A 226,815-nucleotide genomic window follows, 5' to 3' on the forward strand; every position below is an offset into this window, starting at 1 on the left:
GCTCTGAGAACCACTCATGTTGGCTTCGGAACTGAGGGGTAGAGTGGGGTGGCAGCCCTTCCCATAAACTTCTGGAAATTACTGAGAATCTTAATGTTTCAATTTCCCAGTCCAGGAAAAAAAAACAACATAATTTCTCCTACTCTTCTTCTATTTCATAATCAATTTCCTAATTGAGATATACCTATTTTTAATAGCTTTTATCACAAAACATTATCCACAGCTTTTTGAAACGTCCAAATATTGTTCCCTAGCATCTAAGCTCCCTCAAAGTCCTCTAATAAATTATTCAGATAGAATGCTTCCTGACCAAATCCAAGGATTCCTTCCACAGAACCTCTGAAATGCAGCCAATGTGACTAAATTTCTAGTACATACAGTGACTCGGTAGTAGTTCTTTTATAGGAAGGAAGCTTGTGTAAAACAAAGTGAGATTTTAGTCTAAATGGAGCTTATTCATTGTCATTATCCAAAGCTTCCCAAATTATTTCCCATATTAATATTTTCACAGAAGCATTTCCAGAACCTTCCTGCATCTTAAGTTTCAGGTCACATTTGACTGGGATTAGAAAAGCACCATTCCCCGCAGAGCTCTGCTCCAAGCCTGGGGTAATGTCTACCAAGCCATGTCTCGCATGGCTACTGCTCGCGGCACCCCACCCCTCCACCGCAACCTCCCTTGGCTCACCATAGCATCTCCCCTCAGCCACCAGCACTCACTCATCTACTATCAACACAGCAGCCAGGGGAGCCTCTAAAATCACTGAGCTGAATTATACTCATCCTTTGCTCAAAACTCTCCAATGGCTCCCTCTTTCATCCAGAGAAAAGCCAAAGTCTGCAATGGCCTACAGTGTCCTACAGACATTTCTTCCTAGCTCCTTCACCTTCACACCCTATGACATGACCTGTTGCTCACTCCACTCTGGTCTCTCTGACTGCTCTTCATTCAAAGCTCCTGGGACACTGCTTCCCTAGGACCTTTGCCCTGGCTGTTCTCTCTGCCAGGAATGCAGACACTCTTAGGGCTCACCCTACATCTCCCCATGACTGTCACCATCTCAGTGGAATCTCCCCTGCCCACTATTTATAACAGTGGTACGTACCACTCTTGCCCTGAAATCCCAAAGCCCCCGACACTGCTCTATTTTTTATAACACTCATTTACTGATTTATTGTATTTGCTGATTGTTTGTCTCCTCACACTAGAATATAAAGTCAGTGAGAAAAGGGCTTTTTCTTCCGTGTTTTGGTGTTTGGTTCTGGTGCCTGGAACCATGCCTGGCACCGCATAAGCACTCAGTAAATATTCATTGAATGAATGTGATGCATAGTAAGTGGATTCGTAATTGCCAGCAAGAGTTTTCTGTGTTCAGGTCTCATCCAGAAAGAAAAATTTAAGACCACAGTAAGAGTGGCTAGGCAGGCTAAGGGGTTGTTTTCCAAAACTAAGCACCAATAGTGCATAGCAGGGTCCTCATCCATGACCCTGGTAGATCTCGAGAACTACCTCCCATTCCTCCTTTCAACCATTCATTCATTTCTCATGCATGCATTTTCAGAAGTCTTGGAATAAAAAAGACTTTTAAGTATTACACACTTTACTGTTGATATTTACTCACACACAACTTGAAAAAATAAAACACATTAACTTCCTTTTGTGCTAGGGACCATGCTGGGTGCTACAGAGGGCTTTTTGAAGATGAGAAGATCTGGTTCTGGTGCTCAGGGAAAACCCAGCCTGGGTGCACGGAAGACCGGAAAGTGATTACATCTGACGAGGAGTGAGCAAAGGGCCATCTTCCCAGAGAAGGAACATTCAGTCTCAGTTCTTGAGCATGAGAAGGAGCTCGGCAAGTGGAATATGAGAGGAGAAAATTTCAGAGGAAAGAGAAAGCATTAAGGCCTTAGAGGCATAAAGAGGCAGAAATCTATGTTGAAGTTTTCTTAGCCACCTGTCTATGTTTTTTTCAATGGAAATAAATGACTTTCAAAAACTCTAAAGAAAAGAACAAACATAAGGAATATTATAGTTACTTTTATTCTTTGGAAGCTTGATTTGTACAATATGTATTTCATTCCAGAGATATAAAAAAAATAAATAGGATATTAGAGGTATTTTCCCTTTGGTTGACCATGGAGAAACTTAGTCCCATTTTTTCCTACTATTCCCTTCCTCTACATTAGTTCTCAATTTTGGTAGGTTCTAGATTCTTCTGAGAATCAACAAAAGTTGTAGACAGTCTCTCAGAAAATTGTACATATGTACTATCGGTCAGAGTTCCAAGCAAAGAACAGAATCCACTCAGGAATTATAGTTGTTATCTCTACACCCAACACAGCATGAGAAGACGTAGTAGAAGGAGAGGAGGAGGCGAAAAAGAACAGAAAATCAGTGGATAGGAAGCAAGTACACATGTGAACGTATTCATGGGTTCCAGGCTCAAAACTTCCCCATGGAAATAGAACCCATAAAACATCAAGCCAAGCACAAGAGAGAAGATGGGTAGTACTGTGCACTGAAAGCCAAAGAAAAAACAGAATGTGCCTATTTTCTCATTTAATCTTTCCAATTTACAGGCCACCCTGCAAAGGCTGTATCGTAAAACCAGCAGGAGACTTCAAGTTTAGAGGATACAGTCGTGTGACTTGATCTTCAATTTCCTCATCTGCAAAATGGGTATAAAATCAAAATCCTATCCTAGTATTGCTGTGAAAATCAGAATAGATAGCATATGTGGAAAAATCCATATGCTCTCAGTGCTTATAAATGATGGCTATTATTATTATTATTATTATTATGTCTGATTCAATATAGAGATCAGCCTTAAGGATTGATAGTTAACTTCTATGACTTCCTTAAAAGGAAAAGCTCTTACCTACTGAAGTGCTCTAATCAATTAATAATAAACTGTGCCGAATGAAATCAGCTGCTTCAATATAAGCTCCCTAAATACCATCTGATTGATCAAGTAGCAGTTCCACTAAAAAAGATCCATCAAACCCAGGTGAGTCAGCACTGTTATTATCATATCGAACAGGTATATAGGGAATGCCAGATGGGCCAGAAATATCACTCAAAGGAAACAAGCATGGAAGCTCACATTCAGCTTTCCTACTAGAAATGCACCGTAAACTCGAGAGATCCCACCAGAACTCACATCCTCCCTTCTGCCCAAATGTCCCCCTTGCCTCTTTGTGTTGTCACCACTCCCAGTGTCATGTCCACCTCGTTGGTTTCCACCTCTACTTCCTCTCCTCCAGCGCACAGGCTCAGCAAGTAGCAAATGCTATTACTTCAACTCCTGGTTCTGTCCTCTCAATCCAGCGACACTGTTTCTGTCTCGACCACATTCATCTCTTGGAGAAATGATGCCAGCATCTTCCCTGATGCGAGTTCTTTATATTGGGAGCAGGCACATTAGATTCAGCTTTTTAGCTTGTTGCTCAAATCTGCTATGACCACACCAGTGTTTATACTCAGCAGTTACGGAGAGGAGTGTGCTGCAAATCTCCCACCATGATGCTGGATTTGTCACTCTTGCCTTGTAATTATGTCAGTTTTCGCTGTCGAAATATAAGCTGCATTATTAGGTGATTTACAACTTGAGAGTTGTTAAATTCTTGTATTTTCCTCCTGAATTGTTCCTTTCGTCAAAATGTAATAATCCTCTTTAGCCTTAACAATGCTTTTTGCCGTAAGCCCATGTTGCTTGCTATTAATATAGTTAAACTAGCTTTCTTCTGGTGAGTATTTAGCTAGTACATGTCTCTGTATCCTTTAATTTCTATTGTTGTGTCCTTATAGTGATATATGTGCCTTGTAAATTATATACAGCTAGCTCGATGTTTTATTTTTGCCTTTTGGCTGTAAAGGATTTTTTTAAGATCTGTTTATTTTAGAGAGAGAGTGAGCGAGTGAGTGGGGAGGAGCAGTGGGGAGAGAGAGAGAGAGAGAAAGAGAGGATCCAGCAGACTCCCCAGTCAGCTGAGCCTGATGTGGGGGCTCGATCTCATAACCCTGAGATCATGACCTGAGCTGAAACCAAGAGTTGGAAGCTCATCTGACTGCACCACCCAGGTGCCTCTGCTCACCATTCTCTCTTTCACTCTTCACTCCTTCCTTCTCGGTTCCACTTCCTTCTTCCTGTAGTAAATTTATGCCGATGTGTTTTTTTTTTAAGATTTTATTTATTTATTCATGAGAGACAGAGACAGAGAGAGAGAGAGGCAGAGACACAAGCAGAGGGAGAAGCAGGCTCCATGCACCGGGAGCCCGTCGTGGGATTAGATCCCGGGTCTCCAGGATCACGCCCTGGGCTGAAGGCGGCACTAAACCGCTGAGCCACCCAGGCTGCCCTATGCCAATGTTTTTAATCTAGAGTTTTATGGGTGGTGAACTACTCAGTCTTTCTTTGCCTGTGAATGTCTTTATTTTTCTCTGCCCCTTGAGTATAGTTATCTGGGTACAGAGTTGTTGCTAACTACTATTTTCCCTCAGCACTTTGACAATACTGTTCCATTATATCCTAGTATCTGTTTCTGTTGCTGGTAAGTTCTGTCAGTTTAACAGTTCCTCTTTTGCAGATGAGCTACAGTTTTCTTCTGGTTGCTTTTAAGATATGTTAGCCATTTGTGTTTTGAAATTTCATCAGGATGTGTTTTGGGGTGGATTTATTTTATGTATTTATTCAGCCCAGTGCACACACTGAATTTCCTTATCTGAAGATACATGTCTTTTAGTCAATTTTTCCAAAGCTTCAGTCTCAAATCTTCAAATATCTCCTTCCCCCATGTTTCTCTTCTTTCACTCTGGAACTTCTACTAGAAATACACTGCACCATCCAATTCTGTCCTCCACACTTCTCAACTTCCTTTTCACATAATGCCACCTCTTACTCTTTCTGTGTGCACTTGATCATTTCCTTAGATCAAACTTCTAGTTCACTAATTCTCTCTTCATCTGATCCCTACCTTTCTTTAGCTCTACTGGACTTTATCTTACCTGCTGAGATTTTTATTTTGATAACTATATTCTTTCATTCCAAGAAATTCTATTTGGTTCTTTGTCAGATATTTCTGGACCATTTTGATAGTATTGTTCTCATTCTGATCATGTGTTTTATGCCTTTAATTTTGGCATAGCTGCCATTGGGTACTCCATGATGGGCATGGAGTCTAAGCCCACTGCTTGTCTTTTTTGTTCACTCATCAGGACATACTGTTTTCTAACAGGTGTGAGTCCTAGTTCCATGCCATAATTTTGTCCTTAACTAAATTCAGTTTCCTAATCTGTAAAATGAGATAAAACACCTGTCCCACAATAGTCCTGCAAGGAGCATATGAGATAATATGTATAAAGCTCTATGCTCCAAAAACACAACTTTTGTTACTAGCACCCAGCTCTAGATTTCCCCCACTACCTATCACATGGTCTGCTCGGTAAATGTTTGATGTAAAAAAAAAAAAAAAATGTAGATTAAAAAAACTTTAGAACTTAAAAACAAAAATGTAGATGAGAAAAACTGAAAACTAAGTCAGTTGTGGTAAATTTTACTCCAAGTGCTAGTTCTTTCTGGGCTATAAATGCCTAACTTATAAATATCTCAAGCATCCATCCATTCATTCATTCTCTATACAAGAACAGCCACCGCTCTAAAGATGAGACAAATAGCAATGAATGATACAAAGTTCCTGCTCTTACACGGTTTGCATTCCAGTGAGGAGGAACTGACAATACATAGATCATCTACCAAACAAAGAAGGAAATAAGGAAGAGAGAGGGAGGAAGAGAGGAAATAGATTATGATTAAGGCTTAGTCAGAGAATCAAACTAAATTGATGCATTTTGGAAAGTGGTTAAGACTTTAGATTGAATGGACATATTCTACACTGCCACTGAGCTGAGGTTTGAAGGATAGGAGGAAACTGTTATTCAAAGATATAAATAAGACAAATAGGACAATGGATACAAAGGTTTTTAGGGAGCAAATCTGTTCCTTCAGAAAGCGCAGAAGCTGGTGTGTCTAGAATTTAGTCCGATTAGGGGGTGGATAAGGTCGGGGTCATATCTTGTGGCCAGGGTAAGGAGTCTGGGGTTGATACTACTGGTACTGGGAAGCCCCGGGAGAGTTTTGAGCAAGAAAATGTCCTCATCTGATTTCCATTTCTAAAATATCACACCGGCTGATCAATGTTTGAAATGGGAAACTGTTTAAGGAGATGCACTTGCATACTCTCTGCCTGATGCCCAACCTGCCTAAAACTGCTGTTGCTGCCAGCAGCACTGACCACAGTAGCATCCCTGTGTCTACGTGAAAAGCTCTGGTCTCATACCGCCATCTGGTGGCCATCCTAGGGACTGTCTGAGCCTATGGCCTCTGAAGGTACCCTCATCTTCCCAGAAAACCCCCCAGTCTTCTAGCTTCTCAGTCTCTAATCAAATTCTTTCCAGTCCCACTTTTAATAGCATCCGTTATTCAATTTGGTCCTTTTTTGTTTTTACAAATAAAATATCAATAATATCTCATTATTTTTCATTGTAAGTAAAACCAAGTCTGAACCAGATTAAGAGATTAGGTTATGATCTTATTAGTGAAATTTATTATTAATTGTAATTGGGTTCACGGAAAATGTGAGCATCAAGTTACCCTTCACCTTACAAACAACTAACAAACACCTCTAGAACATGACCATGGGGTAAATATGATCATTTGTGATGTTACCTTACTCAAGAGATTGGAAGTCAGCCTCCCGTATATATTTTTAGTTCAGAATGTGGTCCTAGATGTGTAATCATAACATCTGGAACAGCTGGTATGTGCTGAAAGAAGTTCACCATCTTTTTTCTTTCCTTAAGAAAGTAGCAATTTGAAAGATGAGGCTTTGTTTCAAATGGGAAAGCTATTTATAACTGGCAGTTGGCAATTGTTGAAGCTTGCTTTATATATATATATATATATATATATATATATATATATATATATATGAAACAAACTGCCTTTTTCAGCAGTATAATGGTCAAATCTGAAAACTCTCAACTTTTTCTTGGCTAATACAAAGCAGCTTTTCTTATATTAATTTAAATATGACACGAAGGCCACCAATCCCCTTTGAGAGGATTTTCCACTTGCAATAATGTAGCTAATTGCAGTGATATGAAACCTACTTCACTACACTGATATTTTCTTATCCATCAAATTGAAAGATCTTAAAAGCAATGCTTACTCGCTCAACTTTATTCCGGGAAACTTTGACACATTATAGCAAGTCTGTTAAACATTCATTTCTCTGGGCAGAAAGATCTCCTGCTGCTTTTCTAGGTGGAGTTGAAGCCTTGAATTTTTACCCCAGACATAATTAGATTGACTCTTACTTTGGGGATACTTTCGGGTCCTTCCACATCAAAGTCAGTTCTGGATAAGAAGTTGCAAAATTCCTCTTTCTGGGAAAATTAATTAAAGTGTGATTTCAGTAGCTGTTAGTGTACTATAATGAGACAGGCCTGTTGAAAACCTCTGTGCTCTCAGTAATGATCTTCTTTCCCCCAGCCCGGCCTTATTGCCGTATTATCCCAAAGTACCTCCTCTCCTGGGCATAGTCTATACGAAATGAGTTAGGGGTCTTAGCCCTCTTCTTAGCAGAGACTTGTCGCAGAATCTTTCACCACCATCGGCAGCAATTAGCACTAATTGGTACCCTGAGCAGCAGTCGAATGGAAAGGTCAGTGATGGAGTGAGCAAGCAGAACGAATTACCCTTTCGCCTCTGGAATTGAACTTATTGGTTCTGTGTGGAGCTGCTCAGTTCCTGCTACCTTTCCGGGCCTAGGAGGTGGATTAAGGAGGAATTTATTCTCCAAGGTCGTCAAACCAGAGTATTGGGGAAGGTCAGTTCACTGAGTGGGCAAAATAAAGCTGCTGAGTTATGACCACTGAACAGCCATAAATAGGTCTCCCCTCTCCACCCCATATTACTTCACCCCTTCCTATCTCTCCCTCTTGCTTTCAGTTTCTTCCTATAATATTATAAATCCAATCAAAGCAAGTGCTCTGTCAGCATTTTCCTCGCCCTCGCCACAGAGCCACGCTGTTTATGCTCATTACTGTGCACCCAGGTCGCTGGGTGGCTGGGAAGAGATGCCGTCATTTGTCGTAGCCTTGCTTTTCAGTATATTCATCCTACCTACTTCATGAGAGATGAGGGGGATGAGGTGAAAATAAGTAAAACAAGGCCAGGGCAAAACTTTCTGTCTAAAGAATATTAATTCTACTAAGTGCCTTTGTGTTTGTCATTCGAGTCTCTTTACCACAGCTACGTTAAGTCAGCAGTTTGAGAAACCCTTGAGAGCACTGTCAGGGAACAATTAATAATCTTTTCCTCTGCTACAAGAGGCCACCATATGACTTGGCATCACTTACAAGACAACAGAAGGCAAAGGAATGTTGGCATTTTGCCACCTTGTAAAACTGGCTCCTCCCGTTCGCTTAGCTCAGATGCCAGTGCTATTCTGAAGGCTGAGCAGACAGGAATATAAGGAAAGGAGTGAGCATTTGATTAAGAAAATCACAACAAGTAAACTTGAATATCAGCATATAAGTCAGTGCCCTTCTGTCTTCCTAAGAATGAATCTGAAATTCAATGAAAACTATGCACTTTCCACTTTTACATTACCTAGAAAATACTTATCTGAATTTTTAAGCGTTCACTTGGATAAAAGAACCAAGCAATGGTTGACCTAGAAATAATTCGTCCCTGCACAGATGCCTGAGCCCATACGTTAGCCAAACCCAAGAGGAACCTATCAGGATCATTTATAACTAGATCAGTATGTCAACCAGCCCTACCCTCAACTCAGTCAAGTTTGCTGGAATTGAAAGAGTAGTCCAAAAATGAAACTGCCAGAAGAAACATGCAAGGAGACAAATTTGTTCCACTTAGCCTTCTTTTCCCTTCCTAGAAACAATCCAAAATGAAGTTAATGAGGTACCTGGTCTAGACATCTTTCTATTCTTAAAGGCTTACAAAACAGCAGACAATAGAAGTGTCCAATACTGTTTGTGCTATGAAAGAGTGGGTATGTAACTGGATGGTCACTTGAAAATCTAGTAGAGGAGTAAATTTTACAGCAACTCCTTGACTTCGTTCCATTTGGCCAAACTGATGCTCTTGGCCAAAGTCCAGAATTAAAGTGCCTGGAGCAAAATGAAAAGTGTGTAACACTAGCTACAGAGGTGACATGCTCTCATTTATTCAATCAACAAACATTTGTTAGCACTTATGGTGTGGCAGACCCTGAGCTAGGCACTTGAGCACAAAGATGAAAAGCAGCAGCTCTGCCTTCCTTTTGCATTCAGTCCAGTTGAGAGAGTAGAGATGGAAATAGTGACAAAGCAGGTGGCGTAGCTATCCTTGGCTGCACCACCAGTTAGAGAGAAAGGGCTGCCAGCTCTGAGGAGTTGATACAGGAGGGATATTTGAGCTGGGCCTTTAGAGAGGGAGCAGGAAATCAAGATGGGAAAGAGAACAGTGTTCTGGGCCAAGAGCAGGCAGACGAGCAAGGAACAGACTGAGAGAGATCACGGTGACCCTAAGAAGAGCAAGTAGCTGGGTGGGTGTCAGGTCCCTGAGGGAAAAGGAACAAGGCAGAGAAGGAAGGAGGCAGAAGAGGAGGAAGAAGGAAAGGAATATGGTAGAGCTAAGAGAGCGTGCATTGGAAAGTCTGGCCGGGGCCTGTGCGCTACCTAGAAACAAGTCTGCACTGACCATAAGCAGCAGGTGCGCGAAAGAGCGAGGTAGGGAAGAGACCCGATCGTATCAGCTGGGGGACAATTCACCCAGTTTGATCAGTGTTCCTTTTGTGTCCATTCATTTCCTCCGTGTCCTTCTGGATGCTCTGAATAAATAAATGTTTGCAGAGAGATACTGTAGAGATACTCTCTACTGCAGAGAGATTTATTTATTGAGAGAGAGAGAGAGAGAGAGCACGTGCATGAGCCTGAGCAGGAGTGAGGGGGAAGATGGAGAGAGAGAGATAATCCTAAAGCCAACTCTCTGCTGAGCATGGAGCCTGACGCAGGGCTCTATCTCATGACCCTGAGATCATGACCTGAGCCAAAATCAAGGGTCAGATACTCATCTACTGAGCTGGCCAGGCGCCCCTGTAGTAAGATTCTGTTTTTTAAAAACAACACAGTGGAGGAAATTATTCGCAATAGAAGCAAAATAAAGTCAGAGAGAATACTGGCTATTTTTAAGGCAATATTTAGGAGGTAAAATCGATAAGCCTTGATGATTAAATGCCCCATGAGTGAAGAGAGAAAATGGAGTAGAAGAGAACCCTAAGGTTTCTAGAAGGATAATGGGGTGGTTGAAGAAATGCTTACCAGAAGAAGACCAGAACCTCTGTTTTTAACTCCAAAAAAGAGGCACTTGGCCCTCAAAATAATCACAAAATTTCCATCACTATGTTGAACTACATGTTTAAAGGCATGAGCAAATGGCATGTTTCCTATCAGTGCCAGAAAACAGCAAAAAAAAAAAAAAACTTTTAACCCAGATGAGCCTCATACAGATCAAGGGAAGTATTATCTTGAAATATAGTTTAGGAAAGGTATAGTTTGTGCTTTCTGTACCTACGGTTTATAAGAAAGCAAATGCGACATTTGAAGTTAAGGACAAAAACGTGTTTCCGTGATAAGACCCCATGTTTGTTCACTCCTAACCTCCTTATTTTAAATGCAATCTCAATTTTATCTCATCTGAGAAGAGTGCATTAGTTTTCCTATTACAGCTGGAGCTCAGAAACCCAGGCAGCCGCCCAAGGCCCAGAAACAATGAACAAGGATGGAGAAGTGAACCACATTTGATGTGCATAGGAGACAGACTACAGAGGCAGCAGGTCTGGGCCCACAGTGCACTCCTCTGCACCCCCACCTTCGGGGATCCAAGCTTGTCCATTATTCATTTTGCCTTTGGCACCCAATACTCGGACCGATGGATGAACACAGCTATGCAAATAGTCCCCTCCTCATTGCAAAATGTACCTGAAAATCACATTTTCCCAAGCTGCCCCTCAGGCATTTTAAATACTCAAAACCAGGTAAATTTTTCAATTGCCTCTGAAGTTAACAAGTACTCCACTGTGCAGGAGTTTTACTCAACCCCCAAAGGAAAAAGTATTTTTTTTAAGTTATTAGCCACATAAGTAAGGTTTTGCACAATAAGTTATTTCGTTTTGTTTTTAATCTTTATCAAAATTACACAGTTTGGGAATGCCTGGGTGGCTCAGTGGTTGAGCATCTGTCTTTGGCTCTGAGCGTGATCCCTGAGTTCCGGAATTGAATCCCGCATCGGGTTTCCTGTATGGAACCTGCTTCTCCCTCTGCCTCTCTCTCTATGTCTCTCATGAATAAATAAATAAAATCTTAAAAGAAAAAAAAACTACATGTTTTTACGTTCTATTCCTACTCTTTCTTTTCTTCACAATCCCAGGAAGTTAAGGATAAAATGAGTGTTAACAATGTTCATGTTACAAATGTACACACAGGGAAGTCAGAAAACATTTTAATAAGGTTCCGAAAGTCATTATAATTCATCCATGCTGCTCTCATCCAAAATCATATATCCTTGTCCTGTTTTCTAAATATATAGCTTACTGAGGAATGCATAAGTGCGGGTAAATCCCTGTTTGCAAAGGAAATCTTTAGTTTTACTTTTGTTGACTTAAATTTGTAATTCAAATAAACCGAACTACTAAATTGTTTTACCTCTACTCACAGTGAAGAGCATAATCTTTCTGATCGTATGTCTTGGTAACACCTATCAGGACAATTGATCAAATACACTATTCATAATATACTCTGGCCTCCGCAAAGCTACGTTCTTCTTTTCTTTCCAATTTACTCTCTGAAATATACCAAAGATGATCTGAAATATGAGCGAATTTTAATCCCATATGAATTGTGCCTGGCATTTGTATTTTGCCTTCATTTTCACGAGGAGCTTTTCTGATGAACTCTCTTACAGAGACTTTGAAGAAAACAGAAACGACAGGTACCAAACTGAGCAGCCTGCAGAGAGCCACTCTAACAGAAGACCCTACATGCCGTCTTCCCAACTCAGTTCTGCCTGGACAGGATTTGTTAGTAGCAAACAATTTACTCTTTGTGAGCCCTGTATGAAACATTTTAAGGATCTAGCTCCCAAGACAACAAATTATCTGGCATCTAATCACGGCTACCTGGTTGTATTGCTGCTGGTCTATTAAAATTCCAAATCAGCTTATTACTGTCTTTACATATATCTTCAGTGAACAAAAACAAGAATCCTAACAGCACTGTCTCTTTAAGTCAATAGCAAAGCTGGAAACCATCAAAACAATAAGGCACAAAAACCTGGAGAATTCATTTTAAGTTGCTATCAAAGGAAGCAAAAACAAAAAATGTGGAGGTCATTAGAGCAACAACCTCTCTCCTAGTAAAAAAACAAAATGCCATGCTTGCAGAAACTGACCAAGACAAAGGAAGAAACTTATGTCTATTAAAGATTTTTCACCCAAGCAGCCATTTTCATTTGATCCTGAGCATTGTGAGAAAATCAAGTAGATTCGAAGCTTCACACCTGTATGTGCCTATTTCCATGAAAGACTTGAAATAGTTTAAAACAAGACGATGTGGTAAGATGATCTATCGAGACAAATCATTTCTCTAGAAAGAGCTGAGGTTAGAAAATAAAAGTTTTGGGACACCTGGGTGGCTCAGTGGTTGAGCATCTGCCTTTAGCTCAGGTTGTGATCCCCGGATCCTGGGATTGAGTCCCACATCAGGCTCCCCTCAGGGAGCCTGCTTCTCCTTCTGCCTATGTCTCTGCCTCTCTCTCTGTCTCTCTCATGAATAAATAAATAAAATCTTTAAAAAATAAAAGTTTCTCTCCAATGGCATCATGGGGACCTATGCTCTGCTTGGAAGCTATATTGTCAATAACAATATAGCTATGAGACGCATCTGCAGCAACTGACACAGACCACAGACTCCTCGGAGCCCTCCATGACTCCTGGGAGAGCCGGTCACTTCTGTGGCCCATCAAAAGAATCAGAAACCTCCCCCAGTTTTTCAAGATCAAGCAAGCCTCTGGAGTTCTTGAGTAATCCAGAGAGAAGAGCCATAATAAGGCTGATATTCTTCTACTAACCCTGGAGATTGGAAAGTAACAATTTGTTCTTAATCGTTTTTTTTTAAGTGAGAAGCATGACATTTTTTAACAACAATATTATGGTTCATATCTGTTCAATAGTAAAATAGAAACAGACCTAGAAAATTCAACTCAAATAAAAAGTTGACATGAACATGCCAACTCTAGTGGTCAACTGTCCTGGCCTCTATGCTGTTTTGAAATGATCGGTCTGTGTAGAATGGTAAGTAGGACTTGTTTTTAAATGGAAAGTTCCAGAGCAGATTTATGACTGACTTGGTTTTAAGTTTTGAGAAAATATTGAATGTGGCCTTCAAACTCCCTAAGTGTATCTACCTAGAGAGGATAAATGCCTCCTGTCAAATATAAAGATCATATCCCTTCCTGACCCTTCCATTAGGAGCCAAGTTCAGGCAGGTACTTGAAATTTCCCAGCTCCTCCACGATAGTGACCACTCCCTCTTACCTGTTACTCAACTCCTGCACAGGTTTGGGTAATGTCATCAGTAACCCAAAGGCAAACATTGGACTCTGATCTTGCAGAGCAAGTGATTCTTTGAGTTTATAGAGGGTAGGAATTTCCACAGGAAATCCCACGTAGCTTACTCCCCTGGGTGGACCCAGGACCAGTGCATTCCAGGACTGTTATTTCCTACAGACCAACCTCAGATTCCTAGAAGCAACAGCTCTCGATCCATCCCATATCTGTGAATGACAGCCACTGCCTGTATTCCATTGGTAAAATATGAAGTATGTCTGGAAAAATGCTCTCTGTCTTGGCTAGGCCACCTCTGTGGCACTGCTTCAAGTTTTGGGGACCACAATTTAAAAGAGGTGTTGAGTGACTAGAATATGCCCAAGGGATATAATCAAAATTCCCAAAGTAATGTCCAATGACAAATGATTGAAAAAGGACTAGAGATGTTTAGCCTGATAAAGACAGACTGTTTTATACTCTTGTCATTACAATTTTGTAATAAAAGGTTTGTTTTTGTGTAGGAAAGTCTTATATATATCTTTTTGGTTGGATATAAGAGGCAAGCAGATTTCAGCTCCATATAAGGAAGTACTCTCTTATAATTAGAAATATACTGCCTTGTCAGAGATTGGGGTTCCCTCCCTGAAAAAATTTCCATTCACCATCTGTTAGCAATACTTTAGAAGACTATTTTGCACTAAATAAGAGGTCAGACTCCTAACCTCCAAGGTAGCTTGAAATTCCAGGTTTCTAATCATTTATAAACTTGGTTAGTTCATAATATACTTACAAAAATACTTTTTTGCATGAGAATTCTGAAGCATTTCTGGAACCAATAGTTTATTCTAAAGCAGCTCAATAAGCCAGAAACACTTGATTTGATGCCAGTAGGTATGATTCCCATTACCTTACCGATGGGGTAGTAGATAAAACTATGAAAGCATAGGCTTCAATATTTGACTTAAGTTCCAATCCCTGCTCACCATTTGTAGATTATTGTGACCTAAGCAAGTATCTTAAGCTCACTAAACTTTAATTTCCTCATCTGTAAAATAGGATAATACTATTTAGCTACAAGATTGTTGTAAGGATTAAATGGGATAATGAATATAAAAAGCTTAGCAAAGTCCCTGGCTCAAGGAAACTCAATATAGGGCAGCTGTTATTATTAGATAACTCAAATGCCCCATACCCCTATGCCTGAGCATTGCAGTGTTTGAAGACTTTCTACATGCATCCTAGACATCCACATATAGAAGAAGGTGGATGGGGGAGGGAAAGGACAAAAACTTTTGTATTAGCCATGTATAAATAAATACATCTTAACATACATGTCTTTTTTTACTTTGAGATAACTATGAATTCACAGTCAGCTGTAAGAAATAATCCAGAAATAATAAGAAATAATCTCACGTGCTCTTTACACATTACATGCCCTTTTATGTAATGCTTTTTGTTTTATAAAATTAGGCATTGTGTCAGGTTTTGTCTCCTTCCAACTTACTGACGCAGAGTAGAAATAATAAATGTTGCTGAAAGCACGGAGAACCTGGGAGAACTCCCACCCTTGGGACCAGTGCAGTCACTCTTGATTTTTCCCTTTAGCTTGACACACTTCACTCCCTGCTGTGGATTCCTTTCTACGTAATACCTGTCCACAGCTTTGTAAAAAGCAGAACCCCTGTTCTGGGAGATTGAACTTGGGATCTTAGAAAATGGTGGTGTTGTGGCTCATTGAGCAAAGGATGTAGTTTGTGTTTAACATGGCAATATTCCAATTTATATTGATTAGATCAATTAATATTCCAGTGCTGAGGTGAGGTAGTATGTTTTCATTTGTCCAAAAACAATTAATTAATCTATATTGCCTGAGCTCCAGGGGAAATGTATCTTAGGATATGTCTGGGGTTGCTTTCAATACAGTTGGAGGCTTTCATGTGTAAAATTCTGTATTTATCAATTACAGGCAATGAGAAAACTTGAAATTCATAAGAGATTTAGTAACTCAAAAGCCATGAAGAGTACAGTAAGAGCCAAGGAGGGACAATCTGGGCATAATTAGGCAATACACCAAACCAAAAGTTCCCCAAATGGCCAATCAACAGAATCTCATGGGAAGCTTTCAAAAATATATAGATTTCTACACCAAAATGAACCCATCCCAACCCCTGAGGGTTCTTATCCAGGGAGCTGAGGCAAGGCCAGGGAAACATTTCTCTAAAAACTTCACAGGGATTCTGGCAGCCAAGGTTGAGCACTACCATTCTGAGCAGGCATATTTCAAGATGGTGAGTGTGTGCTCATATTAGGAAAGAGAAAATACACTTCTTTCCACCTCCAACTCCAGAATTTTCTGATTGCATTCACTTTAAAATTATTTTTTTTTACAACGTAGGTGATGAATTTGTTTTTCAAGTTACTTCTTGGACATTATCTAGTTGGAAGTATTAATATGCCAATTTTGTGGAAGAGTAGAACTCTAATTGATCACTAATTTGATAAAAGAAAAAATACTGTAACTTACTGCCAGAATTAACTCACTTGCAGTAAAAAATCTGACCAATGCCAACATCTACCTTACCCAGCAGGTGGTGATAGAAGATTTGTGACCAAAGGGGTGCCAGGTGCACTTCTACAATGAGGAGATCAAGAGCCCTTCTTGGCTGAGCTGCCTGCACCCTGCCCACTGACAAACTCCTTAGCACCACCACAGATTCTGCCCCAAGTGCTATCACTATTTGTGAATACTGGAACATTCCCTATAAAGACAATATAAGGATTGGGGTCAAATCTCTGGTATGGGAGCATCAACACATTGTTTAATTAAAAGCCCATCTGAGTACGGAGCTATTACATGCTGTAGCAATAAAATTAAATAGTGTCACTATCTGTTCTTTAATAGCTTACAAGCATTTTATATTCAGAGTTCCCAAGCTAGAATTTCAAGGAATATCCCTTTAGTCTTTGGCTGTGAAATAATCTCTGTGCTATTTTTCCCGTTCTCTTTATTTCAGTCTATTTATAACTATGCTTAAATGTTACTCAAAATGGACATAAATGGTGCATACGCATAGAAGAACATTAAGTGCAAGCAAAAAAGCTTAGTCTGTAGGTTGCAATGTTGAATAGAGGTGTCCTTCCAACAACTTAGAAAGGATGGAGCCTACAGGGATTTACCTAGGGTTCAAGAAAGGTTTCATGGGGAAGAGAACAGCACTCATCCCAGGAAGAAGGTGCATTCTAAGATATGAATCATCAGATACAGAAGATGAATTGAATAGAGGATCCACAGAACAATCTGATGGAGGCATCTCCTTTATATGTCAAAAGACCTTAGTCTCACATGAACGCCAAATGTTGGAGTGTATGTATACAAATGTGCTTCTTAAAGTGGGGTCCCGGACCAGGAGCATCAGCATCACCTGGAAACCTGTTTGAAATGCAGGTCATCAGGGGGTGCCTGCGTGGCTCAGGCGGTTAAGTATCCAATTCATGATTTCAGCTTAGATCATGATCCTAGGATCATGAGATCCAGCCCTGCATCAGGCTCCTCACTCAGTGGAGAGTCTGCTTGAGATTCTCTCCCTTGACCCCCCTTCCCCCACACTCTCTCTTTCTCAAATCAGAAAGAAAAGAAAGAAAAAGAAAGAAAGAAAGAAAGAAAGAAAGAAAGAAAGAAAGAAAGAAAGAAAGAAAGAAAGAAAGGCATCAGACCCCATTCCAGATCCACTGAATCAGAAACTCTAAGCCCAGATAGTTGTGTTTGATAAGCTCACCAGCTGAGTCTGATGCATGCTCAAGTTTGAGAATCAGTATGTTACAAGAAGTCAAAATCTGGCAAGTCTGGCCAGAGATTTTCTCTCCTCAAGTAGCAAGAATCGAAACCTGTCTTCCAACTACAGCGCAGTCTCTTTCAGCTACCCATCCCCATTACTCTTCTCCACTCTCTCCCCGCTCTCCCCTCACGCCAGTACACAAATGTGCACATGCAAACGCAGCCAGGTGAACACCTGTACAGCATTCAAAGACCTGGAAACCAGCCCTCACTTTCTTTTTCTCAGAGTTTATTTTGTAACTGCACAGTGCTGAGGCAAAGGGTGGAATTTAAACAATCCATAATTAAGGAGGATGGCACCACATATTTATCACATTACACTGTTGTGTATTTACCCCTTGCCGCTCTTGATGCATTTGCATATAATCTTTCATAATTCAATTCACTTGTTTAAATCATTTCTTTTATTTTCACTTCTTTATTTGGAAAGGAACGCTCATTTTGCAGAGTACTGGGGCCTCCCAGTGGCAATCTTAGGTAATTTCAGACTCATTTTTTTATTGTGGAAGCTTTGGAGGAATGGTCTCCAAATCCTTAGCTTTTCACCTACTTGTTAGAAGAATAAAATGGAATCAACGCAAGCTATTTATCTGAGGTAGATTATATTGGCAGCCAAGCTGAAACGTCCTCAGATGTTGGACTCGGTTTCTTGCACCTCTCAGACTCCTTGTTCAGCTACTTGCTTGGTAGAGGTGTCAGTCAGTAGGTGTCAGTTAGTACTGGCCAATGCAAACACGTGAACCAGGAGTACATCCAACAGAAGGCTATTAGAGACAAAAGTATGCTGTGACTCCTCTTCCTCACTAACCTTGAGGTTTGCTCCCTAGAGTTTCCATTCCTACCATCCTGCCTTTGAAGCCATGACTGCCCAGGGAAGCCATCTCCCACCAGAAGTTTTAGCTACATCGTTTTCCCTCCTCTGACTCTGGAACATTCTGTAGCTACATTGTCTCACATCACTCTTCAGTGGCAATCAGCACCGTCCTCTGAGCTTCACGCTCACATGACTGCCTCTGGGAGTGTAACCTCCTCTGGCATCATGGAAGCACACGCTGAACCACATCGGCTTATGTCCTGCCACCTGTTGAGGCCCCCAGCCAGGGTTTGAGGCTTAGTCAGCAATGTCAACCTCCCAGAGATGAGGTGCCTGTCATCGGAGGAAGCTCGGGCCATTTCCACTGAGACAAGCACTTTGCCTTGGAGATGCTGGTGAACTTCCAGTCTCCTTGTCAGAACTCCCTTTGCCCCCTATTTGGCTTCAAAAGGCTACAACTGCCTGAGTCAAGATTGCCCTCACCTTGAAAGATTGCTGAGAGGCGGTTTCTGGTAACTGGTGTGCTCACGTCACCCCAGGGCTTACCTCTGTGCTGATGCAGTGAGCGTCACCACCTAGTAACAGGCCTGTAAACACCAGCATCATGGACAGACAGATCGGATGATGTTTTAAAGTTCAGCCCCACCCCCTTGGCCTTTTCTGCTGAGAGGTCACCCGAGGGCATCCTACACTTGCCTTCATTCTGCCTATGCCATCTTTGAAGAACAGCTTTTGCTTCCACCTTCACGCCACCTTTTATACAAGAGGGTCTTTTTTTGACACCCACACTGGCTGTTTGAAGATCACTATGTATCTTTCATTCGTGTAATATTTGTTCAGTTTCCTTGCAAAGAAAAAATTAAGCATATGCTGGGTATATACATACATTTATAAAGTCATACGCTTCTTGATATATTGTGAAAGGGGTTCATCTCGCTACTGTTCCACTGAAGCTAATTTGTGTTCAGGAGGCAAATAAAGACAATATTCAGCAGATTGGATTGCTCTAAATTAGCTAGAATAAAATTCAAATCATGATTTTCTTGCAGTGCTCAGAGTGGAAAAGGGGTGCGAAGCAGCACCCTGAAAAGAGCACAAGCTTTGGTGCCACAGAGACACAGCTACAACCTCAGAGAAGCTGCTCACCCACACTGAGACTCAGTTTCTTCATATGTAAATTGGACTAATACCTCTAGAGTATTAAAGATATTCAGTGAGATGCCATATGTAAAATATCTAAAACAGAGCCAAAAACTGTGAGTATTCTATAAATGGAGTTATTTCAGTGAGGGGCAAGAGAAGCTACAATTTTTCCAGGGAGTATTTCAAAGAGGCATTGTTGACTGTCTTTAAAGCTTCCCACATGATGCTGCTTCTGCCCACAATGTGTCCCCTCTTCCTTCTCTCCATCTCCTTTGTCCAGCATTCAGCAATCTTCTCTGGGAAGCCCTCACTGACTCTCTGGTTGTGGATTAGGTTCCCTCTAATCAGGATGGTCGGGTCCCGGCTCCGGCCCCCAGGAGATGCACTGATTTCTCCGTCTGCCCATTCACACCTAACCTTAGGTCTCCAGGAGGAATGGCCCATCTACCTTAATCACCGTGTGTCTACAGCCCCCTTGTGGCACATTATGGGTTTCCAAAAAATACTGAATTGATAAATGAATGAATGACAGCCATCAGATAGCTTCCTGGAGAAGAATAAAATCCAAAAAAAGTAAAAGTAGTTGCATTAGCTATTTTGACTTCTTATAATTGCCTTTAAGCCTCTATGTATTCTTTCAAAAATATAGAATCTGTTCCCAACAGCAATAGCACCTCTCCACTCTAAGAATGCTGTACATTTTATTCTATATATTTATTATAATAATAGTATAATTAGGGGCAACTGGGTGGCTCAATCAGTTAAGCATCTGACTCTTGGTTTCAGCTCAGGTCATGGTCTCATGGGTTCTGGGCTCGAGCCCCTCATCGGGCTACACATTCAGTAGGCAGTCTGCTTGAGATTCTCTCTCTGCTCTTCCCATTTGCACATTCACTCTCTCTAAAATAAATCTTTAAAAATTAATAATAATTTATAATTATTATGACTAATTACAATTATATTATAATTATTCCTCATTTCCCCTTTTTCATACATGCTTATGAAATGTGTTTATCATGTTTGACATCTAATTCTTAAATTGACTATAAATCACAGAGATCCTAAGGAAGGAGGAAATCATTGGTTAGAAAATTGTTAATAATTTACTAGAAGCAAAGTGTACTTTTACCTCTGAATACCAGGTGGGTAGAAAGCATTACTCATGTTTTTTTAATCTAAGAATTTCTTACATTTTTATGGCTTGTTCTTTGGGCTTATTTATAATGGTTTGTGACAAAGAGACAACCTTTGCTATCATGATTTATACTCTTCCAACAAAGGAAACACAGAAAGAGATAAGAAACCCAAATTAAATCATGGCACCAGATAAGAAAACTCAAATTAAAACATGACACTAAAAAAAAATAAAAATAAAAAATAAAAAATAAATCCAGTGAAGGTAAGGGGCTGACTCATAGTTTTATAAAATAAACATGAGTATAGATAGACTGTGGACAATGAAAACATGAAAATTTTCAAACCCTAAACTACAAAATCTAGCATTTATCAAATAAGTGATTTTCAGAAACCTTATGTCCTGTATTTATGGTGGCATTATGAAGTAACATCTGGCTATTAAAACATTTTTAAGGGACTATTTTGATTTTATTTGGCTATGCTTTTGTTTGGAAAACCAAACAATATTTTTTGGTATGGTAAAGTATTAGTGGTTGGCAGCAGATACCCCATATTCCTCTGTTTTTCTATTAATGCCATTTATCACAAAATTGACCTGGACACCTGTTTTCATTTTTCATGATGCTTTTAAATTCCTTGGTGTTCAAGTGCCAATTCTAAAATTTGATTGGATTTCAGGGCAAGACAACTGCTTTAGAATCAAGGAAACTGGGAGAATTGAGAGGAAAAAATCCCGCCTCTAAGCTGTTCCAATAAAAGCACTGTTCCTAACAAAGGCCAAAGGTTAGTTGGGTAGAATTGACAGCCAGTGGTATAGGCTCAGCAATATAAGTACTACACAGCTATACACACTGAGTGTCCAGCCTTGGCACACTTTACAAAGGAATTAATGGGACGACAGAACTAAGCAATGCTAACTAAAGCCACTGAGGACACAAGTGCCCCCATTAATACTGCTACATAAGAATACAGAACATTGTCTTTGATTCTGTACAGAACTTAGAAGTAGAGCAGACATTGAAATTAGGCTTGCACATAAATATTCTAGGCTTAATTTCACATCACAACTCAAATATACCAAAACCTGGATGTGGAAATCATTTGTGAATTATTTCCAGGCTTCATAAAGAAGACCTCAGGAATTAGATCCACACACAAACATGCTCACAAGTATCTACGGTTTTTAAATTTTGCTTTGCCCAATCCCCACATTTTGTGAAATTATTTATCTGTTCCAACTTTGTTTCTTATTATTGCCTTATAATTTGGTGGAGAAAGAAATGCACATATTTGACAATTTTTTCTCCTCTACATGCAGACCTCATTGAAAACTGAATTAAAATGGAGTCGAAAAAGGAAGCACAGTATATTTTCATCTAAGCTTATCAATAAGCTTCCTTATCTGTTCTACCTAATGCTGACTTTCAATCTTTTATTTCTAGAACCCAAGTTTCCCAGTTTGCTTTCAAAATTAGTACATATAAATCTTTTCATGTATGAAAATCCTACCCAGTGGACATACTTCCAAAGGATATTCAGAAATGATTTATCTGCCATATACCAATGGCACTGTGTAAAACAAGTGGGAGATAGTCTCTGTCTCTAGAGACCAGGCATTTACAGAGGACACCATGCTCCTGGAACTCAGGGATTCAAAAAATAAAAGAACATTCTGTTACATTTTCTTTCACAACAATGAATTTATACTATTGGCTCCAAATCCTTTAAGAAGTTACCTGAAACCCTCTTGCCCTGTTGGTGGGAATGTGAAATGGCACAGCCACTCTAGAAAACTGTGTGGAGGTTCCTCAAAGAGTTAAAAATAGAGCTACCCTACGACCCAGCAATTGCACTGCTGGGGATTTACCCCAAAGATACAGATGCAGTGAAAAGCCGAGATACCTGCACCCCAGTGTTTATAGCAGCAATGTCCACAATAGCAAAACTGGAAGGAGCCTTGGTGTCCATCGACAGATGAATGGATAAAGAAGATGTGGTCTATATATACAATAGAATATTACTCAGCCATTAGAAACAACAAATACCCACCATTTTCTTCGAGTGGATGGAACTGAAGGGTATTATGCTGAGTGAAGTAAGTCGATTGGAGAGTGAGACAATGGTCTCACTCACATGGAGAATATAAAAAATAGTGAAAGGAATTATAGGGGAAAGGAGAGAAAATGAGTGAGAAAAATCAGAGAGGGAAACAAAGCATGAGAGACTCCTAACTCTGGCAAAGGAACAAAGGGTAGTGGGAGGGGAGGTGGCCGAGAGGATGGAGGATGATTGTGTGATGGGCACTGAGGGAGGCACTTGACAGCATGAGCATTGAGTGTTATATTATATGTTGGCAAATCGAACTCCAGTGGAAAAAAATATACAAAAAAAAAAGGAAGCTACCCAATGTCACAATTCTTTACCCAAAAAAAGAAATATAAATATGGAATAAAAACCAATTTTTGAAAAATTTTGGTTGACAAATATTGGCACAAATGAAATAGGATATATTAGTAAACTCTAAGATAGAAGTTTTCATGCAGTATTTAGTTTCCTAAAGGTAACTGATACAGTCTGGGGCATGACGACTTTTATGGTTACTTGTGTGTCACGTGTACACTTACGGGGCAGAGTCTCACCAGCAAGCTGGTATGTCTACTGTGAAGCAAAAACTTCTACTAAAGCCTTGACAATCAGTGTTTATTCTATTAGAAATCTGGAAAGTTACTGAAAGAATTGAACCAGGTTCTCAGTAGCAGTTTAACTTGTCAAAAAAAGAACACAGACACACACAAACACAGCAGACACAACGTACACAGAGAAAAGCGAAGTAAAGGCAAAACTCACAGTAAACTCCCTTGGACTGAAGTTAACAAATCAACTAGCTATAAAATAAACTTTTAGGATAGAAAAAGCCTACTTAAATTACATCTTTTGAGATTAAATTATTATGAAATTGAATCTAGACAAGTGTGGAGAACCTACAGCAAAAAGATAAAAGTAGACAACACACAGTGTGTGGGTGTGGGTGTTAAAATTTGCAAGTGAATGCTATAAACAGAATAAAACAATGGTTATAGAACGTTGTGTTTGACAGATTGACACTTAGAGAAAGAGGAACCATATGGCTGGTTTGGTCCCAACACAGTCTTTGAAAAGAAGGACACTTTATGTATTCTACCTAAAAATAGCTTAGTAGTAATATTCAAACATTTAGCATAGGAGCCATTGTATTTACTTGTTACCCCTAGATTCCTGTTGCCACACCTAAAACACTGCTAGAAGCCCCTGAGTCAGCTGTGAGGAAATTTAGAACTCTACTGACCAGTTCAAAACCCTTTGTGGTAGTAAATTCAGATCTTTCCAAAGTCAACAGATAACTTGTTGGTAAGGGACAGAACCTCAAAGAAATCTCATATATACCTATGTCTGACCTTAATGCTGGCCAGCCCTAGGGCTCCATTCTTGTCTTATTGTGTCTTCTTGCTCCCTGAATGAGCTTTACAAACCATCTCTAAACTAATGACTCTAACTTGACATCCAGTAGCTAGGATCAAAAACTTTAGAGTCAGCCTTGACTCCTCAACATGGTGGGAAGGTCTGTTGGCTCTAGCTTCCAAACATGTCTAGAAACAACCACTTCTCATCATCTCTAGCACTCATTCCCTACAGCAGGCTGCCCTCCTTGCCCACCTGGATGGCTGCCACAACCTCCTAACTGGTCCTTTTGCCCCTTCATAGTATTCTCAAAATAGCAGCCAGAGTGGTCCTCACATGAAGTGATACTGTTTCAGTCTACTCCAAATCATCCAGTGATTCTCCCCTTCACTAGAGAAAAAGCCAGTACTTCCAATGGCCTTAGAGGCAGTGGTACTCTCTGTGATGTGCTGCCCAGATCCCCCTCAGAAAAAACTTATTACCTGGCTGCTGCAAAATGGCCCTCAGCTGTGAGCATATTCAGGGATGGCCTCAGGTGAAGAGTCACCTCCTGCAAGGTCACAGGGTAACTTGCATCCAGTGACTGCATGACATGAGGTCATCAAGGCCCAGAAGGCTTGCCCCAACACAGGACCACTCAGAAAGGCCACTTGGGGTTCAGAGCTGCTGGTGGTTGGACCCACACTGCAGCTCGTCCTCTGTCTCTGTCCCTGTCCCTCTCCTTCCCACAGGTCTCAATACCAATGGTACTCCCTGATAAATGACTGGCAAACCAAACTCCACCTCAGAGTCTGCTTCTGAAGAAGCCAGACTGCAATGAAGATCAGACATGACCTGGCCCCTTGTGACCTCCCTGACTAACCAGTGTCCCCTGCTTGCCCTGCTCCAAAGCACACTGGCCTTCGCTGTTTCTGCTAGAAGATTGGCATGCCTCTGGGGCATAGCTGCCCCTTTTGTTTGGAACAGACTTCCCTAGATATATGCATTGCTTCTTCCCTCATCTCCTTCCTGCTCTGCTTCAATGTCACCTTCCAAATGCACCTGCTTTGACAACTCAGATAAGGCCAGAAAAAAAGAGGGAAAATATAAGGAAGGGCAATTCTCACTTCTTCTAATGTATTTGCTTACCTTTCTGGGTAACGATCCCACTTTGAAGAGATGACTTCACTCATTTACAAAAGAGCTTGAGAACTGCTGCTTTAAATACATAAAGCAGTGCAGGGGTAAGAACACAGGCCCCAATCGCAGACAAGCCCTCTGCAGCCATGTGCCTGGGGCAAGTGACCACTCTTTCAGCCCAAGCAATGCTGGTTGTGAAGTAGGGATAATGATATTCCCTAGACTTCTGAGAAAGATTGTAAGGATCACATGACTTTATGTAGTAACCGGCTATGAAAAGCCAAAGAGATCATGTAATTGCTGGAGTCTGTGGGAGACAGCCCTATGGGCTGCACAGCCAAAAACCCACTAGGAGAACATCTGCAACCTCCTTACACATCAGGACCCTAGGAAGTCATTTTACAAGCTCTGCTGGGCCCTGAGTGGCTGAGAAGTTCCAGCAAAGCACAGGGCTGGGCTTAGGAGAATAAGCACCACGCCGAGGGCACTGTGACAACGTAAGGAACACTGCAAGAGTAGCCACCCACCAATGGAGTGTGAACCACTGGGACACAATCCTTGTTTTTTGCCCTCCTTGCCCTGACTCTAATTACTTCACTCTTTGTTCTAATCTCTAAGGCCCATGTTAGGAAAACCCATAGGATTTCAAATATCTAGGTCTATACATGTGTATCACAAAAGCTTTAAATTTTAAAACCAGTCCTAAGTCTGGTTATTTGAGATTAGAGACCTAAATCTTTCCATGTGTATTTTCAACCCAAAGTTTTTATACTTTCTGTTCCTGTGATAAAACATAACTGTACTTGGCTTAAAAATAAAACAAGAAGTCCTCCCAAATTTCAGCTGTGTTTGTTTGCTTCCATTCATTTTTCATTTACTAGAGTGAAATGTCCTTGCCCATAACCTCAAATCCACAAACGTGATTGATTTCAGAGGTTGCACTTGAGGCCTGCCAGGCAGAGACAACAGACCACCTATAAACTGGCACTAATGAAAACCACAAAATATAATCTCACATTTACCATTACATTATGCATCTGCCTTTTCAGATTTACTTGCAGATCCCAATATACACCATGTATTTATTCCTGAAGGGAGACTCAGATGAGCTTATGTTTAAAACAGTAAGAATGTTCATTTTATACATATTATTAAAAGTTATCCTATAGTTATACATTAAAAATAGTAGTACCATTTATTAAAATGATAATGATAATAATAAACAGTTCTATAGAGGGATGAGGAAAGTAGACCTTGTCCTAACCAATGACCACAGAGTATGGCTGGGCCAGCCCTCCCGACCCAGGTACTCTATCTGGGAAACTCCCTGTTGGGTGTGAGGCAAGTTTATGAGGGTGGGGGGGTAGGGAGGGGGTCCCCTTGGGAAAGTCAGTGTTACATCAGATAGTCCATGGTCTTCTTTAAAGGAACACTCTGCTAGAAACTACCTTTGCTTTCGAAGTGCTCCTCTGAAGGTATCATGCACTCCTCCGACTTTTCTTCATAGCTTTATACAACTTAATATTCAGGCTAGGGAAACTAGAAATCTCCTCCAGGTCAAACAACTCTTTAAATCTATCTACAAAATTATTTTCTTTCTCCAACCTGAATTTCATGACCCAGAGAATGACAGTAGTTTCTTTGCACAGATGGTCAAAGGTAATGAGGAGTTCTTCCAGGAAAGGGTGAGCGTAGACAACATCAGCTGCCAGGATGTAGTCAAAATTGTTAGAAGACCTGGGGAAGTTCTCATCTAAAGCCACGCCCCAGGAGAGTTCTTTAACCTGAGGCAAATGCTTACATTTCATTTTGGTGTTTCGAGAAATATTATATCGCAGGTTTCCAAGTAATTCAGGTAAATCTGTGGCAATCACATGAGCACCTATGAAGCAAAGAACAGTAGGAAAAGTAACTCCAGGGATAAGGTAAAGCAATCAGGTTTCAAACCAACATGCATTTGCAATTCTGCATAATAGCTAACCCCAAGGAAAAGACTGGTCGGTCGGTACACACAGGAAGGCAATCCCTTCAAAACAGATGCTAAGGCAGCTTTACACCTCCCTTAAAAAAAATTTATATTCCTGTGTCACCTTTGCACTCCCTTACAATTTTCTGTTCTCCTGCGATTTTTTTGTTACTATTGTCCCTATGGTTCTTTGCTATTTATCTATGACATGCTAGGAGACAAATAAGCTAGAGAAAGAGAAAAATTAAAACACTTGGAATCTTTACTGGAACAATCAGAAGTTACTGTTGAAAAAAGCACTGGTTCTTCACCCAAACAATTCTGAGCCCAAGTCACGTGAGGCCAAATGGGTGTATACTGCATCAGGGATCCTGCTGTTGAACAAGAGGGGCTCGGGTGTGGAAAGAGGCTTATCAATGGAATTATGTTGGAAGTATCATGACATCCATGTTTATGCCCAAGTTTTTTAGCTTGACCCCCTCACAAGTATGAATCTTCCCATCAAAAGATGTTTAAAACCTAGCCACAACATGTGCATAGTATTCCTACAGCCAAAGACCAAAGACCACAGATGCAGGACTTAGAATATTCAGATGAAGATGTGCACAATCTCCGAGTTAAAAGTGAGTAGTGAAAAAAAAAAAAGAAAAGAAACTAGAAGAAGCAAAATTGTAGAAACCAACACCAACAGCCAATAAAATTTGGCTCTGTGAGCTGTAGCAGAGCCTGAAAATGTGTCAATAAATCTAGGCTTGATCAACTCCACATCATTGGACAAGAACAGACTGGGGTAAGAAATAGGAAAGCAAAACTGTGAGAGAAGTCTAGTGCAGCTCAGACCACTTAAGAACCCACTCCTTAGTCACCATGACAAGTTTCTCTAGCCATCAACTATATTTTGTGGGAGATATTAAAGTGAGGGCAATATGTGTATCATCGGTAGAATCACAGAAATATGTTGTCACATTCTAGTGTAAGTGGGTCTATCATTTTCTTTTTAATAATAGATTTATTTTTTATTGGTGTTCAATTTGCCAACATACAGAATAACACCCAGTGCTCATCCCATCAAGTGCCCCCCTCAGTGCCTGTCACCCATTCACCCCCACCCCCCACCCTACTCCCCTTCCACCACCCCTAGTTCGTTTCCCAGAGTTAGGAGTCTTCATGTTCTGTCTCCCTTTCATTTTCAACAAATCTTTTTAAAATACCAAGATATGGAAGATCCCCCACCCACTCCATCCACAGTGAATGTAAACTATCTGACCATTAAGATCTTTGGGTGGAGAGGTAAATACCACTAGTCATAGAATGTTAACTAAACAAAGCTTCCATCTTTGATTATTTGTGTCAAGTTATATAAGCAGCCTTAAAGGATCAATTCTTTTTAATGAAACAAATGACTTCCCAAAAACACAAAAGTGTTCTTGATCAGGAAGCCTTTAAGTATAAACCCAGTGGTGCCACTGACTACCCATATTAAATGGAATGGTGACTTTAGAAAGCCATATCAGGAAGGAACAATATAAAAAAAAAATAGGGGAGGATTTCAAGGATCCTGTATTTCCCCAGTGTTAAAATTAGGGGAGGATTTCAAGGGTCCTGTATTTCCCCAGTGTTGAGAAAGTTGTAAATTGCTAAATCTTGAATTCCTCTCAAGATTTTAGAGTGGCAGGTGTGCACTTCTAAAGACCAGGGAAATCAAGACAGATTTGGGGAGCACACATCAGAGAAGCCAGCTAAATTAAGGCAATGAAGTAGGTAACAACAACAACAAAGAGACTGAAGCGAAGCAGGCTTAGGCATTTGTAGAGACTGTCACACATGTCATGAGAAAAGAAAATGCTGGTGAGACAAGAAGAGAGTCCCCAAAGAATGAAGATGAACTGAGAAAAGAAATTCAAGCATCAATGCCTAAAATTAGAAGCAGATGAGATTGATAATATTCCTTCTCTCTCCCAACAGGTGCTTATTCATGAAAGCATAGGACTTTAAAACCTACAAGGAATGTACAGCTACCTGGGAACAAACGTCTCAATCAAGACCAGCAGAGTCAGCAGCAGTAGACTCTGCCTGGACCTTGTGTCCCACAAGCCTCCTCTGGCAGCCTAGAGGCCTGAGCACACCTCCCATTAGAATACACTTGTGACTTGCTGCTCCATGAGCTGAATTAATAGAACTTCACAGGAAATTCTGAAACACACCAGAAAGGTGACTTTAAAATTGGTCGTGTTTCTCGGTGAAGCCCATTCAATTAGGCCTAGGTCAGAGTAAAATGAATACTAAAAGCAGCTAATGACATCTGATCATTAAATTCTTTGATCCCATTCAATCAAAAATACCTACTTACCAAGTAAACTTGCCACGATGGAGACTAGTCCTGTTCCAGCTCCAATTTCAATCACGTTTTTATCAACCATATTATAGTGCTTTACATTTGTTTCCAGAAAATAGCAAAGAACAAGGGCCTATGAAAGTTTTAAAAAAGAAAAAAATAGTGCTTGGCAAGTAATAACAGAAAGTAAAATTAAAGTCTATTAGATAAATATACAATATATACTAATGCTATGACGTGTACACGTGAATATATGTGTGCAAATGTACAGATCACCACAGAAAATTATCAACAGAAGTACATCTGCCACTATTGGTGGATATCCTCCACTTTTGGAGGATGTCAACATTTAGACTACAAAAAGTCCTTGGGGATTGCTGGGGAGATAAGAAAACTGAAACTATGGAATTCAGTTGCTTACGTTTGATTATCTTTAAAGAAAGCAACTTCTAATAATAATAGTCATTTCAAAGAAGTGTGTGGGATTGGGGCAGACAGTGGAGGAAAGGGGGTGGTCTACACCCTTTATGGAAAACTGGGAAAGGATTGGTGACCTTGTAGAACATTCTGCATGTTGAGACTGACAGATTTCATTATGATTATTTAACTCAAATGGAGCCAGTTGAATGGGAAATAAAAATGTTGGCTAAACTCCCATGGTCACAAAACACTGCAGATGTAAACAGCACTCTATTAACCCTATAAGTCAAAAATAGATTTAATTGGTGGAAGCATTTTCCCAATTTCATGATTTCTATGTTTTAGTGTTGTTTGAGGTCACAAAATAGAACTGGGGAATCTTTTTTTTCCTTCCAAATAATACAAAATAAGGAACAAAACTGGCAAGAAAATCATTGAGATATAGCAAATTTTGTGTGAAATTATACCGATGGCCAAACAACAGCACCATAACAATCCATGCCTTCAGTAATCCGAATCTCCTGACCAACAAAGTGAAATCCCTCCCAGGAGGTGGTTGTTATTAACCTTGGAACAAAACATCTTGCCATGATCTCTGCAACCACTTTCTTGTTGTCATCATCTGTCTTCTCTGAAAGGAAAAGAAAAAGTCAACAGTTGTGATTGTGTTAGTAAAAACCAAGAAAAAGAACCTGATGGAAATGTAGCATTTCTACTTATTCTAAGCTACTTTTGAATATTCACTTACTTTAAGTGCAGTGTAATAGTAAGTAACTATTTTAAAATAACTGATGCTAGAAGCCAGCAGTTCATACATCCACCAAAGTGAAAATCACCATTATTCGTTTCTGCAAAGTCACATGAAACAAATAATAATTGATATACTTTTTAAAAAGCAGTATGTTTCAAGGACTACCAATCTATTCATCTAGAACAAGAGAAAGATTGGTGATGGAACATAAGATCTTGACTATTCACATAGGCTACACAGTGTAACTAGCTACATCAAGAATATATAGTAGTATATCCTTTATGATCCGCCTTTACCCAGGCAAAAAATATTTAATACCATCCAACAATATACCCCTGTGATATTTTATTATTACTTATTTTTATGCCATCACTTTGGGGCAACTCATGGCATCTTAACATCTGCAACATACATAAGCAATTCACCAATTACTGAGCACATATTTAACATGCTAGACCATGATATGATATATGATATATGATATATATATATGATATATATGATATATGATATTTCATGTAATTTATTTTTATTTCAGATAATTTTTACAAATAATTTAGTCATTCTTATTTGTGATTTTACAGATAACAAAACTAAGATTCAGGGAGCCTTATTAACTTGCCCAAGCTCACACAACTTGTAAATGAAGGAGCCAAAATGTGGGTTGGTTTTTTTTTTTTTTTTTTTTATTGTTCCAAATCCTCCCTCTCTACTCCTAAAAAGCTAGAATATAATTTTTAAAAACTAGTTGTCTCTAAAAATTTACAAACTAGTTATGGAGCAAGATACACATCTTTCTCCAAGTCTGTTTCCTCCTTTGTAAAATGTGAAAGATAAAAGAACCTCCATCTGGGAGATTAAATAAGATGCTATATGTAAAGTGCTTATCACCTTGGCTACTATTATCATTATTACAACTGTTATTACATCTTAGTCATGAAACTAAATTATATAACAAGATCACCATAGAAATAAAAATACTGGATTGTGAGGTACAATTGAAAATTCCATACTTACTCATAGAAGCAGAGAGTAGAATGGTGGTTGCCAGGGACAGGGTGGGGGAAATGGGGAGATACAGTGGTCTTTTACACAAGATGAATAAGTTCTAGAAGTCCAATGCATAGCATGGTGGCAACAGTTAATAATAATGTAGACCTGAGGATGCCTGGATGGCTCAGTGGTTGAACGCCTGCCTTTGGCTCAGGGTGGGATCCTGGGATCCTGGGATTAAGTCCTGTATCAGGCTCCCCAAAGGGAGCCCACTTCTCCCTCTCCCTATGTCTCTGCCTCTGTGTGTCTCATGAATAAATAAATAAAATCTTTAAAAATAATAATAACGTAGATCTGAAATTTGCTAAGAGAGTAGATCTTAAATGTTCTCATCACACACAAAAGAAAACAGCAACTATGTGAAGTGATGGGTATGTTAATTAACTTGACTGCCATGTTCATTTCTATACATCTATCCATATATATATATCAAAACATAATTCACACATATTAAATATACATAATTCCTATTTGTTGATTATGCCTCAATAAAGCTGGGGAACAAAAGAAAATTCTAGCACTAAATAAGGAAGGAAGAATGCACTGGTGAAGGTCACTAAGAGATGGCTTCACAAAGGAAATGTGTCTTAAATTTAGCCTTTGACCTATGACTTGCACTAACAGAGAAGCTATTTATTTCTTATTCCAATCCTTAAAACCCATTGACTTTTCAAGTCTTGTTTCTGTTCTCTGAGTCTGACTAGAATCCTACTGGCTAGTTCTCCCACCTCAGCAGGCCTAGTTCTCTTCAACCTAGTTCTTAATTGTAAAAGAGGAAGTCAAGAAGGGAAGAGGACAGAAAGGGAGGGGGGAGAGAGGAGGGGAGAGGGGGAAGAAGGGAGGAACATACAGACAGATCTACATACAACATTGGAGTCTTGCCTGATGGGAGTGCACCATAACCTGATGGGGGTGATTAATTCACACCTCAGTCCTGAGATCCAAAAATTAGCAAGTAAATATGTAACAAATACAAGTATTTCCAAGAAATTTGGGGGCAGTACAAAAATTTTTCAACCTAGTCTTCATAGAAGACAAGCTCCTCCTAGAGAATTTATTTCCCAAATCTCAAAAGTTAAAACCTTTCAAAATTTCCAACAATGCAATTATTCAAAATTTTAAAACAGATAGACCACTTAAAAAATGTCATATAGGGATCCCTGGGTGGCGCAGCGGTTTGGCGCCTGCCTTTGGCCTGGGGCGCGATCCTGGAGACCCGGGATCGAATCCCGCATCGGGCTCCCTGCATGGAGCCTGCTTCTCCCTCTGCCTGTGTCTCTGCCTCTCTGTCTCTCTCTGTGTGACTATCATGAATAAACAAAATCTTAAAAAAAATAATAATAATAAATTTTAAAAAAATGTCATATAATCCTCTAGAATGTCATGATGGAAAACACTTTAGATACCTTCCAGTTTAATCTTGCACCTCATGTTTGATGTAAACTACATATCCAGCTTGTTCAGCTTCCTTAAATATTCCAATGAGAGTAAATGTGCTACTTCATGAGATACATTTAGAAAATGTGATTATTATTGGGGTGCTTGGGTGGCTCAGTAGGTTACACATCTGTCTTTGGCTAGGTCATGATCCCAGGGTTCTGGGATCAAGCCATGCAGCAGGCTCCCCGCTCAGTAGGGAGCCTACTTCTCCCTCTCCCTCTACTGCTCCCCCCCCTCAGTAGGGAGCCTACTTCTCCCTCTCCCTCTACTGCTCCCCACTGCTGTCTCTCTCAAATAAATAAAATCTTTAAGAGAAAAAAAGAAAATAGGATTATTGAAAATTATTCTCAATACTAAGCCAAAATCTAACACCACCAATTTTGTTGTCTATTAACTCCTAAAAGTAAGCTCCAAGATAAGCAAACTTTTATTTTTAAAACATGTTCCAAAATTTTAGTGAAGGGGGAAAATATGCACATATATATAGATAGATATAGATATAGAGATATAGATATAGATATATATAGATATATATCTCCATTGCCAGTCTAAAAAATTCTGGACTACAGAGTACATAAAAGCCTCAAGAGACTTTCAAACTTCTCCACTGCATTGAGGCAAGAATAAGTAGAAGTGACAGTGTTGAGTCCCTAAGTCCTAAGAGATGTTATTTCCAACTCTGCCCTATGAGCTCCGATAACATCATTCCCTAATATTCGGGGAGCAGAATGACTAGACAGAGGTAGATCAAGTTTAACATCATTGAAAACTTCCCTCAGAGGCCACGGTCCCAGGAGGGACTTCCTATCAACATGACTTCCTGCCCTAAATTCTGCAATCCTTTAATAGAGTCCTTCTAAGGACCCACACAGAACCCGGTATTCCCAAAAAAACTCCAACTTAACTGCATGCCACAGGAAGGGCCCAGTCTACATCCACTCTACCACCAGCACAAATATTGACCCTTGACAGAGAGATACAGGAACACAAAACTGATTTTCTTCAGCAAGAGTCACCTCTTCTAATCCATTTCACCGTACTTCTTCAACTATGGCATGCACTGACGTGAAAGAAGAGCTCTAAGAACCAAATAATATTGGTACTATGTTTCACTGGAACTTGAACTTTCATGATCTTCACAGGCTTTGCTAAGATGAGGTGGGGGAGGGGCACAGCATTTGCTGTGGCAGTTCTTGAGGGAAAAGCAGGAAACAGTAATTGCTTCCTTGACCTTTTTGCGAATGTGTCCTCTTGGGCCTCCTTGCATACTCTCTGTAAGTGGAGCACTTTTTGACAAGTCACCCAGGGTATCAGGGATTAATAGATGTTAGAGTACACTAAATCCCAGGAGCATCTCCTAAAGTTCCAATCTTTGATATAAAAACTTTGCCACTGAATATTTATTGCTACAGTCTGACTTTGCAGTTTCTTTTAAAGGTTAATGGACCAGATTAGTGCTGTTGTCCTCACAACAACAGTGAAATAACAAATGATTTCTTTTTTTTATACTGTCTTTCCAAATAAACAAAACCGGCCATTTTTTAGAATGGCCACATATTTATCTTTAGAAGGAAGTGAGATTGAAAACCATACACATGAATATATTATTAAAATCAAAAATTACTTACACCTCCCGATAAAAAGGATCTTCAAAGAGATTTAATGAAACAACAATCATCACTATTAATTGCATATATACTTAAAAGAGCACAACTCTATCAATCCATATGTGGTCATTCAAAATTAATCATATACTAAGATGACTTTGTATCATACAGAAAATATTATCACGTTGAATAAAATTTAACTGATAAGGTTTTATATTAATATTCTCGCTTGCATTTAAATACTATATAAACACTACAGACAGTCCTTAAGATATCAGTCTCATAAAAAATTAGTATAATCTATAACAGGAAACCAAAATGTACCAAAGTTGGCTGCTTAAAATAATTTGTCTAGATGTAATATTTAGGATTTTAAAAGCAAATACACACATGCAGTTATTTCTACCTTCAAACTTTGCTGTTTTTCAGCATTAACTTTGATTTAAAGATTTTGGGCTACAATTAATTTTAGCAGTAGTTATTTAAAAACTTTAAACAGTCATTTATTTAAATCAAAAAACATGTTTAATATTAAGTTTTAGCAAATCACTACATGATGAAATTCTCTAAACTAAAATATAGTAGAAAGAGCTACATATACATCCTCACATGGGCCTTGTAATAAAGAGAAATCTAGCCCCAAATATAACAGTCAAAGAATATTTTCCTTAAAATGCATGCTTAGTTATTTGTTGAATATGGGATTGAAATCTTGAGAAGATTAATGAATGAGTAGATATTCTCTGGCTTTTAGTTAAGATTTCAAGAGCAATTTCCTCCAAAAATTAATATCATTATCATACAATGGAATTCTAATCTACATTTTTGAAGAATATTTTTTTCCACAAATATTCTCTCCTTGTTATCTAGCATTTAGGCCCTGAGGCAAGTAACTAAAACCAAGTAATGTTACACACAATGTTGAATCTTGACTTCCCTATATGAAAAGCAGAAAACCGAATACCTGTACCTGTAGATAAAAGCTATCTACTATAAAGTATTATTTTATTAATGAGTTTAATGTTAAAATATAAATATCAAAACAAACTGTAAATAAAACATCAAGACGATATTATAATTATATTGCTATTTTGGGCCTATCTATTTTAATGCTCTTTGATACAAATAAGACTTAACACCATTTTCCTGCTATTAAATCTTTGCTGATCATGAATAAAATCTACCAGGTGCTCTTGTTCTCCTGAGAATTAAAGGAGTTTCAAGTATGAAGTGAAAATTAGCAGGATTCTGCTACATTATGGTGTTTCTTTTCTTGAGAGGAAAATCTAACAGTGAATTCACTTCAGAGGTTGGATTGCAGCAAGCCTTCAAAAACAGAAGCTCTGTCTATATTCTTCTCTTTTATACGTTTAAGGTCAATAACAACAATAATAAATGGAAGGGTCAGATCACAGAAATACACCAAAAAAAAAAATGTCTTTAATAGCTATGACAGGTGAATTTAACCTTCCACTTGAGGGCTGTCATGAAAACCTGTCAGCAAAATTTAAAATAAAATCTTCTCTACTAAATGAAAGAGACTTGTCATTCAGCTGAATCTTCCATTCAAAGCTGAATGTCATGTGCTTCTTAGAAATAGCTAGAGATTTGAAAAAAAGAAAGATGTTAAAAATATTTGCCGATTAGTAAATGGTCACAGGCTAACCTGAAAGAATTCTGAACGCGTCTGCAATGTCAAGGTCCTGGGCCTGATGTTAAAATGAATTCCTGAGATGAGTTCACAAACATTTTTTGTCTGGAGGTCTGCTTAGTTTCAAGAATACACAGAAGCTGTCACTTTGATCAAGTGGATCAAGTGGATCAAGTGATGCTACATTTACAGAAGAAAGACAATGCACCTTTTACCGGGCTGCTCAGGATGCAAGTGGGAAAGAAAAAAAGAACCAAAATTAGTTGTACTCAAAGTCTGCTGCTGGGACTATTGTGAACACATGTGAATGAAGGAAGCACAATAAAAGAAGTATTTCTAAAGTGCTTTGGGAAGTACCAGTGGTTGGTGAATCGGGAGAAGCATTCTCAAGGGGGAGACATTTGAGTATTTGGAGGGAAAAAGAAGGGGAGCAGGCTGACAAGGGGGAAGCGAGGTCAAGAGGAGACAGGCCGGGGGCAGTCAGAAGACCCCTGGAGCTGGTGTACAAGGTACGTGTTGGGGTGTTATAGAAAATAAGCCTAAGGAGGCAGGTTGGGATTGCACTCGCAGGAACAAATAGAACAAATGTTGACCTTTGTTCTCGAAGGTGAGGCACTGGGAGCAGGAACTGACATGAGCAAATTTGTCATTGAAGCACTCACCTCTGGCAGCAGCAGCTGAAAACTACATTAGAAGCTCATTAAACCATTATAATAATCCAGGCAAAAGATGCCAGAACTAAACTAAGGCAGGAGTACTGGCTCTAGGAGCTAAGCAGGAAACCTTGAGCCTTTGAAGTGGTGGTGGACCTCCCCTGGAGGGCAACAATTGACACGCAAACTTGACACTCAGACTTGTGTTCTGAAGACATTTGAGGCAGACTGATAAATTGATTTTATCAATTATTAGTGATTTTCATTCAATATGTAAGGAATGTATTAGTCTTAGTTAGCAGATAGTTGCTCCTATCACTTTTTAAACACATAACGTGTGTTGATGAACAATTCTCATATTAGTAATTATATGTGCTGTGGTACTCCAACTACTACATTAAAATTACTGCCTCAGACAGACTATAGTTTGATAATGTCCCTTAAACAGCAAAAGAATTACTCAGATAAACCTTCTTCTTCATAATCCAACTCTAAAGATTTTTTTTTTAAGATTTTATTTATTTATTTATGAGAACAGAGAGAGAGAGAGAGAGGCACAGGCACAGGCAGAGGGAGAAGCAGGCTCCATGCAGGGAGCCCGACACAGGATTCGATCCTGGGTTTCCAGGATCACGCCCTGGGCTGAAGGCGGCGCTAAACCATTGAGCCACCCGGGCTGCCCCAACTCTAAAGATTTATAAAGGTGTTCATAAAAGGTTTTCACCTGATATCCCTAAATAACACACTATACTGAGTTCTGAGTAGAGTGAGCTGACTGGAGACCAGAAACACAAGATCATTACCAATGAGCAAACAGCAAGTCCAGCCAACAGGCCTCAGTTATTGCTAATTCATTCATTCACTCACTCATTTTATCGAGTACCTGACGGAGCGCTATAAACTTAAAGATAGAGCAACATGTAAGTGTAATAGAGATTTAACTAGTTAACTCAAAAACAGAAAGAAAAAGCTCCACATGTTGGAGAGCTCAGAAAAGAATGACCTGCGCCCTGACAATGATGAGTCTGGGAGTCAAATGAGAGAGGACAAGACACATCATGCAGAGAAAACAGCATGTACAAAAGCCCACGGGCAAAAAGACTCCTGACCAATTTTCCAGTTTGGGAAACTCTGAGAACTAAAATGTAGGATGAGTGGGGGTTGTAACATGCGACAAAATACTTAGGCCATGCTAAAAAGTCTTAATTTTGTCCTATTGGAAATAATGAAGCACCAAAGAATTTTAGGTTGAAAGCAATTGTGATGGGTATGAATTTTTGAAAAGATCATGCAGCTCTAGAGAAAGACAATAGGATAAAGAAAGAGCTGGCCTAGAGTGGGGGCAGCCAGGTAAGTAGAAGGCACTTACCAGAGTCACAAGAAGAAATGATAAAGACCTGAACCAAGGCAACTGGTGCTGCCAGAGGGCTAGTGGAGTCAGGAAACATGTTTTGGTAAAACTGATGGGATGTAATGATGAACAGTACAAGGAGGAGGAACTAGGATGATTCTAGATTTCTGAGCAGCCACAGAAATGAAATTGGTATAAACTGAGATAGAAAACATAGGTTGGGCTGGGATGTAAATCTGCAAAGGGAAACTATTTTCTTAATGTGTATTACTCTGTGGTATGACACACTGGCCACAGAGTGTGCTGTTCAGATTAAGGGATGCCACTTGGAGCACTGCTGCCCGCCAGCTCCAGTTCTGCCCCTTTGGCTCCTCAGATGCCATGCCTTCCCCTGGGGCTGCTGGCTAGTCACCTCCCTCCTGTTCCACAGACAACACACATCTAGTGGGCCACTGGCTCCCTCTCCTCTCACCTCTCACCTATGTCAGACCTGCACCTCCCGGTCTGATGGCTCTCCCCACCCACTTCCATTCTTCTTTCTTTATTGTCCACAAACATTTCCCCCAGTGAATCTCCTACACATTTAATCCCATGTTAGCATCTGCTTCTGGAAGGCTCTGACCTGACACAAGGTGGTAAGAAGGACATCGAGTAAGTGGTTAGAGGGGTAGATTTGGGAGTCATGCACAGAAATTACTGAGCCTTGGCTTAGGATAAATCTGCTCCAAGGCCACAGACCCTGTGGAGCTATTTTATAATGCACTGTTATGTGGGCTAAGCAGCTAGAGAGTAGCTATTGGCAATAGGTAGGCAATACAAGGTATTTGGAATAGTTAATATGAATAAGGTTTTAGAGAGCTGAGACCCTTCATGTAGCTTTAGAAACCAGAGAGAGAGGAGGACTATTGGTACATACCACAGTCCTAACTTTAATCTGTGTAAAACTTAGTGACATCCTATAATCTTGGACCTTCAGGCCAGCGCTGAAATAGAAGAACTGGGCTATAGGTTTGTTCCATCTTTTCCAAGCACAAGATACGAAGTATAAAAGTTGGGACAGGAAAGTCGCTATCCTGCAGCACTAAAGAACTGAGTGTTCCTCTGGTTAGTAGAAGTCTTTCCAACAAAATGCCATCTGACTCTGCCCCAACAGCACACACTTAATCTGCCTGCAAACATATTTTTAAAGCTTTAATTGGCTATACAGATGACTATGGGGTGTGTTTTCTCATGATATAAAATATTTTAATACTTGTTCTGTCTCAACCTTACCCTGAAGTTCTCCCATTTCCTTTGTAATTTGCCAAATTATTATATTCAGAGTTGAAACCAAGCATTGTTACTAATGATAATGATGATGATGAAATTTTATTCATAAACTGCACAGAAATTGCATCTTCATTCAAATCGTCTAAATAACTGGATTCTCTAATTGATTGTGACTTTAAATATTTAGGTTTGCAAAAATCACTACAGTAAAACCATTGTGTTTAAGTCATGTAGGCTGCCAAGACTGGGCATACTCCCAGCTCTCTTGGCCTAAAGATATGCTCACCTAGGTAGAGGCCACCTGGTATGCCTAAAAAAAGGAAAAAAATAAAAATAAAAAAATAAAAAAATAAAAAATAAATAAATAAACCAGGACTACATTTCTTAGAAAACATCTGTGTGTAGATAAAGGAGAGAGAAGAATAAAGAAGCCAAGATAATTAAATTTATACAACAAATGTTCTACCAAAACATAGTACCTGCTGTTCAGGTCTACATCTAGAGTGTCTGTCTGCACTTTTTAATCTCAAGACAATGGGGATAGTTACATTACATAATCCATGCAAAGTCACTCTTGATACTTAAAATGATGCCAAAATGAGAGATCAATTTCAAATAACTACAATTATAGCAGAATTCAAACTTAAATTCTCCTTATACTGAAAGGTCAAATCATATTATGTATTTGTCTCCAATTAGTATATCAGAGGAACCATAAACACAAGCTAGAAATGTTTTTATAGTCTAAAATCATCTTTCAGGCAGGCATTCATAAAAACTTGTAGCCTTACACAAAACTATTTTTTATCTCTCTTCCTATCTAAAAAGAAATACCTTAGAAATCACAATTATGTGACTGGAAAAAAATTTATTCTTTTTCACACACATACACACACAAAACATCTAAGTACTCAGCAAGTTTGTATATTTAATTTGTCTGTCAAAACTATTTCTAACATATCATCAGGACCACACATATAGCAGTAGACGTTACGCATTATTATAGATATTTTCAGGTTAGCAAACACAAGCCGAGATACAATATGCAATTGAAAAGTCCTCGCTGTCTTTAAGACATTAGGGAACACTGAGGAGGTAAGCACTTGTATTCTAGTTAGTTGTTTCTCTTCTTAGAATCAGTCAAATTATATAAAGAAACAAAATAATGTACCTTTTTGAGTTCCTGGATCCATTAAGCGATGAACTAATGGATGGCTGTATATTGATGTTTTCTTGATCATTTCTTGAAAACTAGGCAAATAATACATTAAAATATCAAATAGTAATAATTCAAATGTGTTAAGCGCTTTTATATTTACCTAATGAAGCTTAAGTAACATCAAATATATCACAGAAAATTCTATTAAAATTTCGTATACTAATAAACTTTGATTTAAGATAGACCCCCCCCCCCAAGAAAAACACAATCTATGCAGTACAAATCAAAATTTGGACACAGGCTTCAGAGTCAGAAATTTTAGAAGCCCCTGGAAGAAAAAAAAGACATCCCTCACTAGAGACTCCCTCAGCTATCACAAAGAAAGGCGTCATCTTTATATGTACTAGTCAGGTATCAATCTTCACATTTAAGACGTGATTTAAACACTGGGAGAAAATGAAATTTCATTCAGTGTAGTGAAAACCACAGTATAAATAGATGCAAAGTTCACTTGTTTCTATCAGTACATCATTAGTAAGTACCCAACATCTAAAAGCCCAACCATTTTACGGTCTTTGAGTAGCTTTTACTTTAAAGAACCATACCATCTCACAAATATATTTAAAATTAAAGTATTTTGTGCCTCTCAAATAGAGCACACCAAGTGAATAAGCTTACACAAGCTGTTATTCCAACTTTGGGAAAAGACATTTTGATGTTTGACATCTCAGTTTCGGTTCATATTATAAATAATCACCATACTACCGTGAATTTATATAGTACTCCTTTCTTCCAAGGATCCCAGAACACTTTTCACAGCCACCACATTTTTCTTTGCAGTATGTCTCGATAAGTTAGAAGACAAATTATTTTCCCCTGCAGCTTACAAATGAAGAAAGCACACAGTTAAATAATGTCCCTGAGGTCACCGGCTAAACAACAGCAAAAGTGGTCACGCGTTTTGCTCCCAACTTAGTTCCTCCTCCATCCCCCGCCCCCCCCTCCAAAAAAAACCCACCACGGTCTTTATTACACATGTCTGCCTGAAGATCAATGTTTATTAAATGTTAGGTCCAGACATATTCTAAATGGGTTGGCTAAGTTTCTAGAAGTTTAAAAAGTATCATCCACAACTTTGTTTTTCTGGAGAGACCTCTGAGGGTGCTGGAAAGGCTAGCCCCAAAGCATGCATTCAGTTTAGTACTGTACACACTGGCAGTGAGTGTTTGCAGGAAGGATTAGGATCCTGACAGCTGCGGCAGAGATTAGGCTGGAATGCCTGTAAATAAGGGGGCTGAAGAGTAGGGATAGTCCACGTGACTGTCTTATGAAGAGAGCTAGAGCCAGGAAGTGAATATAAACCACTCCTACAAGTGAGTGAAGACTGTTTGAACAAAGTGATCCATTTTTTTAACTTTGATGTGAAGAGCTATTTAGGACTCCACAGCTATGACGTTCAGTGAGGCGGAGGCAGCATACGTTTTATGTTACCTGTCTGGGTGTGAACATCATTTTTAGAATCAGACAACCACAGCAAGATGTTAGAGGATGTGTCCAGTAGTGCTCTGGGCACAGGCATCGGATTACAATTCCTTCCTCCTAGGACTGAAGAGAAAGGCTGAGTGTCTGTTACCTGTACACCTGCACATGCATGGCTGCCTCTCAGAGTATGTATAAATTTTCCTGGACACTGAAAATATCCTTAATAAGAAATTTTTACAGGTAACAAAATCAAGCAATAGTGTGAAGTTAAATAAACTTAGAGGAGCGTCGGTACAACTTCTAAAAAATACTTTCTAAAACATAGTTGACTTGAAGTCACATTAATATACTGGACAGGACTAGTAGTCTGGGAGCCTAATTTTAATGAGTACTGTCAATAATTTGCTTGTGATTTCAGGCATTTACTCAATGTGTTTCTTGGCTTCCTCACCTATAACACAGGGAGGTAAAAGGTACTTAATATATATTTGCAGGAGGAATATAGTAGGTAAAAAAAAAAAAAACATTCTGCAAACTGCAAAATCTTAAACAATGAAAATTATTATTCATACTTAATTCTGGGCAGAGGACATTCTCTTTTTGGCTTTCTTTTAAACAAGAATAAGGAACCACTTAGTGAATAAAAATTACCTTTTTCAAGGAGCTATTTAGAAGATCATGAAACCTCAGTGCTAGATTTCTTAGGCCAAATCCCTAAATCGAACATTTAAACTGGCATAGTGATAATGATTATTTCAGTTCCACTGAACTGTTTGAAAAGTACATAGAGACCTCTGCCTCCGCCTCTAAGTTGCTTATAGCACACATCTGCATCTGAGAACTAGAAAAGCAGATTACACACACACACTCTACAGGTGAGGAGAGAGCTGCCAAGGCAGCTGAGAATTCCGTTTTTGCTGATTATTTGTAATAAAGAGACTGAGAAGCCAAAAGGAAGACAAGGCAGGATGCCAGAAGAACTTCAGGTGATCACACAGAAGTGGGGAAACAAAGAACAGTGTTTGGAGCTGGCAAGGCAGCCAGGAACTGGGAGCCCAAGATCCCAGAAAGCACATAGAAATAAACCCCACACTCAGCACTAATTCTTCACTCAAGGCATTTGCTCAACAAGATGTTAGGGTAAGAGGCTAATTTTCCAAGCAAAGAGTAGCTGAACACAGATCAAAGATCACAATAAGAAACACCCCAGCTGTCAGTTGGTAACCCCTGGAAAACTACTTTTTTAGTAATGGGGAGAAACTAGAAGATGGAATCTCACAAACACAGCAAAACAGCCTTGAATCCACCCGGTCAGATCTTCCCTGTGCTGCCAGCCAGAATACCTTCTGGAATCCTCTGCAGAGAAAGATCCACATCATCTATAATTTTTTATACACAACGTCCAGCATTCACTCAAAGTTTACTAATCATACCAAGAAACAGACAACAGAAAGAAACCTACAGGTAACCCAGGTATTGGAGTTGTTTAATACAGACTTTAAAGTAACCACGATGATGATATTCAAAGAATAGATGACAAGAATTACACCAAAGAACAAGAATCTATAAAAATGTCAAAAGAACAGAACTGAAAATATAATACACAAAATAAAAAAACTCAATAGATGAGTTTAACAGCAAATGTAGAGAAAGTTGAAGAAAGGATTAGTAGTAAGCTGAAAATAATTTTATAGAAAAAGTATATGATGGTTATCCTACAACATACCTGTATATACCAACTCACTTTGAATAGTAATAAATTTGTTTTGCTGCTGAGGGTTTTAAACAGGCAACCTATTTCAGAGGTAAACTATCACTCTAAATTTCAAATTAGGAGATTTGGGGCGAAAAAAAGATTTGGGTTCAGGTTACACTTTCCTACTAGATGGTTGAATTTGGTAAAGGCAGTATCTCCAAGCTTGTTTCTTCACTTGCAAAAGGATATCTCTTGGTCAGAAGGTTAAGAGAAAAAAAAGAATATAAAATGTCCTATAAATAGCATATTTACAACATAAGCTGTATATCCATTATTCCTCTTCCTGGTAGAGATTACATTTCTGAGTATTTCTAGTATATTCTGAAGAATTTGCTCAGTTCAGCTCAACAGTGGAGGACAAAGGACATTCTGCTTGCCAGGGCTTTGGTTCTTTCCTCTTCCACAGGTCGAAATGCAGATATAGCAGGCACCTAGACCATTCAAACAAGACAACAACCTAGGGATGACTGAACCTGGGACCCTGAATGACCTGATGGTGGACAGCTGCCTCACCAGCTCAGACTAGCCAGCCTGTTGAGTAGGAGATAAATAATGGTCCAGCTTATGTATGCCACTATATATGAACCCTCTTTGCTATAGCAGCTTAGCCTTCACCCCAACTACTATAGTACAAAACAAATGTAAATTATCTATTAAAGACAACAAAATTAAACAAAAGTACTACCTACAAACATATATGCAGAAAACTCTTCTCAAGTAGCTTTGAGAAATGAGAATAATATGAAAAAGGTAATGTCTCCCTACCTCATCCCCCCAAATAAGTGTTCTGCTTCAAATACCTCCAGAGAAAAGAAGCATTAAAAAAAGATCTGAATTTATTTACATGGATGTCCTTGTCAACTCTAGAAAAAGCTGCTAGAGAAGGCTGATCAGAAGCAGAGGAGATATTTCAAATTAGGAAAGAACCAATGATAAGCAAGGAAAAGTACAGCTATAGACCAAGTATCTGAGAAGTTGGGCTAAAAACTCAATATAAATGAAAGTCTTAAAAAAAAGCATCCAAGGGGTCTGGGTGGCTCAGTGGATTAAGTGTCTGCTTTCGGCTCAGGTCATGACCCAGAGTCTTGGGATCAAGTCCCGCATAGGACTCCCTGCTCAGTGGGGAGTGTGCTTCTCCTTCTGCCATGCCCCCTGCTTGTGCTCTCTCTCTCTGTCAAGTAAATAAATGAAATCTTTTTAAAAAGAGAAAAAAAAAATTAAAAAAAGAAAAAAAAAAGCATCCAGCAGTCAGTAAGAGGTTGTTGAAAGGTATCTGTACTTAGTATTTATTGGGGTGAAGACTTTTAATTATTTGAAAGTGGAGGGAAGAAAATCAGTCAAGATGGAAAACATCAAAGATTTGAGGAAAGACAGACTTGGGGAGATGGTACCTCCGAAGGCCACAGAACCGAAGCTCAAGGTAATTGGCAATACTCTCCTCAGACTGATGTAACTGTAGGCAATCAGAACTTTGGGAGTCGCTGTGGGGTAAGCAGCGGCCAGAGCAATAATAAACTAACCTAGGCTAAGCCACTCAGAAGGACCATTTCTGTCAATAATGACCATCCTCCGAAAGCCTCTCCTAACAGTGGCCCACCTACACCAGTCCAGCCATGGCCCTGAGCCTCCACAGCCATTCAGGCAGAAGTCAGCTCAACACAACCCAAGTATTTTAAAAGGCAAATATTCTGGAACAGAGATTCCTGTATTTGGTTAATACTCAAGGGGGGTATCATGTACCCCATTTAGGTTCCCTAATTATCTCACTATAACTACAGCAAACATACTCTTCAAAGTGTGTTGCAGCAGTGAGGTTCCCTCCTGCTATTCTTTTAAGTGGACCCCCAGGAAAAATGGGACGCAGCAGGGGGCAGGACTTCATGTAGTTGTGGGAAACGGTCACTGTTATGGAATAAGAAATAAGGGTGTATTTCTTCTCGTCTGGGTCAGAAAGCCAGAGGGAATGCAGATTGACAGTGACTACTGATAATAGAAACACTTCCTTTTTGTTAATGCTGTCAGAAAGCATCAGATGTTGTAGGATAATAGAAACATGAGCAAAGACTGACTACAAGGAAATATTCAATGACATGTAAATGCTAGTAAGATGTAACATGTCGGAAAAATAAATGTCCAGTTTTGCATCCATATTTTTAAAAACCACACAATACAAAAAGTGTGCAAATACTTTTAATTGTATTATTTCCTCACAACAAATTCATTACAAAATGTTAGTTGTACCTGATGATGGGGAACACATGGACTTAAATTAGCTTTTTCTCTTTTTTCCTCTTATACCTCTCAGTTTCCCCTTTCTCTTCCCAAACACAGATCTGGCAGTCACCAGCACTGGCACTGGCCCCCCACCATCATCGTCACTGGAGCTGCTGGTGGTTGCACCTTGGTCCCTGGCAGGAGCAGGCGTCACTGCACTCTGCAAACCTGGGTGGCTGGCAGGTGACTCCAGGGCTGCTCCCCTGCAGTGCATGTTCACTGAAGACCCACACTCCGTGTCCTCGCCTGAAGAGGTCCCAGATGATGGCGAGAGGCAGGCCCCCACAAAAAACCCACCACATCTTCTCTCTTGCTTGGAATCTGAAAGCCTCTTTTTTTTCGGGCTTGATGACTCTTTCCATTTATTTACGATGCTTCTCTTCTGGGTTTTTCCTTTTGCCTTATCAGGGAACTCAAAATCATTCTCCATGGCAACAGACACTGCTTCTATTTCGCTGGCTGCTGCTTCTCGCTCTTTTCTCAGCATACATGTCACAGCTCTGTTAAGTCTCTGGCTCCTAATACCCTTAGCATCTTGTCTCTCCTGTTGAGCTAATCTAAAGAAAGAATCAATTCGGAGCTGCGTCTAAAAATGAAATGAAATAATAATAAAAAAAAAAAAATCAGGCGAGTCAGTCAACTTTCTGAAGCAAACCAAAGAGCTTCACCCTGGTCACTAGCTTTGGAGGACTCTTTCAGAGAATGTGAATTCCTTACCTCTCAAAAGCCAAATCTCTCCCACAGGATTTACGGCAGCAAAATTTTATTTTCTAGATCACACTTGAAGCAATATTGCATTACCTCTATCTGAGCCCTCTGTCCACAGCTAACTAAGTAGCCCCTTCCCAGGTACTCAAAGACAGTCGTGTGTTTTTCAGTAGCCAAAGATGCCATCTTCTTTTGGAATAGCACAGCCTCAGGAGTCTGTTTCTAAATTCCACTCTTCCCTTCTCTTAAAAACATCGTCATCATGCAGTATGTTGAGGAGGCAACCACATAGTAGTACATACTGGGGACCATGGGAAATGGTCATGCCCTTTGTTTAGGAATCCAATTTTAGGAAGACATTATTAAAATAATAGTTACATGTGGGAGAAGTTTTATGCCTAATGTTGATCACAGCATTATTTATGAAAACCTGATAATCAAGGGTCCACTAAGTGAACTGAACCAATAAGTGAAATTTCTTTGAGGCAATGTCATCTGGTCATTTGAAATGACAAAAACCATGCAATATACAGAAAAAAAGTCTTTGGTTAATAAGTATGGGGGGGGTTAGAAATATCAAATTGTATTTATGTATGATAACAAATATATGTGAGAAGCGAGGGGTGGGGAATAAAAGAAAATAAACCTAAATGTTAATATTTGTGTGAGAAAAAATAAATAATGGATCATTTCAATTCACTTTTTTTCATTTTCTAATTTTGGGGAAATAAATTTATATTAACTTCTTTTTTTATATATATATTAACTTCTATAATGTAAAGGAAGAAACATATTCCAACAAAATTTATCTGAAATTAAGGAGTAGTTAGTCACAAAGCCAATAAGCTTTCCTTGCCTTTGGCATAAATGTCTGCATTATAGAAAGTCATCAATTAAGCAACAAGAGACTTTCTTCAGAAGGCCGTCTTTTTTCAGAAAGGCTGTCCAGGGCAGCCTGGGTGGTCAGAGATTTAGCGCTGCCTTCAGTCTAGGGCATGATCCTGGAGACCCAGGATCGAGTCCCACATCAGGCTCCCTGCATGAAGCCTGCTTCTCCCTCTACCTATGTCTCTGCCTCTCTCTCTCTCTCTTTGTGTGTGTGTCTCTCATGAGTAAATAAATAAAATCTTAAAAAAAAAAAAAAAAGAAAAGGCCGTCCAGCTCAGTTTTTTCAAAATTAAACAAACCTAATGACAATAGGTTTAAATATAGGTATCCTATAGAATATGGTCTCATTTCTACTAAGTGGTTAACCTGTACATATATTTTGGAGGCTGTTCCTGGGGCAGGAACAGTTTTTCTGCATGGGTAGAAACATACAGATAAAGCAAGACATGATTACCTACCCACCCACAGAACTGAGGGCCATACAAAGGCCTCATCTCTCCCCAAAAAATCTCTCCTGCCAATGTGCCACAATGATGATGATTCATGTATAGAACAAGAACATTCGTACTTGGATAGAATTTAATGATCAGGACTGCTTTGGACTAAATACTTCCTAGACTTTTTTTGAAATGCAAATAGCTCTGAAAAAGTAAAATAGTCAACTGTAAACACCTCAGTGAGCAATCCATTATTAGTCTGGTTTTTTCAAAGTCAAAACGAACACTCACAGACCCCAAAGTCCAGCCGTAAGAGTGAAATTGAGAAATGAAGATAAGGTGCAGTTTCCCCTTTTTCTGTTTTCCTCCATTCCCTTATCTAAAGTGTAAAAATTTTTAAATGTATGTTATGAGCCCTAAAATAAAAGAGTAACCAACCGGTCTTTAAGAGCTGACACTGACAGCTTTTCTACATTCACTCCTTACCCTGAACTTGGGGAAAGAGCTGCCATGATTACCTGCTGGGCGTTCAGTTGCTTCAATACTGGAAACAGAGACTCATCTGTCTTCGTCCTGTTCCAGCCAAAATAACGCTGACAAAATATGCAGGCAGTTAAGGCTTCTTCATGTTTTTAAAGATATTTAAACAAGTGATAAATAAAACGTTGCAAAGAACTCACCCATAATTTCATTCCCTGTATCTCTAAAGATTTTCATATTTATAAAGAATAAAGTAGTAAGAGAACAGAATGACAAAACAATTACTGCAACATAATCACATGGCCCTGTCTCCTGTTCAGTGTCCTCTAAGATAAAACATATCCAACTCTCATTTTAGGATATAGAGGCTCATTACTAGGAAAAAAGGTTAACCTAAAACAAAAACAGGTTTACAGATATCATACATATTTCTTTGATAGTTAGGCTAATACTACAGCAAACATTTAATTATCTATCCAAATAGTTATCTAAATATGCAGAAAGGAACATATAAATAAGAATAAAGAACAAAACTAATACTCTTTTCTATTCTTTCAGGATGAATAATTATATGGTTGTATCTATGAATGCTCATCACTACCTATTTCAAATAAAATCCTCTTTAGGGATCCCTGGGTGGCGCAGCGGTTTGGCACCTGCCTTTGGTCCAGGGCGCAATCCTGGAGACCCGGGATCGAATCCCACGTTGGGCTCCCGGTGCATGGAGCCTGTTTCTCCCTCTGCCTGTGTCTCTGCCTCTCTCTCTCTCTGTGTGTGACTATCATAAATAAAAATAAAAATTTAAAAAAAAAAAAGATCCTCTTTAAAGGAATTATTTATAATAGCTAAAACAGGGATCCCTGGGTGGCGCAGTGGTTTAGCGCCTGCCTTTGGACCAGGGTGTGATCCTGGAGACCCAGGATCGAATCCCACGTCAGGCTCCTGGCATGGAGCCTGCTTCTCCCTCTGCCTATGTCTCTGCCTCTCTCTCTCTCTCTGTGTGACTATCATAAAAAAAAAAAAAAAAAAAATAGCTAAAACATGGAAGCAACCCAAGTATCCATCAACAGATGAACAGATAAGCAAAATATAGCATATCCACACAATGGAATATTATTCAGCCTTAAAGAGGAAGGACATTCTGACCTATACTTTGGCAGGGACGAGCCTTGAGGACTTAGTGCTCAGTGAAATAAGCCAGATACAAAAGGACCAATACTGAATGATTCCACTCATAGGAGGCACTCACTAGTCAAAACCATGGAGACAGGAGGTAGACTTGTGGTTGCTAGGGGCCAAGGGGAGGGAAAGGGATAGGAGGGGGAGTTGTTAATGGATCTCAAGCTTCAACTCTTTTCAGATGAAAAGAACGGGGATGGATTTGGTGACTAGTGATTGTTGCACAACAATGTGAATGTATTTAATGCCACCGAATGGTATGCTTAAAATGTTAAGATGACAAATTCTGTTACTTTACCACCCCCAAAAAACAACCTATGGGGAAAGAAAAAGGAACATCTTAGATAAACAGAGTATGAAGAAAAAGCTGATCCAAGTTGATGTTCCCTACGACTCAAAAGAAAACACATATTTGGCTCAGTACTCCTTTATGTTTTAAGGAGTAAAAGGATACTCTCTAATTTTGTCCAGATCTGGTTTCCCCCACAGAAACGATCCCCTGGAATCATCCACCACAGGTTTGAGGTAAGCATCCGCAACAGCTGGATTGGGAAAGCCAGGTGTGAGCTGCAGCTTGCGTAATTTTTTTTTCACTTTGGTATCATAAGGGTTAGGTCTTATCTTCTTATTTTTTTGAGCTTCATGCCACCACTCTCTATAAGGGAAAGGAGAGAAGGCTTCATGATGTATAGTGGATGCACCACAGATAAAGGTAAATGTAAACTCAAGTGCCAGAACAAATCCTATGACCCACAGAGTAACCAGAGCAAACACAGACTACAAGCTCACTCTGCCCCTGGCACTGTGTCAGCTGTTGTACATGCCCGATCATCACCTGAGCACAGTCCCACCACCATCCTTACCTCACAAAGGACGAAACTGACCACAAGCAGAAGTCACTACCTGCTCAAGATTCCACGGCTGGGACTAATGCAGTCAGACCCTGAGAATCACCCTCCAGATCTCACAACTTCTCCGGGGCTCTTCCTCAGCAGGAAAATGAAGTAATATATCTGTATCATTTACCTCAAATCAACTACAATAGACCCAAGAATATTTAACAGTATGTAAAAATACCAAGAACGTGTTACATCTTAAAAAGGCAGAACACGACTCTACATCAGGTATAACCTCAATTTTGGAGAAAATGCATATATGTGAAGAAAAAAAATTAAACAAGGCAATTTAAAATAATAAAAGCAATGATCGCTATTATTTCACTGTATCAGGCAATGTTTTAAGCAAGGATACAGCTGTTCGTTTTCTTCTTTGTATTTTATTCCTTTTTCAGTTTTCCCATTGTGAGCATAAATTACTCTGGCAAGTTAAAGACAGCTAGCCACACATTCTTTGATTCTCCTCCCAATCCAGAAGTGGCATCCATGTCCCCTTCCCTTGAGCCAGATGAGCTCTATGACCGAGGAAGTGACACTGTGCCAGGTCTTCCGAGACTGTCGTCCATATCCTGACCCTTGGAATATCTACCTCAGAAGCAGCTGACATGGTCTGAGGAAGCTCCAGCTGGTGAAGAGGTCCAGATGGAGGGGGTCTGAGGCCCCGGCCCACTGTTTTGGCTGAGTTCCTGGCTGACAGTCAGCATCATTGGCCAGAAACATGGCTCTATCACCAGTGGATCCTCTAGCCCCACTGAGCCAACCCCCAACACACACAGAATCTGGCAAGACCTGCCCCTGCAGCCTCACCAAACTGCAGGTTCATGGCAAAATCAATGACCATTGCTGTTTGAAGCCACTGAGGTTTAAAGTATTTTATAATGCCACAGAGATAACCAGAAAAATGTACACAATTAGGAAGAATAAATGGCATAAAGTTAAAAACAAAGAAAACCCTCACCAATCTACGCATTCAATGAAACGTTACAAAAAACAAAACCCTCTATCTCATGTTCCACTGCTTCACATACTTACTGGTATTAGAAAACGGACTCAGAGCTGTTCTCAGCCAGTCTCACTTCAACGCAGGAGTGCCACCTAGCAGTACAAAAGTCTAACTGCAGTCTTCACTGCAGGATCAAAAGGCAAAAAGTAAGATCTATCCTCTTCACCTTTACAATACTGTTTCCAAAAGTGCGCTAAGAGAATACCTATAGTTCTTGCCTACTCTCTTTAGAATTTTCATCTTTGAGATAAGTTAGTAATCACGATTGTTCGCTACGTGGGTCAGCACAACATGTGGAGCACTCATGACACGGAAGAAATCCCCTCCTTAAAGCAGGAGTGCCCAGCACTACCATCAAGATGAAAGATAGCCTCTGTGAATCAGCAGAGCTGTGGGGGGACACAAAACAGGGGGTGGAAAAAATAAAAAATAAAAAATAAAAAATAAAAATAAATAAATAAATAAAATAAATAAAGGGGGTGGGAGTGACTGTGATAAGAGAGAAGGATTTGTGCCCTGGCCAGCAATCTCTGGGCATTTGTACCTAGTGCTTTCAGATCCCATTTTCCCCCCGGACAACCCAAAATGTTCCGTGAAAGCGCCCCTAATTTAAATGTTGGTAGCTAATTCAGAATGAAGGCTCCATAGAAGAGCACAGCATGTGGACCTTAACCAAACACAGCTGGGCTGAATACAGTGGGCAGGCCCCGAATAGCTCCACCAGAAGGGGTGACAAGCTGGGGTCTGCTCAGCAGAAGGAAAAGCAGAAAAGAAAGCAAGGCGACATTCTCAATCTTTCTGCTCTTCCACCTCTTCCTGCTCTCTAACTCTGCATCTACCTTAAATGTTCCTGAGCCAGGTCCAGCTCAACTGCTCCTCTCTGCCACTGACCAGCCAGACAACCAGAGCAGAAATGGCTAAAGCGGACTCTAAAAACGTAAACCACTCAACTAACAACAAATGAGCAAAAACTGTTGAAAGAAAAGAAATATGGCATAAGCAGGCATTTACTATACCAGAAGTTCAAATTTTCAACAAATAAAAAAATTTAGGACATCAGATTGAAAAGCTAAACATCATTTTTACTTATCCTGAAATAATCCATTAAGAACCGAAAGATATGTCTATGAAGACACTCAAATCATGTTTGTTTAGACTTTAAAAAGATAGGAACAATAGGCATATGATTAATCAATCATGATCTATCAAAAGACTACAATGGAGTCATTAAAAACTTTATTCATCTATACATTGTTGATAGTATGCCTGTTCTATCACCAAATGAGTTACAGGTAACATAAAAGTATATGGTATCATCCCATTCCTATAAAAAGAAACAATACACACTTGTATGAGTACACATGTATACATAGGTTTGTATATATATAATGTGTGAGTATACATGCATAGAAAAGTCTAAAATTATATAAACCAAAGTGTTAACTGTAACCATCTTTTAAATTCATATTTCATAATTTTTCTATTATTTGTATAATAGAGTTATTTGTAGTTTTTCAAGTTATTTCTGTACCATGACCTACGACCTATCTCATAATTTACTTCCAGTATATTTTCTCCTTAATAAAATGAAAATCATGACAAGACAGAGAGAGAAAGCATACATTGGTACATGTGCTATGGCTGGAGAACAGCAAACATTAAAACCACTTCTGCATTTAAGTTTTAATTCCAATCACTGATTCTTTAGAACACCTGAGAATTTTTCAGACAGAGAAGATACAATTGGAAGAACTCCAAAGAATCATTAAATCAGCTATCACCAAATAGTACCTTATGACAAGCTGGTGGTTAGAAAATGCCATTACAACTTCTAGAATAGACTAAAACCCACGGAACTGTGAAATTTAAGGTATATGGCTTACTTTCCAATGTTGGAAATGCCATCAAGGACCAACCTTAAGAAAGAACTCTTTCACAGACATCCTCCTAAACACCACCATCCCAGAACCTCCATAATTTTAAAGTGTAGCCCAAGGGTGGCACAACAGTAGGTTCTGGTAGAATGCAGCACCACCACTGAACACAGTGGGGTACACAGAGCAAGCAACAGGACAACAGGGCTCGGGGTAAAGTTCTTAGTACTACTGTATTTCCATGCCCCCTCTGGCCCCCTCTTTCAGGACACTTGACACATGGAGGTACAGGGATGTGTTTGCTTCTGTCTCCCCAACAGTGTGGAGCTCCTTGAGAGCGCAGCCTATAGCTTAGTCAACTTTCCTACCCGAGCCTAGCGAGTGTCTGACACATAGCAGCTACTCAATAAGTATGTGAATGAATGAAATAGGGATTTCTACTTGCCTGTGAAATCCCTCAGGCCTGGCTATGTAACCTTAAACCAAGATAAGCCTTGTGTCTCTTTAAAAATCATCTCTGCTTTCACTTAAGTCTAGAAAAGGGAAAACAAATTTGGTAACCCAATCAGTTCCAGTGATTTGTGGCAGTTCATGATGTAAATAATAGTTCTATTTGTTAAATTGGATATTTTTTTAGAGATTTATTTATTTGAGAGAAAGCGAGAGAGAGTGCAAGAGAATGCACGTGTGTGTGCAGGGAGGGGAGAAGCAAAGGGAGAAAAGAATCTCAAGCAAACTCCATGCCAAGCACAGAACACGGAGCCCAATGTGGGCTTGATCCCACAATCTGGAAACCATGCCTAAGCTAAAACCAAGAGTCGGACACTTAACCAACTGCGCCATTCAGGTGCTCTAAATTGGATATTTACATAAACATTTGAATTAAAGAAATTAAGAAAGAACTTACGAGAATTTTAGGAGAGGTTCCAGGCCATGTCCAGGGAATTCATTCAGAATTTCCATGGCTGTAACACAACCAACAGTTGGTATTCCTTCTGTATAATCACTTCCAAGCAAATAGGCCAAATTTATTAATTTGTTCCGGTCTAATCCTATAAAAGTAAAAATCATTTAATATCTTTATAATTTTTATTACAACACACCAAACAAGATTCTGCCTCTGGGCCTCTGCAGTCTCTAGGCCCTTTTTCCAACATGCTCATCCCTAAGGTATGTACAACACTACCTCTTTTTAGGCCCTAGCCCAAAAAGTTACCTATTAATAAAGCCTTTCCTGACCACAACTCTATATACAATAGCACATGCACTTCCTGTGACTGTAGGTCACCCTATTGTCTTCTACAGCTTTATTTTTCTACATGGTAATTATGTCAAATTATGACTTATGTTTATTTTCTGTTTCTCCTCCTAGCCTTGTATTCTCCACTGTTTCCCCCACTGCCATGAACAAGAGCTGGCATACAGGAATTACTTGATATATATTTGTTAGATGAATGGGAAAGTGAAGAATCACTGCCAGAAGCACCAGCACGGGGTCATGAAGTTAATGACTCCAGCAGGAGTGACTCCACCTGCCTCCCCTCTCTACCACGTCTGGTTTACTTCAGAGATCTCCGGGAACCAGTCAAAATCTAAACCGGTCAGGTAGTTGAAACTGCAGAAAATGCCTAAACATGACTAGGGTTTTAATTTATTTTTTTTTTAAGATTTATTTATTTATTTATTCATGATAGACATATATATACAGAGAGAGAGAGGCAGAGACACAGGAGGAGGGAGAAGAAGGCTCCATGCTGGGAGCCCAACGTGGGACTCGATCCCGGGACTCGAGGATCGTGCCCTGGGCCAAAGGCAGATGCTAAACCGCTGAGCCACCCAGGGATCCCCGGGTTTTAATTTCTTAATTCTAATTTAAAAATCCTATTCCTCTATAGAAGCAAATGATCACTTATATGGAAACTTGTGTAGACCTACCTTTTCTAATTAATAACATCAAATTAGTTCCTTGGAAAGGAAAAAATTCATAATACAATTTCTAAAGGTAAATCTCAAAAAATAATCATACTCTGAAGTCTTACCAAGTTGGTTGTGAAAGTCCACGTACTGGTAATATTCTACAAACTTGTTTTTATTAAAAAAGTTTTTATAGACATGCCGTGCTCCAAACAGCCAAATATCACTATCATCAGTGATTGTCCCAGAAGTTTGATCAGTCAGGTCCAGGATGGCACACTGAGCCTCTGCTTCCATGGGAGCCTCGATGTAGGGAATGCCAAAGAGGCGAAGAAGTTCCTAGAGAGTCAGAGACATGCCATGACCCCTGTGAAATGCAGGACCTGGCCTTGACCAGAGATGGGAGCAGTGCATACACATTTTATTTAAGGCATTCCCTCGGGGAATTCAATTAAGTGACAAGAGCAGTAGGTATTGCTAAAGGAGACCCAGTAGGTATTGCTAAAGGTATTGTACACCCACCTGGCTTTCTAGGAACATCTGCCCCGTCACAGTAGCAGCCGTTCTTTCTTGCTGCTGCTGTTGCGCTTTCAATGAATGCTGCTGTGCTAACAGGTCGTTCTCCAGAGTCTCCAGTTCCTCCTACAAAATAATTTCATCTGTAGATAATTATATTAATGATCCAATTAAGCTCATTTGTTACAAAAAGCCTGCATTTCATCTGACTAAATTACCAAGCAAGCTTTCCCACTTGGATTTCTGAGGAAGTCTGTGATATCTTTAGAGTTTCCTCACTAACTCACACAGATGTGGAGACCATCTCCAGACAGCAACCTACTCGAAAGAGGAGCCATCAGCAAGAACACAATGCATGCAAACAGAAATTGCATGAAGAGAAACTGGAGGGGGCGCCAGGCTGGCTTATTCAGTACAGCACACAACTCTTGATCTCAGGGCTGTGGCTTTAAGCCCCACATTGGATGTAGAGATTACTGAAAAATAAATCTTCAAAAAAAAAAAAAAGGAAGAAAACTATGGTATACATATATACAATGAAAATACTATTCAGCCATTAAAAAAAATGAAATCTAGCCTTTTGTGACAACATGGATGGACCTCAAGGGCATTGTGCTAATAAAAAAAAAGTCAGAGAAAGACAAATACCATATGATCACTCCTATAGGTAGAATCTAAAAAAAACCTTTTAATTAAAAATTTTAAGAAGTTTGTCGATACAAAGCATAAACTGGTGGTTGCTGGAGAGGGGGAGATGATGGATAAATTGTTAAGTTTTGGGTTTAAACAAATTGAATTTAAAAAACACAGAGTGAGGGGCATCTGGGTGGCTCAGTCAGTTAAAAGTCTGCCTTCAGCTCAGGTCGTGATCCTGGGGTCCTGGAATCAAGCCTCATCTGGGGCTCCCTGCTCAGCCAGGGGCCTGCTTCTCCCTCTCCCTCTGCCCCTCCCCTTGCTCAATCTCAATCTCTCTCTCTCTCTCTCTCTCTCTCTCAAATAAATAAAATCTTAAACAAAAAAGAAAAAAAGAAAAACAGAGTGAGATACCACTTCCCACCCACTAGGGCGACTGTAATCAAAAGGACAGATGTTAGTAAGTAGAATGTGGAAAAAATGGAACCCTCATACACGGTTAGTGGAAATGGTGCAGACTTTGGAAAACAGTTTGACAGGTCCTCAAAAAGGTTAACATAGCTACCCTGTGACCCAGCAGTTCTATTCCTAAGTGTACACCAAAGAGAAATAAAAACCTAGGTCCCCACAAAAACTTGTACATGAACGTTAAAAGCAGCATTATTCATAATAGCCAAAAAGTATCAACAGCCCAAATGTCCATCAAATGATGAATAAAATGTGGTACACATCCGTACAATGGAATACCATTTGGCAATAAAAAGAAATAATTACTCACACATGCTATAACATGGATAGGCCTCGAAAACATTCTGCTAAGTGAAAGGAGCCAGAAACAAAAGGCCACAAGCTATAGGATCCCATTTATATGTCAAGAAAGGACAAGTCCATAAAGTAGATGAGCGGTCCCAGATGGAGAAGGGACAGGAAGGGACTGCTAATGGGTACAGGGCTTCTTTTTGGGGTGGTGAAAATGTTCTAAAATTGTGATGATTGTATAATTCTGTGAATTATACTAAAAGCTACAAACTATGAGAAATAAAATGTCAATTATTATAACCTCAAAAATATGAAATACTTGGAGATAAATCTGAAAAAAGGATATGCAAGATCTGTACACTGAAAACTGCAAAACATTGCTGAAAAAAATTTAAAAGACCTGAATAAATCAAGATATATCCTATGTTCACAGATCAGAAAATAGTGTTGCTAAGATGTTAATTCTCTCCATATTGATCAGTATATTCAATGCAATTTCATTCAAACTGTAGGCATTTTTCACACATATTGAGAAGCTAATTCTAAAATTCATTTGGAAATGCACAAACAACTTTGAAAAAAACAAAGTTGGAAGACAGATTCGCATTGCCTCATTTCAGAGTTACTGTAAAACGACAATTTGTGATGTGTTTTGAGTTAATTTTGTTATATCATACGAGACACCAAAGTTGGTTTTTTTCTAGCACTCTCCTTTCTCCATCCAACTGCCTCTGTAGCATTGCTGAAAATTTGTTCTCCATATAAGCGTGGATCCAGTTCTGTACTTTCTAATATGGTGTATTGATCTATTTGTCTCTTTGCCAAGAGCAAACTGTTCATTACCATTGTTTGGTTCTGTTGTAGAACTCTATTTTGTTCTACTGATCTATGTATCTATCCCTTGGCCAATATCATACTCTCCTGATTACTGTGGCTTTATGGTAAATCTTGATATCAGGTAGTGTGTAAGTCCTCCAAATTTTTTTTTTTCAAAATTGTTTTGATTATTCTAGTTTCTTTGCTTTTCCATGTAAACTTTAGAATCAGCTTGTTAACATCCATCACTGGGTTTTTACTAGAATTCCATTAATCTATGGATCAGCTTCAGAAGAAATATCTTAATAATACTGGGTCTTCCCATCCAAAACCACATCTATTTAGGTTTTCCCTGATTTCTATTATCAGTGTAGTTTTGAAATACAGATCTCTCACATATGTTGAAAGCTTTATATGTATTTTATGTTTTTAGGTATTACAAGCTGATTCTAAAATGTGGTCCTTGCTGTGGACTGAATTGTGTTCCCTCAAAATTCATATGTTAAAGCCCTAAGCCCAAATATGATTGCATCTGGAGATAGTTCATTAGGAGATAATTAAGGTTCAAAGAAGTCGTAAGAGTGGGGCCCTAATCTGATAGGACTGTAGCCTTATAAAAGAAAGATATCTCCTTCCCTCCCTTCCTACCCTCTCCCCTTCCCCCAACCCCCTCCCCCTACCACATGAGGATGTGGCAAGAAGGCATCCATCTGCAAGCCAGAGAGCTCTCACTAGGAACCAAATTAGCCTGTGCCTTGATCTTAGATTTCCCAATCCCTAGAACTATGAAAAAATAGTTACTTAAGAAGAAAAAAGCATGCAAATAGCTAATAAACGTTGATCCAGTAACTTCTTAAAGTTCAAAAGCAATTTAACTTGGCTCTTTCTTAGCAGTAAGTGAAAACTCAATGTCATATTATTACCAAATTAATATCTTGCCATTCATTGAGTGAATTGTCTGCATCTTTTCCAGCTTCTTCATGTGGCTCACTATCCAAAGCCTCACTTCCAGAGTTCTGTTTTAGGAGGCCCTCAGAGTCGTCCATGGCGTCTTCCTTCTCAGCTCCTATCAGTTCTTCACTTTGTCCAGAAGGAGATTTGGAAGCTTCGTGTAACTCTGCTGGAACTTCATAATTACTAGTTATACTCTGTACTTCGATGAAACTTCCTATACCAAAACAAAAAGGTCCCTTTATTTACAGGTAAAACTTAAAATTATCCTGAGATCATCAAAAGCATTCCCAATGTATAGTGAAAAATGTTTTACCCTGAAAAGACTTGGATTTACTAGAAAACATGTAAGGGTAGCATATTACTATTAAATAAATTTAATAACAAATGCCTGTAACTTCAAAATAAGCCTTTTCCATTAGATAAACACACTGCTTTTAAAATGAGGAAAAGATTTGCATATAAGCTTTATACAAATATGCTAAGTTAACTAATATTGTTTCAGAGTTCAAAAAGGAGAGGTATCAGAGGATGTAAACAATCATGTAGGTTGTTAAATATGTTGTCATGCTATTTCACTATGAACACAGCAAAGAATAAAGCTGCGACTTAGTGGAAAGAATCCCAAATAAGTACTCAGGAGAAACAGCCCTTCTCTTCCACCTTCCTTCCCTCTTCTCTTCTCTTGTGTCTTCTCCTTAAGGAAAAATGATTCCCTTCTTTTTCTTCAGGTGGAGGAGGCTGGATTTCAGGATGCAAACAGGACAGAGTGGACTGGAGATCCCAGAATGGGGGTTGGGGCCAAGGAGACATCAATGGGACCAGGAGTTGGATACAAATCAAGAGGGAATAAGTAATAAGTCAATATATTAAGGATAACAGAGTAAGGTTTCTCACTGTTAGAAAGAGAAACTGTAACAAAACTGGAGGCTAAAATGAAATCAGATGTTGGACTGGACTGCAGGTATCACTATGAACTTATAAATTTTTATATATGAAAATATGTATTTATTTGTAGAGAAATACAGATGGGTGTGTGTGCATGTTTGCATATGTATACCTAAATATACTTCCCTGCTCTGCCCTGAAAGGGCCTGAAGCAATGACACCCCAGTAACAGTGAATACACTCAGGATCCAGATCTTGGTTTCTAAACATCATGCTCTATTATAGGGAACTATGGTTCTCTGGTGAATTGGCTGAATCTAGGGACAGGGCAGGGCGAGTATAGGATAAATCTGTAATATCTTGATCAGAAAGTTAAAAAAAAAACCCTCAAAATATGCGGGGGAATTGTCCAAACTCACAGAAGCCAGCCTGAAGGGGGCCCCTACTGGCCAAAGCCAGGACAATTCCAACAATAAAGTATGATAGCATCATAAATCACTGAATAAAGTAGGAATTCTTGAGTCCACACTGATATAAAAACACAGTAAGTGAGGAAGAGGGGAAGATCTTCCTTATAAAAGGATGCAAAATGAAAAATACGTACAGAACGATGGAACTAGGAAACTGCCATTTGGCAACTATCGTAGTAATCATTTATTTAGGCAAAAGTTATCAATAAATGCTAAAATAAGTGGGCAAAGCCTTTTTCAGGAACAGCGTATTTACATAGCCTCAAAAATTCCTTTCCATTAGAGGCACCTGAGTGGCTCAGTAGTTGAGCATCTGCCTTCAGCTCAGGTCATGATCCCAGGGTCCTGGGATCAAATCCCACACTGGGCTCCCTGCGAGGAGCCTGCTTCTCCCTCTGCCTATGTCTCTGCCTCTGTCTCTGTATCACTCATGAAAAATAAATAAAACCTTTTTTAAAAATTCCTTTCCATAAAATACTAATTACAAAGAGGAAACAGTAACTTTAGAATGGGGAAGCTCAGCAGATACCAGGAAAAAAGTTAGCTTGTGTGTGTACAGTCAATTCTTGTAATTCACAGCAGTATGTTCTATATAGTCACTGTGAATAATGAATCCAGAATATGTCACTGTTCACAGAGTAAATATATTTATAATCACAAATCCTAAATCTTGGTAAACTCTATAATTTCTTTATCTTACAAAAGAGAAAATGAGGTTTTGGAGTGTAGAAACTTGCCTGAGGCTGACCCACTAACAGGTGCCAGAACTGGGATTCAAACCCCATCCAACTAGCTCACGCCAGAGCTCCTCGGTCTGCACTGCACTGCTCTCTCCCATGTTTACCTTCTGGTCACCTCTGTGAGACAGCTGAAACACTGACACCTTGTGCAACTGCAGCTGGGAGTGGTATGGCAATTCAAATTTCTAGACACTTTACTCAGGTCCATGAATGACCACAAAGATACTACTGCTGTGTATTGATTCTGGGGTTACAAATCAATGTTAATAAGTAGGCAATTTTGCAAATAAGAAATCTGTGAATGAGGATCGACCATATAGAAGTCTGTACAGATATAAATATATAGTAAGCATGTATATGTGTATAAATATATATAAAAAGACAGGGATAGAATAAAGCAAACATGGTAAAGTGCTAGTCATTCAGGTACTGGATGAAGGAACCAGAAAGTTTTGTAACATTCTTTTAAATGTATGAAGTTTAATTATTTCAGGGGCACCCGGGTGACTCGGTTAAGTATCTGTCTTTGGCTCAGGTCATGATCCTGGGGTCATGAGACTTAGCCCCACATCAGGGTTTTTCCCTCTCCCTTTGCTCCTCCCCCTGCTTATACTCTTTCTCATACAAATAAATAAAATCTTTAAAAGAAAATTTTGTAATTATTTCAAAACATAAAGTTAAAAGACTCACTTTTACCTTTTCCAACTAGGCTACTCCCTCCTTTAAAAAAAAAAAAAAAGAATCAGCTGTGTGTCCTTGGGAAAGCCGTTTCACCTTTCTGAGCTCCTAGTTCATTATCTGAACAAAGTGGTAACTAGTGGTAACAGACTAAACCACAGAATCTCTCTGTGGCTCCTGTAGAAGTGAAACCTACAGTTCAGTATCTCTGAAGCGCAAATGTACTTACCATCAGATTCACTTTCTTCAGAGTCCATTTCCATTGGCTCCATGGACTTAGGAACTGAAATTAAGTCCTGGTCTGCAGATTCCACTGTCTCATGTTCTTGGATGGTTTTCAGGCAATTCTCAGGCTCTTTACCATTAAAGGATACTGCATCTTCTAAGTTACTCATCGCCTCCAAAGGGACACTTTGTGTATTACTCGTTTCTTGCAAATGGAGAGTGCCAATTATTTCAGAATCACAATTTTTTTCACATTCTGTTTCATCATCACTTGAAAGAACAGAGGAATCATATTTGCTGCCCGATGGACAAAGCTCTTGTAGCTCAGGCTCTTTGGTGTATGTTTCATTCCTTGACACAGAACTTGAACTCATCCCAGGAGTTGGTTTCAGTTCTCTCCCACTCTGGAGTCCAGGTGCATCACTGGGCATCACCATTGTGCTTTCTGAAGGAACTGGGTCTTCTCTACCCTTAACAGTAAACTCATCGCTTTTCTGAAAGGCCTCACTCACCAAATGCATAAGTGACATTTCTTCTTTTAGAACACTTCCTGGACAGAAGACAGGATGTGACAAATGAGCTGGGTCTGCCAGCCTCTTGCCAGTGTCAGAGCTGGTTTCATGTGCAGAATTCATAAGGGGTAGATGGGGTCCTGTTGGCAAGAGCATTCCCTCTCCATCTCCCTCTTTAAGATCTTCAACAGTTTCTTCACAGCAACTGTTCTCAAGCAACTTTTTCACTCCTGACCCTCCTGTCTGCACATCATTTCCGGCATGTGCTTCCATGTCTTCATCATCGTCAAGAACTTTCTGAATAGCTAATACAGTAAGTGGTGACACAGGTGCATTCTTCGCATCAGATCGCTTTTGCTTCTCACTCTCCCACTCCTCTTCCGAGTCGCTTCCCAGCATGGCAGCCTGCATTGCCAGGGAAGTTCTTGGAGAAGGAGGGGTAGCAGCAGGTTCTTTCTCTGGCTTCAGTTCCTCACATGGAGATGACTTCACGTCAAAAGACCTGCTGTGCATTTCACTGGAAGAAGGCAGAGGCTTTGAATCCTCTGCAACTTTCTTAGATTGAATACCTTAAAAAAAATTAAAACTTTTCATTATGTAGTTTTACAGTGAGATAATATACTCCTAGTAAGATCAATAAAAGAATACTGGTTCCCATAAATGAAGTAATAAATTTTCATTTAAATAGCACTAAAAGAGGGACGCCTGGGTGGCTCAGTAGTTGAGCATCTGTCTTCAGCTCAGGGCATGATCCCAGGGTTCTAGGATCGAGTTCTGCATTGGACACCCTGCGGGGAACCTGCTTCTCCCTCTGCCTATGTCTCTGCCTCTCTGCATGAATAAATTAAAAATAAATAAATAGCAATAAGAGATAGGGTAATTGGGTGACAGGCATTAAGGAGGGCACGTGATGTGATGACCACTGGGTATTATACTATATGGTGGCAAACTGAATTTAAATTAAATTAAATTAAATTAAATTAAATTAAAAAACAGCACTAATAGTTAATTTGCTTTTTAATTTTAAAGTGGTTTGTACAGGGCCACTGAGTAATGTACAGAATTGTTGAATCATGATATTGTACACCTGAAACTAATATACACTATATGTGAATTATAGTGGGAGTAAATAAATAAATAAATTTTAAATACATAATAAAAAGAGTAGGTTAGTACAATAGTAGGTAATCCATTAAGGGCTACATATATTTATTATTACACAAGTATGGTGGTAGTTCCTAGAATTCAGAGACACAACATATTTTTGGTTTTTAACCATCAGGTAAATGATGCTACCCAATACCTCTTATCAAGATGTAATGCGACGTGTCTTCAGAGACCACTCTCCTTGACTCCACCTCCTTCAAAAAGCCCCCTTCATCTTCATATTGCCTTTGGATTTGTCCTGACTGTTGCTGATTCATTTCCTTTTGGACATTTTCTATGTGTTGATTTAGATAGTTTTTTTTAAGCAAGCCTTTGAGCTGATACTGTGAAAAGTCATTAGACTCCTAAAATAAAAATAAATAAAATTTTTTTTTGTATTAAAAACAGATATTATTCCATTTCCTTTCTTTTCCCCACCAGGAAACAAAGAGTAATTGATTTTTTCCACTGATGACATTTTCATATTTTTTTAAAAGATTTTATTTACTTATTTATTCATGAGAGACACAGAGAAAGAGAGAGAGAGGCAGAGACATAGGCAGAGGGAGAAGCAGGCTCCATGCAGGGAGCCCAATGTGGGACTCGATCCCAGGACTTCAGGATCACGCCGTGAGCCGAAGGCAGACGCTTAACCACTGAGCCACCCAGGCGTCTCATACATTTTCATATTTTAAAAGTAAAATCTGAATACTAGGAAAAAATTATAACTACCTTATTAAAAAATAATCTTTAAAACAAAAAGATTCAGGCAAAAGAAAAGAAATCATGGATACTGTTTATGATTTAATCATTTACTCAAAAAGTATTTATTGAGCACATAATGCATGCCAAGCACCATGACATTTTGATTACGGCTTAATAAATAGACAACCTTCTGGAATGCAGCTAAATATCCAAGTAAACTGGGGCCCCTGGGTGGCTCAGTCAGTTGAGCATCTAACTTTTGGTTTTGGCTCAGGTCATGATCTCATGAGATATGACATTTAGACAGGCTCTGTGCTTAGGGTTGGGGGGGGGGGGAGTCTGTTTGAGGATTATCTCCCTCTGCCCCCCTTTATTCATGCCCTCTTGTGTAGGTTCTATCTCTAATAAATAATTTATGATAATAAATAACATTATAAAGCATTTTCTGGAAGGCATTTTCTAGGAGGTTTTATACATATAATCCCATTTTATTTTCAGCCACCCCATGAGACCTGTGTCATTATCTCATCTACAAATGAAAAAGCGGAGACAAAACAAGTAGCCTCCCTAGAGTCATAGGATACTAAGGGGTAGATGTGAGATCAAAAACAGGTTGTCAACCCTACACTGCTTCTATTGCTATTATGTTAATACTTACTATTATTACTATTCTCAATAATGCATTTGCCCAATGTACAGATACAAAGGTCCAACCTGGATGACTCAGACCCTCCCTTCCCTATCAGAATTACAGATGTCATGGGCTGCTGAGCAACACTACCCCTCTACTCTACCATCTACTGATCCAGGCTCTGGATAACAAAATAACAATAGAACAAAAGGGAACAAATCATTAGGGACCATCTCCCTTCTTCCCATGCCTTACCACTGTTGTTTATATAACCCAAATTCTATTTTCTCAAAGGCCAGCCAGAGATCCTTTCACACTCAAGAAATAAAATGCTGATAAACAGACTAAGCCCGGATTTTTCTCCTAGAAATGAAAATAAATTTACTTCTGTCCTTTCCATATCATTTCTCCACACCTTAGTATTTTCCTGTGCTCACATTATTCATGGAAAAACAAAGGACTGATAGGGAAAGAAATAGGACCTGTCTGCCTTTTTCATATTTTTGGTATCAATTTAAGAGGTGTTCAAAAAGTTACGGAAAATAAACCACTACATCCATTCATTAGGAACTATGCTGCTGCCAAATGTATATTCTATCCTACAGTGAGTTAAACAATGATGTGAGAAATAATAGGTGGTAGCAGCAGAAAAGAAAACAAAACTCATTCACCCACTAAAAGCAGTAGTAATTAATGGTGTAGCTTGAGCAGGAGATAAGCTTGACCCCAACTCCACACACCACCTGCTCCAGGTTTCTGTGGCTGTGGAGCCATCAGCAGATGCTCCAAGTTGAAGAATTTACTACTGAATTCCCTATTATCATTGTCTAGAAAGAGGAAGAAGGAAGATGAAGGTCCAATTGCATTTCTAGGCCTGCAGCCAAAGAAGAGACACCTGGAATTTCAAGTTAGAACATACTTTTCCATTGTCATTCAGTTCTATATTACTATTAGTATTCTAGGGTTAAAATAAGTTATGAACTAACCTAAGAATTGAACCACCAAGCCTATGCTGAGCACTTAGTATGTGATAGATACTGACCTGGGTGCTGAAAATATAGAAGTGAGAAAAACAGGCACATTTGGATGCTAAAAACTATAGAGACATTACAGGGTGTTATGAGAACACAGAGCAGGAGAAAGACCTGCTGCTTTTATTTTATTTTTTTATAGACTTATTCATTTTAGAGAGAGCATGCACAAGCAAGGGGAGAGTGAGAGACAAAGAATCTCAGGAAGACCCATGCTAAGTGTGGAGCCGAATGCAGGGCTCAATCCCCCTGACCCTGAGATCATAACTAGAGCTGAAATCAAGAGTCAGAAGCTTAACCAGCTGAGTCACCCAGGTGTCCGTGGTCTTAAGTAGAGAGTCAAAAGACTTCTTTGAAGAAATATGTATAAGTCCAAACTTACAAATTATATAATGGATCAAATATATATTACAAATATTTTTGTGAATCTCTGAGACACAAATGCTGTTTACTGAACATAGATGTTATATAAGTAATGCTTATCAATTTGCTTTTCCTAATCAAAAATTTTGCTGAAGTTCTTAATTCTAAGCATTATGTTGTTGTGTATTTCACCTCTGGCATTGCTTCAAATAAGGTTCTTCTTCGCTTGGTAAATTCTTTCATATCAGTCAAGATTTCATGCTTTATTTCAAGAGGCAGGCTGCTAAAGTCTTCAGACTCAATATCTATGGCATGAGGATTATGAAAGAACTCTTCCTGTAAAGAGTAAAATGTAACTATGAAATTTACATTTCATTCACTTAATTCTATTTATCCTGATATTTATTGCACCTACTGTAGACATAGTTCTACGAAATCTACAACAGACTAAACACAGTTGTACATAACCTGCAACAAGTATCAGAGAATAGGTAGATTAGGGAATATATCCATTCACTCACTCAATTCACTAAGAAGAAAAAAATACTTACCAGACACTCCTTTTTTTTTTTTTTTTTAAATTTTTTATTTATTTATTTTTTTTATGATAGGCACACAGTGAGAGAGAGAGGCAGAGACACAGGCAGAGGGAGAAGCAGGCTCCAGGCACCGGGAGCCCGATGTGGGATTCGATCCCGGGTCTCCAGGATCGCGCCCTGGGCCAAAGGCAGGCGCTAAACCACTGCGCCACCCAGGGATCCTCTGGTTTCTCTTCAGATCGCATAAATCTTTCGCCCTTTTACCAGACACTCCTAATGTGCCAGGCACTGTTCTAGGTGCTAGGGTACTGGGCAGATCATGCCAGATAAGGTCCCTACTCTTAGGCATGGAGAAAGACATTTGATAACCAAACAAATAAATAAATGAACAAGAAAATAAAGCAGGTTAATCTGATACGAGAGTAGATTAGGAGAAGAGGAAGAGAGACAACATTTGTTAAAGAAGACCTCATTAAAAAATGACATGTGAGCAGGGACTTGAAAGACACCAACAAGACTGATCAATGACATCCCAGGCCGCAGGAATAGCAAGTACAAGGGCAGTAAGGCAGGGATTCAAAAGGCAGGCCTTTTGGATTTGAACAATATCTGTAACTCCCTTAATTAGATTAGCTTTGTTTTGTTCTTAACCTATAATCAAAAATGAAATGATAAGTGAGAAATTCAGACATCAAAAAGTAAAAAACTTTTCTAAATTTTAAATAATTACCAAAAATAATTTAAAACTCTTCATTCGTAAAGAAAATAAAATAATACAATTTGCTGTCTTATATGTAGGTATGTTGTATAGGTGTACGTGCAAGTCAGCCGGCACTTAGGCCAGTCAAGCTCAGAACACCCCGTGCTTTCCCCACACTAAGGGAGCACCTTTCTGTTCCCATCAGCCCTCCGAGGTAGGCATCGTTAGTATTTTTGTTTTACAAAAAAAAAAAAAGAAAGAAAAAAGAGAAGAGAAGAGAAGAGAAGAGAAGAGAAGAGAAGAGAAGAGAAGAGAAGAGAAAAGGAAAAAAAGAAAAGGGAAATAAAGCCTTGGAGAAGTTAAATTGTCTAAGAACACATAGCTAGGCACAGAACAGTCCGTACCTAAATGCACGTCTTTTTAATCACAATGTTCATGGTCTTCACCACGACTGCTGTCATTTGCTGTATTAATAATGCAGAAGTTGAGGCTTGTACCTCAAAAGTCTTATTACAGTACATTAATTTGTAAAAATGTCATTCATTAAAATATTTGAGGTGATGGTTTTAAAACATGACCACAGATTCTCGGACACTCTTTCATCTAATTCCTCTCCCCTTAAATAGGGGCTGGCCTCACTGACCAACTTCTCCCAGACAGAATGCACACAGGAGGGAGGCAGCACTACATCCGAAGCTGGCTAGGAAAGGCCGCAGCACTCTGCCAGCCACTTGTTCTTGGGATGCTTGCCTTTGGAACAAAGTGCCATGCTGTGAATGAGCCCAGGCCACACGGAGAAGCCACAGGCAGGTGTTTGGATGGGCAGCCAGCATCAACTGCCAGACACGTGAGTAAGGAAGCCCTGGAGGGGACTTCAGCCCCAGCTATGGACTGCCTGCATTTACACGGGATTACGTGCGGAGAGGACTGCCTTGCTGAGCTAAACAGCACCCGGAACGGCGAGAGGAGGGTGACAAACAACCGTTTTCGTGCCACCAAGCAACGGATACCTAGAACATAGGCACAGACATACATTCACATATATATGCATGCATGTATACCTAACATGTACACACACCCAAATACACACAGATACTCAACCATAAGGAGTGGGGTGGGAGAATGGGCTGATACATACCAAAATGTTACCTGAAGTCATTTATGGGTAGTACGTTTTCTCTATTTTTACACAAGTAGGTATTACTATGTATACTTATTGTTTGTTTAGTTGTTGGTTGTAAAAGAAAGATGGCTTATTTTGGATATCCATGTATGCATAATGGCAAATGCCATATAAATAGGCAAAACGTGTATGGGTGCCTGTGTATTTGTACAGACAAACACATGCATATACACATACACATATACACACACACAATAAAGAAGGCATCTATTTTTTTTTTTACCAGGAACTTCCATAAATTCATACTACCTCATTATTCATTTTCGTGTCATTCACTTCAAATAACAGAATATATTCTGAATTCAAAAATTACATTAAGTACCTGTAATGCTTGTTTTTGACTCATTCTTTCTTGCCATTCTCTTTCATCTTCTTCTTCTGAACTGAAAGTCAAGCATACATTTATCGTATCTATGATTTAATGATAACTTATAAAAATATTTCCTGAGCAAGGGGCCACTAGTTGTAGGAGCTACAATGGTACCTAAGATGGCATGATACGTGCTGTCATTGTTCCCACAGCCAGTCAGGAGGGGACACATGCCAGAGAGCAACCACAATACGATCTAACGATGTCCATCACAAAGGAGGAGCAGGTTGCTAAAGTTGCAATAAGGGGAATTATCTCACTCCAAAGTGGATTGGCGGGGTGGGGTGGGGGGGTCCTAAAGTTTTCTGGAATCTCTGGCAATTGCACTGCTTGGACTTAGCCACAAATAAGAAAGGTACAGTTGTAGAGTCTGGGGAACATTCATGGAGACAAGTGTTCCATGCAGCAACACTACATCCTATAAACATCTGGAAACAAGGGAAAGAAAGCCTGCCTGGAGATGATAGAGAGGACCTGGTGAGGTTGGAGAAGCATATGATTAAGAGGATGAAGTTTTATCCTAAAGAAATGAGAAGCTGGGAAGCATTTCAAGCTCTGAAATGAAATTATCAGGTTTGGGTTTTAAGAGCTTCTACACCACAAAGCAGAGATTGAACTTGGTGGGTAGGGGTTCCAGCAAAAAGGGAAGATCAAAGACAGAGAAAGAAGTGAGGAGGAGCATACTTCTTGAGCGGCCAACAAGAGAATTCTGGTCTGTTTGGTTAGTTTCTCACTCTAAGTTAATATATAAACATTCTGATATTCTTTGAGTTTGCTTAATGTGAGCTTGTTCTATACAGCCTGATCATCTATAGAACTCTAGAGAACTCTAGATAAACAGAACTGGCCTGATTCGAAAGCTACCTGGTGTCTCCAGAGCCCCTGAGAAAGGAATGCAGGCAGGTGAGGGCAGAGACACACTTCCTGGCCCCCCTCCTGCACTTCAGCCACAGAAGCCACTGATAGTGAACAGGGACCCAGAGGGACAGTCCACAGAGGAGCCTGAGAAAGTGGCCAGAGAGGTGCCCAGATAGCAGGACAACACAAATGCCACGTCACGTGCAGCTGAAAAGTACAGTAAGCTGACACCTGCGAAGTACCTACTAGATTTAGCAAGGATGTTGTGTGTCATCTTGTAGCGTGGTGGTGACAGAAAGATGACTCGAGCTGAGAAACAGGCAGAGACGACAAGTGTAAGCAAAGGATAGGAAAAATGGAAATCCACACCTTCATAAATTACACAGGAACAGTGCTAACACAGGGTCTGCAGAATGAAGAGACAAACCAACACAAACTACCAAACCACAAGGACAAGTTAGTAACTAAAAATCTTAGTCTTTGAAAAACATTCTAAAAGGTGTTGAGAATGCATTTTCAGATGCATTAATTCCTACATGTCTTATCATGTAGATAAAAACATAAATATAGACAATTACTAGTTTTAAACAGTTAAACATTTACCTATTTTTCTCTTCCTTCTGTAAAGGTGGCAAAACATAGATGTCATCTTCTCTTCGAACTTGAGTAAGACTGGGGAGTGCTTCGTCTCTGAAAAGCACACACAGACTTAAGCAGAGGTGACAGGAAATAGGATGTTGAGTCAGTAAGATGCCCCAACTGAGGACATAGGCACTGAGGAGGGGGTGAGAGGGGGGAAAACACAGGGCTGTAGCAGGTTCACCCTGCAGCCCTGGCTGCTGCTGTTAAAGCAAGCATGCCCTCAGGAGAATGGAAAACTCACTGGAGCTCTGGCTCCAGGCACCTCAGCCAGGGCCTCATCTGCAGGCACAGAGATGCATCTAATCAAAGTATAAAGTGCCCACAACCACTACCACAGCTTTCCATTCTCATATCAGAGCTGATCTTCACCGAACAGAGAATTTTCACAACTTCCAGTTACTGAGTCCAATGGATAGCCCACTTATTCCTCTGATTTCACTCTCTGTGATCTGCAAGTTAAAATCAGGGAAAGGGAACCACAGGAATCCAACACAAAAACTAAAAGCTCTTAATCTTCAAAAGTAATGTAATTTGCTTCTTGCCTTTTGCTTTTTAAGGCAGTTTTGATAGCCTGTCTTTTCAAAAATGTTTTCAAAAGCTTCTCTGTCGTTTTTCTGGAGTCGGTGGCTGCCAAATCCTTTCTATGCCTTCTCTTAGCCTGTGAAAACAAAGGACACAAGACTGTTTCAGGGAGTTAGTATATTAAAAACATTTCTGTGACTTTTCTCCATAGGATTTAGTTTGTCTGAGTTTTCAGATTATGACTGCTTTAGTATTTCCTCCCAACCGTTACATCAGTGGGTATGTTCCTGCTACGCAAAAGACAGACGTCTCCATCTCCCTACGACTAAACGGACTGGCTAGGATATAGTGTTTGGGAAAGTATTACTTTCAGTTTCTTTTAAATAGCCTTTAACATCCCCCAGAAGCCTAAAACTTATTAGTATATAATTAAGCAAATGTCTCTCAAAAGGGGTTATTAACATATTCTTTAAAATTGCCAAAACCAATCTGATACTGATCTTTATAAAAATACATTACTTGGGGCTCCCGGTGGCTCAGCCAGTTAAGCTTCCAACTCCTAACTTCATGACTCCAGTCATGATCTCTGGGTCATGGGAATGAGCTCTGTGTCAGAACCATGCTCAGCAGGGAGTATGCTTGAGATTCTCTCTCCCTCTGCCTCTGCCCCTCCCCCTGCTCTTCCTCTCGCTTTCTCTCAAAGAAAATAAAAATCAAAATTAAAAAGTACATTACTAACATGCCATTCTGTCCCTCAACATTCAAGATTATATCATAAGAAATCCTAAAATGTACAGAAGAATCTTGTAAGAAATGTCCATGCAGGAAAAAATGGAATACTCTCCATGCTTATGATGGAATATAAGAAGGAAATACCAAAACATTATTTTCCTTTCTTTCTTTTTTTTAATTAAAATATAACAGACATAGAACACTGTGGAAAGTTTAAGATATACAATGTGTTGATTTGGTACACTTATATATTACAAAATGATTACTATAGTAGTGTTAGCTAAAACCTTTATCATGGGGCTGGGGAATTAGGGAGATGTTTACTAGTAGATAAATTCTGGAGTTCTTTTTTCCTGTCTAATCCTTCCAAGGAGTTCCTGATACAATGTGCCTTGGATAATTTAAAACTGTAACATGCAAGTCTAGATAGACCTTTTATTGGGGGAACAAATGTCTCCAAACATTTACTGATCCTTACTCTTATCCTACATCCTCACTAAATTAGACAATGTCTGTCTGGTGTGATTATGAAGTGATGAACTGGCATTTTCAACGCATAAAAAGTCCTATGTTCAAATGGGTGCTGTCATGGGCAGTGGGGGGCAAGGCGGGGGTTACACAATTACTCCAAAGCTCACAACTTTGTTCCAATATTGTTTCAAACTACTTTCAGAATGAAGAAACTCAGTGTCATTCTTTTACATCCTGGTCAACTTCCTTCCTCAATAATCCACATTAGTCACACCTGGCACCACATAAAATCCAATTAGTCTTTAAACACTGAGGACCCACGCTCTCAAATTCATGGAGGCATCTCCCCAACAGACTATCATACTCAGCAGCACAACTGAAACACACGTAGAACACCTAAGATATTCTAAAAGGAAAACTCTCAAATGTAAGGATTTAGTCATTCTATTAAAAGCTGAATTTCATCACTACACCCAGGATATAGTCTCACAAATAATCGTTTAAAAAAAAATGTTGATGTGTTCAAGATAAATTTTTTTTAAAAGTTGAAATTAAGTTGGATATATGTCAAAATAAGTCTTGGCATCCAAAATTCTACAGAGAAAACTAAAGTTCTATGTTTCTCTAAGAATGCAGAAAGAAAAAAAATGATTCTTACCAAAGTCTGTTTCTTCAATAGTGGAGCATCCCCATCAAATACAAAAATAGGACGAATTCGAAAAAATAAGAGTTTGCAGAGCCGATGAAACAAAGTGAGAAGATGAGCATTTCCTATTGAGTTCCCATGGCAATCCCGGACCCCTCTTAGTGCCTGGTTTAACCAAATGCTAATATCTGGAAAAATTGTTAATGGAAAGTATTTTGGAATTTCTTCCCTCATCCCCACAACTTCAAGTTCTAGTAACTGATATCATCTAGACCCTGAAACTAAGCCCCATCAGTTCATGAGAAATTGAAAAATGTTGAGCCCTAATAGAATCTACCTAAAATCAGTTTATTTGAACTCTCATTACTACTATTCACAGACTGTATGTAAAACCGTACATCAATATATGTGTGATTTAAAAAAAATCTAATTGTAAACAGTTGCTTCTTCAAAAAAACTAATAATCTCTACAGAATTTTAGTAAATTAAGCACAACTCTTCTGGGGAACAATTTGACAATATTAGCAAAAAATGTAAAAACTGGCATTTCTATTTTACTACTTCTATTTCCAGGCACTTTATTCTCAGAAAATCATCATATAGTCACAATTAAAGTTACTTCTAAGAATGCTTACAGTGATGAAAATATGAAAAACAATGGAAAAGTTTTCCAACAGGTCTTTACTTAAACTGAACTATGATATACGGATTTGCTGGAATATCAAACAGCCCTCAAAACTGGAAGCTATGGCAGCATGTATAGTGATAAGAAAGACTAAATATTAAAGGACATGAAACAGCTTACAGGACTATGGAATGCATAATTACGTTTTATAATATACATGGTATGTTAAATATGAAAAACTAGAAGTTCAGATGCCAAAATATGAACAATAGTTAGCTCTTTTGCAATTTTAAGTAATTTATGTTTTCCTGGATTTAACTTTTGTAAAAAATGCTTCTTACTAAATTATTTCCTATTTGTCCATCAGATGGACAGGGTGATGTTGGTTTTCCTGCTCTCCATCTCTCTACCCACTCCTCTAACTTGCTGCTCAGGCATGACTTCAGCAGAGCTCTCCTGAGCCCCCAGCCCTTCCTCCTGCTGCACTGGCTCCCCAGGCTACCTTAGCACCTCCACACCACACCCTCTCTATCCAGTAGGCTGCCCCAGGACTCTGTCCTGACTCCTAGACTAGATGGCCTAGTTGACATCTCTACCTGGTGCCTTGCATACATTCCCAACTTGACATAATCAAAACTAAACTCCACATCTATTTTTTTCTTTTATTCCTATTTATTTACCTACTTAAATTCAAGGTAATTACCATATACTGCATTATCAGTTTCAGGGGTGGAATTTAGTGATTCATCAGTTGCATACAATACCCAGTGCTCATTACACCACATGCCCTCCTTAATGCCCATCGCCCAGTTATCCCATCCCCCCTGCCCACCTCCCCTCCAGGGACCCTCGGTTTGCTTCCTAGAGTTACGAGTGTCTCTCTTATGGTTTGCCTCCTTCTCCACATCTTTTCCACCAGGCTGCTTATGCCCCCATTGCAGAGAATGTCACCCCCATTCACCAGAGCCAGAATGCTGTCATCCCCAACGCTCCCCTCATCCAAACACTACCAGCTTCTATCAATTCCATCTTTTAATCTATCTTGAAGAGAGATTTTTCCTGCCTCCGGGGTCTTCTCACATGCTCCTTCCTCTCTTAGCTTAGTTACCTCTGATTCACAGGTCTCAGTCTAATGGTCACTTCCTCAGCCCAGATAAAGACCTCCACTTATAGGCTCCTATTCAAAAATATATTACTTATTACATGACAGAAATCCCATTGGGGATACAGCCCTGAACGAAACAAAGGGTTTGCCCTCGTGGAGTTTACAATCTAATGGAGGGAAAAACCAGTGAGATCCATGTCTTGTTTAGCTAGACCACACTTCTGTGCAAGGCTCTCCCTTTCCGAGAGCATATAGGAGGCAACAAATACTTGATATTAAGTGAGCTGAATAGTATTTAAATAGATGTACATTACCTAATTTATAACCATAAAACAAATTAGACCCATCAACAATTAACTCAATAAACACTGTGTAACAAAGTAACTAGTGGAAAGCAAGCTATTATTCTACTCATTCCAATATTTGAGTGCTACTATGTGCTAGCATAGTGGCCCAAATTCTTGGGATAGAATAGCAAACAATAGCCCTGAACAGGGTGCCTGTGTGGCTCAATCAGTTAGGTGTCTGCCTTCGGCTCAGGTCATGATCCCAGGGTCCTTGGATCGAGCCCCATGTCAGGCTCCCTGCTCAGTGGAAAGTCTGCTTCTCCCTCTCCCTCTGCTTTTCCCCCCTCCTCATGTTCTTTCTCTCTTCAATAATAAAATCTTAAAAAAAAAAAAAAAAAAAAGAGCCCTGAAAGTAACAGATAGGGTGTCTGAATCCAAGCTTGTACTCTAATGGGGAAGATGAACAATTAAAAAGGAAAAAAATAAAGTAACAGAAAAATTATAGATATAATACATATAGATATATTATATAATATAAAAAAGTAAATAGAGCAGAGTAAAAGGACATGAGCGGGGGTCAATGACTAATTAGGGAAGGCCTATGTGAAGAATTAGCAGAGAGCTGAATGAACAGGAGCAGCGAACGTTAATGTCCTAGAAGAGAAGCACGATTCCATCAAAGGACAATATGGCAAGAACATAGCCCCAGGAACAAGAGAGTTGATGAGGGTGTACAGCCCCTGGGCCATGACTTAAAGATCACCCTAGCGACAAGTGGGCAATAAACTAGAAGGAAACTAGTTTTAAAACTAGTTATAATAGGCCTAGTAAAGTGACAATGAGAAGTAGCAGGTTAAAGATTTACCTTGGAAGTAGGATTTGGTGATGACTTTGTACTGTACTGGATAAGTATTTCTGCTTGCTACACTGCTGTACAGGATTAAGTTTCCACTTAAACCATTACTTTAAATGCTATAATCAATGAGAAAATCTATTTTCAGATCAGTGGCTCTCAACTCTGCTACCCTTTCAAACTCGATATAAAGCTTTTAAGACAGAGATTACTAGCATTCATATGCTTAAAATTCAAAATCTAGACTTTTTTTAATTAATCATACGTAGTCTCAAAGTTGAAAGTTCCATCTTAAAATTATTTTTTAAAATATATGTAAAATTAGGCATTCTGAAAATATATGAATAAGACTTCAGCCCAGGGCCTGATCCTGGAGACCCCAGATCAAGTCCCATGTCAGGCTCCCTGCATGGAGCCTGTTTCTTCCTCTGCCTGTGTCTTGGTCTCTCTCTCTCTCTCTCTCTCTGTCTCTCGCTCTCTGTGTGTGTGTCTCCCATGAATAAATAAATAAAATCTTAAAAAAAAAAAAAAAGACTTGTCTAATTTCAGTAAGTCTATAAAAAAAAAAAAAAAAGGAACAGCTGGAAAAAAATTAAATCCACAGCAAAGCCAGAAACATTTTATAGATAAGACCCAAAGGACCAATAACATTCTGAAATGAAAGGTAAATTACTTTAGTTCTATTGGTAGGTGACTTACAATTTAATACCAATTAGTGTGCATAGCTTAAAGAGAGTGTAATATTTTGCTAAGAGACGTAAATGCATTTTACAAATGCATTTTGTATGCTAATATTCATAAGAAACTAAAGTTAAACTGTTAATTGTTATTGGACACATTTAGATTGGATAAATAAACAAGACTCACTTATAGATGGTTTTAAAAAATGTATTTTAGGGATCCCTGGGTGGCGCAGCGGTTCGGTGCCTGCCTTTGGCCCAGGCTGTGATCCTGGAGTCCCGGGATCGAGTCCCACGTCGGGCTCCCGGTGCATGGAGCCTGCTTCTCCCTCTGCCTATGTCTCTGCCTCTCTCTCTCTCTCTCTCTATCATAAATAAATAAAAATTTTTAAAAAATGTATTTTAAGGATCCACGAGTAACTTATGAACCTAGTACGTCGTAGATAATTTCTTAACAAAAAAGACCAAAAAATGAAATATAGGTCAGATATTTTAATTCAAATTCCCATGAAAATGAAACAAAGCAAAATCAATTATAAAACAGCAATCAAATATTCTTTTACATATATTTTTATACACATACGTATATAAATGAGATTGTAATTATAAGTGAAAGATCTTTGACAGTCCTCTTTAAATGATTTGTTCTTTCAGAAAAACTTAATAACCTCATGAAAATCATTTCATGTCCCAAAAGAGCTCCTGGGTCATCTAAAAATAATCTAAATTCTAAATTAAATGATTTGGGATCCCTGGGTGGCTCAGCGGTTTGGCGCCTGCCTTTGGCCCAGGGCGCGATCCTGGAGACCCGGGATCGAATCCCACATCGGGCTCCAGGTGCATGGAGCCTGCTTCTCCCTCTGCCTATGTCTCTGCCTCTCTCTCTCTCTCTCTCTCTGTGTGACTATCATAAATAAAAAATTTTTAAAAAATTAATTAATTAATTAAATGATTTACCTTCCTTACTTTGGACAACTTCCTAAAAAATTAGAATGCTGAACTTCATGTGTCATCTTAAAGATTTTATAAATTGTTAATTCTTCATAGGGGCTGCAACATAAAATGCCTAAGTCTTTGCTGAAGTTTGAAGGGTTCCTGTCACTGAAAACTGCGCTTTCCTCCAGGTACCGGTCTATGATGAAAATCTTTAGGAAGCAGTGATTTGAAGAACCACTAGAGGGCAACAATAGCACATGTGCTTAAAAACAACCACCAGCACCTTTCCCTTTCCCCTACGCATGGTATCCTGCATAAAAACTTTTCAGCAAGCCACAACTTGTTACAGACATAGTTCAAGATTATTCACACTGCTGAAAATATAATCATCATCTTAACTTTAATTTGAAAATTTTCAGTGTTCCACTATGAGTTGTCTCCAGGCTAAATAATGGTTCCTCTATGTGGCTCCTTTCGCAGAATTCTTACCCATTCTTAAACTGCATTTACCACCGACAAGAATTATTTACATGATTCTCTCCTCCACCTCCCTTATGAACTCCTAGGCTCATAAGTTCCCATGTAAAGAACTGGTGTAAGGTGCCACCAGCTTCCAGAACAGAACAGCCATTCAAAAAAAAAAGGAGGACGGAAAGGAGGAGAACGCTTAACAAATAAAAAAGACCAAACTTTCATGAGTATTCATATTTTGATAAAGAAGACAAACATTTGGGAAGGCGTTGGGAGATGGGGTAACTAGGTGCTGGGCATTAGGGAGGGCACATGATGAGATGAGCACTGGGCATTATACTATATGTTGGCAAACTGAATTTAATTTTTTTTTTTTATGATAGTCACAGAGAGAGAGAGAGAGAGAGAGAGGCAGAGACACAGGCAGAGGGAGAAGCAGGCTCCATGCACCGGGAGCCCGATGTGGGATTCGATCCCGGGTCTCCAGGATCGCGCCCTGGGCCAAAGGCAGGCGCCAAACCTCTGCGCCACCCAGGGATCCCTGAATTTAATTTTTTAAAAATAATAAAAAAAGAAAAGGAATACAGGATCACAATTAAAAAAAAAAAAAATTAAAACGTTTAATTCCAAAGACACCAAACCAGACAGATACACAAACGACAGTCCTTTAAAGTCCATCATAGAGACTAGGAGGAGAAAACAAAACAACCAACCGACCCCTGTTTCTCTTTTGAAGTCTTCCCAGTGTTGTACAACATCGCTTTCCTATTCCAAAACCCATAATTAAAAAAAAAAAATAGTAAAAGTTACTTTTTAGAAAAAAAAAAAAAAAGGTCCAACCCCTGTCCCCGCCACCCTTCTTCTAACAAGCCTAAGTGGAGCAGAAGTCGGGACAGCAAGTACGACTCCCGGTGGGGAAGTCCGCTGCAGGCTGATCTCCCAGCAGGGATCCTCCTTCTAAGCCTTACAATGTTCACTAAGCTCCTGTCCCTTACGCAACCCCTTTATGACTCACACCGACCCTGTGTGTGGATACCACCATCACTGCCACCTCCCAGACGACACACACACACCCTACGGGACAAAACCCGAGGTCGGCCAATCCTGGGTGGCCTGACCCCAAAGCAGGGAAGGGCAGACCCTCGGGGAGAGAAAAGGTCATCAAGGAGGTTCTCCTGCACCCCCCGAGTGCGCCTGGCATCCTGCCCGCCCCGCCCCGCCCCGCCCCGCGCCGCGCCGCGCCCAGTGGGGAGCCCACAGCGAGGAACTCCTGGCGAGAATCCCGCACCCGAGAACACGTCAAGGATACCCACGGCGAGGATCTTCCCTTCCAGGGTCTCCGGGCTGACCTGCCGCCCGGAGCACTCCAGCAGCTTCCAGAGCCCGTGGACCCCCATGAGGCTGCGGCGACGGGCGGCGCGGCAGGGGCGCAGTCGCCCTTCAATTCCAAGCCTCGCGCCCGGGGAAGACGGACGGTAACGCGGCCGCAGCGGTACTTCCGGGTGGCGACACTGCCTCACGGGAGAAAGGCGGGGCCAGAGAAGGGCCGGCGTCGGCAAGAGCAAGTCCTCCTCTCGCCCAAGGTTTGCCCCAAACCTACGCACTCTAAACGGAGGAGCGGCGGGGGCGCCGTCGGCGAGACGAACCGCCAGGAGGGGTTCCCCCACACAGCCTGTCTTCTGGAGTCAGTGCGTAAACTGACGCAAAACGGGAGCGCCCGCTTCCGTCTAATGCAGGCTCCAGACGGAAGTCCCGCCTCCTGGCTCACGTATATTGGCTGCGCCTCTCCAACCCCGGAAGCGGGGCGGGTTCCGTCGCTGTGTTTGTGTCCTGCTGTTCCCGAACCGCCTCCACGCGGGCATGGTCGCCGCTAACCGTTACCGCGATGCGGAGCATCTCCTCGCTGACGTGACAGCTCTCCACGTGGCTTTTGCGGATCACTTTCTCCCCGCCCGCCGCCAGGTGTGCAAACCCTTAATACCGACTGTTGTTTTACAGGAGAGGCGACCACAGAAAGGGGGATGCTTGGCTGAGGTTTTTAAACGAACACGTGTTTTGTCCGACACCCTGTGGTAGCTAGATAATAATAGGGCATCGTTTTTGTTTTTTTTTTAACTTAACCACCTTTTAAAAGCCTTAGCCCTTGAAATATAGTTTGCTTTTTCTCCGGTGTCTAAATGTAGGATTCCATGTTCCGTAGGTCAGAAGTGACGAGCAGAAGAAGGACTCGATCGCGAGAGGAGTTGCTGGAAAGGCGGTTGCAGGCCCAGAGTCCGATCCCGACCACGCCGCGTCCTAGCGTTCGGCCTTGTTGAGGGCTTGGCGTTTCCTCTGCAGATGGGGCGGAAGATCCATCTTACGGACTGTGTTAGGTAGGAATACAGGTGATGTAAGAAGACTGCTTACCACTACCATTCAATAAATGATAGCTCATCATACATATTGGTTCTGACTTGTATAGAAACGAGGTTGAAGCTCAATGGAAAGGTTGATTTAGGGCAGCCCGGGTGGCGTCAGCCTCCGACTCAGGTCATGATCCCGAGATCCTGGGATCGAGTCCCGCATAGGGCTGGCTGCCCGCAGGGAGCCTGCTTCTCCCTCTAGGTCTCTGCCTCTCTGTGTCTCTCACGAATAAATAAAATCTTTTTTAAAAATTACTTTTTAGGAAAACCATTGCACAATTTTGGGGGGGTTTTGTGGTTTTTTTTTTTTTTCTTTTTTTTTTTTTTTTTTTTTTGGTCTTTACTCCCATTTGTGGAGTCATTCCCAGGAATGGTTACTAGTTGTATTTTACAGAGGTTAATATAATTGCCTGTTCAATGTTTGTCGTCCCCCTCCCCTCCACAGGAGGCTATAGACTTACTGAAGCCAAGAGCTGTTTTGTTGACTGTTAGGACCCCACATACACTCCATACACTTAGCAGGTGTTCCATAAATATTGCCTGAAGGACTTATTTCAGCCTCTAAAGCTGTGGGGCGTATCTTGCATCCTCCTGAAAGAGAATGTCCTCACAAGTCAGTCAGCCCGTGGTCCAAATCCTGCCCAAGCCACATCATAACCCTGTTGGTGGGCTCAGCTCTCTGTTCACCTCCAAAATTTATATGGCAATCCCCTAAACCCCAACACCTCAGAACGTGACTGTACTTGGAGATTGGCCTTTGAAGGGTGATTAAGTTAAAATGAGGCTGTGAGGGTGAACCTAACCCATTCTGACTGGTGCCCTTATGAGAGGGAATTTGGGCACACAGACACCAAGGATGTGCACACTGAGGACAAAGCCTGTGAGGACACAAGACAAGGAGAAAGGCTCAGGTAAAACCAAACCTGTCAACCCTTGATCTCAAACTTGCAGCCTCCAGAACTGCAAAAAATACATTTCTGCTGGTTAAGCACTGCAGTCTGTGGTATGTTATGGCAGCACTAGTAAACGGAGACACCCGATGATCCTAAGCAAGTTTCTTCACCAGTGAGGGTCTGGGGGGGAAATAGTGGTGCCACCTATTTCTTAGGGTCCTGAGATCGGTGATTTTTATATGAAACACCTAGTGGGTAATAGTGATCAAATTAGTTCACTGAGTGAATGATCGAGGGAGAAAAATGCTATGAGTAAAACCGATATGCAAACTGTGATGAATCCCAGAGCAAGTTGTCTGGGACAAGGCAAGTTTGGACGTGTTTTGGCTACTGCACCAGCCTGGCCTAATGATGGGGTGTAGCACTGGGGATAGGAACAATTTCAGAATTTCATCTAAAACATTTTTTATGTCTACAAGCTGGGTAAAAACAAATAGCAACATAGGCATCTGAATATTACATGTGCTTTTAAAACCAGAGCAACATTGCTTGAATACAAAATATTCTTTTGAGGGAACAGTCACTAAGGGGTGTGTATTTGACTTACTTAAGGAGTTCTCAAGATTCTGAGCAGTAATACACACTTTTGGAGTAATAATAGCAAGCACTGTCTGCAAAGCACTCTTCTAAACACTGTACATGCATTCACTTATTCTTCAGAACAATTTATAAAATAGATGCTATTATCCCCAACCAATGCAGAAATAAGCACAGAAACATTAATCTTAACTTGCGCGTAGTGATGCAAAGCTAGTGAGCATGGAGCCAGTATTTGAAACTTCAGTGCTTCTATGGAGATTCCTAAAAAGCACTGACCAAGAAATCAAATGTGACAGGAATGTTACTCATCTTGAAAGACAAGTGCACAATGACTTGCGCATAGTTTTTGGGGAATTAGTCTCTATAAACCTCAATGTGCTCTTAATAACTGCTGAACTTATATATCAAGTTATTAAGTAATCCTATATATCAAGACTTTTATAAAAATTGTTTATGGCCAATAGGTAATTCATATAAACTCATCCTCTTTCTTAGGTGTCCCTGTATTCTTAATGTTGCATTGGTCTCCTTTCCTCTTGGTATTCACTATCTATCTCTTCTCTGAAATGTGTCATTGAACTCAAACTGCTGATATTCAACCATGTTTGACCTACAAAAGTGACAACTTCGTTTAGGTCAAGCCCATATTACTAAATGTTCTATTTCCTATTTTGACGTCTTACAGGAATCTAAAACTATAGTCATAATTTATATCGTTCCACTGATTATAAAAGTCTAATACAAGAAAGTTTCTTCTAACACACTACTTAGGCACAATTGTCACAAACTTCCAACAGAATTCGAAGGGCACTCCCCACCTAAAACAAAGGTTCAAAGCATTCACACTGTTAAAAGTAGAAAACAAAACTTTATTTGATGAAAACTTCTTAAAAGTTTCAGTGTGAAGTAACAAAATCAACAACCTACAAATCTCCTCATTCCTTTGCATTTCACGCAAAATATTCTCTTCAGAAAAATGACCCTTTCGTAATATATATCCCTGTCTGTAGGCTAGGCATGTCTGAGTGGATAAATGGATATAAAATTCAAAAGAGAAGAAAATGAAAATATCCTAAAAATAAAAATCTGAACCCTCTTCCTTGAGGTGTATTGCAGTATGGTTACCAACACATTCAGCACCTTGTAATAATCAAGTTACTGATGTGAGTCATGGAACAGCCCCTGAAATGAAAGAACAAGTCACAGGTTGGCAGCAGAATAAAAATTGACATCAACTAGAGAGGAGCTCAAATACATGAAATCCACACTTTCTGAACTATTTAACACTCACTTCAAACAGCTAATTGCACAGGTTTAAAAAAGAAGCAGCTCAGAGTTGGGAATATGGATATTTGCCCTCTGAGTGACATAGCATTCCTAATGCCTCTTTAATGCTGTTCACAATATAGACTCCACACTGAGGGACCAATCAAATATCAGAAGATTTCATTTCACAGATTACCTTGGATGTAGAAACTTTGGATCCCACTCGTTCTTTTATTGTATCCCAAAACAAGGTTCATTGTACACAGAAATCTTTCAAGACCTGAAGATCTTGCCAATATTGGATAGTAAGATACCAAGTCAAAAAAGTCAAGAATATCCTGAATCAATGCACCAATAGAAAAGATGAGTTTCTTGAGTCTTCTCTTTTGCCTCTTTATTGAGGATCCTGAGAAAGCCAGGAAACAAATGAGGCAGGCAAGATACTGCTTACAAGAAAAAGAATTCTAGAGTCCCTAAATAATTTTAAATGAGCTTTAACCATCAGAGAAAACTAGAAATCAACAACCCTAATTTTGTTTAAAAAGGTAGATGGTGCCTTACATTTTGAGTTTAGCAATAAAACTATCTGCAAAAAATGCCTGGTGATTAAGTCATAAGAAATAATTTCATGCTTAAGTATTGCAATTCATGATGTTATTAAGTGAATTTGTGTTTGATTTGTTTATATGCAATTTATTGGATTTTGTGAAATTATCCATAATGTTTTCATACCTTAACTTTAAAAGGACAGTAATCTGTGCTCATCTGCTTATTTCTCTGAAATCACCCATCATAATCATACACAAGCTTATTTACTGGAGAACTACAAGGTTATGTTTTGTACCACAAGATCTGTTCTATTTAGTGTAGGCTTAATAAAATCTTCTACTGTCTTAATGCAGTCTTGTGTAGAACCAGTTGTGTGTTTAACACAAGATGTTCGGTACCCAACGTGGTCAGTCATTCCCATCATAATCACTGTAACCCTGGTAGCCACTGTTCCTTCTCTCATGGATACTGGACATCTTTTTCCATGCTGAGTCCTGATGGAAACTAGCACTAAAAGACCGGCCCAGACGCCCATGCTGCTTCTTGGATATATTATCTTCACTCTCAGATTTAGCAATTCCCTGGGCATGTGTTGGAGGTTGTGATTCTCGTCTAATGGTTCCAAATGGAAAGTTCCAAAGGCCAAATCTTTGCCAATTAAGTCTCTGGAATGCGATGATGCAATGCAAATTTCCCCCAACCTGAGAAGAAAAGAAGCTGGGTTAAGAAAATAAAAGGAATTATGCTAATTATGTGGGTTCCTATGAATTCCCTTATTTTTCCCCTTTTACCTGCCTCAAAACAGACATCATCAGATCACCTTATCCTGCATCTTTCTAGACTAGCTGCCTTTACAAAAATATAACAATGCCCACAGGAACCAAAACACTCCCCCACCCCACCCCCGGCACTGTACGCCTCCCCACAAGTCACACATACTGTAACCTCCCCATTTGCCTAATCCAAACTCCCAAGGTCTGTGGCAACTGGGTGGTCAATCATCAAGTGGCCAACTCTTGATCTGTGAGATCAAGCCCTACCATCCAGCTCTGCACTCAGTACAGTTTACTTGGGATTCTCTCTCTCTCTCTCTGTCTCTCCCCCTCTGCCCCTCACCCACTCTCTCACACTTGTTTGGTTCACTCTCTCTCAAATAAATAAAATCATCAAACACCAAAATCATTCCTCTTCCTATCTCCTATACATTCTCAGTGTTAGTAGGATCATATCAGTGGGAGGTCAACACAATCCACAGAATCTACCATTCCCTGAGAACCTCTCCCAGCTGCCTTCTTTAAACATGGCTCTGCTTTATGGCCACAGTTCATTTGCCTCAGGAATGAACACCTGACCCAAGCTGGGCCAAAGCTCTGAAACTGGGCCAGACACAGGCCAGTCTCATCTGAAAGGGAGATATAAGTTGAAGTTCCTGATCTTCAGGAAACAATCTGGCAGACAAGACCAACATACAACTCCCAAAAGAATCAAACAGATTAGCAACTTGGCCCCTGCTAACATTCTTTGAGGTGATACCTATCCCTTACAAATCCAGGCTATCGTCTTTCCCTTTTCATTCTAAAGATAGCCCTATGTCCTGAAAGTAATTTTCACTTCTCTATCTAAGATACTCTGAACTGGATTTCTATTATTTACAACCTAAAGAGTGCTGAGTCAAAGACTGCATTTGGGCTGGTTGGGAAATATCTTCAAATCCTATTGTGTTCTTACCTTCTTTGTTTTTCGATACTGCAGCCCCCTCTCCAAGTGTCGGATATCTAGATACTCTGGGTTTTGAGTGTTGAGATCAGTAACAATATCTGCCCACCTATAGTGGAAAAGGAAGGATAAAGAACACTTTTCTTTAAGTATAAGATACCATTGTCATGGAATTTTTTTAATATTTTATTTATTTATGTGAGAGAGCACATAAGAGAACGGAGAAGCAGAAGAAGAGGGACTGTGCTGAGTGCAGAGCCCAATGCAAGGCTCGATTTCATGACCCCAAGACTACAATCTAAGCTGAAATCAAGAGTTGGACTCTCAGACACCCTTGTAGCCCCCCCAGACACCCTTGTAATGGAACTGTTCACATGAGCACCTTGCTACAATATTACCATGAAAGTAATTTTCTTATATCAAGATTGTTCCACCTACTAAGCTTTAATTCTTTTTTTTTTAAGATTTATTTATTTATTCATGAGAGACACAGCCAGAGAGAGTGGCAGAGACCCAGGCAGAGTGAGAAGCTGGCTCCTCGCAGGGAGCCCAATGCGGGACTCGATACTGAATCCCAGGATCATGACCCAAGCCGAAGGAAGGCGCCCAACCGCTGAGCCACCCAGGCATCCCTAATTCTTTTTTTTATGACAAGTCAGTTTAACCAGCTATTGCCAAGATTCTCAGTTTTAAAATGCTTACTTTCACAATGAAATACATACATATCAACCTGTTACATGAAATCTTGCAGGCTAGAATAGAAACAGTCCATATTTCCCTTTTAAGTAAAGTCGTTTTCAAAACATTTAAACATTATATGAGGGTGCCTGAGTGTCTCGGTCCATTGGATGTTGACTCTTGGTTTCAGCTCAGCTCATGATCTCCTGGTTGGGAGATGGAGCCCCACCTCCCGTTCCAGCTCCACATTCAGCTCAGTGGGAAATCTGCTTCCCATCTCCCATCTCCCTCTACCCCTCCCTCCCACTCATGCACACTTTCTCTCTCTCTCAAATGAATAAATAAATCTTTAAAAAAAAAGTTAATGTCCATTTATTCACAGACAACATGATTGATTATATATAAAATACAAAGTAATTACAAATTACTCTGTATTATAAAACTATTACTGGAATTAATAAGTGAGTTTGATAAAGATGCAGTATTCAAGGCCTATATAGATAAATTGTATTTTTGTACACTACCAGGAAATAATTAGGAAAGGAAATGTTTTAATATTTAAAAACATTTTAAAGGAAGTATATACTTCCAGTTATAAGACAAATAAGTAGGGATATAATGTACAATATGGGGACTGTGGGAAACACTACTATATGATATATAAGGAAGTCAGTGAGAGAGTAGATCCTAAGAGTTCCCATCACAAGGAGGACTTTTTGTTAACTAAATCTACTGTGGTCATCATTTTACAATATATGTAAATCAAACCATCATGCTGTATACCATCAACTTATATAGTGATATGTGCTAGTTATTTCTCAATAAAACTAGAAAATAGATACTTTTTTAAAATACTTTTTAAAAAAAAATCAATCTGTAATACCATTAAAACACTTAGGAATCTGTATAGCATGGTGACTATAGTTAATAATACTGTATTATATACTTGAAATTTGCTAAGAGAGTAGATCTTAAGTGGTCTCACCACACACACAGAAAAGGTAACTATGTGAGCTAAGGGATATGTTAATTAACACTGATGGTAGTAATCATTTCACAAAATATATATCAAACCAGCACATTGCATACTTCAAATATATACAGTTGTATTTGTACATTATACCTCAATAAGCCTGGGGAAATAAAATTAAGTAAAAAAAAAAAAAAGAACAACATCAAATATTGGTGAAGATATGAAGAACAACTGGACTTTCCATACATTGCTGGTTCGGGAGCAGCTGAGTGGCTCAGTGGTTGAGCATCTGCCTTTGGCTCAGGTCATGATCTCAGGGTCCTGGGATTGAGTCTTGCATCAGGCTGCCTGCAGGGAGCCTGTTTCTCCCTCTGCGTATGTCTCTGCCTTTCTCTCTGTGTCTCTCATGAATAAATAAATAAAATCTTTTTAAAAAAATTGCTGGTGGGAGTGTAAAATGGTACAACCCCACTGGAGTACGTTCTCCCAGTTTCTTAAATACACATCTATAATCAGCAATTCCATTCCTAAATATCTATCCAAGAGAAACAAAACATAAAAACATGTCCTCAAAAAACCTGTACAAGAAAATGTGGCATATCCATACAGCAGAAAAGTATTTGGCCATATAAGCAGATGAAGTTCTAGTCCATGTTACACCATAGATGAACATTGAAAACATTATTCTAAGTGAAAAATGACAGATACAAAGGCCACAAATTTTATGATTCCATTTTTATAAAATGTCCATTTTAGGCAAATGCACAGAGATAGAAAGTAGATCGGCATTGCCAGGGGCTGGGGGAGGGGACTGGGAAGTGATTGCTAACGGATATGGGGTTTCTCTTGGGAGTGATGAAAATGTCCTGGAATTAGGTAATGGTGACTAATGCTCAACTCTGAATACACTAAAATCCATTGAATTGTACATTTTTAAAGAGTGCACTTTTATGATATGTGAATTTTATTTCAAAGAAGTTGTTACTTAAAAAAGTTTTAAAGACATGAACATTAATGTTCCTAACAGCTTTACCCAGAGTACACCAAACTCCAGACAATCCAAATGGTCATCAAACAGGAAAATGGATAACAAATTGTGGTATACTTATAATACTTAATATCACTCAGCAATAAGAAAAGAAGCATGACATGCATGATACTGGGGATAAATTTCACAGGATCACTTAACTGATAGAAGCCAGACAAGAAAGAATATTGTAGGACTCCATATACATGAATTTCAAGAACATGCAAAGCAATTCCACAGTGTTAGAACAGAGGTTGTCTATGGAGACTGACAGGAAAAGAAAATGAGGGTACTTTCAATGCAATGAAAAATGAAAATCTTCCATATCTTGATTTGGGTGGTGGTTACACAGGTGTATTCATTTACCAAAATCCACCTAATTATGTAATTAAGATCTGTGCATTTCATTATATATAAATCTTACCTAAATTAAAGAGAAAAAGAGAAATTAACATACTTTTTACAGTGAATAGCAGGATGTTTTCTACTTGATTCTCCAATTAAGATCCAATATTCTACTTCTTGTGGTAAGAGGGGACCCCTGCTAAATATAAAATATAGCAAGCTTAATAAAGGCCATTCACTCCTTTGATAATATTGCTTCAACTATGTTAATAAAATATATACTAAAGTTTATTTAAATATGACATTCATTAATGCTAGAATAGATATTATGTTTAGGCTTGAAGAAATTTCTTAAGGCCATTAAAGAGAAAGCATAAATTAAACTTAGGTCTTGACCTCTATTATAAAATATAGGACAAAAAAAAAAAAGAAAAGAAAAAGAAATATACCACCTCTCAGCATCTAAAAGAAGAAAAAAAAATCCTAGTATACTACCAGCATTCTCCCAACTACTCCTCTCCTTTCACTGTGTATTTAAAAAGTTTCAAAAAGCATAATAAAAAAAAAAACTTAAAGTATACCAATGCCCTCATCTCACCTCCAGAAACTAATTCAAGTAAGTCTGGAGTAGAGCACAGGGAGGGATTTGCCCAGTTGTAAAGGCATCTCAGGTGATTCTTAGGTACAGGCAAAGGTGGGAGAACTCTCCCTTAAAGAGTACAAAGTAGGAGTACCTATTTTTTCACATTTCATATTTGATAGATATCTGGAGTAAGGTGAAGGTGCAGGAGGAAACCATAGGAGAAACAACATGCCTCACCTCCAGAGAGATGAAAAAAACATTTCAGGGTTTGGAGAAATCAAGTCGTTTCCCTCTTCCTCCCCATTCACAAAAACACAATGTCCAGCTTCCTGGTTCTCCCAGGTCTCAGGATCCTGTCCCAGGATGCCCCAGCCCCACAGTGCCTTGAGAGGGACTCATGCTACATAGCCTCCAGCCCCAAAGAACCCATCCTACCCCCCAGATGACCAAGCCGTGCTCTCCCTGCCTGGCCCTCAGGTTTCATGGAAAGAGAGCAATGCTACTCCTACCTCCTCCTTGAGCAAAGGGGAACACTGGTAAATTCCACATTTTTCACCATGAGAAAAGATGCTTCTTACTGTATTCATTTGGGACAATTTTTTGCTACAAGATTCCATAATTCATTTTCCGTGTGGGACAATGGATGAAAACACCATGACATAATATGTGAAGTCCTTTGCAACCATTCTATAATATACATAAAAGTGATTTTTCAAACATCTTTCTCTTCATGAGTCTGAAGTACCCAAGTGGATAATGTAAAAGCACAACTAACCAAATGCAATTCCGCAAAAGAGTAAGCTAAAATATTTAAAGAATAGTTGAACTTTAAAAATAGAAAAAGAATAGTCTAACTAGAAGTAGAGAGAGCAAATAACCAAGTGTTCCAATCTGTGAGCAACTAAATATTTCTTAAATGCCTTCTACCACACATTTTCTTGGTGAATTATCCACATAAAATATGGAAATACCTACCTGAATGCTTTATTAGCTTTAACAGGGGTTGCTTCAAATCCAATCGGACAAAAATAATGATTTTGGCAATGATAGATATAAGCCAGTGATTCATCTTTCAATCCATGAGTTAACTTCGACAACGCCCCTGAAGCTAAACAAAAGCAAAAGCAAACAAACTGAGGGACCCTGAAGCACTGTCGATGCTTTATACACACACTCAAATTGCTGAGGAAAAATCAGAAATATAGATACAAAAAATATTAACAAATTTACTTTCAGTTTTACCCTTTCAACTGAAATTCAGATAAACTGAATAGCAAACTAAAGACCTGAACTATATCCTTGCTTATCAAAACCTTCTAATAGCACATACTTACCTACAAAATTTGATTACCACATAAAATCTAATACCCAAACAATGGTCTCAACTTTTCTGGTTGTGCACATCTGTCACTGGAAGTTTCTGAATAGGCATGCTCAATAGAAGCATTTTTGTTTATAGACTATGTATACTACTAACATGCTACTAATACGACTTTATAAGAGATATACAAAAGGTAGAAATTTTTAATTTGTAATTTCCAATATGTCCTTCCCATTCCATGGTGGTCTCATCTCGCATAGCTCCAGCAGTATGTACGTCCCCAATCTGAAGAGCGCTGATATTGATGGGTAAATATAAACTCCAGATAATATACAAACCCCCAAAGAGCAAACATTTCCCCACTAACACACACTTTACTCTTTCTACAAAAGTTACCCAGGCTAGAGGGAGAGCTTTCATAAGCCAAGTGATGAGACAAGAACATCTCTCAGACAGGCTGACCATACCACAGAATCCTCTTATAACCATTCTTCCTTTTACATTTCCCACAGCTATATTAGTTGTGAAGTAATTTCAAAAGTATTACCCTACGCAATGTTTTTTTACCAACACTCAATACTTAAAGCCATTAACTGAGGTTTTATTAACTTGCATCTCCGGGAAGAAACTAAATTATGCATGAACAAATAGCCCATTCAAACTGGAAATCCTAAAAATAGGGAAGCAGATGAAAGCTGGCAATTTATGGTTTCCCCGATTGACTTTTTGGCCACTGACATAGCTAAAGACCACTCAGAACAGCAGGTCAAGGGCTGTAGCAAAGCTAACGCAGCAACATGCCACCCCACCCCTCCAGCCACACACAGTTTGTGAGCTGCCTGGGGGTAATAACATTTCAGGCTTCATTTTCTTCTCCAAGGCTTCATCTAGGTCTTTCCCATAGATTTTTACTTCACGGCCTACCAGCAGGGCATATCTACATGATGAGGTGATCTTTTCCACTAACATTTCTATAGCATAATGACAAATGATAAATAAATCTTTCTGCAGCTTTTGGTTGCTTCCCCTGGCAATTTAAAAACTAACATCCAAGGGCAGCTCTAAATGAATGCCCATCAGAATTAAAATTCTGAAGAGGGTCATTATGTCACTACCGTAGTTGATTCCAGGATCATGAGCAAATGTCAATGTATGCATATGGACTCCTAACAAATTCAAAAATTACAAAAGATGGTTATACATATAATTGGTTGAGAAAAAACTCTTAAACTCTTTTTTTAAAATTGAGAAAATGTCAAATAGGAAGTTTTTCCAAATAATTAAAACTTCCCAACTAAAATTTTTAATAAATAAAATAAAAGGAATTTTTATTATAGCTTTTTTTTAAAAAAAAGATTTTATTTATTTATTCATGGGAGACAGAGAGAGAGAGAGAGAGAGAGAGGCAGAGACACAGGCAGAGGGAGAAGCAGGCTCCATGCAGGGAGCCTAACGTGGGACTCGATCCTGGGTCTCCAGGATCATGCCCTGGGCTGAAGGCGGGGCTAAACGGCTGACCCACCTGGGCTGCCCTTGTTATAGCTTTTTAATGAATATCTAAGTATTTGACAATTTCCTTCTTTAAAGTCAAATATAATACAAAACATCTGACTTCATTTGTGTGTGAAGAGTAATGACTCTAATGTCCTGGAGCAAATGAGATAAAGTAAGAAAATTTGCTCTCATCAATCTTTACATCTTTTTTTGTCTGCCACATTCTGACCACGTCCTCATTTTTTAGAAGACATGAGATGTTTGGGTGTTGTTGTTTTTCTATAGAGTAATAATTATGGGCTTAGTGCTAGGCATGGATGTTTCTGCTCCTTACTTCCAAGATTCTGATTAATTTGGATTAGGGATTAGCAAATTTTTTCTTAAGGGGCCAGAAAGTAAATATTGGAGGTTTGTGGGTCATGAGCGCTCCTCATACTAGTCATCTCTGCCATTGTAGCATAGAAGTAGCCGTAGGCAATGTGTAAGCAAACGGTTATGGCCGTGTTCCAACCAAACTTTATAAAAAGGACAGTAGTTTAATGACCTCTAATTTAGATCAATAATTTTCAAACTTTTTTTGGACATAATCCTTCTGCAAGGAAAGCTGACATGGCAGGCTAGTACATAAGAGGGCTAAATGCACAGTGTCTGTGGCCAAAAAGGAGGTAGAGAATCTAGATGCCCTGTCCTCTCCCCTCTCAGCACAAAGGCATTGCCATAGAATTCCCATGGATCCACTAAGCGCAATTTGCAAATCACTGAATTTCCTATGAACTGAAGACCCAGCTCTTGAGAAAGAGGTTGGATAACATCTCTTTAGAAAGACTACAGCAATAGTTCTCAAGCTTGACACATGGAGCTTGTTAAACAACTGATTGCTGGTACCCAACCCCAGAAGTTTGACTCAGTATGTCTAGAGTGGGGATGAAGAATCTGCATGTCTAACAAGTTAGCGGGTGGTGCTGATATTGGTCCAACCATCACATTTTGAGACTTGGTCTAGAGTTAAAGGAAAATTTCATTCAACTCAATCCAGTAACAGTAAGCAATTCGTGAGCACCTACTAACTCACAAGAAGCAAGTAATGCACAAGACATTAACCTGCCCTCACAGAGAAGATAAAACAAGTGACTTTCATGGAGTAAGACAGTGCCACAGAAAAGGGATATAATTCAAAGGAGGAAGAACACATCAGGTTTGAAGAATCAAGAAGGGTGGCATTCAAGACAGACTTTAATGAAGTGTTAGGATTGCAAAAATCCAAACAGAGGAAAGGCCATGAGGAGAAAACAAAATCATAGCAGGGCAGGGATATAATTAGGGAGCAGCAAGTGCTCTAGTTTAGAATATACAGTATGATAGCATAGCAAGTCCTACCGTAGGGCACCCCCAGAATTGCAGGAAGGTCAGAAAAAGATCACCCTCTGAAATAAAAGACAGTAAATACAGTATTTAATACATTAAGGTAGTCATCCAGGGAAGTACTTCCAGTCAGGAGAAGATACAGAAATGTGTTACTGATGGAAACTAAATTCAGCACGATGTTCAGCCTCAACCAGAGTATTTCTAAAAAATCTGAAACCTACATGACAAAGCAACCATTTCCAACTGCAGAGCCTGATCTGCATGGCATACAGGGAGAAGAGAACTACTAGAATCAGTTGGCCTGCTATACGGTGAGGAGGAGCATGATTCCTGAGTGGCCAACAAGAGAATTCTGGTCCCATTGGTTAGATGTTTCTCACCCTAAGTTAATATATAAACATTCTGGTATTCTTTGAGCTTGCCTAGTGTGAGTTTGTTCTATAGAGCCTGATCATCTATAGGAGAACTCTAGAAGAAGTTATCAAAATGTATTTTACATCTTCGAAGACAAGAACCTGATTCTTTAATCCAGAAATGTAACATCATCCTGCAAGGCTCTTCCTCCCTTGACATCTTTTAAATATAACTGATACATGTAGGACAGCAGTGAAAGGACAATCTGCACCAGCTTTGAATGATGCTAAGGATTTTATACTTTACGCAAGCAATAGAGAGCTCCTAAAGCAGAAGGATCTATTACCACTGCACTTTGAAAAGTGCCATAGTGTCAAATAAGAATTGGGGAAACCAGTGGGTGAGGAAAACAGAATATTAACGCATAGTCCACGAGACGAGCTAAGTCAGTGTGGTAAGCTCAAAGCAGCAGCCACAGTGAGAGTGTATATGAGTCACAAAGAGATAGGGTAGAGGTAGCTAATCTTGGTTAAGCAAAACTAATAAGTTAAAATATATACTAGAATTAAAATGAAAGACATGGGGCAGCCCCAGTGGCTCAGTGGTTTAGCGCTGCCTTCTGCCCAGGGCAGGATCCTGGAGACCCAGGATCGAGTCCCACGTCAGGCTCCCTGCATGGAGCCTGCTTCTCCCTCTGCCTGTGTCTCTGCCTTTCTCGCTCTCTATGTCTCTCATGAATAAATAAATAAAATCTTAAAAAAATAAAATAAAATAAAATGAAAGACATGAACATTAGTATAATTGTTAGGCTAGCTGATTAGAAAAAAATTAATTGGGTGTCTAGGTGGCTCAGTCAGTTAGGCTTCTGCCTTTGGCTCAAGTCATGATCTCAGAGTCCTGGGATCGAGCCTCACGTTGGGCTCCCTGCTCAGTGGGGAGCCTGCTTCTCCCTCTCCCTCTGCTCCTCTACTCACTCATGTTCTCCCTTTCTCTCTCTCTCTCTCTCTCTCAATCTCAAGTAAATGAATGAAATCTTTAAAAATAAATAAATAAAATTAAACTAGGGGCACCTGCGTGGTCCAGTCAGGTAAATGTCAACTTTGGCTCAGGTCATGATTCCAGGGCCCTGGGATTGAGCCCCACATCTGGCTCCCTGAGAAGTCTGCTTGTCTCTCTCCCATTGCCCCTCCCTACCCCACCCCCATCACTGGTGCACTCTCTCTCTGTCCCAAATAAATACATAAACTCTTGAAAAAAATAAAAAAATAATAATCTAGACTTCCCTGGCACAAATGTTGGTAGCTAACTGAGGTTTTTAACTCACCTGAATAACAATAGTAATATAATAACAATATATGAACCAATAGTTTGAACTAGTTGTTGACAACTTACTGAAAAACTTTTATTATGAGTAATTACATCTCTGAAAAAATACTTCTACTTACATCAACAGTTAATCTGTTATTTTCATCAAAATCCCTGTCATTTTGTTTTTATTCCATGAGTGAGCTTGGTTTCCATTTACTGAGGGACCACCGGAAATGGTCCTGTCAGCAAGCACTGGGGAGTTACCAAGTCAAAGAAGCCTAGTACCCAAGAAAACAGGCCTAATATTTCTTTAAAAATAATTTAAACAAAAAGAGAATAGACATTTCAAAGTGTTTTTCAAGTGAACAGCAACAAGTGACAATGGTTTTCACTACTGAATATCCCAGAAACAAATGAGAAAAGCCTATTTCTCAACTCTTTCTTCCACAAAGAGGGAAAACAGAAAGGTCTTTCACTTGACGCATGTACTGCCCTTCCCTCTGAACACAGCCAGAAGTTCTAGGACAGCCTGTGAGAGGTCATGGGGCACCATATATGGACTCAAAGGGCTAGTGAAGGCTGTCCCTATAGTCAAGGAGCTGGACATAAACATTGAAAAGATGAAATGTGGGGCACCTGGGTGGCTCAGTCAGTTAAGCATCTGCCTTGGGCTAGAGTCATGATCCCAGAGTCTTGGAATCAAGCCCTGCATCAGGTTCCCTGCTCCAGATAGAGTCTGCTTCTCCCTTTCTCTTTCTCTCTAGCTTTTGCCCTGCTCATACTTGCTCTCTCTCAAATAAATAAATAAAATCTTAAAAAAAAAAAAAAGATGAAATGTAAAGCCAAATGCCAGACAACAGATGCAAATAATCCATCCTGTAGGAATAAAGAGGAACTGGCCCCTAATGTGGCAAGGAGAGCTTCAGTGATAGAGCAGGGTTGGCACATGACAACATTATTGAGGAAGAAGACATGAAAATTCCAAGGCGGCAAGCAGATCAATTATCCTTCAGGAAATACACACAGAAAAAGACATGGTCAGGAGTTAAGTATTGTACTAGGGAAAATGAAAACAGAAAGAAAACTACGAAAATATATTATTAAAATTCATTTGGAGAAATGGCAGGAACCCTGCTCCCCCCTGCCAAGAAAAGAGGGTTGGTGCAGGGGAATAGGTGAATAGGTAGTTCATTCCATTCCTCAGTAAAAAAATACCTGGTGTATATTGGAGGAAGTTTGAACATATGGACAAAAAAAGTGCATAGGGCCCCGTACCACAGATTATTAGGGGCACTGGTGAATTTACACATCAAATCATTAAGTTAAAAAAGTCATAAAGGACTCAAGAGGTACTAGTCTATTAAGAAAAATAAATAAATAAAATACAAACCCTCAAAAGATTTGCAAATGACAGTTTTCTAAAAAAAGTAGGGCATAACATCTTGAAGTTGGACAGGATGTTGAACAAAATTTGTTTAAAATTCCAGAACAGTGGTTCCTAAATCAACTGTCTCCAGGGCCCTATCAGTATTTTCTTACATTCCATTAATAAGTAACTACATTTTCTTACTTTGAGAATTCAATTAAACTGATTTTCTTTGATACCATATTCTTTCTGATATCATATTTTCTTTCATATTACAATTTCTCTGAGTCTTCATGATTCCTCTGATTTCCTTTCATTTTACTGACCTTCTCCACATAGGTCCTCCCCTCTATCTAGATGCTGCTGATATTAATGCAACAAAAGCCCATGAACTTCTCTGATGAAATCCTCTTCTGACTGGTAGGCAATGAGATAAGCAAGTACTCATGAGTTTTAAGTTGGTGTCTCTCAGGGCCCTACTCATAATGCAGTCTTGAGACAGTATCCTGAGAACTGTGTTACAGTACTTTTCCACTGTCTCTGACACATACATGTGATATCCTCTCCACTCATTTTTTTTTAAGATTTCATTTATTTATTCATGAGAGACACAGAGAGAGACAGAGAGGCAGAGACACAGGCAGAGGGAGAAGCAGAGTCCATGCAGGAAGTCCAATGTAGGACTCAATCCCAGGACTCCGGGATCATGCCCCGAGCCAAAGGCAGATGCTCAACCACTGAGCTACCCAGGCATCCCCTTTCCATTGATTATTGCATTATTTATAGAAAAGGTCTACCAAAAAAAAAAAAAAAAAAAGAAAAGGTCTACCAATTGCTGCTCTCGGTTAATGATCCTCAGTGTGGACACATCCAAGTGGTTACACAAGACCTCTTGGGGCACAGAAGTAAAATATTAGATCATTTACTGATGTTTATTGTCATACTAAAGCAAATTAAGCTTTACTAATATTTATTCTATGGATTGAGCATGCATGTCACAAAAGGTCACATGTCACACATGTGCAGTCCCCAGAGAAGGGATGGAGTCCCAGAGTGGAGGTGCTGGCTCATATCACTAATTACTGTGCTGCAACACCCTTGCTCATTCACTTGCCTCCAGCAAACTTCTGTCTCCAGTGTAAATTTTAGAAGACCTTTAATGAATAAAATCATTATTATACTTTGTCATAACTGGAGAATGTTTAAATCTTTTGGGCCAGAAAAAAGATTCAACTTATCTTGTGAAAGTAAATGTGAATATCTTAAAATAAAGGTCTCATAAAACATAGAGCCAAATTATCCATTTTCTTTCACAAAAAGCATCCCAAACCCATGGACATGGTGATACCATTCCAGTAATTCTGATACCATTAACAGTCATCCTGGCAGATATTTTTTTAAAAAAGAAAAATATGGGATATCTGGGTGGCTCAGCAGTTGAACATCTGCCTTCGGCTCAAGGTGTGATCCCAGAGTTCCGGGATAGAGTCCTACACATCAGGCTCCCTGTGGGGAGCCTGCTTCTCCCTCTGCCTATGTCTCTGCCTTCTCTCTGTGTCTCTCATGAATAAATACATAAAATCTTTAAATAAATAAATAAATAAATAAATAAATAAATAAATAAATAAATAAATAAATAAAAAGAAAAATATGCAGCAATCTAAAAATCAAACAAAATCCCTGAGCTAAGGAGAGACAGAACATTTAGGGGGAAAATGTTTAGTAATGTTTCTATCAATATATAATTTTGTTGCTGAAAATAACATATGTTAATTACAAAAAAAATTAACTATTTAATAGCTCTAAAATGCAGTAGGATGGTTAAAAGAAGCCAACACCAGAACCCACAGAACAACAAGTGGTTAGGTTTGAGATCTGAAGTCAGGCAGACCACATTTGACCCCTAAATCTACCACCCAACTAGCTGTGCAACCCCTGTTGAGTTTATTGAATTTACCATATGTTTCCTCATCAGTAAAGGGGGAATGATACATCTGTACAGGATTGCTACAGAATTAAAGCAAGTACGTCAACACAGTACTTAGCACACACTAAATTCCCACTAAATGATGATTTTACTACTATAAAATTAATCTTTAAAAAACTAGGCCAAAATAAACAAATAAATAAATAAATAAATAAATAAATAAATAAATAAATAAATAAATAAATAAATAAAAATAAAAAACTAGGCCATGGGCAGCTCCAGTGGCGCAGCGGTTTAGCACCGCCTGCAGCCTGGGGCATGATCCTGGAGACCCGGGATCTAGTCCCATCGGGCTTCCTGTATGGAGCCTGCTTTTCCCTCTGCCTGTGTCTCTGCTGCTCTCTCTCTCTCTCTCTCTCTCTCTCTCTCCCGGTGTGTCTCTATGAATAAATAAACAAAATCTTTAAAAAAAAAAAAAAAAAAAAAAAAACTAGGCCAGCCTGGGTGACTCAGTGGTTTAGCACTGCCTTCGGCCCAGGGCGTGATGCTGGAGACACCGGGTCAAGTCCCACATCGGCTCCCTGCACGGAGCCTGCTTCTCTCTCTGCCTATGTCTCTGCCTCTCTCTCTCTCTCTCTCTCTCTCTGTCTCATGAATAAATAAATAAAATCTTTAAAAAAAATAACTGGGAACTAGAAATGTATAGTAAAATGTACCAAAATGCCCTTACATTTAAATGAAATTACCCTCAGGGTGACTGAGTGGCTCAGTCAGTTAAGCATCCTACTCTTGATCTTGGCTCAGGTCATGATCTCAGGGTCCTGAGATCAAGCACCATGTCCAGCTCCATGCTCAGTGTAGAACCAGCCTGTCCCTCTCCCTCTGCTCCTCTCCAACCATGCACTCACTCTCCCTCTTTCTCTCTCTCAAATAAATAAATAATCTTTAACAAAATAAAAAAGTAAATAAAATTACCCTGAAAAGGTAATATATGAGCAAGATGACAGCAGTCAATGTGATTATATAATTTTATCATGGCAATGATGAGCATCTTGTTTTACACTGATATTATAAGCTAGCATCACTATAAACTACAGTACAGATCAGCAAGGATAATAATCTAGAACCAACATAATATTATTTTCCTTTAATTTAAAGAAATAAGGTGTAAGATGTTTCATTCCTAGAATAAAAAATATACACTTCTTAGGATATATGTCCTCTGGCTAATAGGCAGAAATTATTAAATATTAGTAAAAAGTACATTAGGGATCACCAGACTTATTACCAAAGATGATCCTTACTTGTCAATGCTGATTTAAAAAAAAAAAAAAAACGACCAAAGACCTTAAAACCCCAAAATTGTATAAACATTCAATAAATATTAGTTACTATATGACTATCTACAAATAAATCTGGTTTAAAGAAGTAGATGTTGATCAAAGACCTTAAAACCCCAAAATTGTATAAACATTCAATATGTTGATCATAATAAAGAAATTTAATCACAGAAGTAATTTAATCACAGAAGTAAGGTAATATTCATAGTATATAGCTGTCTAAGGAATTCTAAGTTAGGACTGTTTTACACAACAGAACATAAATGTGAATATAAACACAAATCTATAAAACATAAAGTTTTTAAACTGACACATCATTTTTTCTTCCTTGGGATACATAGACCCTGAATAACCCTGCCAATGACATGACAAAAGTACTGGATAAAATATTAAAAAGATATGCTAAAATACATAACTGAAGAATTTCCAGAGATTAAAAAAGAAATTAAAGTAGAAGTCCTATGAAGGCATTTGATCTGAGGGTTTCTGCTAAACCCCATAAAATGTAAGTTTCTACTTTGATGGCTACAGGAGGTATGCAAAAAATAACCCTGGGGTGCTCAGGATAGAGAAGGAAGGACACCAAAATATGCCTGTCACCCAAAATATGCCTGTTTGACATAAAAATTATTTTGAGCTAAAGGCAATTAAGCAGCTGCAAATGTAGAAAAAGCTCTCTCAACCCTCCCTTTCCCTATATAAAGGTAGGATATAAATTCTTTTACTAGAGAAAAAATATCTTCTATATATTTACTTACCAGTTTCTCCAGCTGTTTTATTCTTCCCATGTGGCTTATATAGAACATACGAACATCCTTTTACATGAAAGTGGTCATTAATTTGTCTAAACCATCTGAAAACAACAAGAACATTTGTTCATGGCAACAGTTCCATAGCACAGATGGCACAGTTCCAATTCCAGATAAATTCAGGCAGCACCCAAGTTTGGCATATCTATGAGAGTTTGGGACTCTACAACTGGAAACATGGTTTACTATCAACAAACATTTACTGCATTGTTATTTTGCAGAACTAGAAATAAGGTAATTGCCTCTAAGTGAGGACTTCATACCTCATAAGTGTTGTATTTCCAGTGAAAGGGCCGAACCTAATATCTTCAAATGGGGGTTGAAAGCCCAAAATATGTAAAGCTTCTTCTTGAGTAATAGGTGGAAGACTACAAAAGAAACATTGCTTTTCATTTTACAATTTCAATCATATGCAAATATAACCTGTCTCAATACTCATATGTCATTCTGATTTGCAAACAATTTTACTAATACAGTTGATCCTTGAACAACATGAGTTTGAATGCAGGGATCCACTTATACGCAGATTTTTTTTATATAAAAATACAGTGCAGAACTTTTTTTTTCATTTTTTATTTTTATTTATTTATTTATTTATTTATTTATTTATTTATTTATTAGTGCAGTACTTTAAATGCATTTTCTCTTCCTTACCATATTCTTTTTCTTTTCTGTTTTTCAGAGATTGGGGGGTCGGGGCATAGGGAGAGAGAAAGGATCTCAAGCAGGCTCCTCACCCAGCACAGAGCCTGACACAGGGCTTGATCTCATAACCCTTTCAGATCATGACCTGAGCTGAAATCAAGAGTTGGATATTTAACTGAAGGAGCCACCTAGGGACCCCTCCTTACAATATTCTTAAAAGCATTTTTTTCCCTTGCTTACTTTATTATAAGAATACAGTATATAGGGCAACCTGGGCAGCTCAGCGGTTTAGCTCTGCCTTCAGCCCAGGGTGTGATCCTGGAGACCCAGGATTGAGTCCCACGTCAGGCTCCCTGCATGGAGCCTGCTTCTCCCTTTGCCTGTGTCTCTGCCTCTCTCTTTCTCTCTCTCTCTCTCTCTCTCTCTCCGTTTCTCTCATGAATAAATAAATAAAATCTTTTTAAAAAAAAGAATACAATATATAATACATACAACATACAATGTATGTGTTCATCTATTGTTTATATTATTGGTAAGGCTTCAGTAGGCATGAGTAGTTAAGTCTTTGAACAGTCAAAACTTTTATGTGGATTTTATTTTACTTTTTTTTTAAGATTTTATTTATTTATTCATGAGAGTCACAGGCAGAGGGCAAAGCAGGCTCCCTGCGGGAAGCACAATGTGGAACTCAATCCCAGGACCCTGTGATCATGACCTAAGGCAAAGGCAGACACTCACCCACTGAACCACCCAGGCATCCCTTCACGTGGGTTTTAGACTGCCCTAACCCCTGTGTTGTTCAATAGTCAACTATATTTTTAATTTTTATTTTGTCACAAATAATGCATGCTTATTATTTTCAGCTGAAGGCTTATTACAAAATGTAGTAATCTTTTCTCAATTTGTGAAAAACTTCTTCTTAAAAATATTTAATTACAGAAAAAGCAACACCAAATAACTTCTGGATTTAGAATTTAGAGATACCAATAAATTAACATACTTACTTTCCAGCTCCCATTGTGCTATATAAGAAATTCCAACATGAAATTAATGAGGAGATACCACAAGAAGTCTTATATTGTGGTCGACTTATGCAGTACCTGAGAAAACAGAAGACCATTTTCTTCACTTAAATGAATACAAAATAAGCATATAGAAATATAACACTCATGCCAATGAAATGTGTTAACGTAATGTAAATGCTACTCATTCAAGCCAATGTAAAATCTCTACTCACTTAAAAGATTTTTATATTTATTAAACATATCGTAAATGCATAACAACAGTAAACCATCAGTTTAATAAAGTTAGCTAAGTTAACTAACCACTAGGTAAAATAAATGTTATCTAAACCAATGGAAAAAAAATAACAATATATATGTAGACACCAACACTAAAATTTCAGTGTAAGCTCCTAGTTGAGCTGCATACATGATTACTTACAAATGCAAAAATACTGGAGAAACAAAAGCATTGTCCCCATGCATCAACTTTTCAGACTCTTCAACTCAGACTGAAAAACATCCATTTATCACCCACTTTGTCCAACTAAAACCCTTAGGTGAGAAGCAGTGGTTGCATTGTCACAGAGAACTTTAAAGTCTAATACAAAATCCTCCCATGGCACAATTTTGTTGCACTGAGTAATCCAGACAATTTTCCAAATAGTCGTGTGTTGGGCAGCCCAGGTGGCTCAGCGGTTTAGCGCCACCTTCAGCCCACGGTGTGATCCTGAGGACCCAGGATGGAGTCCCATGTCAGGCTCCCTGCATGGAGCCTGCTTCTCCCTCTGCCTGTGTCTCTGCCTCTCTCTCTCTCTCTGTGTCTCCCATGAATAAATAAATAAAATCTTAAAAAAAAAAAAAAAAAAAAAGTCCTGTGTCAAGAGAAGTGACTGCAGCTAATGTGAACAAAGGAGAAAAGAAGCAGACTATTCAATCAATAAAAAAGAAATGATATGGGCTTTCAAATTACCTTCTCCCAATCACTTTCTTTTCCTTTTTTTTTTTTTTTAGATTTTATTTTTAACCTCTACAACCAAACATGGAGCTCGAACCCACAACCCTGAGATAAAGAGTCACAGCATCTACTGACCGAACCTCCCAAGTGTCTTCTAATGAAGGTGCTAACAGTGGCCAAAATGAAAAGGAGAAACAAGAACTATCATTAAACACGGTTTTAATCTTAACTTAAAATTACAAAAAGAAAAATTAGATATATGTATGTTTGTATATGTACATATAATATGCATAACAGCACATATGCAAATCAACAATCCTTGTCTCTACAGCTGAACTGGGACCTTTAAGACTAAGATACAAAAGACGATTACAGTCACTTACCTATATGGTTATTATGGGGCCATATAATACACGAATTGTTATGGACTGAACTGTACCTCCCTAAAAAGATATGTTCTAACCACAGGTACCTATGACCATATTTGGAAACAGGGTCTTTGCAGATGGAATCCAATTATGATGAGGTCACATGGGAGAGGTGGATCCTTAATCCAAGATGACCAATGTCCTTATAAAAAGGGAAGAAGGACACACAGAGAGAATGCCTGCCAGGTGAAGACTCAGACACAAGGCCAAGGGAACACATGGCCATGGCCAAGGAGGCAGAATTGTTACAGCAGCAAGCCTAGGAATGCCAAGGACTGCCAACAAAGCACCAAGAGCTGGGATGAAGCAAAAAATTCTACCCCATGGATTTCAGAGGGAATGTGGCCTTGCCAACAGCTTGATTTCAGACTTCCAACCTCCAGGACTATGAGACATTTTTTGTTGCTTTAATCCCTCCATATATGGTACTTTGTTATGGTAACTCTAGGAAACTCACACACTAATCATTCTCCAGGAAAGACTAAAAATTGGTTTACATCCACAAAAGAAAAAAAACAATGAACACATTTTACATGATTTTGTTTATATCTATCTGCAAGGCTATTTTAAAAAGAACTCCTACCCACAGAAATGATCCTAGCTTGAGAAATTGTTGGCATTATAGATCTCTCACTTCAAACTCAGAAGCTAACTTCCTCAAGTGGTCAAGTATTCATAGCTCCTACCAACATTCTGTCCTGCAACTAAATTTCCTACAAATGGACTAAGCAGTCAACATGACTTGTTTCCTACTGCTTTCCATTCCTTTCTTTCCCCCCCTAATATCTTGGGTGGTTTACATTCTTTGCTAAATGGCTAAGCACTCATGGGTGTTATAGTCACTGAATTCTTTCATCATTGGGAGTCTGTTGCTTCCACACTCGAATGACAATGTGAATGTGACATTTGGTGACTTGTTCTCACCTGAGAAACGTGACTCCACTGTAGCCTGGCAGCTAGTGCTGCCATGGTGAAGACTGAGACCAAAGGGATAATTTCCCTTTGTACAACTGTTTTTGCATCTGGGTGCCCAGGACCCCCTTATGCTTGAACTTCAGTAATTCAGTAACTCCACTAGAACATGCCTTGGTGCTGATCAATCTGTATTGTGTTTCCTTTCCTGGGACACAATTTACCCTTTCAAATCTGCAGACTCTAGCCTTTCTTTATTTTGGGAACATTCCTTCCAGGGGTGTCTTCAAATTCTTTTTTTTTTCTATTTGTTCTGATCTCTTTCTCTGGAATACCAGTTAGTGCTATTTGGAGCCTCTGTCTCTTATCCATATTTATCTGTTCTTTTTTTTTTTAAGATTTTATTTTTAAGTAATCTTTACACCTAATGTAGGGCTTAAACTTACAACACCAAGATCAAGAGTCACACACTCCACCAAATGAGCTAGCCAGGCACCCCAACATTTATCTATTCTTTAATCATTTTTATGCCTGTTCTTTTCCATGTAAGTTTTGTATGATTTCCTCACACTGGCTCACCACTGACTTGATTATGCTTTTCACTGGGTTGGGTTTTTTTTCTCCTTGCTTCTAATGTGGTTTTCACCTTTGCAATGACTTTTTGTTGTTGTTGTTCTCCACTTCTTTCCAAGGGCCTGTCAAATATTTCCTTCTGTTTTCATATAATCTCTTCTTTGACTTCATTTTGAAAAATTTCATAAATTATAACTTTTTTAATATAAAGGACTTATTCTGAATTTTAACTTTACTTCCTCAACTAACTCTCCCAAAAATGTATATGTCTTCTACAGTTGTCCCTGTTTTTTTTTTTTTTGCCACTTTTATACACATATATCAAGTTGCTTCCTCTATGACTTTTACTCATCCTTGAATGGAGCTGTTTGCTATCTTTGACACTCCATCATCAAATCTGCCTTCAATTTTGGGTGAGATTTTTATAATTCTGGTAAAAAAAAAGTTTACCATCTTAACCATTTTTAAGGGTACAGTTGAGTAATGTTAGCTATATTCACATTGTGGTGAAAGAGATCTCTTGAAATTTTTCATTTTTCAAGACTGAAACTTTACGCCCACTGGACAACCCAGCCTCTGACAACTACCATTCTACTTTCCATTTTTATGAGTTTCACTACTTTATACTTCATATAAATGGAATCATACAATACTTAACTTTTTGTCACTGGCAACCACCATTGTACATTCTGTCTCTATGATTCTGACAACTATTAATCACCTCTTATAAGTGGAACCACATATTATTGGTCTCTTTGTGTCTGGCTTATTTCATCTAGCATAGTGTCCTCATGTGTCAGAATTCCTTCTGTATTAAGGCTGAAAACATTCCTTTGTATGTATATAGCACATTTTCTTTATTCCTTTATCTATGATGGACACTTGGGTTGCTTCCCCCTCTCAGCTATTGTAAATAATGCTTCAATGAACATAGTATGCAAATATCTCTTCAAAATTCTTCTTTCAATTCTTTTGGATCCGGATAACCAGAGTGGAATTCCTGGATCATATGGTGTCTTAGTCAGTTCAGGCTGCATAGCAAATTACAACAGACTTGGTAGCTTCAACAACAAACATTTATTTCTCATAGTTCTAGAGGCTGAAAAGTCCAAGGTCAAGGTGCCAGCAAATCTAATATCTTGTGAGAAACTGCCTCCTGTTTAGCATATGACCATCCTCTCACTGTGTCCTCACATCATGGAACAGAGAGAGGAGGAAGCAAGCTCCCTCTTCCTGTCTCTTCTCATAAGGCACTAATCTCATTTACTGGGGCTCCACCCTCATGACCCAATCACCTCTGAAGGCCCCTCTTCTTATACCATCACCTTGGGGGTTAGGATTTCAATATATGAATTGAGGGGAGACAAACATTCAGCCTATAACATAGAATCCATTTTTAATTTTTTGAGAAACTTCCATACTATTTTCTTCTAGGAGTTTTATAGTATTAGGTCTTTGCATTTATGTCTTTAATCTATTTTGAGTTCATTTTTGTGTATGATGAAAAGTAAGGGTTAAGTTCATTCTTTTTGCAGATGGTATCCACTTTTCCCAACACCATTTGCTGAAGACAGTCCTTCCTCTATTCTGTGGTCTTGCCACCCTTACTGAAGATCATTTGCCCATTTATATGAGTGTCTATTTCTGGGCTTTCTATTCTGCCCTATTTGTCTACATATTTGTCTTTATGCCAGTATCAACTGTTTTGCTTATGTAGCTCTGTAATGTTTTGAAATCAGGAAGTGTGTGGCCTATGTTCCACTCTTGCCATCACTGCTTTCCCAGCAATTCACTAGAGGCACTGTCCTGGGCTGAAAATTACAGGATAAGATAATGGAGTGGCAATCAGATCAGCAGGATATCTCCTTTTGCAACCTCTACCTGCATTCCTGTAGTGCTGAACTGGATCTCCAACATGAACTCTGATGTTTTTCCACTCATACAGCTTCTCACACCCCTAAATCTAACCAAAGGGTCACCAGATGGTTTCAGGACTGCCATACGAACATCAGGAAAACCTGCACTGTTCCAGGCCAACAGTAGTCTGTGCAGCCCTTGGTGTCCTCTCTCTGTTGGTCCAGAGTGCACAGGATTTGATAACCTTGGATTAAAGCTATGTTTCTATTCAATAGCCTATCTTGCTATTTCTTTGTTTAAGGGAAGATAGAGTTTTTCCTTATTTTTTAATTTTCTTGTTATTATTTCCATGGGCTTGAGGTATAGGGCCAAGGGCAGGCTGCCCCAAGATGGACCACTTTCTCATGAACATTATTTTGAGTTAAAAGCAATGCAAACCCAGCAGATTTAGAAAAAACTCTTCACTTCCCCTTCTACTGCCTGCTTTACCAGAAAGAGAGCTATTGACAGAGACTCCTCTTTACTAAGAAATTTATCTGCCTAACAGGGCAAACTCTGATTTTCAAAACATTTCCTTTCACCTTCTGGCTAATGGCCTTCCTCTCCTTTAAATCTGACTCCTATCCTCTCCTCAGCTCACATAAGCTTCATGTTACCTCATTGTCATTGGAATTTCCATGTCTGTGTGGATTTCCTCTATATACATTATTAAATTTGATTTTCTCCTGTTAATCAGTCTCATATCAATTTGATCCTAAGTCCAGCTAGAAGAACCTTGAAGGACAAAGGAATGTCTACCTACCAACAGAGAGCAGGACTGCAGTAAAAAGACCTTTTTCTGGTCATGTTTAACTCTCTCAACCTTCTATCTTAAACACTTCTTCACAAAGCCTTAGGATCAATCCTAGGTACCCTTAAGATTTTCCCTATTTTTTCATCAGTTCAAACTTGTTTAACTGGTCTTACTCATGACAGGCCTACAAGTTTAACCAACTTTCTACTATTTTTTATGGGTGTTTCCACCCCAACCCTAATCTTGTAATATATTCTCAGTGAGGGGATCCCTGGGTGGCGCAGCGGTTTGGCGCCTGCCTTTGGCCCAGGGCGCGATCTGGAGACCCGGGATCGAATCCCGCATCGGGCTCCCGGTGCATGGAGCCTGCTTCTCCCTCTGCCTGTGTCTCTGCCTCTCTCTCTCTCTCTCTCTCTCTCTGTGTGACTGTCATAAATAAATAAAAAATTAAAAAAAAAAAAAGAAAAATATTCTCAGTGAGAAATGAGCTTGTCATCCTGGTAATTTTCCCCCTAAGATTATTTCTCCTGTCTACCCTTCCTCATCCAAGCCTTTATCGCATCACATGTTAAACTACTAAAATACAGTTATCCAGATTTGTTGTTAAAACATATCTTAAAAAAAAAAAAACATATCTTAAATCTAAGAGATTCAAAGCAAAAATGAGCAAAGCCCATTATTAATAAACATTAAAAAAACATTGTTTTTGATTCCAGTATCTTTCTCCAACACACTCTACGTACTTATTACTACCAGTTTATCTTTGAAACATAATCTCTTATTAAGAAATAATCAATGTCTTCTCTCTATAGCAGAAAAAAAAAGAAAGCTAAATGCTTAGCCTGGTGTCTAATATAGATCATGACAGGTGTTACAAAGAAAGAATATGAACTTGGAGTCTGGCTTTCTTCAGTTTCAGTACATCACCATGTGATGTTGGACAAGTTTCTTAGCTTCTCTGAGCTTCCCTCAGATAAGTTTAGCTAATCTTCATCACCAACAAGCAAGATACTTTCCTACCACCCATTCAAAGACCTTTGTAGCATCCATCTCTTCGGATTTCTTCTCTTAAGACTTAGCTCCTCAATGAATCCTCTCTTAATCCTCTCTTAAGACTCTTAAGACATCAGACAAATTGCCTGAGGTATTTTGTATTTTTCTGCTTTGTTCCCATTTCTCACCTAGATTTTAAACCTTGAGAAAAAAGGACCATGTTTTATATATCTTCATATTCTCAGCCCATAGTAAAGGGTCAATATTTATTAAATAAATGATAAAATCTAACATTTTTAAACCTCATACAAATAATTTTTAAAACCTCAAATCATAGACTAGTAATATTTAAAAGCAATCATTAATTAAACATTTTTTTGTTTAGAATAGGAAATATATTCTAAGGTAACCAAATAGCCCCAGCTGATGAGTGAAAGCTCTTATCAGAAGAATATCAGCTAATTAGAGGAGAAGAAATGATAGAAATTTGAAATATCACCATTTTGCAATAAAAATTCGGACAATTGTCAATGGGTCTGACTAAGATCACTAGGTGAAAAGTTGATGGGGACAGGACATTAGCCTGATGCCACTGTCATCCCACTGATTACATGATGGCTGTAGAATGGAACAAAAAAACCTTGACAAGGTGGGCTATGCTTTCAGCATCTAAATCCAGTAATCACTCTTAGAATCTAAAACTGGATGACCAGATACTATGTACCTCCTGATGTGATCCAATATGAAGGACACAGGAACACTCAAGCAGTATTCTTGCCTAAAATGTTCAACCAGAATCTAAACCAATTCTTTACGTCTAATTTCCAGCTTTCAGGAAATGCTGAGGTTATAGAAATAATTTAGACAACTATCAAGGGAAAAAAATTAGACAAATCCAGAAGGTAGAACATCCTACAAGACATCTGGCCAAGTCTCTTAAGAAGTCAATCTCCTAGAATTAAAAACAAAAACAGTGAGGAGAGTGAGGTAGAGACCATTCTAGATTAAGAGAGATGTATAGGCCACAACAAGCAAACACAAGGTGTAGTTAACGGTTGGGTCCCACTATGAACAATCAGGCATGAAGATACTTCAGAAAAATCCGGGAAATCTAAATTTAGCCTGGGAATCAGATACTATGGAAATAGCTAATTTTATTAAGTATGACAATGGTATTGTGTGGTTAAGGAAAAAAGCCAACTTTTAGAGATTACCATCTTCTGAGATCTAATACTTTCCGCTGCTTAATATCTTCAAGAGGAGAATACTGAGGCCACTCCCTCTGATGTCTTCCTTTTTTATCTGAAGTTTTTTTCTTGGAAATTTGTTTCTTTACATTGCCTAGAATATAAGAATATAAAATAAGCAAAATGCTCAAGATGAAATAAACTGCCACGGCAAAACAACTAATTATGAAACAAAATTAAAAAGCCATGCCACTAGGGACACCTGGGTGGCTCAAAGGTTAAGAGTGCCTGCCTTCGGCTCAGGTCTTGATCCTGGGATCCAGGATCCGAGGGTGTTGGGCTCCCCTTGGGGAGCCTGCTTCTCCCTCTGCCTAGGTCTCTGCCTCTCTGTGTCTCTTGTGAATAAATAAATAAAGTCTTTTTAAAAACAAAAAAGGCAATACCACTAGCTCTCAAAATACTTGCAAATATATTAAAGAAATTTTTTTTCCAAAAGTACTCCCCTGGCTTGAAGAGAGAGAATAAAAACAACTTTAGGCAACCACGAGTGTTAGTTCCTATCAGATTCTTATATTCCAATTCCCAATCAAGTTGCTTAGATAGTAAAAGACTCAATCACAGAATCTTTGGTGTAGAAAATCAAATTACCAACAGGAAAATATTTAACTAGACCACTTTCCAGAAAATGAATCCTTTCTATAAAACAATAAAATCACATTAACCTAACTCTGTTAAGAAAGTAAAAGCACTAGATCCAATAATGCAATGATGTGATCTTTAAAAATATCTCCAAGCCTTACAGAGACCACAAAATGGATTAAGAATGATTCTCACATGCACATTATTAAAATGCAACTTTAGCACCAGGAACTAGAATAGAAAACAAAGTCTCCTTTCTGTGGGTGAGTCTGCGCTTATAGGTGAATGCACACAAACGTGCATTCACGCATACACACATACATCAATCTCTCTGAAAGACACATAAGGCAAATAATAGTAATTACCTAAGGGGGAGAGGAATTGGGAGCTCGATAAAAATAATCAGATTTTGCATTGTCTAATTTTAACACTTTTTTATTTCTGAATGCTGCTAATGGATTACTCAGGCAAAAGTTATTTAATTAAAATCTTAACTCTAGAGAACAAACTAATGATCACCAGAGGGGAGGTAGGTGGGGGGGATGGGTGAAATAGGTGATGAGGATTCAGGAGTGCACTTGTGATAAGCACTGGATAATATATGGAAGTACTAAATTACTATATTGTACACCTGAAACTAATATCACATTGTATGTTAATTAACTGGAATCTAAATAAAAACTTTTTAAAAAATATTTATTTATTTATGAGAGACACAGAGAGAGAGAGGCAGAGACACGGGCAGAGGGAGAAGCAGGCTCCATGCAGGGAGCCCAACGTGGGACTCGATCCCACATCTCCAGGATCACACCCTGAGCTGAAGGTGGCGTCAAAACACTGAGCCACCTGGGCTGCCCTAAATAAAAACTTTAAAATATGTATTAATAAATAACATCCCAGTTTCATATCACTAAAATACCATTAACATTTCAGAGAGTTATGCTCAAATACTTAATCATGTTCACACATACTACATTTTTAATGAAATAATCAAATCTGTTATAGAAACAAAAGCTAATATTTTATTCTTATGAGCTATTCAGAATTATAAAACATAGATTGTGTAGCTGTATGCCTAGAAAACAGACATGCAAAGGGGCTTGTTTCATTCATTCGGATGCTCTACAATAAAACCAAAGCCAGCTGGAACTCAGCACTCTTGTGACACAGGGGATTTCTCTGATTTTTATAAGATGTCATAATGACAAAAACTGTAATATCCAGAAACAAGATTTCCCCAATCCCTCTAGCTATTCTAAGTCTTCACAGAGAACACAAAATTTCTACAGAGCTGAAAAACCACTGGCAAACGTGAGTTAAATCTTATTCTGATAAGTTTCTTTCACCAATAAAATAAATCTTAGAGAGTAAAAAGATGGAAAAACTACTTTCCAACATTTCTTCCCATGTCTTCACCACCCAATAATACCTTAATGTCCTATGTAGCTTTCCTAGCCACTTAAAATCCTAATAGGTTAATGAAGTGTGGTAATCTGTGACCCCAACAGCCCCCAGAGTGGTCTGGATACTTTTTATCATTTTATCATGAAATATCCACATTCTTTTCCTCTAAGGCTTCCCTGAGCTTGTCCTCTGTCCCCTTCTGCTTTACTCCCATGTTCTCCCTGGGCTAAATAAGCATGTGCTCTAAATAAGCAGCCTTCATGAAATCCCTACATTGCCACAAAGACAGCTGGTCTCACAGACAAAATTCCATTCAATTCCAGAGAGGGGGGCAAACCAGGCAGTTTACCGCCGCCTTCAGCCCAGGGCATGATCCTGGAGACCCAGGATGGAATCCCACGTCGGGCTCCCTGCATGGAGCCTGCTTCTCCCTCTGCCTGTGTCTCTACCTCTCTCTCTCTCTCTCTCTCTCTCTCTCTCTCTGTGTGTGTGTGTGTTCTCATGAATAAATAAATAAAATATTAAATAAATAAATAAACAAACAAACAAACATTTAAAAAAAAATTCCAGAAAGGGAAGCTCTGGCAAAGTGGAAGGTAAGTCTGAGAGGGGAACATAACATACCAACACCTAAACACTCTTGTCTCTCCATCCCATCAACTCCAGGAACCTTTGTCTACCTTCCCTTGTCATTGTCATATTCCTTCATCCATTCCTCACCCTACCCATAACATACCCATATAGCCCCAACACCAAAGAAACATATGTACACTCCTACCTCTATTCACCACACTGGCTGTTAGAGAAAGATCTGAGGATAGCAAATATCTGCTGTCTTTTTTACTTGAGGGACAGAGTTTTGGACAATTATTGTCACTTGAAAGTGAACTGGGTGGGGACCCCAGAAATAAAAGAACCAGAAAAGAGGAGACTCAAATTTTGTGTACAAATTTGGACCAAATCTTAGGCTGATCCCCAAACCATGCATGCACCGAGCAGACCCCAAACAGCACAACTAAGGCTTAAAAAATTGGATGGAGATTTGAAATGTCCTCAAGACACAAAATTTACAGTTTCAGTCAAACCAAATTCACTACTGCTAAAATTAAAGACAAACAAATGAATGAACTTAAAACACTCTTTGGAGGAATATACCAGAATCCAAAATCACCACATTTCCAATACCTTAGATATGATCCAAAATTATTGAATATGTTAGGAAACTGAAAAATGTGACACCTTTTCATGAAAAAAGATAAGACCAACTCTGAGATGGCCCAGATTTTTAAATTAGCAGATAAGAATTTTAAAGTGGATATTATAACTATGCTTTATGAGATAGATACAATATTCCAGTCACAAATGAAAAGATACCAAATCCAAGATAGGAAACAAAAACTATTTTAAAAATGTAAATTCCAGAACGCAAAGAAACAATACCTGAAACAAATAATTCACTGAATACTCTTAAAAGCTATCTTTAAGAGATGTGCTTTACTTTTTTTCAGTTATAAGATTTTTATCAAGAGGAAGACGAAACATGTCTTTTCTTTTTCTTTTAAGTCTTTTCTTTTTTGAGTGGAGTTGACACACAATGGTACATTAGTTTCAGATGTACAACATAGTGATTCAATGATTTTAGAAGTTATGCTCATCTCAGAAGTGGCTATCATCTGTCACACTATTACAGAATCACTAGCTATATTCCCTGTGCTGTACCTTGTATTCCCATAGGTATTCATTCCATAACTGGAAGCCTGTATCTCTCACTCCCCTTCACCCACTTTGCCCATCCTCCAACCCCCCTAACCTTTGGCAACCATCAGTTTGTTCCCTGTATTTAAAGGTCTGAATCTGCGTTTTGTTGGTTTATTCATTAGTTTTGTGTTTTCGATTCCATGTTTAAGTGAAATCATATGGTATTTGTCTTTCCCAGTCTTATTTCACTTAGTATGATAGGTCCATCCATGTTGTGCCAAATGCCAAAATCCCATCCTTTTTATGGCTGAGTAGAAGAGAGAGAGAGACTTTAAATATAAAAAGATACAAGTTGAAAATAAATGGATGAAAAAGGATATACCACACAAACACTGTTCAAAAGAAAGCTGGAGGGACACCCGGGTGGCTCAGCAGTTGGGCCTCTGCCTTTGGCTCCGGGTATGATCCGGGGGTGTGATCCCGGGGTTCTGGGATTGAGTCCCACATCAGGCTCCCTGTGCAGAGCCTGCTTCTCCCTCTGCCTATGTCTCTGCCTTCTCTCTGTGTCTCTCATGAATAAATAAATAAATAAATAAATAAATAAATAAATAAATAAATCTAAAAAAACACAAAAAAAAAAACAAAAGAAAGCTGGAGTAGCTAGATCATATCAAAGTTGCTTTCAGAACAAGAGATATTACCAAGAATAATGAGGGACATTTCATGATAAAATGATAAAAAGGTCAATGCAACAAAAAGAAATAAAAAAACATAATTGTGTGTGCACCTAATAATAGAGTTTCAAATTACGTACAAGCAAAAATCAACAGAATTAAATGCAGAAAAGATGAAAATCATAGTTAATTCTTAACACCCCATTTTCAGCAACTGATAGAACAAGACAAAAATTAAGTAGCAACACAGAAGATGTGAACAACACTCTCAAGCACATTGACCCAGTAAGTATTCATAGAACACTACACCCAACAACTACAGAATGAGCATTCTTTTCAAATGTATATGGTACATTCACCAACATGGACTGTATGTTGAGTCATAAAACATACATAAAACGTAAAAGTCTCAGCCCCTTCTGAAAGACCGAGATCATATGTCCTTTGTACACAATGCAATTAAATTAGAAATCAACTTTTAGCAAAAGCCCCAAAATATTTCAAAATTAAGCAGCACAGTTCTAAATAGTAATACCTATATCAAAAAAAAATCACAAGGGAAATTAGAAAATACTTCACTTTAAATGATCATACAAATAAAGTGTATCAATAGTTGTGGGCTGTGGCTAAAACAGTACTCATAGTACAATTTAAAGCACTTCTACTAATGCTCATAGTTGAAAAGTCTTGAATCAAAAAGCTGGAAAATGAAAAACAAAGTAAACTAAACATGAGTAGAAGGAAGAAAAATAATAAAAAAAACAGAAATCAATAGAAAAACAAACAATTGAGAAAATTAACAAAGCTAAAAGCTTTATTTGAAAATGAACAAAACTGATAAAGCCCTAACCAGAAAAAAAAAAAGAGAGAGAACATAACATGATCAGTATCAGGAATGAAAGAGGAGTTATTACTAAAGACCCTGTAGGTATTAGATGGATAAAAAAGGACTATCAGAGATAACTTTACACCAATAAAATTGACAACTTAGATGAAATGGACAGGCTAAAATTCAACAGAATTAATGGGAAACAAGACAAGTTAATAATCACTATTCGAGATTTTTAATACCCCTCTGAAAACCCCTCAGAAAACAGGAAAGATCACTTCTAAACTTGTCTTAGGAGACCTGCATGGCCCTAATGCCAACATTTGAAAAAAGATATTACAAAAAATTTATAGACCAATCGCCCATAAAAATAGACACAAAGTGAAACCCACAAGACACCAAGAATTACAAATTAACATAATATTCTGTGAAACAAGTTGATTTGGCAAATGAACAAGAAGTGTGGAGGTTTTACAAAATGGTCAAAGAAGCCTAGAAGTAAAATATAAATCCCAGTTCTACCTCTTATTAGCTATCAACTTTCCACAAGCAACTTACCTCCTCTGAGCCTCAGTTTATCTACAAAATGAGGATAAGAGTACCTACCACATAAAAATCCTATATTACTGTGAGTTCAAAAGAAAGAAGTGAAAAGCAGTAGTTTCTACCAGAAGGCCACCACACCACAATTGCAAAGGCTGTGTACTGCACCCTAGGTGAATAGCACCCTCTTAAATTGTGCAGTACACAACCTACTCAGTGGTACCCGGAGACCTTTTTGGGTGCTCAAAAAATTTTAACATGAAAAAGCCACAATGTTATATCGTAGAAAAGAAAAGTAAGCATTTAATTGGGAAAGATGAATTCGTGTCTCTGCAAAACTACAAAATAGTACTATGTTATTCTAGCCACCCCATTAACCATTTCTGAGCTTCTGTACACTTATCTGCAATACCCGTATTTTACAGCCTTCTTAGGTTTTTCAAAGCTCTCAAAATGCTCAGGTTATGTGTAAAGTTTCCAGTGGTAACCCATTAATGAACTAAATGTCCTCTGCCCAAAGTTATTTTTTAACTAAAAAATGATGGACAACACCATAGCAATGTTCCTTGTTCAGCCTTATAAAAGGAAACCATGTTTAATGGCAAGCTTAAACAAGATATATTGTTTTTTTATTATTTTCACATGTAAAATTCAAGCCTCCTTCCTCACCTGATTTGTGTTTCAAATTTGTGGTCACTCCATCAAATTCAGATTTATCAATTTCCCATGCGAGAGGTAGCTTGCCCAAGCTATTGGATAAGTTTTCCAAGCTATTTTCTTCATTGTAGATGATTTCCGATGTACTTGTTGGGATACCAATGTATCTTGATGGATTATTTCCAGCAGATAAAGAGGTACTATCAGGGAGGCAAGAAGAGCGGGTTGAATTTGGAGTTTTATAGATTGAGGTTGCCTGGTTGAGGAAGGCATAGTCTGAACAGATGGCATAAATTTTCTCCCGAGTATGGGTCACTGGACAGCTCCACGGATAATGACCATCTCCTTTGGGACCCAAAGGTGTCCCCGAGGCACGAGTACAGAAAGACTGGACAGCACCTTGTAGATTCTCTTCGGGAGACTTTCTCTCAGATCTGTGCTCACCATTTCCAGAATCATTTGCCCTTTCTGCTTCTGCAACGTTAGGCATTGAACGCAACTATCAAAGTTCTATTATGAAGAAGAAGGTGCAATTCTTTCTATTACTTGAAAACCAGCTGTGAAAATTGTTTACAGCGTTCTACAGAAACTTGAGAGCTGCAAGATGGGCTCCTAAGAAAAGAGGGAGGAGAAACATCAACAATCCACTAGATACAATGAAAGCACTAAAAAATGTATCAAGTGTTTTCACATGGCTTCATTCAACAAATATTTATTTTATAACTACTATACACCTACAGCCACAATCACTGGCCATGTGTCTTATTAGAAATTTATTTTACAATAATGCTTTAGAAGAACAAAAAAGGAATTCAATTAAAAAACGGGCAAAATATCTGAAGAGTCACTTCTCCAAAGACAGTGTAGAAATGGTCAATAAACACATGAAAAGATGCTCAGCATCATTAGTCATCATGGAAAGGCAAATAAAAAACCACAAGAAAATATGTCATACCAAGCAGGCTCTAATCAAAAAGATAGATAATAATAAGGATTGTTGAGGATGTGGAGAAAATGGAACCCTCATACCATTCTGATAGCAATGCAAAATGGTCCAGTCACTTTGGGAAATAGTTCCTCAAACATTTATAGTTACCATATGATCAAGAAATTTCACTCCTAGGTATACATCTAAGAGCAATAAAGACATACGTCCACACAAATGTTCATAGGAGCATTACTGACAATAGCCAAAAAGGAGAAACAACCCAAATGCCCCTCAACTGCTGAATGGATAAATAAAATGTAGTAATATCCATGCAAAGGAATATTTTGGGGCAATAAAAATAAATGAAGCACTGACCCATACTACAACATGGATAAGCCTTGAAAGCATTATGCTAAATGAATGAAGCCAGTCATGAAAGAGCATAATCACATGATTCCACTTATATGAAACGTAAAATAGGCAAGTCTCTAGTGACAGAAGTTAGATTAGTGGGTTACCTTGGGCTGGGAGGGAGGAGGAGGCTGGGGATGATGGCGTTTCTTTTCAGTGTAATAATAATATTCTATAAATGACTCAGCTGATGAACTCACAATTTTGTGAATATGCGACAAGCTACTGAATTGAACATTTTAAACAGGTGAATTGTATAGTGTGTGAATTTCATCTCAATAAAGCTGTGCATTCCTCACCACAATCAATTATAATTAGTGGTCACTAACTTCTTTTTATTTATTTATTTATTTATGATAGTCACAGAGAGAGAGAGAGAGAGAGGCAGAGACACAGGCAGAGGAAGAAGCAGGCTCCATGCACCAGGAGCCCGACGTGGGATTCGATCCCGGTCTCCAGGATCGTGCCCTGGGCCAAAGGCAGGCACCAAACCGCTGCGCCACCCAGGGATCCCGTGGTCACTAACTTCTAATCAGTCAGGAAAAACCAATTTTTCAAATCTACACCAATTCCTTTGGGGAAGAAAACAGAGAACAGTTCAAATTGCAACCAAGGGCATTTGAGGAATCTGAAGATTTATACAAAAGCAAGCTCTTGATGAGTTAGACCACAGGTGGTAGAGGAGGTATTCGATGCAGGTGCCAGGCTGAGTATGCCCACAGCGGTAATCACTCAAGATATGCAACCCACCGCCAGGTGACCAGTTTGATGTTTACTAGTTAATATCTCTGCCTATTCACTTATTTAAAAATATTGGAAATGAGAATAATTCTCATAAGTTACAAAAAATGATTACATAAAACCTATCATAGAAATACTGAATGCCAAAAACCTCTAAGGCCATAAGAAATAACAGAAGAATGATTGCCACAAGAGCCATGGCCACTCTAAGTCTATGGAGAGAAAATAGTAAAGATGATTCCTGTCCTTCGTGGAATTTAAAGCAACAGAGCTCACTAAAAGGAGGACTCCACATAATCTAGAAAAGATTCCATTTTCTTTATTTTTCAGGAATGCTTTCCCACTATTCAAACCCTCAGGTAGCGAATTTTTTTTTTTTTTTTTTTAGTAATTGGTGCAGAAAGTATAGTTCCTTGCAGGAAGGTTGGTTTGGCTGGAACTTCACTACCAAAGATAGAACCTCTAATGGTATCATTTTGGAAACTTTTTTCATGAAATCCTAGGGACGCTTATAACAGATCTCTAGACAGGAAGCTTTTATGCCTTTTGCTTCTTCCTCATCTTCTGGTATCATGGTGATGTTACAGGAAGATGCAAAGAGAAGGTCAGTTGCATAGACCAAACTGGGCTTTTCTGAGGAGTCTGTTTCTTTGGTTCTTACCAGATGACCTCACAGAGCATTTCCTACTGATCTGCTACCCTCATGCCTTTCTCTAAAAGCCAGCATGGTGGGCAGTGGTAGGTATTATTTGTGGCCTTGGGATTGTAAGGGTGGGTTGTAGGATGGGCAGGAAAGAGAGCAGAGGGTCCTGGTAAGTAAGGGGTGGTGACCCAAGGGTGTTGGAGTCAGTCTGGGGGTAGGGGCGGGGTGGGGAGAGGAGGGAGATAGAAATGTTGCAGGCACTACCCTTATCTCTTCATCTCAAGCTTAGCTTCTACTTTGCCAGAGCTTCCTTCCTCAGATTTAATGGAATTGTGCCCAGCTTCTATGAGCCCAGCTACGGAAGACACTTAACAAAACATAGGCAAAAGGAAATTAGTGCCTTTTGAGCACAAAAAGTAGGGCCAAGCTTTCTGGAAGTTAAAGAACATAGCACTTGATTAACAAAATGTTTATCAGTCTGGTTTTGTTTGCTTGTGTTTGGGTTTGTCTGCTTTTTTATTGGGGGGGGAGTTGTCTGCTTTTAAACAATGCTCACTGAACAATAATGATCTCTTTGGTTGCATTTCTACAAAAAGAAAAAGTGAAGATCATCAACGTAAGGACACAGTTTGTATTGATTGTCAATAAAAACCAGTGGTCTGAAAACACTCTCACTTGAACCGCTGTTTTTGGAAATTTGAAAAACTGTGTAATTATTTCTAGATTTTTCTCATAGACGTAAAACAAAGGACAGGAAAACATTGCGAAATACCAAGATATTAACACAGAAAATGAAAATTATCCAAATCCCATGACCCGAATGCTGCTGGAGTTTCTTTCCTTATTAGGTGTCAGATCCATGTCTGTTCTCCCCATGTGGCCAAGGGTGCTAGTTATTATTATCATGTCCCCTGCTTTCCTACAAGTGAACTGAGCACAATTTATTACTGATAACAGAATGATTAGAGACAGCAATTATGGTATTATGTTGTAATTATAGCCTCAGGAAATACTGAGGTACAGAGGAGCAGTTTGTCCCTCCACTAAATAGCCTACAGCTCCCCCCGTTTTGTCTTGTGTCTGTATCTCCTGTCGTTGCTATTTTTGTAAACCATTCCCAATTCCATCCTCATTCAGCACTGGCATCACCACCACCCCAGGGTTGAAATTTCTAATCTGGCCTGTGCAGAGATATTAGAAAGTAAAGCTTGGACACATATATGATCGTCTAACTCCCCTTCCTAAAACGTTCTGCTCTTAGAAAAAGCCGACTCCTTGTCTGGCCCCATAATCTATCTCTTTAGCTCCACCTCATCCTCTTCTCCCTTCCTCCTTCCAATGTTCCATTCTCTGGATGTGGTCTCCTCCTATTCACCCTCCTGTATTTGGTTAATCCCCATTTGTAGTGAACATATCCTTCGATGTCACTTTCTGGGGACTCTTTGCTCCCCAACTAGACTAGGTCACTCTGTACACACTCAGGACCTCTCGTTCACAGGCTTGCCAGGGATGGGCGTTTGTGAAAGTCTCCTCAACAAATAGTTACTTGTAAGTGCCTACATCATGCCAGGCATTATTTTAAACCCCGGATTGAGGGGCTTAATTCCCGGAGGATTTACTAGGAGAGGCCTTGGGAATCAGGAGCTGGATTTTCAGCCGAGAGGCCCCTTTTTATCTTCCCTGGTTCTCATCTGTGAGAACTGAATTTCCAGAGAGGCGTCGCTCCATTAAGATTTTACAAAGAATGACTGCAGGACCTACGGCTCAATTTAATGTTGAATTCCTGCGATCATGGCACAAGCAACAGATGTACTATTTAACTGTGAATGAACACAATTTTTTTTTTTTTTTTAATAAAACGCTCCGCTAGGGTAAGGATTTGTAAAAATCACTAGAACGAACTGTTCTGCAAAATAGACGTTCCACTGGTGAGGTCCACAGTCATCGCTTAGGCTACCTTCTTTTGGGGTTATATTTTCAATCCGTATTTTTAAATGTCCAGTTTGCTTAGGGAACGAAGATCTTAAGAAGTCTGTTCAGCAAAGCCTCCCCCATAGGACAACTATTGCGATCTATATCCCGTATCCAAGGCCACGGAGACGCAGGAGCCTGGAAGTGACTTACTAATGGTGAAACAGGCGCCCGACGGCTGGGCCAGACCCCCTAAGCCCCGGCGGGTCGGGTCTCCGTGCTTCTCCGCGGCGTCCTCCCCGCGCGCTGCGGGCGCCCTGCCGGGTCAGGATGCGCGGTGCCCCCGCGCGCCGCGGCCGCGTCCAGCCCAGGCCCGGGGCAGGCGAGCGGGGCTCCCAGCGCCCTGCTCTGCGCAGCTCGCGGCGCCGCCACCACCGGGCGACAGTGCTGCAGGCCGTCCTCGCTGCGCGGAGCCGCCCGCCCACCGGCCCACGAGGGCTGCCCCGGCCCCGGCCCCCGCAGCGAGGCCTCCAGGCCGCTCCCTCCGCCTCCCTCCGCCTCCCTCCGCCTCCCTCCCGGGCCGGAAGCCAGACTTGGCCGCCAGAGGGAGCCGGCAGTGGCCGGTGCAGGGACCGCCTCCGAGCAGCCGCGGGCTGCGGGAGGGCCCGGGCGCGCGAGGCCCAGGGCGGGTGGGACGCCGGCACTTGCTGCCCCCGGGCCAGCGGGAGGCATCCGAGGCCAGCTTTGAAGGCACCCGTTGGTATCAATGCTCAAGACAATTGCAAAAGCAAAAAAAAAAAAGAAAGAAAGAAAAAGAAAACAGAAGAGCCCCGCTTGGGCCTCCACCCAGGCCGGGTTTGGCTGGCGGGGCCACCCGGCGCATCTGGGTTGTTTTTCCAGGGCAGCTGCAAGGATCCAGAGGGGGGGGGGGGGGGGGTGCAGGGAGAGCAGGAGCTCTGGGTCACCCCTCCTGGTGGACCCCGGCCGCGGGGCGGCCACCGCTCTCTCCCGGCCAGGCCCTGCCGTGCGTGGCGCGTGGAGAGCGGCGCCCGGCAGGAGCCACCGGGCCCCACGCGGGCATCTCCAAACCAGGCTTTGTTCCCGAGAGCACTGGTCCCTGGTGTCCCGCACACTTCCCCCATCTTGCGGCCCAGCTCTTGAGCCCACTTTCTCCCGGGAGGAGAGCGGGCCCGGCTGCAGCGGCCTCCGCTCGGACGGCCCCCGGCCTCCAGGCAGCGCAGGCGGCGCGCGGAGCGGCCCGGTGCCCCGCCACCTGCGCCCCGCCCGCAGCCCCGGGTACCTCTGCACTGTCCCGCGGGGTCGAGTCGCTGCGGCCGCCGCAGACCGGGCACGCGACCCGGATCACAGCTTCCCGCGCGCGGCGCGCCTCCGGCTACCCTGGGGCTGGCGTCTCTCGTCCCATTGGAGCGCGCGGGGACAGCGCCCTGGACGGCTGCGCCCGGCGGCCGGTTGTCAGATATCATGGACAACACCTTCCTTTCATCGTTTTATACCTGCCCTCTGCACGTGCGGAGGCTGTGGGGACGATTTGTTTTAAAAGATCCTAGCCGTGTCCCCGCACGCCACTCTGGGGGGCATCTAGTCTATGACTGTTCCCTGAAAGCGGTGGCCGCAAAGTCCATAAATAGGCGAGGGATGGTAAAGCCTGGCAGGATTTCCGCTGGTCCTGCGGCGAACTACACGTCCCAGGGAGCCCTGGAGCACGGACGCGGCGGCGCCGTCCACTTGGAGGAGGCCTTACTCAGCCCCGCAGACACGCGGGCCAATCCCCTCGCCCCGCACCTTCGGCTGGAACCTGAGTCCCATTTGCCCCCAATGATGCTCCAGCTGGACGAGCAACACCAGTTCATCTTTGTCCCGAAAAAGAGGAGCAGCGTGGTTCCTGCTGGTTTGAGCCAAACCACCGGCATCCTTCAGCTGGACAAGCCAGCGCTGCGCCCCTGATTTTCCGGGGGGAAAGCGGGGACCCGCGCGCGCCTGCACCGCGAGCCACCCCTCCCGAGGCGTGTTTGCTGCTGGGATCCGCCAACGCGCCCCTGCCCAAGCCGCGGCTGGTTGCGGCCACCTCTCACATTCCGTTTATCCGTGGATCATTTTGCGGGTCGGGCTTGTAAATGTTTAGCATTTTGCTGCTTTACTGCTTCTTTCTGGGGACAGCGCCAGCGCTTGCTGAGACTGGCGGAGAGAGGCCACTGAGTCCGGAGAAGAGCGAAATATGGGGACCCGGGCTAAAGGCGGCTGTCGTCCTACCCGCACGCTATTTCTACATTCAGGCGGTGGATACATCAGGAAATAAGTAAGTCCAGAAACAGCTCCCTAACTATTTTTGGAATGCAGTTAAAATGCATTGTTTCCCCCTTAATGTTTTATCCGCCCAAGAACTCTTTTTTTCTTTTTTCTTTTTTTTTTTTTTCCACGGCGGTTTAAATTCCAGGATATTTGGATGCTATCCACATCTGGTTGTAACAGTCTTTCCCTTCGCCATCAATTTTAATCTGTAGCTTTAGAAATAATTCCGCATTAGCTCTTCTCCTGGCTGTTTGGATAGGGACTCCCACAGGACTGGAGAGACAAAGCCCCTTAGCTGGAAGTACTATTTCCACCTCCTTTTGCATAAGCTGTTATAAGGAATTTAAACCCGGTTGTTAAAAACTCGGTTGGTTCATCTTTCTCTGGCGCTGCCCTCTGTTTCAGGTAGACCTCTGCAGGTAAGCATGTTTGGAAACTCAAAAATGAAGCACTATTAGAAACTTTACAATTGAGAGGGACAGTATCAAAGTGTGAATCTCCTGCGTGTTTGTAACAAACATTAGTTAAGTCCACTGAATTCCAACAGTTAAAATGATAACTCAAAACTTAGTTTTAGGATTCACGTACTCCTGAAATGATTGTCTTTTTTTATTGGTGGATGCTGACTGTGTATATTTTATAAGAAAAAAAAAAATCTTGGGTGTTCTAAGAAAATCTTCAAGAAGTTTTCCAAAGAAGAGGGGGAAAAAAGTTATCAATTTTGTCACTTGGCTATAACAATTGGGGGAACTAAATACCATCTTAACAATCTTAAGAGAGAGAGCACTCCCTTAAACAAACAAACAGACTTTTTTTTTAATTTTTATTTATGATAGTCACACAGAGAGAGAGAGAGACAGGAGACAGGCAGAGACATAGGCAGAGGGAGGAGCAGGCTCCATGCACCGGGAGCCCGACGTGGGATTCGATCCTGGGTCTCCAGGATCACCTCTGGGCCAAAGGCAGGCGCCAAACCGCTGTTCCACCCAGGGATCCCCGAACAAGACTTTTATACAGTGTCACTTAGATGATACACGACCTACTAGCTTTTGCCCATGGCTAAACATGATTTATAATACTGATCTCTTAAAGAATCATTGAGAGAGACTTTTCAAAAGCTCATTATCTTCAGAGGCACCATTTGACCACAAATTTCCAGGTGCATGAAATAAAAGGGTTAATAAGAATATTTTTATATATTGTGGTGCCTGAGCAGTTCAGTCAGTTAAACATCTGTCTTCAGCTCAGATTGTGATTCCGGGGTCCTGGGATTGAGCCCCCATATGGGCTCACTGCTCAGTGGTAAGCCTGCTTCTCCCTCTCCCTCTGTCTGCCCCCCCACCCCACCCCCGCCGTTTATGCTCTCTAAGAATAAAATCCTTAATAAAAAATAAAATAAAATCCTTAATAAAAAATAAAAATAAGATTCTGTTGTTGAGTTCTATTTCATAAACAATAGGATTTTTTTAAAAAGAATATGTTTATATATAGAATGCGTAAGTGGGTTCTATGTTTATGTAAATATGTGGTCTTTACATACTCCCTTGCAATTTCCTAATATGTTTGTTATTGTGGCCGTTTGTCATCCTCTGCTGCTTTTTTTCAATCTCTGATCCATCACATTCTGATACTACAAGCGTTTGAGAGAAGCAGCAGGCATATATATGTTAGGGGAAGACTATGGAGGAAAATAGTAAGACTCACAGACTGGAGAGCATAATCGTCGTGCGTTTGTGCCTTGAAATAATCTTTGTAACTTGCTGTTCTTCCCATGACAGTTTCACATCTTCTCCAGGTGAAAAGGTGTTCCAGATTAAAATCTCAGCACCAGAAGAGCAATTCACCAGAGTTGGAGTCCAGGTTTTAGATCGAAAGGATGGGTCCTTCATAGTAAGATATAGAATGTATGCGAGCTACAAAAATCTGAAGGTAGAAGTTAAATTCCAAGGTCAACATGTTGCCAAATCTCCATATATTTTAAAAGGTGATTTGTAACCTAATTTTAAAACAACAGTATTTTTAAAGCCATATAATGGAATTTCTTACCTGTTTTGAATGCTGAGTGAAATATTTACTGTGATATTTTGTTACTTGTGTGTAATTAGGGCCGGTTTACCACGAAAACTGTGACTGCCCTTTGGAAGATAGTGCAGTCTGGTTACAGGAGATGAACTGCCCTGAAAACATTACTCAGATTCAGAGAGATCTGGCACATTTCCCTATTGTTGATCCAGAAAAGATTGCAGCAGAAATCCCAAAAAGATTTGGACAAAGACAAAGCTTATGTCATTATACCTTGAAGGATAACAAGGTATGATTTGTGATTAAGGTTTGCTTATTTCCCTTAGTGATTTTTTGCTTGTTTGTTTTGACCATTTGGCTCTAAGAAGCTACAGATTTTTATTAAAAATCATTCTGTGTCGGGGCACCCCAGTGGCTCAGTCGGTTAAGCGTCTGCCTTCTGTTCAGGTCATGATCCTGGGGTCCTGGGATCATCCCGCATCTGGCTCCTTGCTCAGCAGGGAGTCCGCTTCTCCCTCTCCCTCTACTGTTCCCCCTGCTTGTGCTTGTGCTCTGTCAGAAAAATAAAATCTTTTTTAAAAAAATCATTCTGAGGATCGTTGTGATAAGCTTTACCTCAATGAAATCTGTCAGTACTTTTAGATTAAAATAATAAACAAAATGAAAAAAAAAAAAGAAAAAAAATAAAATAAAATAAAATAATAAACAAAATGGAAGTAAGGTTGATGGAAAATAAAGTTTCTAGGTTAACATAATAAATGTTCAATTCTCTTTTAGGTCTATATCAAGACTCATGGTGAACATGTAGGTTTTCGAATTTTCATGGATGCCATACTACTTTCTTTGACTAGAAAAGTAAGTATTTCTCTTCTCTTAGGTTTCAGCCCAGGTTTTACAATATAATTTTTAGTAGTCACAGCATCAGTGGTGTTCTATTCTGTAACTTTATTATAATACTATTCTGAAGCTTTATGTCATATAGGATACCTGTATTAATTTCCTTCGGGTTGGTGTCACAAAGTACTGCAAACTTGGTGGCATAAAACGGCAGAAATGTTTGTTCTCTCAAAGTCCTGGAGGCTAAAATGGGGAAGCAAAGTGTCAGTAGGGCCATGACCCCCAAATCCACCCCCACCCCCCTGAGACCTGTAGGGGAGGACCGTTCCTTCCTCTCCCTGTCTCTCATGGCCTACTGGCCATCCTTGGTGCTTCTTGGCTTGCAGCCACATAACTCCAGACTCTGCCCCTCATCACACGGCTTCCCACATGTGTCTCTCCCTTCTCCTCTGGTGAGGACACTAGTCATATTGAATTAGGGCCCACCCTGCTCCAGTATGATCTCAGCTTAACTAATTATATCTGCAACAACCATACTTCCAAATAAGGTCATTCTGAAATACTGGGGTTTGGGACTTCAGCTTATATTTTGGGGGGGACAGAATTCAACCCAGAACAATACCTTAAGGGAGAATGTCTTAGAATAAAATTGTTTTGGTACTAAACCTACTTTGAGCCCAAAGAAGGCTTACTGTATGCTAAATCCTGTTCCTGGGTGTAATGTGCTTTTAGCAGGGTTCTAGTGGAGTATCTAACAGTCATAGTAAACTGGCTGATGGGAAAAGTATACCCACACTGTTGCCAGGTGCCTAGTAGCTATTTATTGGATAATCTGTGTCGACGTCTTGATTGAATTACTCATGGAAAATCACAGTACCTTCTCTAGCTTGCAGAACATTTACAGTGAGTTTATTCTGAACATATTCTGAACATACAAAGCATCTATATTCCACTTCCTTTACCTAAACTAAGATGCTGGCAAGTTTTCCTTGCTCATCTGTGTTAATCCGTGGAAAAATAAGACTGCTCCTCAGGGCTCCAGTTTCTCAAGATGCTTCTCAGACTGACCAAAACTGTTCCTACTGTCTTATTTTTATATCTCAAACATTTACCGTGGTTTGACTAAAGAAAAAAAAAAAAAAAAAAACAGGTTCTTTTAACACATTTGTGCCGCCTGTCAGTAGAGGTGGTCTAGCTTGGAAATCACTAGTACTGGCTTTGGTGTTGGGCTTCCAGAATTCGGATTCTGGCCTCCCCCCACCCCCCCATTACTTGGGGGTAGGGTGTGGTATATTTTTTAAATGGGAACATCTAGCTCATTAACCAGGAACTAGGGTTAGAGTCCTAGTGCTTTGTGCTGTAACTGTTTTCCAGTAATTCCCTTTCTCTCTCTGATCATCCTAGAGTCTCTTGGCAGCATTAGAACTGAGATTACCTTTGTCATTTAATCTCTTTGTGAAGCCAGTCTGTTGGCCAATTTGGTTGTCACAGCAAGGAAATCTAGTGTGTGTGTGTGTGTGTGTGTGTGTGACAGTATTCTGAAAAATTACCCACCATTCAAATTGGGGTAATTGTCATCGCCTGAAGCTTGTGAATTTGGTTTTTCATTTGGTATGATTTCTAATGTTTATTGTGTTTCATTGCTCACTGGGTGGTCTGGCTGCACTGCAGGATAGAATATTAACCTGAATGCGGCCAAAGTGGAAAGGCAGGTAAATGCCACCCACCCAAGGAAGAAACCCGGGTGGGATTTGAGGTTGCTGAGAAAAGACAGCATGCACACTAGCCTCAAGGTGTGTAGCATTCACTTACGGCAGAGGACGGGGAGCGAGACCCAGCCCTTGCTGTGTGGTGGTCCCCCTGGGCCTGCAGATCTGCTCCCTCTGCCCTGCCCCTGTACCCACTCAGCACTGTGGCTGCAATCATCTCACTTACCGCTGTGATGGAAGCTCCCTGACCCCTCCTTGCAGAGTCTGAAATACAGCAAGTTGGGCAGCCTAAGGGCCATGGACACCTGGCTAAATACTTAAGCAGAAAAAGAGTACATTCACTCACAAGGAGGGAGCACAGCCCAGACTTCGAGGGCTCTATCTCTTGGTAAGGAAGCCTTCCCAGACCTGAGACCCATTCTTATGTGGCCAAGCAGGAGTGGAAAGACTGCAGCATGCATGAGGCTGCCTTTCCCAACACCTTGATCCATACATAGAAGGGATTATCCACTGCAACAAATGAAAATAAGCCATTTTCTTTTTCCAGGTGAAGATGCCAGATGTGGAGTTTTTTGTTAATTTGGGAGACTGGCCTTTGGAAAAAAAGAAATCCAACTCACAAATCCATCCAATCTTTTCCTGGTGTGGCTCCACAGATTCCAAGGATATCGTGATGCCTACCTACGACCTGACTGACTCTGTTCTAGAAACCATGGGCCGGTGAGAGACGGGTCTAAGATGACCCAGAGCCTTGGTTTTCTTTCCTTGCTGAGTTCTTTCCCAGCAGCCTTTGTGTTGTGATGGTTTGGGAGGAAAATCTATCACACTTTCTGTCTTCCAGAGTAAGTCTGGATATGATGTCTGTGCAAGCTAACACGGGTCCTCCCTGGGAAAGCAAGAACTCCACAGCTGTCTGGAGAGGGCGAGACAGCCGCAAAGAGAGACTGGAGCTGGTTAAGCTCAGCAGGAAACACCCGGAGCTCATAGATGCTGCCTTCACAAACTTCTTCTTCTTTAAACACGATGAAAGCCTATACGGTCCTATTGTGAAACACATTTCATTTTTTGATTTCTTCAAGGTATGACATCAATTGTGTCTAATCCTTTTTGTTTTTCTAAATGTCTTCATCTGGTGGAGGGAAACTGAGGCCTATAAACTATAGGGGTGAGAGATGTGAGCACCAAATTTAGTGAACATGAAGGCATGAGGCCCCAGGGACAGCTTTGGCAACATGGGTTGTACAAACTACCCAGACCTGACATTAAATATGCAGCAAGGGAGCATGGGGTCTGGGTAGAGCTAGAATTTTTTCCCCAAATGACCCTCAAGTTAAGTGCATTTCAAGTCCAAATCCTTTCTTATTATTAAATACGTGTATGTGATTTTACAAATACTTCTCCCCAGAGCATCATAACAGATCAAAGATGATATAAACCAGGTGTCTCTTATCAGACTTCCTGATGGGGAAATGTCTTGAAACCCATCCAGATGATTGCCTGGGAAGTCTGAGGATTAGGAGAACTTTCTGTATCTAAAATGTGGATTGCTCATGTTTCCTGGGGAGGGATCCATTTTCTAACCCCTTTTTCTAGGCAGTGGGGCACTGCCCGGTTCTCTAAACCACTAAATGGTTTTTAAAGACCCATGTCATGGAATTAAAGGTGGACAAAAGGTAGTCACCTGTCCTCTGTATGTGGAAAGGCAAGTGATTAACAAGCTCTATCCATGCTGCAGATGGCCAGGTTTTCATTTGATGGGTTACATGGCAACAGCTAGACTACATAATGCCATAAGTTGAATTGTCAAGTGTTTCCTCCATATGCATTTCATGGAGACTTTTGAAAGAAATGGTTGTATAACCAAAGAGAACTGTTATTAGCCATTCCTCATCAGAAGAAGTTCTATCATGCCATGGCTTTATTCCTACCTGTTGAATTTGCTACAGTGAAAGACTAATTGATTACCACAGCTCTACGAATATTTTTTTTTTAAGATTTTATTTATTTGTGAAAGAAAGAGAGAGAACACAAGCAGCAGGAGCAGCAACAGGAGAGGGAGAAGCAGACTCCCTGCTGAGCAGGAAGCCCAATATGGGACTCCATCTCAGGACCCCGGGATCACGACCTGAGCTGAAGGCAAACACTTAACCAACTAAGCCACCTACACGTCCCATATACAGATGTTTTTATTCATAGGTGCTCTTGCCCCAGAGCTTGTTAATTTCTTCAAGATTTGTGTGTAGCCATCTGATGTTTAAAAGGTATAGTTACCAGTATGGCATAGGCTGCCATCCTTAGGTGCTCACATGTGATCAGGAAAGTAGTAGAGAGATTAGAGAATCACAATAAATCTGTCTTTCCAGGCACCTGGGTGGCTCAGTGGTTGAATGTCTGCTTTTGACCCAGGTTGTGATCCTGGGGTCCTGGGATCGAGTCCCGCATTGGGCTCCCTGCCAGGAGTCTGCTTCTCCCTCTGCCTATGTCTCTGCCTCTCTCTCTGTGTGTCTCTCATGAATAAATAAACAAAATCCTTTAAAAAAAATCTGTTTTTCCTAGGACAGCACTCATTATTTTATTATCTGCTTTAACGTTGTCAGACTTGTGGCCCCTTTGTGAAATTTAGGAGAGCACTGCAAAAAGTTGTTAGCTCTAGGTCAGGTGTTATATGATAGCATTTACTCCATGGCAGAGGCAGAGGGCAACATCTGGCCTGTTTGTACCTGACAATGATGAGGCCAGAAGTGTGGGAAGAGGAGAATTAAAAGTGGGAAAAAGAAACTTAATGAGGCTTTTGTTTTACTGCTGACTTGCAGCACAAGTATCAAATAAATATTGATGGCACTGTCGCAGCATATCGCCTGCCATATCTCCTAGTCGGTGACAGTGTTGTGCTAAAGCAGGACTCCATCTACTATGAACACTTTTACAATGAGCTGCAGCCTTGGACACACTACATTCCAGTTAAAAGCAACCTGAGTGATCTCCTAGAAAAACTCAAATGGGCAAAAGATCACGATAAAGAGGTAAGGTCAGTCTTTTCTACCCTCAATATCAGAGGTTCATTTTAAATGTTTTGTACCTGAAAAGCATTTAGGATGCACAGATATAGACCCTTACCTGTAAATGGGAAGCCATCTCTCCATGGTAGCACATCAGTCCTCAGGGTGAACACAGGCATCAGATCTTGGATTAACTATATATACTCTGCACTCAAAACAAAAAGCTGAATATTGGCCTTGAGTATGCTCTCTCTTTTGGTCAGGTTGATCAGAGCCCCAAGCACTGCCTACCTCTACAGGCAATATGAAAATTAAGATGGCCAGACTGGCAGGAAGCAAAACTAACTGCTATAGATAAATATGCAGAATTGCATCGAGTAAACTTCAAACGAATTGCTGAAAATTGTCGAGGCAGTGTATTAAGCTTTGTCTTGCATTTACTTTACAAAGTCATTGTTACTTCATTTAATGTGTGCCCTCTCTCTGCAAGAAAGGCTTAATTCTAGAAGGTCCAGTATGATTCCTCACACCTGCAAGTCTAAAAAACCTCCCTTTAATTTGAGCATACCCTCTTAAGTGTTCCCTTTACTGCAGAAGACTCCCCTCAAAGATACTCTTCCTGCATTGTCCTACTATATGGGGACTCTGAAGATCAGTGTGCATACGTCTGCATGGGAGAGAAAAAAATGTGTTTCATTAAAGGCCTTTGTTGTCATTGTTCCCACAGGCAAAGAAAATAGCAAAAGCAGGACAGGAATTTGCAAGAAATAATCTCATGGGCGATGACATATTCTGTTACTATTTTAAGCTTTTTCAGGTCAGTATTTTCTAAAAGAACAGACATACAATTTGTAACTGGACATGTTAGCCGCAAATAATATTTCACTTAATAGTTTCTAAACTAATATAAGAGGATATATACAAGAGAAGTATGTATACTTCTCTGTGGGCAAAAACCAGAGACCAACATCAAATAGTGATAAAAATAGTACAAAACCAAAGATCAGCTGGAGGGGAATGCTACAGTATCATGGGAAAAGTGTTTATGTTGGCACTCTGTGCTATATGGTTAGGAAATTGGCCTCTGGTCCTGCAAAGTTACTGCGTGTGGATGTGTGTTTTCTGTATGTACAATCTTGATGCTGCTTTACCAATTCTTTGTTTAAACAGTGCATGGTATCTTCAGACCTATAACACTGACCCCCATATGAGCCATGACATCTCTTGAAAAGTATTTTCATAGATCTAAGCATTTAGGGATTATAATCAAAGTATATCTGATAATTTAAAAGGCTGTTTTTTTAAAAATACAGTAGTAAATAAGTAGTTTATCTCAGAATTGCAGGTCTTGAGCCCCAAATCTTAGACTCTGTTGCAGAACAAAGTTGGTCTGTTTCTGGTCTGCACTGACTCCTCCACCTTTTTCACCTTCCCAGGGGGATGTGCAGGGTTGGAGAGGATGAAGTGTGTAAACTGAAGTATCAGGGGATTTACCATCTGAATTCCTAAAGATCCACAGGGTTGTGTTCCTTCATTCTAGTGCATCTACTAGAGCATAACCACCCAGCCCAGAGCTTAACACAGAGCAAGCGCATTATGAACAAAGGTGGTGGCTGAGGCTCTGTGAGCCATGTTGGGAATACGCTCTGTCCTCAAATTCCTAATCAAGAGGAGATCCTGTGCACAGTTATTGTCACTACAAGGCAGATGGTGGCAAAATCAAACCCAATAAGTTGTATAAATGAAGGAGAGGTCCATTTGCAATAGGCAGCTAGTGTCCAAAAGGCAGCCACCTCTCAGAATCTCTGTTGTTGGGTGTTTAAAGGGAGCATGAAGAATTGTGTGTATCACAGTTTGTTAGATATGAGTTAAAAAGGACCATATTTTAGCAAATTCCAGTGCATCTAATTTGGTGAATGTACTTCAAATTACATACGGAACACTTTTGAATTGTTGCTTACACAGGAATATGCCAGTCTGCAAGTGAGTGAGCCCCAAATCCGAGAGGGCATGAAGAGGGTAGAACCACAGACGGAGGACGACCTTTTTCCTTGCACGTGCCATAGGAAAAAGGTAACCAGAGTTAGCCAACCTCACAGTAAGACATAGTGCGGTTCTAAGTCCTCGCTCATTCCTGTATCATTCAGCCAGGCAGCAAGTATTTGAGCTCCTCTGGGAGCCCTCATGCAGTTCAGTCTGCCGGAGAGGTGGATGTCACGGACAATGGCCAAGCCCAAGAAAGGGCACTGACATGCAGATAAGAGAGAAGACACGGAGTCCCCCCAGCAAAGTGGAGGAGAGCCTTTTTCGAACACGAGAATTCAGATTATGTGGCATTCAAATAGATGCTTACATGTGAAAACTATTTTCACATGTATCATGGGAGATTGGTTTGACAAAGTTCATTATCTCAATTTAGAGATGAAAAAAAGATATAACCGTGATCATCCATTTCATCAGATTATTCATGTAAAGGCCATCTCTGTTGATACCAGCGTATACTGATTTGATTTATAAAAGACAGATTCATAGAGACTTGTAAGGCTAAAAAGGACCTTCAGGGTCATCCAGTAAGTGCCTTCATTTTATGGTTAACAAAATGAGCCTGAAGAAGAATTTAGTTCAGAATCATCTAGCTGGATAGCGAAGCTAGGACCAAAAAACATTCTCCATCATCAGATTGTGTGCCTGCTTGTGTGTAAAGACATGACGTAGGAGAGGAGAGTTGTTTTGATTGCAGTTAGTTTTTGTATAAAATTGTAGTATAGACCATACATATATATCTTAGATATATATAGATACATATACAAGCTTAACAGTATTCTTTTTTTTTTTTTTTAAGATTTTACTTATTTATTCATGAGAATACACAGAGAGGGGAGAGAAAGAGAGACAGGCAGAGGGAGAAGCAGGCTCCATGCAGGGAGCCCGACGTGGGACTCGATCCCGGGTCTCCAGTATCACGCCCTGGGCTGAAGGCGGCGCTAAACCGCTGAGCCACCGGGGCAGCCCCAGCTTGACAGTATTCTAAGCAATGTCCTCATATCACTAAACGGACAAACTCAAAACTGTGGTATTGTGACCAAAGATAAGAAGGCAGATTTGGCAATTATTATGCCTATCTCACAAGGAGCTTTAACAGGCATGGTTAGGGGACACCGGCCTTCCCCGCAGGGAACCTGCTTCTCCCTCTGCCTATGTCTGCTTCTCTGTGCCTCTCATGAATAAATAAATAAAGTTTTAAATAAAAATAAAAGAAATAGTTGCCACTCTCCCCAGTGGTGTGACAGAACCAGTTTATACAAGGCCACTGACTGTGACATATTCAGGAATTTTGCATACTGGTTAATTTCTGGTAGCTTGGAATATGCCTGGTGGGAGAGTCACCATGACAACAACAGGTGCTACAAATCAGAGTTTTGGTTATTTTGTTTTTATTTTTGGGGGAGGAGTACTGACTGGCCACTAAGTAACTAACCGTCCCTCCCACCAAAAGTGGTACTAAATCCATTTTAACCCCTGTCAGTGCTGGAAGTTCATAAAATGAGTTAAAGCCATTGACCAAACAAAAATTGCCAGAATCAGGAGCACCTAGCGGGTTCAGTCAGTAGAGCACATGACGCTTGATCTCAGGGTCATAAATTCGAGCCCCACATCAGGTGTAAAGATTACTTAAAATCTTTACAAACAAAATGCCAGAATTGAAATGTACACCCTCATAAGATTTGTGATTTGGTATCATAACACTTGCCTCCAGATGAAACTGGGCAGCTTCTTTCTCCAGTCCTCTTTTTTTTTTTTTTTTTTTCCCCCTCTTCATCTAAGTGATTTTGAGGAGTGCCAAATCAGTATCTTCACTGACTGGTGGCCTAGAGGCTCTGTTAATTTCTTCTTCATTGTCTGCGTTGGCCCTTCACTGACGTGATTCACAGCACAAGGCCCTTTACAGGAATGCAGACACACATGTTTGTGTTGCCCATCAGTAGTCTGATAGAACACAACGTGACTTTCCCCAGGGGTGATTCCAAGCATAGTCCTAGACCCTATGAGCTTCCAGCACCAACTTGTCTGTTTTCCTCTTCCCATTGTTTTTTTTTTTTAAGATTTTATTTACTTATTCATGAGAGACACAGAGTGAGGCAGAGACACAGGCAGAGGGAGAAGCAGGCTTCCCACAGGGAGCCTCATGCAGAACTTGATCCCAGGACCCTGGGATCATGCCCTGAGCGGAAGGCAGACACTCAACCACTGAGCCACCCAGGCACCCCTCCTCCTCCCATCTTGAGAGGAAAATAGTTAACATAAGTTTTCTTGACTCATGTAAGACTTCTTGATGACACTAAATATTTTGCTTCTTAATTGCAGACCAAAGATGAACTCTGATATACAAAATACCTTCCTTTCAAATAATGGTGCTCTGAAGACTCTTCTTAACTGAAAAGAAGAATATTTTTAAAATATTAATTCCATGGACAATATAAAATCTGCTACGTGATTGTCTGGATTATAAACATGTTTCTTCTTATTACACAGTATTCCCATGACGATCCTTCAAGGCACAGTTTTAAAATTTTATAATAAAACCACTTTTATTTTAAAGGCCTATGTTGTTCTGATTATTGGCCGTGTTTGGACTATAGAGTGGTGCACAGAGGAGTCTGGCCTCGGTGTGGAGCATCACAGCAGCCACCACCCACCCGGACACATGGTTTATATGACAAAGCAATGAACTGCGGTCTTTATGCCACATTACTTTGGAGATTCAGTCTCATGGCCAAACATAATTCTAACACCTATACCTTACAAGGCCTTTCATGACCGGCCCCTGCCTGCAACCTTAATCCAGTTTCTCACCACTTCCTAATATGTACCCTGTGGTCCAATAATACCAGCCCCTTACCATTCTGTCGACGCCTTGTTTCTTACAAGGTTATGCTTTCTCTTCGTCTGGAATGCCAGGACTCTCTTCTTCTGGCTTGGATACCCTCCAATGCACATCTCAGAAGCGCCTCTTCTAAATCTGCTCATCTGCATACTTGTATCACTGTAGTTACCCTGAGGTGTGGTAATGATCTCATCATCACCAAAGCTGAAGCAATTTGACTGTAGAGACCATGATATTCCATATAATCTAATAGGGTGCAGGTGCCTGCAACCAGAAAGGCTCAACGAATATCAGATATGTGAATACTGAAAACCACTTTGAAATGGGGTTAAGAGAATTAAAAAGAAGCTAGAAAGCCTAACACAAACCATAACAATGTCCTACAAATCATTTTTTTTAAGATTTTATTTATTAATCATGAGAGACACACAGAGAGAGGCAGACATACAGGCAGAGGGAGAAGCAGGCCCCATGCAGGGAGCCCAATGTGGGACTCGATCCAGGGACTCCAGGATCAGGCCCTGGGCCAAAGGCAGATGCTCAACCACTGAGCCACCCAGAATCTCCCTACAAATTCTATTTATTTATTTATGTATTTATGTATTTATGTATGTATTTATTTATTTATTTATTTATTTATTTATTTATTTATGATAGTCACACACACAGAGAGAGAGAGAGAGGCAGAGACACAGGCAGAGGGAGAAGCAGGCTCCATGCACCGGGAGCCCGACGTGGGATTCGATCCCGGGTCTCCAGGATCGCGCCCTGGGCCAAAGGCAGGCGCCAAACCGCTGCACCACCCAGGGATCCTCCCCTACAAATTCTTTTAACCAATATTTTCCCTTCTATCTAGCTTTCGATTAAATATTGCAAATTTTTTAAATTGTGGGATGTATCCTATACACAGAAGAATATAAAAGAATATATCTGCATTTTGCAAATAATTATAAGAAAACAGCCATGTAATTACTAACAAAGATACTTTGCTTGACGAAGCTTTAGTCAAGCTCCTGAACTTTCAAGGGCTATCTGCATTTCTTCGTAAAATCTGGTTTGGGCAAAATCTCTGCTAAGTTGATTTAGAATCTTCATTCTCCATATCTGATCACTCTTGTTGTCTAATGGGGTTCCTGGTCCTCCACCATCCCCCAAGTGATTGATTATGCTGGCATAGTCTCAGCAAGAACCCTGTTGGGTCAGATTTGCCAGAATCTACACCCTCCCCCCCATCCCCCCATAATCCTGATGATTCCCAGTAATTTTCTATCCACTGACCTCTACCCTGCCCCTTGGCTGTAAATCCCCACTTGCCTGTGCTGTATTAGGAATTAAGCTGGTTCTATACTGAGATCTCTTTTCCCCTTTATTGCAATAATCCTGAGTAACTTTTTTTTTTTTTTACCACTTTACCGTCTAGCTCTGATTTTACTTTGATATTACCAACACAGGTTGAGAAATGAAAAAACTGTTTCCTTAGAAGTGCCCTCCTGTTGCTCACCCTATTATCCCCTGCTCTTCTGTTCCCACTTGACCACTGTTGTGATGGTTGGGATCATCTTTCCCTTGCACTAATTTACAGTGTTACCACCTACATATACTTCCTTAAGCAATGTAGTTGAATTTTGCCTATTTTTAAATTGATATAAATGGAATCACACTGAACATATTTTTGCTGTTACTTGCCTGTTGATGTATATAGTGACAGTCCATTTGATAGAGGAGAGCTAGATTCTTGTCTCACAGAGTCAAAGAATGAATTTCTCAGACCACAGAGAGTGAGCAAAGCGATAGAAGTTTAAGCAGAGATACAGAGAAAGCTCTCAGAAGTGAGAGGGGTCCCAACAGCGTTGCCACTGGGGTCTTTTAGGGCAGACTTTTATTAAAGCCTAGCCAGGGAGCCTACAGCCTTGAGATTCTTGTGCAGCCTTGGTTTGAGCAGAGACCATTGATAACACCTTAATGACTTATTTCTTTGTGGCCTGGTGTGTTTATGTGATTAGTAACCATCAAAAGGAGATACTCCCTAACATTTTGGAGCTAGGGAGCCAGGTTTATTATTTTTTTTCTGTTTTTACTGTCTTATTGCTGTTTTCCTGGGATGGGTAGGAGCCTGACTTTGGGCAATTCCCTTAGCTTTCTCTGCCTAGCCCCATCTGCCCTGAACTCATTCCTACATCACATTCACTTATACATGTAGACAGGATTTCATTGTATGAATAGGATCGCCCTTTTATACATTCTGTTATAGCTGGACATTTGGGTTGTTCTTATTTTTTGGCAATTCCAATGAAAGCTACTATGAGCATTCTTACTCATGTTTCCTGGCTCCATTTGCTTAGGAATAACATTACTGGTTTATAGAGTATGTACGTCTGCAATTTTACTAGATGATGTCAAACAACGTTCCAATTTGATTGTCCCAATTTACATTCCCAGCAGAGTCAAGGATTTCCAGTTGCTTTACCTCCTTGCTAACACTTGAAATTATCAGACTTTGAAAATTGTTTTGCTAATCTAGGGTAAAATGATAATATTATGTTTTAAATTCTCATGTCTCTAGTTACTAATGAGGCTGATCATCTTTTCATATGGTGACAAACCTTTGTGTTGCATTTCTTATACAATTTTTATTTGTTTATTTACTGTCTTTTTTTTAAAGATTTTATTTATTCATGAGAGACACACAAAGAGAGAGAGGCAAAGACACAGGCAGAGGCAGAAGCAGGCTCCATGCAGGGAGCCCTACGTGGGACTCAATCCCAGGTCTCCAGGATCACGCCCTGGGCCTAAGGCAGGTGCTAAACCGCTGAGCCACCAGGGCTGCCCTTTATTTACTGTCTTTACTTCATTTCTCTACTAAGTTGTTTGACTTCCTGGTAGATTCATAGAATTATATTTTAGAACTAGTACTTTGTTGATTGAACCCGCCACATACCTTCTTCAATTCTTATTGCAATGTCTTAGATTCTTATTGCAATGTCTTTTAATGTTCAAAAGATGATGATTTCTTTCTTTCATAAATTTTTTTATCTTTTTTAAAAATTTTATTTATTTATTCATGAGAAACACACAGAGAGGCAGAGACACAGGCAGAGGGAGAAGCAGGCTCCATGCAGGGAGCCTGACGTGGGACTCGATCCAGAGTCCCCAGGATCATACCCTGGGCACTAAGCCGCTGAGCTACCAGAGCTGCCCTTTCTTTCATAATTTTTTATGGGTTGTTCTGAGGATCGGTACAGACATTTCGATTTGCACACAATTCTTAACGTACATACCAAAAATTTTATTAAAAAATCATGTAGTTGTGATTCTTTTTAAAAAGTGACTCCAGTGACTTTCCAGCTTAAAATTTGGAGGCAAATTTTCCTTAGTAGTATATCAAGCACTAATATCTTCCAATGTTGATATGCTGTTTTATTAACAGCATTAAATGCCTGACTATTAAATGCACGACTGATTCTCAATTGCCATTTATATGCTTTGTATTATAGGATATAAAAACTACCCCATTTATGGAATGCTGAGCTAACACCCAAGACAATCAAAGCCTCTCATATTCACTATCCCACTATTTTCTGGTTGCAGCAAAAACATAAACCAGCAAATAATTTCACTTCTTAAAAGAAAGAAAAGTATTTACACTTAAGAAATGGGATGAGTTGGAATTCTTCTATTGTTTCTAGAGCTACTAGAAAAAAAATTGCATTTACAAAACAGTTGATAAAAATACTCTGGATTGTACAAGAAAGAAGACAAGGACCACTGCTAAGGCATGATGTTAATTAGACTTGGCTTCTTTCTCTTGCTTCATCAGAAGCTGAACTCTCTTCATTCTAGTTTCTCCATTTTCTCCAGGTTTTATTTCTTGGTTAGCCACTTCAGCCTGGTTTCCCTTTGTTCTCCTTTTCCCTTTGGTTTGCACTTTTTTTGTCTGGAGATTTATCCTTTTCTGCTGCCTATTTTGGCTTTATTTCTACTTTTGCAGGAACAGGTTTGGCCAACAACCTCCCCCAGTCCTGCGTGGAGCTGACCTTCGTGTTGGGCATGTGGGTAGCAGGGTCAGCACACAGAGAGTCTTCTCAAAGCCTGGCTGCCTGGCCACTGCCACTCCTACTGCCCCAAAAGATGGTAGCACAGGAGCAGGGAGAAGGGGCAGAGGGAGAAGCAGACTCCCTGCTGAGCAGGACACCCAATGCGGGACTCTATCCCAGGACCCTGAGATCATAACTTGAGCGGAAGGCAGATGCTTGACCTACAGAGCCACCCAGGTGCCCCATCAATATTTCCTTTTATGGCTAGTTAGTGCTTTTTGTAACTTGTTTAAGAAATCCTTCCCCTACCAACACCCCCCATCACTGAGCCAGTTTCCTATGTGTAAGTTGCCTTCTGTGTAAGTTTCCAGAGCTGCCTCAGCAAATTATTACAACTTGGTGACTTAAAACAGTAAAAATTTATTCTCTCAGGGACCTGGAGGCCAGAAGTCTGAAATTAAGGTGTAGGCAGCATTGGCTCCTTTCAGAAGCTCCTCCTTTCATGCCTCTCTTCTAGCTTCTGGTGGCGTCTAGCAATTCTTGGTGCTTCTTAGCTCTTAGACACATCACTCCAATCTCTTCCTGGGTCTTCACAGTGATTTTCCCCTCTGTGTGTCTCTGTATTGTCTTCTCTGTCTCTTATAAAGACACTAGTCATTAGACTTAGGGCCCACCCTAAAACCAGGATGATCTCTGTTGAAAGCTTTAATTATATGTGCAAAGACTTTATTTCTAAGTAAGTACATTTCACAGGTAGGCATGTTAGGACTTGGACATATCTTTTTTGGGCCACCATTCTACCCCCTACATCTTCTAAAAACATTCCTTTTGAAATTAGGAGCAGCACGAGGATTCCCACATCACACACTACTTACTGTTCAATATACTGCTGGAAGCCTGAGCTAGCACAGGAAATCTAAAAAACAAAGTAGAAAGTAGGGTTGAAAAATAACCAATAAAATTGTCATTAAAAGCAGATAACCAGGCACCTGGGTGGCTCAATGATTGAGAGTCTTCCTTTGGCTCAGGGAGTGATCCTGGGGTCCTGGGATAGAGTCCCAGATTGGGCTCCCCAAGGGAGCCTGCTTCTCCCTCTGCCTGTGTCTCTGCCTCTCTCTCTCTCTCTCTCTCTCTCTGTCATGAATACATAAATAAAATCTTAAAAAAAAAAAAAAAAGATAGCACACCTGGGTGCCTCAGCAGTTGAGTATCTGCCTTCAGCTCAGGGCATGATCCTGGAGTCCTGGGATCAAGTTCCACATCGGGCTCCTTCCATGGAGCCTGCTTCTCCCTTTGCCTATGTCTCTGCCTCTCTCTCTATGTCTCTCATGAATAAATAAATAAAATATTTAAAAAAAATTTAAAGTAAATAAAAGCAGATAACCAGCCTCAGTATACAGAAAACCCAAAAGAATCTACAGACAAACTGTTGTAATTTACAAGAGAATTTTGCATTTGCTAAATACAAGACCAACATAAAAAGTTCAATTGCATTTCAACATACCAATTAGTAACAGAAAATGAAATAAAAATGTTTAAGATAGCACTTACAATAGCTTTGAAGACTCTGAAGTACATATTTAAGGAACTGACTCTAACAAAAATGGACAAGACCTTCACAGAGAAAATTACGAAAACCTAAAAAGAACTAATGAAATTGAAAAATATTACATGTTCATGGATTGGCTAAATCGATGTGAAAGATGTTATTTCTCCCCACATGGTATATAGAGTCAAAGTAATATCAACCAAAATATGCCCTGCCTCTTATTATGTGGAACTTAGTGAACTTCTTCTTTAAAAATGTACAGGCCCAGGGGCACCTGGGTGGCTCAGTTAGATAAGTGTCTGTCTGCCTTCAGCTCAGGTCATGATCTCAGGGTCCTGGGATCAAGCCCCACACAGGGCTCCCTGCTCAGCGGGGAGCCTGCTTCTGCCTCTACCTCTGCTGCTCCTCTGGCTTGTGCACTCTTTCTCTGTCTCTCTCTCTCAAATAAATAAATAAAATTTAAAATAAAATAAAAATGTACAGGCCTGTAAAGTACAAGAAAAATTAAACTCTCTAGAGAAAGGATGAATTGGGAAGAGTTTCCCTACTATGAAGCAAGACTTTTTATAATCCTATAATATTTAAGACCATGATATTAGTGCAGGGATACAAAATATAAAACAATAACAGAATAGTGCTGCATAAACAGATGCAGAGCTGTGCATATGTGGAAAATCAGTCTACACTCAGAACTACAGGAAGGTTTGGAGAAAGGTTGCACAGTGCAGTGCAAGGAGTTGGGTTTAATGATTCTGGTTCCAATTCCAATGTGTGGGGGGGGGGGGGCGGGGGGGGGGCGGCGTTCCCTACACTACCAAGCAATTCTCAGACACCAGCAGCGTATCCTAGAATTCAACTCCATTCTGACACTGTCTACATGGAGATGGCATCAGATTCCACAGGTTATGAGCTGAGCCCCATGAGACTGCCATCTACTTCAGACTGCAATCCCAAATCCAGGTTGTTCAGACCAACTGGCTATAAATCATAGATTACTATGACCCCTTCTTTGGTTTCAATTAATTTGCTACAATGGTTCACAGAAACCAGGAAATCATTTTACTTGCTAGATTACTGGTTTGTTACAAAGGATATCAAAGGGTATGAATCAACAGCCAGATAAAGAAATACTCAGAATGAGGTCTTCAACTAAGGAGCTTTTGTTTTGGGGCCCAGTGGCACATGGTTCTGGCTCACCACCCTGGAAACTCTCTGAGCCCCATCCTTTTGGGGTTTTATGGATGTTTTATCATAGAGACATGACTGATGGAATCATTGGCCATAAGTGATTGACTCAACCTCAAACCCCTCTCACCTCCTAGGGTAACCCACTAGCCACCTGGCTGGTTCCCTTGGTAACCATCTCCCATTCCTAGCTACTTTACAAGTCATCTCATTGCCATGACAAAAGACGCATTTATCACTCTCAGGAAATTCTAAGGGTTTTATGAGGTAGGTGCCAGAAATGGGGATAAAGACCAAAAATATATTCCTTATTATAAATCACAATATCACAGGTATCCATATATGGAAGAAAAGCAATTCAATCCCTAGTACACAGTATATCTAAAGATCAATTCCAGGAGGATTAGACAAAAATGCAAAACATACTATTTTTAAGCACCAAAGAGGCTGTCTCTATCTTATGCTAGTAGTATAAACTTCAGCAGCTGAAATGGCTGAAGAACTATTATTTCCTTTACTCCGTGGCTCTGATAAAGTCCTAGGAGTTACTACCAAAACCTCTAGAAGTTTCCAGAACATGTGTTCCTCATTGCACAAGTCTTTTTTCGCCTCAGCCTGAGAAGGTTGCCATTTCAATCTATCACAATGGCATTGCCACTGACGGCCTGTGCATGTTCCCTGGGCCTCAAATGACCTGCTAGCATAGCAGGAATTCCTTTTCTGAACACCATGTCTACTAGTAAATATAGGTGAAAAGTAGGTGCTGACAGGATGGCATTCATAATACATCTCTGCTTGTCTTATAAATCTTTTGTTTAAGTGTAAATGAGGAGAATTGAAGATTCCAATGAGGAATTCAGGAGGACTGACTTTGTTGAGTGTAGAATGTGTAACCTGTTGATGGATGGTAACCTTGGCACGTCTCATGGGTCAGCGTCCTTCAAAGTCTGGTTTGGAGAGCCAGATTTTCAGTTTGAACATTTGAGCTGGGTTTGAGAAGTTGAATTGAAAGCTTCGTATGCTCATATAAAAGTACCTAAATTTTTTTCCCTCTCCAAAAAAACATTTTTTTGCAACTTTTTCACTTTTCTGCAATTTTTTTACTCAACAATGCCTCAAAGATCATGGGAAGATATGCCTGCAGTTGTAATGCTTCTTGTGGTGTGAGAAATCTGGCATGTCCCCAGATTTCCCCTACCCATCAAGGGTTCATAGTAAAATAGTCCTGCTGTTGACATTACAAAAAAAGAAAAACAGGGATCCCTGGGTGGCGCAGCGGTTTGGCGCCTGCCTTTGGCCCAGGGCGAGATCCTGGAGACCCAGGATCGAATCCCACATCGGGCTCCGGGTGCATGGAGCCTGCTTCTCCCTTTGCCTGTGTCTCTGCCTCTCTCTCTCTCTCTGTGACTATCATAAATAAATAAAAATTAAAAAAAAAAAGAAAAACAATAACAGACAAATAAGAAAACCACAATACATCATGGATCTGTTTCTGAAAGAGGATTTTTGCTACTTCCATTTGGAATGAAAACTTTCTAATTGATCAAATTCTTCTTTCCAGCTTTCTCTTAAATTAGGAAAAAGATTCTGGGAACAAAGCATTCCCTGAATGGAACCAAAACCACACCCGTCGGGCAATAAGAACTTCTCTGAGCCAACAAGACCCCATGTGATTCACTCAAGACCACGATCTGGCACTTTGGAGATGGTCTTTGAGACACTAGTCTATTGCCTTCTGGGTGTTGGCTTCACTGAAGTAAACTCCTTTCTTTTGTCACCACCACTCGTTTCTGCCTTTGGATTTTGTCAGTAGGAGCAGCTGAGCCTGGTCTGTTTGGGACCCCAGGGAGCCAGGTCCTCTCACACTCCTGGGCCCCAGCTACCTTTCCATAGTCTTACATTACATTTTTCTTAAGAAGAATATCTGGGATATGGAGAGAGGATATGGCTATAAAGAGTAGATTGAGGCATACTTGTGGTGATGGATTAGTACTGTGTCTTGATTACAGTGCTGGTTACCAGAATATACCATGTGATAAAACTATACAGAACCCATGCACACACACGCACATGCACACACACGCACATGCACACACGCACACAAATGAGTGACGAGAAACAGGGCAGTTACCACCTGCACTGGGCTTGGAGTAGATTTATTCATCTAAGAAATAGTGATTTGCCAGGCATGACTGCACACACAGGAGATTCGAGGTAAAACAATCACAACAAAACACTCTGCTTCATGGAGAGTTTACAGTTCAGTGAGGCAACACACATTCACAATATATTAGGGGACTAGGATAGAAGGATGGAAAGAGTGGGTGAGGTGATGAGGGAAGTCCACACTGAACAAATGACATGCAAGCAACGAGCCCAAGGAGATGCAGGGTGAGCCACTGGAGGAAGAAGACCCAGGACAAAAATCCTGTACTGGAGGCATGTCTGATGGGTTCTGGTGTGAGGACAGCAAAGAGATCTGGGCGCTGAGAGCTGAAGGAGCCAGGGAAGGTGACCAATAGGAAATAGAAAGGTGAGAAGTGACAGGACTGATCATATTGTTAAAAAGAAAGCCACAGGCCCCCAATACAGTCACTTATATTAAGATCCCACATTAGCAAACCATGACTTAATACTAACTTAACTGCAGTTTTGATTCCCCCCACCAGCACCACCACCAATGTAACCTTTAACCAGTCAACATGGAATTTCCCAGTCAGCACCACAGCACTAGGAAATTTACTGATAGACCCTTCCGTTCCCCTCAGGAGAAGGACCTTGCCTAAGACAATCCATTACTTGTTAATAATTTCCTTTCCCCATAAGCCCCCACCTTTAAAAACCTTTCTTCTTCCACAGTTTGATGGAGCTCCCTTTTATTTGCTAGATGGGATGCTGCCCAATTCATGAATTATTCAATAAAGCCAATTTGATCTTGTAAGGGCCAAGGGCAGCTGCCTCAAAATGTGTCACTTTGGCATATTGATTATTTTAAATAAGAATTACTTAAGAGACAACCCATGCAAGGACACTCAGACCCTCTTCTGTCCCTCTGAAAGCAGGAAATGAATCTCCCATCGGAAAGGTACCCTCCCTGTACCAGGAGGTAAAGAGTCATCCTTACCATCAGAGATGGAAAAGGTAGAGCTGAAAAAGCTGTATAAACAACCTTTGTTACTTTTTACTAATTTGTTCCCACAGCCGAATTTCTGTTTAGAATTCCTCACAGATTGAAGCCCCCAGAGTTTTCTTTGTCCTGTCAATTCTTCACAGATTTATTGTCTCTGTCTAAAAAGTATAAAAACTGCCTGTCTTGATCATTTCTTTAGGTCTCAATTTTGTAATTGGGCCTCTGTGCACACCTAATAAAACTGTGGGGTTTTTCTCCTGTTAATCTGTATCATGTAAATTTAAGTCTTAGCCCACCTGGAAGATCTCGAAAGAGAATTTTCTCTTCTCTCCGATCTGTTGAATTGGTCATTTGAGTTTTTATTGTTTAACAATATAAAACTGAGGAGCTAAGATGGTAGGAGTAGTAGAAGGACCCTAGGCTTGCCTCCTCCCTGGAACACAGGTAGACAAATATCAAATCATTCTGAATACCTGAGAAATCCATCTAAGGACCGACAGAACAAACTGCACAACTATAGGGAGAGAAGAGGACACATTGTAGAAGGTAGGAGACATGATATGGGGGAGAAATGGATCACGGGTGCTGCAGAGGGCGGAGGGGGGTTGGTGTCCCGGTCACAGAGAGAGATGAGAGACAGAGGGGCACACAGGGGATCACATAAAGAAAACACTTCCCCGGGACACCTGTGTGGCTCAGTGGTTGGATGTCTGCCTTTGGTTCAGGGCATGATCCCATCTGGGGATCGAGTTCTCCGCCCCACTGCCTTGGAAAGAGTTTATTTATTTATTCATAAGAGACACAGAAAGAGAAGCAGAGACACAGGCAGGGGGAGAAGCAGACCCCCTGCAGGGAGGCTGATGTGGGACTCAATACCGGGAATCTGGAATCAGGCCCTGAGCCAAAGGCAGATGGTCAACTGCTGAGCCACCCAGGTGTCCCAAAAAGAATCTTTAAAAAGAAAAAAATGAAGAAAACACTTCCCCCAAAGCCATTGACTGGGAAAACAAGATGGGCTGAGTTTTGTGAGTTTTTACAACCAGCGGGGTTCAAGCCTGGAGTTGTAGGGGTCTGTGGCATGGCTGGTGTGGAGGCCTGGGGTACTGCGGTGCTCCTGTGGAGGAGGAGGGCAGGTAGCCCGGAAGTAGGCTGACAAAGCTGAGGATCCCATGGGATGCACTAGGAGAGATAGCTCCCCCTTCTTGGAGCACATCTGAGAGAGGTGGCATTGCCTCTCTGGGAAAAAGGAGTTGGCAAGTGCCATTACCCACCCCTGCCCCTCAGCATAAACACAGAGACACCTGCTGAGGCCTGCTAACCTGGATACTGGCTCCTTCCTGAACTTTACTCCAGACTCCACGCCCCTGTGCATTGGTACAACTGCCCTTCTAGGACCAAGTGGCACCAATCCTAGCAGCTCAGGAGAACCTCCACCAGAGGATCAGTGTGGGTCTGTACCGTGCCAGGTCCCTAAGTTTGAAGTTTTATTTTATTTTATTTATTTATTAGTGAGAGAGAGAAAGAGAGAAAGAGAGAGGCAGAGACACAGGCAAAGGAAGAAGCAGGCTCCATGCAGGGAACCCAATGCTGGACCCGATCCAGATCCCGATCCCGATCCCAGGTCTCCAGGATCACGCCCTGGGCCGAAGGTGGTGCTAAACCACTGAGCCACCCAGGCTGCCTCAAGTTTGAAGTTTTAAAACTCAGCCAGCCTGCCAGGCATATGACACAGGTGCACTGGGCTGCCAGGTGGGCAGGTGGCCCACCAGACAGGGTGAAGACAGGGATCTGAGGGACACGCGGAACACACAGGGGAAGATTGTTCACTCTTCTGAGAGAGCTTCCCCAACAACGGTGGGTGGGAACTCCCCTCTCCAGGTACAATGAAGAGGGCTGCTGCTATTTCTCTCCCCTGCCCCCAGGGTAAACTAACTTCAATAAGCTTCATAATGCCAACAAACTGGGGGCCTAAGCTGCTTATACCAAGCCCTGCTCCCCTGCATTCTGTAGATGCTGCTTTTCTCAGGCAAACCTGCAGTGGGGGCCCTCTCCCAGAAAATCAGCACCCCTGCAACATGTATCATGTCTACAGACCATAGAGAGAAGCCAAACTTCAGCTCTAAAGGAAATAGCATCAGGTCTCTTCTAACAAGCAGACCAGGGCACACCTAGTTAAAACTTGTCACACTCTGGCCAAGGTCCTATCACTCCCCACTGCAGGCAAGGAGAAACTCTGCAAAAGACTGACCTAAGGGAAACAGCAGCCAAAACACAGCAGCAGCCAGCACATAACACATACCACATACCAGAGACACTTCCTAAAGCACTAGGCCCTGGGCAATATATGACCTCTTATTTATAAAGCCTTTGCTCTCAGGAGCAGGAAACATAACAGGCTTTCCTAACACAGAAAAAGACAGAATGCCAAGGTGGAGGAATTCATCTCAAAAGGAAGAAAAAGGAAAGGTAACAGCCAGGGACCTAATTGAAACAGATATAAGTAATATGCCTGATCCTGAATTTAAAGCAACAATCACAAGGATACTAGCTGTGCTTGAGAAAATCACAGAAGACACCAGGGAGTCCCTTACCACAGAGGTGAAATGCCTGAAAACTAGTCACACTGAAATGAAAAATGCAATAACCAAGATTTGAAACTAACTGGATGTAATGACCACAAGGATGGAAGAAGTAGAGGAATGAATAAATGAGATAGAAGAAAAAAGTCTGGAAAACAATGAAGCTGAAAAGAAGAGGGAAAGAAAAACATTCACAAATGTAGACTTAGGGAATTCAGTGCCTCCTTAAAGCATAATAACATTTGTATCATAGGAGTCCCAGAAGAAAAGGAGAGTAAAAGAAGGTAGTAGGTTTATTTGAGGAAATTATAGCTGAAAACTTCCCTAATCTGGGAGAAGGAAACAGACATCCAAACCTAGGAGGCACAGAGAACTCCCATCAAAATCAACAAAAGCCAGCCCACACCAAGACGTATCATAGTCAAATTTCCAAAATATAAAGAAAAACTCCTAAAGGAACCAAGACAAAATAAGCCCTAACTTACAAGGGAAGACAAATAAGATTAGCAGCAGATCTTCCCACAGAAACTTGATAGGCAAGAAGCAGTGGCATGCTATATTCAATGTGCTGAATGGAGAAAAATATGCAGCCAAGAATACTCTATCTAACAAGGCTATCATTCAGAATAGAAGGAGAGAGAAAGAGTTTCCCAGCTATATTACAAAGCTGTAGTGATCAAGACAGTATTGTACCGGCACAAAAAAAGACAGATCATGAGAACAGAACAGAAAACCCAGAAATGGACCCATAACTATATGGCCAACTAATCTTTGACAAAGCAGGAAAGAATATCCAATGGAAAAAAGTCTCTTCAACAAATGGTATTGGGGAAAGTGGACAGCAACATGCAAAAGAATAAAACTGGACCACTTTCTTACACCATACACAAAAACAAATTCAAAATGGATGAAAGACCTAAATGTGAGATAAGAAAACACCAAAATCCTAGAGGAGAACATGGGTAGCAGCCTCTTTGACATCAGCTATACCAATTTCTTAATTTGATAGGTCTCTAGAGGAAGGGAAACAAAAGCAAAACTGAACTATTGGGACTTCATCAAGACTAAAAGGCAACCTACAGAATGAGAGAAGATATTTGCAATGACATACCTGATAAAGGATTAGAATCCAAAATCTATAAAGAACTTATTAAAGTCAACACCCAAAAAACAAATCATCCTGTTAAGAAATGGGCAGAAGACCTGAATAGACATTTTTCCAAAGAAGACATCCAGATGGCTAACAAACACAAAAAGATGGTCAACATCACTCATCACGGAAATACCTACCAAAACTACAAAGAGATACCACCTCACACCTGCGGAATGGCTAAAATGAACAACTCAGGAAACAACAGATGTTGGCCAGGATGTAGAGAAAGGGGAACCCTCTTGCACTGTTGGTGGGAATGCAAACTGGTGCAGCCACTGTGGAAAACAGTATGGAGGTTCCTCAAAAAGTTAAAAATAGAACTCCCCTAGATTCAACAATTGCATTACTAGGTATTTGCCCAAACAACAACAACAACAACAACAACAACAACAACAACAAAAATACTGATTGGAAGGGATACCTGCACCCCAGTGTTTATAGCAGCATTACCAGTATTAGCCAAATTACAGAAAGAGCCAAAATGTCCAACAGCTGATGAATGGATAAAGATGTGGTAGATGCCAACAATGGAATATCACTCATTCTGTTTGCAATGGTGTGGATGGAGCTAGAGTGTATGATGCTAGGTGAAATAAGTCAAAGACAAATACCATATGAGTTCACTCATGTGGGATTTAAGAAACAATACAAATAAACATAGGGACAAAAAAAAGAGAGGTAAACAATAAAACAGATTCTTTTTTTCTTTTTTTAATAAAACAGATTCTTAACTGTACAGAACAAACTGAGGGTTGCTGGGGAGGGGGGGTTGGCTTAAATGAGTGATAGGTATTCAGGAGGGCACTGGAGAGGAGCGCTGGATGGTAAGCCTAAGAGCTGAATCACTAAATTCTACACCTGAAAGTAATATTACATGGTATGTCAACTAACTGGAGTTTATTATTTATTTATTGGAGTTTAAATAAAAACTCGGGGATCCCTGGGTGGCGCAGCGGTTTGGCGCCTGCCTTTGGCCCAGGGCGTGATCCTGGAGACCCGGGATCGAATCCCACGTCGGGCTCCAGGCATGGAGCCTGCTTCTCCCTCTGCCTATGTCTCTGCCTCTCTCTCTCTCTCTCTCTCTCTCTGTGACTATCATAAATAAATAAATAAATAAATTAATAAATTAATTAATTAATTAATTAAAAAAAACTCGAAATTGAACTGGAGTTTGTTTGTTTACTTACTTATTTATTGGAGTTTAAATAAAAACTCGAAATTGAAACAAAACCAACAGCAAAAACCAAATATAAAGCCTTGGTGGTCATTGCAAGGGCTTTGGCTTCGTTGTGAGAGATCCGGGAAGCCTCTGGGTTTACATTTCAATCAGGTGCAGTTTGTCGCTGTGCTGATCAAGTAGCAAACACGTGGGGGCAAAAGTGGGATACGAGAGGGCATTTGGTATTTCAATAATCCAGGCAGAGTTGAAGGGGGTGCTGCCACCCGTCTGGTAGACGCAGGAGAAGGGTTGGGTTTTGCATACACTTGGACACAGAGTCCGCAGGATTGACAGCCTGGGGGCGGGAGAGATGTATCAGCGTCGACCTCCTCCTGTTCACGGCCTTGCGCCTCCGTGAAGGGCGCCGCTGGGAAGGGGAAGGAGCCAGCGTGGAGCACGCGGGGAGCGAGGCAGCGCCTGGAGATGCTCTCGAGCCCCCCGACCGCGGCTGGACACCTGCTGCCCCGCCCCCCCCCCCCCCCCCACGAACGGGCTGGAAAACTCCGGCTCCCAGCGTGCCCCGCGCGCCGGCCCGCGCGCCCAAGGGGCGGAGCCTGCGCGCGCGTGCGCCGAGGCGGAGAGGGCTGGCGGGTGAGGCGAGGCGGTCCCTTCGAGCGCGGTAGTTTGTCCCGTGAAAGGAGCCGGGACGGTTGGGCGCTCTCGGCCGCCTCTTCCCCGGTAAGTGCGGCGGCGGCGGCGGCGGTGGCGGTGGCGGTTGGCGCCGCCAGGTGAGGGGCGGCCTCCGGAGGAAGGTGCCGGCGCGCCTGGCGACCCCGTCTTAGACGTTTGGGGCTCGCGGCCGTCGCCCCTCGGGGGCTGCTTGTCGCCTCCGGGAGGCGGTCGGTGTGAGCTCGGTGCCCGCGGGCCCGGCCGCCGGGGTTTCGCCCGCCTGGCGGGTGGGGAGGCCTGAGGGGAGGGAAGGGGCGGGCGGGGAGAGCCGAGCCGCCGGGAGCCGTGAGGCGTCTCGCGGGGCCCCGCGCACGCGCGCCAGTGGAGCGGACGAGGGCGGTTTGAGGTGCCTCCGAACCCCACAGCCCTGCTGAGGGGGCCTCGCTCGGCTTCTGTCGTGGACCGGGCCGGCGTATCGACCCCGCCGCTCGCCCGGAAGACTTGAACCCTTGACGGTTTTGTGTGCCCGCGACGTGCGGGACCGCTACCGTCGCTGCAATAGAGCATGCCCGGGCGGCTTCCCGGTGGTGGCGTTTCGGCCGCGGGGCGTGAGGGGCGATGGCGTGCGGAGCCTGGAGCCTGAGGAGAAGTCCCGCGGGTCCCGCTTGCATGCCCGCGACGTGGGGACACTGCCAAGTACCGAGACCACCGGCGCCTCGTCACGGCGACTCTGTAGCTCCCGGGCTTACCCTGCCCGGTGCGAATCCCAGACCAGAGGCTGTAGCCGGGACTGTGGAGCCCAGGTCGCCGTGGCATCCTGCCGTTGATGGTGGTGAAGATGTGCGCCAGCCGAGAAGCACGGGTGGTGTGTTCATCGGGAAATCCGGAAGGGATGAGAGTTTCTCTGGAAAACGAACACAAAACCCAAGTTGTTGAGGAGCAGTAGAGCATTCTAGGCAAAGAGGGTGGGTTGAATACGTGTATCTACTATTACTCCCTCCTGGAATCTCACCGAAGTGACAGTAAAAAAGGGTTTTTCTTTTTTTTTTTTTTTAATTTTTATTTATTTATGATAGTCACAGAGAGAGAGAGAGAGAGAGAGAGAGGCAGAGACACAGGCAGAGGGAGAAGCAGGCTCCATGCAGGGAGCCCGACGTGGGATTCGATCCCAGGTCTCCAGGATCGCGCCCTGGGCCAAAGGCAGGCGCCAAACCGCTGCGCCACCCAGGGATCCCTGTTTTTTTTTTTTTTTTTAAAGACATAAATCCAAATGATGGAGAGAATGGGAAAGGAAACAATAGCGAAATATTGGGGTCTGGAAAGCAAATGTACTTAGCAAACCCCCAGCTTAATTCTGAACCTGCAGCACGGAATGACTGGAACAGGCCTGTACAAGCCCCACGGAAAGTGGCAGCACCGGCCACCCTGGGAACTGCCAATGAAGCAAATGGTGTGGGGGTGGAGGTGGAGGGCTTAGATAAACCTAAGTTCCGTGAAATCTTTTGAAGAAGTGATTAGATATCTACATCCCCTTTCCTAGTTCACATTTTTGGGTGACTGCCTTTCTCCCGTTAGAAGGCAGGAGGCTATTCTCTTGAGAACATAAAACAGGGTCTTTGAACCAGGGCACGCAGGCACAGTTAATTATGGGGGCTACATTTATAAAAGGGACACTGAAGGCTGGAGTCCCTTGTCGGTCTTCTCCCATTCAAGATCCCAGAATTTTTCTTGCCAGACTAATTCCCCTCAAGCTCAAATAAGAATTTTTCTACACACACACACACACACACACATCCACATATGTGTGTGGAAGGACAGACAGTAAGTTGGTCACAGTGGTTGCTTCTGGGAAAGGGAAGGGACTAGGTAGCTGGAGGAAAAGGACTTAATAACTATTTACATTTTTGTGGGTTTTCTTTGAAATTTTACGCCATATGCATATATTATCTATTCAGAAATATGTTCCTTAAAAAATATAATTTCAAATTATACCCTTAGGTAAGGCAATTCCTCTCCCACAAGTTTATTATATAGCTTTGTCTACACACATGAGAAAATGTAAGGATGTGTCATTCATTGCAATATTTTAGTAAAAGATTAGAGACAATCTCAGTGTTCATTAATAGATGATAGTTGGTGAAGTAAATTTCGTACAACTCTTGGAATATTCTGTAGCCATAAAGTACAATGAAAGAAGCTCATTGTATAAAGAAAAGAGTAAACACAGCATGTATTTTAAGCGGTGGAGGATTTAGAAAAACACAAGTATATTAAAAAAAAGGAATATGTATATTTGTATAAGATATCTGGCAAGATCTATAAAAAGCAGGTAATGTTAGCTGAGTTTGGAGAAGGGATCTGAGTAACAAGGCAAAAGTGGAATGAGGGAGGCTTTTCACCATATGATTTTGATACTTTTTGAACTTTGAATCCTCTTATTGTCATGTATTCAATGAATGAATGAATAAATGTTAGCAAGAAAAAATAAATGAATAATGGAGATCCTGATGTTGGTAATACCCTGAACAATAAAAAGTCTCTTAAAATAGGGAAGAATTCTGCATAACAGTCCCCAAATCTCAGTGGCTTACATTTCATGCCCTTGGTTCTTCAGGCCAACATTTCTTGGTTGTGGCTTAGATCTTGGCTAGATTAGGCTGGGCTCCAGACTTCAGTTTTGGGTTCATATCTGCAACATATATCTTCCTTCTGGGACCCAGGCTGAAAAAATAGAAATACCTAGAACATGCTTTTCTGATGGCTGAGGGTGGGAGTTGAAGGGGGCTTCTAGAAATTTGCCGTGTTTCAGTTCAAAGTGACTCATTGCAACTTTCACATATATTCCATTGTCACATAGGCAAGCCCCAAATCAGTAGGGTGGAGATGTATGTACACTCTGCCTGTTGGGAAGCTCTGCAAAGGCACCTAACAAAGGATGTGGATATATAATTCTGTTGCAGAGCAGAGGAGGAGGAGTTGGGAAAGATAATGAAAGAAATGAGTTAATAGATACTGTGAAATTAAATTGAAGATAGTTGTTTGAGAATAAAGATGCTTAGAAAAAAAGATATCCATATATGCCAAGATACAACATTTTACTTTGATATGAATTTTCTTAAGGTTTCCATGTCAAGGTATCACATTGGCTTTTCTTAATGTAACATTTGCCATCCCCACACCTGGCCCTGTAACCAATTCTGAGTGCCTGTGGCTTTAGGAAGCTTGAAAGTAATGAAATAATGCACCTATAAAGGCACTAGTTCTTAGAGAAGTATTTCTAAATATGTTTATTTCAGCTACTGAATGTGTTCACTCATAGTTCTTATGTCATATCCATGTCTGCCAACCCATCTTTCACAACAGAATCTTCTTTTCAGGGAGATGTCCTTTGCTTCTCAGATGTAATGCACTTTAAGTTTGTTATTCAACAGTGAAAATGAGTCATACAGAGGTAATACATATTTTCATATGTTCTGAATCTTCAGGGTTCGTTCTTTATTTCTTTTTTCTTTTTTTCTTTCTTTTCTTTTTTAAAGTCATGTGGCTCCAGAGTAATTTTCTTATTTTCAACTTGTACTGTAAGAGACAGTATAGCATTAATGGTTAGAAGGAAGGACTTTTGGAGCAAACTGCCTTGAGTTTGAATCCTAGCTAGTGGTTCTATAACCTTGGGCATGTTAACTTGCTGTGCCTCTGCTTTCTCGTCTATAAAATGGAGGTAATAATAGTACTTGTTTCATAGAAGTATTAGGAAGGTTAACTAAGTACAAATAAAGCACTTATACTGCCTGACACACAATAAGTACTTAAATATTAGCTATTGGTAATATTGCTTCTTATTTAGAGGCCATGTGTATCATGGGTCTCACAGAATAAACATATTGTTATTTAGTTGTCTGAATAGGCAAGGAAGTAATTTTTGATCCCTTTATTCTCTTGAATTCCAGGTTAAATTAAAAATACCTTTTGGAAATAAATTACTAGATGCTGTTTGTTTGGTACCTAACAAGAGCTTAACATATGGAATAATTCTTACACATGGAGCGTCAGGAGATATGAACCTTCCTCATTTGATGTCACTGGCATCCCATCTTGCATCTCATGGTTTTTTTTGCCTGAGATTTACCTGTAAAGGCCTTAATATTGTACATAGAATTAAGGCATATAAATCAGTTTTGGTAAGAAAATTTCTTTATATTTACTTATAACAGAATTTTGTTTTAAAATTCTTAATACATTTAAGGCAAATTCTATTAGCAGTCATTTGGTTTATTTTAAAAAGCTTTTAATGACTATTCTTAGAAACTCAACAGTATATTAAGGCTGTATAGTAGTCAGATTTCTTTTTTTTTTTTTGCTCTCAGTTTCCATGGAGATGAATGCTTACATCATAAATGTTCTCCATGGTACTGTCAAGGAAGCTATGTATGATGTAATTTTCTTACTAGAATTACATAACTTCAGAATATAGTTCTGGATATTTGCCTACTATACTCTGAATGTACAAATACAGCACAGTTTTGAAACTAAAATCCTAGGATAACAAATTTGAAATTTTTAAAATCCAGATTATTTCAAACTTGCTAAGTTTTTCAGGGCTTTAAATTAGATTTTAGTACTCTTAAATTCTGTATTAGTTGGAAGCTTTTACTGGCTTTTTTTTTTTTTTAAATATAATTCTTTAAAAATATTTTAGTACTTTTAATTTTTTTAGACAGGTAAAGTGATTTTTTTTTCTCATTTATTCACCTGTATTTACCCAGCTATGATCTGATAGTGACAGCATGACCAGAAGAGCAAAGAACTGGTTACCTCTTTCAAGAAGAATCCCTTAAGATTTTATGGTTGTCTTTGCAAAGAGTTTCATACATTTCAGTAATGATAAGAAATATATGTTGGTTTTCCAGTGAAATATTTTATAGGAAAGGAACTGATAAGTTTTTGGTTGGTTTTTCTAGAATTACCTAAAGACCTCAGGAGAGTACAAACTGGCAGGTGTTTTCCTTGGCGGTGAGTTGCAATACTTGCTTTTAAATCTATTCATATTGATATAGGAACAGGTAATCAAGAATTAAAATTAATTGACGACAGGAAGCTAATTTAAGGATTTTCTTTGTTTTGTTTTGGTAAGTCACTTTCTTGTGTAACATCAAGGTACTTTATATATTTAAAGCAAATTTCAGCCTTATAAATATGTATTGTAACCCAAAGTTCACTCCTTTTATTTATATCCCTGAGCCACTATCTCTCAAATGATTCTTCACAAAGATTGTCTTTACCTCAAATATTCTTCAGGAAAAAAATTCCTTTTTTTTTTTTTTTTTTTTTTTTTTAACTTAGGATCAATTATTAACTCTTCATAGATGTCCATTATGGGTATTACAGTTTGTTAATTGTCATCTTTTGGAGTTAAGTGATACAATCACGATGGATGAACAGTAAATGAAATCTAATATGCCATATTATCACCACTTATGTATATGAATGTTTGTATTTCAAACTGAACTTAATTTTAATTGATTTTAGGTCGCTCAATGGGCTCAAGAGCAGCTGCTTCTGTAATGTGCCATATTGAGCCAGATGATGCTGATGATTTTGTTCGAGGTCTCATTTGTATTTCTTACCCACTGCACCATCCAAAGCAGCAACATAAACTTAGGGATGAAGATCTCTATCGTATAAAAGATCCTGTGTTGTTTGTGTCAGGCTCAGCAGATGAAATGTGTGAAAAGGTGAATTATAACTTGATGTTTGTGTAAGTGAGAAAGTGAATGAAAGTATCTTGAGAACAAGATATTACCTGCAACTTTCAGTCTCTTTAAAAAGAACTGATTGGACTAATGTTAGTTTTGTGACTTAGTTGGAGAATTGAAAAATATAAGCATACTGACAGAATTAATCTCTGTGGAAAGAGTTGCTAAATGGATTGACTCTTATTTGGGAATGAAAGATTAAATCTGAAACTTCTGATTTTAGCATTTATACTAGACTGTACATTTGATTTATCATTCCAAAATTCAAGCAGATTCTTCAATTTGTTAAAATTGACTTGAGAAAAAGTAACTTGTACATGTTACTACATATTCTCAGGAATGAATGCTTGATTTATTCTGTGGTGTTGCTGTATTTGAGATGTAGACTGCCATTTCTGTGGACATTTCTTTAAATATTCCATTGCCTTGAAAGTTATCTGTAGAGTAGGTATTTAATCAATATTTAGTGAATGGATGCCAGTAAAGGAGGTGCAGGGGAGAGAGAGGATCTTTATTAAACCCTAAAAGAGCACTGGTCTAGCATCCTCTTCTTTTTTTCCTTTAGAACTTGTTGGAGAAAGTGGCACAGAAAATGCAAGCTCCCAATAAAATCCACTGGATTGAGAAGGCAAATCATTCCATGGCAGTGAAAGGACGGTCAACAAATGATGTTTTCAAAGAAATAAATACACAGATTTTGTTTTGGATCCAGGAAATCACTGAAATGGACAAGAAATAATTATATTTAGCTGAAAGCCCTGTTATTTTGAATACAAATACAGTTCATTTGATAAAGAACAGCATACCTCTCAGCATTATGAGATATTTCAAATGAATTTAATGTTCTTTAATGTTTCCCCCATTTTTAAAACCTGTTTTAATTGTGAAATTAATGTCCTTTATATAATATCTTTTAAAAGCACTGTTATAGTTGTATAAAGATGATGTACAAATATTGAAGGTGGTCTAAATATAATTTATTTTCATTAATATAGTTAAGTTTTGAAAAAAAATTAAACATTTGAATTTTGTTACAAGGGAACTTTTGTCTTATTTGCTGTCAACTGAGCAGGTACTCTAATTTTGCAGAGCAATGTCTTTAAAAAAAACCATTTACTGTGTAAATTTAGTTTTATAGAATGTGTACATTCATTCACCTAATCTTTTAATGTCAATTAGGGAATAGGAAGGAAGATATATTTTCAGATATGGGGACCTTGAACATTGTTTTTTGGAATGAAGTAACAACTTTCATTCAAAACATTTCTTGAAGGCCTGTTAATAGGCAAAGCCTGATTAGATTTGTGACAAGTAAGTACTTGGAGCTTAAATATAATGCAGGATGTCTAGACCTCTCTCTGATTAAGGGGAAAATGAAATAAGGATGAAGTAGTGGGACTAACATCTGTGCTGTGTCTAGGCAGAGTTAGTTAGGTCACTTAATTTTGGCTTGGAAAGTTCAGTTATTACCTGGACTGGACTTAACAGATATTGAGTTACATATTAAAAACAGTAGTGTCTATATTTCCTACAAAGGGCACAATATGTGATGGGGCTCATATACATTTGTAGTAAAGGATAGTTTTCTATAGTAAGATATTAACTCTTTCTTGGCTTCTCTACTACTATAATATTAGGCCTTTCAGACAGCCTTAGAGTGGGCTGAGAAGCCTGTAGATTTTTGAGGTCCCTCATTCTTCCTGTCCATGGATTTTAATTATTTGTTAATTTTTCTAAATAGTTCATAAAGAACAGAAATTTAGATAATGTCCAAATTGTTTATATTATAGAATGAAACTATGAAATCAAATTTTCTGTATCACTCAGTGTATAATACGTTTTGACTGAATTTCTTGAACAAGGCCTAAATTTTTAAAAATAGGATATATTTCATCACTAACATTCAACTGATGTCAAAATATTATAAACGTGTAAAAAACATCCATAGCTGACAAATATAATCCTGGCGTAGAAGTATAAATCATTTGGGAAATATTAATACTGTAAATCAGAAGTAAAACTAATGAGAAAATGAAAACTTATAGAGCAGACCATAATATAAAAATACAATGAAAAAATAGATTTTAAAGGTTACTAACCAGATTATATAGTTATAATACTCAAGTTTTCAGATTAAACTATAGGCATAATATAGATGACCAAAGATAGGGAAACGTAGAAGTCCCTTTAAAGTTGATTTTTTTTTAAGTTTGCCTGTAAGAAACTTTTTGATTGATGAAATGGCTTGTCATTTGAGAACTGTGTACCTAGTTAGGGGTGGGGAACATATAACTCCTAGATATGAGTGATCTGTGTAAGGCTGAAGTGAACATTTGTGAAAAGGTCCCAGCTGCTCTTCACAGATTTGCCACATCTTGTAGCAAAAATGTGCAGCCCCTTCAAGTTTGAGATTATGGTCACTTGTGGAGCCTCTGCTAGGCATCCCTGATTCATGGCACAACCACTACCTAGACCAATAGTTCTCAGCTAGTGATTTTTGCTGCCTGAGGGACATTTGACAGCGTCTGGAAACTTGGTTGTCACGATTGGGGTGGCGGTGCTGGCATCTGATAGGTAGAGGAAAGGGATGCTGCTGACAGTCTATAATGCACAGGACAGCCAGCCATAACTGAAGTATCTGATCCAAAATGTCAGTAGTGTCCAGGTTGAGAACCTTGTCTCAGACAAACCTTAGTTTTGGAGATATTTTGAAATCCTTTCTCCCTCACCCCTTTTCTACCCCTTCCAAACCCATTTGCTCCCTTTTAGTTGCCAAACCCTGGGTTTTCAGTCTCAAAGTCTGATTTTAACACTGCCATCATTCTAATTGAGGCCTTTATCAATTGTCATCTGTATAATTGCAATAACCTAATTGATTTTCCTATTTTGTGGCCTCCTCACTTCAACAAACCAATTCACACCCTCATCTCTAAAACTGTTGTTGGATCTCCAAAAGTGACTATTAAGGTTAAAGTCTTTAGTTCAAGGCTGTCTGCAATAGGCTCTACCAACATTTTAGCCCATTTCCCCCATACTCTGAAACTGTACAGCACAGTATTCCAGTTACAAAGTTTTATTTTTTATTTTTTTAATATATATTATTTATTTACTCATAAGAGACACAGAGAAAGAGAGAGGCAGAGACACAGGCAGAGGAAGAAGCAGGCTCCATGCAGGAAGCCTGATGCGGGACTTGATCCAGGGTCTCCAGAATTACGCCCTGGGCCGCAGGCGGGCACCAAACCACTGAGCCACCCAAGGATCCCCCAGTTACAAAGTTTTAGAGCAAAGTCTTCCTGCCTCCTTTTCTTGAAACTTTCTTGTAGTCTTTGCCTGTTACCAAATCCTCCTCATTCTTTAATACCCTTAAATTCTTTTTCCCTCTTTACAGCTTTTCCTCCTTGGAACCCATATAGTATCTTCCTCTCTCTTTATTGTTTTTCTAAAGATTTTTTATTTATTTATTCATGAGAGACACAGAAAGGAAGAGACACAGGCAGAGGGAGAAGCAGGCTCCAGGCAGGGAGCTGGATGCGGGACTCGATTCCAGGTCTCCAGGATCAGGCCCTGGACGGAAAGGCGGTGCTAAACTGCTGAGCTACCCGGGCTGCCTTCTCTCTTTGTTGTTAATCACACTTTGCCTTCTCAGTACATTTATTGGGATATTTGCCATACCACATATTAAATACTCCATGTCAGGGAATGACATGATCTTTGTATTCCATAGAGCACTTTTTATAGTTGTTTAGTGCCTTTCATACTCATTATTCAATATTTGTTGTATTGAACTAAGATATTTAGAGGGAGAATTTTTTTTTAAAGATTTATTTATTTATTTATGAGAGACACAGAGCAGCAGAGACACAGGCAGAGGGAGAAGCAGGCTCCATGCAGGGAGCCTGACATGGGACTCCATCCCTGGTCTCCAGGATCACGCCGCGGGCTGGAGGTGGCACTAAACCACTGAGCCCTAGATGGAGAATTTTTTTAACCATTATGAGCAACGCCTGATTTTATATTGCTGCTTTATGCACCTGTTACTGGGGCTTTTTCCTGAAACATAAAAAAAAAAAAAGTTCACAATGTCTATAAATAGTGTAAAGAAGGTGACATTAGTACGTACAATAGATTTTTTTTAAAACTTCAACAATTTTTTGAAGTGTTCTCTTGTGTTCATATTACTGTTAGTGATGGGGTTTCTCTGGCGTTATTTTTCTATTGTCTTTGTAATTTTTTTTTTTTTTTTTTTTTTATTTATGATAGTCACACACAGAGAGAGAGAGAGAGAGGCAGAGACACAGGCAGAGGGAGAAGCAGGCTCCATGCACCGGGAGCCTGACGTGGGATTTGATCCCGGGTCTCCAGGATCGCCCTGGGCCAAGGCAGGAGCCAAACCGCTGCGCCACCCAGGGATCCCTGTAATTTTTAAAAACAAATCCAGCTAGCACTTTTTATTCAGCTTGAGATTGGCACGAGAAGAGGTTTCTGGTGTAAAGAACAGAAGTATCTATGTTGGAAACTATGTGATTGTACTTTTTTAGTAGGTAAGTACATAGGTAACAACCATGAGAAAGCCCTGAAGGAGGATGCTCTGTACCTCTGTGCACATTTCCCTATCAGCAGGAGTGGTACACAGAAGTTCCTTTTCAGTTCTGACAGAGCTGCTCTGTAGTGTACTAATTAGGGATTCAGTGCCACAAAGCTCTGAAAGATCTAAGGAACTGTAAAGTGTTAAAACACTGAATACTCTTTACAGTAGTTAGTGTTAAATGAATTAGAGAGTGCCGGCTATCAGGCAACTGAAATTGAGTATCTTGCCAACTGCAATAAATATTCTAGAAAAACCCAGCAGAATAAAATCACCTTGATTGTGTATGTGGGAGGGGTGTCAGAGAGGAGGGTGTATTTTATCCTAGAAAAATCCAGTGGAATTGCTGAAGTTTCTTCAAGAACTAATGAATGCCTGTCCTGCATTCCGGAGGGCTATTCCTTGCAAAGACAAACCCCAAGATCATAGTTAAACCTAAGTAAAGATTATAAATACCTGCAGACTATGGTTGAGTAGATTGGAAGACTATAAACTGATGCTTAGGATGTGTCACTGAGCTCATTATTTCCAATACTCCAGGAAGGTAAGAGCTCAATAAATCTTTCTTGCACTCCATTATACTTAATGTGACAGAAGAGACCTGAACAATTAACTCTAGTATAAAGAATATACTTCTTTCCTCAACTCACCTTGACTAAGTGAAAACAAAGGAAGGATTAATTACGTCTTTCAAAGAGAAAGTGCTCTGAACCCAAGGTCATGTTAACACTTTATTAATAGTCCAGACTATCTTGTATTTGCTTCACAAACTTATACACCTACTCTCCAGACTTTGAAGGAAAGTGAGTAGTACTTAAATCTGGCTCTGCTCCATGCTAATTCTGGCATCAAGAAGCCTCACAAATAGCTGTTCTTTGGAATCACCAGAGATAGGGCAAAAAAGGGAATTCATCAGGAGACCATTCAAAATCTCACTTTGGTTTTCATCATAACAGTAGATTTTTGAAGAGCATTGCTAACAGACCCTTCTAGCAAAAAGAAGAATAAAATGAGATGTTCTATTTAAAAAAAAAAAAAATCAGGCAGGCCCATAAGAGACAAACTATTCTATGTCCTACTTAGTGACAATGAGACATACTAAAAAATTATTCAGTATTTATATGAAACTCAAGCTGGGGCATTTAGTTTCTTTTTGTTTGTTTTGTTTTTTACTAAATCTGGTAACACTAAGAATTGTATATTCCTAATTAGGAATTGTATATTCCTAATTAGGAATTGTATATTCCTAATCACAACCCTAAAATACAGTATTCCCAGTGGTTACGTCTAATTCAGATTTGTTCTGCATTTTTTGAATTACAGGGTGATAAATAATCCAACTGTGCTAAAGGATTGTTTATGGAATTGTGTTTTCTTTTTGTGAAATTAATAAAGGATGATTTAAAGTTTATAAATTGAAAAACTATTAAAGCAGTATACATGTTTTACTAGTGAACTTTCATCATTGTTAAAAGTAAGTTGACATGAGCTTAGATGAATACCCACTATGACACGTACCTCCCTCTACTCAGAACCAGAGCAGTCACTGCTGTACCTGATCAAGACACTGAGCAGCACTGGGAATTTTTTTTCTGGCAGAGCATTCCATGTGGTCATGAGATGGGCATATCACCTTTTTGTGTTTTGGGGCATCCAAAATTGAAGATTTCAGAATGAGACATCAATCTATGTCACATATTACATAAAAATGTCAAAGCAATTTTATTTCTTTAAAAAAGCAGCACGGAATAGACTGGAAGATAATACATTTTGGACATTGTGGGAACTTGTAGAGTCCTGGACTCAAAATGATTGGTTGGCAATCTTTTTTATAATTTTCCTAGGGATTATTTTTGAGATCATACTCATAAAGATTTGTACATCCTTTAATAAGAAGCCTGCACTTACAGAAAAGGGTAGTTCAAGTGCTCAGGAGGTAACATGGTTGATTCTTTCTCTCCTATCTTTCAAAATCATATATAAGAATTACTTCTAAAATTGTAGAACTTTGATATTTGGACTACTCTAACATTTATTTATTGTCTTCTTGAAATAGAAGGAAAACAATTGCCTGAAAAGTGTGAAATTTGGTAAATATTATATAATTTCATGATTTAATATAAAAGTTGTTCAACCTGAGCCTCTCGTATTGGTGCTCTGACCTTTTTGTTGTTGTTATATTCCCACTTATCTCTAGATAACTGGCCAATTCCTTCATCTTCAGAAGAAAGGTAAGTGATCCATTTTAAAATTAAATGAAATAGATTGGTATTGTGCTATTCAAAATTGCATTTATATCTGAATTACAGAAAAGGGTTTTCCCAAATGTATAGAGCACCACAGCTACTTGACATCATAATTCAATCTAACATTGATTATCTTTTTTTAATTTAAATTCAATTAGCCAACATACAGTACATCATTAGTTTCAGATGTAGAGTTCAGTGAATCATCAGTTGTATCTAACATTGATGTTAATGGTTATGCTCTGTTCCAAGCTGTGTTAATAGCTTTTCATGTACTGTTGAAATTGTCCTTCCAAGTAGGTAGCATTATTACTGTTTATAAATGAGGAAAAAGAAAGTTTATAGAGGTTTAGTAAAACTTGCTTCCCTAACCGACCTCTCTGCAGTGCAAATGAATAAGTAGCAACACCAGTTCATATAACTCAATTAAAAAAAAAAAAACATTTAGCACCTACTGTGAACCAAGTAAACCCTGAGCTAGGTACTGCAAGGATGGTACTCTGTTTATACAGCCAGAATCCCTCAGCATCCCAAAGATATACCAGTGCTAGGATTAAATATGACATCACTACTCTTATTGTTGTTAATATTTTAATTGCTCTTATCAGGATCCATTGAACAATCATTAGATATCTGGTCTACAATGAACATTGTGTTTGATGCTGGGATACAAACAGTAAAATAGTTTCTGTTCCCTAGAAGCTTACATTCTCATGGAGGAGACATATACATAAAGGATGAGTAACTGTGATAGAATCATTAGGAAAACATTTAGGAGATACCTAAGCCAGCATAGGGTGTTGGGGATGGCTTCATGAAGACGTTATGCTGGAGCTGAATTTTAAAAGATGAGTGAAAATTAGAAAAAGACAGCAGGTTAGGAAGATAAGGAATAGTGTAGCAGGGTATGTGCAATAAATTATGACTACTGTTAGGAAAGAGATATGGCTCTCATGGTGGGCAGCATATTGTAGTGAAAAAACACAGATTTTGAATTTTTAAAAATCTAGGTTTATGTCATAGTTTTGCCTCTTAATGACGGTATAGCCTTGGGCTTAAACTCACGGAAACTCCATTTCCTTACTTTCAAAAAAGCAGTTAGAAGAATTACCTCTTAGGAAATCATGGAGATTAGTTAAAATGATATGTGTAACAAAGCAAAAATACTTTATACCGTGGCACCAGGATTATTTTTGAGGGCAGAACCATATTTGGGAGAGCATCTTATATTATTTTGAAATGAAACTACTTGAATATTGGTGGAAGCCCAAGCATCACATTCCTTAAAGTGCATCACATCAGAGACCAGATGAATTCTGCCTTGCTTAAGAGGCGGGAGAGAAGAGAAAGGTGGAGGACTGAGCAGAGAGGAGGGAGGAGTAGGGAAGAAGATCTGAGGCTCAGGACTGAATGGTGTAAAGAACATCATGAGAACACTGCGGTATCTGGAATCAGGGAGACTCTTGCTGGCCAGGCCTAGTTCAGTGAGCAAAGCAAACTCTCATCTGAAGTTGATCCAGTTTTGGGGAATGGTTTGTTTCAGGGTTGACATCAGCCTTAGAAGTGTGTTCCTGGAGAGCCTGCCACCATTATATGACTCTCAAAGCTTGGAGCTGTCACTGACCAGTTGGTTTCAGAAGCGTATTTCCTGAAGGGTATTATCATTGATAAAAATAGTTTAAAAACAAAATTGGTATTTATTTGTTACCATGACCTTAGGATTGTACTATGACTGTATTGCATTGAGCAGCTTAATGGATTAACAACTACTTCTGGTATTTACTTTTTAGCATGGCTATAGAACTCTCAGTCTTCCAAGGAGTGTAGAGATTTCTTTTAAATTTTCCAAGGCCAGTTGAGATTGCTGGGGAGAGGCCAAAGGACATTGCAGAAATGGGAGACACGACTAATGTTTTAGTGGGTGTTATTTGTGTTGCTATAACCAACTCCCCTCCATTTCTGCCTTCAGTTCTGAGCCACTTTTACGAGTGGTTTGTGTATGTGCATTTCCCCCCTTCTGAACTAAAAGAAAGGGTTGGGTTGTATGTCTGGGTCAGCTTGTTATGGATAAGGGTTAGTAATCAGAATAGGGTAAGATAAGGTAGAAGAGTATTCCAGACAGGGGGACCAGCTAGAGCAAAGGCCCTAAGGGTGAGCTTGCATAGTGTTTTAGGAACAGTAAGAAGGCCAGTGTGGCTTGTGCAGGGAGTGGGGGTGACATACAAAGGATGGGGTTCAAGAAGGAATCGGCGACCAGATCATGGTTGGGCCTCTTAGGCCATGTTAAAGACAATAGCTTTTACTCTTAAGTAACAACAGGGAATCATTGTAGAGTTTTGCACAGGGAAGTGATATGTTCTGTCTTGATATTTTAAAGGATTATTCTGCCTGCTGTGTTGAGACTAGACTGTATTTGGTCAAGGGTCTAAGGAGATGGCAGGCTATTGCAAGTAACCCAAAGTGAGAGATAAAGGTGAGTGACACCAGGGTGGTACCAGTGGAAGTGGTGAGACATTGTTGGTTTCAGGATGTACTTAGAAAAGCCAACAGAGGAGGCAAAGGTGACTCCCAAGAGTTTTGGCCTGAGCAAGTAGAAAGTGGAGTTGTCATCAATCCAGATAAAGAAAACTGTGGGTAGAGCAGGTTTTGATGGGGGAGATCAGGAATTTTGTTTCGTATTTGTTGAATTAGGGATATTGATTTGATATCTAATAGAGGTAGTGAATAAGTGGTTTGGAAAAGATGTTTGGTAGAAGTCATATGTTTGGGCTTATCGTTGTTGGCTTATAGACAATATTAAAAACTACAAGAGAAGATGAGATTTCAAAGGAACTGTAAGAAGAGAAAAGGAACAAGGACTGAGCCCTGAGACACTTCAAAGAGGTAGAATGAAGAGGAGGAGCCATTAAAGGAGACTGAGAAGGAGCTACCATGGAGTGAGGAAGAAAACCAGGAGAATTATGATGGCCTAGAAGCTTGCCAGATGGAGTGTATGTAGAGCTGGCATTTCAGATATCAGACCCATAACCCTTATAAGTATAGAAGCAAAATCCTTACATATATTTTTAAAAGACTTTATTTGAGAGAGAGAGAGAGAGCATGGGCGGGGGACAGGGTGAGGGAGAAACAGGCTCCCCACTGAGCAGTGATCCTGATTCTGAGCTTGATCCCATGACTCTGGGAGCATGACCACAACCAAAGGCAGACACTTAACCAACTGAGCCACCCAGAGCCCCTAGGAGCAAAATCCTTAACAAAATACTAGGACACCAAATCCAGCAGCATATTAGAAAGATTTTACACTATGACCCAGTGGGATTGTTCCTAGGAGTACATGGTTGGTTCAACATATGAAAATTATTGAGCATTGTTTTATTGTGCTTAAAAATACACTATTACATTGCTGAAATATCTGTGTTGCATTTCAACTTTCCTCTTTTTCCTGAAATGTGCAAGAATTAATTCTTTTTATGTATTACATTTTCACTATTCTACTTTTTCTTTTTTTTAAAGATTTATTTATTCATGAGAGACACAGAGAGAGAGGCAGAGACATAGACAGAGGGAAAAGCAGGCTCTCACATGGAGCCCAATGTGGGACTCGATCCCCAGACCAGGATCATGCCCTGAGCCTGAAGGCAGATGCTCAACCGCTGAGCCACCCAGGTGTCCCAATATTCTACTTTCTTAAGTGAATGATCATATTCTTATACTGAAGAAATTTTATCCTAATTATGTTTGGACACTGTTATAACTCATTGGGGTCACTTGATTCCCCAGAATGCTTGTATATCCCTCCCTACCTGTATCAGTTAGGATATTTTAATTCTCACGTGACAGAAAACCATGATTCCAACTGCCATACTAAGAGAGGTGGGTAGAAAGGTGGCCACCAGAGTTTCAAAATCAGAATAGCAACATCCAGTAAGGAAGTAAGATGTCAATTTTTCCTGTGTCCTTCTTAAGAACAAGGCAACTTTTTCCACAGGTCCTTAAAAATCTTTGTCTTATGCTAGAATTAGTTCATGCCCACTCCTAAACTAGTCACTTGGAAATGAGATTACTGTTAGACTTAGCCTAATCATTGGGTGTAGAGTAATGGTGCAGAGTCCACTTGCATGATCATTATTCCAATCCAAAATTCTGCTGTGAAGCACTGCCCTAGAATATAGGCTTTTCTATTGATCAGAAATAAATAGCTGTTAAAATAATCTGGGTTTACTTGTAGAAAACTATTGCTTATGGTATTGGACATTCTTCTGTTCTATCTACTAAATATCCATAAGAATATTTTTATCTTTGCCAAAACTTTCATACAGAGAACAGAAACAAACATATTCTTTGTAAAAGCATATAATCTTAACCTGCGACTTTTTGTTTGCTTTTTTAAAAGTCACATTTATTCAGCATCATGATCAGACTATTACATTTAACAATCAACAGCATGGGTACAAAAAAAAAAAAATCTACATTAAAACCTTTTGTTGGGCAGCCCGGGTGGCTCAGCGATTTAGTGCCACCTTCAGCCCAGGGCCTGATCCTGGAGACCGGGATCGAGTCCCACGTTGGGCTCCCTGTGTGGAGCCTGCTTCTCCCTCTGCCTGTGTCTCTGCCTCTCTCTCTCTCTCTCTCTCTCTCTCTCTCTGTCTCTCAATAAATAAATAAAATATTTTAAAAAACAATAACAACAACAACAAAAAACCCTTTTTGTTGGAATGCTTTATACTTTCCACAGAACAGAAACTAAAATAACTTGTTATACAATTAATCACAAATACAGTGCTTTGAGTTTTTCACCCATACACATGAGTATTGTCTAAAACATGTCTTGTCTTCTTTGTGGCAGCAAGGCCCTGCCTCACTGTGCTTGGCTGAATTCACAAATCTGTTGTCACCTGTAGCTTCCCTGTCACTTCTCCTCTTCTGCTAAGCTTTGTTTCCTGGCAGTAATTTAAAAAACCTTTTGCCATTGCCATAGCTGCTGCTGCTGCTGCTGCTGCTGGAACCACCATAGCCACCTTGGTTTCATGGTTTGGCAAAGTACTGGCCTCTACCACTATAGGGGCAGAGCTCCTGCCTCCAGAATGTCCTCCTTTCACTGGGTCCAAAATTTGAGAACCGATTGTTGTAATTGCCAAAATCATGATAGCTTCTGCCACCTGCACAGTTGCTTCCGTCTTTACCAAATCCATTCTAGCCATTTCCACTGCCACCATATCTACCACCACCTCGACTGCCACCAAGCCACCTCGCCCACTGAAGTTCCTTCCATGACCAAAGTTGTCATTCCCATGAAAACCACCTCCACGACCACCAACAAGTTTCCAGAACCACTTTGACCTGTTTAGCTGGATGAAGCACTAGCCATCTCTTGCTTTGATAGGACTTTCCTTACTTCACAGTTATGGCCATTTGCATTGTGGTATTTTTGAAGGAGTCTTGTTTACAGAGTCATGATCATCAGATGTTACAAAAGCAAAATGTCTCTTTTTGCCACCGCCTCAGTCAGTCATGATCTAAATCAGTTCAACTTTCCCATACTGTTCAAAAGAATCTCTTAGATGATATTCCTCAGTGTCTTCTGTAATGCCACCAACAAAACTCTTTTTTTTTTTTTTCAAAACTCTTTTTCATAGTTAAGTGGGCACCAGGTCTTTGAGAATCTTCTCTTGAGGCAGTCTTCTTTGGTTCCACAACTCTTCCATCTACCATGTGTGGCCTTGCATTCATGGCTGTATCCACCTCCTCCACAGTAGCATACATGACAAACCCAAAGCCTCTGGAGCCTCATTATCACACAGTCTATAAGTCTTCCCCATTGTTCAAAATGGCTCCTCAGACTTTCATCGGTTGTTTCAAAGATCAAGCCTCCAATGAAGACCTTCCACAGCTATTCACACTCTTTGGAAGACTCTGACTTAAACATGATGATGGTGGTGGTGGTGGTGGTGGTGGTGGTGGTGGTGGTGAGACTAATGATGCTTACTTGGCAGCATCCAAGGGCAGAAAGATTAACCTGCAACTTTCACTCATTGCTGTCAAAAAGTCTTTGAATAGGTTTTTGATGTAAAAAATCCCTTGTTCTCTGAAAAATGAAAACAATTTACCTCACCTTGTCAGTGGATTGATTTATGAAATAAATGAAACTAGGTTATGAGTTATTTTGTAATGTAGATAATAACTTTTCAATTTATCTTTATGTTGAGCTATGTTTTCATATACTATGTTGGGTTTCCTTAAATCTAGAAGAGAGTTCTTGTATGAAATATGTCCTAAATGACAACTCATTTATATGTTTCCTTATATTCAGAGTTGATGACTTTTCAGAAAGAACAATTGCTTCATCACTTACTTCTGAAGAAAATGAAAGTAACTTTGAAGATAGAGTTCTACTGGCAGATGAAGTAATATGGTTGAGTACCAGTGAAAGTAAATATCAAGTAAGTCACTTTAGTGAAAGTCATATAACGTCTTCAAATGGGACTAGCTCATCTTTGTCACTGTTTCATTCAGAAGTAAAGGAATTTTTTCCAAGCCATGGAGGGTATCCAGAAAATGAACATGAAACAATACAATTTTCATCAAAGAAATTATTTTCAACATTGAAAACCAACAAAAATAAAAATTTGATATTTTCTTCCGACTTTAACTTTTCAAGAAATTCTAGAAGATCTATAGAAAGTGAAGATCTCAATGTGGCACCATGCCCTCCTGCCCACTTATTTCTTTCCAGAGACCAAGTCAGAATTCTGGAAGAAAATGTGAGAAATCAAGTTGCTTTAAAATCCAAAACTACATCAGAGAGTAAAACTACTTATCTGTGCTCAAGATTTCAAGAGTCCCCAATTCAGAATCAACATTCTGTTACAATGGATATTTCTGCCCAAGCACAAGATTCTCTTCCAGGACAAAATGCTATTCAGAATCAAGGTTTTTATGAAGCCAGATTTACTAGTCAAGTCCAACAATTTGTTAACAACCAAGAATCAGTCAATAGCCAGCCTGATATCATGGTCTTTGCTCTGCCTCGAGATCTGACAAGGAAGCCATTTTGTAGCAGCACACAAGAATCCTTCCAGACCCAAGAAAAGGACAGAAGCCAACATTTGGTGAATGTGTCATATTCTGTTGAGACTCAAGATTCAATCAAGGGCCTAGAGTCTGATAAAAACCAGTTCGATGAGGCCCAATATTCTTTTTGCTTTGAAGATTCAAACAAGAGTAAACATTTAATAGAGGGGCAAAATGCTATTTTTAAGAATTCCAGATGTCTAGTTTTAACTGTAAGTCCAAATGCACTTGCAGAAGGGATGCTACAAATAGAGAGTGTAAAACCAGAGGGCCAGAAACAAATCACTTCATCAGAATTAAATCAGTATTTTACATATGGCTCAGGGCCTCTTTCACGTACTCTTTTTAAAAGGCAGAAAAACAGGAGAAAAACATTACATAGTAAAAGTAAATTTAGTCTCATAGTTCTATCTCAAAAGTCAAAGAAAACGCAAGTTCCACTGGTATTTCAAATCACAGTATGTCACACTTCAAAACCCAGCAAGTTAGGATGCAAGTATAATGCTAAGAAAGAATTACATCAAAGGAAAAGTATACCAGATACAGCTTTGCATCTTACTTATGTTTCCAAGCCTGTCCCTCCTTATATTAAGAAGTATTCCAGAAAAGAACTAGTGAAAGTCATGCCAGGTGTAACAGGATGTAGACATTCTCTGTCACTTGATGCAGAGAATGTCAATGATGCTGGGTCTACAGAGAAAAGAAGAACCTCAGGCAGGACTGGAGATATAAAGCAGCATGGCAGAGAAAATGAAGGACAAAAAACCATTTCACCGAAAACCTCGCCTCAGCTAGAACAGTCTTTTAACAATATTTTTCAGCTAAAATCACCTTGTTTTTCACTAATAGAAATGAACTGGAAGAATAAAGAGTCTCTTAAAGGCCCAATTACACAAGCAAAGGGAATTGGTATTGCAGAGTTTCATGCCCCAAATAGTAAAAAAACATCTGACCTGCATATTCCAAAGCAGGAGGCACCTTTAGAAGACATTATATCAGAACCTTGGCAAAAATTTGTCTCCTCTCCTAAAGTGGAATCGAACAGGAGGATGAAAATACAGGAAGACCTCAGAAGTACAGAGAATTCCCATCTTCCACTTTTAGGTGGAAAGAAATTACCAACTAGTTCACCAGAAACGCGAAGGTACTTTCCAGATGGAAGTACACAAAAGCAAGAAGATTTTCTAGAAATTGTTCTGGAGACTTCAGAGGTTAATCTGTTCATTTCACTAGGAATCAAAGAGTATAAAGACAGTGAACAATTGGCAAGTATAAAAACTCAAAAGAGTACAGAAGATGTAATTATGAAGGAAAAGAAACCACCAGTAACACTTCATGCTACAGAAGGTGATAACCCAAGTGATAGCGAGGGACTGGAATACAACAGTAGAAGCAACGTAAAAAATATGCAAGGGGAAAGAATATTTGCTACATTTCTTGATGCCACTAACACCAACGTTTCTGAACCACTTGATATGAAAATGCATAGCAGATTAAAAGCCAAGACAGATAAAACAACAACAGGGTCTAGCCATTCAGTGGTAAAGCTGAAGAAATTACCAGATGAAAAGAAAATACGGGATGCAAAATACATCGAGAAGAGATGTATATTTAAAAAGCCACAAGAACGTGTCAGAGAGGAAGAGGAACAAATTTTAGAAGAAGGAGTTCCACAGCTGCCACAAGATTTCAGGCTTAGCTTGCAACTAAAGCAGAAGCCCAAATATCTCAGGTTTGATATAAAACAGAGCAGTCCAGGAAGTGGGGAAACTCAAAATAAAGAGCAAGAAGTACAACCACAAACTCTTCCTACAGAAACAGTTTTGGTGACTAGTCCATGCCCCACAATGGATCCATTTCAAGTTGAGGTAAAGCAAAGCGCAGAGAGACTTACAGGCAGAGAAACTACAGATCCAGAGAATCCTCTTACAGTTCTAGAGAATTCACGAGTTGGTGAAGTTTTAATTGAAACAAGAGAATGTGGTATCCCATTTGGTGGAAGCCCCAGAAAGACAATGGATGATCATATTGCAGAAGAAAAGACAGACCTCAAAAGAGTTTTATCTGCAATTGCCTTGGGGTCTTTCATTATCCATATGCTTCCTTTATCATATTTTAAAAGGCAGAAAATAAGAAAAAAATTATCAGGAGCCAAAAGGCTACTCAGCCCCAAGTCTGTAATTAGGAAAGTAAAGAAGTCGACAAACTTACTGATGCTTAGTATCAATAGGCATGGTACTGCAAGTCTTAGGAAAAGATTGAGAGCCAATTTTAAAATCCTGATTAAACAGATGCTGCAAGATAAAATTGTGGCAGATGTGCTTGTGAATGTTACTTACACTCACATGTTTATTTTGTCTCATAGTAGAACACACAGCAGATTAAATGCAGAGAACTGCAGTCAGACTGAGCTAAAACAAGAGAAATCCAAAGATGAAAAGGAAAAAAAGTATTCTATTAATAAAAGCAGTTATTCTCGATACATGCTAGAAGAAGTTAAATTGCAAGATGAAGTGAGAGGAGATGAAGCTCCACCAGAAGCAGTCCTTCATGACAGCTGGAACCTTAGAATGGATGCAAATCCAGAGAAGGAGCTCAAAATGGAAGAAGTACCTCAAACAATTACATCCAGAGAAAGCCTTATGGAGTCTGTTTCATATACACTTGATGGCACACAGAACAAGGGACTGCAATGCAGTTTTAAAATGAAGATGAAAAATCCACAGCAAAATAAAAACAGAGCAGATGCATTTCTCAATGTCATTCAGTCCAAGGTGTGTCTTTTGCCCAATGCCAAAGTGAGTAGTGAATTAAATGCAGAGACAGATATGCAGAGGATAACAAGACATGATCATATGCAGCCAGTACAAGGTAAATTGCTAAATGGAAGAAAAGCATGTTGTCTACTTGTGAGTACTTTATCTAACAGTGTAAGAGATAAGAAAGAGGAGGAAGGGAAACATGAAACTTTACCAGCTCCAGAGAATAGCCAACACTTCATATTCAATGCATATCAGAATTGTGGCTTCATCAAGTCTGATGAAGAACTGAAAGAAACACAAAGTATAAATATTCAGGTACAACCACAAACACATGATAAACAAACTATCTTAGGTTCTACTTCATGCCCTGTATTGGATCAGTTTCAATTTGGAAATCTAGAGAGTTATGCTAGGTTTTCACCTCCAAAGTCAGGGGAAGGAAAGATTGATGAAATCATTTTTTCTACAAGAGAATACAGTGTCCCATCTGATTCAAATCATCAAAAGGAACAGGCTGGTGGTACTGAAAAGAAAGACACAGTGACTTTTAATTTCTGCATACCTGCTTTATCTACGCTCAAAAGGAAGAGAAATTTTAAAAAATATTCAGACACAAAAACTTTAGTGAATCTCAAATGTGGAATTTTAAAAGCAAAGAAACCACCAGTTTCATACATATTCAGTATCAAGGGTGGTGTTAGCCCAAACCATAGAAAAGAATTGGGGTGTAACTCTACAACCAAAATGGTAGAGGTGGATCAGAGTGAAAAGATGGAAGCTAAAACGTATTCTTCCATGACTATTACTACACCTAACCTTAATATGTATAGCAAGATAGAAAGAGAAAAAGGTATGTTAGGAGAAACAAGTCTCAGTTCTAAACAAGTAAAGCAAGCAATACCACCAAATGAAGGAAAGATTATCTCAGATGACACCAAAAAGAACAGCCTTCAAGATGAAGAGAAAGTAAAAAAAAAACAGGAGACATTAAAAGTAATTCCACAGCACAGCCAACACTTCAAATTTCATTCAGGCCAAAGGAAGGAGCTTGACCTTCATCAATCAGAAGGCCAAGGAAGTGTTATTGAACAAGACATCTCACACCGAATGCAGCCTACAGATTCAATGCAGGGAGAGAAGCCAAAGAAAAGCCACCAGACACAAAATGGTGCAATATATACAGCAAGTTCAAAGCTTCCTCTTCTAAAATCAAAGGAATCACTAATTGGTGAAATTTTAATGGATACAATGATGGTTAGTGTCCTAACTGTTGGGAGCCACAAGGGGAAATTATACAGTCATGGTAAAGAGGAAAATGCAGGGTTAAAAAATCTACAAGCAACTGTTTTGGAGTCTTTGGATGTCTCCACACCTGATCTATCTGAATCTAAAAGGCAGAGAAAGACATTTACATGTAGAGCCTTAAAAAATAAAATGAATCCTAAATGTGTAGTTATGAAAGCAAAGAAGGCACCAATTTCACTGATATTTAATATCTCAGGGAATGGTTGTCTAAAAAAACTATGTCCAAAGATCCTGAAATCACAAGTTATTGACTTGTTAATTCATATAAAATGCTCTGGGGTCCTGGAAGATCTTATTGCAGAGAGAAAGGAAGGATTAGCACAAGAATTACCAGCAACAGTTCCGGAGTCTTTGGATTTATCCACATTTGCTTTACCTGCATTGAAAAGAAAGAGAAACAACTTAAAGTATATAGACAGAGATAAAATGAGTCTTGAATGGGTAACTTCAAAGGCAAAGAAGGCACCAATTTCCCAGACACTTACTATTTCAAAACGTGGAACACCAAGCCATAAAAAGCAATTCAAATATAACCTCAAAATCATGATGAAACAAGGGAAACCCACAGCAGACATGACCCTAAATGCCATCTCCTCTCCTGTTCCTGTTTTACTTGACGTGAAAATGTATAACAGAATAAAAGCAGAATCAGATGTGTCATGGAAGATGAGATTCAGTCATGAACTGCAACAGCGAGAACAATCACCAGATGGGGAGAAAGCCTGCTCTGCTGATTCCAGTGATAACAGGGGTCTTCCCTCCAGTAGCACAAAGGAAGTCAAAGACCAACATGAAGAAGCAGCCCTGAGAAATTCTCAGCACTCCAGTTTCATTGCTGGTAAAATGAAGAAGCCCCACTTTGTGAAGTCAGAACTAGAAGTGAAGAATTTAGCAAGGGAAAATGTCACAGAACCACTTAACACAGCCCAGGAGCTGCAGCAACAAACACTTTTTACAAAAAGTGTATTACATCGTGTTTCTTGCTCTATTTTGAATTCACTTCCACTTGAGAAGCTACCAAAAAGAACAAAAACACAAAAAGGCTTAAAATATGCAAAGAGTCCAAAGATTTTATATCCAGTCCTAGAGAAATCAATCCGTGAGTCTTTAATTGTTACAACACGGAGTGACATCCTGTCTGAAAGAGGCCCTAGGAAGGAACTTGCTAGTTCTATTCCAGAGGTAAAGTTGCAAAAGGATTTACAAGCAAGAACCCTAAAGTGCTTTGATTTCTCCACACCAGCTTCATCTGAGTTTGAAGGTCAGAGAAATGCAGCACAAATCCCCAAGTCTAGAAATGGGAAAGCTCAGGTGGCATCAGTTTTAAAGACAATCAACATCCCTAGGTCTGGTGCTCTTAGCCATGGGAAGGAACAGGACTTCATCTTGAAAAACACGGCCAAAGAAATATCTCAAGTTATGCCAGGTATATTTGTGAATATTTTCCCTTTACTAACACCTGGTTCACCTGCCATCAAAATGTATAAAAAAGTAAAAGCAAAGAAAGAGCCATTAAGAAATAAAAGCAATATTTTACAGCCACAACAACACGAAGGGGAAAGACTGGGTCCATATTCTCCTAAGAAATGGAGCAACTCGGGCAGTACGTCAGAATCAAGATGGCAAAATGAAAAAGAAAGAGAGGGCAATGGAGTTTTATTTGAAGCAGGTCTACAATTCCTGAATAATACAAGAAGGAGAAAAGATCAAAATATACTTATTACAGAGCAGAAAGTGCAGCAACAAATGCTGGTTTCAAAAAATAAATTGGAATCTACTTGTTCTCCTCTGATTCCATTTCAAATTGAAGAGCTGAGCAAGAATATCCCATCACAAAAAGCCATACCACATAGAATAGGTCAAAAGATTCCATGTCCAAAATCAGGGAACCCAGCATTTGACTACTTTTCAATTGATGAAGCAGAGTGTAGCACTGTATCTGATGGGAGCCCTGCAAGGAAGCTGGATGTTCACACAGCAGTTTCCCTACTACCTGGAGAAGAAGAGGAAGACATAAAAACTCAGAAAATAATGAAACACAGATTGATTCAAAATATCTCATCTACCAAATCTGGGAACTCAGTACTTGGAGATCCAGGAAATAAAAGCTCTAGAAGGAAAATGGGTGGTCACATTGCCAAGAAATATAGGTTGTTGCAAAGAGATTTACTAACAATGTCCACAATGTCTGTTTTATTTGACTCTGAAAGTCAGGAGAAGATACTAAAATTTTCAGGAAGGAAAAATCGTTTGGGTCCCAAACGCATAACCATGAAAGCAAAGAAGCGTCTTTGTTCACAGATGCTTAATATCACTGAGCATGATAATGTCTGTTATAGAAAGGAACAGGATTACAACTTAAAATCTACAATAAATGACATGCAACAAAATAAAAGTATAGCAAATGCATTTTTGTTTCCCACACTTGTTTCAACTGATAATGATACAGATATTGAAATGCACAGCACATCAAAAGCAGAAATGGATCAACCAAGAGTAAAACTGTACAGCCATACCTCTGTAGAGCTAGGAAAATCACCAGGTGATGGGGAAGTGTGGAAGGCTGACTCAATTGATACACAAAACAGATCAAGCAACACAATAAAAAGGAATGTGCAACATAAAAAGGAAGAGGAAAATATCCAAAAAATGTTATCGGAATCAGTTCCAGACTATAACCAACACTTTAGTTTCAGTGCCTATCATATGAAAAATCCTGGTTCTTACCAATCTGAGTCTGAACTCAATAATTCAGAAGTCAGAAACTCTTGGAATTTGTCTTATACAGCACAAAAGATGAGGCAAGAAAAATGCTTTAGAGAAACTATTTTGGAGCCTGTTTCTAGACATGTAATGAATTTTCTTCAGGTTGAAACAGTGAAAAGTCATCATGCTCAAGAAGAAATTAAATGCATTGAAGGTGTAAAGACTCCATTTCCAAAAGTGAGGAAATCAAAGACTGGTTCAATACAATGTGGTGCTCGCTGGGATAGAAACCCTAGGAGAAAATGGGACAGTTCTATTTTTGAAAGAAAGGCATGGAATCAAAATGACTTGGTAAGAACGGTCTTAAAACCTTCCAATTTTTCCAGCTTTGATTCATCCGAACCTAAAAACCAGCGCTATACTTTAGAGTTTGAAGGCAATAAAACTATAATAAATCCCAAGTATGTAACTCTGAAGGCAAAGAAACAGCCAGTTTTACAGTTGCTTGATATCACAAGGTGTTTTACAGGAAGCCATAGAAAGACAATGGGGTGCAAATTCCAATACAAGATGAAAAAGAGGCAGTGGTTTGAAAGTGTGAGTGAGGCATCACTCCTTGCTGAAGGGACTGAGATTCCACCACCCAAGTTAGTGACTGATAAACACTCCTTCAGTGCAACAGCAAGGGACACTCTGTATAACAGACCACTTCACAGAAATTTGCATGGTCATATCACAAAGGAAAAGGCAGAGTTAAGGGAAAATTCAGCCACAACTTTCCAGGGGCCTTTAGATTTCTTTATGCCGATCTTATCAGATTCTGAAAGCCAGATAAACACAGTACAATTATTGGAAGAGAAAATCACACTGAATCTCAAGTGTTTAACTATGAAGGAAAGAGATCCAGTAAATTCACAAATGCTTAAAATCAGAGGGCGGTTTACCACAAAACGCAGAAAAAAACTTGGATCCAATTTAAAAGCCAGAATGCAACAGATGAGTCAAAGTAAAAATGTGGCTGATACATTTCCAAATACCGGTTACTTCACACCAGATACCTCTGACATTAAAAGGCAAAGCAGACTCAAAATAGGGATGGACAGAGTATCAAGGTTTAGTGGTGTACAACCAACACAAATGGAGTTGCCAGTTGAAGGGCTAGTGATTTCACAACCACTTAATACCACTGGTAATGCTGCTTTAAACATTAATGAGCAACAGGAAAAAAAGATAGAAAGAAAGAGAGAGAAAACTGTATTAAATGTGGACCTAAAATTTATGTATGATTCTATGCCTATTTTGTCACACACAAAAATGGAGGAATCCCCTGGTACCTGGGGTATCTATGAAGAGTCTTCTGAAAAGAGAAATACCCTAAGCAAAGCAAATGCTAGTTCTGCTTATGCCTGCACACCTATGCATCCCAAAATCATAAAACATAAAGCTAAGGTAAAGACAGCAGATGTGGAAAACACTTTGCATACCAGTCGGGTGACATTGAAGGCAAAGAGGCCACCTGTCTCCAAGCTGTTTGATTCTGTTACTACCAGATATGGAACCAGAAGGAACAAAATGGAACTGAGATGTTACATTAAGGCACAGAAGGAGTTCCAGCAATATAAAACTGTAACAGATTTATTTCTGAACACTATTTATGGCTCTGGATCTGTTTCATCTCAAATCAAACAATTTACAGAAGTAAAAGGGGAGAAAGACAGGTCAGGAAAGCCCATGTACATTACTCCACAGCTAGAACTGGAGAAATCACTAAACAAAAGAAAAATATCATCTTCAGGGTCCACTGATATTAAGAGTGCTATATCAAGAAATATCAAAATACTGAAACAATGCATTAGAGAGGAGAAAGAAAACTGCCAAACTGTCTTACGAGACATTCTCCCGCAATGTAGAGATCAGTTAGCGATTACCCAACAAGTGAAGAAGGAGCTTGATCATGTGAAAATAGGAGTTGCTTTGAAAAGAGAAGTGTACCCTGATCTAGCTTCCCCGAAGAGGGAAATCAGTTACACTAGGTTCAACATCCCAAGAATTAGAACACATACAGACTGTGAATTCTTTGTTGCACAAAGAGTAAAGCACAAAGATGCAGACATTGTCAAACATTCAGTTTCAATTCCATGGGAGAGAGGAGTATCGGAGAAAACCAATGTCTCATTAATTTCAAAAGGACATAATATATATCTTACAGAGTTGGATGCTTTTCGACAGAGGACTCACAAGGAGCAAGAATTGTGGAAACGAGAAAGTATTTCAAGGACAATTCAGGGATCTATTGTCTACCCCATTATGGAACCTTCTCATTTGAAAATGACAGGAAAGGTAGCTGAGGAAGATATGTACATTAACAAAAAAAATATTTCACATCTACTGAGAAGAGAAGATATAGAAGAAACCAATATCTTACAAGGTTCAAAAGGACACAAGTTTCTTTGTACTAATCTGGTGGTCCAGCAAAATATGGCTGCAGTGCAGAAAGGAGAGGCAAAGCCAGATGACATTCCTGAAAGTATTGTGGATTCTGTGTCTCACCCAAATAGGGAACATCTTCAGGTAACACAACCAGTACATACAAAGAAGGAAGATGTAAGCATTCCTATGAGGTTACCTGTAAATCCATGGAGAAAAGAGCAATCAAAGTTAACTGATATTCCATTAAGATTAAATAGACCGAAAATAATTTTTCCAGAAAAACTAAGGGTGAAGCAACCACATAGTTCTACCCAGGATAAAGGAGATATTCTGGAATCCATTTCTTCTTGCATATTGCATCAATTCCATAATGAAAAGCTAAAGGAAAAAGTATCAATGGAAAGAATGAGCTCAAAAGTTTTGAGTTCAGTGGTAGACAAAGCATCAAATGAAGCAGATACTCTAGGAGATCCACCTTATATTAACTTGTATAATAGAAAAAGAAAAGAACATCAAAAAGAAAGTACATGCAAGGTTCTTCCAATGTCTGTTTCTCATTCCTCAATGGATGTACTTCAGATTAAGTTGCCATGTGTAAAAAAAATATTAAAGCCTCCAGCATACCACACTTCAAATACAAAAGGAATTGGTTTGCTTGTTGAGGAAAAAGAGCATCCAGAATGTATACATCAGATTTCTCCAAAGTCTGCTCCTCACTCTTTGAGGGATGTATTTCAGAGTAAGATACCACGGGAAAAGAAGGCATCAGAAGTTGTTAGCATTGTGGATTACGTTCCAAGTACAGAAAAAATTGGCCCACCCATTACAGGAAAAGAAAGCAAGGTGCAGACAGGTAAAGGTAAATCAGGTATGAAACTGACAAGTTTGTGTACTTCCTTACCATCTCTGTCACACACTAATATGAATTCAAGAGCAAAAGTAGGACAAGATAAGTCAGGAATACTCAAGAGCTGCCTTCTACCACTAACGCTCCAGGTATCACCAAATGTCAGGAAAATATCATTTGCAGAGTCAATTAATAGAGACAGTTTAAGCAACATACAAGAATCAGAACATTTGCCACAGGAAAAAAAAGATGGAGAAAATGTAGTACATGTGAAAGACATAATGGGCCTCCAGCGTGTCACTTTCAAAGGACAGAAAACAGCTTTTAAACACACACTGCATGGAAATGAACCACAATGGAACAACAAAGAACAGGAGAAAATGAGGCAGAAAGATAGTGATCTCGACATAGTCAAGAATAAACATTATGCTTCCATCCCTTCTCCACCTCACGTGGAATGGGACCCTGAGATAAAAGAGGTACTCATGCGAGGAATCACAGGATTTTGTCTTCCATCACTGACACTTCAAGAATTATCGAATGCAATGGGAATATGTGAGGAACCAACTGATGATATTTTAAGCAGTATAAAAAAGGCAAAGTATATGCCACAGAAAGGTAGAGTGGAAGTGGCTTTGGAAGAAATAAGGCACCCCAAAATAATAGTTCTGAAGGCAAAACAGACTCCAGTTGCACAGGAATTACAGTTGAACATCAAAGAAAAAGAGAAAAAGCTGCAAGAAAATAAAGATAAACAAGTTGGGATGTGGAGCGAATCTTCTGTTTCCATCTCCTTTCCACCTTACTCAGAAGTGGACACAAGAGTAAAAGGGGAAGAAGCCATGCTAATAAAAACAAGATCCTCTTTCCTACAAACAAAATTCCAGGAGTCATCAGATACAGGAAACATAGCATATAGACAGTCTATTAATGGTGATGCCTCAACCAGTATAAAAAAATCCAAGGAATATATAATACAGGAAGAAGAGGAAAGAGTAAAAATGGTACAAGTCGTACCTTTGAGGAAAAAGAAATCACCAATTTTACAGGAAACCCAGCTGGACAGCAAAGAGCAAGAAAAAAAGATACAAAAAATGAAAGGTGAGTCAAATATCTTTGTGACCAATACCAGTACTTGCACACCTGCTCCTTTTTATGTACAATTGGATACAAGAATAAAAAAAGCAGACTATGTGACTGAAGTTACAAGATACTCTCTTCCAGAACTATCACAGCAGAAATCATCAGATGCAATGAAAAAAGCAAGTAAAGAGGAGTCCACTGATGGTGATATCAGAAGTGATGTGCAAGAAGCAAAAGAATATGCACTGCAGAAAGAAGAGACTAATGTAGAGAAATCAGCCAAGAGAGACATGATGCAGCCAAAAGATGAAGATTTGGAAAGAAAGCAAGCAGTTTTACAGGACATACCATTGAATCTTAAAGAGCAGGTGATAGTGGATCCAAAAGGTGAAGATCAAGGGAAAATGGATGGTGGAGGTAAGGGTAAACAGGAAGTAGTTCTGTCCTCAAATTGGGCTTCTGAATCTTCTCTAACTTACCATGAATTGAACACAAGTATAGAAGGAGAAGAAGACATACAAGGAATAACAAAATCTGCTGTTTCACTACTACAGCTACAGAAATTAGTTGATGCAAGGAAAATAGTGTATACAAAGTCAGCTGGGGATGATACCCCAAATGATGTAAGAGGAGTACAAGAGTATGAGCCACAGAGAGAAGAAGATAGAAGAAAAACCATAAATATGAAATACATAATGTACCCCCAAAGCACTAAGGCAAAGGCATTACCACTTCCACATGTACTCTATACTTCTAGGAGTTGTGACCCCCAAATTAGAGAAGTACAGATGAGCATAAAAGAAAAAGTAAGATACACACAAGAAAGAAGTGAGCTAGGTAAGATTCTGACAAGACCCTCTCTGTCTCAAGTTAAATTAAACAAAGGTATAGAAGGCAAGGAAGAGAAACGAGTAACAGGACCCTTTCTTCCACCCTCATGGCACAGGGAATCATCAAATGCAGAGAAATTAAGATATACAGTACCACTTTTGGATGGTATTTCAAACTATTCAAAGAGAACAAAATGCATGACACAGAGAGAAGAGGATAAAGCAAATAATTTTGAGAAAGATATAATACATCCCAAGTACATAGGTTTGAAGGCAAAGAAATCACCCCTTCTCCTTATACTCAAAACAAAGAAATTGCAAGTGAACATGAAAGAACAAGAGAAAGTGGGACAAGAAGATAGCAAGGAAACCATTGTGCTTCTGAGCAAAATTCATCCTTGTGTCACTTCAACTCATCTTAAGTGGAATGCTATAAAAGATAAGGAGGGTGAGCCAGGAATAATAAGAAATGATGCACCGTATATTGAGCCCCAAGAATCATTGCCTTCAATGGAAATTGCATCTACAGAGGTGCCCGATAGCTATGTGAAGAAAGGAGAACAACGTCCACAACAGGAAGAAAGGAACAGAGTACAAACCGAAGCCAGCTCAAGGCTGCTGAGGGATACAGATCTTAAGGCAAAGACATCATCACCTCCTCACACATGCAGTGTCACTGAGCACGGTGATTTGAACAAGAGAAAGGAACCCCAGTGGAGTATGAAGGAGGAAGAAGAGGAGCAGCAGAGAACAGAAGACCCTGATGTGGCTCTGACAAAAACTCCTCCTTCCACACCTTCACCATCTTATCACAGATTGGACACAAGAACCAAAGTAGACAAAGACTTGCTTGCAGTTACAGGATTCTCTCCTTCACAATTGCTGTGCCCCAAGTCATCAGGTGCAGGAAAAATCAGATATGCAGACTCCAATAAAGGTATTAGCTCATGTAATGTAATAATAAAAGCTTATCAATGTATGCCATATACTAAGGTAAAGGACAGAAAAAAAATAAAATATGGAGAAGGCATAATATTCCCCCAAATAATCACCTTGCCAGCAGAGACATCCCCACTTCCACATCTACCCAGTAGAAAGAGACTACCTTTGAATATTAAAGAGCAAGGGAAAGGAGTGCCAAAAGGCAAAAGTGAACTGAAGGAAACCTATGCCTGCTTACCTTCTTCATCTTACCTGAAATGGGACACAAGAATGTATGAAAGGGAAGACACACTGAGGATGACACAATCCTGTTTTCCACCACCAAAGATTCAGGATCCATCCAATTCAGGCAAAAAAACATATACGAAGTCATTTGATGGTTATGTGTTAAAAGAGAAGGGTAGACTCAAAACTGATACTGAAAACAAAATGGCCCGAATACATATGGCTCTGAAGGCAAAGGAATTACCACTTTCACTTATGCTGAATACCAAAAAATTGCAGTGGAAAATTAGAGAGCAAGAGAGAAAGGTGCAGAAAGAGAAAAATGACACAGCTACAAATCTGGAAAACATTTGTACTTCTTTATTTACTTTACCACATCTTAAATTCAGCTCAACAGAAGGAGAAAGGTACATGATAAGAATTACAAAAATGCCTCTCCCACAACTACAGTCTAAGGAATCACCAGATGCAGTGAAAACAACATATGTAGAAACAACTGATACAGAACTTTCAAATGGTGTAAAACAATTAAAAGAACACACATTACAGGAAGAACCGAAGGATAGAGAGAAAAACATGGATGTAAATAGTCTAGTAGATCCCACTGATAGGTATTTAAAAGCAAAGAAATTACCTAATTTACTTAGATACAATCTAAATGACCTTCAGTGGAAAACTAAAGAGCAAGAGGGAACAGCTCAGGAAGTTCAGCATAAGCCATGTGGTGCAATGCTGACTAAGACTTGTATTTGCAGGTCTCCCCTACTTCACTTCAGCACGAATACCAGAGACAAGGAAAAGAGAATGCCAATATTAGCGAGATCCTCTTTGTCCTCAGTCAGCTTCCAGGAATCATCAGATTCTGAGGACATGGAATATATAGAGCCGATTGCCAGTGATATTTTAATCATCCCACAAAAAGGAAAATATCATATGCCCCAGAACAAGGAAGAGAATGGAGTAGAAATAGTAAACCTCATGCTCCCCAAACATCAAGAAAAGAAGATGCAGGAAAGTGAAGATGAATCAGATGTGGTTGTGGCCAAGTCTTCCTCTCCATTACCATCTCTCCCTCGCCTGCAGTTGGATAAAGAAATACAGGTAGATGATGAAATTCTAGGACCTACAAGGTCTATTGTGCAGAGAGTATCCAATGTTGGGGAAATAGTGCATACAGAAGCAATCAATGATCATGTCATGAAAGACAGTGAAAACAGGAAACAACATGGGCCTCAGGAAGAGGAGCAGGACAGAGAAAAAACAATAGATAGAAATATGATGCACACCACAGATATAAGTTTGAAGTCCAGGAAATCACCTCCTTCCCTTATGCTCTACAGAACAGAATTGCATCTGAACATTGTAGGGCAAGAACAAAAGAAACATGAATGTCCAGGTAAACCACTCGGTACTGTGCTAAGAAAACTTTATGTTTCCAAACCTCCAGCTAAGCTTACATTGGAAAAAGGTACACAAGTAAATGAAGAAAGGCTTAGAATTAAAAGACCCTCTCGACTTCCACAAATATTTTCAGCAGTATCAGATACAGGGAAGAGAGCAGATACAGAAGCAATTTGTGACCTAAGAGAAAAAAAACAACATATGTCACAGAAAGAAAAAAAGCATGAAGTGAAAACAGTAGATATGAGGATCAGGATGGATCACAAAGAGGCCAGGATTTCATCAATTTCACATATCTTTGACACAAAGGAATTTGTGTTGAATATTAAAGAACTAAAGGAAAACATGTACAAAGGTAAAGATGTAGTTCTGACAAGGACTTTTCTTTCTGCCCCATCAGCTCCTCCCCTTTATCTAGACTCAAGGAGCAAAAGAGACAAAGATATATCAGGAGTTACAGGATCCTCTCCTCCACAGCAAAATTTCCAGGAATCATCAGATACCCAAAAAATGTCAATTACAGAGGTAGTTGCTGGTAATAGTGAAATCATCGTTAAAAAATCAGAACACTCTGTGCCGCAAGAAGAGACAGTGCAACAGTGGACCTCAAACTTCATGATCAGTGTACAGCGAAGGAATGAACCTCCACGAGTCAAATCAGAAGGAGATTTGAGTCAGTTAGTTTTAAATTCACAGCCTGAGGACGTTTATTTAACAGGATTTGGCACCATAAGAGGGAAAAGGTTGGAATATTTCTTTACAGGGCAAGAGGTTCAGCCAGATAAATATAAAACAGAAACTTTCACTACATTTCTTTCCTACCCCACAATGGATCCAGCTAAAATCAAGAATCTGAAGAAACAAACTGAAATAATGGATAGCTTAAACCACAAAATGAGTCCTAAGGTTTTAGTTTCGCCACCACAGAAAATATCTAAGGAAATATATGTCACGTTTGGTCCTCCTGCAAGTACAAATGGATTTTCTGTTTCAGAGCAAGGTGCCCACCAGCAAAAAACTTTATCAAAAGCATCTCCAGGATCTGCAGATTCATATAAATTTGATAAGCCTGAGGGAGATGTACACGATAAAGATAAAATGAGCAAAATACCCTCCCCCAAAGTGTTAGCCCCACAGACAAAGGGATCACTTGAGAAAATGAATATCACAGGGTCAGATACCGCCCCAATTATAGAGGAACAAGAGATTGTCATGAAAAAGCAAGTGGTGCTACAGTCTGAAAGTGGACAGAAGACCTGGCTGGACTCCAGCTTTTCTCTTAAGTTCCCACTTCAAAATGAAAGGCAAAAGACACCATTGGAAATAGATGTACACAAACAAAGTACAGTGTACCCCAGAATACAAATACTACCAGGAATCCACATGGATATTACAGTGTTTGATACCATAGGAGGGGAAAAAAAGCAGACATTGCCAGTTCCAGAACAAGAGGAATGTATTCTAGAATCACTTCAAAAGTCTCTTTCTTCCCACTGGACTTTTCCACTTCAATCTGGAGGTCTAGAGGGAAAAAATAAAACTGATACAAGCACTACTATAAATCTGGAGCAAAAAACATTAGAGATGGAAGAAGGGGAATTAAAAATAGACAGAAACATAGCTATCTGTCTGGGAGAGGACAAAACAGAAATGCACAAGCACACCATGGTCAACCTGGAGGAGAATAAGAAAAGGGACACAAGCAATACCATAGACATGAACATTCCATCTCTAAAGGCACAGAAATCTCAAATTAACACTCAGATGATGACTCATACAGCAAGCAGCTACCCAATCAAGCAAAAGCATAAAAAGAAACTAGAAGTCTCTGGTGCAAAACAAAATATTCAGCCACAGAAATTGTTTCAAAAACATGTTCTGGATTCATTTTATGCCTATATTCCTCTTTCTCTCAAATTAGAAGGCTGGAAAGGCAGATTAACAGTAACGGATTTGAAAAGAGAATTGAGCCCCAAATATTTAACTATGAAAATCCCAAATCATCCAATTTCACAGATTCTTAACAACACAGGACGTGGCACCCCAAGCAATAGAAAGAAATTAGAATATGACTTTAAGAAACCAAAGAAGACAATTTTGTGCAGTAAAGATGCCTCAGGAACATTTATCAGAAATCTCTCTATTTCCACGATGAGTTCATCTCAGACTGAAGAAATAGCAGACTTTGAGACAAACCTAGAAAGAGAAAAGATATCCTGTCTTTCTGAATTCCAGAAGAAATCACCAAACAGTAAGAAAAAGAGCTCAAGCGCTGTAAAGGAAGGGAACCAGAATTTCATAAACACAGTTCCACCAGATTCCCAGCCTTTTTTGGTGTTGGACAAACAACAAATGCAAAAACTTCCCAGTGTCAAATCAGAAGCAAACCTCAGCTGTGAAACAAATGAAAAAATTTTAATTCCACAAACAAAAGAAGAAAGGGTTGTTCCAGGGCATGCTAGCTCAAGCATCATAAAAGAACCTGACTTGCTTATGACTGAGGAGGAAGAAAAGGCACCAAAACCCATTCTGACACCCACAGAGTATCCACTTATGTCTGACTATCCCAAGGACAATGTGGAAATCCATATGGAAAATCCCATAAGTATGAATATTTTCCCCCCAGGACTAGAAGAATCACAACATGGGACTCAGCCGTTCCATATAATGGAGTGTACCTCATCCCCTGACCAGGGGGAGAAGAGTGAACCCATCCAGGACACAACCACACAAAAGGTCCAGCAACAAAAGACTTTTCTAGGAACAGTGCCGATACCATCTCAAGTTAAAAGTAATGAAATAAAAGTAGTGGCACATAGTACAAGTGCAGAAAGTTCACTTCCCCTTTGTGAAGCAACTAAGAATATCTTTGAATCCCAGATAAAAAATATAATCCATGACAAAATTTGTGAGGATATACTGAAAAAAGTGAAAGACCATAAACCTAATGATTGGAAGTCACTGCCTTGTGCAGGGAGTCCAGAAACAACATCCACAATGATACCTCCCAAAATGCAGTCAAAACCCATTTTAGAACGTTTTACTCCCAAAGAGAATGGTAGGCTCACTAATCATTTAGAGTCAAAAGCATTTGAAATCAAACTGAATCTGATACCAGAGATGGCAAAACACTCCTTCCAAAGGTTCGACTTTTATCTAAAACAGTCTATTTCAGAAGATAACAGTTGGAGGCCATATCCAAGACATAAAAAAGTTTGCTTTTTGTCTCTAGAAGGGATTGATACTATAGAACTGAACTTCAAACAGAAATATGCCAAGGATTCACCTCCTGTCAGCTCTTTGAAGACATTGATTGTCAATGTTTCAAGTGACAGTGAAGAGATCATTACAAAGTTAAAGAGTACTGGTAAGCTAGAAGAAAGGGGAGTGTCTTCAGTGACTTCTGCTAAGCAGATGCTATTGCCACATGTTCTCCAAAACTACTCAGTAGAGGAAAAAGACAAACTGCTCATACACTTTTCTATGAAGACATTGGAGATTCGAATGAAAGCCTTTCCCAGAATTGTAAGAGAATCGTATGCAATGTCCAATCCTCAGAATATAAGGAAACCTTTATCTAAATGTATTCATTCTGGTATCAAAGTACCAAAGCGAAAAAACAGAGTTTTGTTAATTTTTGAGGAAAAATCTCTTCATCAAATAGATCTTGATTTACAATACAAATACCTTCGTTTTCTCCTGGGGCTTCCAGTCAAAAGTATATTCCCTAAACCAACTGCACTTCCCAAACATATTCTCAAGTTAAACACAGTTGCAATATGTGAAAACATAGATTACAGAGGAGAAAACAGTGATGATCTTTGCATTGACATGGAGCTGTTAGAACAGCACATCTCTTTCAAAAAGGAAAGTCCTCATGAAAACTCGTCATTGATGAGAAAATTCCTGGAACCAATCCAGGTGTGTGCTTCTGACCCTGATCAACAGGGCACAGGGCAGAAAGACACTACAGCTCTTTCAGAGTTAAAATCTCACGTGACTCCAGGAAAAGATAAACAATGTCATGTATGGTTTCAAGAAACAGATGCAGACAAAGCTTTTGATTCAAAGACTCAGGAAAGTGCTCCCAGTTTAGTAGATTCCCATTCAACTCAGCTTTCTGAAGATTTTACTGGGAGTCAGACAAATATTGAAAGTTCAGCCAACATGGAGGAATGCTCAGCTCCTGAAGCACAAGAGAGTGAAGAATGTTTGTTTTTAGAAGCCAACCCTTACTTAAGTCAGGAATCACAAAACATTCTCTTTGAATTGCAGAAAGGCATTCCTTTGGGAAATCTCTATAAGATGGAAAAAAGCAAAACTGTTTTGAAACCATTGTACAGGGAAGATTCAGGTTCCCATCATACTAGAGGCTGTAGAAAACATTCCTCCATTGTTACACCTTCCTATGAATCCCACAAAGGCAGGAAATACAGCTCATCCTCTAAGATGCCATCTCCTGACTGGTTGTACCACAGTTCATTAAATGCTGTGGAGGTTCCGTCTAGATCATCATCCATCCCATCTGGTGAAGGGAAGACTTCATGGACTGCCAGGTACAGAACCAGCCATTCTTTAGCTCCCTTAACGGAATCAAATGTCAAACTACATCTTGCAAAAAGGCAAGGTAAATCTCACAGGCATCTGGAGAGCAAAGAAAGAAAGAAGGCCAAATCTGACTTATGTAGAAAGAACAACATTCATTGGGACTGTGATTACAGTTATACACAGAATAAAGAGAAATGCACAAGAAAGAAGAAGGTATGTCATTATGAGTCAGAAAGGTCAAGTTACTTCCCAGGCCGACTTGAGTTATCAAAGCCTTATCAAGAGGATATCAGCTTCCATTTTGAAAGAAAACAAAACCAGCCATTTTTTTATGCCTGTATACCAGCAGATTCACTGGAGATTATACCCCAAACTGTTCGCTGGACTATTCCCCCAAGAACTTTAAGGAAGACAAACTTCAGAGTTCCTCTGGTGGCAAAGATTTCAAGTTCTTTCGATATATGGACTTCATCCAAAAAGTTCTTGGAGTCCCTCTTGGGGTCCTTCAGTCCAGTTAATTCAAATTGATATGAGCATATGTAGATTCATCTGAAGTAGAAAGCTGGTTCCTATTGTGGTATTCTGTGAAAAATAAAATCAGATAAAGTCAAATGTTTCCTCATGAAGTGTTTTGTAAACTGATATATTTTATTTCTGCAATAGATTTGTACAATTGGGAAGCCCAGGTGGCTCAGCGGTTTAGCGCCACCTGCAGTTCAGGGCGTGATCCTGGAGACCTGGGATCGAGTCCCATATCGGGCTCCCTGCATGGAGCCTGCTTCTCCCCTTTGCCTGTGTCTCTGCCCCCGCACCCCCCCCCCGTGTCTCTATGAATAAATAAATAAAATCTTGAAAAAAAAAAAGATTTGCACAATTGTTCTGGGAGGATAGGATGGAAGAGCAGATGACTTTGGGCTTGATCTCCTTTTAGTTTATGCTGCCTCCTCATAATCCCATGGGAGAGGAGCAGAGCCGTGGAAGCCCTCTTTCCATCCCACACCAGTGCCCGAGGATGAGTTTGAAGAAATGGAGCCTATAAGTGAGATAGGGAGAAAATGACCTGAAAGTTGGGAGGGCATAGGAACTAAAGGGAAAGAGTTTTAAATAGCAGTGAGGGTTCAACAAAGGTCACAAAATACAGGGGTGAGTTCTGGTTTTCAGAAACCAGATTCCTGTGATGACTATGTCCTTCCTCTGGACCTTAGTGACAGCTTGTTGACCTGTACCTCATCACCATCTGCCATTGGTGGGTCACCAAGTCATTTTGGTACCTCACTCCAGAGCACCTGCCACTGTGCAGGAACATTCTCTGAGAGGGGCAGAAAGTCGTCTGAAGACCCAGGGGAAAGAAGACTGACTCCCAGTGTAGACCTGCTTTCCTATGACCACCTGCAGGTGGACTTCTCTGCCTTTGGCTTTAAGTCCCCTGGCTCAGGGGTGCAGCAGGCTCACCTGGTGGCACAAGTGACTGAGAGCCTTCACCTTTGTTCTCTGGGCTGATGACCGCTGCTCAAGCTCTTGGAGGAGGGCCAGAAAGCCTGAGTCGACTCAGGACAGGGGTGGGAGGAAAACAATACAGATGTGGGGGATGGAGGTGGGGGTAGGGCAGCAAGATTTTTAGCAACAAGTGAATATTTTTTAAATGTATTTTGGGGGCTCCGGGGCGGGGGGCAAGTCACTTGAGCATCTGCCTTCAGCTCAGGTCATGATCACAGAGTCCTGAGATGAGCCCCACATCGGGCTCAGAGGGGAGTCTGCTTCTCCCTCTCCCTCTGCCCCTCTTCCTGCTCGCTCTCATTCTCTCTCAAATGAATAAATAAAATCTTTGTAAAAAATGTGTTCTGCACTGGCTTATTCCTGGGATGTGAATAAAGTATTGGTCTTATTCAGAAAATAAATTTGGGGGGCTCAGAAATATTCTGTAATGTAAATCATCTTGTTATTAAATGACAAGATAGATGATAGTTTTTCGTATCACTATTAAATTCATGCTACAAATCACAATGCTTCCTTTATCATAAATGCTACTTGATTTTTTTTACATTTGTTTTTACTTAAGTTCAATTTGCCAATATATAGTATAAAACCCAGTGCTCATCTCATCAAATGCCCTACTAAGTGCCCGTCACTCAGTTAACCCATCACCCCACCCACCTCCCCTTCCACAACCCTTCGTTTGTTTCTCATGGTTTGTCTCCCTCTCTAATTTTTCCCACTCAGTTCTTCTCCTTTCTCCTTATAATCTCTTTAGCTATTTCTTATATTCCACCTATGAATGAAACCATATGATAATTGTCCTTCTCCAATTGACTTACTTCACTCAGCATAATACCCTCCAGTTCCATCGCTGTCGAAGCAAATGGTGGGTATTTGTCGTTTCTAATGGCTGAGGAATATTCCCTTCTATACATAAACCACATCTTCTTTATCCATTCATCCTTCGATGGACACCGAGGCTCCTTCCACAGTTTGGCTATTGTGGACATTGCTGCTGTAAACATCGGGGTACAGGTGTCCTGGCGTTTCACTGCATCTGTATCTTTGGGGCAAGTCCCCAGCAGTGCAATTGCTGGGTCATAGGGCAGATCTATTTTTAACTCTTGAGGAACCTCCACACAGTTTCCCAGAGTGGCTGCACCAGTTCACATTCCCACCAACAGTGCAAGAGGGTTCCCCTTTCTCCACATCCTCTCCAACATTTGTTGTTTCCTGTTTTGTTAATTTTCCCCATTCTCACTGGTGTGAGGTGGGATCTCATTGTGATTTTGATTTGTATTTCTCTGATGGCCAGTGATGCGGAGCATTTTCTCATGTGCTTGTTGGCCACGTCTATGTCTTCCTCTGTGAGATTTCTGTTCATGTCTTTTGCCCATTTCATGATTGGATTGTTTGTTTCTTTGCTGTTGAGTTTAATAAGTTCTTTATAGATCTTGGATACTAGTCTTTTATCTAGTCATTTGCAAATATCTTCTCCCATTCTGTAGGTTGGTTGTCTTTTAGTTTTGTTGACTGTATCCTTTGCTGTGCACAGGCTTCTTATCTTGATGAAGTCCCAATAGTTCATTTTTGCTTTTGTTTCTCTTGCTTTCATGGATGTATCTTGCAAGAAGTAACTGTGTGTCTTTGTGTATGGTGTAAGAGAGTGGTCTAGTTTCATTCTTCTGCATGTGGATGTCCAATTTTCCCAGCACTATTTATTGGAGAGACTGTCTTTCTTCCAGTGGATAGTCTTTCCTGCTTTGTCAAATATTAGTTGACCATAAAGTTGAGGGTCCACTTCTGGATTCTCTATTCTGTTCCATTAATCTATGTGTCTGTTTTTGTGCCAGTACCACACTGTCGTGATGACCACAGCTTTGTAGTACAACCTGAAATCTGGCATTGTGATGCCCCCAGATATGGTTTTCTTTTTCAATATTCCCCTGGCTATTCGGGGTCTTTTATGATTCTACACAAATCTTAAAATAATTTGTTCCAACTCTCTGAAGAAAGTCCATGGTATTTGATAAGGATTGAATTAAATGTGTAAATTGCCCTGGGTAGCATTGACATTTTCACAATATTAATTCTTCCAATCCATGAGCATGGAATATTTTTCCATCTCTTTGTGTCTTCCTCAATTTCTTTCAGAAGTGTTCTGTAGTTTTTAGGGTATAGATCCTTTACCTCTTTGGTTAGGTTTATTCCTAGGTATCTTATGCTTTTGGGTGCAATTGTAAATGGGATTGACTCCTTGATTTCTCTTTCCTCAGTCTCATTGTTAGTGTAAAGAAATGCCACTGATTTCTGGGCAATGATTTTGTATCCTGCCACACTGCCAAATTGCTGTATGAGTTCTAGCAATCTCAGGGTGGAGTCTTTTGGGTTTTCTATGTACAGTATCATGTCATCTGCAAAGAGGGAGAGTTTGACTTCTTCTTTGCCAATTTGAATGCCTTTTATTTCTTTTTGTTGCCTGATTGCTGAGGCTAGGACTTCTAGTACTATGTTGAATAGCAGTGGTGAGAGTGGACATCCCTGTCGTGTTCCTGATCTTAGGGGAAAGGCTCCCAGTGTTTCCCCATTGAGAATGATATTTGCTGTGGGCTTTTTGTAGATGGCTTTTAAGATGTTGAGGAATGTTCCCTCTATCCCTACACTCTGAAGAGTTTTGATCAGGAATGGATGCTGTATTTTGTCCAATGCTTTCTCTGCATGTATTGAGAGGATCATATGGTTCTTGTTTTTTCTCTTGTTGATGTGATTGTTTTATGAGTGTTGAACCACCCTTGCATCCCAGGGATAAATCCCATGTGGTCATGGTGAATAATCTTCTTAATGCACTGTTGGATCCTACTGGCTAGTATTTTGCTGAGAATTTTTGCATCCATGTTCATCAGGGATATTGGTCTATTGTTCTTCTTTTTGGTGGGGTCTTTGTCTGGTTTTGGAATCAAGGTAATTTAGCTGGCCTCATAAGACGAGTTTGGAAGTATTCCATCCCTTTCTATCCTTTGGAAAAGCTTGAGTAGAATAGGTATGGTTTCTTCTTTAAACGTTTGATAGAGTTCCCCTGGGAATCCATCAGGCCCTGGACTTTTGTGTCTTGGAAGGTTTTTTATGACTGCTTCAATTTCCTCCCTGGTTATTGGCCCGTTCAGGTTTTCTATTTCTTCTTGTTCTTGTTTTGGTAATTTGTAGTTTTCCAGAAATGCATCCATTTCTTCTAGATTGCCTAATTTGTTGGCAGATAGCTGCTCATAATACGTTTTTTAAATCGTTTGTATTTCCTTGGTATTGGTTGTGATCTCTCTCTGCTTTCATTCATGATTTTATTAACTTGAGTCTTTTTCCTTTTTAATAAGGCTGGCTAGGGGTTTATCTATATTACTAATTCTTTCAAAGAACCATCTCCTGGTTTTGTTATCTGTTCTACAGTTCTTCTAGTCTCCATTTCATTGAGTTCTGCTCGAATCTTTATTATCTCTCTTCTGCTTGGTGTAGGCTTTACTTGCTATTTTTTGTCCAATTCCTTGGTGGGAGGTTAGCTTGTGTATTTGAGTTTTTCCAATTTTTTGAGGGAGGCTTGTATTGCAATGTATTTCCCTCTTAGGACTGCTTTTGCTGTATCCCAAAGATTTTGAATGGTTACATCTTCATTTTCATTAGTTTCATGAATCTTTTTAATTCTTCTCTGATTTCCTGATTGACCCATTCATCTTTTAATAGGATGCTCTTTAACCTCCATGTGTTTGAGTTTCTTCCAAATTTATTCTTGTGATTGAGTTCTAGTTTCAAAGCATTGTGGTCTGAAAATATGCAGGGGACAATCCCAATCTTTTGGTATTGGTTGAGACCTTTTTTGTCACCTAGTATGCGGTCTATTCTGGAGAAAGTTCCGTGTGCACTTGAGAAGAATGTGTATTCAGTTGCATTCAGATGGAAAGTTCTGTATATATTTGTGAAATTTATTTGTTATTGTATTATTTAAGGCCCTTGTTTCTTTGGTGATGTTCTGCTTAGAGTATCTGTCATTTGCAGAAAGTGTCATGTTGAAGTCTCTTACTACTAGTGTATTATTATCTGAGTATGTCTTTACTTTGGTTATTAATTGATTGATATACTTGGCAGCTTCCACATTAGGGGTATAAATATTCATGATGGCTAGGTCTTCTAATTGGATAGAGCCTTTCAGTATGATATAGTGTCCCTCTTCATCTCTTACTACAGTCTTTGGGATAAACTTTATCTGATATGAGGATTGCTATCCTAGCTTTCTTTTGAGGACCATTTGAATGGTAAATGGTTTTCCACCCCTTCATTTTCAGGCTAGAGGTGTCCTTATGTCTAAAATGAGTCTCTTATAGACAGCATATAGATGGGTCTTGCTTTTTTTATCCTCTGTCTTTTGATGGGATCGTTTAGCCCGTTCACATTCAGAGTAATTATGAAGGATATAAATTTAGTGTCACCGTGTTACCTATTCAGTCCCTGTTTTGTGGATTGTTTCTTTGGGCTCCCTCTTTCTTTTACAGGTGCCCCTTCATATTTCTTGCAGAACAGTTTGATAGTCATGTATTCTTTCAGTTTCTGCCTATCCTGGAAGCTCTTTATCTCCCCTTCTATTTTGAATGAGAGCCTTGCTGGATAAAGTATTCGTGGCCGCATTTCTTCTCATTTAGGACCCTGAATATATCCTTCCAGCCCTTTCTGGCCTGCCAGGTCTCTGTGGAGTGGTCTGCTGTTAATCTGATATTTCTCCCCATATAAGTTAAGAATCTCTTGTCTTGCCCTGCTTTAAGAACTTTCTCTTTCTCTTTGAAATTTGCAAATTTCACTATTAAATGTCGAGGTGTTGAATGGTTTTTATTGATTTTTTAGGGGTCCTCTCTATCTCTTGGATATGAATGCCTGTTTCCTTCCCCAGATTTGGGAAGTTCTCAGCTATGATTTGCTCAAATATACTTTGTGGTCTTCTCTCTCTCTCTCTCAGCCTCTTCTGGAATCCCAATTAGACATAAATTGTTCCTTCTCAAACTATCATTTATTTCCCTAAGCTTTTCCTCATAGGCTTTTAATTGGTTTTCTCTTTTTTCCTCTGCTTCCTTCCTTACCATCAACTTGTCTTCTATGTCACTCACTCTCTTTTCTAACCTCATTAACCCTTGCAGTTAGGACATCACATTTGGATTGCATCTCATTTAATCTATTTTTAATTTTGGCCTGATTAGATCTCAATTCTGCAGTAGGGAAGTCTCTAGCATCATTTACACTTTTTCCCAGAGCTACCAGTAGCTTTATAATTGTGCTGTGAATTGAATTTCTGACATCGTATTGAAATCTAAATTCTGTAACTCTGTGGCAGAGAATATTGTTTCCGGTTCTTTCTTTTGTGGTAAATTCTTCCTTCTAGTCATTTTGTCCAGTACAAAGTGGCTGTATGAGTGGGCTGAGTCAAAAATATCAACCCAGACCTAAGTAAAATTCCCCCTAGATGATTCCAAAGATATCAGAGGCCAGAAAATAAAAGAAGAACAGAACAAAATAAAACAAAAGGACCACTAAAGTGAAAAGCAAATGTTAAAACAAAGTAGTTAAAATAAAAATCCAAAAACCAAAAACAAAGAAGAAAAAAGAGAAGAAGAGAAGAAAGAGAAAGTAAAAAAGAAAAAAAGTAAAGAAAAGAGGAAAAAGAGAAGAAAAAAGAGGGGGAGGTGGTGGTGAGGAAGTGACAGTGGAGAGAGAATATGGTCTACCTGAGGGGTTCTAGAGGGTGATCCTCCTGGTTCTGAGTGTGTTTTGTTCAGTATGTTAGAAGATGCTCAATCCCAAATTGATATAAACCAGCAATACTTAAAGTCCCAACATTGACCACCAAAACATAAACAAGATAAAAGAGGGGGGCAGAATGGGAAGGAAGAGAGAATATAATCTCACAGACTGCAACAGCACGGTATTCCACTTGGTTTTTGGTGTTGTTGGTTGTGTTTTAGAAGGTATTAACTTCCACCATTGTAAAACAAAACAAGGCAGAAAAAAAAAAAACCATATATCTCATATATCTACCAAAATTAAATTGAATATATTGACGGGAATCCAGAAGTGAAAAATATATCTAACGACATGTATTTGTAGAAATATGAAAGTTGAAAAGGAAAAAACTTAAAAATGAAGAGCCGGTAAAATATTGTAGTTAAGGTGGGAAAAGAGAAAAAATATTGGAAATTTTTAGTCTGATATAAAAATAAGTCGTGATGGAAAAAGAAAAAAAAGCAAGGGAAAAAAGGGACCCTCTAGTTATGTATACTATTTTCACTTGGCCGTGGAGCTTTCCATTACTGGTGGGTCAAGAACTTGCTCTTCCCTTGTCCTTCCAGCTGGCCTTCTGGGGGAGGGGCTGCTGTGCTGACTCTCAGGTGTGTGCACCTGGGGGAGATGCCCCCCTCCCCGCCAGGTGCCGGGCTCAGTGGGAGCTCTTTACCTTTTGAGGCCTCTGTCCCCTGGTGGCCCCGCCTTTCCCAGGCACACTGTGAAACAAGGAGGGACAACAACACTGGTGGCGGCCAGCTCTCCAGCTCTGGGTCAGCTCCCCAAGAGTAACTAACCACAGTGTCCCAGTCCACACTGGCCTAGATGCTCCTGAGGGCAGGGACCGGGGTGCTGACCTGCACAGCTTGGGGGCGCCCAGCCGCAGGAGAGTTCTCGGTGTCCTGTGCCCTCCCCGCTTCCTCCTGTCCCAGGGGAACCAGGATCACAGGCTGTGGTCGCTTGGGCACCCTGGGATCTGGGGCCCTGTGCGCTGGACTCGTGCTCCGGGGACCGCCTCTCCCGAAGGGAGCGGGCGCAGCCACCTCACCTTTGCGGTGAGCTTTCCGGGGCGCCCCTCCTCTTACAGTGACTCCGGGAATCTCGAGGCTTCCCTGACCCTCCTGTGATTGTGCCTGATTTCCCTGCTGGGCACTTTTCCAGCGCCGGTTTTTAAAGTTCCCGCTTCTCCAGGGCTGGGCTTTGCTGCCCCGGAGCCTTTTGCTGCCCTGCTTTAGCCCTGCTCCTCGCGGTGCCCCTCCTCGCGGTGCTTCTTATTCTTATTTTTCTGAATTTTTTATTTTTTTCACCTTCCTACCTTGTTAGAAGCTAAAACTTTGCTCTCTGTACCATTCCACCTGTTATCTCTTTGAATCTCAGGTCAAATTCGTAGGTGTTCAGGATGTTTCAAAAGTTATCTAGGTACGTTTGTGGGGCCAGGTGAGTTGAGGACCCCTATTCTTCTGCTATCTTGCTCTTAATCCCACTACTTGATCTTTTTAAAACCTATATTTACTATGCTTGGAATATTTGGGAATGCTTAATACAGGAATTATAAAACATTCTTTTTTTTTTTTTTATCAAGCAGAGTACTTGATTTTATGTAGGTTACACACAATTACAATGTTAGATATAGAAATAATGAAATTATTTCACTTTTTGATATTTAACAATAAAAAGACTTTAACTCCCAAGACATGCAGTACACCCAATTTAATTGATTCATCAGAATGATGGTGTTGGCATCTTATATGAGTTATGTCCCTCTAATCTGTACAATCAGATTGAATATATTAATATTTTTAATTATAAAAAATATTGAACATACACAAACAAAAAGACAGAACAGTAGAATGGACCTCTATGTCGCCCTCACCCAGTCCTTGAATGTCAACCTATAGCCAAATCTGCTTTACCCACTTCTCAATTAGTCACAAATCACAGATATATAATTTTATCTATAAATATTTTTTATATCTCTACAAGGTAACTATTTTTTAACATAACCATTTCACACCTTAAAAAGTAACATTGATTTCTTATCAAATATTCAGTCAGATGATTTCCAATTATTTCACAATTTCACTTTCTAAGTTTGTTTGAATTGGGATATGTCATTTTTAATCTATAGGTTTCTCATTCCATTGGGGGTTTTTTTCTTACAATTTTTCAAATTTAAGAAACCAGGTTTTTTGTTCTGTAGAGTTTCCCATTATCTGTGTTTTGCTAACAGTGTCCCCATTGGCAGATTGAAATGATTAACTATGGATTCCTAATTGTTCCTTAAAAAGGTCTTCGAATAGATTATGTAATGTGCAGCATTTCAAATAAAATGTATTATTTCAGAAGCTCAGCTGTCATTTGTGGCAATGCAAATTAGAAGCTGTTAGAGAGCTCTTAAATAGTTAAATGTTATATAGAGCTGTTTTACAGTTAGAGCTGTTATAGCTGGGATTGCAAAATTTCCTACCATAAATGATAGGGAGGAATTAAGTGACTAGCTCTTGCATCGTGAAGACATTTTACATCATGAGATATCAAATGTCTGTTTGTTAATAGAGAAATATTATAAAGGCAGCCTGAGTGGCTCAGTGGTTTAGTGCCACCTTCAGCCTAGGGCGTGATCCTGGAGACCCCAGATCGAGTCCCACGTCAGGCTCCCTGCATGGAGCCTCCTTCTCCCTCTTCCTGTGTCTCTGCCTCTCTCTCTCTCTCTCTCTCTCTCTTTCTCTCAAATAACTAAACAAAATCTTTAAAAACAAAGAAATATTATAAGATTCTGAATGTAAAAGAGGGTATGAAAGGGGATATTTAGAGTAAGAAAGGAAATCGATACAAAGTTTAAAATTTGTAAAGCTGATCAAACCCAAACCATCAAAATCCAGAAACATGACATTTTTATTAACTACTTAATATATTTTTCCAACATCTTCTTTGCCACACACTCTTTGATCACCTCATCAAAAAAACAATTTTATAATATAATTTTTTATACAGATCAAAGGTAAACCAAACTTCTAGTGGTAGATCAAAATTTATTATTTATTACTGACAATGTAGAAAATGCAAGCACTTTTGCTGACTCTGGCCATTTTGCATACCATTTCATTTGGAACCACCAAACTTCATTAGAATATGATACAGCGAATCAGTATGATGTAAGCTGACAAGCCAAGATGCAAGCTAAGGTGTTACTTTACACACAGATGTCCTTGCTGTTGGCAGTACTGGTATAGGTTTGTACCATAGTAGCAAACTAATACACTCTGTATCATGCAATCCTCATTAAAAAAGAAAGCAGGCTAAACATATCCTGTGTGCTCTGCTCTTCTGAATATATTCTTATCAGAAAAGAATATCCTTTTTGACTTGGTGTTGTAGAGAATGATTTATCATTTTATATTTTTTATATACCTGATGGAAGATTTTCTTTTCTTTTCTTTCTTTCTTTTTTTCTTTCTTTCTTTCTTTCTTTCTTTCTTTCTTTCTTTCTTTCTTTCTTCTTTTCTTCTTTCTTCTTTATTTTAAGATTTTATTATTTATTCATGAGAGACATAGAGACAAGGGCAGAGACATAGGCAGAGGGAGAAGCAGGCTCTGTGCTGAGCAGGGAGCCTGATGTGGGACTCAATCCCAAGACCCCAGGATCACGACCTGAGCCAAAGACAGACACTCAACCATTGAGCCACCCATATGCCCTGATGGATTATTTTCTGTAGACTAGTTTCCTATATCTCCCCTCCATGTCCCATTTTTCTTTTTCCCTGTACTGGGCACTGTAGGAAGCTTTCACATGCAGAAGCCCCAGACCTTACCCCTGATTTCATGTCTGAATCTGAGATGTGTCCTTCACAGTGGGCAGAAGGATTCCTGGAGCCCATTTTATACACCAGGATGGCTAGCCTAACTACAGACAAAAGTGAATGTCAATCACAAACATTTCACCCACTGAACCCAAACTGAATACGCCCTAACTCCATTTCCCCTGAGACAGAGACGAAAAATATTTGCAGTCTCTCTGATCTCAGCAAACATGAAGTATGGCAGACGGTAAGTCAAAGTAGAGATAATATTTTTAACTAATATTTAACTATTAAAATATCTCAAATATTTATAAATCTTTGGGCACCCTATAGCTTAAGTTTCTTCAGCTTCAGCTTATGCAAATTAAATAACAGGAACTTATTAATTTTCGTATTCTAGCATCAAACATTTATTCAGTGTCTGCCATGTCTGACAGTGCCTTGTCCTGGGTGCTGAACTTAACAAAAATGTTCAAAGCATAACCAGTTGACTTGGGAAGTTCACAGTTACAGATCAAGAAGAGACACTCTTTGCAGAGCCCTGTAACAGGCTCACATATGCACACATACATAAATACAGCCTAGTGGCATCTCATTTCCCCAACACACATGCCCTTGTTCCTGTATCTTTGCTGGAGAAAACAAAAGCAGTTCCGAGGCCACAGTTACTTGGCCTAAGCCATCTATCAAGAGTTACCCATGTGCAGTGGATGTTGGCAAAACAATTAACATCCAAGCCAAGTCTTCTGGTGACCCACATGGCCTGGTTTCCTTTAGATATACAAGACTCTAAGGGAGCTGAAAGTTGTGTATTTCCTTCTGGCTTTAAATACCCAAGTTATAACAGATGCCGATGGTGCAGCCAAGTGCCATTAAAACCGGGAAGAGAGATTTCTGCTCAAGTTTCAAGGTAATGAGGGAGGGAGGGTTTTCATAAGCTATGTGGTACAAGACTTAGACTTAGGTCTGAGAATTTCCTAGTCCTACTGCACCTGACTACATCCCTCAAGGGCTTTGACCCATTACTTGGAAGAAATAGAGAAAGCAACTGGAATTCATTCTCAAGTCACAGGTTCCCAAACTTTCTGAGTGTCGTTAGTATCTCCAATTATACCCGTAGACCAAAATAAATAACTTATAATTCTTTGTAATAGATAGCTTAGGTCTAAACAACTTAATTATTATTCATATCTTAACAACTTAAGTAGTTGTTTGAAAAAAACAATATAAATGTAAATTTTTAAATTTTATTAGATAACCACAATCACTTGCTAAAGGGATGTGTGCAGTGTTGGGCACTGCACAAATTTTCAACCTTTGGAAATAGATTGGATACTCCACACTGATTTTTCTGCAGTGTTTTCTTTTATTTCAGCAAAAGCAAGAAAACTCAGCTTCACAAATAAATTGAGGAATGAAGAGGAAGGTAGAACCATCTAGTAATGTAACTGTGAACTAGGTGGAGCTAGTAGTTCACACCACGTCCAACAGATGTCGCTGCATTTCCCTCACAACTTAATACTCCATGTGGGCCAGAGGGCACATATTTGGAACTGCCACCATAAGTTTGTTGCAATGCTCTATTTTTGTAGTTTGTTCAAGAGCAAGTCTTCAAGAATAATAGAACAATGAAGGTGGTGTGCGTGGAGCAAAGGAACAGAGTTATGAGAGACTAAACATCCTGGATGTATTCATTTCTTTCACCAAGCAGATTACTCTACATACACATTGTCACTCTAATTTGTGTCCTCCTACTTTTGCAAAAACAAAACTCCAGGGGCACCTGAGTGGCTCAGTGGTTGAGTGTCTGCCTTTGGCTCAGGTCCTGGGGTCCTGGGACCGAGTTCTGCATTGGGCAGGAGCCTGCTTCTCCCTCTGCCTCTGTCTCTGCCTCTGTCTCTTTGTCTCTCATGAATAAATAAAATAAAATAAAATTTAAAAAACAAAACAAAACTCCATTGGGCCTTAGTATATTTCCATAATGCATTTACTACCATATCTCTTAGCTATTATCTTTACTTCTCTCCTCAAACCACTAATACCTCCTACCCCATCCTCACAAGCAGGTGGCCTTGCTCTGTACTTAACTGAGAAGTGGGGATGTTTTTCACAGACTCTCTTTGCATCTGCACCTACCACAGGTGGACGATCCCTGCTGCTATCTCAAACCAATGCCTCTATTTGTGCATTAGCTCCCATTCCTTCTTATCTACTCAAGGGATCATCTTAACATTCTCCCCTCTCTGTATTACACCATCATTTTTTCCTCTCTCTACTGGATCATTCCCAACAGCATATGCTATTATTTCTTCATCTACAAAAAAAGGGGAGGGGGTGCCTAGATGGCTCAGTCACTTGGGCATCCAACTTTCAGTTTCAGCTCAGATCATGATCTCAAAGGTGGTAAGATTGAGCCCCATGCGGGGCTCTGTGATCAGCACAGAGTCTGCTTCAAATTCTCTCTCTCTTTCCCTCAAGCTTTCTCTCTCTCTCAAATAAATAAATAATCTTAAAAAATAAATTAAAAAATAAAAACAAGAAATCAACATACCAAGCCTCCAACTCATCTCTTAGCCTTTCTTCTGCTGCCAGCTACTTCCTCATTTTGTTTCTTCTCTTTGCAAGTCCTCAAAAGAATTCTTCACTCACTATTCCATTCCTCTATTCCACTGTCTTTTTTTTTAAGATTTATTTATTTTTATTTATGATAGACACAGAGAAAGAGAGAGGCAGAGACACAGGAGGAGGGAGAAGCAGGCTCCATGCCGGGAGTCCGACGGGGGACTCGAACCCGGGACCCCAGGATCGTGCCCTGGGCCAAAGGCAGGCGCCAAACCGCTGAGCCACCCAGGGATCCCACTGTCTTATAAATCCACACCAATCATGTTTTCTCCACCACTCCACTTAAACCTTTCTTATGAAAGACAGGAGTAACCTCTGCATTGTGAAATTTAATGCTTTAAATCCAAATTACAAAACTTCATCCATTAGCAGTATCTGACCCAGGTGAGCTTTCCCTTTTTCTTAAAACTGTTTTCTTCCATCAGTTTCCATGATACCACAGATTTTTGGTTTTCCTCTTGCCTCACTGGCTCCCTCTTCTCTGTTCCATCTGCTCATTCCTCCTCTTTTCCCTGATCTCTTTATGTACTTGGTTTCCTTCCCACTCCCTGGGTGATCTCATTCAATACTGTGGTTTGAAAGATCTGTATGTTTGATTACACCAAATTTATATCACCAACTCAAATATCTCTCCTAAACTCTAGACTTAGTTATCTAATTGTCCTCTCCATTTCTCTATTTGTTTGAGTCGTACATGTTGCACACTCAATATCACCAAAACCGAGGTATTGAGCTTCATTTACAAATGTGATCTGTCCATAGTCCTCCTCATCTCAGCTGATGTCAACTCTAATCTTCCAGTTGTTCAGATCAAAAACCTAGGGTTTGTGTCTTCTGGTTCCAGATAAGATGGAATAACACATGCCACCCTGCTTCTTCCTTCAACTATAGCTGAAAACTCTGGACAAAATACATAAATATCAGAAGACTCTGAAAGGTGGAAAAAATAAGGCAAATTAGCCAGGGACTTTAGGACTCCAAAAAGGAGTCCTATAGAGATGAATTCTCTGTTTTATTTTTCTACCTATGTATCCTGCTCTGGGGACTAGAGAATGCCAGAACCTAAAAAACACAAGGAGCAGACAAAATAAAAATCTCAAGAAATGATTTCTCCCTGTAACTGGACCAGGAAAGGGGAAGCTAAGCAAGACAGACAGAACTCTTTAGATAATAACTGCTCCCTCTCCTCACAAATACCACAAACTATACTCTTTCCTCTCTCTGCTAAGTACTATAACAACCAGCACTAGTACCGTGGACGGAGCCCCAACATCTTCCCTGTCCTCCAGGAATGCAGTGACACATCTTCCCCTTCTACCAGCCAGTGGGTAAGGTAAGGTTTCCATGGAGACTTCGAGAGGCATCCAGATATTCCCTGCCACTTTGCAGTACTATGAGGTGGTGCTTCTCTCAACCATTAAGTGAGGAAATGATTACTTAGAGGAAGGAGCGAAAGAAAAGAATTCCTTACATATGCATATGAAGTGCTGGGAGACTCTCTAGCAATCTCTGCATGAAATGTGCCAGAATCAAACAGTAAAAGGTCTTAGAAGTCAATTCCAGTATGAAATGCTAAGTGGGATTCAGACAGCCCTCTAAGGAGCACACAAATAGGGCAGACCAAATTAACAGTACAAAAGCTTTGAAAACTAAGTTGACATTTCAAGAAAAACAATGCAACAGTGGGCCGGAATGTATGCTCTAAAGCCAAATAGGGTGGCTACCTACCAGAGTAGAAGAGTTAAAGAACTAGATTCTCACAATACCCAAAAAGTCCAGAATGCAATCAAGTATTAGTCCACACCAAGATCCAGAAACATGATCTCAGTGAGAAAAGACAAGAATCTATCAAAGATTTTAAAGCAGTCATCACAGAAATGCTCCAATAAGCAATTAGAAACATAAAAAATGAAGTCTCAGAAAAGAAATAGAAGATACAAAGAATCAATTGAAATTTTCTAAACTGAAAAATTCAATAAAATTAGCAAGCTCACTGAATGGGCTCAATAGCAGAATGGAAATGACAAAGGAAAGAGTTTGTGAACTTGAAGGTAGATGAGGAATCTGAGGAATTCCTAAAGAAATTTGTGCCAAGATACATCATCATACAATTTGTGAAAACAAAGACAAAGAGAAACATTGAAAGTATTCAGAGAGAAGTGAAATATTTTCTATAGGGAAAAAAACAATTAGAATAATAGTGTATTCCTCATCAGAAACCATGAAGCATGAAGGGAATGACACCATATTTCCTAAGTGCTGGAAAAAAAGAGATTTTAATAGAAAATTCTATATTTAACAATATCTTTTAAAAATTTTTAATTTTTATTTATTTTTTAAAAGATCTTATTTATTTATTCATGAGAGACACACAGAGAGGCAGAGACATAGAAGAGGGAGAAGCAGTTTTCCTGCAGGGAGCTCGATTTGGGACTCAATCCCAAAGTCCTGGGATTATGACCTGAGCCAAAGGCAGGTGCTCAACCACTGAGCCACCCAGGTGCCTCAACAATATCTTTTTAAAATAGATTTTATTTATTTATTGGTGACAGGGGAGGAGCAGAGGGAGAGGGAGAAGCAGACGCCCCACTGAGCAGGGAGCCCGACATGGGGCTCGATCCCAGGACCCTGAGACCAAGACCTGAGCCAAAGGCAGATGCTTAACCAACTGAGCCACCCAGGTGCCCCCAATAATATCTTTTAGAAATGGGAAAAAAAAGAAATGAAGGTGAAGTACATTCTCAGATAAAGGAGAACTAAAATAATTTGTCACCAGTAAACCTTCCCTAAAATAATTGCTAAAGGAATTCTTCAACAGAAAGGATATGATAACAGAAGGAAATTTGGAACATTAAGAACAGATAAAGATGATGGAAGAGATGAGTATATGAGAAATCCACAGACTAGGCTTTGATGGTTGAAAGTAAGCTGTGATTTTCAATATAAGAAGAGGAAATATTTAAGATAAGTATATTTTAAAAAGGACCTAAGTGCAAAGGGACCTAAGTGGTAAGGTTTCATAAAAAAAGATTTATTTATTTATTAGAGAATGAGCAAGTGGGGGGAGGGGCCTAGGGAGAGAGAATCTCAAGCAGACTCCCCTCTGAGTGCAGAGCCCTACACTGGACTTGAGATCAAGACCTGTGCCAAAATCAAGAGTCTGATGCTTTACCGACTGAGTCACCCAGGCGCCCCCTAAATGGTAAGGTTTCTATATTCCACTATTACCTACTATTTAAATATGTTGGTGAAGTGCCAGGGAGACTCTCAAATGGCTAATGCATGAAACCAACCAGAATCAACACAAAAAAAACGTTTTATTAGTGAACTACAAGGTTGCAAACACCCAGAATCAGATCCTAAAATGTGCATATGTATATATGTATGTATATATATTTTAATTATATATACCATGATATATTTTTAAATTATATATATGTACACACACTTATGATATATTCAAAGTATTCTTCAGAGAAGTCAAAATTGATTACTAAATACCTTTTAAGGGATTCCTGGGTGGCTCAGTGGTTGAGCATCTGCCTTTGGCTCAAGTCATGATCCTGGGGTCCTGGGATCGAGTCCTACATCAGCACAGAGCCTGCTTCTCCCTCTGCCTATGTCTCCGCCTCTCTCTGTGTCTTTCATGAATAAATAAAATAAAATCTTTAAAATAAATAATCTTTCAAGTAATTTCCCAGAGGAATGCAGGAAAAAGGAAACAGGAACAAAACACAGAGGGAACAAATGTTTACAAAATACAATAAAATGGTAGATTTAGGTCCTAACATATTATTTTAGCCAAAAGAAGAAGAAGAAGAAGAAGAAGAAGAAGAAGAAGAAGAAGAAGAAGAAGAAGAAGAAGAAGAAGAAGAAGAAGAAGAAGAAGAAGAAGAAGAAGAAGAAGAAGAAGAAGAAGAAGAAGAAGAAGAAATCTTACTGCTTGTGACAATGTGAATGGACCTTGAGGGCATTATGCTAAGTGAAATAAATCCTACAGAAAAAGATAAATGCTGGATGGTCTCACTTACATCTGGAATCTAAAAATAAACAAAAACCAGGAAAAAAAATGGAGCTCACAGGTACAGAGAACAGATTGGTGGTCATCTGAGGCAGGAGTGGGGGTGGGTGATATGAGTGGAGGGGGTCAAAAGGAATCAGAAAGGGGGAGTGAGATGCAGGAGAATGTTTCTTGCAGCACCCAGTGATAGCTCTGTGCAATTTCACATTCCATTCCTTCTAAAATTCACTACCGCCAAAGCTGTATTCCTATATTTTCCTCAATTTCATTCAAATTTCATATTAAAGATGTTTGCTAGTTTTCTTAAAATACAATCAAATATCTATTCCCGATCCCTCCTGCACAACATATAAACAATTCCATGACTTTTCTAGCAACTCAGATATGCTCCCTGAATATCCAGAAAAGTATAATACCACACCTTAGCCAACTCATTTAGTAGATTTTGGACATGCATATCATCATAGGATTACTAGGATTATTACAAAATAAGCCATATCACCTCTCCTTGCTGACAAAAATAGACTGGAACTCTGGAAAGGAAAGCTTGCCCTTCATCCAAGAATCTCAACTGATTGTGAGCTACCACATGGTATGCTTACCAGGTCTCAGCATTACTCTGTGTTCATCCTAAGTTAACATGTCATCAATTCTTCAAAACTCAGCTGTTGCTGGCATATCATTTTCCAAAGGGAGTAAATAAGTTGCAACATACATTCTAAACACTAAATAATACTGTCCTGATGTACAAAGCAAAGCCAGGGGACCATACCATGAGTGGCCATCTCATCGGGGAAGTTCTGTTCCCACACATGCCAGGGGGAGCGCATCAGGCCACACTTACTAAGCACAAGGCACTCTTGATACACATCATGTCATTTACTTTTCACGCAGACCTGGTAGTACTACGCTCTCCATTTTACAGATGTGGAAACTGAGGCTCACAGTTTCAATAACTTGCCCAAAGTCACCAGTTAAGGGACAGCATTCGAGTTGGATGCTCCCTCTAATTTCCGAGACTCATTAGAGAAAAGTATAATTCACATTACCTTTAAAGATCACGTATGAGATTTTATTTGTTTTTTTTTTTTTTTTAATTTTCATTTATTTATGATAGTCACAGAGAGAGAGAGAGAGGCAGAGACACAGACAGAGGGAGAAGCAGGCTCCATGCACCGGGAGCCCGACGTGGGATCCGATCCCGGGTCTCCAGGATCGCGCCCTGGGCCAAAGGCAGGCGCCAAACCACTGCGCCACCCAGGGATCCCGACGTATGAGATTTTAAAGGTGGTTACTTCAGGCTGGCTCACCTCTGGTTAGAAAAGCTTGGGGAGCTAGGGTCTCCTCCCTGCCTCTCCCTGAACCCTGCCTCCCGACCTCCACAGTCTTGTTTTTCCAAAGCTGCTGCTCCTCCCAGGCCAGCTGAAGCAAAAGGGCAAGCGGAGAAGCATGGAGTTGACAGACAGGGGACGTGGGGCTGGCCCAGTTCTGCTACAATCTGCTGAACCTTCTGGGCTCCCTTTTATAAAATAAGCACATTGTACTCGATTTGTGATCTCTCCTATCTCTATCCAAGAGCCTAAAAAAAGATCCTTGACTTTTTAGTTAGCATAATCTCAGCTGTCTCCTTTCAGGCTAACAAACCGTGATTTGCAGTGAACTCTCACGACTCTTTTCTTTGCAGCTCACATCAGCCCAAGTTATTTCCTTCTTCTCTGAATTCGTGGCTCATCATTTGCCATGTGGAATGCTGTCCTGACATTATTCTTGCCCCAGGGCCTGGGAAGAATACAAAAGGAGGCCCACATACCACTTGCCTAAATATGTAGAAGTTATAAATCAAACTAACAAGCTGTTATAAAAAATATGTTCTATCCTTCTGCAGTGACAAATAAATCTTCGTAATGCCCTGGAAGCCCAGGCTCAAATTCAGAATTCTCAGACTTCCTGGAGATATGCTCTGGTAAGTGACAGTTGCAGGGAGGGCTACTCTTGGTTCAGGATGCTGACCCAGAGCCTACCTTCTTTCCTTCCCAACAAAGAAGGAGAAAATCATGCTTATGGGTGTGAACACACTAGTACACACAGGCAAGCTTCATCAACTTTCCCCAACACACACACACACACACACACACACACACACACACACACCTGTCCTTGCCCACCCTGGGTCCTGCCTTCTATGTTCATCCCCTGGAGAACAGACTTGAGAAGAAGCCCATTCAGATGCTAGAAGTTCACTCGGGTCTGTTTGGACAAGGCATAGTGTCATCCCTGGAACCTACAGCCTAGTCCAGAAGAAAGTGGGTGGCCATGAGCCTTTCTCCCCACCACATTCCTCCTCCCATTGCACACACTGGATACTCCTTGCCTGGAAGGTAGACCCTGCAGGGAAGAAGGTAGATGCTCCTCTAACACCTGGCTGTGGAGCAGGAGACCCTCTTGTGGGCATCTACGGGTGGTACTGATTTTGTGGCATTTCCTCTTATCCTTTCTTACTTTTATCTCTCCTATTTTCTTGTCAGATGAGATCTTCAGGCAGCTTTGCTTCCTGTGGGTCCCAGACTTTTCCCAACTCTCATTTAGGTAAGATATTGGATATTGTACTTCCAGCCTATTGACAGAGTTTTCTTTGCACAATGCTTTTTCTATTACAAGAGTCCTTATTTAGTATTTATACAGAAGCCTAGAAACCAAGACAATCAATCATCAACCATTTGGAATTAGCCATATATCCCTAGAGTCATTGCTAAAAAGTTTTCTCCATTTCGTATTTCTCCATCTTGAAGTCAATTTTCTAATTCACGTCTCATTTATTGTAGCTAGTTTTCTGTGTAGTCACCACATGGAATATGAGTGTCACAGCCTGGAAACCATTCGTGTCCCCATATGTGTTTCTGTTGCCACCTGGTTATGTGCTACTTTGGCTGGATATGGATTCTTGGGTTGCAACCTTTTTTTAGCTACAGTTCATAAATACTATCTGTTTCCTAGCCTCAAGTGATGACAGAGGAGACATTCAATAGTATTCTAAATCTTTTTTCTTCAGGAAGTTTATTTTTTAGTTTGGAAGCTTTTCAGTTTTGCCTTTATCCCTGGAGTTCAGAGCTGTTCCGGGATCGGCCCACATCCAGGTCCGCAGGGTTTCCTGGATAGTATAACCCTCTCAATTCACAATGTGAGTCTTCTGTTTAAGGGGTTCAATGCATGTTCTGTTATTGCCCTCTTTTTGCTTGTTGTCTCCTCTGGAACACCTGCATTTGCACAGAAGTTCTTTCAGATGTGTCTCCCATGATTTTCATTTTTCCCTTCAGGCTTTAGATCTGGTTTTGAGATAATCTTCCACTTGATATTCCAGGCTACAAATGTGTGTTTCATCCCCCCCCCCCCTTTTTAAAAGATTTTAGTTATTTATTCATGAGAGACACAAAGAGAGAGCCAGAGACACACATTGAGGGAGGAGCAGGCTTCCTGCAGCGGACACGATCCCAGGACCCCAGGATCACGACCTGAGCCAAAGGCAGATGCTTAATCCCTGAGCCACCCAGGTGTTCCTGTGTGTTTCTTTCTATTACTAGTTTCCAAGAATATGTTTCAATCATGAACAGGTGTTAAATGTTATGAAATGTGCTTTACTAGATCTGTGAGATGATCCTACAACTCTTCACTCTCTTCCTGGTAATGTAATTTTGACCATGAAACCACCCTGCCCTGCCTGGAATAAAGCCTGTTTAGACATAATGTATGCCTTGTCGTACATCATTTGATATGCTAGTATTTTGTCTCCTTCAATTCCCCATTGAATTTTTAAATTTGAAAATAGTATCTTTTTGGTTTTGCTTTTTCAGTCCAGAGTGAATTAGCATGTTGTAGTTGAATCTCTTTGAATGTCCTTTTTAATGCACTTATGTTGGAGTTACCATCTGGACCTGATTAGAAATAGCTCTCTGTCACTAGGCACTGTGGGCTCGGTGCCTTTTGGTGGTCTTCCGCTCTCTGGCTGCATCCATAGAGTTCTCTTTTGCTCCTTTGTGGCTCTCATCCTCCAGAGGGGCTCAGACCAAGTCCCTGATGTGCCTTAAGCAACAATTCTGTAAGTTGCAGGGGATGGAATAGCTTCTCCCCTGGTGGCAAGTTTGTGTTCCCTGTGGATGTCAAGTCTACTTCTTCCTATTCTCAGCTGCAAGGCCAACACTCCCAGTTTGCAATTTAGAAGAGTTCAGCCCAACTCTGCTCCTTCTCTGCAAGTCTTCAGCAGCAGAGGCACAAGCAGGTAATCCTAAGAAAAGCCATGCGTCTTTCCCCTCTCAGATCTGTGGATCAACACAAGCCAAGCTTCTTCCATGAGCCAGTTTATCTAGATCATCTCACAGTCTCCCCCGCTGGTCCTCAGGCTGTCTTGTAGACCAGTGGTGGTGGTGGGAAGCTAGCAAGGTCCCTCCTCATGTACACCCTGGCAGATCCCCAGGCCCCTTCAGAGTACAAGGTAAACCATGGAAGTCTGGAAAGACCAGCAGCTGTTTTGCTCAGAAGAAATCATTGGAAGAGGAAGGTATCAGGGCTCCATTTGGGTTGCCATCTTCCCAGAAAGCCCCTACCAGCATTTTTTTTTAGTGCACTTACTGAATCTTTTTGGGTTTTTTTGTTTGTTTGTTTGTTTAGATTTTGTTTATTTACTTGAAAGGAGAGAGAGAGAGAGAGAGCACATGAGCCGGGGGAGGGCCAGAGGGTCTGAGGTGTGGTGAGCCTGATGTGGAGCTTGATCCCAGGACCCTGAGATCCTCACCTGAGCCAAAGGCAGATGCTTAACTGACTGAGCCACGCAGGTGCCCCACACCAACCCAATCTTGAAGGATTCAGACAAATCGCCCTCCCAGATGCCTTTCCCTATTTATATCCCATAAATACTACATGTGAGTGTTTTCTTCCACACCCTTGCAATGATCACATACCATCAAATCTCTTAATTTTTTTTTCCATTTAGTGAATGTTCGGTGGTATCTCATGTTTCTCTCTTTAAATAGCTGTATTGAAGTATAGCTGAAGACAATAAGCCACATAATCTTAAAGTGTACAGTTTTCTAAGTTTGACTTATTTATGCTCGAACAAGGTAATGAACATATGCCTCACTCCTAAAGTTCCCTTGTGCTGCTGTCTGGTCCCCGACCATGCCCACCTCAGCCACTCCATGCCCATTCTGCGGGGAACTGCTGACCTGCTCTCTGGTACCATAGATTAGTCTGGATTTTGTAGAGTTTTATATAAATAGCACAATTATATTGAGATTCATTCATGGTGTCTCACGCATCACTCACTCCTTATTGCTAAGCCCTACTCCATTGTATGGATATGGATACAAAGTATGGATACTTTGTTTATCCATTTACCTATTTCTAGACACTAAGTTATGTTCAGTTTTTGGCTACTATGAATACAATTGCTATGAGCATTCATGTATACATCTTTGTAAGACATATTCTTTCATTTCACTTACATAAACACCTAAGCGAATGGCTGGGTCTTATCACAGCCCTATGCCATAACTTTTTAAGAAACTACAAAATTATTTTCTAAAGTAATTGTATATTTTACATTCCCATAAGCAACGGATGAGAATTCTGATTCCCGCATATCTTCAGTGACACTTGGTAGTATCAGTCTTTTAAATTTTAGCCATTATAATAAATGTTTAGTGATACTTGTGGGTTTGAATTTATGTTCAATTGGTGGGTAATGATTTGGAGCAAATTTTCATGTGCTTATTTGCTATCAGTATACCTTCTTTGGTAAATTGCATTCAAGTCGTTTGTGCATTTTTTTACTTTGTTGTTTTCTTATTATTGAGTTTTGAGAGTTACATTTTGTTGAACATTTTGTAGAACTTGATATGTCTTTTATCAGATAATTTGCTAATATGTAGAAAATAACATTTTCTAATATGTTCTTTCATTCCAGGCTTGTTTTTAATTATTCTATAGTGTCTTCCAAGGAACAGAACACCAATAGTCCCACCACTTACATTTTTAACTTTACCTTTTATCATAGTTGCTCCCAGGGTTTGTTCTGGATAGAGATATAAGGAAAGGCCTCTTTCAACAGATGTAGTGGGCACATCTTGGACTTTCTGCCTCTTAGCTCCAAATTCACCCTTTCTTGACTGCTATGAAAATATACATGAGTCTTTTATAAATTTTTCCTTTGTCCACTGGGATAGTACTGAGCTTTGTGAGTAAAGAGTGCAGGAGGAAAGGGTTTTGCCTCCTAGTTCACGTGTGTCCCAGGAGTCAGCTCCGTGGAGCCCGCAGCTTCTCTAGTGCTCTGCATGCAGTGCATACACTGAAGGGTATGGTGCCAGCAGCACCCTCAGCAGCTCCCCACAGAAGCCTGGGATAGTTTTGTAGCTCAGTCCTTCCCTACAAACAGCTTTCTGGGGCACCCTCTAGGGCAGATTTCCAATAGATATGACCAGCACAACAACACCAGGGCAACTCTTCTGCAATCTAGTAAACCATAGCCAACTGTATCTTCTCATGAAAATCTGGACCTCAGCCCTATTGGGTACATGGGTGAGGAGCATAGGAGGTATTTTTATCCCAGCCCTCAGTGTGATGGCTGCTCCCTAGATTTTCTATTCCTATGTTCTTCAGAGTTCTCTTCCTACTAGCCAATGCCTTATTATTCCTAACCCGTTATACTTATTAATTCGTTACATTTACCTTTCCTTGTTAAATTACTGTGTGGTTTCTTTCTCCTTATTGTACCCAAGCAGAAATAAGTACCAGAAAATGTCCCTTTCAACAGATATCCTAAATTTATATTTTTAAAATAAGGTATAAAGTTGATGAATATTGCCGGTGTAGCTGCTTTTACATCTGGATATTTGGTAGGGGTTTATGTGTTCTATGTTTGTATTTCCCATCCCATAAGTGTCAAAGGTGATAGTTCTGATTAGGCAGAGCTGATATAGTGAAGTGAGGGTACCTTTGGGGACTCAGCCTCCCAACTCTTCTGAGCTGTACGTCACTGTGACTAATGGTTATGCTCAATGGGCAAAGGGACACAGCCCCCATTTCAATGCACAACCTAGAGGTGCTGGACTTGTGACTTCCCTGATGTCACTGCCAAACACACCCCTTTTGAAAACTGCTATTGACTTGCTCTTGGACTCTGAGTGAAGCTGCACACCTGACTCATGGAGGCCTTTTGACTCTCCAGCCTAATATTCCCATCATGGGGTGGGTAAACTCAGACTCTGTGACTAACAGGGTGGGAAGGACACAGCAAGTCTCGCTTGAAAAATAGCATCCAGTAGCATCTTGGCTTTATAGGAAAAGGTGGCTTATAGTCCTTTGAAGGTAATACTATCCCCACCACTTCACCACTGAAGCGATCCTTCTGGCTCCATGAGGCCCCCAACTCAAAAAGGGGCACAATTGGGGAATAAGAAACATATAATCATTCAGTTCATTTAATGAGTTGACATATATATGATATATATCTCTCTCTCTCATATATATATATGAGAGAGAGAGGGAGAAAGAGAGAGAGAGAGAACCCTAGTTCATTGGCTCTCACTGGAAGTACCAGGGCACCAATTTCTTCCTTTGAAAATTGCAATTACAAGGAAAGAATTAAGCACTCACCATGCCTTTCAGGGTAATCAAATAGCCCTGGTTGAAGAGAGAAAGTTCATAGTTACAGAAGAATGCCAACTAATAATTGTGTAAGGAATGACAGACTCAGAAAATTATCATCACTTTGCCACCCCTAATGAAATAATTGAGTCATGAAACAATCATCAAAGGATAATAGCACTTGGTCAATGGTTGGTAGAAAGCTACAATGGAGAGTTCAGGCTGTCGCCACCCAAATCCTTGATCAATCTTAGCATCACTAAAAATAGAAGCCAGGTGCCTCCTGATGAAATTCAATATGAGGAACACAGCATCAACTGTAACATATTCTTGCCCCTCTCCAAAAAATTTAAACCTGAATCTAGTCAATTCTCCTGGGTGAGCTAGAGAAAATACAGGGATAGAGAAGAAAGTTAAGTAAAATCACAAAGAAGCAAAAAACAAATTGGAATGTGGGACATTTTATGGGACAACTGATTTAGGTTTATTGAACAAGCCATGGCAAAAGAAAGGGTGGAGAGGGAGGATTCCATTTGATTAAAAGAGACTTAAAAAGCACAACCACCAAGTATTATGAGTGGACCTGGATTCAATCCTAATTTGAATAAATAATCTCTACAAATATTTTTGAAACAATTAGGAGAATTTGATCATGATCTGATTATAAAATGATTCTGAATAATCACTGCTAATTTTATTAAGTGTAATAACAAAATAGAAATTAAAAACCACAAAAATGAACAGCAAGGGAACCAAATGTCAAAGATTGGGGGGATGTGGAAAAAATATTCACAAGAAATCTTATAGCCTTAAATGTTGTGAATAAGAAAAAAAATAGTGAGAAAAAGAATCATTTAAGTGAAAAAATTAGGAAAAAGCATACTTCTGCAGTTGGCCAAGATGGATAACAGGGGATGGATTTACCCATCTGCCCAAAACAACAAAAACTGGCCAGCCTATAAGACAGAGAAGCTCCCAAAATATTGAGCATCAGGTCACAAAAGAAAGTAATCCCAGAGAGACAGCAACTGAAGAGGTGAGCACTGTGATTAACCCAGCTCACTTTCTGCATCAGACTTCTAGGCCATAGGGAAGGGAGAGGGACCCAGGAAGAACGTCAACCCCTACCCCTACCCCGTACCCTGCTACCCAGTCTCCACGAGTTGAAAAGAGGTGTCATTGTTGGAGACAAGTAGCTAAAGCTCAAAGAACAGAGCCACAGAGAGAAGAGAGAGCTGCATGGAGCTGGACGGGGACCGATAGATAAAGGACCCACATCCATTCTCACAGAGCAGGCAAAAATGGGTAAATTTAGGGCTGAAAGGCAGAAAGTCCTTGACCTCACAATGTATCTGTTGAAAAGGGACCTTTACTTACATCTCTATCTTGAAAACTACCCAGGAACAAATGGTAAAAGGTGAAGTTAAAATTCTAAGTGATGGGGCTTTTGGTGTTTGTTATATCAGCTTTGTAACCTTCTGTATACTTCAAGTTAAGCAAAGAAGTCCTGGTGACAAAAAAGGGATTGATATATTATTTAAGCTTGAGAAAAGTTGAGATAGTAGTTCAATCCCCTACGTCCAAAGAAAGTGATCTACATCAACTTTTACATGTGTGTGATCTGAGATGTGTTGAAGAAATAAGTAGGGAGTTGTTCCCATTGTTCACTCATACATTCATTTATTCATCAAACATTTAATGAGCATCTTCTCCCTGCCAGTAACCACACCAAGTACAGGCAGGCTCTATACCCTCGGGTTTCTCATGGCCCAGTGGGCAAGACACAAACCTCAGGCAGTTAAACTGGACCATAACTGAATAGGATGTTTACTGGGAAGGGGTTCTGGAAGTCCTCCTGGTTCAGGGATGTCCAAGCTATGATTTTTCAGAGACAGCAATTATTTGAAAAAATAAAAAGTCTAGCTCAGTTTTCACCTATAAAATAATTAACCCAAGAGATGCCTGGGTGGCTCAGTGGTTGGCCATCTGCCTTTGGCTCAGGGCGTGATCCCGGAGTCCCGGGATCGAGTCCCACATCGGGCTCCCTGCATGGAGCCTGCTTCTTCCTCTGCCTATGTCTCTGACCCTCTCTCTGTGTGTGTCTCTCATGAATAAATAAATAAAATATTTAAAAAATTAACCCAAGAAAATGGAAAATGTTATACTGTACGTAAGAAATGTTTGTAGAAAAGAGCTATCTTCTAAATAAAATAATTCATAATTTTGATGGAGTTAAGGTGTTTATAAGTAACCTGTCATCCTACAGCTCTCACTGTGCTCAGAGTTTTTAAAAGGCTCTATTAGGGGCACAATTAATTTTCTGGCTATCTGCGATGCTGCAGGCTTTAAGTGGTTGGGATAACTCAGCATGCATTTCAGACTGGAATCAACATATTCCAGGACAGGTGACACAGGCATCTTTCATGAAATGTGCATTTTAGCACACTCATCTTCTCCTAAGTGAAAGTAGTATGGGATTTGCACGTTCTCTCCTGTTTATCCCAGGTTTTCAAAGAGATCCTGCAAGGTAAGATTGCTTGTTTTTCATGTATGTGTAAGGGAGTATTTCCAATCTTATTGTCTATGTGGTAAGGCATGCTGCAATCCTTCCCTTTGGGAGCAGTCACTGTGTTGTTGTTCCAATACCTGAAATGATTCATATGACTGGAATGAAAAGATGATCCCATATTGGTGCCACTGATAATGCCATCGTTATTGCTATGCTGGGCAGACAACCAATCCTGTAACTAAATCAGCTGATCTTTGACACATGTGTAAAGCACTTAAGCTACCCTGCAATTCAGGGTTTCAACTTGCACTGACCTGACGATTGAATTCTGATTTCCACTCAGGGTTTTCTATTAACATTGTGAGAAACGATTATAAAAGATTGACTTGTTAAATGTTTTCTCACAAAACCGACATGGAACCCACCCTAGTTATTGCAATCAGTCTCTTAACTAACGTTAAATCTGAAGGAATTTTGTTGCCATTTAATTTTATTAATTAGTAATTTGGGCAGCCAGGGTGGCTCAGAGGTTTAGCGCCGCCTTCAGCCCAGGGTGTGATCCTGGAGACCCAGGATCGAGTCCCACATCGGGTTCCCTGCATGGAGCCTGCTTCTCCGCTTCTCTCTCTCTCTCTCTCTCTGTCTCTCATGAATAAATAAATAAAATCTTTTACAAATTCTAAAAAAAATAAAAAATAGTAATTTAATTTTTCAGAACAGGTTTGGGTTCACAGCAAAAATGAGTGGCCAGGACCTGGAGTTCCCATATGTTCATCTGTCCCCTCACATGTATTGACTCCCCTACTGTCAACATCCCCACAGAGTGGTACATTTGTTATAATTGATGAACCTACACTGACACATCACTATCACCCAAAGTCTATAGTTTACCTTAGGGTTCACTCTTGGTGTTGCACATCCTTTGGGTTTGGACAAGCATGTAACAACATACACCCATCATTGCAGTTTTTTACAGAATAGTCTCACTGCCCTGAAAATCCTCTGTACTCAGCCTTTTCATCCATACTTCCCCTCCACTTCCCCTCCAACCCTTGGCAACCAGTGATTTTTTTTTTTTTTTTATTGTCTCTATACTTTTGCCTTTTCTAGAATGCCATGTAGTTGGAGTCCTATGGTAGGGAGCCTTTGCAGACTGGCTCCTTTTACCTAGCAATATACATTTAAGTTTCCTCCATGTCTTCTTATGGTTTGATTGAAAATTCATTACTTTTTACTGTTGAATAATATTACATTGTCTGGATGGACCACAGTTTATATGTCCATTCACCTGCTAAAGGATACTTAGGTGCCTTCCTTTTGGCGATTGTGAGTTTATGAGTAAAGCTGCTATGGGTGTGTGCAGGTTTTGGGTGGACATGTTTTCAACTCCTTTGGGTAAACACCAAGGAGCCCAAGTTCTGGATCACAAGGTAAGAATTGGTTTTATAAAACATGCCACATGGCCTCCCGAAGCAGCTGCACTGTCTTGCATTCCCAGATTTCCTATTGTTCCAGTCTGTCCAGAATGTGGTTTTCACAGTTCTGGATCTTAGCCATCCTCATCGACGGGAAGTGATATCTCCTATGTTGTTGTTCTATCATCATTTCCCTGATGACATACGGTGTGGGTCATCTTGTCATATGCTTCCTTGCCATCTATGTACCTTCTTTAGTGAGGTGTCTGTTGAAGGTCTTTGGCTCCTTTTCAATCAGGTTGTTTTTTGCTGTTGAGTTTTAAGAGGTTTTTTTCTTTTTTAATATTTTGGATAACAGTCCTTTACCAGATGTGTCTTTTGCAATTACTTACTTCAGTCTATGGTGCCTGTTGTATTTTTGGACATATATTTGTCTTATGCAGAGCAGACGTTTTTAATTTCAGTAAAGTTGAGCTTATCAGTTATTTCCTTCATGTTTGAAATGTGCTTTTATTTGACTCATTATTTTCATTTTTTACTCTGATAAAGATTGCTGTCCTGGGAACATCCTGCTGCTCTTGAAGAGTTGACTAACTGGAACTTTCCCCTTGTTCATTCCCTGGGTATCAGTGCTGATGCTTTTTCTGTAGTTCCCACAAAATTGCTATTAGCATTAAATAAGATAATGTTTATGAATGGATTTTGAAAACTGAAAGCAGCTGTACACGTCGGGTAGCCTGAGCAGTCTTTTGATACTACACGCACACTAACACTGACACACATGCACATGCACATGCAAGCACACACATACCTTTTTTCTGTCATGACACCAATGCAAAGAGACTAACTTCTCATTACAATCGACAGCAGTCTTTGAAATCTAAGAGCTAAGAAGTGGTAAACGTCATTTTTAATTCCAGAAGTTGCTGATCTTCACTCTCTTAGGGAGGCCGTGGGTCTATTCTAGTGCCTTTATCTCTGCAAGCACCAAGAATTACTTTGTGATTTTGCAAGATTTTCTCAATTTATGTTCGTCTCCTGCTTCACATTTTTCTCTCCATCTGTTTTGATATGACTAAATGAACAGTGAACTTTGAATACTCAAAAACAAGGAAAGAAAATAGAGAAAACAGATGGGGAGAGGTGGAGAGGCAGAGGGGTAGGGGGTGAGGGAGAGAGGAGAAAGGAGCTTTCTTGCTGCAGATCTAGTCAACAACTCTAGAAAGGAAGGTATCAGTATTGGCAAATGTTCTAACCAGGCAGTTTGTGCAGCCCATGTCACTTTTATCCATCCCATCACCATGGCAGTTTTAAGGTCAGAACTAGCATTTCTGGGAGTTTGGGACAGTTTAAATCTTGGTTAAGTGACTGCGAGTGTTTGGTCTGGGGTGTTTTGGAGCTGTGGCTTCCATCTGTTTTTTCCCATAACAACATCTCTGTTTCCAGTGTTTGTACTGATGCCTTCTCGCTCTGCGTACATATGAGTGCGTGTGTGCTCCTGGTCCTTTCTCCCTTTTCCACACCTGTCCCCTTAAGTGCATTCCTCTTTTCTCTGCTTCTTGGAGTCCAAGTCCACAGTATTTAGATATAATGCTCCAGCAGTTAACAAAAAGGAATAGATCATATGAATATCCTAAGAAAAAAGATGAAACTTCTCACTGTTTCCCATCAAATACTGATGCTGAAGATAAAAATAAAACTTACAACCTACTACAGAGACAAGGGCATTGGTCATATCTAGTGGGTAAGGGCCACCTAGTCAAGCAATATTTATGGCTCGTCTTTTAATAAAATTTTAAATGCCCTGCGATCTTACAATTCATATCCGAGAAAAGCAAATTTGACTGCAGTCTTGAAAATTCACATGACAGTACCAATTGTGGGTAATAAAGATAGAAGAAACTTTATCAAAGTATCACTAATTATAATAAATTTAAATTAACCATGACAGAAGAAAAAAAAACTTCATTAATCGTTTATCTTTCCTATAGAAATAGAATAATATGTTATCATATAAAGTAATCAAAAAGTAGGGAGCCAGAATTTTAGGAAATGATATTTTTGAAGTGTTGCAGGAAGTTAATTCATATGATATTTAAGATACTGTTATATTGTTATAATAGTTATTATGTGATATAGTTATAATAATTATTTGGTGATATATTGTTAACATTATTTTAAAATACTTCATTATTTTTCACCTTTTAAAATTTTATTTTTGAATGCTTTCTCATCTTAAATAAATCTTACCTTTGTCTCCAATTCTGTATTTGCAATTTTAATTTTTTTCCTTAAAGAGGACACTCCCTGCAGGTTTGTGTAAACTTCATTCAGCCTTCCCCAATCCTGGATTTATTCTGGCCCCAGTAATCTCACATCTTGTCAACCCAAGGACATATCTTTTGTGTTCCAAGTGCTTCAAACCCCCAAAGCCTTTGGATTCCAGAGGTGACACCCAAATCTGATACCCCTAGGCTTGTGGTGCCATAAACTCATTCACTCACTAATATGGCTTTAATTCTCTCTTCTTTTATGATAGTTAGGGCCATTTCCTTCCTTTCAAGGTTGGGCATGCATTTTTAAAGCTTATTTGAAGACACTCTACCCAGTATCTTATGTGTTCCGAGCGGAAAGGAATGTCTGCATCAGCTTTGTCAGCTAGTGGCTGGAGTGAACTTCTATTTTCTTCTCTAACCTTATGGATGCACACATAGCATGGGGTCCAAATTCCTCTTGAACGAACTAATGATAATGCCGACACAGTCCGTGTAATGTCCAATCAGTAGACCTGTAGAAGCACCCAGGCTGCGGTAGACGTGTTGTCACCCCTAACAGAGGAAGGAAAGGGAGCCTGGAGATGTGGCTTCCCTGCGATGGCCCAGCTGGAGCCCAGGAGGGCGCGCTTCCCACGGAGCTGCGGGGTCCTCTCTGCTGCTTTCCACCTGGACGGATACTAGAGAGAACTCAGCCTGTTCCCCGCCCCCATCCCGACAGCACAGCTGCAGAGGAAAACACGTGTTTCTCAAATCAGAGTCTGCCCTGGAATGGGGGGAAAGAATGAAAGGAATTCCCCTTCGCAGCGCATCCCAGAATAGTGCCACCAGGTAAACATTCTTTCCTAATAGAAATCTGTTGGGAAAAAATTATTACCTTCCTGAACGCGAGTCAACTGCTGTTGCTAAAATCAGAGCATGATTCGTTACCACTAAGCCCCTCTAAAAAGTGCCATTTCCAAAGCAGCTGATGGCCATGTGGCAAGAACAGCTGGCCCTGGAGGCGCCTGCCTCTGGGGGAGGGCGGCTGAGAGGCCCGTCATGGTCATGGTCATGGTCATGGTCATGGTCATGGTCATGGTCATGGCTGCTTCGAGGGCGTGACAGGAACCCTGCAACCCAGGGATCGCCTCTCACCCTCACTCTCCGAGTTCAGTCACTGTGAGCGAGTTTTTCCATAGTGACAGATTCGCTGGGCTCCCTAAGCCATCATTTATTGAATTTTAAATTAGAGGGAATGTTATTAGCCAACTAGCCCCTAATTCCTAGACATTTCAATGTCAGAATTTCTTCTCTAAACCCTTTTCCCAAGCAAGACATTCCTCCCTGTAATTAATATCACAGGCCTATTGCTCAGCTCCAAGGCACTCTTGGCTTGTTGATGACATGAACCCTGGCGGTTACCGATTGTGATTTATACACAGGTCCAGCTGAAGATGCTCCTAAAATAACAAGAAAATTTCTTTGAGGGTCACTCTGTTTTAAGAACTGGTTTGGGAGGGGCACCTGGGCGGCTCAGTCTCTTAAGTGTGTCTGCCTTGAGCTGAGGTCATGATCCCCAGGTCCTGGGATAGAGCCCACGTGGGGCGCTCTGCTCAGCGGGGAGTCTGCTTCTCTCTCTGGGCGCTACCCCCCCCCCCCCAATAAATAAGTAAAATCTTAAAAAAAAAAATAAAAAAAGAACCGACTCGGGGAAAAACTAAAAATAGCAACAAACAACTAAATACATCTCTCTTCTAAAATACAGGTAAGGCCACTGGGGCTGCTCCTGGGCTTCCAGCGAGAGCCATTCTATAGGGCAGATGATGTACGGACAGCTGTGCCTTTCCCCGGGGCAGATGCTTGGGAGGAGGCAGGCGCTATTTTTAAGATGAAATGACTATAACTTCACTCAGTTTTCAAATGGATTGGATTCTTTCACTCGTAGTCTTCTCCCTCAGGGGAACGTTTGTCATTATATAAAAGGCATTTAAAATGAAACAGAAGTAAATTCTTCTATGTCCACAAGCCTGGCAAAACTCAAGTGTTGCCAGGATGGTTTTTGGGCACCTGCTGTAAAATTTCTGATGCTGTCCTTTCTTTAGCATGAGGAGGAAGCCGTCGTGTTCACGCACCAGCCAAACCACGACAAGAAGAGTGGCCTTCATACCCTGCCACGTTGGCCGACCTTCCGTGGGTGATGATGCGGCTGCGCGTCTCGCTCCAAATCCTTCCATCCCCTGGGGCGGCGTCGGTGGGTTCTTCCCCCTGGCATCTCAGGGGCTGGCCCCGACATCTGGCAAATGAGCGGGCTTTGAAGCAGCCCTAAATCATTCTACAGAGAGGGTCATGAACTCAGAGCCTCTGTGTTACCAGAGTTGAGGGACCAAAAACTATGGAATTAGGTTTCACTCTGACTGAACACGCTCTGCCTACCACACGGGGCATCCCATGCATCCCTGAATGTTGGTTACCAGGGTGTTTAGAGAACTTCTAGGTCTGCAGTGAAACCCCATCTCTCTGGAAGGGAGCTCTCACACAGTCTCCCCTCTGTGTATGGAGGACATACCTTCTGTGTGTCTGATCAGCAACCTTTCCTTTGTAGAATTTTGCTGAAGGTCATGTGAAAGCAGTGAGCCTCTCGTTCACATTCTGGGGGTGCAGCAGCATCTGGTGAGCAGTGATGAAATAGCCAATCAGGTTATTGTCTGTGGGCACCAGGGAGTGCATGTCCACTGAGGGAGAGGCAGGGAGCTTCATCTGGAGGTTCTGAGTTAGGCGAAAGCCAATGAGGCTTAGGCCATCCTCCATCGTAGAGGATGGGATGTCCATTTTGGAATTGTATTTAAGGAAATAAGAATGTATGTACACACAGGGTGGCCAGGAAGGGAGGGGAGGCTAATACAGAAGTCTTGCTTGTTACGGGGCCAGCATCCCTCCTTCAGCTCCCACTCACCTCACTCACCAGTCTCTTAGACACACCTGCATCCTCCAGCTGCTGGTTTCTGCATCCATCCCGAGGTGCTCGAATCCCCAGAAGCCCTCTGAGCCTGGAATGGAATCATTCTGAGCTGTGTATTTTGCTCATCTCCCAGCCTTGCCCACGAGTGCAAGTTTTCAGCTGACTGCACTCAACACCCTTTGCTGGCTGGCTACCCATCGTTTACCTGGATGATTCTCCCCCTATCCAATCCTTTCTCTCAAATCCTTGTCTCCGGGTCTGCTCCCAGGAGAAACCTGATGGAGCAAGAGGGTGTGAGGTTGGATCTATCTACTGGATGGCCTGTAAATGCTGACCCACCCCATTTTATAGGCGAGGACACTGAGGCTGACCAGGCAGAGATCACCCAGATAGTAGATGGTGTACTGTAGGGTGGAAATTAGAATTGGCCCTGTGGCACCCAGCATAGAGCACATGACTCCTGATTGCAGGGTCATGAGTTAGAGCCCCACGTTGTGGGTAGAGTTTACTTAAAAATAAAAAGTGTCTTGAGAACTCACCCTGCAGCTCCTGTCCCCCACCTAGACAAGGGTTTCTCAGGCTCAAGCACTGGTGACATTTTGGGCAGGAAGAGTTGCTGTGAAGAGTTGTCCTGTGTAATGCAGAACGTTTGGCAGCATCCCTGGCCTCTATGCATGAGATACCATAGCACCCCGCCCCTAGCTGTTCCAAGAAAGAAAAAGACAACAAAACTCCAAATTGCCAAATGTCCCTGGGAGGAGGGGAGGGTTCCTCCATGGTAAGGACCACCAGCTGAGAGAGTTAGGTTCTGCTGGAAAAACACTGTGGGAGATCGGAGGTCTACTGTGTTGGAGAAAGGCAGAGTGACAGCACACTCATGGCCTGTTTATTGACCCTGTATAAACCTTTGGTCCAATCTCCTGTGTTCTCACTCCAAATCTGGCCCACTTTCCATTATGCTGGCTCCCTGAGATCAATTGTTCCATTGTTCTGCTTGTTAGAAAGTTCTTTCCTATTGAGACCAAATGTGCACTTACTTCATCTGTGTGTCCTCCAGAGCCACGCTGAAAGCCTAATCCCTCGTCAGGGGCTGACATTTCAACTATGTGAAAATCAGTCACGTGGCCTCTGCCCTATAGATCGCCACCGCCCGTGTGCCAGGGGCTGCAGACACATAGAGGGTGGCTATTGGACTTGGAGTTGAGACCTCTAGGCTCTTTCCCAACCTTCGAGCAGGAATTTCCAGGGGCCTAGACTCTATGTGTTTTAAAGCTTCCGGGTAATTTATGATGTAGCCAGAATTGAGAGACACATACATATACATTGCAGTCAGTTTTCTAAAGTCATTTAAAGCATCGTAACCACCTTCTGATGACCACCTTTTGGCTACTTCTTATACATAGGGGTGCTTACACAGCGGTGCTGACCCCTGGTGGAAACAAGGTACCCAAGTGACACAATCAGAGACCTGGACCACTCGGGGATATGTAAGCTTTGCAATGACAGATTTGGGCAAGGCTCCAGGTTGCCTCTCATTTAAGGGAGCGGGAAAGAAAACTCAATGGTCGTGGGATCACAGCACATCCAGATGCAGATCCTAACCCAAAAGAGATGCACACAAAGGAAAAAACAGTGACAGCAGAGAAGAGAGTACCAAGGTGGGGTAAAATGAAAAAAATAGGCTCTTGTATCCACTCAAGCTCAATTACTAGTCTCTTATCCCCTCATAAACGTGAGTGATAGTTTAAATCCCATCTGCCAAGGTTTTAATTTACATGCCCTATATTCTATTTTAAGGGTTCCCAGGCTTTCCAAATGAGTACACGATTTTCTTCCTTTTTAGCGGCCCCTTTTTCCCCCATTGAAATACATTGCAACGGCTTGCTTTTTTTTCTTGGAAGTTTTTCTGGTTTCCTATTCCCTGTTGCCCCAACAAAATACTCCTCAAGCAGCTTAAAAGCCGTTAACTCACATCCCTTCTAGTTAGATGTTCTCCTGCCTTCTCCCGGTAGAGTCCTGTGTTCTTTCTGGCTGCTGGAAGCAGAGTCCAGGACAGTCCACAGCAGGCACGAGTCCTCCCTTTGGCCACAGCAGGTTGGCTAATGAGCACAGAGAAAGTCTGCAGGTCTGTTCAAAACCCCAACCACCCCAACCCCCACTTCTTTTTAAAGCGAAATGTGTCTACATTTCAAACTCTATCATGGCAGCTGGATACCAGAGAGGAGAGCCT

The 226,815-nt window shown here is 40.0% G+C and overlaps 7 protein-coding genes across 20 annotated transcripts; 3 read left to right on the top strand and 4 right to left on the bottom strand.

Annotated features, from left to right (window-relative positions):
- Positions 1–17,901: 17,901 nt before the first annotated feature.
- LOC140607864 (putative methyltransferase-like protein 21E) lies at positions 17,902–43,598 on the bottom strand. 2 transcript variants are annotated; one of them, XM_072782441.1, is made up of 6 exons: positions 42,301–43,598; positions 41,575–41,691; positions 40,822–40,901; positions 30,343–30,506; positions 29,471–29,588; positions 17,902–27,036 (listed from the first exon to the last, which is right to left on the bottom strand). In XM_072782441.1, the coding sequence occupies exons 3-6, from the start codon at positions 40,889–40,891 to the stop codon at positions 26,633–26,635; spliced, it is 756 nt and encodes a 251-aa protein (XP_072638542.1). In that variant the 5' UTR covers positions 40,892–40,901; positions 41,575–41,691; positions 42,301–43,598; the 3' UTR covers positions 17,902–26,632. The 2 variants fall into 2 exon arrangements, with proteins under 2 accessions (XP_072638542.1, XP_072638543.1); XM_072782442.1 differs by lacking the exons at positions 40,822–40,901; positions 41,575–41,691; positions 42,301–43,598 and adding an exon at positions 30,624–39,606.
- Positions 43,599–46,221: 2,623 nt separating this feature from the next.
- Positions 46,222–80,113, bottom strand: ERCC5 (ERCC excision repair 5, endonuclease). Of its 7 annotated transcripts, XM_072782428.1 has the most exons (16): positions 79,694–80,098; positions 73,440–73,615; positions 71,599–71,714; positions 71,018–71,104; positions 69,509–69,569; positions 68,754–69,013; positions 66,957–67,100; positions 64,192–64,399; positions 62,381–63,457; positions 59,348–59,592; positions 56,223–56,342; positions 55,826–56,039; positions 54,694–54,838; positions 50,468–50,668; positions 48,873–48,957; positions 46,222–46,907 (listed from the first exon to the last, which is right to left on the bottom strand). In XM_072782428.1, exons 5-16 carry the CDS (start codon positions 69,543–69,545, stop codon positions 46,317–46,319), a joined length of 3,327 nt encoding a protein of 1,108 aa, XP_072638529.1. In that variant the 5' UTR covers positions 69,546–69,569; positions 71,018–71,104; positions 71,599–71,714; positions 73,440–73,615; positions 79,694–80,098; the 3' UTR covers positions 46,222–46,316. The 7 variants fall into 7 exon arrangements, with proteins under 7 accessions (XP_072638529.1, XP_072638526.1, XP_072638532.1 ...); XM_072782425.1 differs by lacking the exon at positions 68,754–69,013 and having other exon boundaries at positions 79,694–80,113; XM_072782431.1 differs by lacking the exon at positions 73,440–73,615 and having other exon boundaries at positions 79,734–80,098.
- Positions 80,114–83,127: 3,014 nt separating this feature from the next.
- BIVM (basic, immunoglobulin-like variable motif containing) lies at positions 83,128–122,821 on the bottom strand. 3 transcript variants are annotated; one of them, XM_072782439.1, is made up of 10 exons: positions 122,426–122,821; positions 116,504–117,103; positions 110,075–110,201; positions 102,350–102,445; positions 100,964–101,068; positions 100,650–100,744; positions 90,392–90,524; positions 88,946–89,029; positions 85,823–85,919; positions 83,128–84,795 (listed from the first exon to the last, which is right to left on the bottom strand). In XM_072782439.1, exons 2-10 carry the CDS (start codon positions 116,979–116,981, stop codon positions 84,502–84,504), a joined length of 1,509 nt encoding a protein of 502 aa, XP_072638540.1. In that variant the 5' UTR covers positions 116,982–117,103; positions 122,426–122,821; the 3' UTR covers positions 83,128–84,501. The 3 variants fall into 3 exon arrangements, with proteins under 3 accessions (XP_072638540.1, XP_072638538.1, XP_072638539.1); XM_072782437.1 differs by having other exon boundaries at positions 88,946–89,032; XM_072782438.1 differs by lacking the exon at positions 122,426–122,821 and adding an exon at positions 121,339–121,491 and having other exon boundaries at positions 88,946–89,032.
- A 127-nt stretch (positions 122,822–122,948) lies between these two features.
- Positions 122,949–144,343, top strand: POGLUT2 (protein O-glucosyltransferase 2). 4 transcript variants are annotated; one of them, XM_072782433.1, is made up of 10 exons: positions 122,949–123,442; positions 125,214–125,419; positions 125,541–125,746; positions 126,235–126,312; positions 128,551–128,723; positions 128,845–129,082; positions 130,817–131,026; positions 131,730–131,819; positions 132,968–133,075; positions 144,233–144,343. In XM_072782433.1, the coding sequence occupies exons 1-10, from the start codon at positions 123,261–123,263 to the stop codon at positions 144,326–144,328; spliced, it is 1,587 nt and encodes a 528-aa protein (XP_072638534.1). In that variant the 5' UTR covers positions 122,949–123,260; the 3' UTR covers positions 144,329–144,343. The 4 variants fall into 4 exon arrangements, with proteins under 4 accessions (XP_072638534.1, XP_072638535.1, XP_072638536.1 ...); XM_072782434.1 differs by having other exon boundaries at positions 144,217–144,279; XM_072782435.1 differs by lacking the exon at positions 144,233–144,343 and adding an exon at positions 135,368–135,605.
- Positions 144,344–150,696: 6,353 nt separating this feature from the next.
- LOC140607866 (uncharacterized) lies at positions 150,697–155,735 on the bottom strand. 2 transcript variants are annotated; one of them, XM_072782444.1, is made up of 3 exons: positions 155,382–155,735; positions 153,937–154,921; positions 150,697–152,249 (listed from the first exon to the last, which is right to left on the bottom strand). In XM_072782444.1, the coding sequence occupies exon 3, from the start codon at positions 152,159–152,161 to the stop codon at positions 151,073–151,075; it is 1,089 nt and encodes a 362-aa protein (XP_072638545.1). In that variant the 5' UTR covers positions 152,162–152,249; positions 153,937–154,921; positions 155,382–155,735; the 3' UTR covers positions 150,697–151,072. The 2 variants fall into 2 exon arrangements, with proteins under 2 accessions (XP_072638545.1, XP_072638544.1); XM_072782443.1 differs by lacking the exon at positions 155,382–155,735 and having other exon boundaries at positions 153,937–154,283.
- Positions 151,263–158,140, top strand: TEX30 (testis expressed 30). The gene is made up of 6 exons (XM_072782445.1): positions 151,263–151,414; positions 154,723–154,796; positions 155,293–155,523; positions 156,304–156,355; positions 156,872–157,077; positions 157,664–158,140. Exons 2-6 carry the CDS (start codon positions 154,782–154,784, stop codon positions 157,835–157,837), a joined length of 678 nt encoding a protein of 225 aa, XP_072638546.1. The 5' UTR covers positions 151,263–151,414; positions 154,723–154,781; the 3' UTR covers positions 157,838–158,140.
- Positions 158,141–161,521: 3,381 nt separating this feature from the next.
- On the top strand, positions 161,522–190,694 carry CCDC168 (coiled-coil domain containing 168). The gene is made up of 4 exons (XM_072782446.1): positions 161,522–163,622; positions 163,743–163,776; positions 163,884–163,917; positions 170,243–190,694. Exons 1-4 carry the CDS (start codon positions 163,395–163,397, stop codon positions 190,608–190,610), a joined length of 20,664 nt encoding a protein of 6,887 aa, XP_072638547.1. The 5' UTR covers positions 161,522–163,394; the 3' UTR covers positions 190,611–190,694.
- The last annotated feature ends 36,121 nt before the right edge of the window (positions 190,695–226,815 follow it).

The sequence above is a fragment of the Canis lupus genome, chromosome 17 (assembly GCF_048164855.1).
Source record: "Canis lupus baileyi chromosome 17, mCanLup2.hap1, whole genome shotgun sequence".
Lineage (NCBI taxonomy): Eukaryota > Metazoa > Chordata > Mammalia > Carnivora > Canidae > Canis > Canis lupus.

What these genes read in the sequence shown, in the direction of transcription:
- LOC140607864 (XM_072782441.1), bottom strand. Translation starts at nt 40,891, where the DNA reads ATGATCAAGAAAACATCAATATACAGCCATCCATTAGTTCATCGCTTA. An exon ending in GTGCTGTTGTTTGGCCATCG is followed by an intron (nt 29,589 to 30,342) that starts GTATAATTTCAC and finishes AAACTTTCATAG; the next exon opens with GCCCTTGTTCTTTGCTATTT. An exon ending in CATCGTGGCAAGTTTACTTG is followed by an intron (nt 27,037 to 29,470) that starts GTAAGTAGGTAT and finishes TTTGCTTCATAG; the next exon opens with GTGCTCATGTGATTGCCACA.
- ERCC5 (XM_072782425.1), bottom strand. Translation starts at nt 79,781, where the DNA reads ATGGGGGTCCACGGGCTCTGGAAGCTGCTGGAGTGCTCCGGGCGGCAG. An exon ending in ACTGCCTTAAAAAGCAAAAG is followed by an intron (nt 71,105 to 71,598) that starts GCAAGAAGCAAA and finishes TGTGCTTTTCAG; the next exon opens with AGACGAAGCACTCCCCAGTC. An exon ending in CAGAAGGAAGAGAAAAATAG is followed by an intron (nt 69,570 to 71,017) that starts GTAAATGTTTAA and finishes CTTGACTTTCAG; the next exon opens with TTCAGAAGAAGAAGATGAAA.
- POGLUT2 (XM_072782433.1), top strand. Translation starts at nt 123,261, where the DNA reads ATGTTTAGCATTTTGCTGCTTTACTGCTTCTTTCTGGGGACAGCGCCA. An exon ending in ATACCTTGAAGGATAACAAG is followed by an intron (nt 125,747 to 126,234) that starts GTATGATTTGTG and finishes ATTCTCTTTTAG; the next exon opens with GTCTATATCAAGACTCATGG. An exon ending in TACTTTCTTTGACTAGAAAA is followed by an intron (nt 126,313 to 128,550) that starts GTAAGTATTTCT and finishes TTCTTTTTCCAG; the next exon opens with GTGAAGATGCCAGATGTGGA.
- BIVM (XM_072782437.1), bottom strand. Translation starts at nt 116,981, where the DNA reads ATGCCTAACGTTGCAGAAGCAGAAAGGGCAAATGATTCTGGAAATGGT. An exon ending in GTATTAGATCTCAGAAGATG is followed by an intron (nt 102,446 to 110,074) that starts GTAATCTCTAAA and finishes CTGTTTTCTCAG; the next exon opens with GTACTGCATAAGTCGACCAC. An exon ending in AGCACAATGGGAGCTGGAAA is followed by an intron (nt 101,069 to 102,349) that starts GTAAGTATGTTA and finishes TTTCTTTTGTAG; the next exon opens with TCTTCCACCTATTACTCAAG.
- TEX30 (XM_072782445.1), top strand. An exon ending in AGGCATATAAATCAGTTTTG is followed by an intron (nt 155,524 to 156,303) that starts GTAAGAAAATTT and finishes TGGTTTTTCTAG; the next exon opens with AATTACCTAAAGACCTCAGG. An exon ending in GGCAGGTGTTTTCCTTGGCG is followed by an intron (nt 156,356 to 156,871) that starts GTGAGTTGCAAT and finishes AATTGATTTTAG; the next exon opens with GTCGCTCAATGGGCTCAAGA.
- CCDC168 (XM_072782446.1), top strand. Translation starts at nt 163,395, where the DNA reads ATGTCAAAGCAATTTTATTTCTTTAAAAAAGCAGCACGGAATAGACTG. An exon ending in GTAGTTCAAGTGCTCAGGAG is followed by an intron (nt 163,623 to 163,742) that starts GTAACATGGTTG and finishes TTCTTGAAATAG; the next exon opens with AAGGAAAACAATTGCCTGAA. An exon ending in CCTTCATCTTCAGAAGAAAG is followed by an intron (nt 163,918 to 170,242) that starts GTAAGTGATCCA and finishes CCTTATATTCAG; the next exon opens with AGTTGATGACTTTTCAGAAA.
- LOC140607866 (XM_072782443.1), bottom strand. Translation starts at nt 152,016, where the DNA reads ATGCAAGCGGGACCCGCGGGACTTCTCCTCAGGCTCCAGGCTCCGCAC.